General features: G+C 42.6%; 2 protein-coding genes across 4 annotated transcripts in view; both read right to left on the bottom strand.

Moving 5' to 3' along the window:
• Positions 1 to 614: 614 nt before the first annotated feature.
• LOC121283577 (ras-like protein family member 10B) lies at positions 615 to 173,000 on the bottom strand. Its single transcript, XM_041198328.1, has 3 exons — positions 172,785 to 173,000; positions 107,009 to 107,133; positions 615 to 885 (listed from the first exon to the last, which is right to left on the bottom strand). The coding sequence occupies exons 1-3, from the start codon at positions 172,998 to 173,000 to the stop codon at positions 615 to 617; spliced, it is 612 nt and encodes a 203-aa protein (XP_041054262.1).
• A 53,576-nt stretch (positions 173,001 to 226,576) lies between these two features.
• Positions 226,577 to 241,355, bottom strand: part of ap2b1 (adaptor related protein complex 2 subunit beta 1) — a 325,740-nt gene continuing 310,961 nt past the window's right edge. For all 3 annotated transcript variants that reach the window (XM_041196885.1, XM_041196884.1, XM_041196886.1), the window contains one exon: positions 226,577 to 231,693. In XM_041196885.1, coding sequence (XP_041052819.1) covers positions 231,619 to 231,693 — 75 coding nt within the window. In that variant the 3' untranslated portion in view covers positions 226,577 to 231,618. The remainder of the gene's footprint in view (positions 231,694 to 241,355) is intronic.

Genomic DNA, 241,355 nt, shown 5'->3' with positions numbered 1-241,355 from the left:
ATGTTGGCCAGTAGAGGGAGAACTCCATTGTTCTATTTCAAATTAGTGAAAGCTTTTACATCTGCCAAGAGGGCTGACAGAACTCAATTTCATATCTCATTCAAAAGACAGCACCGCTGACAGTGTGGCATTTCCTCAGTACAGCACCGGGTCGCCAGCTGAGATTTTGCACGCAGGCCTCTGCAGCTGGAGTCAAACCCACCACCTTCTGAATCAGAGATGAGAGTGCTACCCACTGAGCCATGGCTGACCCTAGGTTGAACACAACTCAGCTGGTTTCTTCAGGACACCAACCAATATGATTTTTTTTGAAGACCTTTGAATCAATTATTGCTGAAGAAACTCAGAGGAAACGATGACAAACAAATTAAAGATGATCTGACAAGGGAGATAAGGGGGTAAACTTAGGAACTCAGCACAAACAGTGCAGAGCTTTGCACGGCTGAAGCACATATCAGGTGGCATTAGAAGAAAGTGATTGTAAACCAAAATTCCAGGTCTACGTGTGACCAGCCCGAAGTTTTGTGCCATGCGCGGTAAAATCCGCCCAATAAATATTTAAACACGTCCAGGCCCTTCTTAGACGCCCTGTGAAGTCCCAACAGAAGAGTAAGTCACATCACACTACACCGGTTTCGTCGCAGGGCTCCCTGAAAACGGATGGCGGCATGCACGTGCCTGCAGCGCACGCACCCAATGGTCTTTAAAAGTTCATTGAACAACATGAGGATGTGCCAGTTGTACTTGGCCGAGCATTCAATGTAGCCGCACTTCCATGTCTTCTTCACAAGGTTAGAAACGTTCCGCCTGGGAATAACACGGCCCCTCTGCAAGTCCCGTTTGTTACCGACGATGATGATAGGGATTTCGTTGGTTCCAATCATTCTGGGCAGAGAGAGTAGAGAGAGGTCAAAGAAATAAGTGGTGAGCACATAATACACAGAATTTACAGCACAAAAACAGGCCATTCAGCCCAACTACTCTATGCCAGTGTTTATTCTCCACATGAGCCTCGTCTCACCCTACTCCTACAACTTTATCACTTAGCTTTCTAATCCTTTCTCCCTCATCCACATTTCTAGCTTCCTCTTAAATGTATCTATCCTATTCAACTGAACTATTCCTTGTAGTAATGAATTCCAGATTCTCACCATTCTCTGAATAGAGCTATTTTTAAATAGTCGTTTGGTAGTACAGAATTTGAGTATTGCCTGGTTTGAATTTGAATAGCTTGGTAGTTAACTGTTCCCCGCTGCATTTGCCATGGCAACACCTCTACCAATCAGAGTCCACTTGCCAATCAATCAGCACTCTCTTCTCATACGGTATAAATTGTTCCCTTTACTATTGGTAATCTTATGATCAGTCCTGATAAGCACAAGGCGAAAAGCTTGGCAGCATGTCTCCTTTTTCAGCAATACTAAAGATATTTTTCTTGAATTTCTTATGGGATTTATTAGTAACTACCTTATATTTATGGCCTCTAGTTTTAAATTCCCCCACAAGTGGAAACATCTTGTTTAAAATGAAAACAGAAAATGTTGAAAATACTCAGCAAGTATGGCAGCATCCATGGAGGGAGAAACAGAATTAATGGGCGGAATCATTCCAGATCTGTACTAATTGTCATAGCGGGCAGGTAAAACGATGTTTTACCCACTGGCCAAACCCACCGCGTTATTTATGCATACCTGAGAAACACGCTGTTTCCATATCAAGTGGGCTTCAATTCGCCTGCCAAACCATCGCCTCACCGCTTCATCACACCAGGCACCACATTTAATGTACAGCGGCGCTCAGTGCTTCCAGCCCAGGACTGCAGCAAAGATGACATGGCCCTGGAAGGCAAGAAGACTCCAGCCCTTGAGCGCCTTTTGGATGCCGTGGATGCCTGCTGTGATGTCCTCTACCCCTGCTCTGTCCTCAGGAGGGCCAGCTACATTACCACTCTGGCTTGGTAGGCGATGGCAGTGGTGATCAGTGCCAATGCTGCACAGAAGAGGTTGGCTATCCAATGCAGATAGAGAATGAATGATCTCATCCATAGAACCAGGGTAATGCAACCAGCTCATCACTCTAAACTCACACACTCAAGCCCATCACACATTCACTAGCATCTCACTAACTGCCAGCTCATGGGGTATCACCACCCACATTCACGCACATGTCCATCTGGCCTCATCTCCTCTGGAGACTGTCTCCTCAGCCCTCACCATCTTGAGGCCACTTGCACAGATCAACATGTGCCCTTACACACACCCTGTGTACAGCTCTCGTCCTGCAGCCTCAACCCTTTCCTGAGGCCACTTCTCCCCATTCCCCACGCAAGACCTTGCCCTTCAGCCATTAAAAAGTCACCCACATATGGCTGATCTGGTAAGTAGAGACCTGCCCGTGGGCCCCCCTAAAAGTGATGTGGTGCTGCCTATGAAGCCTGGCGCTGATGACTGCGAGTGCTGCCCGAAGCAAAGTAGGCAAACAAACCTTGAATCCCAAGCGAAGTGCAGCCCACCTGGTGCACGCCTTATATATGCTGTTGTGAAACACGTTGTCAGCATGTTTTCCCACCGACATGGGCGGACGATCCAGCGGGGGGGGAAGATGAGTCCGGCATATATAATGATGTGCTTATGTATTACAATGAGGTTCCCGATGTCTGATGGCTGGGAACACGGCCCGCCATTGGTGGGAGGAGCGGATGATTGCGAACTGGTTTCACAACATCGTGAAACTGATTTTTGGCCTTCTTGCTATATTGTCCACTCACATCACCAAACGCATCTGACATCAGTGGGCACGGAAAATCCCAGTCAATGTTTCAGGTTGATGATCTTTCATCAAAACTTTCTTGCAAAAGATCATCAACCTGAAACATTAACTCTGTTTCTCTGTCCAAGGATGCTGCCAGACCTGCTGAGTATTTCCAGCATTTTCTGTTTTTATTTCAGATTTCCAGCATCCATAGTATATTGCTTTTATTGTAACGTCTTCTTTTTGTCTACCTTATCAAATTGTTTAATCATTTTAAAGAGTAGCTTTAAAGAGTCCACTTGCCAACCAATCAGCACTCTCTTCTCATGCAGTATAAATTGTTGTTCCCTTTACTGTTGGTAATCTTGCAATCTGTTCTGATGAGCGCAAGACTTCAGGTCACTCTTAGATTTTGCTGAAAGTTATAACCTCTCAGTTCTGATATCATACTGATAAATCTTCTTTTGCACATTCTCCAGTGCTTCTACACCCTTTTTATAATGAGATCAGAACTGTGCACAGTATTTAAGGTCTAACCAAGATTCTGTACAAGTTTAACATAACCTCTCAGCTTTTGAAATTCTATTCATCTAGAAATGAACGTTAATGTTTTGTTTGTATTTTAATGGTTCTGTTAATCTGCATTGCTACTTGTAATGATTTGAGAATCTATAATTTTTTGTTCTTCTACCTCATTATATGATCATTGAATTTACATTTTAGGATGATGATAGAAAATCCAGGGTTAAAATAATTAACTGGACAAGAGCTGACTACAATGATGCAAGAATGGAGCTGGGCCAGATAGACTGGAATGAAAGGTTGGCAGGAAAAACTGTAGCTGAACAATGGGTTATCTTCAAAAAAGAATTAATTTGGGCACAGTCAAGGTACATTCCATCGAAAGGGAAAGATAGGACAAACAAATCCAGAGCTTCCTGGATGAAAAAGGAGATAGAAATTAAGATAAAAAAGAAAAAGTGTATTTATGACAGGTATCAGGTAGAAAATACAACTGAGAACCAAGGGGAATACAAAAGATTCAGCAGGGAGGTGAAAAAGCATATTAGAGATGCAAAGAGGGCTGATGAGAAAAGACTGGCAGCCAACATAAAAGGGAATCCCAAAGTCTTCTATAGGCATATAAATAGTAAAAGGAGGAGTATGGCTGATTAGGTGCCTAAAAGGGAATTTACACATGGACAAAGGGGCTATGGCTGAGATATTAAATGGATACTTTGTATCCATCTTTGCCAAGGAAGTAGATGCTAGTCAGGCCATGGTGACAGACAAGGAAACTCTGTCACTAGAAGGGTTCAAAATTAATAAGGAGGAAGTGTTGAATAGACTGTCGGTAAAGTTGACAAGGCACCGGGAATGGATGAGATGCCTCCAAGGATATTGAAGGAAGTGAGAGTAGAAATTGCAGGGGCACTGGCCTTAGTATTTCAGTCTTCCCTAGACTCGGGGGTAGTGCCAGAGGACTGAAGAATTGCAAACATTATGCCCTTGTTCAAAAAAGGTTATAAGGATAAGCCCAGCAATTACAGACCAGTCAGTTTAGCTTCAGTTGTGGGCAAGATTCTAGGAACAATTATTCGGGATAGAATTAGTAGTCACATGGAAAATATGGGTTGATAAGGAAGAGCCGGCATGGATTTCTAAAGAGGAAATCATGTTTAACTAACTTGCTAGAGTTTTTTGAAGAGGTAACAGAAAGGGTTGATGAGGGTAATGTTGATGTAGTGTACATGGACTTTCAAAAGACATTTGATACAGTGTCACACAACAGACTTGTGAGAAAAGTTACTGCTCATGGAATAAAAGGGACAGTAGCAACATGGATACAAAATTGGCTGAAAAATAGGAAGCAGAGAATATTGGTCAATGGATGTTTTTCGGGCTGGACGAAGGTTTGTAGTGGAGTTCCCAAGGGGTTGAGATTGGGACTGATGCTTTTCCTGTTATATATTAATGATCTGGATCTTTGTGTGCAAGGGACAATTTCAAAGTTTGCGTACGATATGAAGCTTGGGAATGTTGTGAACTGTGAGGAGGACAATGTGGAACTTCAAGAGGATGTAGACAAGTTGGTGGAATGGGCAGATAGGTGTCAGATGAAGTTCAATGCCGAGAAGTGTGAGGTCATGCATTTTGGTAGGAAGAACATGGACAGACGGTATAAAATAAGAGATGAAATTTTGAAAGGAGTGCAGGAACAGAAAGACTTGGGTGTATATGTGCATAGATCATTGAAGGTGGCAGGACAGGTGGAGAGAGCAGTTAATAAAGCATATGGTATCCTGGGCTTTATTAATAGTGGCATGGAGAACAAGACCAGGGAGGTTATGCTGAATTTATACAAGACATTCGTTAGACCTCAGCTGGAATATTGTGTACAGTTCTGGGCACCATATTATAGGAAGGATGTGAACACATTGGAGAGAGTGCAGAAGAGCTTTACAAGAATGGTTCCAGAGATGAGAAACTTCAGCTATGAGGATAATTGGAGAGGTTGAGACTGTTTTCCTTGGAAAGAAAAAGGCTGAGATGAAATTTGATAGAGATGTTCAAAATCATGAGGGGCTGAACGGAAGAAGCTGGTCCCACTCGTAAAAGGATCAAGAATGAGAAGGTACAGATTTAAAGTGATTTGCAAAAAAAACAAGTGTGATGTGAGAAAAAACTTTTCCACAGAATGAGTGGTTCGGGTCTGGAATGCACTGCCTGATAGTGTGGTGGAGGAAGGTTCAATCGAGGCATTCGAGTAGGCATTAGATGATTATTTGAACTGAAACAATGTGCAGGGGTACAAGGAAAAGGCAGGGCAATGGCACTAGGTCATAATGCTCATTTGGAAAGTCAATGCAGACATGATGGGCTGAATGGCCTCCTTCTGTGCCGTTAAGATTCTGTGATATGACTGTTGGTAAATGCAATGCCCAGGGCTGCTAAACATATCCATATGGATGTAATTTAATTTATCTGCCTTAGCTCTACAACCCTTGTACCCTTACCTAATAAAGATACATTGATTTCAGTCTTGAGAACGCCAGTTGTCCCAGTATCCATAGTGTTTTGGGGGAGGGAGTTCTAGATTTCTGTGAAAATGTTCTCCATGAATGGCCTGCCTGGAAGTTTAGGATTCTGTCTCCTCATTAATGAATCTCCAACCAGAGGACATAATTTCTCTGAATCTATCCAATCAGATCCATTAAATGTTGTAAATACCTCAATGTGATCACCACTTAATCTCCTGCACTCAAGAGAATGCAATCTTAGTTTATACAACCTGTCCTTATAATTTAACCTCAGTCTCAATCTGGTGAATCTGCATTGCACCAATACCAGGACCATGTCTGCTCATCAGGATGTTCTGGCATGAAATCAGGAGCAGGAATCCTAAGTAATATTGCCTCCAAGCTAATATGCCCAACCTGAGGTGTGCTGCCCAGAAGTGAGCGTGGCACCCCAGAATGGGGTCTGAGCAAAAGCCTTGTACAGCTGAAGCATTAACTTCCTCCCCTTTATAATCCAGTCCCTGTGATAAAGGCCAACATTACATTTGCCCTATTAATTGCTTTTTAAACCCAACAACGAGCTTTAAAAAAGGTCAGGTGGCATATATACAAATATGTAATAATATACGACTGGGAGTGAGTTACGAATCAAGAGGTATACAGAATAATAAATATCTACGAGAGTTACACACTACTGTTACATAGCTACACCTGTAGATGGTGCTGCAAGGGGGGTTTCATGGCTAGCATGCCACATCTTCTGTTAAGTATCAATGGCCCAGATCTTCTGGTCACCTGAAGGATGCGCTATGGGACGCCTCAGAAGTCCCAATCTAAGGACTCTGTGGGAATTACCAGGAAGTTTCAACTTCCGATAGGCAATTCCCTGTGTCCGGAACCCCCTGAATAGGTCTCCAACTCTGTGTTAGAGTCGGAGACTTCGAAGTGTTCCGACTCACTCACCTGGATAGTTACCCAGAAAATATTAGACAGTAAGAAGCCATGTCTAATTCCTAGGTAATTATACAACTGATCTTCTGACTCCCCGTTGACACCCCTGTGATCCCATGATCTTCTGACTTCCTCGGACCCTCCAGCTTGTTCCTCTGACCCTCCAACTCACATCCCCCCGACCCACCTTCAACTTGCCCCCAACCCCCTGACTCACTCCAAGCTTCCAACTCGCCCCTGCCCCTCCGACTCACCCCTCCAACTCCACCCCCTACCCAACCTCACTACCGTACCCACCCTTCCATCTACCACCTACTGCCCTACAACCCTGCCACGTTACCCACTTACACTCATTTACTAACACACTGAAAAGCTACTTAAATATCCCAGCTTTTCACTGTGTTAGTGAATTAAGGCTTACCCTTAATACAGCAGCTAATGCCGTAAAAAGTGGGCCTGGCATGGCCTTCCCCAGTGAGCCTGCACTACAAGGAAGGACTCCCAGAACAGATAACCTCCACATTCCTGAAGAGGCCTGGCTCGGAAATCCAGGCCAGAAATGCGGAGCTCCATCTTAGTGTAAAAAAGATAGGAGTGGAGTGGCAATCTGATGGTGACTGCCACTCCTCAGAAGAGTCATTCCATTATCCAGTCACAAAATACTCAATCCACCTTTTCCCTTCAAGTTGCTCAAAATGCTTCCAGGAAATGTCCCTGCTGCCGTGTTCTTGCTCAGTAACTGAAAGTTCAAATATCTAAAACAAAGATAAGTGTTAAAAAATAGTTTTGTTTACACATAGCACATTAACGTGATTACACTTGTTCACTGATGTCTTTTGTGACCACAAATTGTGAGTCCCACATTGATGGAAGTGCATTGAAGTGGGACTTTAGCCCACGGAAAGCCTCCAGTACTGACCCCACCAGTAATCTCAGGGGGCAGAATTTTACGGACCTGTTCCGTCTGGGATGGGACTGTAAAATGCGGCAAGACATTCTAAACCTCATTGGCTTTGGCGAGAACGTAAAATCCCACTGCTATAAAATTTCGCCCAGGGTGTCTATAGTTGTCAATGGCTGTAAGTAACAAGTATTCGGTACACATGAAGAAAAGGAATTGTATATTATTTGGAAGAGATGAGAGACCCTGTACCTACAATCAGTTTGTGCAGGTGGCTGAGGCAGAGGTGCAGAATGCCAGAACATTAGGGAAGGACTGTGTCAGGGCACCACCACCCCCCCCCACCCCCACCCCCTCCCCAGACATATTTACGCTGCCAGGGACCTTTCCCAGGGCAGTGTGGAGGAGGATGGGTTGCATGTGGGCAGAGCTAATTGAGATAACTAAAGCCCCAGTTAGGGGCGGCTGAGGTCACCAACTCAATGCAGCAGCCTCCCTGCCGCAGGCCAGCAGTTTTAATCAGAGCCAGTGACTCCATGCCTCAAAGAGGGGGCTGGGGTCAGGAAAGGCTTTACTCAAGGCCCAAACGATGTACTCAGAGGTGTTTCCCCTTGGATCCAAGGGAACTAACATGCCTCTCATAATTTTTAATATAAATACATGCCTACAAGTTGTCTCCATGTTGAGGTATCCTGATCACCAGCCTGCCTCAGCAGTGACCACCTATTCCAGTTCCAGAGCTGCTGGATTGGGTCAGCAGCATCAAGAGCCCGCCCGCTCTCCTTAATTGGATGGCAGACACAGAGGCAGCCAATAATGGAAAGATCTCGGAGAAGATTGTGCCGGAGGGTGGACTGCTGGGAAGTGCAGGCTCAGATCCCAATATCTGAGTCCCAAGGCCTGTGTTAAAATCCAGTCCTCAAACTCTGAGGAAACCCTAACATAAGGAGAACAGGAAGAAGGATTAGCAGGGAATGCAGTGCATTGCTGTCTTTTTCTTTCCACAGGAGCTGGAAGCAGGAAAGAGGAAGTGAAGGATGAAACTCAGCAACATGAGCAAACAACAAAGAGGAGCTATTCTCTGATTCACTGGGTATGATACCATTGGAGACTGACAAATGCAAGAACAGTTACCTGAGAGTGAATATAGACTGGAATCCAATCAAAAGATTCAGATGGTATAAATATAGAATGAACGATCCCCTAAAAAGAGATAAAAACTGGAATCTAATTGAACTGCTCACCTTAATTATAGGAAAGCAAATGAAGGTTTTTCTCAAAGTGCCACACTGCAAGAAATCATTACTGGCAGAAATAATCACTCATCTGTTAAGTTTTAATCAAATTACCCAATTAATTGAATGGGAATCAAGAAGTAGCAACATACAGACTCCTACAAGGAAAATGGCAACAGGTTTAAACCAATAACCAAATCCCTCAAACTTTTCATAGCTCGCAATCACTAACAAACAAGTACCACAAAACCGGCCAATCAATAATTTATTAAGTGTTTTCATCCACCATTTATCTTGGGTAATTGTACACAGCAGGAAATAACAATTATAATAAACCAAATATATTTTAAAAAGGAAACAACAGCAAAATACCATGAATGCTGGAAATCTACAATAAAAACAGAAAAACCTTTGTTTCATCAAGGGGAGGTCATGCCTGATAAATCTGTTAGAATTCTTTGAGGAGGTAATGAGTAGGTTAGACAAAGGAGAGCCAATGGATGTTATCTACCTGGACTTCCAGAAGGCCTTTGACAAGGTGCCGCACAGAAGGCTGCTCAGTAAGATAAGAGCCCATGGTGTTAGAGGCAAGGTACTAGCATGGATAGAAGATTGGCTGTCTGACAGGCGACAGAGAGTGGGGATAAGGGGGTCCTTCTCAGGATGGCGGCTGGTGACCAGTGGAGTTCCGCAGGGGTCAGTGTTGGGACCACAACTTTTCACTTTATACATTAATGATTTAGATGAAGGAACTGAGGACATCCTGGCTAAGTTTGCAGATGATACAAAGATAGGTGGAGGGACAGGTACTATTGAGGAGGCGGGGAGGCTGTAGAAGGATTTGGACAGGTTAGGAGAATGGGCAAAGAAGTGGCAGATGGAATATAACGTGAGGAAGTGTGAGGTCATGCACTTTGGTTGGAAGAATAGAGGCATAGACTATTTTCTAAATGGGGAGAGAATTCAGAAATCTGGAGTGCAAAGGGTCTTGGGAGTCCTAGTCCGGGATTCTCTGAAAGTTAACTTGCAGGTTGAGTCGGTAGTTAGGAAGGCAAATGCAATGTTGGCATTTATTTCGAGAGGACTAGAATATAAAAGCAGGGATGTGCTGCTGAGGCTTTATAAGGCTCTGGTCAGACCACATTTAGAATATTGTGAGCAATTTTGGGCCCCGTATCTCAGGAAGGATGTGCTGGCCCTGGAGAGGGTCCAGAGGACGTTCACGAGAACGATCCCAGGAATGAAAGGCTTAATATATGAGGAACATTTGAGGACTCTGGTCTATACTCGATGGAGTTTAGAAGGATGAGGGGGGATCTGATTGAAACTTACAGAATACTGAAAGGTCTGGATAGAGTAGACGTGGGGAAGATGTTTCCATTAGTAGGAGAGACTAGGACCCGAGGGCACAACCTCAGAGTAAAGGGAAGACCTTTTAGAACAGAGATAAGGAGAAACTTCTTTAGCCAGGGAGTGGTAAATCCATGGAATTCATTGCCACAGAAGGCTGTGGATGCCAGGTCATTGAGTGTATTTAAGACCAAGATAGATAGGTTCTTGATTGGTAAGGGGATCAAAGATTACGGGGAGAAGGCAGGAGAATGGGGTTGAAAAACTTATCAGCCATGATTGAATGTCGGAGCAGACTCGATGGGCTGAATGGCTTAATTTCTGCTCCTATGTCTTATGGTCTTATGGTCTTAAAATGCTGGAAAAACTCAGCAGATCATATTGGACTCACAACATGAACTCTGTTTCTCTCTCCACAGATGCTGCCAGACCTGCTGAGCTTTTCCAGCATTTTCTGTTTTTATTTTATATTTAAAAACGTCCTAAAAACATTAAATGTACCTATAAAATTAGTTTATTAAATTTTAAAAGTTGCCCCAACTGGATATTGCCCCAACTAAAATGTTTCTTCAGTCAGAAAACTTGGGTTTGACTTGGGATTTACATCTGGGCCTGAGTTCTGTTTTCTCTAGCTCCTGGAGAACCTGTGTATGAGTGTATGGAATGGAACATGGAATTTCAAATTGTTATCCTGTGAGACCACAATTTCTAGTCTTATTACTATTTCTTATTTTTAAACTGAACTTTTCCACTGAACACAGACATGTGTTCACAATCATGAAGATGATTGACCATTGAAAAACAATACAAAACGACTCCATCATTGGTGTTTTATTCAGTTTAAGGCACCAAATAAAAATTCTGAATTAACAATGTTGTTTGGAATGAAGTATTCAGTGGCATTGAGAGAGCTTGACATTTACTGACAGGATTGGATAGAAATGCGTGAGGCACTCGCTGCTGAGTTCGTCACTGCAGCCAGCCAAGCCTGGACTATGATGAGAAACTATTTATGTACTAGCCATTGAAAATGGAATAGTGGAAAATCTGTTACACCAAGGTCCCACAGTGGGAAATAAAGAAGGTAAAAAGAAATCTTTGATAACCATGGACATGTATATCCCGCAGAAGGAGGCAAGAGCAAATAAATAAATAAAAAGACTTGCATCTTAGGCAAATATTGCAAGTATGCCATCATAGGGAGACAGTGGTGTGGTGGTAATGTCACTAACCTAGTAATCCAAAGGCCCATCTAATTCTCTAGGGATGTGGGTTCAAATCCAATGATGGCAGCTCCTGGAATTTTATTTTAATTTTATTCATTCACAGGATGTGGGCATTGCTGGCTGGGCCAGCATTTATTACCCATCCCTAGTTGCCTTTGTTCAGGGACCATTAAAAGTCAACCACATTGCTGAGGGTCTGGAGTCACATGTAGGCCAGACCAGTAAGGACAGCAGATTTCCTTCTGTAAAGGACATTAGTGAATCAGATGGGTTTTATGACAATCAATGATGGTTTCATAGTTATCATTAGACTTTCAATTCCAGATTTTTATTGAATTCAAATTCCACCATCTGCTGTGGCAGGATTTGAACCAGGGTCACCCAGAGCATTACCCTGGCTCCCTAGAACTATGACAATGCCACTACGCCCTCCCCTCCCCTCCCCTGAACTGAAAGCTAGTCTCTGTAATAGTGACCATGAAATTATCATTGATTATTGTAAAAAGCCATCTAATGTCCTTTAGGGAAGGAAAGCTGCCATTCTTACCTGGTCTGGCCTACATGTGACTCCGATCCACAGCAATGTGGTTGACTCATAACTGCCCTTTGAAATGGACTAGCAAGCCACTCATTTCAAGGGCGATCAGGGATGGGCAACAAATGCTGGTCTTGCCTTGCCAGTGATGTCCACATTCCATGAAATTAAAAAAAAATTATAATACAAATAACTGAGGATAATAAGTTATGGGGCAGCAAAAGCAAAGTTACATGGATCATTCTGAAACTCTGTAGGGTATACTTGTTGTTAGATCTTTCAGACCTGCACATTTCAGTAGGGTGTGTAATACTTGAATTGAGCATATAATATATTACTTTGGATTACTTGCTGTCTCCTAGCAACAGATGAACTGCTGTCACGTTTAGCTGTGGTAAGCATTAGAAACAAGATTGCAATACTATTTTGTTGCTCTGTTGGGTTCCTCTGATACAGAACAGAAACTCAACCTGTATATATTTAAAAACTTTATCCTTATTACTATTTCTTATTTTTAAACTGAACTTTTCCACTGAACACAGACATGTGTTCACAATCATGAAGATGATTGACCATCTGTCTGGAAATTATCCCCAGCAGTTTCCAGAATAAAAGAATTCTCTTCTCAGTTCTGGGAATGTCTCACCTCATTATGCCTAAGGAGCTTCTAACAGACAACTTGGGACTGTACAGACCAAGGGATGCCATTTGCATTTTACAAGCCAACCTCGCTAGTGGAGTCCATGGGTCCGCTGAGACAATGACTTCCCAAACATGAGACCCTCAACATGAATGGCTGAGATATTCTCAGTCCTGAAAGCAAAGCGAAATTCAAAATGGTGGATAAAGATCCTTTAATGAAGTCATTGTGGAGGAGCAAGGTCACATGACCCAACACTGGCCTTTTGAGCTGTTTACTATTACCTTTCTGAGCCAGAATGATCAGAAACTGCAACAGCCACATGCTACATGGCAATAGAACAGGTCAGAGGCTGGGGATTTTGCAATGATTGGTTGACCTCCTGACTTCCCAAAGCGTCTCCAGCATAAATGAAGCACATGAGAAAGATAATGGGCCGTATTTTACATGCCCCCTAAGGGAGTTTCATGGCAGGCGGGAGCGGAGAATCCAGCGGCAGCCAAAAAGTCAGAATTGCTCCGGCATAAAAGCAGATTGCAATTTTCCTGATGGTGGGTTAATGGTGGGTTGGTTATCCTGCCGCTTGGTGGTATGAACACCCTTTGCATTCATTAACATCTCATGAATGCTCATTAAAACAGCTGCTCGCCAGAATCTTGTCAGGCCTTCCAATCTTGTGTCATACCCATGGGAAATTACATCAGCCTCAAATCCGTTTGAAAAGAGGGGAGCGTGCACATGTCGGACCTCAGTTCACTGGTAACTTTGAGGTGAGTGGAACACACTACCTGCCATAGCGCTGCACCAGTCTTGTTGCGATGACGCCGGTCTTGTTGCTGGGGCTGTAGGGTTGGTCTGCTCCTGCTCTTTGCCTACATTGTCCCGAGGAACACCACTGTGCTGTGGTACTCATGCAGGCCTCCACTTTCAGAAACTAGCACTTCAACCGGGGGTCGGATGTGAGGCGAGGGTGGGGTTGATGAACAAGGTGGGTAATAGGGAAGGAAGGCTGTGGAATGGCAGTGAGGGGTAAAGGCAAACACCAAGGGGCCATTCTGGGGTTGCCAGCTAACATATTGATGCTGCAGGAGTGAACGGGAGTCTGCTTAGAATGAGAGGAGGAAGACTTCCTTGCAATGAAAGCCACTTAAAGCCAATGGCTTCATGAGCACTGTTAAAGGGCTACTCAGAACTCAGTGGCTTCACATTACAGTTGCTGCATCTCAAGAGTAACACATAGGAATGTAGAATTTGGGAATGCAGGCAATAGTGAAGGAGGCACAGCTGTATCATATGGTATTCCATCAATGAAGGCCTGTCACGTGTTTACCAGATTTGACACCCCTAACAAGCCAAAGGGCATCAAGTCATTGACCATGTTGTGGTTGGAGGTCAATCATCTCAATCCAGCATTGATTTGGCGGCCACTTCCAGGGGCTCATCATCTGACTCAGACTGAGCAAGTGGCTGGCCTCCAGCAGCCCTCCGAGTGCTGGAGACCTGGGCTGTCCCTGTCCCCAACTGCTGCGGGGATGTATCAGTGAGATGTTCCCCAGAAAGTGAGCCCGAGCCTAATCTACACCTGTGCCCGACCGACTTGAGTGTCTCTGAGCTGGTGGCGGGTGTGCGTGAGTGCCGTGATAGCTCTTCCATAGCTTCCTCCTTGGATGTAATCTGGAGGCTTGCACAAGTGCTAGACTGGCTTGGGGGCCTTGATCTGCTAGTCTAGAAAATAGAGTTTCGGTTAATGAACATGAGCTGGATAAGACTGCATTTGACTCACTGTGAATTTCAGGATTTGATGAAGTGATGGAGCTGTGATCTGTACTAGGTTGGTTGGAGAGGCTGATCTCCCCTTCCCCACAGGAGCGATCCCTGCCCTCCCCAGCCAGCTTGGCTGCAGCCTCCTCAAACTCAGTGAAGGCACTGACTTTGGCCGTCCCTCCTGCCAGTTGCACTCTCTCACGCCTGTTATGCACCAGCTCGGCCTGTATGAAGGAGAAAAAAGGGCAGGTGATGAGGAGGGTGGAGTAGAGGTTGGGTGAGATGCATGCCCCCTGGGTGTGGTGAGCCCTCCCAAAGAGGACCAGAAGACGGAGTGTGAGTAACCTGATAGATGGGATGGTGGTGATGTGAAAGTCTCTGTCTGAGAACGAGTGTTGATTTGTGTCCCCAGCTAATGGTCGGGTGAGATCCCTGAAGAGAGTAGCCATTTGAGTGCATGATGCCATGATGAGAGTTTGATATTGGAGGGTGTTTAAGCATGACTTACCCTGATGGAGCGGATGAGATCATTCATCTTCTTCCTGCACTGGGTGTCATTTCAGGCACGGGTGCCAGCCATGCTGACCTGCTCTGCGACGGCCTCCCAGGCTGGAGAGGTGAGGCTGCTGTGCTTTCTGCAGCCATCCCTGAGATACAGGACTTGCCTTTGCACCTGTACCTCTCTGACCAAGGCCTGGAGGTCCTCATGGGTGAAGCAGGGTGCTGCCTTCTTCTTGAGGCTCTCAGCTGCCTTCTTCTGGCTGCCAGACATCTCTGCACCTGTCTGGAAGATGGGTGGGCTGGAGAGAGTGAGATTGTGTTGGACTGACCTTTAAATATGGCGTCTTGACGTTCGACCCCACCAGCTAATGCTGGGCAGATGAATCAGCTGAGCCCGCCAGGTGATTTGGCCCAATACTCGCCTGTGCGTAATTAATGACCCTCCAAACATGGAGTCGGGAGCGAGTTCCTGCTATTTCAGCCAACGAGGTGGGTGCCACCAAAACCGCCACTGAACATAGTCTCATAAATGGAAAATTTCACGCAATGAGTAAGAAAGGCAGTCAGACAATGAAGTGACACAAATGCAGCAAGAGAGAAAGGAAAAGCAGATAGAATACAAGGAAAAGCAAATACGCATGGAAAAAGGATAGGGAGAAAGAAGGGAAACATATGCTGATAGCATTAGATACAGAGGAATGGGAGGAGATTCATGTGGAGCATAAACATCGCATGGGTCAGTTCTTCTTTTATTTGTTCATGGGATGTGAGTCGCTGATGCCCATCACTAATTGCCCTGGTGCAGGTCCACCCCCAGTGGTGTTAGGGAAGGAGTTCCAGGACTTTGAGCCAGCGACAGTGAAGGAATGGTGATATATTTCCAAGTCAGGATGGTGTGTGGCTTGGAGGGGAACTCCCAGGTGGTAGTGTTCCCATGTGTCTGCTGCCCTTGTCCTTCTAGATGGTAGTTGTCGTGGGTTTGGAAGGTGCTGTCAATGTTGTTGGGGGAATTCAGTAGTGGTAATGACATTGACGGGGATATGGTTAGTGATGGTCATTGGCCTATTTCTGTGCAGTATTTTCTAAGTAATTCAATGCATGTAATAAATTACTGAAGTGTACATCCACTCCGGAAGATTTGGGTTCCAGGACCTTGGGAGTGAATGATTGCAGGGCTCCATAATCTATTTTAATCAGATGTCCCTGATTAATTATAGCATGCAAAATAAATTTGCATTTATCTATCTCTTATATATCCTGTGGATGTCACAAAGTGCTTCACAACCAATGATCATAAGATCATTAGAAATAGGAGCAGGAGCAGATCATTCAGCACATCAAGTCTGCTCCATCATTGAATAAGATCCACGGCTGATCTGATTGTGGCCTTAACTCCATTTTCCTGTCTACCTTTCATAACCCTTGACTCGCTTGTCAATCAAAAATCTGTCCAACTTGGCCTTGAATATAATCAATGACTCATCCTCCACTTCTCTCTGTGTCTGAGATAAGAAATTCCTCTTCATCTCTGTCTTAAATGGAAGACGCCTTATTTTTAAACTGTGCCCCCTAGTTTTAGATTCTCCCACAAGGGGAAACATCCTTTCAGCATCTACACTGTCAAGCTCCCTCAGAATCTTATGTTCTTATTCTTAACTCCAATGAGTATAGGCACAACCTGCTCAACCCCTTCATCCCAGGAGTCAGCCCAGTGTACCTTCTGTGAACTGTTTCCAGTGCAATTATATCCTTTAAATAGGTGTAGTCTCACCAGTGCCCTGTACAGTTGTAGCAAGATTTCCTACTTCTATATTCCATCACCGCTTGCAATTTGCTTTCCTAATTACTTACTGGACCTGCATTCTGACTTTTTGTGATTCATGTACAAGAACATCAAGATCCCTTTGTACTCCAGCACTCTGCAGTCTCTCTCCATTTACATAATATTCTGTTTTTATATTTTTCCTGCCAAAGTGGACATCCTCTCACTTTTCCCACATTATACTCCATCTGCCAATTTTTGCCCACTCACTTATATTATGTCTATCTCTTTGTATCCTTGTCACAACTTGTTTTTTTTTACCTATCCTTGTATCATCAGCAAATTTGGCTACAATACAGTCTATCCCTTCATCCAAGCCATTAACTTAGGTTGTAAATAGTTGAGGCCCCAGCACTGATCCCTGCAGGCCTCCACTAGTTACAGTTTGCCAATCTGTAAATGACAATTTATCCAGATTCTCTGTTTGCTGTTAGTTAGCCAATCTGCTTTCCATGCTAATAGATCGTGCAAGGCCCACTCGCACTCCTCCCCCTACCCACACAGGCAGCGCTCAGCGTTCCCGTTCATGTTCCACGCTGGATGGGCCAGCGTGAAATCGAGGTGTGGTGCTGATCATGGGTGGTAGTCAGCTTCCCGACTGCCCCTGCCTGCTCCTGCCAAGCACCCCTGCCAAGGGCAAAATTCTTCCCCTAGTACTTTTGCTCTAGTGATTGTGGTAGTTTTAAGTCCCTTCCTCCATTTTGCCTATTGATTTTCCACTATTCTTCAGATGCTTTTTGTGTTTTCTAGTCAGAAGACAGATACAAAATATTTGGTTAAAGTCTCTGCTTGTTTCCCATTATTAATTCCCCAGTCTCACCCTCTAAGGGACCAATGATTACTTTTTCTAATTCATCTGTGGGATGTGGGTGTCACTGGCTAGACCAGCATTTATTGCCATCCCTAACTGCCCTTGAAGGTGGTGATGAGCTGCCTTCTTGAACCGCTGCAGTCCATGTGGTGTAGGTACACTCACTGTGCTGTTAGGAAGGGAGTTCCAGGATTTTGACCCAGCGATAGTGAAGGAATGGTGATATATTTCCAAGTCAGAATGGTGAGTGATTTGGAGGGGAACTTCCAGGTGGTGGTGTTCCCATGCATCTGCTGCCCTTGTTCTTCTAGACGGTAGCTGTCATGGGTTTTGAAGGTGCTGTCTAAGGAGCCTTGGTGAGTTCCTGCAGTGCTTCTTGTAGATGGTACACATTGCTGCCACTGTGAGTCAGTGGTGGAGGGAGTAAGTGTTGCAGATGTGGTGCCAATCAAGACGGCTGCTTTGTCCTAGATGGTGTCAAACTTCTTGAGTCCTGTTGGAGCTGCATTCATCCAGGCAACTGGGGAGTATTCCATCACACTCCTGTCTTGTGCCTTGTAGATGGTGGACAGGCTTCGGGGAGACAGGAGGTGATTAACTCACCACAGGATTCCTAGCTTCTGACCTGCCCTTGTAGCCACAGTATTTATATGGCTAGTCCAGTTCAATTTCTGTTTAATGGTAACCCCCCCAGGATGTTGACAGTGGGAGATTCAGTGGCGGTATTGCTATCGAATATCAAAGGGCGACGGTTAGATTCTCTCTTTCTGGAGATGGTCATTGCCTGCCACCTGTGTGGTGCAAATGTTACTTGCCAGTTATTAGCCCAAGCTGCACTTTCCTGCCAAGCCACTCTCTTTCCTTTCTCTATACTTGTAGAAGATTAAACTGTATGGGGAAGATTTTTCCCTAATCGAGCGGGCTTGCTGGGGGCAGTCGGGAAGCCAACCACCAACAGCGATCGGGGCTGGCGAGCCAATTAAGGCCTACCCAGCGTGAAACGTGAATGGCAGCGCTCAGTGCTCAGGACGAGCACGGACTTCACACACGCGTGCAGGTGCATGCTGGAAAAGCTCCGTGAGGCACAGAGCTGCCTCAGGGAGATGAACATTTTTCAAAGTAAAAAATATTTTAAAAATGTTATAAAACATGTCCCCTCATGTGACTCTGTCACATGAGCAGGGACAGGTTATTAATTAAATTTTAAGATTATTATTTTATTTTTAATTGCTGTTGGAAACCTCATCCCGCCCGTCGATGAGGTTTCTGAAAATATGCAAAGGCTGCTTGGCCTTTCTGCCTGCCCGCCAACCGTAAGGATGGACAGTCAGCGAAAAATTTCTTTCCATTAACTTTTTAAAGGTCTTACTAGGCCTTTTAATTGTCAGCAGGTGTGCTGCTGACTCCAGTGTGCACCTGCCGACTAAAATATTACACGTGTGTGCGATAATGTCGGGACGCTCACCCGACATCATCACACATCATGTTATGCTCTTATCGTTCCCTCCAGGACACCCTGGTCCACTCCTCCATCACCCCCTACTCCTCAACCCGCACCTATGGCACCACCCCATGCCCACGCAAAAGATGCAACACCTGCCCCTTCACTTCCTCTCTCCTCACCGTCCAAGGGCCCAAACACTCCTTTCAAGTGAAGCAGCATTTCACTTGCATTTCCCCCAACTTAGTCTACTGCATTCGTTGCTCCCAATGCGGTCTCCTCTACATTGGAGAGACCAAACGTAAACTGGGCGACCGCTTTGCAGAACACCTGCGGTCTGTCCGCAAAAATGACCCAAACCTCCCTGTCGCTTGCCATTTCAACACTCCACCCTGCTGTCTTGCCCACATGTCTGTCCTTGGCTTGCTGCATTGTTCCAGTGAAGCCCAACGCAAACTGGAGGAACAACACCTCATCTTCCGACTAGGCACTTTACAGCCTTCTGGACTGAATATTGAATTCAACAACTTTAGGTCTTGACCCCTCCTCCATCCCCACCCCATATCTGTTTCTTCCCCCTTCCTTTTGTTTTTTTCCAATAAATTATATAGATTTTTCTTTTTCCCACCTATTTCCATTATTTTTAAATATTTTTAAATCTTTTATGCTCCCCCCCCCACTAGAGCTATACCTTGAGTGCCCTACCATCCATTCTTAATTAGCACATTCGTTTAGATATATATCACCAACTTCAACACCTATGTGTTCTTTTGTTCTGTTGTCTGTGACATCTTTTGATGATCTGCTTCTATCACTGCTTGCTTGTCCCTACAACCACACCACCCCCTCCACTTCTCTCCCCCCACCCAACCCACCCCACCACCACCCCCCCACACACACACACACACCTTAAACCAGCTTATATTTCACCCCTTCCTTGGATTCACCTAGTTCTGTCGAAGGGTCATGAGGACTCGAAACGTCAACTCTTTTCTTCTCCGCCGATGCTGCCAGACCTGCTGAGTTTTTCCAGGTAATTCTGTTTTTGTTTCATTTTATGCTCAGTTGGGTTGGGTCAGGTGTGCACCCGCTGAGCTAAAAATTCTTCCTATATGTTTATATTTCTTGCTAGTTTCTGTAGTATAAGGATCTGGTATATACAGGATTAATGTGGGACTGAGTACAGTATCGCCCACATAGTGACATTAGAAAGCACATGACCCAGACTTAGGGTCATTGTCGTGTTGGCTAGAGACATGTTAAGATTTGGACATGGAGATAGCTCTTTGCCTGTATCCTTTACTGTATATAAGTGTTTCGTTACAAATAGTTAACAAAGACTTGCTGTTAATATATAGATGACCTTAACAAACACATTCTGTAACCAACACCATTACAACAGTTTCCTCTCATTCTCCAATTCTTCCTTTTTATTATGTTTTTATTCATCCTTTGCTGGTTTCCAAAATGCTCCCTATCATCTGGGCTATCACTGATCTTTGCAGCATTGTACATCTTTTCTTTCAATTTGATACCATCCCTAACTCCCTTAGTTAGCCATGGATGGTGCATCATTCTTGTTGCATCTTTCTTTTCTCAATGGTATATATCTTTGAGAATAATCTCCTTAAATATCTGTTACTGCATCTTTACTGCCTTACCTTTTAACCTATTTTCCCATTCCCCTTTAGCCAACTCTGCCTTCATGCCCTTATTAATTGTCTTTAATTAAATATAAGATCCTAGTTTCAGGCCCAAATTTCTCAACCTCAATCTAAATGTGAAATTCCATCTTGTTATGATCACTCTTACCTAGAGGATTCTTTACTATGAGGTCATTAATCAATCCTGTCTCAGTACATTGAATTATGCTCAGTGTGTGTCATTATTATGTTGTAAACAGAAACTAAGGACTTCGGGAAACAAGGAGACTCAAATGACTGTTCCAGAGAACCGAGCAATAGAAGAAATGCAAAGGCTAACTGAGAAAATAATTCAAAGATATTTTCACTGATAATTTCCTCCACTAAATAGGATAAAATTCATCTTTCAAAATTAAATATATTTATACATAGAGTAATAGATGCCAGCTAGAATGTAATTGAGGGGTTCAGATAGTGCCATAATGCATTAATAATGTAAAGGAAAAGACCTGCCAGCTGTTGCTGTTTTTATTTGGGCTGTGATTTAAATCAACTGACCGCTCGGGCTGTTAAAAAAAATTGCTTTTGAAAGTTGACAAAAATTCTGCACCCGCCCTCATTGACAGACTTTGAAATAGAAATGGGACAGCATTCTGTTCTGTCAGTTTCAGGCAATGTAGCAGGTCGGGAGTGCATAACAGAAGGCTTCCGTGATCTGTAAAGCTGGCAGTGTAATAACTCTGCAGAAGTCAAAATGATTCCATTGAAAGGAACCAGGCTCTAGTAAGGATATTTGGTATTTTATTTTATGAGGTATCAGGGAGCATCGAAGGGCACCTAGACCTTAGCAATACAATCCCTGTTAAAATAAATATCTTCACGAATCATGAATGTTATTCTCCAGGTAATAATTGGTCACCACATGTCAATCATTGGCCTTGACCTTTTGACTTGTCACTTCCCAGAGGAATAAGCCAAGGTGGTTATAATGCTCAACCAATCAGTGTGTATGTGTTCAAAAGCTAAGAACAAGTACAATATATCTGGAGTGTGGTTTAAGTTTGAGTCTTTCTGGGCCGATGAATAATGAAATTGGATTCTCAAACCTATAGAAATCTCAATGAAGCAACAATGTTTGAGAGATGTGGTAACTCTTACAATGATCATTTGCATCATATCAACCCATCTGTTCCTGGTTGATAGGTCATCGGATAAAGGAATGATGATCAATCCCACACCAACAAAGGAAATGGGAAGAAAAGTTGGCAATCACATTTAACATCAAGTAATATATAGATTGGGAACATCTCCACTTCTACATGCTCCTGCATCATATCATGTCTAAAGATCTGAAAAGAAATATCTCTATAAATCAAACATGAAGCTGTTATTTTCCAGTTATAACTTTAAAACCCACAGTAATTATGGGTTCACCTGGACATACACCAACCCATGCCAGACACATAAGCTGTATGACCAGGCATCAACTATCTGGAACATCCCACAATTTTGCCTGCAAAAGGTAGGGCATATGCAGAGAGTAAGGGTGGCCTCACAATTCTTGTTAAAAAGATAATGAACATGTTAAGTGACCTCAAGGCATTTAAGGAATTAAATGACTTTTACAAATCTGTTAACCTTGTACTCCTACAGTTTATTATATGATTTGAACACTTCGGCAAGATTATATTCTTGGAATTTTCCCCAGGTAACTATTATACTTGCTCCATGGAAAAGATTATAATAGATCTTGTTATTCAACTACCTTGTCAGCGTGCACTTCTTCACACAAGGGGTAGTGGAAATCTGGAACTCTGTCCCCATAAAGGTGCTGAAGCTAGAGTGATTGAACATTTCAAAAACTGAGATCGACACATTTTGTTATGTACAAATATCAAGGCCAGAATTTTTCCCTCATTGGGTGGGTTTGGCAGGGGCAGGTGGGAAGCTGACCATCGCCCATGATCGGCTCTGCATTGCGATTTTATGCAGGCGGACCAATTAAGGCCCACCCAGCGTAAGACGCGGCTGTGGACTGAGCGAGAAAGGGCGGGCAGGGGTCCAATAGCAACCCAGTGGCCGATTCAAATGCGGCCGCGGCAACCATCGGAAGGCTGCCAGTGAAGAACATTGACCTTGTGATGGACAGCGCAGCAGGTGGACATGGCAGGCGGGAGGGCAGGTCATCGAAGCAGTCAGCCCCACGTTTCTCTGATGAGTGCCTCGCTGCCCTCCTCGAGGAGGTGGCAGCATGGAGAGAAATCCTTGTCCCCAGGGATGGAGGAGGAGGCCTCCCCACCTCGCCAATAAGGCCTGGGAGGAGATGGCATCCAGGGTCAGCAGCCATGATGTAGTGAGGCACACATGGATGCAGTGCTGGAAGCACTTCAATGACCTCCTGCGATCGGGAAGGGTGAGTACCGCGTTGGCATGGGTCACTTAGCACCGCAGTTAAGAGCTGCCCATCCCCCCCTTGGACCTCAGAGGTCTTAGAGTGTGACTGGCAAATGTCAATGAGGTAGCATCTGGGCTAGGGGTTGAGCCCCGGCTGTTTGGACTGAGCATCTTGCAGCTCCAGGGTCATGAACCAGCTGAGCCCTGCGAGGTGTTCCTCAGGTGGCGTTGGCCAGGCTGCGATGGTGCTGCAGGTACAGGGTGGACTAATCAATGCTCCTCTGTCCTTTCAGGAGAAAACATCTCATAACAATCACAGAATCACATAGTGCAGAAGAGGCCCTTCGGTCCATCGAGTCTGCACTTACAATGCCAAGAGGTTGTGGACTGGCGGGGGACCGTCCCACCTACTCATCCTCACTCGATATGAGCAGGAGGCCCTGGAGCTGGAGAGGTGCCATGTGCCTAGGTCAACCGGCTGCGGTGAGGTTGGGGTGCCACAGGGAGGTAAGGGTACAGTGTACTGAGGCCAGAATATCTGTCATTGCAACCATTCCACTGTTGTCTCTATATTGATGTGAACCTCAAACATGGAATCCCCAATGATAATAGGAAAATGAGGGCACCCTGATTTGGGTGCCAGGCATGCACAGTAGCAGTGGAATGACTTCAACTAATGACATGTCCTTGCTCTTCAGGCTCACCAGCAGCCCATCAGGGTGAGGAGCCTGTAGGCCCACCACTGACCCCAGAGCAGCATGCCATGGAAACGCATCTGTGTCATGCCCTCTCAGCAAAGCAGGCACTAGCGCAGATACCAGCACCTTGGTGGGCATTAGATTGGCGGATAGTATCTTGGTGTAGGTTGGTGACGGCAATTCACATTTGCTTGAGATGCAGACAGAGGCAGAGAGTGCCCGGGGCACCAGCAGTCGGAGGACTGCTGGGAACCAGGAACATCCTCAGTCGGTGGCTGATGATGTGCATCTGGGGTCATCCCTGAGGCAGCAGATGCTGGAAGTCCACAGGGTGTGAGGTAGGATCTGGCAGAGATACATGAGGGAACGCATGCCATGGTGTCTGTTGTGGAGGGGTCCTTGCAGAGCATGAGCAATGCAATGGCCCCTTGGCCGAGCACAATGCCTCCTCCATGGAGAAAGTGGCGACGCTCATGGAGAGGCTCCTCCAGGAGCTGAATCAGGGGTTTCTGGGGATGTGCTCGGACTTGCAAGCCCTCATACAGGCAATGACCTCAGGTGGTCAGTGTTAGTGTAGGAGATGGATTGGGTACCCAGTGACCCAGCCAGGTGTCTGTCCATCAATGGTGAGCAGGGAGGTGCAAAGTGACATCACATTGGCGCACGAGCTGCTTGTCATTTCTGCGGGCTCCTCTCAGGGTGCTCCAGGAAGCTCCTCTGCCAGTGACCGTGGCATCCAATGAGGCTGAGGTGACTGGGGAGATGCCAGCCGTTGTACTGGCCGCTCCCTCCCAGGCGAGAACAGCACAGGCTCCACAGGCCAGAGGACACCCGCCAAGGTCATCAAGGCCAACAGGACAGAGAGTGAGCAGAACAAAAACAGAATTACCTGGAAAACCTCAGCAGGTCTGGCAGCATCGGCGGAGAAGAAAAGAGTTGACGTTTCGAGTCCTTATGACCCTTCGACAGAACTTGAGTTCGAGTCCAAGAACGAGTAGAAATATAAGCTGGTTTAAGGTGTGTGTGGGGGGAGCGGAGAGAGAGAGAGAGAGAGAGAAGTGGAGGGGGTTGGTGTGGTTGTAGGGACAAACAAGCAGTGATAGAAGCAGATCATCAAAAGATGTCACCAACAGTAGAACAAAAGAACACATAGGTGTTAAAGTTGGTGATATTATCTAAATGAATGTGCTAATTAAGAATGGATGGTAGGGCACTCAAGGTATAGCTCTAGTGGGGGTGGGGAGAACATAAAAGATTTTAAAATATTTAAAAATAATGTTAATAGGTGGGAAAAGAAAAATCTATATAATTTATTGGAAAAAAACAAAAGGAAGGGGGAAACAGAAAGGGGGTGGGGATGGGGGAGGGAGCTCAAGACCTAAAGTTGTTGAATTCAATATTCAGTCCGGAAGCCTATAAAGTGCCTAGTCGGAAGATGAGGTGTTGTTCCTCCAGTTTGCGTTGGGCTTCACTGGAACAATGCAGCAAGCCAAGGACAGACATGTGGGCAAGAGAGCAGGGTGGAATGTTAAAATGGCAAGCGACAGGGAGGTTTAGGTCATTCTTGCAGACAGACCGCAGGTGTTCTGCAAAGTGGTCGCCCAGTTTACGTTTGGTCTCTCCAATGTAGAGGAGACCACATTGGGAGCAACGAATGCAGTAGACTAAGTTGGGGGAAATGCAAGTGAAATGCTGCTTCAATTGAAAGGAGTGTTTGGGCCAAACAGAACTGCCCCGGTAGACCGATCGTCTCAGCTTGCTCCTGCCCCACAGAACTCATTTCTCGTTATCTTGACTCCCTTCTCTCTCCCCTTGTCCAGTCCCTTCCCACCTACATCCGTGATTCCTCTGACACCTTACGTCACATCAACAATTTCCAGTTCCCTGGTCCCAACCGCTTCCTCTTCACCATGGACGTCCAATCCCTCTACACCTCTATCCCCCACCAGGATGGTCTGAGGGCCCTTAGCTTCTTCCTCGAACAGAGGCCCAAACAATCCCCATCCACCACTACTCTCCTCCGTTTGGCTGAACTTGTTCTCACACTGAACAATTTCTCCTTCAACTCCTCTCACTTCCTCCAAATAAAAGGTGTGGCTATGGGTACCCGCATGGGCCCCAGCTATGCCTGTCTCTTTATGGGGTATGTGGAACATTCCTTGTTCCAGTCCTGCTCCGGCCCCCTTCCACAACTCTTTCTCCGGTACATCGATGATTACTTCAGTGCTGCTTCATGCTCTCGTCGGGACTTGGAAAAATTTATTAATTTTGCTTCCAATCTCCACCCCTCCATCATTTTCATGTGGTCCATCTCTGACACTTCCCTTCCCTTCCTTGACCTCACTGTCTCAATCTCTGGTGATAGACTGTCCACCAATATCCATTACAAACCCACCAACTCCCACAGCTACCTCAACTACAGCTCCTCACACCCTGCTTCCTGTAAGGACTCCATCCCATTCTCTCAGTTCCTTCGCCTCCGTCGCATCTGTTCCGATGATGCTACCTTCAAAAACAGTTCCTCTGACATGTCCTCCTTCTTCCTTAACCGAGGTTTTCCACCCACGGTCGTTGACAGGGCCCTCAACCGTGTCCGGCCCATCTCCCGCGCATCCACCCTCACGCCTTCTCCTCCCTCCCAGAAACAGGATAGGGTCCCCCTTGTCCTCACTTATCACCCCACCAGCCTCCGCATTCAAAGGATCATCCTCCGCTATTTCCGCCAACTCCAGCATGATGCCACCACCAAACACATCTTCCCTTCACCCCCCCTTATCGGCATTCCGTAGGGATCGCTCCCTCCGGGACACCTTGGTCCACTCCTCCATCACCTCCTACTTCTCAACCCCCTCCTATGGCACCACCCCATGCCCACGCAAAAGATGCAACACCTGCCCCTTCACTTCCTCTCTCCTCACCATCCAAGGGCCCAAACACTCCTTTCAAGTGAAGCAGCATTTCACTTGCATTTCCCCCAACTTAGTCTACTGCATTCGTTGCTCCCAATGTGGTCTCCTCTACATTGGAGAGACCAAACGTAAACTGGGCGACCGTTTTGCAGAACACCTGCGGTCTGTCCGCAAAAATGACCCAAACCTCCCTGTCGCTTGCCATTTTAACACTCCACCCTGCTCTCTTGCCCACATGTCTGTCCTTGGCTTGCTGCATTGTTCCAATGAAGCCCAATGCAAACTGGAGGACCAACACCTCATCTTCTGACTAGGCACTTTACAGCCTTCCGGACTGAATATTGAATTCAACAACTTTAGGTCTTGAGCTCCCTCCCCCATCCCCACCCCCTTTCTGTTTCCCCCTTCCTTTTTTTTTCCAATAAATTATATAGATTTTTCTTTTCCCACCTATTTCCATTATTTTTAAATATTTTAAAATCTTTTATGCTCTCCCCACCCCCACTAGAGCTATACCTTGAGTGCCCTACCATCCATTCTTAATTAGCACATTCGTTTAGATAATATCACCAACTTTAACACCTATGTGTTCTTTTGTTCTATTGTTGGTGACATCTTTTGATGATCTGCTTCTATCACTGCTTGTTTGTCCCTACAACCACACCAACCCCCTCCACTTGTCTCTCTCTCTCTCTCTCTCTCCGCCCCCCCAACACACCTTAAACCAGCTTATATTTCTACTCTTTCTTGGACTCGAACTCAAGTTCTGTCAAAGGGTCATGAGGACTTGAAACGTCAACTCTTTTCTTCTCCGCTGATGCTGCCAGACCTGCTGAGTTTTTCCAGGTAATTCTGTTTTTGTTTTGGATTTCCAGCATCCGCATTTTTTTGTTTTTATCTCTGGAGAGTGAGCAGGCTGTCTCCAATACCTGTGCCAGAGATGGGGGAGCATCTAGACTTAGCACCCGCAAGCGCAATCTTAAGGGACCTTAATCACGGGTGACATTTGTTTCCCCCACTTTTACATTAATTGTTCATTCATGTGATGGATGACATCTCTCAATTTCATTTGTATAATGTATGCCAGGCACCATAGCATTAAATGTGTTTTGTGTTCAACAAGCCTCTAGGTGCCTCATTTGTTCTGCAGGTGCAGGGTGATCCATAATGTTATGAGTGACTTGTTCTCATTAAACTTTATTGAAATGGCACAAAGTGCATATTGTTCACCAAGCAAATGTTCCTGTCAGATTTCGGGTATGGAGCATGCAGCCCTGGCATGTGCTGTTGGTTCTTATTTGGTAGGCTAGCTGAAGGATCGTTGGATCAAAGCGTCCCTGGCGTCCCTGTCTCCCTGGAGGTTGCCCAGGTCAGCGTCTATCCCCTCAACCTTCTCCTGACCGTGCTCGTCCTCAGACTCACTACTGGACTCATTGCCTGTTGCCTGAGCAGCTGCATCAAGATCTTCTTCCTTTACTGCGTCCCCCCTTTCCAGTGCCAGATTGTGGAGAGCGCAACATGCAACCACTATCAGTGACACACAGTCTGAGGGTATTGGAGTGCGCCCCCTGAACGGTCCAGGCATTGGAAGCACATCTTGAGAAGACCTATGGTTCTCTCTATCATCACCCTTGTGAAGGTGTGGCTCCTGTTGTACCGCTGCTCGGCCTCTGTTCTTGGATGGTGGAGAGGCATCATGAGCCACCTTTTGAGGGGATAGCCCTTGTCACCCAGCAGCCATCCATCCAGCCGGGCTGGAGCACTGAAGAGCCCTGGCACCTGGGCATGTCTCAGGATGTAAGCATCATGGGAGCTGCGTGGGTACCTTGCACTGACCTGCAGAATCTGCATCCTGTGGTCATACACTATCTGCACGGTCATGGAGTGGAAGCCCTTCCTGTTGACGAAGGCACCCGGCTGATCCGCTGGTGCCTTGATGGCCACTTGTGTGCAGTCTATTGCACCCTGGACACGGGGGAACCCAGAAATTGTTGCAAAGCCTCTGGCTCACTCTGCCTGGCTGGCCTCGTCTGTGCGGTAGTGAATTAAAGTCAATACAAGCCTGAACAGAGTGTCTGTCACCAGCTTGACACAGCTGTGGACAGCTGATTGAGAGACTCCACAAAGATTCCCCACCGACCCCTGGAAAGAGCCAGAGGCATAGAACTTGAGGGCCACTGCGACCTTCAGCGCCACTGGCATGGGGTGTCCACTCACACAGTCAGAGCTGATCTCAGGGCCGATCATCTGACAGATGGAGGTCACTGTCTGCCTTGAGAGGTGGAGCCTCCTTCGGCATTGCACCTCAGACATATTGAGGTAGCTGCATCACCACCTGTAAACGCTGGCAGCAGGATAGTGGCATCTTCTGCAGCTTTTTCCGCCTTGGACTACCTGCTGGCCCTGTGCCCCCTGTGCCTGTGCCTCCCCTTCCACAGGTCCCTCCCCTGGAGGCTGAATAGAGACATCTGGCCTCCTCCCCCTTCTGGCCCTCTCTTCTTCCTCAGAGGAGGTGCCTCCAGCGGAGACCACAACCCCAATCCCCAGGGCAAAGGAAGGCTGTCTGATACCTGGAAGGCACAAAGTGGTATGAAGCCTCCGAACTCCTGAACTGAAGTCACTTATTTCTGTCAAAGCAGCTCTGAAGTGAAATGAAGATGTCCTCTTCACACAAGCAAGCAGCAGCAAGTTATAAACTAAAGTAGAAACTACTCGCATTAGCGAACCCACTCACCCCTCTTATCCCGCCCGTGGATGAGGTTTTTGAAAATGTGTCCTACCCGCCTGCCCATTGCGCCCATGCGATGGCCTGAAAATCGCACGGGCCACGAAAAATCCGGGGCAGTTGGTGTCTCAAGGGCCTTAACTGGCCACTTAATTAATGGTGGCGTGCCTCTGTCTTCATCGTGCACCCACCTAGTGAAATATCGCGAGGGTGCGCGTTAACGCTGGCACACTTGGCCGACATCAACGCACTTGGAGGTGTCGGGCACGCACCCGCATGCCAACCTAAAAATTCTGCCCTAAGGGTTACAGAACCAAGGCGGGTAAACAGAGTTAAGATACAGGTCAACCATGGCCTAACTGAATGGTCGATCAAACTCGCAGGGTTGAAGTGGCCTAATTCTGTTCATATGTTACTAATTTGTTCTTAGTATAGATAATACTTTTAAACAGGATGGCGACCAGAACATGCATGGAATCTGATATTCAGTTCAACATTTGTTTAGTAATCAGTGTACCTACTGAGTAGGAGCCTATTTAAAACTGAATGTTTTGCCAGCAAGATAATTGCCAGGATTATCCTCAGGCCTCTGGTGAAGTTGCATCTGCTCCAAGAAAATTTCCAGCCAGTATATGCAGGATGTAAGATCACAGATGAAAAATTCTTGTGAGAGATTAAGATGCTACTCTTTTTCAAGATCTGGAGTAGCAAATTGTAGGGATTATTTTTTACAAAAGCCACAGACCATCCAAAACCAGCTGCATTTCCTATCAGAGAATGCTGGACTTAGAATAAAACAAAAAGGTTTAATATCTAAGTACATAGAAAATGTAGTAGGCCATTCAGCCCCTCTATTTCATGGCTTAATCAGATCTTGGCTGATCTCTACCTCAAGCATTACAATTACAAAGTAATGCAACATATTTACTTCAGAAACAGGCTGTTCAGCTCAATGTCAATGTTTATGCTCCACACAAGCCACCTCCAACTCCTCTTCATTCAACCCCATTGAAATATCCTTCTAATCCTTTGTCCCTCATAATTATTCAGCTTCTCCTTGAATGCGTCAATGCTAGCTGCCTCAATTACTCTCTCTGGTAACAAGTTCCATATTCTAATCGCTGAGTAATGACATTCTCCTAAATTCCCCATTGAATTTATTAGTAACTATGTTATACTTATTGCCACTGATCTGGTCTTGCTCGCAAGTGGTAAGATTAGCTCCACGTTTGCCCTATCAAACCCTTTCATAATCTTGAAGTCATCTATCAGATCATCAACCAGTGTTCTCTTTTCTAGAGAAAATAACTCCATTCTGTTCAATATTGTCTGATAGGTATAACCTATCAGTTCTGGAATCATACAAACATCTTTGCAGCATCTTCAGCACCTCTATTTCTTTTTATATGAGCACCAGAACTGTTCACAATGCTCCAAGTGTGGTCTAACCAAGTGTTCTATTCCAGATAGCCAGGCAGTGAAGGGTAGAACTAGAGTCGAGTTCTTACACACTTAAGTTGTTATTTACTGAACCACACATTACAATCACAAATTACACACCTCCGAACTAACAGCCACTGTTTAAGTCTGTTCTTGTATATTGGAGCCCAGCTGAATTCCTAGTTAATGCTCACCACCTAAACAATTAAATACTTAATTACTACACAATTCACAGAGGTTCTGTACAAGGTTGATATAGCTTGGCCTAAATAGCCAAGTGGTTATGGTACTGGATTTGTAACCCCAAGATCAAGAGTTCAAATCTCACAATGGCAAACTATGAAACAATGTAACTTCATCTGAAACAGATGGAAACAGGTTTACTCAAAAGAGTATCAAGAGTTCAAATCTCACAATGGCAAACTATGAAGCAATGCAACTTCATCTGAAACAGATGGAAATGAGTTTGTACTCAAAAGAGTTACAAAGGGAATCAAGAGTTCAAATCTCACAATGGCAAATTATCTTACCGAGGTCGAGTTCTGGTCATAAACCAACTGATCGCCGCCATGTTGTGGTATCGGCTGGTCACTTTGACCCCTCCCCCGGACTTTGTCACAAGAATCCAGAGATTGTCAGTCGACTTCTTCTGGGACAAAAGATTGCACTGGGTCGCTGCCGAGGTTCTGAGTCTCCCGCTTAGGGAGGGTGGTCAGGCGCTAGTGTGCCTACGCACACAGGTGGCGACTTTCCGCCTTCAGACCCTGCAGCGATACCTCTACGTCGAGCCTCCTCCTAGATGGTGTGCTCTGATGACGTATTTCTTCCGTCAGGTGCACGGCCTGAATTATGACGTGCAGCTCCTGTTTATAGAACAGCTGGGCCTCGGTGGCTCCTTGCAGGCGTTGCCCGTCTTTTACCAGGACCTGATCAAAGTCTGGAAAGTGGTCGCCTCGCGACGCAGCTCTCCCCCGTCAGGAGTAGCGGCTATCGTCAGAGAGCCGCTGCTCAGGAATCCGCCCCTCCGTCCTTTTCAGTGGTTGGCGGAGAGGAGGGCTGTGGCCGCAGGGGTGACCAGGATCGGGGACGTGCTCGGGTGGCGGAGGACTGGGCTGGATGCTCCCGCAGGAGTTGGCGCGACGCGCGTCTGTGAGTGTCCAGGTCGCAGCCGATGCCATCCAAGACCTGAGAACGGTCGTGCTCGGACCCGACGTTATTTTGGGTCTTGAGGTGGCCCAGGTGCGCGGTGGTCTTCCGTCTGAGCGTTGCCCTATTCGGACGGAATTCCACATTGGCCCCAAGCCCCGAACCCTCCCTCGGGTGCTGGTGCCCCGCAATATGAGCCGCCTCGGGGACATGCCCTCTGTGCCTTTTGGCACGGCAAAGAGGGGCTTTTTGTACGGACTGCTGCTGCACACCTTCCATTTTCTCGCCCTTGTCCGTCGACCGGACACGCCCTGGCGTGCCTTGTTGCCGTCCGGCGGCGGAGGCCCCCGATGGGAGGCCCTCTACGGAGGTGTCCTCCCCCTTTCTATCGGGGACCTGGGTTGGAGGGTGTTGCATGCAGCAGTCCCTTATAATAAGAGGATGCATAGGTTCACGGACTCTCAGGACACATGCCCTTTTTGCGGTCTTGTGGAGTCCGTGGACCATGTATACATAGGGTGTTGTAGGCTGCACTCCCTTTTTAGTTATTTGAAAAACCTTTTATTGATGTTTTGTTTGCACTTCAGCCCCACGCTCCTGATCTATGGGCACCCGGTGCGGAAGGGGGTCGGGAAGGAGGAGGACCTCCTCGTGAACCTGCTCCTGGGCCTGGCCAAGTTGGCAATTAACAGGTCCAGGCAGCGGGCGATCGACGGGGGAGTCCCGCGCGATTGTTTGTCCCTCTTCCGCGGCTACGTTCGCTGCCGGATGTCCCTGGAGAAGGAGCACGCGGTGTCTGCTGGCACTCTCGAGGCCTTCCGTGCTCGGTGGGCACCGCGGGGACTGGGGTGTTTTGTTGACCCCTTTAATCACATTTTGATTTAAAGTTTGTAAGTTTCCTTTAAACTTTGTTCTTGGTTTTACAGCTGACCTGAATTAGGGGCTGTGCCTGATTTATCCCAATTTTGTTGATTTGGTTTTCATTTAAAAGATTATCAAGAGTTCAAATCTCACAATGGCAAACTATGAAGCAATGCAACTTCATCTGAAACAGATGGAAATGAGTTTGTACTCAAAAGAGTTACAAAGGGAATCAAGAGTTCAAGTCTCACAATGGCAAATTATCTTACCGAGGTCGAGTTCTGGTCATAAACCAGCTGATCGCCGCCATGTTGTGGTATCGGCTGGTCACTTTGACCCCTCCCCCGGACTTTGTCACAAGAATCCAGAGATTGTTAGTCGACTTCTTCTGGGACAAAAGATTGCACTGGGTCGCTGCCGAGGTTCTGAGTCTCCCGCTTAGGGAGGGTGGTCAGGCGCTAGTGTGCCTACGCACACAGGTGGCGACTTTCCGCCTTCAGACCCTGCAGCGATACCTCTACGTCGAGCCTCCTCCATGATGGTGTGCCCTGATGACGTATTTCTTCCGTCAGGTGCACGGCCTGAATTATGACGTGCAGCTCCTGTTTATAGAACAGCTGGGCCTCGGTGGCTCCTTGCAGGCGTTGCCCGTCTTTTACCAGGACCTGATCAAAGTCTGGAAAGTGGTCGCCTCGCGACGCAGCTCTCCCCCGTCAGGAGTAGCGGCTATCGTCAGAGAGCCGCTGCTCAGGAATCTGCCCCTCCGTCCTTTTCAGTGGTTGGCGGAGAGGAGGGCTGTGGCCGCGGGGGTGACCAGGATCGGGGACGTGCTGGGTGGCGGAGGACTGGGCTGGATGCTCCCGCAGGAGTTGGCGCGACGCGCGTCTGTGAGTGTCCAGGTCGCAGCCGATGTCATCCAAGACCTGAGAACGGTCGTGCTCAGACCCGACGTTATTTTGGGTCTTGAGGTGGCCCAGGTGCGTGGTGGTCTTCCGTCTGAGCGTTCCCCTGTTCGGACGGAATTCCACATTGGCCCCAAGCCCCGAACCCTCCCTCGGGTGCTGGTGCCCCGCAATATGAGCCGCCTCGGGGACATGCCCTCTGTGCCTTTTGGCACGGCAAAGAGGGGCTTTTTGTACGGACTGCTGCTGCACACCTTCCATTTTCTCGCCCTTGTCCGTCGACCGGACACGCCCTGGCGTGCCTTGTTGCCGTCCGGCGGCGGAGGCCCCCGATGGGAGGCCCTCTACGGAGGTGTCCTCCCCCTTTCTATCGGGGACCTGGGTTGGAGGGTGTTGCATGCAGCAGTCCCTTATAATAAGAGGATGCATAGGTTCACGGACTCTCAGGACACATGCCCTTTTTGCGGTCTTGTGGAGTCCGTGGACCATGTATACATAGGGTGTTGTAGGCTGCACTCCCTTTTTAGTTATTTGAAAAACCTTTTATTGATGTTTTGTTTGCACTTCAGCACCACGCTCCTGATCTATGGGCACCCGGTGCGGAAGGGGGTCGGGAAGGAGGAGGACCTCCTCGTGAACCTGCTCCTGGGCCTGGCCAAGTTGGCCATTAACAGGTCCAGGCAGCGGGCGATCGACGGGGGAGTTCCGCCCGATTGTTTGTCCCTCTTCCGTGGCTACGTTCGCTGCCGGATGTCCCTGGAAAAGGAGCACGCGGTGTCTGCTGGCACTCTCGAGGCCTTCTGTGCTCGGTGGGCACCGCGGGGACTGGGGTGTTTTGTTGACCCCTTTAATCACATTTTGATTTAAAGTTTGTAAGTTTCCTTTAAACTTTGTTCTTGGTTTTACAGCTGACCTGAATTAGGGGCTGTGCCTGATTTATCCCAATTTTGTTGATTTGGTTTTCATTTAAAAGATTATCAAGAGTTCAAATCTCATAATGGCAAACTATGAAACAATGTAACTTCATCTGAAACAGATGGAAACGGGTTTGTACTCGAAAGAGTTACAAGGTTGATATAACTCCTTTGTTTTTCAATTCTATCCTTATAGAAATAAATCCAAGTGCTTGGCTTGCTAATTTTATAGCCTTATTAAACTGTATTGCAATCTGTTTGTTTGTCTCTCCAAATCCCTCTGCTTTTCTACCCTAATTAGACATTTATTTTCCACCTTATTCTTCCTACAAAACTGTATCACTTCGCATTCAACAATTTGAAGCTCATTTGCCAATTACACACCCATTCTGCAAGTTTATTAACATCTTGTATTTTGTCACATTCCTCCTCTGTATTAACTATACCCTCGCAATCTGCTGTCATCCAAAATTTAGAAATTTTGTTTTGATTCTGATCTACCCTGCTGAATCTTTTTGTTATTTTAACCTCCTTGTTTAAATCACCCCTTAACCTTCTACTATTAAGGGAATGCATGCCTACTCTATGCAACCTGTGTTCATGATTTAATCCGCTAAGGCATTATTCTAGTGAATCTGTATTTTACCCACTCCAATATATTCTTCCTCTGTCGTGGTGCCCAGAACTGCACATGGTGCTCCAGAGGGAGTCTGACCAAAGTGCTATACAAAGGAAATATAACATCCTTCCACTGATAAGAAAGCCCACAATATTCCACAAGCCTTTTAAATGCTTTTTGTAGCTGTCCACAAACTTTTAATAATTTGTGTACATAGACACCCAAATCTCCTCCATAGTTCTGCATTTCTCACCATTTAAAAAATATTCTAATTTGTTTCTCTTGTTTACAAATTGTTATGCTCACAAGATATGGACTCACAGGTTTATTTGAAATGAACATTTTACTGTTATGAAGATGTGTTATATAGAATACATTACTTTATAATGTCATCAACTGCACATATATATGGAACTTTTTAAAAAGAACGCTTTTGCTACATTTTGAACACTTTTAAAGGAAGTGACTGCAGAGGTAGTGGGAGGCATTGGTTGAAATATTCCAGAATTCATTAGATTTGGGAAGGTCCAAGTGGATTGGAAAACCACTAATGTGATGCCCCTGTTCAAGACAGGAGGGAGACAAAAAGCAGAAAACGAGAGGCCAATCAGCCTAACATCTGTTGTTGGGAAAATGCTAGAGTCCATTATTAAGGAAGAAATAGCAGGACATTTAGAAAAGCTTAACGCAATCAATCAGAGTCAACATGGTTTTGTGAAAGGGAAATCATGGCCAGAATTTTCCTGCCAGCGATTTGGGGGCGGGGCCGGCTCACCCCTGACATCATCCCGGTCCACTTAAATTTTTAGGAAGGCGGGCAGACAGCGAAATCAGCTGTCCGCCCGTCGACCTGTCAGTGGCCAATTGAGGCCACTGACAGTATAATTAAGATAATTAAAGACCTGCCCGTCCAACCTTAAGGCTGACGGGCAGGCCAGGATCCCCAGTGGGCTTCTGATAAAACATCCACTGGCGGGCTGAGGTTTCATGTTCCTGTTTAAAAACTTTAATAAAGTTTGTGTTTCTTATTAACATGCCCCATCTCGTGTGAAATTGTCCATTGAGGGGGACATGTTAATAATGTATTTATTTTTCTATTTTTAGAGTTTTTTAACTCGTCACTAATCTCCCTGAGACAGCACTTAGTCTCAGGGAACAGTGTGCTCTTTCACGCGCATGAGTGAAAGAGTGCACTTTGACAGTTGGGGATTCCTTCCCCCCCACCACAGGAAGCGCATAGCACTTCCCGTCAGGCAGGTTGCTGGCAGGCCTTAATTGGCCCTCAAAATGCGGCGGGCCCCATTTCGGCAGCGGGGGTCGGCTGCCTGCCTGCCACCAAGCCGGTGGGGCCCGTCTGCCCACTAAGGGCAAAATCCTGCCCCATGTTTCACAAGGTTGCTAGAATTCTTTGAGGATATAACAAGTAGAGTTGATAAAGGGGAACCAGTAGGTGTAGCGTATTTGGATTTCTAGAAGGCATTCGATAAGGTGCCACATAAAAGGTTATTGAACGAGAGAGGAGCTCATGGTATTGGGGATAATATATTAGCATGGATTGAGGATTGGTTAACACACAGAAGACAGAGAGTTGGGATTAATGGGTCTTTTTCAGGTAGGGAAGATATAAGTAGTGGAGTGCCACAAGGATCAGTCCTAGGGCCTCAATTATTTATTATCTATACTAATGATTTGGAGGAAGGGGCAGAATGTAATATATCCAAATTTGCTGATGATACAAAAATAGGTGGGAGGGCATGTTGAGGACATAAGCAATCTGAAAGGGGCTATAGACAGGTTAAGTGAGTGGGCAAAAACTTGAGAGATGGAGTTTAACATAGGGAAGTGTGAGGTCATACATGTACGGTGAGGCCACACCTGGAGCACTGTGTACAGTTTTGGTCCCTGTGTTTAAGAAAGGATGTACTGGCATTGGAGGCAGTTCAAAAGAGATTCCCTAAGCCGATTCCTGGGCTGAAGGGGTTGGCTTATCAAGAATGGCTAAATAGATTAGGCCTTTATTCATTAGAGTTTAGAAGAAAGAGGGGTGATCATATTGGAACATGATGTTGTTCCACCAGCGGGGGAATCTTGAACTAGGGAACATAGTTCCAGAATAAGGGGGCAGTCATTTAAAACTGAGATGCGAAGGAATTTCTTCTCTCAGAGGGTAGTGAATGGCTGGAATTCTCTACCTCAGAGAGTTGTGGAGGCTAGATCACTGAAAGTACTTAAAGAGGAGGTAGATAAATTTTTGAAATAACGGGGAGTTGAGGGATATGAGGAGCTGATATGAAAGAGGAGTTGAGGCTTGGGGCAGATCATCCATGATCTTATTGAATGGCAGGGCAGGTTTGAGGGGCCGAATGTCAATGTATAAATAATCACAATGCATGGCAATCACCTTGCTAAAGACAATTGCTAGTTAAACAGGTGATGGGCATTGATTATCCCATCTAAATAGAATAAAAAGATACAGCTGGAATGCTTTGTGTGGAAGTTACTTGGAAGTCAGTAGTGCTGAGGAGTTGTCTGGGAAATAAATCAGCTTGAACCAAAAGATCAGCCTGGATTAATTCTTCTATCACCACCTCTTATTGTGAGTACCATCAAACTGCCTACTCCTGCTCCTATTTCTCATGATTGCTAAGCTAAGGACACTGGCCTATAGCAGCTACTATGTTGCATTTGTGAAGGACACAAGCTGTTTTATGGAGACACAGCCTGGGGAGCTCTCAGGAACAGTGGCTAAAATAAGCCCAGATTGAAACCAGAGAGAAGTCATATGACCTAGCTAAACTAGATTTGACCTAACAGTCAGGGAGATTGCCATGGGCAACAGCCTTACCCCATCTCCTTTTTTCTCTAAAACCTTTCTCAAAGCTGAGCTGTTTGTGATTTTAAAAACCTACCAGAAAAACTTATTGCTGTAAACCATGAGTTCTTAAAGGAGGATTCCAAATTAACACCTTTCTCCAAGTGAAAAGATCAACAATGAGCGCAGACCAACTGCTCCAGTGAGAAACCCAAGGACCAGCAGGTACTGTGGAAAGTGATCCTTCAGCTGTAAACAAACATCTGGACAACCCATGAAATAATTTTTTTCTGACTTTTTACTTGGCCAAGTTTTAACATCTGACACTCTGCAGAGTTTTATGGTTTTTTGCATGCTTGTGGATGTGCATATGTTATTTTTGTATTAATAGGTAGTTGGGCATTTTGTACATTTTAAACCTTTTGTTAATGTTTGCATCTTTACCTAAGTGTGTTTAGCAATAAAACTAATTGTTTACTTGTTAACTTGAACCTGGCTGGCTTATTCCTTGCACTGAGCTTATTCCTTGCACTGAGCTATACACAGTTAAGTAAATATTGAATTGGCAATATCAATTTTTTAAAAAATTCAAACTCTGTTATAACCAACCCATTCAGACAAAGAGATGGGTCAGTTCACACCTCTTAACCTGGTTGTAACATTAACTTAAAACAATTGAGAATGGGGGCTCTGCTTTTGAAACAATGGAGTTGAGGTCAAATTATCTTTTTTCTTTCCTATCAATATACACAAACTACAGGAAGCCCTGGATGTCTGGGCACAACACTTGAAATGTAAACAGCCTTTCAGAACATTTCATTGATTAAGGCGTTAAATTGCAGCAAACCCTTGTGTGTTTAAAAACAAAAAAACTGCGGATGCTGGAAATCCAAAACAGAATTACCTGGAAAAACTCAGCAGGTCTGGCAGCATCGGCAGAGAAGAAAAGAGTTGACGTTTCGAGTCCTCATGACCCTTCGACAGAACTGTCAGTTCTGTCGAAGGGTCATGAGGACTCGAAACGTCAACTCTTTTCTTCTCTGCCGATGCTGCCAGACCTGCTGAGTTTTTCCAGGTAATTCCCTTCTTGTGTGTTAATGGCTGACATTTTCCAGATAGTTACCAGGTTTCTGATAAAAGGGCGTTTAATAAGATACATTTTTGGGAGCAGCTGGCAGAGAAAGAAGAAGAATTCTAGGCCAGCAAAGGAACAGAACCTCCCCAAAATCCATCAGGAGGCAGAGAATTTGGGCTGGCCTTTAGTTATCTTTTTGAGGAAATAAACTATTTTTGCTGAAGGGGTTTGACTGTATCACGACTGGAGCAAAGGCAGAGAAACCTGCTCCTGCAAACAGTGAGCCACTGTGAATCCAACATAAACCTCTAACTTCTAATTCTTCAGTGGGCCAAAAAGGGGATCATGGACCTGCAATGTTTCAAGATTTCATCTCGAAGGAAGCAAGTGTGACAGTGAAGTTTTGTGTTTTTAAGACCTAAGTGCATGCTACTACTTTTATAATCACCTTTTTGTGTGTGTTTGTCTGTGACTGTGTGAATGGTGACTTGTTTCAAATATATTTTGGGTGTTGAGTAATAAGCATTTATCCCACTTTTTTAAAAAACCCTGTGAGGAAGCATGTCATTTGCCTGTTTGAGACTTACAGCAGTTGGGGTTAAAATGTTTTTAAAACACATCTGTCTTCAGTCAGGCAAGAGGTGGAAAAAGGGAGGAGCATCCTACCATCTCCTCTGTCCAAAACAAAACTGAATGACCTCACACATTCCCACATTGATTGCCATCTGTAAGTGTTTGCCCACACGTTTAATCTGTCTTTTCCTTTTGTAACTTTATGCTTTCATCTGTCATTTATTATCCTTCCCAATTTGCTGTCATCTGCAGAATCAAAAGCTCTTAGCTCCCAGATGATTTGGCTGACTGCAAAATCATCCTTTTAATCTCATGATCAGTTGGTCAGATGGCACTCAATCTCTAGGTTTGTACAGGAATAGTTATAAGGATGGATTAATAATGTCACCACCTAAGAACCTATAACCCAGTACAAGACAGAGGAGCAATTTTCTCCAATACATTGGCCTGGATTTTCCAAACATCGGGCAGGCTCAATGGGGGTGGCTGTGGAACCAACCGCCACCCACGATCAGATTTGCACCACGATTTCACACGGGCGGGCCTGGATTGTGAGTGGTAGTGCTGAGCACTACCTGTGGGGGTAGGAGGGAGAGTTGGGTCCCGAGCTCTTTCGCACATGCATGGGAAAGAATGCTTCAATCTCCCTGAGACATAGAGCTGCCTCAGGGGTTGAAACGATTTTTTAAAAAATAAATGCATTAAAAATTTAATGAAACGTCCACTCATGTGACATCTTTTTATTTTTCAAAAAGTTTTCATTTGTTTTGTAAAAGCTTTTGGAAACCACATCCTGCTCGTGGATGAGGTTTCCTAAAAAACGTAAAGGCCGCTTGGCCTTTTCACCTGCCCGCCAACCTTAAGGTTAGACGGGCAGTATAAAATTCAAGTTAATGGCCTTAATAGGCCTATCAATTATCGGCGGGTGCACAGCCGACTCTGGTGTGCACCTGCTGAACAAAACATCGCACAACTTTGCAATGACGTTGGGACACACGTCCAATGACATGCATCACTTAATGTTCTGGCGTGTTGGGCCAAATGGAAAATTCCACCCATTAGGTGTTAAAGAGCCATCAAGGTGACCAAGGTGAGGTGTTGAACTGAAATGCTGGTCTCGCCTATGTTAGCATCGGACGCCATCTTGATAAAGGAATTGAAGCCTGCACTAGGAACAGCCGCTCAGGGGATTGGAAGTAGCTGATGCCACTTCAATTACCAGTTAGTGCTCACATTTGGTATTTTGGTGGTTAGTATTTGACCTAACCCCCTCTCCTAATAGCTAATTAGGAATAAACTAGCTGTTGCAGAGGATTTTAAAGGTTTAGCAACTTTTACTGTTCACTTTCTGGTGAAGGTTTGAAAAGGACTGTTGAAACACATCAGAAGACTTTCTTTGACACTATCAAAACTTCACCAACACTCTAACAACATTTATTCTAGAAATTCTTTGGTTACCTCACCTGTGACGTGTAAATGTTGTGCTACTCAATTTTATAGAAGCCATAAGGCCTGGTCATCAGCATCTTGCTAGGGGATGTGCTCCTTTGTCTGCAGGAGGACTGGGTGGAGGACATGAGGCTGAGCAGAGGGAGACCAGCTTCTGAGGAAGGTGAAGTAGACTCCTTGACAACCCCCCACCACAACTCCCTTCGGGTTCAGGACATCTCTCCTCCTCCAAAGGACCTCCAGCACTGTGTTGAAGAACTTGTATGCCCTCTTCCCCCAGTCCCTGAGCCATTCTGAAACCTGCTGCTGTGTGTCAGCCAGAGCACTCCACACCTTTAGTGGAAGTGGCTATGTGAAGCCCAAAAATACTACTCCACAAAAACTCTGCCTGATCAGCTTGACTGCTAAACCTGCACATCTGTTTTAGCATCTCCAGGCAAATTCAAATTATGATAATCAGCCATTAGGCCCAAAACCAAATGCCAAATCAAGACTTTCAACCAAGTACCCAATTGGCTGTTGTTTTTGCCCTTTCACCAAAATAACCTTCACAGCTTTCAAGAGGAGTACAAGTATCAATTAAAAGTTACAAAGGAATATACATTCATACAAAATCTTATACCCGCTCATGTGAATGATGAGGAAAAGGCCTGGATTTTCAAGGAGTAAGAACAATGAGGAACAATGAGTCCATTTCCTCTTAAGATACACCCTGCCCAGTCTCTGTCTTTTCCTAATTATGCTCAGCAAATTTCTTTGTTCCTTCGCTCTCCTCAGCACTTCCTTCATTTGTGTTTTTTTTGGTCCAACGGATCCTTTTCATTAAAACCGAATGGCCTTATTATGCATGCTTAGCTGAGAGCCCAGACTTGTAAAAGGATTATCTCAGCAGGGGGTTCTGTTTTGACAACTGGAGAGAACTGTTGACTTTGCTTGATTGAAATCTTGAAGTGGTTATAATAAATCATTCTGTTTTGTCAATGTCTCAATGTTTATGTGCACAAGATTAAGAGGTATGAAGTGTTTCAAGCCTCTGTTATTGCTCCTTTAATGGTCTGTTGATTGACACTTTTATAGGGTTTCAAAAGAAGGTTTGTGAATGGACTTTTTTATGAGCAGTTCCACACATGCCATTCTTACTACAGGGTTTAGTAGTTCTATACATAGTGTATACTAACAGGGCCATAAGTTTGCATGAGGGACCATTGGGGGTGGATGGGGCATGTAAGTTGGCATTGAGCTGGCATGGAAGGTATAAGGGGCCAGAGGGAGTGGGTGCAGGTGTGTGAGGGGTGAGGACTGGAGGGCCTACCACTTTTCATACAACTGGGAGGAAGTTCCAGTGAACCAAGGAGGGCCTTTTTAACCAGCCCATTTTGACACTTGGTCAGCCCAATGGCCATCTCTAACCTGCAGGCCTGACTCTATCCTACTTCCATGTCACCAGAGTGAAATTTGTGCCGTTTAGAGGCCTTTTTACCAAGGCAGTCCTGTGAGTGGAGTAATTTCCTGACCTGAGCTACAATACTCAGTAGGGAAAATCCAGGCCAACGTAATATCTGAATGCATCATCATGCTCTGCCCAAAGGCCAGTCTTTGGTTAATAGTCTTCCCCATGTGTCTCTGTCCTGTGCCAGCCTTTCCATTTTCCAATTACATCCTCCTTTTTGCTTAATCTTCCCTCCTATAATGTTTCTTACTAAACCGCTTCCTTTTAAGATACACCTGCCCAGTCTCTCTGCCTTTTCCCAATTATCTTCAGCAAATTTCATTGTTCATTCACTCTCCTCGGCACTTCATCATGTGTTACTTTTCTTGTCTAGCTGATCCTTTCCATTCTCCTCCAATTACTTCCTGCATAATTTCAACACCACTTAAAATACTCCTGATGATTCAAGTTTACTCATATCCAGACATCAATTTTTCATGCCCATGACGACAATCTTTCACAGCAAATCCCTCAGACTCCATGAATCAAAATGTAACTTTATTCTCATATCATCTAGGACAGAGGGCCACAGATTGAACAATGAACCACTGACAAATGAGGTGCGTGCTATAAATAGTACAAGATACCACCAAACACTCCTGAATCCTCACTGGGGGAAATATTATACTAAAATACCTTAAGACAGAACAGAATCTACATACTAAGTTTCAAGAAATAGAAGGCTAACAGAAGCAAGATTAACTGGATTACAATACTTCACATACCAATGTCTCTCCCAAAATACTGTGCTGAGCAACAATTTTAATTTCTTGCAGCAACATTCAAACCTGATGTCACCATTTAGAAAGTACTCTGATATATCCTCCTTTGGTTTAAAGTGGATGACTTCATATTTGCCTACATTGAAATCTCTTTTCCTCTATTCATTTTGTTTAATCTATTAATCTTGGTAATATTATGCCTCCAAATACATTGCTTACAAAGCCACCTATCTTTGTGTCATTGTCAAACTTTGGCGCTTTATCCCAAATCTAAGTTATTAATGAGTTTAGTAAATAGTTGAGGCCCAAACACAGATCCTTACTCCTTACAATTCGTCACATCCAATTAAAACACCTATCCATTATCCCTACTTTCTGTCTCCTCCTGCTGAGCCAATTTCCTAACAAAGTCAATAATTTACCTACAACTCCATAAGCTTCAACTGTAGCTAATGGTCTTATAGAAGAAACATTATCAAATGGCTTCTGGAAGATCAAATAAATAACATAGCATTCCCCAGTCCACTACTTTAGTCATCTCTTCAAAACATCAATCAGGTTCATCAGACATTACCCATTCTTTACAAATCCATGCTGGCTCTCTAATCAGCTGAAAATGTTCAAGGTGTTCTGACACTCTGTCCTTAATTATTGAATCTAGTAATTTTGCAACAACAGATGTTAAGCTAACTGACCTATATTTCCTTGATGTCTCCCTCACCTTTTGCAGGGACATGTGCAATTGTCCAAACTAAAGGGATGGTTCCTGAATTGAAAAAGCTGTGGAAGATTAATTAACTTGCTGGAGTTTTTTTGAAGAGGTAACAGAGAAGGTCGATGAGGGTAAAAGCAAAATACTGCGGATGCTGGAAATCTGAAACAAAAACAGAAAATGCTGGAAAAACTCAGCAGGCCTAACAGCATCTGTGGAGAGAAAGACGGAGTTAACATTTCGAGTCCATATGACTCTTTTTCAGAGCTAAAAGAGGGTTGATGAGGGTAATGCTGTCAATGTGGTGTACATGGATTTCCAAAAGGCGCTTGCTACAACACCGCACAACAGGCTTGTAAGCAAAGTTAGAGCTCATGGAGTAAAAGTGATAGTAGCAACATGGATATGGAATTGGCTGAGCGACAGAAAATAGCATGGTTAATGGATGTTTTTCAGGCTGGAGTAATGTTTGTAGCGGAGTTCCCCAGGGGTCAGGGTTGGGACCCTTGCTGTTAATGACCTAGACATTAGTGTACAGGGCACAATTTCAAAATTTGTGGATGATATAAAACTTGGAAGCATTCTGAACTGTGAAGAGGATAGTGCAAAACCTCAGACAGATACAAGTTGATAGAAAAGGCAGACAGGTGACAGATGAAGTTCAATGTAGAGCAATGTGAAGTGATTCATTTTGGTAGGAAGAACATGGAGAAACAATATAAAATAAAGGGTACAATTCTAAAGGGGGTGCAGGAGCAGAGGGCCCTGGGTGTATATGTCCATAAATCATTGAAGGTGGCAGGGCAGGTTGAGAGTGTGGTTAACAAAGCATGTAGTATCCTGGGCTTTATTAATAGGGGCATAGAGTACAAAAGCAATTCGGTTATGTTGATGTTGTATAAGTTACTGGTTCAGTCTCAGCTGGGTATTGCATACGGTTCTGGGCACCACACTTCAGCAAAGATGTGAAGCCATTGGAAAGATTCACAAGAATGGTTCCAGAAATGAGGAACTTCAGTTATGAAGTTAGAAATGGAGAAGTTAGGACTGTTTTCTTTAGAGAAAAGGAGGCTAAGAGGAGATTTGATAGAGGTATTCAAAATCATGAAGGGTCTGGACAGTAGATAAGGGGAACTGTTCCCACTTGTGAAAGGATCGAGAACGAGACGGCACAGATTTAAAGTAATCAGTCAAAGTAGCAAAAGTGGTAATGAGGAGAAACTCTTTTATGCAGCGAGTGGTTAGGGTTTGGAAGGCACTGCCCAAGAGTGCGGTGGAGGCAGGTTCAACTGAAGCATTCAAAAGGCATTCAGACTGTTACCTGAAAAGGAAAAGGAAGAATGTGCAGGGTGACAGAGAAGGTGGAGGAATGGTACTAGATGATTTTCTTGTTTGGAGAGCTGGTGCAGACATGATGGGCCAAATGGCCTCCTTCTGTGTCATAACAATTCCGTGAGGTCACCTGGAATTTTCCACTCAGCCAGTGGCACACCCCTTGGCATCAGGGACTAGGAAATGCCTGGTGGTGGCCTCCCAGCAACAGACTGGGGGAAACAGCATTTCAGGCAGGCTTTAAGGGCCTCCCTGCTTACCTGGCCACAGCTGCAGCCACAGTCAACCCTGTGGAGGGGTTCTGTCCTCCACAATAGTGGTCCAGCAGCTTTGACCATTTTATAATTCTAAACTTTTAAGGTTGCTAACATGGGACCTCTAGATGGACGCTGCTGCTTCTTATTGCCTCCCTTTGGCCTTCCATCTTTGAGACCACCCACTGTCCTTGAATGGTGAGAACACCCTCTCTGGCCACCAATTTGCCAATTCAGGGAAATTCACTGCCCCCAAGGCTGTGTGAGCTTGGGGGGCCCTCATTTGACTCTGACACTGGGGTCCTGATGCAAAACCCAAAATCCTACTCTTACTAGCTGTTTCACATTTCTCCCTTTCAAACACTGTCTTGACCTTGATCACATTATGATTGCTATTAGATAAATATTCACACACCATTAGGCTGTTAGCTAAATCTGCCTTATTACTCATTACTAAATCTGATATAGCCTGCCCTCTTGTTGGTTCTAGGCATATTGTTGCAGGAAACTACCTTTACGATATGGAGCAAGACTTTTTTTTTAATTTATTGAGATAATACGGTAACCAGTAGATGATGGACAGTATTAACAATAATTTAATTCAGTGCGTCAGTAAGTGACTCAATAATTCCTCATAATTGCTTATGTTACTGTCTGACTCATTTAATTAAATTATTATCCTTGTTTTCAAATCCTTCCTTCAAATTTCTGCACTCCTTCAATTCTGGCCTCTTACTCTCCAATTTTATTCACTCTGTCATTGGCAGCTGTGCCTTCAGCTGCCAAGGCCCCAAGTTATGGAATTCCCTTCCTTCCTAAACTTTTCCATCTGTCTCTTTTCTGCTTTAAGACATGCTGTAAATTCCAGCTCTGGCCAATCAAGTATTTGGTCAACTATCCTAATATCTCCTAATGTGGCTCAGTGTCAAATTTTCTCTGATAACTCTCCTGTGAAGCACCTCAGAATGTTTTATCACATTATAGGTGTCATATAAATACAAGTTGTTGTTTAATACTCATTCTTAGTTATCCCTGATTCTGTATTTCACAAACTATTTAGTTTCCCTGAAGGTTTCAATAGTAAATATTCTTAAAGTGCAAACCCCAGCAATAAATGTTAAGACTGCTTAACTAAGGCAGGCCTTACAGCTGTGCCCAATGCTATCCTCGCTAAATTAGGCAGGTACAAATTATTTGTAGAGTGCTCTTTATGATCAGTTGAATAAATCTGCTGAAATGCTGATATGTGCTGTGCATGGAATGTGCTTAGCCTGAAATAACCAGTTCCCCAGGATTTCCCACTGCTGCACACTATCCACCACAGTACCATAATGGTAATGTCACTAGGCTGGTAATCCAGAGGACCAGACCAAATGCTATGGAGAGGTTAGTTCAAATCCCAAAAATGGCACCTGGAGGAATTTGAATTCAATTAATTTACTAAATCTGGAATAAAATGCTAGTTTCACTAACAATGATCATGAACCAACTGGATTATCAGAAAAACCCATCTGGGTTACTATGTTCTTCAGGGGAGGAAATCTGCCATCTTTACCTGGTCTGGCCTACATGTGGCTCCAGACCCACAGCAATGTTGGTGACTTTTAACTGCCCTCCAAAATGGCCTAGGAAACTGAGTTGTGGGTGGCTCACCAGCTCAAGAGTAATTGGGGGTTTGCAATAACTTCTACACCTTGCCAGCAAGCTTACGTCCCAAGAACAAATAAAACAAACCTCCTCTGACAGATAGCGCTCATGTGTAGATGTCAACTGAGGACTGAATTGGGCACAGCTGTGATGATGTCTGTATTGAGTAATCTGCCAGCATTAACACTCAGCTGAAATAGGTGCGATTTGCTCCATGGGACTCCTTTCATGTTAAAGTTATTTCTTTGTGCTAAAGAAATAAACAGTGATGTCCCCTTAGGAACTGAGCTGTTCATATCTGGAAATTGCAACTTCCTATTTACAATCCTCCAGGAGGAATTTTCACATGTGAAAAGGCACTTTATGGCTCAGCACTGAGACGATGCTGAGGGATGCAGGCGAGTACAGGACTGGCAAAGCATCCGTTACCCACTGTGCCACAAAACCTGCATAAAGGTACTATATAAATGCAAGCTATTGCTGAATTTCAAAAGTTCTGTGGGCCATACCGCTTGCATCTATCATCAAGTATGTTCAGCAGGTTTGGGACTCCTCTGGGGAGCAGGGATTCTTGTAATTTAATAGTTGTCTGGGCACTCAGAGGGCATGAGGGACCATTGGGGGTGGTGAAATAGTACAGATTGGCATAGAGGGCATGAGGGGATTTAGGGGGTGGGTGGATGGACAGAGCTTGGCGTAGGGGGCATGAAGGGGCATATGGGGTGGGTGAAAGGGCAGAGCTTGGTATAGGGGGCATGAGGGGGGCCTTATGAACTTACCTTTTAAAGGTCCCCCCCATGCAGACTAGGGCTGACGATTCCACTAAGGTGCTACGAGCCATGACTCTTTAAAACCTGGCCCAACTCCATGAAATTTGCAGAGGAGTAGGACATGCATCTCCGCAATGGAGCGGTTAGGTTGGGAGTGCTGGATGCGAGCTTCTGACAGGAAGCAACTCGCATCCTTTAAAGGCACTCCTGGCAATTACACAGCCCAGAAATGGGGTCCCACCCACCATTTTTAAAGGGCTCGACTTGGTGAAAATCCAGGCCTTTGTGATTAAGACTCTGAAATGAGACTTGAACCCACCACCCTCTGATTCAGAGGTGACACATCACATTTGGCTGCTGTAATGCTATCCCAGGGGGCTAAATATTGTGTATGCATCATACATTAAATAATACATTAATAATTGAAGAAAGTCAAGTCCACACATGCATAGCAACTGAATTTTATTTTAAAGTCAGTTCGTTCTGGGCTGCTTTGACCCAAGAAAACCCCCTCTGCATCATTGTTACAGGTCTCAAGCAAGTCCATCTGGGTCATACGGACTTGAAACGTTAACTCTGTTTCTCTCTCAGGTGCTGCCAGACCTGAGTTTTTTTCAGCATTTTCTGTTTTTATTTCCGATTTTCAGCGTCCGCAATATTTTGCTTTTATCTTAAGTGCCTAGTTGCTAAAGAAGCATCAATTTGTTTATACTGTTATGTACTTTTGCCAGGTAAGAAGCTGATCTCTGCTCACATGAATGATGTTAAGCAAAATGTGCATCTAGACACATCTACATCGATTCATTCCATTTGGGAGATTGGACAGGATAAGTCTCTATGATGCTGCTTGTGAGCCCATGCTAAAATGGAGTATCTCCTCAAAGGAATCAGGTGTTTAAACAATTCTTATATTCTATCTTTCAATGAGGTGTCAAACACAGGCCCTGTCTGCCCTCTCAGGTGATGCAAAATATTCCAGGGCACTATTTCGAGGATGAGCAGGAGAGTTCTCCAAGGTGTCCTGGCCAATATTTACCCCCTCCTCAACCAACATCATTAAAATGAGATGACCTTGCTGTTGCCATACTGCTGTTTGTGGAACATTACTGTGCAGGGGTTACTGCTGCATTTTCTGTATTACAACAGTGACGACACCTCAAAAGTGCTTCACTGGCTGTAGAGCAATTTCAGATGTCCTGAGAGCATAAAAAGTTGCAAGGAGGTCTTGCAGCACAGTGGCAGTGTACATAACTCTGGGCCAGGTGTTCCAAGCTCAAATCTCTGCCAGGACATATTGGCTACAGGTGGAGTGTTCATATGTGGTTCAATGGGCTGATAATCAGCCCTCAAATCCTTCCACTACCTCCCCACTATTCCCTAAAGGGAAAGAAGGCATGTGTGAAAATACTCTTAGATGGTGTACAAATGACGGGGCTGCTGTTGGTTCCTGAGATACTTTCAATACAAATCCTTGCTTTCGTCCCCAGGGCTGTTATACCTTGTGGAATCATGCAGCACCTGTCGTGGTTGGCTTATACTTTTAATGTCAGGAATGAACAGTGCTCTCCCCTCTCTTCCTTTGCAAATTTTCTATTCCCAAGATTTCCAAGAAATAGGGACAGATTGCATCCTTATATCAGGACTTATTGTGCACTAATCAAGTGAATTCAAACCATAAACTGGAGTTTTAAGGTCCACAAATGGAGAGGGCTCAGATTTTATTTGGCTCCCAGGGGAAATATACTCAACAGTGATCTTCTTCCCCATTCAACTGAAAGACACAAATATTTGAAGGGAATTTGGAGACACTTCTCAAAGAACAAGCTGGCTGTAGCAGATGCTACACAATTTCATGAGGATCTGTTCTCTGTGCTAACATCCCTGCAGGAATTTGGAATGGAAGAACCTTAGGAATCGATTCATAGTCACAGAGTCATAAAGTCATAGAGGTCTGCAGCACAGATAAAGGCCCTTCAGCCAAACGAGTCTGCACCGGACAAACAAGTACCTAACTATTCTAATCCCATTTTCCAGCACTAGGTCTATAGCCTTTATACGCCATGGCATTGCAAGTGCACATCCAAATACTTCTTAAACGTTATGAGGGTTTCTGACTCTACCACACTTTCATGCAGTGAGTTCCAGATACCCACCACCCTCTCGGTGAAAAAATTCTCCCTCACATCCCCTCTAAAACTCCTGCCCCTTACCTTAAATCTATGCCCCCTGGTTATTGATCCCTCCACCAAGGGGAAAAGTTCCTTCCTGTCTACCCTATCTATGCCCCTCAAATTTTATACACCTTAATCATGTCCCCCTCAATCTCCTCTTCTCCAGGGAAAATTACCCCAACCTATCCAATCTCTCATCATAACTAAAACTCTCCAGCCCAGGCAACATCCTGGTAAATGTCCTCTGCACTCTTTATTGCAATCACATCCTTCCTATAATGCGGATTCCAGAATTGCACGCAATACTCTTGCTGTGGCCTAACCAGCATTTTATACAGTTCCAGCATAACCTCCCTGCTCTCATCTATGCTTGGCTAATAAAGGCAGTATCTCATATGCCCTCTTAACTATCTATCTGTCCCACTACCTTAAAGGGCTGGTGGACATGCACACCAAGGTCCCTCTGATCCTCGGTACTTCCCAGGGTCCTACCATTCATCGTGTATTCCCGTGCCTTGTTTGTCCTGCCCAAGTGCATCACCTCACACTTAGCCAGATTAAATTCCATTTGCTGCTGATCAGCTCATCTGACCAGGCCATCTATATCCTCTTGTAATCTAAGACTATCCTTCTCACTATTTACCACCCCACCAATTTTCGTGTCATCCGCGAACTTACTGATCAAACCTCCTACGTTCAAGTCTAAATCATTTTATATATACCACAAACAGCAAGGGACCCAACACTGATCCTTGTGGACCCCTAGTGAACACAGGCATCCAGTCACAAAAACAACCCTCGACCATCGCCCTCTGCTTCCTGCCACTCGGTCAATTCTGGATCCAATTTGCCAAATTTTGCCTTGGATCCCATGGGTTCTTACCTTTTGTTATCATTCTCCCATGTGGGACCATATCCAAAGCCTTGCTGATGTCCAAGTAGACCACGTCAAATGCATTGCCCTCATCTACACAACTGGTCGCCTCTTCAAAAAATTCAAACACATTGGTCAGACTTGACCACTCCTTAACAAAACCATGCTGCCTGCCCTTGATTAACACCTGCCTCTCCAAGTGTAGATTAATTCTGTCCCTCAGAATTACTTCCAATAGTTTCCCCACCACTGAGGTTAGACTGACTGGCCTGTATATCCCTGGTTTATCCCCTCCTTCCTTCTTGAATAATGGTACCACAATGGCTGTCCTCCAGTCCTCTGGCATCTCTCCTGTGGCCAGAGAGGTATTGAAAATTATTGCCAGTGCCCCTGCTATCTCCTCCCTTGCCTTACTCAACAGCCTGAAATACATTTCATCCGAGCCTGGAGGTTTATCTTTTAAGCCTGCCAGACCACTTAGAACCTCCTCCCTTCTTTAATTATATCACAGTCCTTCTGCCTGATTTCCATACCCACATTGTCCCTCTCACTTGTGAACACCGACACAAAGTACTCATTTAGAACCCTACCTACGGCTTCCGGCTCCTCACACAAATTACCACTATGGTCCTTAATGGGCCCTACTCTTTCCCTAGTCATCCTCTTACTCTTAATGTACTTGTAAAATAACCTTCGATTTTCCTTTATTTTACCTGCCAATGTTTTTTCATGCCCCCTTTTTGCTCTCCTAATTTCCTTTTTAAGCTCCCCCCTACACATTCTATACTCCTCTAGGGCTTCCGCTGTTTTGAGCCCTCAGTATCTGCCATAAGCCTCCCTTTACCTCTTTATCCAATCCTGTATATCTTCCAACATCCAGAGTTCCCTGGATTTGTTGCCCTTTATCTTAACTGGAATATGTTGGCCCTGTACTCTCCCTATTTCCTTCTTGAATGAGTCCCACTGCTCTGATGCAGATTTACCTAAAAGTAGCTGCTCCCAGTCCACTTTGGCCAAATCATATCTGATCTTATTAAAATCGGCCTCCCCTCAATTTAGAACTCTAGTTTCTGGCCCATCCTTGTCCCTTTCCATAACAACCTTGAATCTAACGGAATTATGATCACTATCTGCAAAATGCTCTCCCACCAATACCTCTACCACTTGCTGGGTTTCATTCCCTAAAATTAAGTCCAGGACCGCCCCTCTCTTGTAGGACCTTCTATGTACTGGCTTAAAAAGCTTTCCTGGATGCATTTTAAGAATTCCGCTCCCTCTAAACCTATCACATTATGACTAACCCAGTTAATGTTGGGGAAGTTGAAATCCCCCACTATTACTACCCTATTATTTTTACACTTCTCTGAAATTTGCCTACATATCTGCTCTTCTATTTCTCTCTGACTGTTTGGGGGCCTATAGTACACTCCCAGCAATGTGATTGCTTCTTTTTTGTTTTTAAGTTCTACCCATATGGCTTAATTTGAGGAGCCTTCTAAAATGCCATCCTTCCTTACTGCTGTAATTGATTCCTTGATCAATATTGTGATACCCCCTCTTTTACCTCCTTTCCTGTCTCGCCTGAAGACCCTATATCCTGGAATATTGAGCTGCCAATCCTGCCTCTCTCTCTCAACCTTGTCTCTGTGACAGCAATGACATCATACTTCCATGTGTTAATTTGTGTCCTCAACTCATCTGCCTTATTCGTCAGACTCCTTGCATTAAAATGAATACCATCCAACCTTGCCAAACTCCCTTGTGCCTTAACTGGCCTATAATTTCTATGCCTTCCAGGCTCACTTGCTCTCTCTTCTAATTTTGCCTGTGCATCCTCCCCTGCAGAACCTCCTCTCAGGACCCCATTCCCCTGCCAAGTTAGTTTAAACCCTCCCCAACAACACTAGCACTCTGAACAACTTACCAACAAGGATTCAAATAAAAAAGGAATTTTGCCACAAGGGAATAGATTTAGCTGCTAACAGTCATTCTGTTCCATGGTGTGTCCATCGCAGGTCTAGTGCTGTCATATTGGAATTTTGATAGATGCAGCAAAAAGTACAGTACTTGACAAAATGTATCTGAGTTCTATATTCACTGATTTGCTCTTTTTATTATGTTCACATTTGGTTCCTCCCTGCTTTGTTATTTATCTGTTTTATTTATCCCTAGGCTGAGAGCAAGGAAGGCTGACCACTTCCCATGTTGCTGTTCTCAAACTGGCCACTAGGGGCCGCAGGCAAACACGCTGCATCAACTTGTCCTCTAATTTCCTCATTCTCTCCATAGGGAAATACTTTAGCTCCTGAAAAGTGCCCCTCCCCGTAACATAGCTACACTTAAAATTAAATGCTTCTGTAAATGAGATTCTTTGCAGCTAATGCACCAATATATCAACAAGGAGTTATCTGTGTACTGTACGTGTAGCTATTGAAGAACTAATTTATTTTAGGAAAAGACATTTCTGTACAAACTGTTCTGGCTTCAGGCCTACCAAGTTGGGTCTCCAGCTGGTACTCAGCCTTTATCTTCTGTTCAGTGTCAGCTCTGTTAAGAAGCAGGAAGGATGCTAGACTTTGCTCAGATGAGTGGCTCGAGCACATGACAGACCCAGCTGAGTTCTTTCCAACTGGGACAGTTAGCATTGAATCTCCACCAGATCTTGTACAGTCCCAAAATGCAATGTCTTTTCAGAAGGGACTTTATTTTAAAATGCTCCTTCATTGCACAATTGTACTTCCTCAACGAGCAGCAATTCCCTGTATGGAATCATCATTGATTACAGCTTACTGACAACTCACAGCCAAACAACAGCTTGTAGTAAGATATCTTCAAACACTTCACAGGAGCATCATTGGAGAAAACTTGAGATATTAGGACAAGTGGCCAAAGGTTATTAAAGGAATGCCTTAAAGGAGGAGCGGGAGGTAGAGTACAAATATTCTATAAGAGCATACAAAATAGAAGCAGAAGTAGGCCATTCTGCCCCTCAAGTCTGCTCCACCATTCATTAAGATCATGGCTGATCTGCTTGTTTTTCGAATTCCATATTCCCATCTACCCCTGATAACCTTCGATTCTTGTTAGGCAAGAGAATCAATCTACCTCTGCCTTAAAAATATTCAATGACCCCTGCCTCTACCACCTTCTGAGGCAGAGAGTTCCAAAGTTGCATAACACTCTGTGGGGGGAAAAAATTTCTCCTCACCTCTGTCCTAAAAGGGCAACCCCTAATTTTAAAACAGTGCCTCTTAGCTCTGGACTCACCCACAAGAGGAAACATTTTTCCTACATCCACCTTGTCAATACCATTCAGGATCTTATACTTCAGTCAAGTCACCCCTCACTCTTCTAAGCTCCAGTGGAAACAAACTCAGTCTGTCTAACCTATCCTCACAAGACAACACATTCATTCCAAGTATCAATCTAGTAAACCTCCTCTGAACTCCCTTCAATGCATTCACATCCTTCCTTAAATAAGGAGACCAAACTGCATACAGTAGTAGAGATGTGGTCTCACCAATGCACAGTATAACTGAAGCACAACATCCTTACTTTTATGTTCAATTCCTCTAATAATAAAGGATAGCATTCCATTAGCCTTCTTAATTACTTGCTGTACCTGCATACTAACTTTTTGTGACTCATGCACTAGAACACCTAGATCCCTCTGCAGCTTGGAGTTCTGCTGTCGTTCTCTGTTTAAGTCATCCTCTGCTTTTGTATTTTTCCTGCCAAAATGAACAACTTCACATTTTCCCATATTATATTCCATCTGCCATATTTTTGCCCACTCGCTCAACCTATCTATATTCATCTGCAACCTCCTTATGTCCCTTCACAACACACATTCCGACCTATCTTTATGTCATCTGCAAATTTAGCTACTATGCCTTCACTCCCCTCATCTAAGTCATTGATGTAAATTGTAAAAAGTTGAAGTCCCAGCACAAACCCCTGCGGGACTCCACTCGTCACATCCTGCCAATCAGAAAAAGACCCATTTATGCATACTGTTTCCTGCCAGCCAGCCAATCTTCTATCCATGCTAATATGTTACCCCCTACACCATGAACGTTTATTTTCCGCAATAACCTTTGATGTGGCACCTTATCAAATGTCTTCTGGAAATCCAAGTAGACGATATCCCCTTTATCCACAACACATGTCACTCCTTCAAAGAACTTAAGTAAATTGATTAAACATGATTTCCCCTTCACAAAACCATACCAGACTTTACAACCTATGGCAGACTTTACAATCCTCCAAGCAAAATGGAAGATCCCCCAACAATGTGAACTGTTTTATACAGTCCTTACTTTTTATAATCCACAAGAGCCTTAAATTATAACCTCGGGCATTTAACCATGGAGTTTCCACAATGACCACAGGAGAAATGGACGCATGGCAGTATTACACTCATCTTACTGAGTCCCAACTTCTGAACCAGGGATTAATACATATGGAGAGTGACCTCCCAGTATGACTTAATCCCAACAGTGGGAGCTCACACAGGGCAAGGCTTCAACATACAGCAATTCTGAAATTAGACCCAAGTCTAAGTCTAAGAGAGATGTCTGTCTGTCTGTCCCACAGGGCAGCCCACTATAAACCTTTCTCCAGCCTGAAAAACAATCGTTCAACATTGCTCTCTGCTTCCTGTCACTGAGCCAATTTTATATCCATGCTGCCACTGTCCCTTTTATTCCATGGGCTTCAGCTCTGCTGAAAAGCCTGTTATGTAACATTCGCAGTTCCTCAGTCCCCCCAGCGCCAAATTTGGGGAGGCGATGGAGTAGTGGCATTGCTGCTGGACTAGAAATCTAGAAACCTAAGGTAATGCTCTGGGTATCTGGTTTTGAATCCTGCCACAGCAGATGGTGGTATTTTAATTCCAGATTTTTATTGAATTCAAAGTCTAATGATGACCATGTAACCATTGTTGATTGTTATAAACACCCATCTCGTTCACTATGTCCTTTAGGGAAGGAAATCTGCCGTCCTTACCTGGTCTGGCCTAAATATGACTCCAGACCTTCAGCAATGCAGTTGACTCTTAAATGTCCTCTGAACAAGGGCAATTAGGGATGGGCAATAAAGGCTGGCATAGCCAGTGACACCCAGATCCAATGAATATTAAAAAAAAAACCATACCTAAGCAGGATTGGAAGATTATGGCATTTACATTACACCACTCTACAATCTCCACCCTTACTTCCCGCAGCATCCTCGAATGCATCTCATCTAATCCTGGTGACTTATAAACTAAGTATAGCCAACATTTCTACTCCCTCATCTTTATCAGCTTTTAGCCCATCCAGTATCTCAACCAATTTCTTTTTCATTATGACATTGACAGCATCTTCCTAAGTAAAAACAGATGCAAAATATTAATTTATTATCTTAACCATGCTCTGCTACATAGGTCTCCTTTTTGCTTCTTAATCAGCCCAACCATTCCTTTTACTACCCTTTTACTATTTATATTCCTATAGGAGACTTTTGGACTTCCTTTATATTAGCTGCCAGTCTCTTGTCATACTCTCTTTGCCTCTCCTATTTCCTTTCTCACTTTCCCTCTGAATTTTCTATATTCAGCCTGGTTCTCACTTGAATTATCAACTTGTAAATCTGTCACACACACTCCTTTTCTGCTTCAACTTATTCTTTATCTATTTCATCAACCAGGAAGCTCTGGTTTTGTTGGCTTCACCTTCCCCTATCATGGGAATGTACTCTGCCTGTATCCAAACCATCTCTTCTTTAAAGGCAGCCCATTGTTTTGTAACAGCTTTGCCGGCCAATCATTGAATTCAATTTAGCTGGGACAAGTTCATTTTCACCTTATCAAAATTTACCATCCTCCAAATTAATTACCTTTACTTTGGATTGCTATTGTTTTTTCCATAGCTAACCTAAACCTTATGATGCTATGGTTGCTGTCCCCTAAATGTTCCCCTACTAACACTTGATCCACTTGACTGGGGTCATTCTTCAGTACCAGATCCAGCAATTCCTTTTCCTTGTTTGGCCAGAAGCATACTGGTGTAGAAGATTCTCCTAAACACACTTCAGGAACTCGTCCCTCTCTCTGCCCTTTAATCTGTTACTATCCCAGTCTATTTTAGGATAACTAAAGGTTCTCCATTACCACTACTCCATAGTTTTTGTGGTAGTGTTGTGTTACAGTTCACTCAGTGAGTCCGAGTTACTGTGGCAACATGAACTTTTACATGCATGTTGTAGCCTGGAGTTATGAACAGTAATGGCAGAGGCTCCAACATTCTGTCCATCATATGGCTGAACAGGAACCTCTTCCACTCTTACCAACATGTGTTGGAAGGATTTACAGGTTGATACTCAATCTGTTTGGCTGCATTATGAATACACCTTTCTTGGCATGGTTTTTGAACCTCTCTGTAATTACCCTACAAAGTTGGTCCTCCTTATACTTCCCATTAGTTGGAGGCCTATAGAATATACCCTGTAGTGTAATGGTACCTCTATTGTTTCTTAACTTGAGGTTCTATCCATGACCCCTCAAGAACATCTTCTCTCTCCAGCACTGTAATAAATATTCTCTAATTAATACAGCCATACCTCATACTTCCTTTCCTTCCCTATCTTTCTTGAACACCTTGCATCCAAGAATATTTAGTACCCAGTTCTGTCTTTTATTGAGCCAGGTCTCCGTTATCATGGCATCATATTCCCATGTGACTCTTTGTGCCAAAAGCTCACCAACCTCTTGTCCAACTTCAACATGCAGGGGACTGGATTGAGAGTGTCATTACTTAAGTAAGTAGCTGGCCAGAGCTCTGTTGCCATGTGGTTCAGTGGACATGCTAAGGGAATATCCTGCAGTGGGGTATGACTGGAGCAGAAACAGGCATGATCACCATCTCTAACAGTGCTGTCATCTCCAGCCCATCCACATTCTCCACAAAGTATAGAAGACATGGCCAGAAAGCAGGAATTACCAGCCACCGCTGCTGCAGCAGACATGGTCAAGCCAGTTGCAAGGACATCTCGTGGCCCAGCATAGGGAGATAGAGGGCCATCTCATTGCTAAGTCCCCCCAGCTGATACGCAGCAGGCAGTTACTTCACTGAATCCTCTGACGGGCTAGTACCTAGAAGGAGCACTAGAATAGGTTGTGGAATTCAGATCAGGTACTGTGATCAAAGAGGAACAATGGAGCAAAAACGTACAACTTATAGGAAAATGAATGAGTTCAACCGTATTAAAAACAAAAAAACTGCGGATGCTGGAAATCCAAAACAAAAACAGAATTACCTGGAAAAACTCAGCAGGTCTGGCAGCATCGGCGGAGAAGAAAAGAGTTGACGTTTCGAGTCCTCATAGTTCTGTCGAAGGGTCATGAGGACTCGAAACGTCAACTCTTTTCTTCTCCGCCGATGCTGCCAGACCTGCTGAGTTTTTCCAGGTAATTCTGTTTTTGTTTTCAACCGTATTAATGTTGGATCTAGAGAATCTATTCCTGGTAGAGATCAAGGGAGGGGGGATCCATGGTAACTGAGGTAGTGCAGGAGGTGCATTAGAACTCTGTATTGCTCTTGCAAGTATTAACCATATGGGTAAACCAGTTGGACAACTGTCTCCTCTGAAAGTCTGTTGAACTGTGTTAATTGATCAGTGTTCAAGAAGGTACCAACTCATCACAGAAAAAATATAAACAGCATGGGAAGAAATTGTTCTGTGGAAAAAATGGCTCCATGAGAGATTTACGTTCAATACAGGGAAGCAAGGCTGAATTTCAGTGTTTCCACTTGTTCTTCTTGGAAACAGTAAAGGTATTTTTCTGCAGTGGCATCTCTGGGATAATTGGCCTTGCCTTGACTAGGCCTCTTCCTGGAGCTCCTCTATGCTTCGAGTAGCAAGCACCAAGGGGGTAATTTTAAACTAACCAGCCCATTGGGAAAGTAATAGGTTGGGGTAGAATGCTAGTTTTACACTGCCCAGTAATAATTTTCATTAACTTTAATGGACAGTAAAATCAGACAAGGCATTGCAACTGGTCCTATCAGATTCCCAACTGGCAGCTTAGTTTAACATTGCCTCCTGATATTCTTGGGGGTGGCAGGAGGTCTGTGTTGCAATACCACTAACGCATCACCCTCACCCTCCCCACCTCAATCTGTCCAGGTTGAACATGAAGTGTCATTCAAAGATGTTTTTCATAATCAGCCTTCACTGACCACAATTCCTATCCCATTATGAGGAAGATAATTGCATGCAGTGAGCTGTGAATCTGTTTGAAGTGTGAGATTCAGGCAAATGCCCTCACTTACAAGGAGTTAACAGCTAAGATAATTGAGTTGTCAGGAGGGATGGTGTGTGGAAAGATAATGGCCTCGGACTTTCAATTTCGGGCTACCTCAGACAAAGATATTAATTCATCTTCAATTACCTCCTTCAGAGTCGCAAAGGATCATGTCAGAAGAACCTTGACAAGATTTAATTCAAAAATGCAGAAAGGTTACAGGGATTGCTTCTTGTGTTGGTGGAAGTGTTTAACTAACACTGATATATTGTCGATTGCGAGTCCAACAGAATCGTAAAGTAAAACACAAGTGTCAGCTCAGTTCAGTTAGGAGTATCAGAACAGGATGAGGCCATTCAGTCCCCTTTACCCACTCACCCATTCAATTCGATCATGGCTGACTATATCCTGTGATTTAAAAAACAAAAACAGAATTACCTGGAAAAAGTCAGCAGGTCTGGCAGAATCAGCGGAGAAGAAAAGAGTTGACGTTTCGAGTCCTCATGACGTTCAACAGAACTGAGTGAATATAAGGAGAAGGGTGAAATATAAGCTGGTTTAAGGTGGTGGGGGGGGGAGTGAAATTGGGGGGAGGTGGTGTGGTTGTAGGGACAAGCAAGCAGTGATAGGAGCAGATAATCAAAAGATGTCACAGACAAAAGAACACAGAGGTGTTGAAGGTAGTGATATTATCTAATTATCTATGTGCTAATTAAGAATGGATGGTAGGGCACTCAAGGTACAGCTCTAGTGGGGGTGGGGTGGAAAGACTAGCGGGGCATAAAAGATTTAAAAATAATGGAAATAGGTGGGAAAAGAGAAATCTATATAAATTATTGGAAAAAACAAAAGGAAGGGGGAAGAAACAGAGAGGGGGTGGGGATGGAGGAGGGAGCTCAAGATCTAAAGTTGTTGAATTCGATATTCAGTCCGGAAGGCTGTAAAGTGCCTAGTCGGAAGATGAGGTGCTGTTCCTCCAGTTTGCGTTGGGCTTCACTGGAACAATGCCCTGCAGTTTTTTGTTTTTACATCCTGTGATACCCTTGCCCAACAAAGATCTATCCTTTTCAGCCTCATAAGCCCCATTTGCCTCAGCATCCACAGCCTTTTACAGATTTACACTACCCTTTGTGTGAAAAAGTGCTTCTGGGTTCACCTCCTGTTAGCCTGGCTTTAATCTTAAAATCATATCCCTTTGTTCTTGATAGCCCAACCCAAGGAAATTATGCCTCTATCTATCACATCCAATCCTTCTAACATATTAAATACTTCAATCAGATCATTTCTCAATCTCTATTCTCAAGGGAATGCAAGCTAAGTTAATGCAACCTTCTCATAATTTAACCCTCCAAGTTGATAGTGGAATAGCCTTTGATTTAGAAGGTCAGAAAGACTACTGCTAACTTAAGCATGTCATCTAGGCAGACATCTCAGTGCAATACCAAGAAAGTGCTGTCTTTTTTAAATGATATGATGAACTGAGATCTGGTTGTCCACTCAAGTGATGTGAAAGATCCCACAGCACTAATTCCAAGCAAAGAAGGGAGTTCGCCTAGTTTCCCAGTTGACATTGCTTTCTATCTCCATAATGAGAGTGAGGTATTGTTAAGCATCTTCAGGATGGCTGGAAGTACTATGGTATCAATTAAATGAGAGTTCCTTTAGAGAGGAAGATGGCAAATGCTGAATCAACTTGGACTGTAACAAAGTTGATTGACTGCAAATAGCGAGGTTAGATTTCTGCTGATTCACAATTTACTGGTGAGAGGAAGAAAAGGATTCTGAGGTGCAGTATATTTACAGCTTGTACTGCCTCAGGCAATGTCTGCTGTTCCAGCTCTGGGAAAGCCTGCTGCGTTGATCTCAAGTGCATGCTTTGTAAGCAGTAATGAAGTACAGATGTAAGAATTTTGCCTGAGGAAACCAAGGGCAAGAGTCAAACTTCACTCCTAGAGGATTTGTAAACTTTCAGTATGAATGAGAAGTGTTTCCTGTACTTTCAAGTGTCAGTTGTGATTCAGAGCAGCCCAGACAGCTGAGTTCAAAATCTAAGCTGATACTCCAGTGCAGCACTGAGGGAGCGCTGTACTGTTGGAGGTGTCAGCTTTCGGATGATGTGTTAAACCAAGGCCGCCTCCCTTCTCACATGGATGTAAGAGATCCAATTTGAAGAATAGGGGAATTCTTCGCAGTGACCTGGTTAATATTTATCCCTCAACTAACATCACTAGAACAGACTATCTGGGCAATATCTCAATATTATTTGTGGGATCTTGCAATGCACAAATTGGTTGTTGCAAATCCTACATAATGACAGTGATTGCACTTCACACCAAACATATAGGCTGTAAACCGCTTTACAACATCCTGAGGATGAGAAAGGTGCTGTATAAATGCAAATCTTTATTTCTTTAGCAGCTAAAAATAAACTTCTCCAGGAAAGTGAGGAGGCACATGGAAGACAGAGGGAACGCACTGAAGACAAATAGTGGCCCAATCACACCAAAGGCGATGTATTGCTTTCACATGCGTCATCTCCGATGCCACTAACACGTAAGAATTTCCATTGATTGCAGCATATATTTACGGGGAGATAGCCAATTCTTTCTGGGTGGAGCTAGTATGAGTCAAGGGAGGAGAAAATGAAATGAGCAGGAATAAATGCTTAGATTAAATGTAAACACTTTTAGATTTTGTCATTTCCTTCAGCTAACCACTGGGAGACCACAGCCACAAATTCCGCACCCTCACTATTGATTCTACCTCCCACACCACCCCCCCCAAACTCCACACCCCGCCAACTCCTGTCTCAGACTGAACCAGATTCTTCACAGTTCAGCATCTTATTTGACCCTGAGCTGAGCTTCTGACCCCATGTCCTCTCCATCACAAACACTGGCCAATTCCATTTCCATAATATCAGTTGCCTCCATTCCTACGTCAGTTTACCAGCTGTCGAAATTCTCACACTTGCATTTTTCTCCTTCAGACTTGACTATTTCAAGCTCCCCTGACCGGCCTCCCAAATACCTGCCTTCCATAAGTTTCAGCTCATCTAAGGTCTGTTGCCCAAATCCTACCACACACAAAGTCTCCTCAGCCATCAATCACCCTGTGCTCACTGACCTACATTTGGCACTCAGTATCCCGACACGCCAAATTTAAAATTCTCATCCTTGTGTTTAAATCTCCCCCATTATCCCAGCCTGTCCCTGACACTTCCTCTGCCCCTACAACATCCCTCCCCCTGCCGCACCAAGGCCTGGATTTTTGCCCCTGAGGTGGGTGCGCAGAGTAAGGAAATTTCCTGACTCGCTGCACTCATCTCAGGAGAAAGTGCCCCAACGGCAGGATCTTCGTTCCGGGGGTGGGTATGGAGAGGTACAGAGGTGCAAGATGGAGTCAGGCCTGCTGCCCCTGGATGCAGATCAGAGGCAGCCACAGAGGCTGCTGAGTCCTGAGGTGGCTGGTTAAAAGGCCCACCTCAGTTCTCTGGGACTTTGTCCCAGTTTTTTGCTAAAACATTAGGCCCTCACTCTCTTCATCCCCACACATTCCCCATGCCCATACATGCCAACTCATGCCAACCCATGCCCCCATTTACCCCATGACCCTTATAGCCCTGATGATAACTTAGTTCCATCTCATGCCAACCCATGCCCCCACTCAACCCCCATAGCCCCTATGTCAATAAATGTCCCCACCCTGCCCCCATAGCCCACAGCCCCTTTGTCAGCTTAGTATCAACTCATGACCCTCCACCCATACCCATGGCCACTTATAGCCCCTATGTCAACTTAGTGCCAACTCATGCCAATAAATGTCCCAACCCTTCCCCCAGAGCCCACAGCCCCTTTGTCAGCTTAGTATCAACTCATGACCCTCCACGCATATCCATGGCCACTTATAGGTCCTATGCCACCTTAATGCCAATTCATGCCCTGCACCCACCACTGTTTGTCCTTACACCCTCCATGCCAACTCACCTAGTATCCACCGTGGGCACACCTCAGGAGCCATGCTGAGATGGAACAAAATAAAGTTCTAAATATCTATTACAGAATTCATTATATAAAAAGCACTCTCATTCATGAAAGCCCATTCAATACATTTAAATCCCCTCAAGAAATTAATTCCTTATAAAAACAAATAGTTGTATTCATAACCTCACATCAAAGACAGCTAACCCATGAATAACCTCTGAGCTGTCAATCAAACTGTGAACCTACAGTCCCTGCTGTAATGATAATAGGTTGTGGGAATCAGTCAAGCAGTAATAATGCTATAATGGTAGCACTTAGGGTTATGTCAACAAACAGCTATTGAAATTGCTGGAACAAACTTTTTTTGACACACAGACATGGACAGGCAGATTTTTTATTTCAATTTTTAAAGGACAGGCTATTTTGATAATTCGACAGCTAAACAGTTTTACAGGCAGTTTCTACCTTTCAGAAGCATTTACATCTATTCTAAAAATATTTAGGAAAGCGGGCAATAAGAGGACCCCGAGGCTGTAACCACCACTTAGAAGAGCGGTCAAAAGGAGGAGCTGGAGGCAGTAACCACTAGAAGAGCTATCCAATCCATTCCATTCTGTGGCTCCATACTGGAGCGGCTACATTCTGAGAGCAATCAAAGTGTGACATTTAAGCAAAACAGGTAAGTGATTGGCTGATTAAAATTTTGCTCATTTATCTTCAAAACTCATGTACTTTATTATTAATTGTAAGATTTTATTAGTTGTAGTAAGGTTTACTAACAGTAGTAAAGACTATTGGGACTAGCAGTGTGGGATAGTAGTATTGTCACTGGACTAGTAATCCGGAGACTCAGGGTAATGCTTGGGGAACCTAGGTTCGGATCCCACCATAGCAGATAGTGGAATTTCAATTCAATAAAAAGTCTGGAATTAAAAGGTCTAATGATGACCATGAAATTATTGTTGATTGTTGTAAAAATCCATCTAGTTCACAAATGTCCCTCAGGGAAGGAAATCTGCCATCCTTGCCTGGTCTGGCATGCATGTGATTCCAGGTCCACAGCAACATGGTTGACTTTTAAGTGCCCTCTGAAATAGCCTAGCAAGCCATTAAGGCAATTAAGGATGGGCTGTAAATGCTGGCATAGCCAGCGATGCCTACATCCCATGAATGAAATTTTTAAAAATAATTAATTAAGAATAAAATAATTAACACATAATAAAAATTGCAGGGCAATTGATGTGTTGCAACTTCAGATTGTGGGCGCTCCTGGACACTGGGGTAATTCAGTGCAAAAACATCTGCAGTAAGTGTCTGTGGCTTGAGGAGCTTTGGCTCAGAGTCATTGAGCTGGAGGCCGAGCTACGGATACTGTGATGCATCAGGGAGGGGGAAAGTTGCCTGGATACTTTGTATCAGGATGTAATCACAAGCCTTATGATAGGGTTTTCTGATCTGGTCAGTGGTCAGGGACAGGGAGGTGTGACTGCGAGTGAGGCAGGTATGGGGTCTGAGAAGGTAGAAATGGAGGAGCCTCAGCCTTTGCAGTTATCCACCAGGTTTGAGGTTCTTGCAGCCTGTACGGATGAAAGTGGTGGCTGCAGGATGGATGAGAAAACTGACCATAGTACAGTAAACGTAGGGAAGTTAATAGGAATGTAGTTTTGGTTGGGGACAGTATAGTCAGGAGGATAGATACATTTCTCTGCAGACAAGAGCGGGAGTCCAAGTAGTTGTGCTGCCTGCCTGGTGCCAGAGTTTAGAATATCTGCTCTGGGCTGGAGAGGAATTTGCAGTGAGGAGAGAGGGTGGATCCAGTACTGGGGAAAGTCAGAGCTGTACTGTTGGGATGGTCTACACCTGAACCATGCTGAGACAAGCATTCCAGCAAGTCATATAATTAGAGCGGTAGAGAGAGCTTTAAACTAAATAGTGGGGAAAAGGGATCAAGTTTGTAAAGATGTGATACATTAAAGAGAGAAGAGAAGGCAAAAGTGGGTGGTAGGAATAAGGGAAATGATGATCGGAACGTGAGAGGAAGAGACAGAGTTTACAAAGCTGAGAGTGCACCAGCAGTTAAGGCTAGAGGTTACAAAAACAATAAAAAGACAGAAATAAAGGCTCTCTATCTGAATGCATGTAATATTCATAACAAAATAGATGAATTGACAGTGCAAATAGAAATAATTATATATATATTCTGATAGCCATTACAGAGACATGGCTGCAGGATGACAAAGACTGGAACCTGAATATACAAGGATACATGACATTTAGGAAGAACAGGAATCTGGGAAAAAGTGAAGGGGTAGCTCTGTTAATTAAGGATGATGTTTGTACAATAGGGAGAGATGATCTTAGATCTGGAGATCAAGATGTAGAATCAGTTTGGGTAGAGGTGAGAAATAGTAAAGGTAAGAGGTCGCTTCTGGGAGTACTTTATAGGCCCCCTAACAGTAACCATACTGTAGGACAAGGTATACAGAAAAAATAATGGGGCTTGTTAGAAACGTATGGCGATAATCATTGGTGATTTTAATCGACATATAGATTGGACAAATCAGATTGGCAAAGGTAGCCTGGATGATGAGTTCATAGAGTATTTTCTGGACTGTTTCTTAGAACAGTACGTTTTAGCAGCAGCCAGAGAGCAGGCTATTCTATATCTGGTAATTTAACGTGCAGTTAGACAGGATTAATTAATGACCTCATAGTGAAGGTGCCCCTAGGTAGCAGTGATCATAACATGATTGAATTTCGCATTCAGTTTGGAGGAGAGAAGGATGTGTCTAAGACAAATGTTCTAAACTTAAATAAAGGCAATTGAGAGGGCATTAAGACAGAGATGGCTAAAGTGAACTGGAAAATTAGGTTATAGAATAGGTCAGTAGAGATGCAGTGTCAGACATTTAAGGAGATAGTCCAGAATACTCAGAAATGATCTGAGTATCAGAATCTAACGAGAAAGAAAGGCTCTAAGGGAAGAACACTAGAAATGTTAAAGATAATATTAAATTGAAAGAAAAAGCATATCATTCTGCAAAGATGAGTGGCAGGTCAGATGATTGGACAGAATATAAAGAATAGCAAAGAATAACTAGAAGATTCATGCTCAAGTGTCATAACCTGTAGGGCTGTGGACCAAATGCTGGAAAGTAGGATTAGGCTGGGTGGCTTGTTTTTCAGCCGATGCAGACATGATGCGCCAAGTGGCCTCTTTCTATGCTGTAAAGTTTCCATGATTCTATGAGGGAGAAATTAGGGTATGAGAGAAAGAAAGCTAGAACTATAAAAACAGATAGTAAGGGTATCTTACTTAAAAAGGAAAAGAATAAGTAAAGTGAGCATTGGTCCTCTAGAGAGTGAGAATGTGGAATTAATAATGGAAAATAAGGAAATGGTGGATGAATTAAACCGATATTTTGCACCTGTCTTCAGTGTAGAGGATACAAGTAACATCCCCCAAAAAATTGTAAATTAGGAGGTGAAAAGGAGGGAAGAACTTAAATAATTACAACCAAGGGAAAGAGCACTGAGAAAATTCTAAGAACTAAAAGCTGACAAGTCCCCAGGTTCTGATGGACTTCATTCTAGGGTCCTGACCATCCAGTGGCTGCTGAGATAGTAGATGCATTGGTTTTAATTTTCCAAAATTCCCTAAATTCTGGAAAGATCCCAACAGGTTGGAAAATACTGAATGTGACTCTTCTATTCGAGAAAGGAAGGAAGCAGAAAGTAGGATACTACAGGCCAGTTAGCTTCACATCCTGTCATTGGGAAAATGCTGGAATCTATTATTAAGGAGGTTAGGGTGGGGCATTTAGAAAATCTCAAATGCAGTCAAGCAGAGTCAACAGGGTTTTGTGAAAGGGAAATCATGTTTGTCTAATTTAATGGAGTTCTTTGAGGAGGTAACAAGCAATGTGGTTAAGAGGACTTGTGGATGTGCTGTAATTGGATTACCCGAAGGCATTTGACAAGGTGCCACATCAAAGGTTACTTTGCAAAATAAGAACTCATTGTGTAGGGGGTAACATATTAGCATGGATAGAGGATTGTATAGCTAACAGGAAACAGAGAGTCAGGATAAATGGGTCTTTTGTGGGTTGGCAAGATGTGATGAGTGGAGTGCCACAGGGGTCAGTGCTGGTGACTCAACTATTGACAATTTATATCAATGACTTGGATGAAGGGACCAAATGTATGGTTGCTAAATTTGCTGATAATTCAAAGTTAAGTAGGAAAATAAGTTGTGCTGAAAAGATATGTTAAGTGAGTGGGCAAAGATTTGGCAGATGGAGTATAATGTGGGAAAATGTGAGCTTGTCCACTTTGGCAGGAAGAACAGAAAAGCAGCAAACTATTTAAATGGAGGGAGACTGCAGAACTCTGAAGTACAGAAGGATCTGGGTGTCCTGGTACATGAATCAGGAAAAGTTAGTATGCAGGTGCAGGGACCGATTAGGAAGGCAAATGGAATGTTGTTGAATATTGCAAGGGGAATGGAATATACTAGTAGGGATGTTTTGCTACATTTGCTGTACTGTGTATAGTTTTGGTCTCATTTAAGAAAAGATATAAATGCGTCGGAAGCAGTTCAGAGCTGATTCACTCAACTGATACCTGAGATGGGTGGGGGTGGGGTTGGGGGGGGTGGGGGGGTGGATGTGGTGGGTGTGGATGCACAAGGTTATCTTATGAGGAAAGGTTGGTCAGGCTAGATCTGTATCCATTGGGGTTTAGAAGACTGAGAGGTGATCTTCTTGGAACATATAAGATCCTGAGGGGACTTGACAGGATGGATGCTGAAAGGAAGTTGCTCCTCGTGGGAGAGACTAGGTCTAGGAGATACAGTTTAAAAATTAGTCTTCTCTCATTTAAGATGGAAATGAAGGGAATTTTTTTCCCTGAAGTTTGTGAATCTTTGGAACTCTCTTCCCTAAAGACCGGTGGAGGCAGGGTCACTGAATAGTTTCAAGGAAGAGGTAGATAGAATATTGACTAACAAAGGAGTCAAAGGTTACCAGGGTAGGCAGATTGTGGAGTTGAGGCCACAGTTGGATCAATCATGATCTCATTGAATGGCTCAAGGGGCTACTCCTGCTTCTAATTCCTAGATTTATATGTATGTAATCTGTATCTCACACACTGTGGGCTAAGGCTCTTGCTCCAGCAAAAATGGGGTCTGTTTGAACTCAGCAATGAATTCAAATGGCCCTGCTGAGTTGGGTTTCCCTTATATGGGAATCATCTCCTGTCCCCAACGCCTACCAGCGAAAACAGGATCTGTTGGAAGTAGGGGTTGGAGTTCTGGATCCTAAAGCAGGCACAAGGCTGCTGAAACGTATCAATCAAGGTCACAGCAGGACCCAGATTTCCATCCCCTGGCTGGGTTTGCTGTGTTGGGAGATCTCCCAGCTCGGTGAACCCAAGCTTCAAAAATATTTGCCCGCAGGTTGGATTTTCGATTGGGGGCATGGGGCTGAAACATGCATCACCCTGGAGCGAATGCGCAGATTGCCAAGTGCAGAGGTGGGCTGTGTGCAAGACCTGCCCTGTGCCCCAGTACTGGGCTTAAATAAAAACCATTTGTAAAGCAAAAAGCATTCCTCCAGCCCTCACCTCCGCCCCCGCAGCCTCCACACATCCCATATGCCACATCCATGTCAGCCTATGCTCCTAACCCACCCCCATGGTCCCTATACCAATCCATGTCCTCCCACTTTCCCCATTCCCCCATGTCAACTAAACGCACTTCTACCTAATCCCATTGCCCCCATACCCCCAATGCTAATTTAGTGCCAGCTCATGACAACCCATGTTGCCTACACACCACCCTTTTTCCTTACCCCCTCCATGCCAGCTCACCTAGTATCCTTGCACAGTTCCTTGACAGCTTTGGCACTTCTGGATAGCTTTAACAGGCTGACAGCTGGACAGCTCCTTAACATTTCCTTGACAGCTAGATAGCTGGACAACTCCTTGACAGTTCCCTGACAGCTGGACAGTCCAATGACAGCTTTACAGTTTGTTGACAGTTGGACAGTTCCTTGACAGCTGGATAGCTCTTTGATGGTTCCTTGACAGCTAGATAGTTCTTTGACAGCTCCAATGATTTTGTGTGCATAAAGTGCATAATCATGTTTATTTTTAACAATACCAAAGGGTGCCTTACTTCACTAAAAGTGTCCTAGGACCTTATCCAAAGGGGTAGCTTCCTTCTCCAAAGGGGTGCTCTAGTTTTTCAAACACATCCATCAAGTATAGACCTCCTCTTGTCTGCTTTAATCAGCAAACTCCTGATTCCGCACTCCTGTTCTTCCAATGTCCCACTTCAGTGGGAGCCTCTCTCATGTGGCAAAAATCTGGGCCCAGTTGTAGGCCCCAGATTGCAAAGCTCAGGTACAAATGAGGGTAGTGGGCGCTTTAACAGCTCCATGTAGTTGTTATTAGGGGTTGTATAACCATCCTTAAAGGAATTGCTGGAGACTAATTAAAAACAGGCTCAACAAACATTTTTCTGTATATTTTTGTGGCCCCTAGAGGGGCGGGAGTGCTCCTGCTAAGCGCATAAAGTAAACTCTGGCCCACAGCCAGGTTGTTTGAGGCCTCCAGCTAGATCGCTTCCCTTCCCCCGGCCCCCACCCTCTTAAGCCCAACAAGTTTAGCGAGAAACTTTCTGTCCTCTCTAGCTAGCAAAGTGCTTCCTTGATGCCCACAGGCAACCAGTTCTATTTAAATGAGACTCAAAGAAAAACCTGGCTCTCGGAGACATTACGCCACCAACTCAGCACCTGTTTTCAGTGCAGATCAAGTTTCCCGACCTCCATGCCCAAACCCCATTCCTCCTCCCCCCATTCCTTCTTTAAGGGCACCCTGAAAACACACTTCTTTGACCAAGCTCCTGATCACTCCATCTGATCTCTTCCATTGGCTTGGCAGCAATTTTTCACTTTCACCTTTACGTTTTCTACATTAGAGACTTGATATAAATGCACATTGTTGTTATTGTAAAGAAGGATTATTGCAAAGTCATTAGTCTCTAATGGTCACAAGTGACCAGCTTCACATAGTGTCACACAATTCTTAGATGGGCATCAAAGGTTCACCAGACTGATTCCTGGGATGAGGGAATTGTCTTGTGAGAAGACATTGAATAGACTAGGCCTTTATTCCCTGGAGTTTAGAAGAACGAGGGGTGATTTCATTGAAACATATAAAATTCTTAAGGGCCTTGATACAGTCAATGTTTCTCTTAACCAAAACAGGAAGTGCTGGAAAAACTCAGCAGGTTTAACAGCATCTGTGCAGAGAAAAAAACAGTTAACGTTTTGAGTCTGTATGACTCTTCTTCAGAGCAGTATTTTGCTTTTATCAATGTTTCTCTTGGCTGGAGAGTTTAGAACTAAGGGTCACAGTCTGAGAATAAGGAGTCAGCAATTAAGGGCTGAGATGAGGAGTAATTCCTTCACTTAAAGAGTTGTGTGGATCTTTGCAATTCTCTACTCCAGAGGGTCATGGCTGTTCAGTTGCTGAATCTATTCAAGACTGAGGTCGATAGATTTTGGGATAGTCAGGGAATTAAGGGATATGGAGAAGGTGGAATTGAGGCAGAGATCAGATATTAGTGGCGAGCAGGCTCGAGGGTTAAAAGAAACATGGGAACACCAAGTTCCTCTTATACACCACTCTGACTTGGACATACATCACTATCATTGGATCAAAATCTTGGAACTCCCTTCCTAACAGCACTGTGGGTGTACCTACACCACACAGACTGCAGTGGTTCAAGAAGGCAGCTCACCACCATCTTCTCAAGGGCAATTAGGAGTGGGCAATAAATTCTGGCCTAGCCAGTGACATCCATATCCCAAGAATGAATATTTAAACAAGTTTACAATGCCAGCAGCCAGGCAAGGACGACCTTGGCTCAAGGTAAAAATCATCTTCCCTGCAGCTCTATCTGCCTGTATTATAATACAGTCATTCCCTGACATAGAGCAGTGGTTTAGAGCACAAATTCAATCACAAAGTTTGGCTTTGTATTGGTTGATCTAGTCCCAAGCCCTGAGGCACACATTGCAATAAGACACGTGCTTAGCAAATGGTTGATTTATAAGCCCACAGTGCTCTGTTGATCAAACAGAAATCTATGTGGTTGAGTTGCAAGAGCTGACTCTGCACAGAGGGCTAATTTACTAAATCTCCTGTGCATTACCTTGAATTTCATTAGTTCTAGATGATCAATAACAGTTACACAGTAATTTTGCAGCATGTCCAATAAAAGAAAAAGCAGCAATAAAATAGGCAGTAATGCCATGACTGTACAGATACAATCTGCCACCAATGAGATTGTCTACTGGGCTCAGTTAAGGAAATATTTCTACCTCAGAAGCAATTAGAGATGGGTGGACTCAGGGGTGGGGGGGTTTGGAGGGGGGGTGGTGTGGAGATGTTGAAAGGCATTAAATGCCTGATTGAGGGACTGGACAGTGGGAAGGGGGGTGCCTCTGAGAGCCTCCTCCCATGCTCTTGCTCTCAACAACTCCCCTGCACCCCTCTCTTTGCGACCCCACCCCCCATCCCACAAAACACCCCCCTTCCCACATTACTTACCTGTGGCCTGGGTCATTTTGCAATCCTGCCCTTCCAGCAGCAGCCTTTGCCCCCCCCAGTGGCACTGCTGAGCACAAGAGCTGCCCCCCTCCGACCTTCCTGGGGCCTTGATTCCGGGGGTAGGCCCACTTCTGGCCTTGCCTCTGCCTGATCGGTGTGTGGTTCAGGGTAGACCTCCCTGAAAAGAGGCAGCGTGGGTCTCTCGCTAGCTCTCCAGCCAGCCGGCTAAACTCCCGACACCTCAACAAGATTCCGCTCAGAACTTTGTGGATAATGTAGACTGACAACATTCAAATATGGATGAACTGAGGCCTGGATGGTGAAGAGCAGTTGAAACCCAAAGTTGAGACCAGACACATGGCCAGGAGATGAAAATCCAGAGTCAGGGCCTGAAGAGCTGGGACTTTGTACAGACCAGTTGGGTAGGCCCTACAACTGAAAATAACACAAGTGTCTTGTAATTGAAAGCATAGGTTGCCCTTAATTAAATTTGCCACCCAGAGGAGTGCGGAGCCACATTGACAAACAAGATCCTAGCTTCAAACCTCACAATGTGATGAATGAGCTAATCTCAGCCCTGACAGTGGAAACAGGTTTCAGTCTCTAAACCAAGGTGGTGAAGAACACGCTGAAGTTCTGGTGGCTGTACAGGGAGCCCTCCCTCCTGCTGCACTGTTTGTCTACAAATTGCTGGAGGTTTGTGTGTGTATGCTTGTATACATGCATACAAAGAGTATATGTATGGACATGTGTATGTACGTGCAGTATTTGTGTATGTGTGGGTATGCCTATTTACGTGCGAGTATGTGAATTGTACCTCAGCCAGAGGGTTCTTTGAGAAAGAAGAGAAAGATGGGAGAGCTGAAAAGAGAGAGGGAGAAAAGGATTTGCATTGTTCAGCAATGAAGAGTTGGTGGTGGAAGCCGTTGAACATGATTCATTGAAATATCTTGACTGAAGTCTATATTTTCCAATTAAAGGTATTTGAATGGTAACTATTACCATTAAAATAACGACAATCAGAAAATCTAGGCTGAAGCTCCATTAGAGAATTACACAAGATCAAGAATACGGGTTGCCTTGAAAACGCCACCATTTTAAACCCATTACTTCAGTGCCAGAAACAGATCTGAAGGAAATTTACGGGTTGGCTTTACAAAAGATTTCAGGATTCTTCTATATAAAAAAAGGTAATCAACCAGCAAAAATGAAGAGGCATTGGGCTATAATTGAGGGCAGGCAATTTGATTAAAACACAAGTCCATTTTTCTCATTCTTCAATCAACTAAGCTGCCCTCTCCTGCACATCCATTATTCAATTTTAACACTGGCAATGAAACAAACACAATGATTTAAGTATTAATTAGTAGACTTGTCTGTTCTGAGTGTCAGGCTCTCCTACAAAGTACCATCCATATAAATTGAAACTTTATTTATATAATTATGAATATTCAAGGATGAATTTTATCCAACATTTTCTTTCAATGTGATTCATACAGTGATTAGGACATTGCATCAGCATTTTCTCATGAAACTATAAAGTGAGCTAAAGGACTGTTCAGTCCCCACCATCTAAAATGCCCATGTTTAGATTGGGTGGTTACTTGAATTGGGCAAAAAAGCATGAACTATTAGCTGTTTGCATTGAAGTCAGTTTGGAAGTCTCCAGTTATATGGCCTTATGTGCTCCATTTATTTTGGGCAGAAACAGCTGTGCTCACTCACTAGTTTACACACATTAAGATGCACTGAATGCAAGAACAACCATAGGTAAACAACAATAAAAACCAGAAAATGATGGAAATACTCAGAAGATTCCAATGAAGCTCAGCATAAGTTTGAGGAACAGCACCTCAACTTTTGATTAGGCACTTTACAGGTTTATGGAGTCAACATTGAGTTCAACACTTTCAGACCCTAAACTTTGTCCCTATTTTGTTTCTGTTTTGTTTGTAGGTTTGTTTTACTCACATTTTCTCTTGTTTTTTGCCTTTGGCTGGCAACTGTTCATCATTCTGCCATTCACACCCACTCCAGACACATTGTTTATTTCTTTACTTGTCCCATTCCCACTTCTGTTGGTCTTGCACCCCCAACTCCTTTGTCATTTCATCACTTCTATCTTCCACCCTATCAATGCCTTTGTTCTTTTTCCCACCATCCCTTTTTCACTTGCTTCAAATTCATTACGTTTATTTTAATTTTTCTCTCTCCACAGATGCTGCATGACTAGCACTTTCTGTTTTTATTTCAGATTTTCAGTACCTGCAGTATTTTGCTTTCATATATGCAAACAGGGAATTAGTGGTGCATGTAACAACAGTAACACCAAAATCATGGGGATTTCAATCTTTGTATAGATGGAGTAAACCAAATTTGCAATAATTGTGTGGAGGATGAGTTCATGGAATGCGTTCGAGAGCCCATAGGTGTCAATTTATAAGTTGACGTTTGAAGCCTCAAAAAATCCCTCCAAAAATGGAGGTTGACTTATATGCTGAGTATAAAAGTGAATGGCTAGCATGGGTGTGGGTGGTCACCATTTTGAAATGTCACCAACATCTGACACAAAGAGTGGGTGTGTTTTAAACTCTGATGCATCTTTGCCACATTGCCTGTATCACCTGCTTGACCCCTTACACCCAGTTGTAAGCTACCAGTAAGTAAAAAATTGAGGCTGACTACTAACAGGAGTATAGCAGGAACTGGCTGAAAAGGGAGATCAAGTTATACACCAAGTATATGCAGAAACATGATTTTGGGGGCCGGAAAAGTGGGGTTGCCTTATACAGTTGGTTGACTTATATACTGGGTTGACATATATGCGATTTACCTTAGTTACTTAGATCAGTATGTCAAGGAATGAACAAGGGAACAGGCTCTTTTGGATCTAGTATTGTGCAATGAGACAGAGTTAATTAATAATCCTATAGTAAAGGAGCATCTGGAGAAGAGTGATCATAATTTGATAGAAGTTTATTTTGAATTTGAGAATGATTCAGTTACTTCCAAAATTAGAGCATTAGGCTCAGATTTTCACCATGATGGACAGCCTCTCTGTCATGGTGAAAATCCAGCAAATGGCCAAAACTCTAAGTCCCTGAACACAGCATGTTCCATTTTCACAGTCAGTGGGGGGAGGTGGGGTGGGGTGGGGGGATTGGATTCGAGTCAGGCTGGGGTTCATGCATGTGTGGTATACAGAGGCAGCTGGCCATTTAAATCACCATCTACCTCCACTTAAGTGGGATCTTGGTAGGCCAGGAGTGTGAAATCTGGAGTGTACAGATTACACCAGGTACTTGGTGGATTAATTTGGATAACCAGGGATACTCCTTTAGATATGATCCCAATACACCTTTGGGTGAGGTAAAGCACCCTTTGGGATTGTTAAAAGTAAACATGATTGTGAGTGAGAAGTGCATAAACCCACTGAAACTGTCAAGCTGTCAAAGAACTGTCAAGAAAGTATCAAAGCTGTCAGACAACTATCAAAGGATACTGGGTGAGTTGGCATTGAGGGGCTAAAGGCAAAGTTTGGTGGTGGGGACATGGGTTGGCACCAAGCTGGCATAGGGGCTATGAAGGACCATAGGGATTTGGGGGAGCATAGTGGGTATGAGGGGGCATGGTTTGGCATGGGGGTATAAGGGGCATGGAGTGGGTGGGGGCATGAAGGGGATTTTTGTAGTTATTATAGTAGTAATTTTGTAGATGTATGTATGTGTTTATAACCTTTCTTGTATTAATAAATGTTTAATTTAGTTTTATAAAAAATCTCTTGAGGCTCAGTGGTCTTATTACTACTGAATTCAAAGCCTGCATCTTGAAACATACAAATTGCAAAAATGGTTAATACAATTGTTTCAATTTTCCCTCTGGGATTTGAACAACTCAGCCCTTATCATCAACTGCATCATAATAACTGGGGGCTCTTTTGTGGGATACATTTGTAATCCCTTGCTTTTTTGGAATTGGTGAATTTTAAGGTTATGAGTACAAGAAGCACATTGAATTGAGGTGTTGGTGAGGGTTTTTTTATAAGTGGCGTGACTGCAAGGTGGCTTTGGTAATTGCTAAGATTTGTCTGGGAGTAGAAGATATAACTTTCTGATTGGGTTACAAAAAGTATGCAAGAATAAGTTAACAGAGTTGGTGGATAAGTTGCAATTGGGGTTACCTGCGGAGGCTAGGAAAGAAAATATAATTGAAGGTATAGCACTGCATTTGAGGTTAGAAGTGAAACCTGACACTAGTAGGTCACAGCCGGAGGTAGTGAGACCTCAGTTAGAAATGAAGAAGCTTGAATTTGAACAAGCAAAGGAAAGGAAAAAAACTGGAACTAGAGGCAGCAGAATAAGAAAGGGAAAAAGAAAGATTATTTCAAAAAGAAATGGAAATGCAGAAACTTGATCTCCAGAGGGAAAAGTTAGCAATGAAAGAGAGAACTAAGGAAAGTGATGGAGAATATCAGCATAAAAGGCTGGAAGTTAAAAAAGAGACCTCAGATTCTGAGGAAAGTTCTAATGAGGAAAAAACCCTCTAAACTAAAACGCAGTGAGGAGATGTTGAAATTTGTACAAACTCTTCCAAAGTTTGAAGAAATAGATATTGAAGCATTCTTTATTTCATTTAAGATAGCTAAACAGATGAAATGGTCACAGGAGAACTGGACATCATTGTTACAATCCATGTTGGTGGGTAGAATGCATGAGGTATATGCTTTGCGATCTGAAGAAGTATCAGTGAATTATGATATGGTGAAAAAAGCTATTTTGAGTGCATATGAGTTGGTTCCTGAAGCATACAGGCAGAAATTTAGGAATATGAGAAAACAGCCTGGGCAAACTTATACTGAGTTTGAAAGAGTAAAACAAAGTAATTGTGACTGCTGGATATGGGCATTAAAAATAGAGACAACATATGCAGCTCTTAGAGAAGTAATTCCTTTGGAAGAATTTAAACATTCAATCCCTTCGATAGTGAGAACTCATGGGGAGGAACAGAAAGTTCAAATGGTAAGACAAGAAGCAGAAATAGCTGATGATTATGAGCTAGTGCATAGTGCTAAACCTTTTTATCGTCATGCTTTTAAATCCAAAAAGGATAGAAAGTGGGAAGGTGAAAGGAAGGTGGGTAGTCAGGGAACAGAATGAGTAGCTGGAAATTCCCAGAAAGTTTTTTCTCAGGATAAAAAAGAAGTTGCTGAGGGTAGAAGTGACATGGGTCATGAAGGAGGTTCATACAGATTTGAAATGTTAACTCTGTTTCTCTCTCCACAGATGCTGCTAGATCTGCTGAGTTTTTCCATCATTTTCTGTTTTTGTTTCAGGTTTCCAGCATCCACAGTGTTTTGCTTTTGTGTAAGAAGGACAGGCAGTTCAAAGGCAGGGAGAAAGAATTGAAATCCAATTAGATGGGGCTGTGTTTGATTACATTGTTCAGAAAGACACAGGAGAGCACCATGCAGCTGAAGTGTTTAACTCAAGGCAGTTAATTGAGTTGCAGTAAAATGATTTGCAATTTAAACAGTTATATCAGACAGCTTTCTCAGAAAAAGAGACAAAGTGTTATAACCAGAATGTTATAACCTTAAGGATAATATTTCAATGAGAAAATGGAGGCTGGATCATGTTTCAGCAAATGAAAGCTGGAGGGAGATACATCAGATTGTTATCCCATTAGGTTATTAAAATGAGATTCTGAGGATTCCTCATGAAATTCCAATGGGGGGAATCATTTAGGAGTTAGAAAGACACAGGCAAAAGTACAGAAACATTTTTATTGGCCACAATTGCATAGGGATGTAGTCAAATTCTGTAGAACATGTTACACATGTCAGCTGATAGGGAAACCACAAGCAGTGATTAAGCTGGCACCGTTAATCCCAATACCAGCAATTGAAGAACCTTTTACTAGGGTCATGACTAAAAGTGGAAATCAATACTTACTAACAATAATGGATATGTCTACCAGATTCCCTGAAGCAGTACCTCTGAGAAATATTACAACCCAGAATATTATGGAAGAGTTAACTAATTTTTTTTACAAGATATGGTATACTTAAGGAAAGACAATCAAATCAGTGTTCAAATTTCATGTCACCGCTGTTTAAAGAAGTAATGAACAGTTTGGGGATAAAACAGTTTAAGTCAACAGCTTATTATCCGGAGTCACAAGGGACTTTGGGAAGATGACATTAAACTTTAAAAACTATGATGACAGCATACTGTCAGGATTATCCACAGGGTTGGGATACAGGAATATAATTTTTGATATTTGCTATTAGAGATGCTCCTAATGCATCGACTCATTTTAGGCCTTTTGAACTAGTTTATGGTCATCAGGTAAGGGAGCAATGAAATTGATTTATGAAAAATTTGTGGATCAAAATTCAGAAACTACTCTAATATAAAAGCAAAATACTGCAGATGCTGGAAATCTGAAACACAAACAAAAATAGCTGGAAAAACTCAGCATGTCTGATAGCATCCGTGGAGTGGAATACAGTTAATGTTTCAAGTCCGTATGATTCTTCATCAGAACTGTTCTTCCAGCTATTTTTGTTTTTGTTCCAGAAACTACTCTCCTGGACTACGTATCAAACTTCAGAGAGAGATTAGACAGAGCATGTGAGTTGGCTGGAGAACATTTAAAGATATCATGGCAACTGATGAAAGCTAAAGTAGGCAGGAATGCTACAGCTCAGAATTTTGTTGCTGGAGAGAAAGTGCTAGTTCTGTTACAGTACTTGGTGACTCCTTAAAGGTAAGGTTTAGTGGGCCTTACAGGATTGAAAAGAAATTGAGTGAAGTAAATTATTTAATAAATACTCCAGATAGAAGAAAGCAGCAGAGGGTATGTTATGTAAATATGCTTAAAAGTACTTTACAGGGAAAAAGAACAAAAAGAGGTGTGGTGGTAGCAGATGATGAGAAAGAGGTAGAAGTGCAGGCGTCTGAAATTGATTTTCCTCTAATCAAATTGGATAATGAGGGGTTACTTGAAAATTTAAACGTAATATTGAGTTACCTTCCAGACAAGTGTCAAAGTGGTTTGGAAAAGCTATAGTAGTCACACAAACCCATTTGTGGGAATAAGTTGGGGAGGACAGATTTAGCTGTACGTGATGTCTCTGGAGAAGTTTCACCTTTGATAAGGCAACATTCTTATAGATTGGATTCGGAAAACTTATCACAAGTACAGAAATAAATTAATTTCATGCTTCAAAATTATATCATTGAGTCCAATTGCAGTAACTGGAGTTCACCTATTGTGCTGGTACATAAACCAGATTGAACACAAAGACTGTGTGTGTGTACTATTGAAAGGTGAATGCGGTGACAAAGCAGATTCATATCCCATACCATGGGTGGAGGATTGTATTGAGAAAGTGGGACAATCAAAATTTATCACAAAGATTGACTTGCTAATAGGATATTGGCAGGTACCATTGTCGGAGAGGGCAAAGGAGATATCGGCTTTTGTGATGCCAAATGGGCTATATCAGTTTAAAGTCTTGCCATTTGGTATGACAAATGCGCCTGCATTTCAAAGACTGACAAAGTAATTGCAGGTCTAAGCAATTATGCTGTTTATATTGATAATCTAATAGTTTTCAGTCCTACATGGGAGGAGCATTTACAGCATCTGAAAGGATTATTTTCTCAATTACAAGAAGTTAATTTGGTGATGAACTTGGCTAAAAGTGAATTTGCAAAGGCGCAAGTTACATATCTAGGCCATACCATTGGACATGGTAAGGTGGCCGTGAGAGATTCGAAAATCAGCGTTATCATAGATTTTCCAGTGTCGACAATGAAACAAGAAATTTTGAGATTTCTGGGCATGAGTGGGTTTTACCAGAAATTGGTACCAAATTTTAGCAGTGTGGTTGCCCCACTGACTGAACTATTAAAAAGGAACAAGAAGGTTCAATGGGCATGGGAGTGTCAGAAGGCATTTGATAGTTTGAAAACTGTATCAACTACAACACCAGTTTTGTCAGTACCCAATTATGACAAGCAATTTAGTTTGGCCGTTGACACAAGCGATATAGGGGTCGCACTGTTACTAGAAGATGACGATAGAATTGAAAAATCGATAGGGTATTTTTCACCTAAGTTGAATGCACAACAGAGAAGATATTGAATTATTGAAAAGGAGACATTGCATTTGGTGTTAGCTTTGCAACACTTTGAGATCTATGCACCAAACAATGCATCAGATACAATTATTTATACAGACCACAATGCTTTAAAATTTCTGGACAAATTTCGAGACAAAAGTGCAAGGTTATTCAGGTGGAGTTTATTAATGCAACCATTTAATCTGGAGATAGTACATGTCACTGGATGAGAGAATCTGATTGCAGATGTGTTATCAAGAGTTTGAAGCTTAAAGGGAAAATTGCACATTTTAAAACCTGGACACCGAACTAGAATGGTTTCTGCTGGTACCAAGGATTTGTGTACATACATAAACACACACACACACATATATACACACACACACACATATATACACACGCACACACACACACACACATATACACACGCACACACATATACACACATACATACACATATACACACACACACACACACACATATACACACACAAATATACACATACACACATATACACACACACATATATATGTATATATATATATATATATATATATATATAGTTATGTTAATGCATGCATCTGGTAATGTAATAGTGTAACTACATAGCTAAGTATAGGAGTTGGTGTAAAGTGGGTTAAAAAAACCATCTTTTAGATTTATGATGGTTCATTTTACAATAAGGAGGGGAATCTCATGAAGAGATATTCATGTCTATAATGCTATTGGAAATTATTTTTTAAAGCAGAGTTCTAGTGGGATCTGTGCCTATGTGCATGTCTGTGTGTGTCTTAATTGGATTAAAACCAGCTAGCCTGGGTGCTTTTATGTATAGTAGTTTTGTTATGTTAACTAGGTAAATGTAAGGAAGGAGAAGGTAAAGTGTAAATTTATATTTGTTAAAAGAAACCATTCAAAACTGGGTGAAATATTACATCTAGCTAGAAGACACCAAGCAATTTACTTATTCTTTTCAGCTTACTAATAAAATTGGTGGGATGAAAGGATGTTATTGTTAGAAGAGGTAAAGTTAAAAGCCTAGTGATACAATGGAACGTTTACATTCAAAGAGAAAGTTATGTATAAAGGAGATTGTGTGTAAGGTAGAGGCATTTTAAGATCCAACAAGTGTGAGAAGCCATCAGCCCATAAGCCTCAAACTGCTGCCTGCAAGGATCTAGAGCTGAAAGAAACTAATTTTGAATGCAACTGTCCAGGGTGTGCTTTGCCTAGTGTCTAAATCTGAGATTCACTGTTGCCTTAACAGGGGTGTAACTGAGAGTCAGAGAATTAGGGGATTCTTGTAGTCATTATAGTAGTAATTTTGTAGATGTATGTATGTATTTACAATCTTTCTTCTATTAATAAATGTTTGATTTAGTTTTATAAAAGGGCTCTTGAGACTCAGTGGTCTTATTACTACTGAATTCAAAGCCTGCATCTCAAAACATACAAATTACAAAAATGGATTAATACAGTTGTTTCAAATTTCTCTCTGGATTTGAACAACTCAGCTTTTGCCATCAGCTGGTCATAATAAGGAACTTGACTGGCTAGCTGCTGGGAGTATGTTTCCTGGCTAGGGAGTCTAGAACTGGGACTCACAGGGTGGGATTTTCCAGCCCTGTCTGTGCCGGGATTGTTAGATCCCAATGAAAGTCAGTGGACCTTTGGCTGGGCCACCAAATCTCCCACGAAAACGGGTCCAGAAATTCTCAGCCACTGTCTTTTCTTGACTTTGTGGCTTAATTGAAGCTAGCTGCATTGCATGTAGTCTTGTATGGTTTATTCAATAATGATTTACACCATTCTTGCTCTATAATAGAGCACTGTAATAGCCCTACCCTGTAATTTGAGCAAAGCACATTGACATGCTTGCCAAATGCAGACTTGACCCTCATTCAGAACAGACAATCTCTACTGGAGCTTTTGGCCAAGTGAGCTTTCCACACCCCCACCGACATCACCCCCACCGATCTCAGTCCGATGCGGTTATCAGTAGATAAGACACCTATACAAAGGAACATTTCACTGTGGATCTTTGCGACATTGATGACAGTCAGACCCCTAAGGGCAAAACCTTTGTCATTCTCTTAGACTAGGGTCAGAAACTTACCTATGCTGAGCAGGAGTGGGTGCGGAGCCAATCACCGCCCACGATCAGCTGTGCGCCACCATTTTACATGGGCAGGTCAATTAAGGCCCGCCCAGTGTGACGCATGGCTGGCAGTGCTCAGCACTACCTGTGTGGAGCGGGGGGGGAAGACTGAGAGCCAGGGCCTGCGCTCTTATGCATGTGCACCTGAAAGAGCACTTCAATCTTGCTGAGGTATGGAGCTGCCTCAGGGAGATTAAGTTAATATTAAAAATAATGAAATAAAGCATTAAAAAGTTATCTAAGCATGTCCCTTTATGTGACACTGTCACATGAGATAGGACATGTTTTCAAATTTTCGGTAAAAAATCTTTCGTACTTAATAAAACTTTCAGGAAACCTCATCCCGCCCATGGCTAAGGTTTCCTGAAAATCATGAAGGTCCTTAAGGTTGGACATGCAGCGCTGTTAATTGGCTTAATTAGTTTCCTAATTGCCTTAATAGGTCTTTGACAGTTCGCGTGCGCGCAGCTGCTGAATGGGAGATCTAAATGACGCACGATGACATTGGGACGCATGCCCAACGTTATCCCGTGCCATTTTGTGTGTTGGCATGTCGGGCCTGCCCCCAATGGCGATATTTCAGTCGAGGGTTCAGTTGAATTCTTTTGCATGGCATAGGGTTGAATCCTTTCCTAGGACTGATAATGGCAACACATTTGTCACAATTAGTACTGTCCTTTCCTAATTACTCCTTGTTTCTATTCACTGGGGGATCTCTCACTGTCCACTATTCTCAGACTTTATCTTTTGCATTAATCTGATTGTTGGTTTCTTTCCTGCTGTCTTATTAGCCTCAATTGCTTCCCTCTTCCCAGTTGTTGTATGATTTTACGACTTCCCTCAGTAATTCTAGGTCTTCTTAAGTACAATATTGAGAAATTTCTTGCTTGATCCTTTCATAGATGTGTTCTTGTCATTGTTTCTGCTGCCCCACAATGTAATCTCTGCAGTCTTTAGGAACATAAGAACAGAGGAGTAGGCCATTCGGCCCCTCAAGCCTGCTCTGCCATTCAACTAGATCATGGCCAATCTTCTACCTCAATGCCATTTTCCAGCACTGTTTCTAAATCCCTTGATGCATTTAATATCAAAAGATTTATTGATCTCTGTCTTGAACATACTCAATGACTGAGCCTCCACAGCCCTCTGGGTTAGAGAATTCCAAAGATTCAGTACCTTCTTAAGTGAAGAAATTTCTCCTCTCCTAAATGGCCTGCCCCTTATTCTGAGACTATGTCCTGGTTCTAGATAGCTCCCCCTCCCACACCACACCATCCCCAATCCTCCGCACCACCCCCCCCTCCCCCTTCAGCTAAGGGAAACATCCTTCTTGTCTACCCTGTCGAGCCCACTAAGAATTTTGTTTGCTTCAATGAGATTAACTCTCATTCTACTAAACACTAGAGGATACAGACCCAGTCTCCTCAGTATATCCTCATAGGAAATCCCACATCCAGGAATCCGTCCAGTGAACCTTTGCGGCACTCCATCTATGGCAAGTATATCCTTCCTTAGGTAAGGGAACTAAAACTGGTCTCAGTACTCCAGGTGCAGTCTCACCAAGGCTCTATACAATTGCACCAAAATCTCTACTCCTGTACGCAAATTCCCTTGTGATGAAGGCCAACATACCATTTGCCTTCCTAATTGTTTGCTGCACCTGCACATTAGCTTTCAGTGACTCATGAACAAGGACACCCAGGTTCCTTTGGACATCAACACTTTCTAATCTCTCACCAATTAAGAAATATTCTGCATTTCCATTTTTCCTATCAAGTGGATAACTTCACATTTTTCCAAGTTATAATCCATCTGCCATGTGTTGCCCACTCACTAAGCCTGTCTAAACTCCCTTGGAGCCTCTTTTTACCCTCCTCACATCTCACATTCCCACCAAGTTTTGTGTCATCTGCAAACTTGGAAATATTACATTTGGTCCCCACATCCAAATCATTGATATGGATTGTGAACAGCTGTGGCCCAAGCACTGATCCTTGCGGTTCCCCATTAGTCACAGCCTGCCAAACCAAAAATGACCCATTCATTCCTACTCTCTGGTTTCTGTCCACTAACCAATTCTCAATCCATGCCAGTATATTACCCCCTATTCCATGTGCTCTAAGTTTGCATACTAACCTCTAGTGTAGGACCTTATCAAAAGCCTTCTGAAAATCCAAATACACCACATCCACTGGTTCTCCCTTACTTATTCTGCTAGTTGCATCCTTAAAACAACTCAAACAGGTTTTTTGAACATGATTTCCCTTTCATAAATACAGGTTAACTCTGCCCAATTCTACCATTAATTTTTAAATGTTCAGTTATCACATCCTTTATAATAGATTCGAGCATTTTTCCTACTATTGATGTCAGGCTAACAGATCTGTAGTTCCCTGTTTTCTCTCTCCCCCCTTCTTAAATAATGGGATTACATTGCCATCTTCCAATCTGCAGGAACCATTCCAGAATTCATAGCATTTTGGAAATGATCATCAAGGCATCCACCATCTCTATAAACAAGCTGTATTATTTAAGTTGTATGATCGCTGAGCTTTTGGAAGAAAGGCTTGCATTTATATAGTGTCTTTCACAACCTTTAGACATCCTAAAGCACTATACAGGTAACAAAGTATTTGTGAAGTGTAGCCACTGTTGTGGAAATTCATTTGCACACAGCAAGGTCTCAAATGTAGGAATGAGATAAATGACCAGATAATCTCAATCACAGAATCATAGAATCACAGTGCAGAAGAGGCCCTTTGGCCCATCAAGTCTGCACCGACATGTGAGAAACACCTGACCTGCCTACCTAATCCCATTTACCAGCACTTGACCCATAGCCTTGAATGTTATGATGTGCCAAGTGCTCATCCAAGTACTTTTTAAAGGATGTGAGGCAACCCGCCTCCACCATCCTCCCAGACAGCACGTTCCAGACTGTCACCACACTCTGAGTAAAAAAGTTTTTCCTCACATCCCCCCTAAACCTCCTGCCCCTCACCTTGAACTTATGCCCCCTTGTGACTGACCCTTCAACTAAGCTGCTCCCTATCCACCCTGTCCATGCCCTTCATAATCTTGTACAACTCGATCAGGTCGTCCCTCAGTCTTCTCTGCTCCAACGAAAACAACCCAAGTCTATCCAACCTCTCTTCATAACTTAAATATTTCATCCCAGGCAACATCCTGGTGAATCTCCTCTGCATCTCCTCCAGTGCAATCACATCCTTCCTATAATGTGGCGACCAGAACTGCACACATTATTACAGCTGTGGCCTCACTAAGGTTCTATACAACTCCAACATGACCTCCCTACTTTTGTAACCTATGCCTCAATTGATAAAGGCAAGTGTCCCATATGCCTTTTTCACCACCCCACTGCCTTCAGAGATGTATGGACACACACCAAGGTCCCTTTGTTCCTCAGAACATCCTAGTGCCATGCCATTCATTGAATACTTCCTTGTCAAATTACTCCTTCCAAAGTATCAACTCTCACTTTTCAGGGTTAAATTCCATCTGCCACTTATCTGTCTATTTGACCATCCCGTCTATATCTTCCTGTAGCCCAAGACACTCAACCTCACTGTTAACCACCCGGCCAATCTTTGTGTCATCCATAACTTTACTAATCCTACCCCCCACATAGTCATCTATGTCGTTTATATAAATGACAAATAATAGGGGACCGAGCACAGATCCCTGTGGTATGCCACTGGACACTGGCTCTCAGTCACTAAAGCATCTTTCTGCCATCACCCTCTGCCTCCTACAACTGAGCCAATTTTGAATCCACCTTATCAAATTACCCTGTATCGCATATGCATTTGCCTTCTTTATAAGTCTCCCATGTGGGACCTTGTCAAAGGCTTTGCTGAAATCCATATTAGCTACATCAACTGCACTACCCTCACCTGCTTTGATTCTGCCCGCTGTGGGAAAACTCCCCCACTTACCTACAAATTTTGCCATGGGATCTTTTATACCAACCTGATAGAGCAGACGGGACCTCATTTCAACATCTTATCCAAAAGACAGCACCTCCAACTGTGCAGCACTCCTTTAGCATTGCACTGAAGCGTGAGCCCAGATTTGAGCTCAAAGGCAGAATTTTCCATGCCCGCTGGTACAGGCGTGTTTCACAGTGTGAGTAGGCAATATGGTGAGAGGGCTAAAAATTAGTTTCACCATGTTGTGAAACTGGTTTGCGATTGTCCACTCAGCCCATCAATGGCAGGCCGCATTTCCCACCATCGGACGTCAGGAACCTCATTGTAATACATCTGCATATTGTTACAACGTGGCAGGTGATATATGCAGATGGGCCAAATCCACCAGGGAAACTTGGCCATGCAATCACAATGATTTTGCAATCCATATTTATTACGAGAAGATGTGTGCACTGAATTCAGAGCTAATGAGTCCACCAAGACCTTTTGAGACTTTAAAAATTAAATTAAAATATTTATTAACAAAATAAAAGATTCCAAGCACATACACAAGGCTGCAATGGCTTAATACTATAACAAATCCTAAAATTCCCAATTAACCTGACTCCCCAACTACATAACACCTTTAAGGCAACAGTCCAAAATAGATTTTAGATTTAAAAGAACAAGCCAGCTGGTTACTACAGTACCTTCTTGACAGTAGAATTCTAAAAGCTTGTCACCAACTTTACTTACTGGACACAGCAGACTTTTGCAAAAATGGCTGGAGGTTTCCCGAAGGCTATTTCACACACTCCTGTTAGATCTTACATGGCCCTCTCCCCAAAATAGCCTTTCCTTCTCCTTTATATATGTTTCTCTCTTTTTAATATGTAAATTCCTTTGTTCTAAATGTCTATGGAACTTTACCTTTCCCATAATATAAAGATTTTTCATGCTGGCAATACTGTCAGTAACCTTTGGAAAAAATAAACACACTGCTTAGTCTTGTTTATCTGGCTAGCTGTAAACATTCTAAAATCCCTTTGAAATCCAAACAACCCTTTAGTTATCTAAAAATGCAAATTTCCTTCACACCTTACATGCTAAGACAGCATCCATGTTTACTTGTAATCATTTCAAGTACATTTCTACACTTAATTTCTTTTGATAATTTCAAACTTGCAGTCTACCTGACTCCAAATGCAACTAAATCACACAGATAGAACCACCTACACTGACACCCATAAACCTACTTTACAATAAGCCGGAATAATATTATGAAAATGATTATAATTTCGTAACAATATCATTATAAGCCCAGCACGCCTGAATCAATCCCCCCCCCCCCCATTCCTGCTGGATCATCCAAGCAGGTCGGTGTGATTGCACGCTGACATTTTTCACAACAGCATTTAAAGGCATGCACATGGCTGGCTGCACTTTGAGGGGAATTCAGAGGTGAGTGCACAGTAACATTGTGAGGGTCGCCTGTTGGACTTCAAGGTTGAGGCACATTGCATGGGGTAGGGCCTGCAAGGGTTCCCCTGCAGTGAGGTGACTTGGGAGGGCCAAGGGCTGCCCTGCGGATGAGGTGACTTGGGAGGGCCAAGGGCTGCCCTGCGGTTGAAGGTAGTGCACAAGTAGGTGCGGGGTGCAGGGGAGGGAAGTGGCCACACACACTAGGGAAACCTTGTATAAAGTGACAATTCCTCTACAGCTGAGACAGTTCAGACACAGCCACATTGACATGCATGAAGTCGCACCTCTGACTTATCTGCCCATTCAAGCAACGCAGAGGTATGAAAGTGCCACCAAGTGCTCGAGTTTTTCACCCCTCAGACACAGACTGCAAACTAATGACTGTTTTAGTGGACTGCAGAACAGTTGGACAACAGGGTACTTTGTACAATCAACTTGCTAAAGCTGACCATGGAGCAGTCACTGGCGAAGGCGCTTACAGCAAAGTTATCATCCTTGTTTGGACCAGTCCCTCCCATGGTTCAAGCTAACAGTGCTGCTTGCAGTGTGGGTTAGGAGAATGACTGAGCTGAGAGCATAGCATGCAGTCCAGTGGGCAAAGCTGCTGCCAATCGGTCAGGTGGAGTGGGGCAGAGGAGGGTGGGATTTTGAGCAACCATGCAGCGCACTAAACTCTGGCCATCCAAGTGGTGGCCAGCACTCTCTGGGATGCATTAAGGGGCCTTCAGACTTAACCAAGAGACGTTCTTAGATCCCAAGCTAACACACGAGTGTCTCTCTTTCATCCTGCAGGAGGAATACATCAGCAACATGGAACCTGGTGAACTAGCTGTATGCCTCATGGCTTACACAGAGCGCAGATGATGGAGAAGATAGCCAAGGAGACGCCTGGCTGTGCAGAGGGAGGAGCAGCACCCTCAGAGTATCACAAGCCCCCACCCACAAATGCATCCATGAGGTCCTTGATGCCATCTTCGCGAGGGCACACAACTTTATGCATTTTGCCCAGGACCAGGACAGCCAGGATGCAAGAGCAATTGGATTTGCCCAGATCTCGGTTTCCCACAGGTGCAGGGTACCATCGGCTGTACTCACGTGATGCTCCGATCTCCGTCACAACACGTGGTCAACTATGTCAATCGCAAAGGCTTCCACTCGCTGAATGTGCAGCTCGTGTGCGACCACCACAAACACATCCTGCAGGTCTGCACCCAGTTACAGGGAGTGTTGATGACTCCTAGATTCTCAATCGGTCACAGATCCCTGACCTCTTCCAGTGTCCACAGAAGCTGCAGAGATGGCTCCTCGGGGACAAGAGCTACCTGCAGAGGACGTGGCTGATGACACCTGTGCGGCGGCCTCAGATGCAGCAGAGCAAGGGTATAACAAGGCTCATGCTGCAACTCGCAGCTTGGTGGAGCAAACCATCAGGATGCTGAAGATGAGGTTCCAGTACCTGGACTGGTCTGGTGGAGCCCTCCAGTATAGCCCACAGAGGGTGTCACACATCATCGTCATCTGCTGCGCCCTTTACAAACTGGCGCTACAACGGAGAGAGGAGCTTTTTTTTTTACTCATTCATGGGATGTGGGCTTCACTGACTGGGCCAGCATTTATTGCCCATCCCTAATTGCCTTTGAGAAGGTGGTGGTGAGCTGCCTTCTTGAACCACTGCAGTCCATGTGGTGTAGGTACACCAACAGTACTGTTGGGGAAGGAGTTCCAGGATTTTGACCCAGCAACAGTGAAGGAACAGCAATATATTTCCAAGTCAGGATGGTAAGTGGCTTGGAGAGGAACTTCCAGGCAGTGGTGTTCCCATGTGCCTGCTGTCCTTCTCCTTCTAGATGGTAGTGGTCGTGGGTTTAGAAGGTGCTGTCTAAGGAGCCATGGTGAATTGCTGCAATGCATCTTGTAGATGGTACACACTGCTGCCACTGTGCATTGGTGGTGGTGGGAGTGAATGCTTGTGGATGTGGTGCCAATCAAGTGGGCTGCTTTGTCCTGGACGATGTCAAGCTTCTCGAGTGTTGTGGTAGCAGCACTCATCCAAGCAAGTGGGGAGTATCCCATCATACTCCTGACCTGTGCCTTGTAGATGGCGGACAAGTTTTGGTGAGTCAAGAGGTGAGTTACTCATCGCACAATTCCTAGCCTCTGACCTGCTCTTGTAGCCACAGTATTTATATGGCTAGTCCAGTTCAGTTTCTGGTCAATGGTTACCCCCAGGATGTTGATAGTGGGGGATTCAGTGATGGTAATGCCATTGAACATCACGAAGTGATGTTGGATTCTCTCTTATTGGAGATGGTCATTGCTTGGCACTTGTGTGGCACGAATGTTACTTGCCACTTTTCAGCCCAAGCCTGAGTATTGTCCAAGTCTTGCTGCTGGCTGAGGAGGAGCTGGAGGTCTCCTCCAATGAGGAGGATGTTGATGGGAATGATGGCGAGGAGGCCCTCGAAGGTAACAATGATGGCAATGAGGCCCTTGCACTGGCCAGATGAGGCAGGTATGCTTGGGAGGCCCTCATCATTGCTAGATTTGTGGAGGATGATGATGACATGCAGTGAGGAGACACCATAGATCCTCGCATTGCATCTGTGAATATTTGCCTCCAGTCTGACTTATGGCAGCGCACATACCCTCTGTGAGAATGCTCCTGTCATGGAGACACAGCGGAGGCCCTAATAGTCACTCGATTGCAGGAGAGTGATGACAACATGCAGTGAGAACATTTCATAGATCTTCACATAGCCTCTGAAAGTGTCTGACTCCTGTCTGGCTGAGGGCAGCTTGCTCGTGCTTTGTGATCAGGGTCATATCAAGGAGATGCAGCCGTGAAACTTTAAAAGCACTTGATCCTTTGTCCGCTTTCAGCACCTGACCCCTTCAGAAGCACAGCCTCATTAGTCACAGATGCTGAAGAGATGGGGGCCAGCCCCATCTTAAAGGTGCTGAGAGCACACAGAGAGAATGACGGAAATCTGTGACGTCTGCCCACAACATTCTGGCAGCAATGACCAGCACTGCCAAGGTGCAGGCATCAGTAGTGTGTCCAAAGAGTGTCAGGCCGGACATCACTTTGTTCTGAAGGCTGCAGAAAGCACAGGGAAGAGGCCCTGGACTGAGGCACCTGCCTTTATCTTGTGTAGAACGGTTTCACATCTGAGTTACAAGGACACTGCTCATCAGAACGAGGAGCCATAGGCATGGAGACATTCTTGGGAGTTTATTGACAATAGTGAACATTATGTACAAGTGATTAACACCTGTGTCCAGGCTGTGCAACCACATCTTCTTAACTTTCTTAACTCTGCCTCTACGTCTTGGTTCTCCCCGGACATCCACAGCGGAGGTGGAGGCAGCCTGTTGACTGTGACGCTCTGTCTGTGATGACCTTGCTGGACTTCCTCTGGAGGGCTGAGACATGGAAAGCCCTGACCTGTTTTTGGGGTCCTGCTGCGTGGCAGTGGCACCCTCCTCGGCCTGTGGAGCCGGAGCTGCTGGGGTCACAGGAAGAGGGCATGCGGATGGGCTGGACTCTCCCAGACTCACCGGAGCTATCAACTTAACCTGACTGCAGACAGACTCCTCCATCATGCATTGCAATCTGAGGAGTGCAGTGGACATCCCTTCCTGATGTTCCTGAGCTTGTCTTTGCAGCTGCAGCAACTGAGGTATGATTGAGTCCAGAGGCTCATCATCTGACTTGGAGTCAGCAGATCTCTGGCCACCAGCAGTCCTCCGAGTGCCAGAGACCTGGGAAATCCCTGCCACTGCCTAGTGTGGATCAGACAGTGTGATGTGCTCACCAGATTGTGATCCTGAGGCTACTCTAAAGCTGGGTCCCACCGAGGTGTGTATCTCTGCGCTGGTGGAGGATGTGGGTGAGTGTTGTGATGGATCTTCAGGGAGAGTACCTCCAGATTCCTCTTTTAGAGGTTTCTTCAGGGCTTGATTGGAGGCCTTGGGTCATGGACTCTGTCGGCTGTTTCCCAGATGAGCCTGCAGAAGCAAGGAGAGATAATTAGTGCATGGTAGTGGCCTGTGAAACAGGACACGTCACTCACAGCATGGTTGTCTGCTGGATGTTGAGTGCTGGTTCCTCACTTGATAATGCAGCGCCGACCTCACCACCAGCACAGGACCCAGTCCAGATCCTCGCGGCCAGCTGGATAACTGTTTTCAAAGTCTGTGAGGATCTTCATTTCGGGCATTCCTCCAGCAGCCTGCAACCTCTCCCTCTTGTTGTGTGCCAGCTTGTCCTGCATGAATAGAGATGGAGAGAGTGTAAGCAGGATGCCACCGGGCCAGATGATAAGTATGCCTGGCCTGTGTGGGTGGTGAGTGTTCCCATGGATGGGCTGGGGACAATGAAGGTGTGCGTGAGAGAGTGAATGGTGATGTCCCTTGAATTGGCAGTGAGTGAGGGCCCTGTGGATATGTGATGGGTTTGTGAGTGTGTGAGTTGAGAGCGTTAAGAGTGACTTACCCTGGAAGATTGGAGGAGATTGTTCATCCTTTTTTGGCACTGGGTGGTTATCCTCTTTTGCAGGGCGTTGGCACTGACCACCACTGCCACCGTCTCCCAAGCTGGATTGGTGATGTTGCTGCCCATCCTGCGGCCAGACCGAGGGTAGAGGATATCACGGTGAGCCTCCATTGTGTCCAAAAGGCACTCAAGGGATGCATCATTAAACCTTAGGGCTGCAGTCTTCTTGACAAGCCTTGATAAGGAGGATGTCAAAAGGATTTTTCCTCTTGTGGATGAGTCCAGAACTGGGAAGAACTGTTTGAAAATTAGGGGTCGCTTTTTTAGGACAGAGGTGATGAGAAATTTTTTCTCTGAGGGTTGTGCGACTTTGGAACTCTCTGCCTCAGAAGTTGGTGGAAGTAGGGTCATTGAACATTTTTAAGGCAGAGGTAGGTAGTTTCTTGTTAGGCAAGGGAATCAAATATTATTGGGGGATGGGATAGGAATGTGGAAATCAAAACACAAGCAGATCAGCCATGATCTTATTGAATGGCGGAGCAGGCTCAAGGGGCCGAATGGTCCACTCCTATTCCTATTCCTTATGTTCTTACTTATGCCTTTCAGGGCGGTGTCTTCTATGCATTAGTCTTAGGCTGGAAGCACTTAAAGATGTGCATGTGGCTACACTTTAAATATGACGCTTGGCATGAGGAAGTGACGAGGTGATGGCATGGTTGGTGAATGAGAGACCACCATTGAAACAGCATGTTTCCTGGGAATATATAATTAATGTGGCAGGATTGAGCTATACAGCATGAGAAACCGTCATTGCGGCCGGCGGGTAAAACATCACTTTTCCCACCTGTTACCATACTTAGTGCAAATCTGGGATGATTCTGCCCAAGTCTCTGAGTTGGTCTTAAACCCACAACCTTCTGATTAACCACTGGGCCAAGGTGACAGCAGACAACTCTGGAGGACCAGTCAGTAAGATGAGCCTCTGGCCCATACCAACAGCTACTCCCCACTGCAACCACAGCTAACTTAACCTTAACAATGATTAGTGAACCACCCTGTGATTGCTCGTGAGCTATCCCTCTCATAGTATTGCATGTCTGTGTAAGGGCCTGCTTCAAACAGAAATGGTGACATTTGGGGCTCTGGTGAGTGCTGCTCTCTCAAGGAGGCTGAGTTTTTGTTATTGTGCAGTTAATTAGCAAGCAATTAGGAAGGCGAATGGCATGTTGGCCTTTATTGCAAGAAGATTGGAGTACAAGAATGAAGAAATCTTGCTACAGTTGTATGGGGTTTTGGTGAAACCACATCTGGAGTGCTCTGTGCTGTTTTGGTCTCCACATTTAAGAAAGGATATACTTGCATTGGAGGTGGTACGTGAAGGTTCAGTAAATTGGTCCCTGAGATGAGGGGGTTGTCCCATAATGACATGTTAAGTAAATTAGGCTTATGTTCTCTGGAGTTTAGAAGAATGAGAGGTGAAACCTACAAAACCGTGGACACTGAGAGTGGTTTCCGCTGGTCAAGGAACCTAAATCATGGGGCCACAGTTTCAGGATAAGGGGCTGGTCATTTAGGACTGAGACGGGGAGAAATTATTTCGCTCCAAGGGTTGGGAATCTTTGGAATTCTCGATCCCAGGGTATTGTGCTTGCTCTATCATTGAATACATTTAAGGCTGGGATAGACAGATTTTTCGTCCCTTAGGGAATTAAGAGATATGGGGGCAGGACAGGAAAATGGAGTTGGTGCCGAAGATCAGCCATAATTGTATTGAATGGTGGAGCAGGCTTGATGGACCGTGTGGTCTAATCCTGCTCCTGTTTCTTGTGTTCTTGTACAAAAAAGAGAACATAGAGTTACTGGGGAATTAAATCATTGTTACCGTCCAGGACAAAGCAGCCCACTTGATTGGCACCACATCCACAAATGTTCACTCCCTCCACCACCAACGTACAGTAGAAGCAGTGTGTACCATCTACAAGATGCACTGCAGGAATTCACCAAGGCCCCTTGGACAGCACCTTCCAAACCCATGACCATTACCTTCTAGAAAGACAAGGGTAGCAGATAGATGGGAACACCATCACCTGGTATTCCCTGTCCAAGTCACTCACCATCCTGACGTGGAAATATATCACCGTTCCTTCACTGTCACTGGGTCTCTGGACCTCCCTTCCTAACAGCACTGTGGGTGTACCTACACCACATGGACTGCAGTGGTTCAAGAAGGCATCACTTCTCAAGGGCAGTTAGGATGGGCAATAAATGCTGGCCCAGTCAGCGAAGCCCACATCCCATGAATGAATTGAAAAAAACTATTTCACACTTATGCACAACCATTGAGTATGAACATATTGACATAATAAATTGTGCAAATTACTTAATACCTAACTAAAATGATACATTTTGTGAGATAGAAATTCTCCTTGGGCAGTAGAGCTAACCAAATGGATGTGAATCAGCCACACCTTGTCTTATGTTCAGTTCTTCTGGAGTTATGGAGCTGCCTGTTGGGCATGCAGCCGAAAAGGCTGCCCATTCAACACCACTCAATTTGCCATACCACCCACCCTGCACCCCCCAACCCAACCAGGGTAATTTCTAACCCCTGTAAGTTCAGCACTCCTCCCACAATTGCCACGGGTCCAATCCCCATCAAGTTCTCCAAGCCTGATTTCTCCCTTCTACAACATCAGAGCTTGACAGTTATTCCAATTTCCAATTACAAGGACAATCAGCCTTTAAACATAGGAACAGACACATTTTGATGTGACAATCAAAATTCATTCAAGCAGAACTTCTACTATCTCATCATGATGTGAACTGTATAATTTGAGTCACCCAGTTATCTCCTCTTCTATGACCTTAACTACTGGCCAATATACTTTTGATCTGCCTATCTGTGAAAACTATAGCACTAAAAATTCACAGGCTGTGATGCCAACAGTTATGCCAGGATTGTGTGATCTGACACTGATGACCTCACTGGAGTTTAAGATGTCAGTAGAATGGCATTTGTATGTAGTTGATAGCCGCTCCACGCTGTTACAGATGGACCTCAAGCACTCTCTCCTGCCCACCGACCGAGCGTGGGGAACTGCAGAAGTCTACATCCCTTCTCTGAGACTGTGGAATGGAGCCAATTAGGGTATAACAATTAAAGGAAAGTTTGGGAATTTGTCTGTGTTGAGGCTGGGACACCTCATCTCATACGGTGTCCAGTAAGACACCACATGCCAACTGAACTGGGGAGCAGGAAACAGCCAGCATTAGGAATCCCTCTGACCCTAGAGCTATCTTGATGTTATTTGCCTTGTAATCCTGTAATTGGTGAGATGTTGGGCACAATTCTATTTTTGGAAAGTTCCACCCAACAACCACTGGAGTTCTACAAGAAAGGATTTGCAATTATGTAGCGTGTTTCACGATCTCAGGACATTCCAAAGCACTTATAGCCAATAAAGTACTTTGTAACATTACTTCATTTCTTATATTAAAATATTAGTTGTCAATTTGTGCACAGCTAAGTCCCAGAAACAGCGGTGGCCAGGTTATTCTGTTCCTTAATGATGATCTCATTGCAGCCTTTATTCAAACATGGTCAAAAAGGATGAACTCCCGAGGCTAGGTGACAGAGACTGCCCTTGACATCAAGGCAGCATTTGACCGAGTGCGGCATCAAGGAGCCCCAGCAAAACTGGAGTCAACCAAAATCCGGGGGAAGGTCTCCACTGGCTGGAGTCATACCTAGCACAAAGGAAGATGGTTGTGGTTGTTGGAGGTCAATCTTCTCAGCTCCAGGACATCACTGCAGGAGTTCCTCAGGGTAGTAGCCTCAGCCCAACCACCTTTAGCCAATTCATCACTGAGCTTCCTTCCATCATAAAGTCAAAAGTGGGGATGTTCGCTGATGATTGCACAATGTTCAGCACCATTTGTAACTCAGATACTGAAGCAGTCCATGGCAAATGCAGCAAGACCTGGACAATATCCAGGCTTGGGCTGGCAATTGGCAAGTAACATTCGCACATCACAAGTACAGGTAATGATCACCTCCAACAAGAAAGGATCTAACCATCTACCTTTGACATTCAATGGTATTACCATCACTGAATCCCCCACTATCAATATCCTGGGGGTTACCATTGACCAGAAACTGAATTGGGCTAGCCATATTAATACTGTGGCTACAAGAGCAGGTCAGAGGCTAGGAATCCTGCGATGAGTAACTCACCTCCTGACTCCCCAAAGCTTGTCCACCATCTATAAGGCACAGGCCAGGCGTGTGATGGAAAAATCTCCACTTGCCTGGATGAGTGCAGTTCCAACAACACTCAAGAAGCTTGACACCATTCAGGACATAACAGCCCACTTGATTGGCACCCCAACCATGAACATTCATTCCCTCCACCATTGACACATAGCAGCAGCAGTGTGGACCATCTACAAGATGCACTGCAGGAACTCACCAAGGCTCCTTAGACAGCACCTTCCAAACCCACGGCTGCTACTGTCTCGAATGACAAGCGCAGCAGACACATGGGAACACCACCACCTGGAAGTTCCCTCCAAGCCACTCACCATTCTGACTTGGAAATATATTGCCGTTCCTTCGCTGTTGCTGGGTGAACGTCCTGGAACTCCCTTCCCAACAGCACTGTGGGTATACCTACACCACATGGACTGCAGCAGTTCAAGAAGGTAGCTCACCACCACCTTCTCAAGAGTATTTAGGGATGGTCAATAAATGCTGGCCTAGCCAATGATGCCGACATTCCATGAGTGAATAAAAAAAAGGTGGAAATATTAGCCAAGCTACCAGGAAAACTCCCCTGCTTTTCTTCAAATGGCCAGAATCTGTCTGAACTCCCAAGAAAATTAATGCCATGTCCATATATATCCCATGCTACTAATTAAAGGTATAAACATGACTGGCTTTTATTAGTTTGGTTCCACAGGTAGCACTCCAGTTTTATTTCAGAATTGTTGTTTTTGCGCATGGGCTTTCAAAAGGTATTTGATAAAGTAACACAGGATAGGCTTGTTAGTAACATTAAAGCCCATGGGATATAAGGGCAGTAGCAGCATGGACACAACATTGACCAAGGAACAGAAAACAGAGTTATTGTGAATGGTTGTTTTTCGGACTAGGAGCGTGTGTATACTGTTTACTATGCAAATACTGTGTCCCCTAGGTTCTGTGTTCGGACTACTGTTGTTTTAGGTATAGATTAATGACTTGGACTTGGGGGTACAGGGCACAACTTTGAAATCTGCAGATGACACAAAATTTGGAAGTGTAATAAACAATGAGAAAGATGGTAATGTAGAACATTGGAGGAATGGCCGGACATGTAGCAGATGAAATTCAATGTAGCAAAATTTGAGGTAGTACATTATGGTAGGAAGGATGAGGAGAGACAATTGAAACTAAATGTAACAATTTTAAAATAAAATGCAATTAGAGAAAGAACTAGGAGTATTTGTGCATAAATCTTTGAAGGTGGCAGCAGGTTAACAAAGCAATTAATCATAAAATGGATATGGCACAGAAAGAGGTCATTCAGCCAGTTAATGAAGCATATGGGTCCGTCGGCATTATAAATAGTGGCACAGAGTACAAAAATCAGCAAGATGTGCTAAAACTACATAAAGCACTAGTTCAGCCTCAACTGGAATATTTAGTTCAGTTCTGGGCACCACATTTTAAGAAGGATGTGAGTATAGAATAGGCTTACTAGAATGACTCCCGGGATAATCAATGTGGTTAGACTGAAGAAGCTGAGGCTGTCGTCTTTAAAACAGAGGCCAAGTAGAGATTTTAGAGAGGTGTTTAAAATCATGGCAAGTTTAGGTACTGTAAGTAAAGAGAAACTGTTTCCAATGACTGGTTGATAACTGGAGGCCACAGGTTTAAGGTGACAAAAGAATCTGAAGAGACATGAGGCAAAACATTTTTATGCAACAAGTGGTTAGGATTTGGAACGCATTGCTTTGATAGAGTGGTGGATACAGATTCAATAGTAGCCTGCAAAAGGAAATTGGATAAATATTTGAAGAAAAAATTGCCTGGAATATGAGGAAGGAGCTAGGGAGAAGTAACTAAATTGCTCTTTGAAAGAGCTAACGCAGAGCTGATGGCTGCAAAGCCTCCTCCTCTACTGTACTATTTTATGACTTTAATTTTTTTATATCAATTCTTTCTTATCACTTGGAATCATTTCTTCTCATGACTTGGTGAACTGAGAACACTCTACTTATACTGTGACTGATGTAGAGACAGAAAGGCCATTTCTGGAAACCACTTGAAGAGATGGCTGTTGATTTGTCAGTCTATGGCTCTCTTTATGAATTGCAATAACAATGCCAGTGCCTGTTAAAGGGTACGATGAGGTCTTGTCTGGATATACAGTTTTAATTTGGGAACTTCAAGCTTTCTCTTCATGTAGTCCTGGGTCATCCTTCATTTGACCGTCAGAACCTGAGGTTGCTGAATGCTACTTGGATGAAAACCTTCCCTGTGCCATCTCTAAAAACCTATGTCCTGAGCTAAGTCCCATTACTGCAGATTCCAGCGATGATGTGGCATCATCTACATAGGCAGCAACAACAGCCCTTCACAGACAAACAGGCAGCTAAACTTGGAACAAGCATTTCAGGGAGGTTCTTGCAGTTGTGTTGAAGTTGTTTTGAACAAAGGTGTTGGAATTCATGGTAAAACATAAAATCCAGCAAATAATTACAAATACAAAATTCAAGTCATGTCGTGTGTGCTCCACCTGAAGGCAGGTCCTTAGCTCATTGCCTGCTGATGCTTCACCCTGGGCTATTTTCTTGACAGTTTAGTCAGTGGTGGTTTGCCATTGCCTTCCGCTCTCAGGGGTAGGGTGAGGTGGCAGGTTTCAAGTCTACCACAGCCGGAACAGGAATCAAGCCTGTGCTGTTGCCATTATTCTGAACCACATACTGGCCATCGAGCCAAATGAGGTAACCGGCAGCCAAAACTGAAGCAATAAACATTAATTCATAAATTGTCTTCAAAGAGAACATGCCGAGGGAACAGATTTGTCAGTCCCAGATTATAGTTCAGTTGTTGTGATGTTATTTGAATGATGGTTGTGCCTGTTAATTCTCCTTAAATTCATATTTACTTTGGTTGTTTTATACATTCTATTTACCTAATGATACAGGTTACAAAAGTTTATTTGGGTGCTGCTAGGAACTGGATTTCCCAATGACTTAAAAGTGGCCTTTGAGCTCTGGGACCTGGTTTTAAATCCAATCCAAACTGATGGAATAAAATCCATGTCTGTTAATTGTAAGGGTTGTAAGGGTTCTGTATGAAATGGATTTGGATAGGCCCAATTGAGCTCAAGTAGAATTGCACTAATTCTTGCTCAGGGAGATCATAGGAGCATTTGTGTGGGACATGGAAACAATGAGCCATAGCAACTGAGCTCCGGGGCGTCGTATCTGGGGTGGTAACCAAAGGTGCACTGGGGAATTCCATCCCCGGAAGTTCCCAGGTAAGGATTGCACAGCAATTGTCTGGGAAGTGCAAACTTCCAACGAGCAATCACTCTGCACTGCGAACCATCGAAAATTGCAATTTAAATCGCAAACTTCAGATGGTTCCGACTGTCTTACATCAATAGTTACCCAGAAACAGTTTGAAGAATTAAAACCACTTCTAGCTTCTGGGTAACTATTTACAGACCAACACCAACCCCTCCCACAGGATTCCCCTCACATCCCCAAACCCCCAGGAGCCTACCCCCAACCCCCCCACCCCCTCAACCTGACTATTTACCCACCAGGCGGGACCCCCTTACCCCATACTCCACAGAACTGCCCCCCCACCACTCTCCCCACAAATAGGACTCCCCCATGACCTGATCCAACACCCCCCCCATGCCCAACCCACTCCCTCTCCAAATCTTACCCAGTTACCTTACATGCTCACGTTGTCAAAGACCTTTAAACCTGGCTGGACCTTTAAACTTCCATGGTTTATGGCAGCCAGTGTCATAAAAAAGGGGCATAGCTTACTTACTTTTAACTCTACAGCCCTCAATGGTAGACCCCAGGGATGTGTTGCACTGCCCAGATCTCACCCAGCCTGAGTTGAAAGGTCAAGCGAGATAGGATCGGTCAGATTTATAGATAAGAACTTTCGAGGAGTGGCAGTCTGACTCAAATACTTCATCGACATTTACAGCCCAGTGTCAAACAATGTCATCCGGATACAATAGGAGGTGCTCTTCTGAGGTTGGGGTATTATTGGGGTGGTGTAAGGATAATGTAGTAAATGTAATATACTTGGATTTTCAAAAGGCGTTCATAAGCTATCACATAGAAGACACATGACTACGGTCAGAGATTCTAGAGTTGGGGGCAAGTAGCAGAATGGATAGCAAGCTGACTACAAAGCAAAAACACAGAGAGTAGATGTGAAAGGTCTGGCGGAGGATAAGAAATGGATCAACGTGGATCACAAGAACATAAGTGCACAGGATATAGATGCAGGAGTAGACCATACCACCCATTGAGCCTGCTCTGCCATCCAATATGATCATAGCTGATCTTGGGTTTCAAATCCACTTTCCCACCCACTCACCATGTCCCTAGATTCCGAGAGACCAAAAATTGGTCCATCTCGGCCTTAAATATAGTCAATGATGGCACATTCACAACCCTCTAGGGTGGAGAATTCCAAAGATTCACAATCCTTTGAATGAAATCATTTCTTTTCATCTCAGTCCTAAATGACTGGCCCCTTATCCTGAGACTGTGCCCGAATTCTAGATTCCCCAACCAGAGGAAGAAATCTTTCAGCATCTATGCTGTTGGGCTCTTTCCAAATTTTGTTTGTTTCAATGAGATTGCTTCTCATTCTGCTAAACTCCAGAAAGTATAAACCCAATTTACTCAGCCTCACATCCCAGGGACCAATTTACTGAACCTTCACTGTTCCGCCTCCAATGCAAGTATTATCCTTCCTTAAATACGGAGACCAAAACTGCACACAGTGTTCCAGGTGTGGTCTCACCAAAACCCTGTACAATTAAAGCAAGACTGTAATCCCCTTCAATAAAGGTCAACATGCATTTGTCTTCTTAAGTGCTTGCTGTACCTGCATGCTAACTTTGTGTTCCTTGTATACGAGTACACCCAAATTTCTCTTTGTATGTCAAGATTTACAAGTTTCACACCTTTCAAGAAATATATTCTGCTTTTTTGTTCTTATGACCAAAGTGAATGACCTCATGCTTAACCTACATTATACTGCATCTGCCACCTTGTTGCTCACTCATTTAACCGGCCTATATCTCTTTGCAGCTTCTTTGTGTCCTCCTCACAGCTTACAGTTCCACCTAGCTGTGTATCATCAGCAAACTTAGATACATTACTCTCTGTCTCTTTGTCTAAGTCATTAATATAGACTGTAAATAGCTGGGGTCCCAGCACTAATCCTTGCAAAACTACACTAGTCACAAGCTGCCAACTTGAAAATGCTGGTACCACTGTTGTTCACTATTTACATAAGCAATTTGGACACAGGAATCAGAAGTATAATTTCAAAATTAGCGGTTGACAAGTTGGGCGCACAGTCAACGCAGAGGAAAAATGTGACAAAGTGCAAGAACATGTTAATAAACTTGCAGAATGGAAGTGCAAGTAACAAATGAATATTAATATATATAAATTTGTGTGTAAAGTGACCGCATATTCTCTGGATAATAAGAGTCTAAAGAGGATATAGGAGCAAAGGAAACAAGGACTAGATTCAGAAATCTTTAAAGGTATTAACAAAGGCTAACAAGGTTATAAAAATACAAACAAAACACTGGAATTCATTTTTACAAAATAGAATTGAAAAGCAGATGAATTATGCTAAACCAATATGAAAACTTGGTTAGGCCACACTTATGTGCACAGTTCTGGTTTCTATATTACAAAAAGGATATAGAAGCATATAGGAACATAGGAGAAGGAAAAGGCCATTCAGCCTGCTCCACCATTCAATACGATCATGGCTGATTGAACACTTCAATGCCTTTTACCCACACTATCCCCATAACCCTTTACAATATTGTTAATCAGAAACCTATCAATCTCTACCTTAAACACACTGAGCTTCCCGGCCCTCTGGGGCAGAGAATTCCAAAGATTCACAATCCTCTGAGTAAAGACATTTCTCCTCATCTCGGTCCTAAGTGGCTTCCTCCTTATTTTGAAATTGTGTCCCCTGGTTCTAGACTCCCCAACCAGGGGAAACATCTTACCTGAATCTGCCCTGACTATCCCTTTAAGTATTTTGTAGGTTTCAATGAAATCACCTCTCATCCTTCGAAACTCTAGAGAATGCAGGTCCAGTTTTCCCGATCTCTCTTCATAAGGCAGTCCCACCATTCCCAGAACAAGTCTGGTGAACCTTTGTTGTACTCCCTCTATGGCAATAATATCCTTTCTGAGGTAAAGGGACCAAAACTGCACACAGTACTCCAGGTGCGGTCTAACCAAGCTTCTATACAACTGAAGCAAGGCTTCACTACTCCTGTACTCAAATCCTCTTGCGATAAAGGCTAACATTCCATTATTAACATTCCTTTTATCCACACTATCCCCTTAACCTTTAATGTTATAGTTAATCAGAAATCTATCAATCTCTACCTTAAAAATACTCAATGACTGAGCTTCCATGGCCCTTTAGGGTAGAGAATTCTAAAGATTCACAATGCCCTGAGTAAAGAAATTCCTATTCATCCTCATCTTTCACATGGAGAAAGTGCAAAAACATCTTTGAAGGCCAATACCAGAACTGAGGGGTTCTAGTAGGAAAGACTGAACAGGCTGAGGCTCTTTTCTCTAGAAAGAAGAAAGCTGAGGGGTGACCTAATAGAGACCTTTCCTCATTACTGGAAGATAGTAACTCAAAATGATATCCAACATCTCAATTCACTGCTCCCACAGAAATAGTGCAATCTGATATTGCGCTATGCACTTGTCCTATCGTCCCTTCCCCATTCCCTCTAAGAGTCACACAATCTAAAGGTTCATTTATATTCGAAGCAAATAGTGAAAGTCAATCAACATTGACTGCTCCTCTATCCTTAGTTGGGCTGAGCACACTGTACAGCTGTTTTGTGACTGATAAAAAACTTTTGACCAGGTAAACTGGGAAAGTTGTTGAAAGTGCTGGAGGCAATCAGAGTTGATTGGATGTAAAATAACGATTGTAGCTTTGTACATGGGACAGACTGCTACAATCAGCACAGTATTTGATGAAAATGAACCCGGTGTAATCAGGCACCGGGTGAGACAAGGCTGTATACTATCACCATTGCTCTTTAATATTTATGTGGAAGCCATAATAAAAGAAGCACCAGGTGAAGTATAGAAAGGTGTCAAAATAGGAAATTATTTGGCGAAGATAGTGTGATTTATAAATGACCAGAGCCTAGTGTCTAGCACAGAAGATCTACAGATACTAATGAATGGAATAAATGAAGTGATGAAAACTTATGGATTGAAAATTAATGCAAAAAAGAGGAAACTTATGAAGATTGGAAGAAGTAATGGTGGGAAAGCAGAATGGTGGAACAGGTATCACAATTTCAGTACCTGGGAAGCACTCCCAAAGATAGTTAGTGTTAAAACAAAATCGGAGATGAAATAGCAATGTCAAAGAATGCATCCTTGAAACAAAAAATTGCTCAGCATAGGAATGAGTGGAGACTTTAAAATGGAATTAACAAGACTGTGATTTGGAGTTTATTGTATCTATTTGTTGTATGGGGTTGAAACATTGGCCTTGAGAAAAGTGTGAAATGTGGTTCTGGAGAAGGATGGAGTGGGTCAGTTGGAGAGAACACAAGGGCAACGAAGAAGTTCTCAGGAGGGTAGAGGAGGAAAGAATTGTTTGTGAATGTCATCGAGAAAAGGCAACAAGGTTGCATAGGACACATTCTAAAGCATGTGAAGTTGTTCAAAGTCCTGATCGAGGGAAGATTAGGGAGATGTAGATATAGAGGGAGAAAGGGAATGATGACATTAGACAACTTGAAATTGAAAATGGGAGGGGTGGAGAAATGAGCAGGGGACTGTTAAGTTCCAATGGCTGCTTGATAATAAAGACAGAGACCAAGACTGACTCCTTCAAACAGAGTTTTATTCTGGTAGATAAAACTCTAGCCCCAGAACTTGTCTCACCTGTTTTCCCTTTTTATACATACCATATGGGTACTTATGGTTAACTAATAATTATCATTTAAACTCCTTGGGAGTTAACTGTTTCCTTCCCCAACAGGAACCTGCCTGTAGGCAGATCACTTTATATTATACTGGTATAACTATGTGTTTTGTGGCATGCAATTTTCTCGAAGAAGAATTTACTGAATCTAGTTCTAGTACTTACAATGAGAGCATATTGCCTTTGTAGGAGACCACAGCAACTAGTGCTTCCCCAAGATCAACCCAACAATCAGATAATGTTATCCTTGTCTGATGGGCATGTATGGTTCTCTCCGTATGGATAGCAATTGACTGCAATGGCAGACAGTTGGCAGCTGGGCAGACCAGCATCTCCTTCTCTATTGGCCCCAACAGAAAGGGAGGCCTGGGGAGTGCAGCAGTGGTGGTTTTCACCCATGTGCACGGCACAATTGTCTGCACTCATTTACCCTCAGGGCACCCCCCACCCATCACTAACTAGTGCCATCTGCATTGGACAGCTGGAAAATTGAATTAATTATGGGTGACTTGCCAATAAATCAGAGTCCGAAGGTCATGACTTCAAGCTGCACTCTAGAGACTAGGCTGACACTCCAATGCAGTACTGAGGTAATGACACAGTGTCTGAGGTGATCTCTTTCAGATGAGAGGTTAAACCAAGGCTCTACCTGCCCTCTCAGGTGGATGTGAAAGATCCCATGACAATATTCAAAGTACTGGGCAATTCTCTCAGTGTCCTGGTCAACATGTGTATCTCAACCAACCACTAAAACAATGATCTTCCCATTTATTTCATTGCTCTTTGTAAAACCTTAAAGCATGCAAATTGGCTGCTACACTTTGTATATCACAACAGTGATTACAGTGCAAATGTACCTCTTTAGTATTAGAGCATGAGGGATATCCTGTGGTAGTGGAAGATGCTATATAAATGCAAGTTCTTTCTATATTCTTTTTCTTCTAACTGCTGGTAAAACCAAGTCATTTTGTGTCTCTACAAAAGGTAGAATCACACTGAATGATTTCCAAAAGAAAAACCACAGCACCATAACTACTTACAACTGATACACAATTTCCGTGAGTGCATCCCTGAGATCAGACATTACAGACTGTCCCTTTCCTCACTGTCTGGCACCTCTAGTGGTGCATCACATGAACAATTGGTATACACTTTGGGCTTGGTATATCAGCTGCAGAAAAGTACTGGTATAGATCCAGTGAATGCCCTCTTGTACTTAAATCACAAAAGTCAGGGACTGCAGACCACCTTCTCTGCACTATTACATGCAGCTCTTCTCATCCAACAGTTATAAGTGGACTCTTGGAGCGAGGAGGAGGATGCCTGTTGCCCCTCAAACCTGTTACTGAAGGCCATGGCTTGATCTTTGCCTTTGATCATTCAAGTTGGATTTTCTCAGTCCTTGTCATTACATTTTAAAGCTGACTGTTGGCACTATTGAATGTTCTGAAAGAAAGTTGAGGTCGTCACTCCAAATGAGCCAGAGTTGACTAGACCTGTGGGAGCAGATTGATGCTGACAGAGGCTGAGGAGCAGGCTGTTCAGTCTTTCATCTGGGCCAGGATTCATATGGTGGGGAAGACATGAAGAAGAGGTCAAGGTTGGGCAATTATTTTAAAAGTACACCCTGCTCCTTCCAGGTCTGTACAGAAACAGTACATTATATAGGAAAGAAAAGAAAAAAGAAAGACTTGCACAATCTGATGGGGAAATGGTGGCATATGGTGGTAATGCCACTCGACTACCAATCCAGAGGCCCAGGTTAATGCTACGGGACATGGGTTCAAATTCCACAATGGCAGCAGGTGGAATTTAAATTCAATTAATAAAATCTGGAATTGAAGCTAGTGTAAATAATGGTGACCATCAAACTATCATTGATCATTGTAAAAACCCATCTGGATCAATAAGGCCCTTTAGGAAAGGACATCTGCCATCCTAACCTGGTCTGACCTATATGTGACTCCAAATCCACAGCAATGGATAACTGTCTTCTGAAATGGCCTAGAAAGCCACTCAGTTCAAGGGCAATTATGGATGGGCAACAAATGGTGGCCTTGCCAGTGATGGCCACATCCTATGAAAGAATAAAATTAAAAAGACTCAGGACATCCCAAAGTTCTTCGCCAGTGAAGTACTTTTGAAGTGTGGTCACTGTAGTAACATTGGAAACACAACTGCCAATCAGCACACAGCAAGCTCCCGCATGTGGATGCAGTATAATGATCAGATAATCAGTTCTAGTGATATTGGTTGAGATAGAAATATTGACCAGGATACCAGGGAGAATTAACTTGCTCTTTGAAATAGGGCATGAGATCTTTTACATCCACCTAAACAGGCAGCTGTGGCCTAGGTTTGATGTCGCATCCGAAAGGCAGCAACGCCAACAGTGTTGCACTCCTGTGATGCAGTACAGGAGTGTCAGTCTGAATTAATTGCTCAAGTCTGAGAAGTGGGATTCAGACCAACAACCTTCTGGCTCAGAGGTGAATGTGCTACCAACAGGTGTCAGAGAACTACACACAAGTGTCCTAGGAAGGGGAGTAGAGTGGGTTAGAATTCCAAAGAATATTTTATTCACTTTAAACTCCTCTTACCTTGTGTCTAATATTTGTTGTCGAATTGTTTTGATGTATTCAAAGCTGTCAAAGCAGCAGATGTCATAAACCAGTATGTAGGCATGAGCGCTCCGCAGTCCTCGACAACACGTGTCCGCCCATTCCTGGAAATGACATGCAAACTGGGATTAATTCATTAGACCCTCAGCTATCCTTCCAGATTAAACATTAAACATTAAAATGAAGCCTTTCTGAGGTTAGTGCCCAATTGAACGATTTGCATGAAAGAAATTACAGGTCAAATAAAGAGTGATTGTTCCCAAAGCACTCTTGAAGGGATATGCCAAATCTGATTTCTCCTCCCATCACAGCTGTAACTATGGGATCCTAGGTGATTATTTAGACAGGGAATATAAATTAAATATTTCAGGAAAGACTCACAACTTCCACTTTGGAATCCTGCTTTGCAGTTTGGTTAATGTCAAGCATTACAAATTTAGGAATCCTAACTGGGAAAAATCCTCACAAAGGGCGTTGCAAAAAGTGAAACTTACCTTTATGCAAATTATTTGATATTCACAGCTATTGTTTAGTTGCGTTTATATATGCAACACAACAGGGTTGTATGTTATATGAACAAGGCAAAAATGATGTACAATACGTGTAATCAGGGCTAAATTGGATAGCCTCCTCAATGCGCAATTAACCCCTGCCCATCTGTTGAAATGCAGGTAGCACACTAATTTCGTGCTACCTGCTCGTTATAACGATTGTTGCAAGCAGTCAGTGTTAACCATGGTGTTCATCGACTACATGCATTAGCAGGGGGGACCAAAATCGTGACTTCCTAGCACCTGCCCTGCTTCAAATGAGACTGCACTTCTTAAAGGGAAGATGCTTTGTGGCTGGAGCAGGTTTTGGGAGTTATGCAGGAAGTGGAGGAATGACACACCAGGGAGGAAAGTCTTCCAGACACAGGGTCACAAGGCAGTGGGAGCAGCTAACTACGGAGGTCAATGTTCAGCATCGAGCCCGAAAGACCTGCATGCAGTGTTGTAAGAAGTTAATTGACTTTACACAAATTGTCAAAGTCAGTGAATGCCTCTTCAAATATCATATCCTGCCAAATGCACCAGTAGCCTCAGCCACTGCTCAAATCACCCTTATTACTCACCCACCAACAATCTCAATCAATCAGGACTTACACCTAACATTCATAGCTTCACTTCACCTTCATATTCTATCCTGCTGCAAACCTCACATCCAGATCTTACTGCTAACTAACCATGACAGCCACATTACACAAATAGATAGCACAACACTCACTGACACACTTATCTCTCTCTGACAGGGCATAGGGTGGCATGCAATTGGAGGCAGTGGGAGATGGCCGAAGGGGACAGGCACACACACTGAGTCTTCCTAATCCCCTTGGAGGACACAGTTATTGGAAACTATTCCATTATTGCTGAGGCTGTGGCCAGTGGAGTGGCTGAAACAATTGAAGGTGACTGCATCTCCAACATCCCGCTTCCCCCTCAACCCACACTCTCTTCCAATTCCCAATTTGTGGATGGTATAAGCATGCAACTCTTATTTCACAACCCCTTCCTCACCACAACCTTACCTATTGTGCTTATTTTTTCCTTGCAAATACCCAAGAAGTCAAACCTGGTTTGGGAGTAGAACATCAACACGAGAGCGCTGATGAAGTTATAGCATCGCATTTGATTTCACGCTTGCGGCCACCAGCTCAGATACTGACCTCTTAGAGGGTTAGATCAGAGGTGGGATCTGCACATGATTGGGAGATTTGATACTCTTTCGAGTACAAACCTGTTTCCATCTGTTTCAGATGAAGTCACATTGTTCCATAGTTTGCCATTGTGAGATTTGAACACTTGATCTGGGGGTTACAAACCCAATACCATAACCACTTGGCTATTTAGGCCAAGCTTTGGGAGATTTGATGGAGCTGGCAAGAGTGGGAAACGTGAATTAGGCGTAATGCAAAGTTTCAATTTCCCGACTGCAGTTTGAAACGCAGAGATAAAGTAATTGGCTTGTTTGTGATGTGTTAGGCCTCATGCTGGCCTGTGGCGGGTTCCAATTTGTAATATATTTGCATGTCATGAATACTCATTAGTGTGAGACTTCGTATGATTACAACCTATCTTCATGGTAAAGTCAGCAGCGCTCAAGAATCTTGCGGCATCCAGTTCACCTTCAGTTAATGGAGGCGTGCACCAGTCGGCTTTGTGCATTTGTGTCTAAGGTCAAAAGGCTTTTTTTTGCTGAACTCTGTGATATCAAAGAGGGGAGCAGGAGAAGGGCAGTTTGAATGAAGGCTCAGGGCCGGCAAGGGTGAGTCTGGAGTGAAGAGAGGCCATGTGGACTGGGGTCGGGGGCATGGAGGAAGAGAGAAGGGCCTAGCATCCTGGGTGTGGTGCATGGAGTTTTGGCTGTGGACAATGAAAGGAGTTGAAAATCTCACTGTCCATCAGTTCTCTGAGTGAAATCCAGGGACACACAAGTTCTCATCTCACTGTCTGCCCTCTTCACGCAGTTCAGTTGCTGGAATGCCTATGGGTCTCACACCCAATGTTTCTGCAAGCTCAGGAGCAGGGGGAAGAGGATGTGGCAAAGGAAGGGCCTTGCTGGTTAACAACAGATGCTGCAATGCCAGAAGCAGGCAAGAGCAGAAGGGGGAAGTTGGTCAGGACCAAGCTATCCAGGGAATGAATTGTAGAAGATGGGCACTGGCAGCATAGCGGTGGCCGCGATGTACAGCCTCCCTTTTTGTCGAGGAGGCTCTTCTGTAGCCCACCAGTAGCTGCAGCATTGTCAGCTGACAGTGGGTTTCACCAATGGAAAAGTTTCCCCCTCTGTGGAAATGCTTGTGTTTCCCACGCATGCCGCCGGCACTTCGATTTTTATTTAGAATTGTGTAGAAAAGAGCAAGAGAGCGGGAGTGGTGCACAGTGCCGGTTATGCTGTCGGGAACAGCACGCCACGGTTAAAATTCTGCTCAATGGGAAACGAGCGATGTGTGAACTGCAGACAAAACAGGAGGCTGGGACAGCACAGGTACCAGCACTCCCGAAAGTGAGATCACTCTGATTCCATTGCAGAGGTCTCAGACAGGGACCGCCAAACGCTGCAGTCCTCCTCCAGGCAGTTCAGGAAAGTGGAATCATTGGCTGGATTTTACAACTACAAACTGTGTGCCACACTCTCCCCCTCCACCCCCAGACTCCACTCCCCACCCCAGTGCTTATGTAAAGTACAGCACAATGATGTAGAATTGGCAATCCAAAGTTATCATGCCAGTCTCTGATGTTACAGAAGGTGACTGGGTACAGAAATTGGGGGAGATGGTGCCATATTGGCATTGTCACTGACTAGTATTCCAGAGGCTCAGGGTAATGCTCTGGGTACCCAGGTTCAAATCCCACCATGGCAGATGGTAAAATTTCAATTCAACAAAAAATCTGGAATTAAAAGTCTGATGATGACCTTGAAACCATTGCCAATTGTTCTATAAACTCATTTGGTTCAATAATGCCCTCTAGGGAAGGAAATCCTACCTGGTCTGGCCTACATGTGACTCCAGATCCACCACAATGTGGTTGACTCTTAAATCCCCTTTGAATAAGGGCAATGCTGGCCTAGCCAGTGATGCCCACATCCCACTAATGAATAAAAACTGTGCCATTTTGAAATAACCAATTAACATGCTATTGAGCCAATTAATGACCCAATTGTATGCAATTTTTCGTTGCCCACTACGTTTTTTGGGTGTCAGACAGGAAAAAGTTTGGGAGTGATTTACACCAGGTACGAGGTGGCACAAGGCCAGAAGAAAAGGCCTACCACCAGAACCATGGCAGAATGGAGCAGCAGAATTTTCTGGTGAAGGTGGCAGAGTTTATATGTTTTTTGACTTCATTTATTCAGTATTTTGAGCCTTATAAGAAATAAGGAGGGATTGAGATGGTCTTTAAATTGGTGGCTGTGACCAACTTCCTTTTCAAAGCATAACCCTTCTGCTGCCTGGCATTCTGGCTTAGACGTCTGATTGGGTGAGAGTCCCCCTTCGCACGGTTAATTGACCATGCAACACTTGATTCATCATACTAAGATGGCGGTGGCAGGAGTACAGACCACTCATTTCCTGTTCTGCCTCCCTCACCCTGCCCGCCAAAAATTGTGAAGTCCAGCCGACTGTTTCAGTGCAGCAAGGCTCTCACATTTCATGTGGCAGCATGACTTTATTCATGGGCCATGTGGTCAGTGGAATGCCCTTAATGCTCAGTAGCCACCCTATAGTTTGTCTTTGTGGCTAAAATGTAGATGGCATGGTGGACCGTCTCAGAGTGAAGGCATCGTGACTGCTACTGGTGTATGGGGCTTGACCTGCATGAATCCCACACCAGCTGCACGTTGAGGGAGTGGAGTCCCTTTCAGTTGCAATACATTTCATGTGGCACCTGCAAACGATTTGCATGCAGTCAATGTCATCCAGGCGCACCACGGGGAAGCCAGCAATCCTCACAAAGCTGCAGGCTTGCTCTGCTGGCTGGTCTCCGGCAAGAGAGAATGAAATATAGTCAGCTCTCTTTAAATAGAGAGCCTCAGTAACATCCCTTTTGCAAAAGTGGATGGCAAACTGTGTATTGTATGGATAAATATCTGCATCTCCAGCCTGGAAGGAGTCTGACACATAAAAGTTCATCGCCTGGTTACCTGAGAGTCAGGTGTCTTTACAGACGGAACACACGGTGACCGATGGTACACTTGAGGCCTTGCACAACCTGTGGGCACTGGACGGACTGGGGGGCATCATCATCCCCCACACCCCCCCCCACCCCCCCACCCCAGGATTGTACCTTTAATTTGATTTAAGTTTCATTTAAATTTTTATTTTTTGTTACAGTTCATTAGTGTGTGCCCCTTTAAGAAAAGGTCACTCATTACCTTCATTTAAATGATCGTTTTGAAAGTTGTCATCATTGGTTAATAATAAAAGATTTAGAAGTTCAATGCCACAGTCAACATTTTTTTATTCATTCACAGGATGTGGGCTTCGCTGGCCAGGTCAGCATTTATTGCCCATCTCTAATTGCCCTTGAGAAGGTGATGGTGAGCTGCCCTTTTGAACCGCTACAGTCCATGTGGTGTAGGTACACCCACAGTGCTGTTAGGGGGGGAGTTCTAGGATTTTGGCCCAGCGACAAGTGAAGGAACGGCGACATCTTTCCAAGTCACTTTAACAATGCCATCCTTCCTCTTCTCTGAGGTGGCAGTTGGTGGCTGTAGCAGGTGGCAGATTTTGGTGAGACACCCTTACTGAAAAGTAGAGGCTTCGCACATTGTTTCTCATTAAGACTCAGGTAGAAGAATTGCTCCCTGAACACCTTGGGCAGATGTGGTCTCCTGCTCAGAACCCTTATACCTGTCCCCCAACTTCTATCAGCTTGTCCTGCTCTGTGTGGCCTCTGTTCATTCTGCCAGTTGTGCTCTATTCCAAGGGGAATTTGTGTTACTACTCCAATGTCCAGGAGCAACTGATTTGTGCAGTAGACTTCAGTACCTCCAACGCCACTTCCTGTAAACTTTTATAATTTGAAAGAGCTATGCGAAGCACCAAATGCTTGTACAGTTGTAACAACAACCAGAAGAAATCAAGAAATAAGAAGCTGCTAATCCATTCAATTAGTGCTGGGCTGGGGGCTGAGGGGGATGTGAGAAAGCCATTCCTGCTACTTAGTATTGAGTTCAGCGGTGTGAGGTTAAGAGAGGGCATTGATTGGATTGTCGAGCTTCAAAATGGCAGTGCTTGTATCAAATCAGGGTGGTATGCTGATTGGCATCATTGTCTGCTTGCTCTTCATACAGCTGGCAATCATTAATTATATGTTGGCTATCGCCCTCATAGTGTGGCACATGGAGAAAGTGGGTGCAAGTGCACCAGGTGACCTTTTGATCAGGTGTTTTCATGTGTTTACAGGTGTTTACAAGTACTCCTTCATTCAAGCTTTTAATCCTAGCCCCACCCCCCCCAAATCCCGGCTGTGCTCATTAGCACCTCCTCCTCCTGCCCACCCACCCCCTTCCACCAGTTCTGTTCAACACCCAACTCAGGATTGAGTAGAACCCAGGGGTGCCAGGAGGTGCAGGTATATTTTGGCACTCCCCATGATTTAGTGGGCTGCGCCAACAGTCTGAAATAAATCAGTGTAAATAATTGAGTAAGTACTGCACAAACAGCCCAAGTTTACAAACGGACAGGTCCCAGTGGGACCATCGGTTTGGCCTGTCATAGAGCCATTTGTTGCAAACCCCAACTTCCAGGTTCTAGCAGATGTTGGCTCCCTGGAAATTGTGGTGCAATTGCAGCCCTCAGTAGTGGTGCATGTTGCAGCATTTGTCACTATTGAAACCGAACAATGTGGGCCATTACATACACAATGCAACAGCAGTATATGTGGACTGTGCTAAATTCACTCTGTGTACACTGCAGACCAGGTTCAGAGACCAGCAACATCAATGTGCATAAACCTTAAGGAGCAGCCAGTATCACTGTTTCTGAAAGCATCATTCTGGCCACTTTCCTCTCTCTGTATCAGAGGAAATTCTGTGCAGGTCAGATATGATTGAGCATCGTAGACACATGGCCCTGGTTGGAACAAAATGATGGAGCTTTATCCTTCTAGTGCGGATTCATCATCTGTGTCATCTTCTGAGGATAAAAAGGGAAGTACCTTTCAGAGGTGTTGTACTGTGCCACGAGAGACATGGATTCCAAATCAATTCCATTAACAGAGCTAAAATACTGTGGGTGCTGTGAATCCACCATAAAACAGTAACATTGGAAAAAAAAGTCAAGACAGCAGCTGTAGAGAGTAATAGTTTTCCTCCCTTCTCCCCTTTTCCCTAACTCTGCATTTGCTTAAAAGCTGTTCATCTCCCAACTCTTCCAGCTGTGGTGAAAGGTCATCAAGCAGAAACATCACCTCCATTCCTCCCTCCCCTGACCTGCTAAGTGCTTCCAGCATTTTCTTATTTTTATTGCTCTTACGTTAGAGTGCAGCCGCCAAAGACAGCTTTGTTAACTAAACTGGGTGCAAGAGTTTGATGATAATTCATGGCAGCTTGCTCTGGTGAGTGACAAATCTACTTGATTATTCAATCTCAGTGTTCCCTATTCATCTCCCTGCTATTTGATTTGCAACTCTCAAAACAAAATTCCATTTTAGTGGGTAGGCAAAAACTCCAAACTCTCTCCACTTATACCTAGTAACAGAGAATTACATAGAACCTACATATAGCAGGCACAGACCATTCAGCCCCGATGGTCTCTCTTGGCATTTATGCTCCACACACACCTCCTCCTACCCCTATTCATCCAACCTTATCAGCATAACCTCCCATTTCTTCACGTTGTCTCTACGTATACAGCTGATAATGTGTGCGAGGAAGCCTTGTGAGCAATTCCTAGGCCCCTGTTTTGTTACAGGATTGAAGGTTGACTGGCATTGCACGAAACCAGCATTGCAGACATGAAATCCCCTCCAAGTGACACAGCTTCATGAATTGGATATATATCACTGTTCCTTCACTGCCACTTGGTCAAAATCCTAGAACTCTCTACCTAACAACACTCTGGGACTACCTTCACTACACAGACAGCTGCAGTTTAAGAAGGCCCATCAACACCTTTCCAAGGACAGCTTAGGACAGGGAGTGAATGCCGGACTGGGCAGTGATGCCAAAATTATGAGAATGAATTTATAAAATGATGATTTACATCGGAAACATCCATTTACAGTTACTTTGACGTGCAGTGTTTGGTGTGGTGCAGTAGACTAGTAGCGTGCAGTGTGCAAGCAGCACAATGGAACTCCATGCTTTAATCAAATGAATTAACATTTCTTTTACCAAGTTCTTTTAAAATTCTGAAACTTAGGTGAATTGCCATGTTTAAGACACCAACGAGAAAAGAAGTCCAGGAATTATGATGATGGTAAACAAGCAGTTGTGGTGAACTGGCACTGATCTTAGTCCAGGGACAAGTGAAAGATTGATGATGGTAAGGCATTGAACAATTTGAGACCTTGAGGTGGAATGAGTTGATGTTGGACACTGTACAATGAGTCTCCAGGTCAATACATTGAGGATATAGGATGGATGGAGGATGTGTTGGGTGATGGAATTGAAGCTGAGACAAATTTAAGTGGGAAGGTTTAAAGGACCACTGTACATGTTATTATTGATAAGGGAGGTCCATTAGCCCATGTTCTTAAATTTCTTATGTTCTTAACTCAACCTTCTATAGAAATCCACTGACGCCTATTATAGTATCTAAATAGCTCTTGAATGACTCTTGGTTTTGCCTCCAATACCCTTCCCAAAAGATTATTTGAAGCATTAATTACTGTAAATTAAGTCCAGTATTTTCCGGTCATCGGGTGGGCTCGGCGGGGGCAAGCAGGAGTGGCCACAAATCGGACCACCGCCCATGATCAGGCACGACTGCCATTTTCACACTGGCTGGCCAATTAATGGCCAGCCAGCGTGAATCAAGCACTGCAGTGCTCAGCACTGTCAGGGTTGGGGGGAGGAGCACATGAGCGGAAGTTCGCACATGCACGCAGGTGTGCGTAGTAAAAGCTCCATGAGGCACAGAGCTGCCTCAGGGAGCTGAGGCTTTATGAACAAAGAAAATAAAGAAATTTAATAACACATCCCCCTCATGTGACTCTGTCGCATGAGCAGGGACATGTTACAAATTAGTTTGAAAATTTTTAATGTTTTTCTAAATCACTGATCAAAACCTCATCCCGTCCGTGGATGAGGTTTTGCAAAAAGTCCAAAGGGCTTTTTGCCTGCCCGCCAATCACAAGGTTGGACGAGCAGCGAAAAATGTCATTTAATTAGAACTTTAATGGCCTTAATAGGCGCGATAATTGTCAGTGGGCGTGCTGCCAATTCCCACACACACCCGCCAACCGAAATATAGCACAAGTGCGCAATAATGTCGGGACGTTCGCCCAACATCATCCTGCATCATTTTACATTCATTCAGGTCGAGCACACGCCTGCCCAACAAGCGCAATATTCTGCCCTAAGCAAAGTAGTACTTCTTGACATCAGAACCTGCCTTTTACCAGTGTGTACTTATGTCCCCTTGTCTTGAAGTTTCAGTTTAACTTGGAATTAACTTTGGTTTAACTTATAATTCTACTTCACATCTTGAACATCTCCATTAGGTCTCCTTCATTCACTTCCTTTCAAGGCTGACAAGTTCAAATTTTCCTAACCTTTCCTCATCTTCCTCTGTGTTGCTCCCAGTCTTCCTTGTACCTTCAGTGACTAGGATCAAATGAAGTATTCACAGCACAGTCTGAGCAGAGCACGGACCAGTTTTAGGTTGAGAGCTTTAGATTTTAACTCTACTGATTTGGCAATCTAGCTCATCATTGTGTTTTTTCATTACTGTTCTGCAATGACTGAAATGATTAGTGGAAATCTCATGTAGCTTGTGCGCTAGCTACTTCAATGCCACTTATTGAGCACCGTTATCATTTTTCCTCCAAAGGTGTAAAATCACATACTTGTTCATATTAAATTTCAATTGCTGTAGTTCTGCCCAATTACACATTCTATCTAGTTCCTTCTCTAATTCATTCTTTACTGACTCCAGTAAAGAATGCACCATTTGCAAATCAACTTCTGTATCCATGTCATTTTTGTAGGTCAAGAACAGCACTGAACTGGGACACCCCACATAGTACTTCTTCCAAACCTGACTTAACTTCCCAAACTATTTATTGATGCCACTTCACTTTCAACTGATTTCTTAACCAGTTCCAAATTTTACATAGGATAATTACAGCTTTGTGTAGCAGCCTTTCCTGTGGAACTTCATCGAATGCTTTCTGGAACTCTGCATGCACAGTGCCACATGGATTTTGAGCAGCCACTTCAAAGAAGGTGAAATGGACACGTTTTTTAGATTTTTAATGGCCCCAATGATCTTTCTCCAGGATTGTTCACAGCTGTGTCGTGGAGATTAATCTTTAATTTCAGGAGACTCCAGAGAAATCTTGCAGCGTTGGTAACCTTACTCCTTAACCTAGAGTCTTAGAGCCAGGTGTACCACCTCTACTTAACCATGCTGACTCAGTACAAATATGGAGTGTAAACTCAAATTTCCATGGACTTTAAGTCAAGCAGAGTCATTGGAGAGGTCCTTGTATTACATGTTGACAGATGGAGGAAAAATAAGCTATCAAAAGCTTTACAAGGATAGAAACATCACCATGTGCCTCACTTACAGCTTATGATCGAGTGTCCATGGGTTGAAAGGTAGATGAGGAATGTGAAGGGTGAGGAAAAACTCCAAGTGCTCTGAGTTGTAAATTATTCCATTGGAGGCAATGTCAGAACAGCTGGGTTTAGTGGGGTTGGGTGGTGCTAGGGAGATGGGGAGGGGGCGTAGGCGGTTGCTGAATTTGAGATTTGATCAACTTGACCAGAAAGGGACACAGAGCTGGGGAATGGTGACTTACCCCCAGTTGTGAAGTGCTCAGCACCTGACAAACTCTCAGACCAAAGCTGGAGGCCCAAGATGGGTGGACAGACGACTCTGGGTGCGAGATGGTCCTCCAAAGCTGAGTTAGGCAACATCAAAATAAATGGGGTGGCGTCATGACTATTGTAATATGGGTTCTTTAGATGTCTAAATGGTGAGATCTTGAGACTTGTACATTTAAACATAAACCCTTTATTGTTAACCTTTAACTAAATACAGATTCCAGGTTACTGTCATGCATGGTGCTGTTACCTCCATGCAGGTTGGTTCCAGAGTGTTCTCTCTAGATTATTACCATGTGACTCTAGACATCATACACTGAGTAGTTCTATTCTCCAGTCCCACATTAACCCTTGCTCTGCCGAGCACCTTTACTTTACAGTGACATACAGGCACATACAACACCAAACAACAACGACCTCTCCCTGAATCCCACTGTTCACCCCTGCCCCCACTGATTAGAGGGGTATAAATCCATCAATATACATATTTTTAATTGCTGAAATGTGAATTGAAATAAATAGAACCAAATAAGTGGCAGCCAAGCAGCTAATCTGAAGTGGTAAGGGGATTTATACACTAATATCTTGGAGCATTTTGATCCTTTGTGAACATTTTAGCTGCAAGCCTTATTCTTAATGATCGTGAAAGAGAAAGAATTACAAGACTAATTATTCTACTTTCAGCGAAGCTACTGCTTGTATCCTTGGTGCATAAAATTGAAATGTTACCGTCTATCTGTAATGAATAACTAATTTTTGGACCAGGCATTAAACTGCTGCCCCCGTCTGTATGTTCAGGTGGATGGCATATCTCACGGTACTTTTTTGAAGAACAGCATCTGACTTTCATAACAATGTTTCATAAAATTACAATATCAAAAAGAGACTACCTGGTCATTCATCCCATTTGTTTTTTATAAGGACCTTGCTGTGCACAAATTGGCAGCAGTGTTTGTCTACATTGCAACAGTGACTTTCAAAAGTAATTCACATGATATGAACACTTTTGAGAGTTCTTTCTGTTTTTAACAGGTCAGGCAGCATTTGAAAACAGAGAAACATTAATCCTCTTTCTCTTCAAAGATGGGAAGACTGTATTGCAGCAGTAATGACTAGTAATCCAGAGGCCCAGGCTGATGCTGTGGGGACATGGGTTCAAATCCCACCATGGCAGCTGGTGGAATGTAAATTTAATTAATAATATCTGGCATTCTAAAGTTAGTCTCAGCTATGTAATTATCATTGATTGTTGTAAAAACCTATCTGGTTCACTAAAGCCCTTTAAGGAAGGAAATCTGTCATCCTTAACTGGTCTGGATTACATGTGACTCCAGACCCACAGCAATATGACTGATGCTTGGCTGCCCTCTGAAATGGCCTCGCAAGCCATTCAGTTCAAAGGCAATTAGGGTTGGGCAACAATTGCTGGCCTTGCCAGTGATGCCCACATCCCATGAAAGAATAAAAAAAAATGCTGCCTGACCTGCTGATTATTGCCAGCATTTTCTGTTTTCATTTCAGATTTCTAGCATTTGCAGTATTTTGCTTTTGCTTCTTTCTTTTCCTATTTGATGGGTCCTGTCATTCCCTAATGTCGATCTTCATGGGAACAGGGAGGCAAATAAACAAGGAAAGTCAGTAACTTCTAATACCTGATTCAAACACTAAGAAAAGTGTAGTTTTAGCTGTAATTGTTGAAATACAAGGGACCAAGTTTGTCCCTCTCTCTGTAGAAGGCATTGAAAACTCTGGTTGGAAATATTCCTGGAGGCTTCATCACATGATCTGCTACCTCCAATCACCCTGCCCCTACACTCCTGCTAATGGTTGCTCACCATGTCCATCCTCATGGTGCACTGCCTGCCCACACCAATCGGAAAATGAATAGACTATTCACTACCTGATTGGATGATTTTTCACCATCAATAAACAGCCTTTTTTACCTTTGTTCAGCATTTTTTATAATTAATGAAACAAAATGTTGTAAAAAATGATTTTTTTATTACCCCTATGATTTTTCCTCTGGATGACTCCCATCAGTGTTGTGCAGATAAATCTTTAATTCCTGGAGACTCCAGGACAATCCTGGAGGATTGGCAATCCTGAAAGGAGCCCAGTGCATGTTCAACACATTTAGAAGCAGCGATGCGAGCTGGCATCTGTGTATTTAGTTGGAGGCCTTTTCAGAGTTGCAGCTACGATAGGTCGACTTCAGAATGTAATTTACTCTCAGAAAATAAACTCCAAAATAAATGGCTTCGTGCCTAATTTCTATCCCCAAATTACAAATCTTATTTTAAATGATAGACAGGCTTAACCAAGATTAGACTAAATGTTTGATTTAGGAAAGCTGCACAGGGCTTACTCGACATGCTGGATTCCTGGACCTCCATAGTGTGAAGCTGCATGTGGTGTTTATAATTTTCACAAATAAAAGCTATAAGGTCCTCGAGGGTTATAGTATTGAATTCAGAAATCACTTTTTAAATTGCAGCTATTTGTAGAATCAGCGTGTCTTCTTTTCTCACTGAGCCTGTTGATAGGTTCTAATAAATACTTGGAGTATACAAATAAATCTAATGCACTTACGCCAAATATTTTTATTTCACACTTGTTTATCTCCTTTATGTGTTTTTTTTGGGAGGGGGATGTGGATATGGTGGTGTGGGTGATGGTTCCTCTTTAGCAAGATCAGGATTGGGAATTCTACACTTTCCCCATTTATAAATGTGTGAAAAGTAATACACAGGAAAAGACCTACAGGTCCACTCAGCCTGCCCCACATAATTGTGGTGCCTTGTGCATCACAATATATACGCTCCCCTCTTCACCCAGAGCCATCTACTCTCCTGGGAGAGTGCCTTCAGCCACCTAGGCCCCAAGCTCTGGAGTTCCCTTCATAAACTGCAACACCTCCCCAGCTCTCTCTCTCTCCTCCTTTATGAAGCACTGTAAAATCCCCAAATGCTTGTACACTGTCCTTAACAATCAATGTGAATAATCAGTGCTACACTGAAATCAACACCTGTACAATAGCTCCCAGTCCTGGCTGATGGTCCACCTCCCGGGCGCAGGAAGGCAAAAATACTGAAAGAGTTTGACTGTCTTGAAGCCAACCCTAAAACTGCCAGTCCATAAACACCTTCAGAATCTACTGAATATGTGACTCAAATCATGCAAATCTTTCTCAAGCTGTACAAATGCTTTGAGTGATGTAGGTTTTGTCAAAAAGAACTAATGGTGCATCGTCTGAGCTGACATCAGCATCACCAACAAAGATCTGGTGAGTGAGTGATCCGACAACAGGGCTCCTAGGTTCAACCTCTCTCGCAAACAGTGGTCTACACTCAACAGGATCAGTACTCTCCTTGTGAGGATATCACACCTCCTCCACATATGGAATTTCAAGGGCAGCACAGCCTGTTACTGTGGTCACCCAGACCAGACCATTCAGCATATTGTGAATGGATATGGGCTATAATATTTGCTGCAGGTTGCAAGTTTATCCACCTAGCAATACAAAGTGTTGTGACTTGGCTGTCTAACTTGAACTTAGACTTGTAAAGCTGCAAGATGTCATCCACAACTTTGGCAAATCATAGAATCATGGAAAGGTTACAGCACAGAATGAGGCCATTTAACCCAGTGTTAGTTCTCTGTAAAAGCTACTCAGTTAATCCTAATTCCCTCTGTCTGATAAATTCTCAGCAAATTCTCCCTCTTTGAGCACTTATCCAATTCTTTTTGAAACCCATGATTGAATTTATCTCCAGCACACTATGGGACAGTGCATTCCAGGTCATAACTACTTACTGCCTGAAAACAGTTTTCCTCAGATTGCCTCTGTTTTTTTTTTTGCTGATCACATTAAATCGGCACCCTCTGGTTCTAGACCACTCCACCAATGGGAACACTTTCTTCTATCTACATAGTCCAGGCCCCTCATGATTTTGAATGCCTTTATCAAATACCCTCTTCTCTAAGGGGACCAGCCAAAGCTTCTTCAATCTGTCTACAAAAGTGAAGTATCTCATCTCTGGAACCATCCTCGTGGAAACCTTTCTGCACCCTCTGCCATGTCTTCACATCTTCCCTAAAGTGTGGTGTCCAGAACTGAACACAACACAGACCAGTAGCTGAGGCTGAACCAATGTTTTATAAAGGTTCTTCATAGCTTTCTAGCTTTTGTATTCTATACCTCTATAAAGTCCAGGATCCTGAATGCCTTGCTAACAGCTTTCTCAACCTCCCTTGCCATTTTCACCAATTTGAGCGTATATTCCCAGGTCCGCCTGCACCTGTGCCAGTTTAGAACTATACCCTTTGTTTTATACTGCCTCTCCTCATTCTTCCAATCAAAATGTATCACTTGACAATTCTCTGCATTAAATTTCATCCGTCCTAATATTTCCTTCCTCAGTTCACTGGCAGGTTTTCCCCGACAATGCTTCTGTGATGTGTTTTAGAGTGTCCTACAACATGTAACACCATGCAGGCAATCAAAGGTTGTTAACATAAACACAACTCTTCCCCTTAAATTATCCCTTGTTAACGTCCTATTAGTTCCACATTAGATATACCTAGAGAAAAAAACAGCACTGACAATTGTTATTGTCACCGACAATTAACACTGACTTTGTTATTACAAACCCACAGGAGTTCTCCACAATAACTGTCTCTGCATCAAAAAAGGAAGAGATGATTTTCAGCACAGCACTGGGCAATGTTTTCTTAACCGACACACCTCACTCCTTTTTTGAGTATGAAACTGATTTTCAGGAATATATAATGTTATTGGGATTTATTGGAAAATAGTGGCATCTGTGTCTATGGGGAGGATTTTTCCCTCATCGGGTGGGCTCAGTGGGGCAGGGGCGGGCGGGGGCAGTGGGGAAGCTGCCCACGATTGGGGCCGCACCACGATTTCACATCGGCAGGCTAATTAAAGCGCTCAGTGCTGCCCGTGTCGGGTGGGGGGCAGGAGGGCGAACGTGAACTTTGTGCATGCGTGCAGGTGCGTGCTGGAAAAGCTCCGAGGCACAGAGCTGCCTCAGGGAGATGAGTGGTTTAAAACATCAAAAATAAAGATTTTGATAATGTTATAAAACATGTCCTCTCATGTAACTGTCACATGAGCAGGGACATGTTATAAATTAAACTTAAAAAACTTTATTTTTATTTACTGTTGGAAACCTCGTCCTGCCCTTGGATGAGGTTTCATATAAGTGCAAAGGCCGCTTTGGCTTTTTGCCTGCCTACCAACTGTAAGGTTGGACAGACAGTGAAAAATATGTTTCAATTTCCTTTTTAATGGCCTTCATAGGCCTCTTAATTGTCGGCAGGCATGCTGCCGACTCCAGCCTGTGCCCGCTGACCAAAATATCGCGCAGCATTTTACACTTGGACCTGCCCGACAGGCAAAAAATTCTCCCCCATGTTCATGTGTGTGTGTGTGTGTGTGTGTGTGTGTGCATATGTGCGTGTGTGTATGTGTGTGCGCCTTAATTCGATTAAAGGCAGCTGGTCTGGAGGCTTTGATGTAACAAGTGGCAAGCTAGGTTTGAAGTGTTAAGTAGGTAAACATTTAGAATTTAAGGTGTAAGAAGACATTTGTATTTTTAACTAAACCAGACTAGATTGTTTTCAAAGGAGGGGTGAACTGTGTCACTCAGCCAGATGAAGTTCAGGAACAGTGGGCAGAAATTTTCGCTCGGTGGGTGGGCGCGTGCCCAACCCGCTTGAGCGTGAAATAATACGCATTGACGTTGACCAAGCGTGCTGACGTCAACGCGCAGTCGCGCAATAGTTCGGTCGGCGGGCGCGCACCAGAGTTGTCAGCGCGCCCAACGATAATTGAAAGGCCTGTTAAGGCCATTAAATAATCAATTAACTTAAATCTTTTGCTGCCCACTAACCAGGCATAAAGGCCAAGTGGCCTTTGCAATTTTTTGGAAACCTCATCACGGGCGAGATGAGGTTTCCAAAAGCAAATAAAAACTAAATAAAAGTTTTAAAATTGAATTAATAACATGACTCTGCTCATATGACAGAGACATATCAGGGGACATGTTTATTACATTTTTATTTTCTTTTTTTCACAACACTTCATGAGTTGTGATGATGAGTTATAATCATGAGTTGATTACGAAGCGCTCACTCGTGTGCATGTGTGAAGTTCACACTCGGCCCACTCGTCCTCCTTCCCTCCTCCCCCCAACACAGGCAGTGCTGAGCGCTTCCACTTCCATTTCACGCTGGGCGGGTCTCAATTGACACACCAGTGTGAAATCGCAGTCTGGTCCCGATCGCGGGCAGTGGCCAGCTTCCTGCCCACCCCTACTGAGCTCACCCGCGAAGGGCAAATTTCTGCCCAGTGTGTTTATTTTTCCCAAAGTTTACTGGTAAAATTGGTACTATGATTTTTTTTATGATCAGGGAGGTAAAGTCCAAAGACATAATGAAACAATGCAAATTTGCATTCAAAGGGGAAAACATGTATAAAGGAGAGAAGGCTGCATGAAAAGGCAAGCATTTTAAGGTCTAACAAGTGTGAAGAGCCTTCAGCATCTACGCCTCAAGCTGCTGTCTACAATGAACTGAAGTTAAGAAAACTCACTTTCAATTGGATTGTTTAGGGTATCATGTTTCTTTGCCTGGGTCTTCTAAAATCTGTGTGTTTTAGTGTTGCCTTAACGGAGGTGTAACTGGGAGTCAGATTAATATGGGGATTTTTGTAGTTATTAAAATAATAATTTTGTAGAAGTATGTTTGTGCTTATAATTTTGCTTATATTAATAAATGTTTAATTTAGTTTTATTTTAAAATGTCTCTTGTGACTCGGTGGTCATATTACTACTGAATTCAATGCCTGCATCTCAAAACATACAAATTGAAAAAATAGCTGTGGCAGTTGTCTCAAGTTTCCCTCTGGGATTTGAACAACTCAACATTTACTATCGGCTGTGCCATAACATGATTGTTTTGCAAAGATACACTTAATAGAATTGAATAATAGTCTGAGAATGGTGGAGGGTTTGGAGGGACGTGCTTTTGACTCAACAATCAGTGGCAACTGAGGCACAACTGTTGTTTCAATGATAAAATACAGAAAGTCAGCTGCCCTGTATTTAACATGAGCCTCCAAATCACCTAACTGAGTGTCCACTACCTTTGTTATTTTATGACAAAGCATCTGATTATACATTACTTTATATCAGCCAGCCTACTGTTAGCAGAATTGCTATGATCGCCTCACTGACCCAAAAGGGAGTTATTTGGCTAGTTTCCATACACTGTATATTAACCCTAAGGAAAGCCAGAAAGACTTGAATTTAAACAATGCCCTCCACAACCTCAGAACATCCCAAAGGTGTTTCATGGTAAATAAAAAACTTTTGAAGTGTAGTTACTGTTGTCATGTAGGAAAGGTAATAACTAACTTGTACACAGCAAGCTCCCACAAGCAGTAATGCAATAATGACCAGATAAACTGTTGTAGTGATATTGGTTAATATTGGTCAGGACACCAGGTTAGCTGTCCTGCTCTTTGTCAAATGAAGTGCTGTAGGATCTTTTCTGTACACCTGACAGGGCAGTTGGGGCCTCAGTTTAACATTGTATTTGAAAAGTGACACTTGCAACAGTGCAGCATCCCCTCAGCCTAGATTTTGTGTTCCAGTCCAACTATGAACTGACAAACTTCTGAATCAAAGAGGAAAGTGCTACCGCGAAGACATGGCTGACACCATAACAGTCCAATGATTAAAGCATTCTCTTACCCTAGCATTCCCCATCATCACGTTTTCGAGTGTGAGTGGGGGAGAGAGGGATTAAGGATCAATCCCATTCAGTGACAACATTTTCCTGGAACTCCAAGCAGTCCATTAGCCATACTTGGAAAGCTGTAGAGTAATTGCTGTCCAGGAAGTAATCACAAACTCCATTAACACTGCTATGAGGAGCAACTCTATTTCTTTAGCCCACATAAAACTCAAGAGAATGTGTTCTGAAAATAGATACACATTCCATTCAGCCCCCAGCTGCAAATCTATTTGAAAAATAAAGGGTCTAAATCTCAGTCTGAACCATTCATACACTCTCAGGCACACAGGGACCTGTGTAAGAGAGGGCTGGGGTATTAATTAGGGACACAAGAGCAGTTGATGCTTTAGATTCCTAGTCCATACCTCTCCTCCTCGCCTGACAGTCAGGAGAATAGAAGCTAGAAAATAAATCAAATTGGACAGGCCATAATGTGAGGTAAAGTGACTGTTTGGCTACATTCCAAGTTGGTGAAATGATGACGATCAAGAGAAGTGGCTTTATATAGAATATTACATTAAATCTACAATACAGAAACAGGTGCCTATGGATACTCTTGCCACTAATGTGCCACTCCACTGCCCATCTGCCTTATGCTGCTGGGCGTTTTGGTGCCCATTTCTCTTGGAGAAAGATGGTTACCAAACCCTGTCCCCAGAAGACCTCAGCCACCTCCCCTTTGACCCCTTGTGCAGCAGGCTGATCTGATAAATTAACATAAAAAGCTACCCTATTATCAGGGGCCATGCCATTCCAGGGCTTTAGGACCTCCTAGTGAGACCCTTTAACATGCATCTGGAGGCTTCTGATATGGCTCATTTCACTTAGTATAATGGCCTCCATCCAATATCGTGTCCCAATAAAGCTAAGCAATTGAGTACACACTACCCCCGCGCCCTCCCCCCACTGCCCAGGTTTCATTTGCCTTGTAAATGGACGGGCCAAAATTCCAGTTGGAGTGCCAGTGACTGTCTTAGTGCGGCCCCATCAGGAGTCTCAGTGGATGACCCTATAAGGGTCCCAGCATAGATCCTAGTAGTGTGTCTCAGTAGGAGACCAACAGACCCCTTGTGGCTTCTGAGGCTCCAATGTGACTCTTTTATCCTGTTGGTACTTTGAAGTTTGAAGGCTGGAGTGTGCTGGAGCTGTTAAATCTGATAGACAGGTGGAGGAATAGGGTGAGAAAAAAGAAATTGAAAGAGATTTTTTTTATTCATTCACGGGATGTGGGTTTCACAGGCTGGGCCAGCATTTATTGCCCATCCCTAGTTGCCTTTGAAAAGGTGGTGGCAAGCTGCCTTCTTGAACCACTGCAGTCCATGTGGTGTAGGAACACCCACAGTGCTGTTAGGAAGGGAGTTCCAGGAATTTGACGCGTGACAGTGAAGGAACAGTGATATATTTCCAAGTCAGGAAGGTGAGTGACTTGCAGGGGAACTTCCAGGTGGTGGTGTTCCCATCTATCTGCTGCCCTTGTCCTTCTAGATGGTAGTGGTTGTAGGTTTGGAAGGTGCTGCCTAAAGAGCCTTGGTGAATTCCAGCAGTGCATCTTGTAGGTGGTACACACAGATGCTAATGTGCATCGGTGATGGAGGGAGTGAATGTTTGTGGATATGGTGCCAATCAAGCGGGCAGCCATGTCATGGACGGTATCAAGCTCCTTGAGTGTTGTAGGAGCTGCACTCATCCTGTCAAGTGGGGAGTATTCCATCACACTCCTGACTTGTGCTTTGAAGATGGTGGACAGGCTTTGGGGAGTCAGGAGGTGAGTTACTCGTCACACCAAAACCTCCAAAAACCACAACCATCTTCCTTTGTGCTAGGTATGACCCCAACCAGCTGAGAGTTTCCCCCCCACCCCCCGATTCCCATTGACTCCAGCTTTGCTAGGGCTCCTTGATGCCACACTCTGTCAAATGTTGCCTTAATGTCAAGGGGAGTCACTTTCATCTCACATTGGGAGGCCAGCTTTTTTGTCCATGTTTGAACCAAGGCTGTAATGAGATCAAGAGTTGAGTGGCCCTGGCAGAACCCAAACTGGACGTCAGTGAGCAGGTTATTGCTAAGTATGTGCTGCTTCATAGCACTGCTGATGACCCCTTCCACTACTTTACTGATGATAGGGAGTAGACTGATGGGGCAGCAATTGGCCAGGTTGGATTTGTCCTGCATTTTGCAAACAGGACATACCTGGGCAATTTTCCACATAGCCGGGTAGATGCCAGTGTTGCAGATGGACTGGAACACCTTGGCTTGGGGTGCGGTAAGTCCTGGAGCACAACTCTTCAGTACTATTGCCAGAATATTGTCAGGGCTCATAGCCTTTGCACTATCCATTGCCTTCAGCCATTTCTTGATACCATGTTGAGTGAATCGAATTGGCTGAAGACTGGCATCAATAATGCTGGGGACCTCCGGAGGAGGCCGAGATGGATTATCCACTCGGCGCTTCTGGCTGAAGATTGTAGCAAATGCTTCAGCCTTATCTTTTGCATTGATGTGCTGGGCTCCCCCATCATTGAAGATGGAGATATTTGTGGAGTCTCCTCCGTCAGTGAGTTGTTTAATTGTCCACTACCATTCACAACTGCATGTGGCAGGACTGCAGAGCTTAGATCTGATCCATTAGTTGTGGAATCATTTAGCTTTGTCTATCACTGCTTATGCTGTTTGATATGCAAGTAGTCCTGTGTTATAGCTTCACCAGCTGACACCTCATTTTTAGGTATGGTTGGTGCTGCTTCTGGCGTGCCCTCCTGCACTCTTCATTGAACCAGGGTTGATCCCTTGGCTTGATGCGGATGGTAGAGTGGGTGATATGCTGGGCCATGAGGTTACAGATTGTGTTCGAATACAATTCTGCTGCTGCTGTTGGCCCATAGCGCCTCATGGATGCCCAGTCTTGAATTCCTATATCTGTTCGAAATCTCTCCATGTAGCACAATGGTAGTGCCACACAACACGATGGAGGGTATCCCCAATGGGAAGGCAGGACTTCAACTCCACAATGACTGTGCGGTGGTCACTCCTACCGAAACTGTCATGGATGGATGTATCTGCGACAGGCAGGTTAGTGAGGATGAGGCCAAGTATGTTTTTCCCTCTTGTTGGTTCCCTCACCATCTGCCGAAGACCCAGTCTGGCAGCTGTGTCCTTCAGTTGTTTACTGACACAGCCAGCTCTGTCAGTAGTGGTGCTACAAAAACACTCTTGTGATGGACATTGAAGTCCCTCATCCAGAATACATTCTGTGCCCTTGCCAGCCTCAGTGCTTCCTCCAAGTGATGTTCAACATGGACGAGCACTGATTCATCAGCTGAGGGAGGGCAGTATGTGGTAATCAGCAGGAGATTTCCCTGCCCATGTTTGACCTGATGCCATGAGACTTCATGGGGTCTGGAGTCGATGTTGAGGACTCCCAGGGCAACTCCTTCCCGACTGTATACCATTGTGCTGCCGCCTCAGCTGGGTCTGTCCTGTTGGTGGAATAGGACACAACCAGGGGTGGTGATGGTGGTGTCTGGGACATTATCTGTAAGGTATGATTCCATGATGATGATTATGTCAGGCTGTGGCTTGACTTGTCTGTGAGACAGCTCTCCCAATTTTGGCACTAGCCCCCAGATGTTATTAAGGAGGACTTTACAGGGTCAACAGAGCTGAGTTTGTCATTGTTGTTTCCAGTGCTTAAGTTGGTGCTGGGTGATCCATCAGGTTTCATTCCTTTTTTGAGACTTTGTAGTGGTTTGATACAACTGAGTGGCTTGCTAGGCCATTTAAGAGGGCATTTAAGAGTCAACCACATTGCTGTGGGCCTGGAGTCACATGTAGGCCAGACCAGGTAAGGACATCAGATTTCCTTCCCTAAAGGGAATTAGTGAACCAGATGGGTTTTTACAACAAATGACAATAACTTCATGGTCATCATTAGGCTTTTTAATTCCAGGTCTTTATTGAAAAAATAATTGGCTGTAGCAGGATTCAAACCCAGGTCCCCCGAGCATTTTTCTGGGTAACTAGTCCAGCAACTATACCACTACACTATTGCCGATAATAAGGAAAGTGCTATGGAGAGGTGCAAGAAGGGAGAGAAAATGGAGAGAGATAATGAAAGAAAGAACTTGAATTTTCACAGCCAATGAATGTAGTTTGGAATACGGTCACTGTTGTAATGTAGGAAACACAGCAGCCAATTTGCACACACTAAGATCCCACAAGGAGCAATGTGATAATGACCAGATAATCTGTTTTTTTGATGTTAGTTGACCAAGGCACAGCCCAACATATCCAGGCACTTAGTGTTCTCTCTGTATGGACCGGGCTAATGTACATTACCAGCATTTTCTGGTTTTGATCCAGACCTGGTTTTGCAGCATGATGGAGCAGCCTTCCACTGTAGCTTGTTATGTCAGTGTGTTGAGTAGAGTGTGAAGAGAGGGGCTGAATACTTCAATCAGCTTCAGACCCCCTATTTCACAACACATGTCTACTTCGCTTGATTCAAATTTGCTCCGCTTGAATTCCACTCTATTTCAATTTTCCCGTTCTCCCAGCAAAAACACTTTTTATTTAAGTGACTGAATTTAGAATACTGAATGATTTAATTTTCTTTGCGCCCACATAACAATGGAGTAACAAGAGCAGGCTGTATCTTGGTGCTGTCTGCAGGGTAAATGTCTTCTCACAGCACTGCTTTCACATTCAAATACCAAGCTGAATATAATAGTTTTAAGAAGCAAGAAACTCATGGGAATTGGTTCTTCTGAGGGCACTGATTAGAATGCAGAAAATGCATATTATAAAAGTGTAATATAAAATTAGAATTGCTTTAATTCTACAGGGAAGCTTGAAACTGCCCTTGAACTCCCTCTTTGATATAATAGTACAGATGCACCATTATAGCTATCGAATAATAATTTTGAAACTAATCTACATGCACTAAAACATTTGCACGAGTACATTGCCTTACAAGTAGGTCAATTATTTATATCCAGACACTCTTTAATCTCCTGTAATTGCTTTTACAAAGGCAACTGTGATGGTGCCGTGCTGCCAAAGCAGGGAATAAGGAGCAGTTTAGAATGTTCTGTGCTGTGATTCTGTGTAAGTATCTATCGCCAGTGTATCGGAGCCTCTTTACAGTGTGGCCTGTTTCCTCCCGGAAGCTTTAGATAGGATTTGTTTGCAATTGAATCAGCAATATCTGCATGTCTGCTACCAACGATTTGCCCGATGAAAGTTGCCACTGAGCATTCTTTGTGATTCATGAGAGCCGCCATTTTCTACAACAAAGTGCAATTCAAGCACGAATCCACAGTGTTACAGAGCACAAGGGTTGACTCGTCCCCTCTCTCCCTCTACTTGCTGTGTCCACAGCAATACTATGGGGAAACCCATGTCTGGGAAACAGGTCCTAGTGGTGAAAGGAGAATGTTGAGGTTTGGCACTAGCTCAATGTAACGTGGTTCACAGCATCTTTTAGTAATGTAAATAGCAACTTGCCTGATAACCCATTGGCCAGATACTGAGTAATGTAGGAATGAATCGTACAAAACTGGGAGATCTATGGTTCGATCCCTGAACTCAGCTGAGAACAACAGTTGGAGTACGAGGATTGGCTTCAGTATCCCTGAGCTATGATGGGGAAAGTTTGAGTGAGTGGGACAGGTTGGGCTGCTTTCAGCTCCATGTTTGAATTATCTGGCCAGAGGGCAGAATGTCCCAATGGAATTGAGTCCAACCATGAGTAAATGGGCAGAATTTTTCAGTCGGCGTTTGGGGGCAGGCCTGATACACCAGCGCGTAAAATGATGTGCGATGACGTTGGACATGTGTCCCGACATCACCCGGTACCATTGCGATATTTCATTTGGCGGGCACATGCCGAAGTCGGTTGCGCACCCACCGAAATATAAACGGCCTATTAAGGCCATTAACAAAGTAATTGAAGTACTTGTGAACACAGATGAAAGCCCAAGCAGCCTTCGCATTTTTTAGGAAACCTCATCCACAGGCGGGATGAGGTTTCCTAAAGCTTTTATTAAATAAATAAATAAAAATTCTTTAATATAAAAACATGTCCCAACTCATGTGACACAGTCACATCGGGGGACATGTTTAAATAAATTTTTACACCTTTTATTTTATCATCTTAACATCGATTCAATCTCAGCATTGTGCCTCAGGGAGATTGAAGCGCTCATTTACGTGCATGTGCGAAAGAGCGCTGGCCCCGACTCTCCCTCCTCCGCCCACCTGTATTGGTAGCACTGAGCATTACCGGTCATGCCTTACATTGGGCGGGTCTTAATTCACGGCCGTCCCCTCCCACTCCCGGCGAGCCCACCCACCTTATAAAAAATTCTGCCCAATGTCTCTAAGCGAGGAATAGAGGAAAAAGACAAGAATGTTTAAGATTCTAACCGTGGAGAGAAAACAAGAAAGACTTGCATTTATATAGCATCTTTCATGACCTCAGGCTGTCCCCAAGGAAATACTTTTGAAGTAAAGTCACTGTTGTAATGTAGGATATAAGCAGCGGCCAATTTGTGCACAGCAAGCTCCCACAAACATCAATGTGATAATGACCAGGTAATCCATTTTTATGATGTTGGTTGATGGATAAATATTGGTCAGAACATTGGGAGAAACTTCCCTTCCATCTTCAAGTGGTGTCATCTGTTTTTTTATGTCCACCTGAGAGACCAGATGGGTCCTAAGTTTAATGTCTCATCTAAAAGACAACACTTCCAATAATGAAGCCATCACAGAAAGCTACACTGGAGTGGCACCATAGGTTCTGTGCTCAAGTCCCTAGTGTGGAACCCACAACCTTCTGACTCAGAAGTAAGTGTGCTACCACTAAACCACAGAAACTATCAAAACTGACTTAACTTCACTTTGTTCAATTCTAACTTCTCTATAACCCTCAACATGAAAATTATGACATTTTGATGAAAAGAAATAAACAAAAAGAGAAAATGCTGGAAACACGTAGCAGATCAGGCAGCATTTGTGGAGGGGGAAAAGATGGTTTCAGATTGAAGACCCAATGAAGGATGCACTGACCTGAAACACCTGACCTTGTTTGCTCCTCCACAGGTATTGCCTGGCTATTTTCAGTTCTTATTTCAGGTTTCCAGTGATTGCAGCATTTCATATTTTGTTTCAAGGAAATAAAAGAAGCTTTATCTTGAGTCAAACAGGTCATTGTCTGAAATCAGTGTGTGCAGGAAGAGGAAAGTGAACTGAATCGTGTCCAAGTATATTTAAAGGGGATAATTCTCCAAACTTGCATTTTCATCGAGGTTCTCAGCTGTGAATCCCAGATTTTCAGGTTTATTTTGTCTTTGGAGATCTCCACATATATGACATCAGTATGCAAGGCTTATCACTAGAAAGAGATATCCAAAATTTCCATGTTTGAACTTAAATGAATAAGGTTAGCCTGTTCATGTCCTAATAATAGAATATGCCTGGAAAGCTATTTGATATAAATTGTATGAGACAGATGAGTATTATTTAATAACTCACTGCATTTCAAGCATTGTCTCTATGGGCTGCATCTTACTTATGTCGGGCAGGCAGGGGTGCACGCGGAGCCGATCGCCATTCGCACCGCCATTTTATGTGGGCGGGCCAATTAAGGCCTGCCCAGCATAACGCGCGGCCGGTAGTGCTCAGCACTACCTATGCAGGCGGGAGGAGGAGTGAGAGTCAGGGCCTGCGCTCTTTCGCACATGCACGAAAGAGCACAGCAATCTCCCTGAGGGACAGAGCTACCTCAGGGAGATTAAGCTGATAATGAACGTTTTGAATAAATGAACGGAAAAATTATTTAAACATGTCCCCTCATGTGACGCTGTTAGTACATTTAGCAAAAATTTATTTAATTATTTTATTAAACCTTCAGGAAACCTCATCCCGCCCTGAAAAACACGAAGGCCACTTGGGCTCTTTGCCCGCCCGCCAACCTTAAGGTTAAAAGAGTTAATTACTTTTTAAATGACCTTAATAGGCCATTGACAGTTAGCCGAATGAAAGATCGAAATGACACGTGATGACGTCGGGACGCATGCTGCCATTTTAGGCGTCGGCGTGTCGGGCCCGCCCCCACACACTGACGGCAATATTCTGGCCTATATGTCACTCAGACCCACTGATTGTAATGTAAACCAAATCATATATTTGAAGTAGTGATATGTAACATAGAAAAAGCAGCAGTTAGTTTGTCCACACCAACGTCCCATGAAAAGCAATGTGATAATAAATAACCAATCTATTTTGCATAGTGTAATTGGTTGAGGAATGAATATTGGCCAGGACATCAAGGATAACACCCATATTCTTCTTCAAATTAGTGCCATGGGATTTTTTACCTCCACCTGACAGGACAACCAGGTGCTCGGTTCAATTTCCAATCTGAAAGATGGCACCTCAGACAGTGTAGAACTCTTTCAATATTGCACTGGAGTGTCAGGCTAGATTATGTGCTTCTTCGCTGGACTGGGACTTGAACCCACAATTATTTGAACCCACAAAAGACGATTGTAATATGCCTTTAAAGGATAGCGGCATGACATCACTAGAAGGGAAGTGTGAACACGACCTGATCAAATGGCTGGACAGCAAGATTAAGTGCAGTTATGGGGCATGGTGAACAGGCTTAGATAGCACTACATGGCATGAGACAACCCTCAACGTTCTGGTCAAATCGCAATGGAGTCGCAGCATCGGAGAATGTTGAAATTATAGTGTGGTGACTGTACAGAAAAGCTTTGACAACAAAGTGCCAGGATAGTGCTCAAATAAAGAGCTAATAAGCAGACAAATTCCTTGTGGTGAGTTTGCAGTGCATGGCCTGTCAATTCAATGAGTGGGACAGTCCATAAAGAGGACCAGCACTGGGTTAGCTCAGTCGGGAAAAGGGAGTGACCAGGGTGTGGGCCGGATTGATAGCGAGCAAGGGAGAGTCAAACAAAGAAAATCAGGTCAGAGAAGGCTGCAATTATAATGAGTGGAGCTTCAGGGAAGCAGGTGAAAGCAGCTACAGCGACACGCATCCCAGGTATTATAGGAGAAGGAAGATCAAAGGGATATTGTCAAAATATCCACAAAACTCCCCAGTTTAAATTGGGATGTAGCTAACAAACTATCTATCTATTCAAAATATTTAAACGGCTTACAGAGCTATAGTTTCTTGGTTCAGGTGTGTCTGAACCAGACATATAAACCATAAAAATTCACCTAGTAATTGGGAATGAAGGTCTACATTGGCTGAACACATCAGGATTAACAGCAGAAGAGCTAAAGGATCCCCAAAAGATATGGATTACATTGGAAGACCAGTTCAGAATCAGGTTAAACTTTCATATTTATCAACTAAAGTTCATGTCATTTCGACAACAGCCTACAGAATCCATAAATCACTTCAGTCAGCAGATGCAGAGAAAAGCGTATGCACTGTGATTTTTCAAAGGCAGAGCTGGCAGACAGAATTGTTCAGTCGGTTATCACCTACACTCCCATGGAAACGTTCCAGAAAGATCTGCTAGTCAAGCCCAAAACGTATAACATTGAAGACCTACTTAGAGATGGACGTAAGTATGAAGCGATCATCGAGGGTCAACAACGCTTACAGGTCCTAAGCACAACCTCAGTTGTTGATGTACTCACTAGAACACCAAACCTAGCAAGCCATGTGGAAGGTGTGGCCTTCTGCAAGCACCAAGGAAATGCCCAGCTTTCCTCCAATTCTGCAGGCATGGGGCAGAAAGGGCCATTGGCAGTGGCAGTGCACCAGAGTAAAGGCTGATGCAGCTACAAAGAACCATGCACTGATCCAAACAGACCGTACACAACAGGTACCTTCAAATAATGAATATCCATCAGAAACATGCACATGAGGTGAATAACAAACCAGAAAATGGTGATGATGCGCATAGTGAGATGAAGATTGGTGAACATTTTCACACCCTCAATCTCGTAGAAATCTCGTAACACCATCCAAGCTGTTTGCCAAGACTAAAATTATCTGTCCAAAAAAAGTTGGTAACTACTTGTTATTGGCCAAGATTGACACAGGTGCAAGTGCCAATATTCTACCTCTGAATTCTAAAAGACACGTATGCATAGACATGGAAGACCATGGTAAAACCTACTGCTATGAAACTTTCAGCATACAACAGTTCACTAATTCCATATGCAGGATCCGTAGTCCTGGGCTGCAAGTACAACTAATGCTCCTGGGTGTCATGTGTCACAGATGTTCTACATCATGGAGATGTTCTACAGCATGTCATGACATCACATTGGTGACAATCCATGGAATTAATCAGAGTTCACAAGGCATATTAACCTTGGAAACTACTCCTACCACCCCAGTTCATGACCTAACATCAAAATATACAGAATGTTTTGAAAAAATTGGCAGTTTCAAGTGAGCTGCAACATTACACTTGCAGGAGAATGCAAGTCCATCCATTGATCTGGTACATTTTGTGCAACACAAATGCCAACAGCTACAAGAAGAAATGGCAAAAGACCCCACACTATAGGAAATGTGGAAAACTATCATCGAAAGGTTGGTCTGATTCAATTCAGCACGTCCATGAACATGAGACCATTTTGGCCATATTAAGATGAACTAGGCATCTCCTGAGGAGTCATTTTTAAAGGCAGGCAGACCATCATACCGGAATCTTTGCAACTTGGTAATCTTCAACAACTTCATCATTCACACATGGGCATAGATCAGACAAGAAGACTCGCAAGAGAAACAGTCTATTGGCCAGTATGAAAAATAACATAGAAGTTCTCATCAAGAAGTGCGAGGCATGTTAAGAGCATATGCCAAGTTGGCTCAAGACACCATTGATTTCACATGAAAATCCTACCCATTCTTAGTCCAAAATCGCATCAGACCTCTTTCATGTCCATGGCACTGACTTCATTGTCATCATCGACTACTTTACCAAGTACCCCTTTATTCGACAATTGCGCAATACTCCAAATACAACTGTCACGCACACTCTAAGTGCTATTTTCAGTCTATTTGGTGTGTCTAGAGAGATCATTATGGATAGCGATCCGCAATTTATTGATAAGCCATTTCAAAAGGTGTGTGAGAAGTGAATATCGATCACAGTACTTCTTCTCCTCATTACCCTAGATCTAATAGCCTAGCTGAACAATTGATTCAAATGTACACAGACTGAGCAAGATCTACACATTGCAATGTTACATCTGAGAGCAACACCTTTAAGTGTAAAAAATCCATCACTGGCAGATTCATGTTTGGCACAGCACTGTGTACCAATTTACTTACTATTACCCATTCTACTCTATCAGAAACTAAGAGCAACTGTTAAAATTGCAAGAGAAGGATGACCAACGTGCATGATGAAAATGCGCATACAGAATTGCCAAGTTTACAGTTAGGACAACAGTTAGGATCGAGGATTCCACAGAAGGAACGTGACAACCAGCCAAGGTGACAAGGATATTTTCGGAACCAAGGTCCTTTGAAGCCATTACACACAAAGGTGCATGGTGAGGCGTAACTGAGGACAGATCAGATCCATTCCAACTCCTCAACAACCATACAGTCCTATTACATCTAGGACAAGATCCCAAATGCAACCAAGAATACCATCCAAGAATGACAATCTCACAGATCACTGTGAGCAACTAAAGAACCCTCCAGACCAGGTTACCATTACCAGATCTGGGCTTACCAGCAGGTTACCTTTATACTTTAGATACTCACAGATTCATCAGCCCTGTGCACTTATATAATGGTAACTAAACATGATCATTTATTGTAAATAGTTATACTTCTTTGGAAGAGGGGAAAGTATCTTTACAAAGAATGGGAGATGTTGTAATATGCTTTTAAGGGATAGCAGCATGACATCACTAGAAGAGTATTGTGTTATGCGATCCAGTCTTAGTTTCACTTTTGCCTTTGAGCAGAACACAACACAGCTGCTGATATCTTCAAGCTTTCCACTTATGTATTAATGTTCTCATGTGCCAGTCTCAATGAATAACTCACAATGTGTTACCCAATCCCTTATAAGTGATTGGTGCTTTATATCATTATAACAGCACAAACAAATGCTACCACTGAGTCACAGCCAATAGATTTTGAAGGAGAAATGAATAAACATTAAAAGGCTATTGGGAGAAAGGCATGAAAATGAGGTCAAGTCAATAGCCTTTCAGAGAGCTGACCAGTCATGATTGGCTTTGTTCTGTCTGTGATGTAAAATTCTATGTATTTAGGCAGTCTCAAAACAGCGGACCATTAAACCACAAGCCCAGAGCATAAACCTGCTCATCATTCGGTACAAAGTTGGAACTCTTATTTTAAGAGCATTGTTACTTACTTTTGGGTTTACCCTAGATATTTTCTCAGGGTCAGCCCCACTCATCTTTCCAATAAGCCAATCCCATGTTACAATCAGAAGGTTAGCTTCATTGCACAATATCTACCACAAGACAGCGTGACTTGGGCTGTGATCAAATTAACTAGATACTGTCAAGTTGCACATCACCATTGAAAGCCACTCCAGTCTTCTGAATGCAGCCTAATTAGCAGTTTAATGAGGCCAATTAAATGTCAAGAAGGTGGTTTATCTTATAGGTTGTACATGACTCCTGCTTCCTACAACATATAAAATAACAAATGAGCCCACTCATGGGTGAGAACACAATCTTAGTTTGTGACTTGTTTCTATTCTTCTGTTATTCTTCCTTTAGCAGTTCCAGTAGATTGGCCCTCCACAACATGTTTGGTTGCATGGCAGACCATCAACCTTATGTATGATACTAGCCCTCTCCATGGATTGTCTAGTAGACAACCATTTATATCAGCTACCACTTCCAGCATCTCCTCAACCCCACAATCTCCCTCAGCATCAGGCAGACCCCTTAAAATCTAACCATTGTCTCTCCTAAATTAATAGGATTATCCCCACAGATTATCCCCATGGTATGGAAAATCTTTGGAGTGTTAAACAAAGTTCGATTACCTCAGGTAAGTGGATAGGTACTTTGAAAAACAGACTTCCATTTGTATAATGCTCTTCATGACAAAAGAACATCCCAAAATACCTTACAACTAATGGAGTGCTTTTGAAGTGAAGTTGTATGACAGGTAATTTGTGCACAGCAAGGTCCCACAAACAGCAATGTGATAGAAGACAAGGGGAAACCTCTCCCGTTCTTATTCAAATAATGCCATGGAAACTTTTACATTCACCCAAGAGGGAAGATGGGACCTTGATTTAACGCCTTATCTGATAGATGGCATCTCTGACAGTCCAGCACATCCTCAGTAATGGACTGGAATCTCAGCACAGGTTCACTGTTGAAGTCTCTGAAGTGGGTTTTGAACCTATGACCTTCTGACTGAACCATGGTTGGCACCTTTATCTGGATTTTATATCCATAATTCCCAGAAGGAAGAAAACAGTAAAAACTGGGGAATAAGAATACTTGTCCAAACTGGTCTTGTATGCCTTAAAATGGAACACCAGTCAAACTGGAAAATAAGAGCACTGGTCCAAATTGTTTTTGTTCCTTCTGGGTTACTGGACATTTGTAGCAAAGATGAAATCTTGTAACTGGTAGAAGAAGTTGGTGTGAGGGAGAGCCGTCTTAGAAAGCTGAAGTCCAACCATTCTACACAAGCATGCATTCCAACATAGCACACTGTGGATGCAGTGTGTGTTATCCACAAGATGTACTGCTGCAAGATTGCTAGCATGGCCATTTTATGAATTTGACTGACCTTCAGAAAGCTAAAGTTACTGTACCAAGATCCTTACATTAAAAAGAGTCAGAACTCCTAAAATATGGCCAGAATACAGAGTGGAAGTGAGGCAGTACAGAGTACTAAAATATGAATTTCCTGTTATGGTGCGGAAGGATCTGCACCATCACTTTGCAGTGACATCAGTCCTCTTTTTTATTTCATTCTGACTTTGCCCCTTGACCCCTGAAGTTCATTCTTGGGATATGGATATCACTGACAAGACCACATTTATTGGTGATTCTTAGTTCCCTGGCAAAGGTGATAGTGGGTCTTCAACTTGAATGCTTCCAGTCCACTGGGTGAAGAAATTCCCACAGTGCTGTTAGTTTCAGGATTTTGACCCAGCGACAATGAAGGAACATTCAAATATGATCAAATGGAATGGTTTGTAACTTGAAAGGAAACTTGGAGGTGATGATGTTCCCAAACACTTGCAGCCTTGTTCTTCCAGACAGTGGAGGTCACAGGTTTGGGAAGTGCTGAGAAGGAAAACTTGTGGTAGTACATCCCATGGATGGCACACACTGCAGCCACGGTGTGCTATGTTGGAAACTACGCTTGTATCGGCTTCAGCTTTCTAAGACTGTTCTCCCTCACACCAACCTGTTCCACCAGTTACAGGTTTTCAAAGGGGAGGTGGTGGCGTAGTGATATTGTCACTGGACTAATAATCCAGAGACCCAGGTAATGCTTTGGTGACCGGGATTTGAATTCCACCATGGCAGATGGTGCAATTTGAATTTATGATCCCGGCTGATGTTACTATGGCACAAGCCAAATCCCAGGGTGGAACCCAGCTTGACAGATCCTAACTTTTATTTTTTGTTTAGGTATGTGGAGAGTGGTTACTGAACAGAGTCACAGGAGTCAGCTGATAAACTTTTAACAAAAGAATAAAACAATTATAAAACAAGAAAAGATGAACTATATTACATTACCCCTTCACCCACAACTATATTTTTACAGATATATACAAATTCGTAAGGTTAACACAAGTTACAAAAATTATCTTATACTCTAATGTTCACAGTAAGTACACAGTACATGTAAACCAATAGATGACCTGTGGTCAGGCACACCGCACTCTGAAGCCAAGTGACAGATGCCACCCCAAACAGATGCAATGGATCTCTCGTCAACTCCCCCCAAATGTTTGTCACACTGTGACCCAACCAGTCTCACTGAACTCCATCTTTCACACGAGGGTTTCCAATATCCACTCTCAAAGAACTTGCTTTGGAATCTTCTCCCAAATGATGCGTTTTCTCAGACGCCTTTCACAAGGGTCCACCTCCAGGGTTTCAAACTCTCCTTCTGATGTTTCTCTCTCCTGGATCGCCAGGTGCATTCAAGCTTTCTTTCACGCACTCTCTCTCAATAACTCAGCCATGCCAACAGAGCATCACATGCCCATAGTGAAGAGTTACAGATCTTTGGCTGTCCCCTTGGACCTTCTGGCTTCCCGCAAGCTTATATTACTTTAAACCTGCATCCTGCAGCTTTCTCCTTTTAAGCTTGGAGCCTTTCTCTGCTTCTCACTCTTAACTCCACTTAACATGACCTTTTCCAGATTCCTGTCCTTGTCCTTTGACTAGGCTGTCCTCTTGGGACATCTCCTATTCCGAAGTCCCCTGGATTTTGGGACTTTCTTCTTTAGTTTCTGGGATCTGCTCCTGCAGTTCCTTCCTGTGTCCAGCTTCTCCTGGCAGCTGGCTTCAACTTTAGTTTGGGACCAGCTGTCTGTCCCTCTGCTATGCTGCTTCTGCTGGCAAGACCTTTCAACCTTGGAGCACACTGACCACTTGCAACCAAACTGAACTGAAACTACTTTTCTGCCTCTGTGGGGTGTCCTGTTGCTAGGCAACAGCATAGTTCTATCTTGTTTGTTTTTCCTTCCCATTACAATACGGGCATCTTTTAAAATGAAACTGAAGCTCAACTTCCCTTTTTCTTAACACACAAATACAGAATACAAATCAGACTTCATTCCTAACACACATAAATACAAATATAATTTACTTAAACTATCTCTATTTCCTAATACCTTTCCCTTGAAAGAAAGAAAGATTCACAACAGTGAAGGTTTCTTTACAATGGCTTTACATCCACTTCACATAAACTTAACATCATGAACCTTTAACATTAGCTTATTACATATCATATAAATAAATTTTCTAGCTCATTTCACAACGACACATCAAAATGTACATTTACAAAAATGTACCTAAACAAAGTCAATAAATGTAACAAAGATTATCAGAATTTGTACATCATAGCATCATCATAACTCAACTCTTATGTTTCTTTTCCCTTTTATTCCCAGTCTTTAACTCAGCAAAGGTTGTTTCATTGAAGTCCAAGCCCATTCATCCTTTTCGTTCACTGCAGGTGTAATTCCAGCCCCAAGCTCTTTTTCTGAACCCAAATGTGGTAATTTTGTGCATTAACACCTGATTACTTCTTGGATCAAAATCTCTTTTCACCATTTCAAGAATGTTACTGAGATACATTTTAAGTTCACACAAAATGGTTTCATACTCCTGCTTGGTTTGATCTTTAAACTTTTTAATGATCTTGTTGTTTCTCCAAATCTCATTTTGAACAGATCTTTTCCACTTGTCTTTGTGCAAAGTCAATTATTTTCTCCCGTTGAGTTCATAGTTGTTCCAGCCCTTCAGCTTTTACATAATCCACAAACTGTATCATGCCTCTTCTCTACAGGTTTTGAATGGGTTTCTTGCAAACTGTCGACTTGCCTGATTCCGTCTGCTGTATTTTATGATTTGGCACCTGCAAGCACTTGTAAATTAGTGTCTCTGGTCGTTGACCTGGAAAGGTCATTTTGCACTTTCAGTTCTTTCTGTTGTGTGGCACAGTGGTGCCATAGTTAGCACTGCTATCTCACAACTCCAAGGACCCGAGTTCAATCCCGACCTTGGGCGTCTGTCTGTGTGGAGTTTGCATGTTCTCCCCATGCCTGTGTGGGTTTCTACTGGATGCTCTTGTTTCCTCCCACTGTCCCAAGATGTGCTGGTTAGGTGGATTGGCTACAGTAAATTGTCCCTGTTTTGGAATGGTGTATCCTGCCTAGCATCCATTGACTGTTGGGATAGGTTCTGACTCCCTGTGACCCTGAAATGGTTCTGGATAGGTGAGTGAGTCCTTTATGTTAACAGTTCTCAATTTTCAACTCTGCAGTTGTTTTCGTTGTATCCATTACTGAAGTTGATACATAATGTAACCTGGATCAGACCTTTGCTCAACTGGACCACAATTCGACAAGATTTTTTTATTCACAGAAACAACTTCAGAACTGGGACAATCCATACTACCCATCTCCTCTTTCGTTTTTTTCCAGCTTGCATCGAAGTTCAAGAATCTCATTACTCTTTCTCCAACGAAGTTCTAACAGTTCGTTCATCTTGGTTTTCAATTCTGCATTCAACCATTTATTCTGATTTACCAACAGGTAAGGCATTTATACAAGGCATTTTCCCTGATATTTCATAGAGACTATTGATGTTTGAAGTTCATCACATCATTAACTGAAGATTGACCTTTGTTAAATTTGCTTCTACAAGTTCATCATTTAGACATTTCAAGTCCTCAGGCGAGTGCTCTACTTTCTGTGACTGATTCTCAATTGTTCTATCAATTCTTGTTTTCCATTTGCAAACTCCTCTTTCATATGTGAAAGTTGGTTTTCTATTGTAATCAGGTTTTCCTTCAATTGCTTGTTATAGCAATAAGTGTTTCATATTTTGTCCACAGTAGTTTTCTGAAGTTGGTTCAGATCAGTATGATCAATGGCCTGCTGCATTTTGCCACATTACTGTCTTTGCCACATTACTGTCTCCACTAGCCAAATCATTATCCAGAATAAAATCCACCCTTCGATATGTGATCTAGGAATAATTCCCACCATAATAATTCTGTTTACAAAGTGACTTTGGAAGTTGACTTCACACAAAGAAACAGATTCATAAATTCCATTAATACCTCTTATTAATACTTTTTCCTTCATAAAACTTTAGGAATAAAATTGTATCATTAGTCACTATCAATGATTGGCCTACTCAATTTCTCTCAAAATTTGAATTTGTTTATTTCCTTTGTTGGAGGAGTGAGGTAACACTTCTCCCTTCGAAACAAAATATCCAGAGCCTCTCTTCCTGACTTCCTTCACCAGTAATCAAAGAAGAATTTTCTGGACTATACTGAACCATATCCACCCTTTCCTGTATGTTCTGAGGCAACACATTTCACCTGTACTACTCCTACAGTTTTAACAACCATTTCCTCTTCTGATGCAACCTTTTCTGAAGATTCCTTAGTCATTCCTACTACTGCAAAAGGTCTACCTTTTAATCTCCAACAATCTGTCCGAATGTGTGCCACCTTGTTACAATGGAAACATTTAGGCCTTCAAATGTCATTGCCACCTTCAGCACCTTCCTTTCTGGCCTGAGGAGGAACTTCCTGGGAATTCCCAACAGACCCTTCTCTTCCCCGGCTACTCACCTTCCTTTCACCTTCCCATTCTCTATCCTTCTCGGGTTTGTGGGGATGAGAGAAAAATGGTTTGAATCTATGAAATAGTTCATAATCATCTGCCATCTCTGCTGCCTGTCTAACCATCTTAACCCTTTGGTCTCCAGCATGGGTTCTAACTACAGGAGGAAGTGAAGCTTTAATTCTTCCAAGAGAATTATTTCCCCAAGAGCTTCATATGTTGTCTCTACCTTTAATGCCCCTATCCAATGGTCAAAATGATTTTGCTTTACCCCCTCAAACTCAGTATAGGTCTGCCCAAGCTGTTTCCACATATTCCAAAATTTCTGCCTGTATGCCTCAGGGACTAACTCATATGCACTAAGGATTGCCTTTTTTACTGCACCATAACCCAAAGATATCTCTTCTGATGGAGATGCATAAGCCTCATGAGCTCTACCTACCAACCTACTCTGTAAAAGCAATGTCCAGATTTCTTTTGGCCATCTCATTTGTCCCAGACACCACCATCACCATCCCTGGGTATGTCATATCCCACCAGCAGCACAGACCCAACAGAGGTGGCGGCGCAGTGTTATACAGTCGGGAGGGAGTTCCCCTGGGAGTCCTCAACACCAACTTAGGACCCCATGAAGTTTCATAGCATCAGGTCAAACATAGGCAAGGAAACCTCCTACTGTTTACCACATACCGTCCCCCCTCAGCTGATGAATCAATACCACTTGGAAGAAGCACTGAGAGTGGCAAGGGCACAGGATGTCCTCTGAGTGGGGGACTTCAATGTCCATACATGGCCTCATCCACACCAATCTGCCTGCTGCAGATGCATCTGTCCATAACAGCATCAGTAGGAGTGACCACTGCACAGTCTTTGCGGAGACGAAGTCCTACCTTCCCATTGAAGATATCCTTCATCGTATTGCAAGGCACTACCACCATGCTAAATGGGATAGATTTTGAACAGATCTAGCAACTGAAGATTGGGTATCCATGAGGCACTGTAGGCCATCAACAGGAGCAGAATTGTACTCAACCACAATCTGTAACTTCATTGCATGGCATATCCCCCACTCTACCATTACCACCAAGCCAGGGGATCAACCCTGGTTCAATGAAGAGCACAGAAGGGCATGCCAGGAACAGCAGCAGCAGGCATACCTAAAACTGAGGTGTCAACCTGGTGAAGCTACAACTCAGGACTACTTGTGTGCCAAACAGCATAAGCAGCAAGTGATAGACAGAGCTAAGCAATCCCGCAACCAACGGATCAGATCTAAACTCTGCAGTCCTGCCACATCCAGTCGTGAATGGTGGTGGGCAATTAATCAACTCTATGGTGGAGGAGGCTCCACAAATATCCCCAACCTCAGTGATGGGGGAGGCAGCACATCAGTGCAAAAGATAAGGCTGCAGTATTTGCTACAATCTTCAGCCAGAAGTGCTGAGTGGATGATCCATCTCGGCCTCCTCCAAAGGTCCCTATCATCACAGGTGCCAGTCTTCAGCCAATTTGATTCACTCCATGTGATATCAAGTAACGGCTGAAAGCACTGCTTACTGCAAAAGCTGTGGGCCCTGACAATATTCCAGCAATAGAACTAAAGACTTGTGCTCCAGAACTTGCCGCACCCCTAGCCAAGCTGTTCCAATGCAGCTACAACACTGGCATCTACTCAGCAATGTGGTACGTCCTGTACACTAAAAGCAGGCCAAATCCAACCCTGCCAATTACCATCCCATCAGCCTATTGTTGTAAGGTGATGGCCGGGGTCATCAACAGTGCTTAGCACTTGCTTACCTGCTCACTAATGCTCAGTTTCCATTTCCCAAGGATCACTCAGCTCCCAACCTCTTTACAGGCTTGGTTCAAACATCAACTGAAGAGTTGAACTCCCGAGGTGAGGTGAGAGTTACTGCCCTTGACATCAAGGTAGCATTTGGCCGAGTATGGCATCAAGGAGCCCTAGCAAAACTGGAGTCAATGGGAATCAGGGGGAAAACTCTCCGCTGGTTAGAGGCATACCTAGCACAAAGGAAGATGGTTGTGGTTGTTGGAGGTCAGTCATCTCAGTTCCAGGACATCACTGCAGGAGTTCCTCAGGGTAGTATTCTCAGCCCAACTATCCTCAGCTGCTTCATCAATTACCTTCCTTCTCTCATAAGGTCAGAAGTGGGGATGTTCGCTGATGATTGCACAATGTTCAGCACCATTTGCAATTCCTCAGATACAGAAGCAATTCATGTCCAAATGCAACAAGACCTGGACAACATCCAGGATTGGGCTGATAAGTGGCAAGTAACTCGTGCCACACAAGTGTCAGACAATGACCGTTTCCAACAAGAGAGAATCTAACCATCACCACTTGACATTCAGTGGCTTCTTGTCACTGAGTGCCCCACTATTAACATCTTGTGGGTTACCCTTGACCAGAAACTGAACTGGACTAGCCATATAAATGCTGTGGCTACAAGAGCAGGTCAGAGGCTAGGAATCCTGTAGCAAGTAAATCACCTCCTGACGCGCCAAAGCCTCTCCACCATCTACAAGGCACAAGTCAGCTTGACACTATCCAGGACAAAGCAGCCCACTTAATTGGCACCCATTTCACAAACATTCACTCCCTCCACCATCGACGCACAGTAGCAGCAGTGTATACCATCTACAAGATGCACTGCAGGAACTCACCAAGGCTCCTTAGGCAGCACCTTCCAAACCCACGAACACTACCATCTAGAAGGACAAGGGCAGCAGATAGATGGGAACACCACCACCTGGAAGTTCCCCTCCAAGTCATTCACCATCCTGACTTGGAAATATATCACCATTCCTTCACTGTCACTGGGTCAAAATCCTGGAACTCCCTCCCTAACAGCACTGTGGGTGTTCCTACACCACATGGACTGCAGCGGTTCAAGAAGGCAGCTTAACACCACCTTCTCAAGGGCACTTAGGGATGAGCAATAAATGCTGACCTAACCAGCGACGCTCACATCCCATGAACAAATAAAATAAAAATCATCGTTGCTACAATGTCCATTCATTGAAGCTTAGAAGGTTAGAATGGAGAAAGAAACCACTTTTTAAAATGTTGGTCTATGACCTTTGCACTAAGCAGCCCAGCTCCTCTGAACAAAACATGGTTAACATTTGTAGAGATGTAGGAAATGCTCCCAATGTGTTTCATGGAGATACAAAGAAGTCAGACACACAGGCAAAAGAAGAGACACCATGGGGAACAACAAAACGTTGGTCTCAGGTGGTTGTGCAAAATGGGTATTATTATATTGGTTGCCCAATATACACAGCATCTGATATTCAGTTCCATTGAAATCAACGGCGTTAACTGTCAGGCACTGTGTATAATGGGTGACTTATTCAATAACACCTTTTGTGTATCACCCAATTCCTACCCCTGTGTGTTTGTTTCCTGGTGGGAGGGAGGTGGGGAGAGGCTGCAGTTTAGGGAGAGGGTTCCAGGGCATTGAGTGTGAAGGCACAACCACCGACAGTAGGGAAGAAGTAGCAAGGATTACACAAGAGGAAGAACCAGAGTCCAAGGAGGAGGGTTTTAAGGACTGGAAGAGCTTATGGGGGTTACGGAGAGGCAAAGTCATGCTGCAACTTACAAAGAAAGTTCAAATTTGGGAAGTCAGAGGACTGAGAGCCAAAGTTGGTCAGTGAGAAAGGAGGGTAGGACAGATGGGGACTTGCTGCAGGATCAGATGAAGGCAGCAGAGATTTGGATAAGCTGATTATTATGGATAGTGGAGAATAAAAGGGGCAATGAGCCCCTTGGAGTACTCGTCTGGAGTTTATACACTATGGTTTCAACAGCAAGGGCACTGACATAAACAATGATAAGGAAGAGGAAGTAGGAACCTTTGAGTCTATATCACAATATATTTAAACTGTCTCATTTAAACTAATCTGTTTTATGGGATAACTAATCTGTTATATTGTTTAATTAATCTGTTTTACAGTGTAACTAATCTGTTTTACCGTATGGACAATCTGTTCACCCTTATAACTAATATGTTTTACAATATAATTATTCCATTATACAGTGCAATTAATCTATTTTACCATATAATTAATCTGATTTACCATATAACTAATTTGTTTTACCGTATAACTAACCTGTTTTACTGTATAACTAATCTGTTTTACAGTATAACTAGCCTGTTTTACTGTATAACTAATCTGTTTTACCGTATAACTAATCTGTTTTACTGTATAACTAACCTCTCTCACACAGAGATTTTCATGGAGGTCCACACTGGAAACATTAACTTCACTTTGTCTTTCAGAGACCAATCGACCTGCTGTGCATTTTCAACAACTTCTGATTTGATTTATGATTTGCTGCATTCACAGTTTATACCTTTATCTCCACTACACTAAGTCCCCACAGAATAAAGCAATTTTGCTGTTGCAATCTATAAACAAGTTTCAAGACGTGACTTGAAACATTGTGGAGAAGTAAAAAGCTCAACGAGTTGACCAATAATAACCCACTTGTCCTTTTTAGTTGGGATCAGATCCAGTGAATGCTTTACTGGACAGCAAACAAAATTGTGTTTTATCACTTTATCCCCAAGACCTGGACCATCTACTGTCCTAATGGAGCTGTGGGGATAGGAAACTCTTAGGTATCTCACCTCAAGAAGTCATTCTTCATAAATGAGCCTTAACCATGAGCATTGGCAGCTACTCAACATCAAAGGGCATCACACATAGGGTTTTGAGTTAGGATTGACTGATACCCAAGAGCTGCCACCCAATCAGCAATGGCGCCTAATGCTGAAGACCTAGAAGGATAGCAGACTGAGGAGGAAGACACTTCATCTGGAATTCACATCCATCAGCTCAGGTACTGACACAGCACACACTTTAGAGGGTGGTACAGGGATGGCATTGGTACATGGTCAATCACTGGGCATGAGTTTGTTTTTACTTTCATGGGATCTGGACATCACTAGCAAGGCCGCCATTTGTTGCCCATCCCTAATTGCCCTTGAACTGAGTGGCTTGCTTGGCCATTCCAGAGGGCAGTTATGAGTCAATCACATTGATGTGGGGCTGGAGTCACATGTACCACAACAGGTAAGGACAGCAGGTTTCCTTCCCTAAAGGACAGATGGGTTTTTGTGAATTTGAGTTCCAGATTTTTATTAATCAATTGAATTTATTAATTAATTGAATTTAAATTCCACCAGCTGCCATGGTGGGATTTGAACACATGGTGGGATTTGAGCACTAGTCCACGGGCATCACCACTATGCCACCATCTTCCATAAGGTGGACTGTAGGGTGGACTGCAGCCAGGCCTGGGAAAAGGGTAGTGTTGGAGCCAGTTGCCTGGTGGGCAAGATGGCATAGCAGACTCAGTTGAGGAGCTAAACATGGTGGCATATAAAAAGGCCTGATGGGTATGCACATAGAAATGCTTAGTGCATTGACAACCCTGCCACAGGGCCTGCTGTCACTTTTCAGGGGCATGGAGGAGCCGAGCTGCAACTTGGCATAAGGCTTTGCACAGAGCTTGGATCCTATCCTTTCCAGTGTGGAAGTGGTGGCCAATCCCATGAGAACACTTGCTGACCAATCACAATGCAGGGTCTGATGACTGATGTCTCAGCTTCTACAGAGCACAAACAGAAGCCACTCAATGTGGAAGCTCAGATTGAGCTCATGAAATATTTGCATGTTGCCATATAAGCCCAGCTTGGTGCCACGCAGGCTCAGACTGCTGCCATCATGGCTGCAAGTACCAGTGCTCAAAGGGGCTTGCAGGGTCTCACAGCAGTACAAAAATCTGTGCTCCTGCAGCTTAACAGGATCTCTGAGGCACTGCCTAGGGGACTGGCAGTGGCTCCAGGGAGCACAAACCAGCTGTCCTCTCTCAGGATGACACTGCTCTGCCAGTGCCCTTTGCTGTTGGCTGTAAGCCAGCAAGACTGCTGGTGCCCATGTTGAGCAGGCATAGTTTGAAGCTGGGCGCTCAAGAGCCACAGCTGCTCAAGAGTGGCCTGCAAATCCATCTTACTGAAAGTCAGCAACCTTCCAGCAGCTACACTGCAAAGAGCACCAGAACAGGTAAAGGCACCCCACAAGACAGGCAGTAAGGCAATCCATGAGGTGATTAATTGAGAATTGTGGAATATTGGATGTGTTGTTGGATAAAGTTGCTATGGAATGGTTGTTTTCTGATGTCTTTTATTTTGGGATTGCAGCCAAGAGGGTACAAGTGATGGTCAGTGACAGAGCGAAGGCAATGTGGAGAATCATTTAGCAACGGGGATCTGGAATTTCATTCGGGGAACCAGAGTCTGATGATGCTCCCCAAAGTGTGTATGCATCAGCTGTCTCCTCTCTTCCTCCTCCTCCTCCTGAGGAGTGAAAGCAGTTGCCTTGCAGGTCTAACAGGCACTACTCTTCAAAAGTACTTCATTGGCTGTAAAGTACATTGAAACATCTGGAAGTCTTTTTTTCAGGTGGTCACTAAATCAATGGTGAACCTCATGATGGCCAGGTTGTGGATGATGCAACAGCCCACCATGAATCGGGACATGTCCCTCTGCTGAGTACATGAGAGCTCCTCCCGAGCTATCCAGGCAACATTACCGTTGCTTCAGCACCCCGGTGATCTGCTCAATGGTGTTCCTCATTGTAACATGACTCTCTTTGTATGAGTGCTAGCCACATGTGGTGGGGTAATGTAGGGAAGTTATCAACCAGGCGTAGAGTGAAAAACTCTCATCTCCAAGCAGCCACTTTCTGATTTGACATGGTTCCTGGACGATGGCTGGTACAGAGGACTGGCACAGGATGAAAGCTTTGTGACTGCTGCCAGAATAATGGACATTCACCAACATGATGTTCTGGGCATGGTCTTTAACCAACTGCACATTGAGCAAGTGAAACCCTTCATAACTTTGATACACCTCCCCACTAAGATGTGGCACATGCAAAGGCACATGCTTGCAACCACTGGCTCACTGAAACGTGAGGAACCCACATTTCCTGTAAAGTCACATGCCAGTTCCCCCTACTTTTCGCTGTTTAGAGAGAAGACAATGAAGTCCCCCATCCTGGTGTACAGAACCTCTGTGACCTCCAAGATTCAGCAATGGAGAGTGAACTGCAAGATGCGCTCAGCCTGTTTCAGCCTTAAAGGAACATCTGGCATAAAATTTCAAGGCCACAATCATCTTGATGGTTACTGGCAGTGCCATCCTCACCCTGCTTTGAGGCTGCAGGTCTGATTCTAAAACATGACAAAGTTCCATGACTGCCTCCTTGGTGAAGCATAGCCACCAAAGACAGTGCTTCTAGCTTAGGTACAGGCAGGGGAAATGCTCCCTGAGGACTCTCGGTGGAGAATTTCTCATCCTGAGAACCCTCCCTTTGCTCACTCCATGCGAAGATTGTCTTCTCTGTACCACCTCGATTGGATACTAAAGTTATGAAGAGAAGTTGGATAGACTTGGGTTGTTTTTGTTGGAGCAGAGAAGACTGAAGGGTGACCTGATAGAGGTGTACAAGATTATGAGGGGCATGGACAGGGTGGATAGGGAGCAGGGTTGAAGGGTCAGTCACGAGGGGACATAAGTTCAAGGTGAGGGGCAGGAGGTTTAGGGGGGATGTGTGGAAAAACTTTTTTACCCAGAGGGTGGTGACGGTCTGGAATGCGCTGCCTAGGAGGGTGGTGGAGGTGGGTTGCTTCACATCCTTTAAAAAGTGCCTGGATGAGCACTTGGTATGTCATATCATTCAAGGCTATGGGCCAACTGCTAGTAAATGGGATTAGGTAGGTAGGTCAGGTGTTTCTCATGTGTCAATGCAGAATCAATGGACTGAAGGGCCTTTTCTGCACTGTGTGTGTGACTCTGTGTGAATTGCAACTAAAGCCTCCATGACTGGAAGCAAGGGGCCTACTCAGAGACTTTTCTGAAGTACACAATGCCTTCCCAACATCCAGCAGCATTCCCTGCTGCCATTATCAACTTTTCAGAATTCTGCAACCAACCCAGGACATACAATAAAAAGCAACTAACCTACAAGTTAAATGATGATGCCTTTAAAAAATGCAATGGCTTGGTGTGTGGCAGGGGAGAGACATTCCTTTGTGCTGCAGATGCATGTTCAGCTACATGTGCTTAACAGATGGTGTTGACCATAGTGGTAAGGTCAAAAATGACAGGTCAAGGGTTAAATCAGCATTAGACGCTCACATCTTAACCTGACCACTCTGCATATTTCAGCACATGTACATGACACCCAAACTACCACACTCAATGATATTACCCTCAGGGCAGATTGAGCTAGAAATGCCCGGGAGCGGTGCTGATGCATATCATATCAGTTTCCACCTGCAGCACCAAAACTATTTGCATCCAGGGCTGGTGTTACAGCTGGAAACTTTCCAATCTGCTAATACACTGGGGCTTGCATTCTCCTTTTGACTCATCAGCAGAGTTCTTATAGTGAATATCTTTCTATCTAACCTCATGGTATATAAAAGGAAGAAAAGCTCGTATTTATTTAGAATCTTTCACGAGCTCAGGACATTCCAAAGTGCTTTAGAGCTAATGAAGTGCTTTTGAAGTGTACCCATTGTTGTAATGTAGGAAACACAGCAGTCAATTTTCATGCAGCAAGCTCTCACACATATCAATGACACAACGTCCAGAGTATCTGATGATACTGATTGAGGGATAAGTGCTGGCCAAAACACCCAGAAAACTTCTCCTGCTCTTTTCAAAACAATGCCAAGGGACTGTTTACATCCACTTGACAGGGCAGATGGTGCAATGGTTTAACATCTCATCCAAAAGGTGGCACCACCAACAGCGTAGCCCTCCCTCAGTATTGCACTGAAGTGTCAAGCTAGATGACAATGCACTGGAGTGACTTGAATGCACAACTCTCTGAATCACAGGGTGTAACCACTATGCCAAAGATGCCATTTATTTCATGTTGGACATTAAATAGCATTAAGGCAGAACATGACACAAAATATACCCTTATGACAAACATGAGTGTGTGATACCAATGCCTGATGTTAAAATAATGGATATGTTCCTCACCTCAGTAGATGCAACCTCTACCAAGTTTCATTTCTAATTCTTCTAATTAAAAAATATATCTGATACAAAGATACTTTCACACACTAAAAGAGGGATTTCGTTTGTACTATAGAAATTTGGTTGCCTGTTTTGTCTTTAAGGTGTGTGGGTGTCATTTTAAAAGCAGTGGAGTAATTTTTTGTATGGCTTGATATGAGGTGGCAGCTCAGAGTTCTGTATATGGTAATAATTATGTCACAGCACCAGAACGTAATGAGCGTCAGAGTGAGTAATGTGTTTAGATTAGATAACAGAGGTATAAAACTCAGTCAGATCATCCTTATAAATAAATCACCGTAAATTAATAACCTTGAAATGCACTGCAGTTCTTGTGTGTGGTGCAGACGTCCCAGCCTCTTTGTAGCAATATTTCCCCACATGTACACGACTCAAATGTCCTCTCTCCACTTTACAAGGTTAAAAAAACTATAATGACAGGAATTTGAGCTCTGTGACAGTATTTGAAGGAAGGAAAGGGAGTGAGTCAGAACAAAAACAAAAATACCTGGAAAAACTCAGCAGGTCTGACAGCATCTGCGGAGAGAGATACAGTTGACGTTTCGAGTCTGTATGACCTTTCATCAGAACTAAGACATATAAGAGGAGGCAGTTGGGGCCAGGGAACTGGAAATTGTTGATATGATGTAGGGCGTGAGAGGAATCATGGATGTAGGTGAGAAGAGACTGGACAAGGGGAGAGAGAATGGAGTCAAGATAGCAAGGAATGAGTTCTATGGGGCAGGAGCAGGCTGATACAATCGGTCTGCCGGGCAGTCCTGTTTGTGGATATTGGGTAGGAGGTAGAAGCGGGCCGTCCGAGGTTGGGAGACTATGAGGTTGGAAGCTGTGGAGGGAAGATCTCCAGAGGAGATGAGGTCAGTGACAGTCCTGGAAACAATGGCTTGATGTTCAGTGGTGGGGTCATGGTCCAGGGGGTGGTAGGAGGAAGTGTCTGCGAGTTGACGCTCAGCCTCTGCGAGGTAGAGGTCAGTGCACCAGACAACAACAGCACCACCCTTGTCAGCTGATTTGATGACAAAGTCAGGGTTGAACCCGAGAGAACAGAGTGTGGCAAGTTCAGAAGGAGACAGGTTAGATTGGGTCCTTCCACCCGCTTTCACAGGTCAGATGCCCTGCTCATGTGCAATGGGCGAACAAGTTGATCAAGAAAGAAAATGCGACATTTGTCCCAACTAATCCACGTTGTCATTTATCCTCTACTTGAGTCTCCTTCCTTCCTTTCTCATCCAGCTCTGTCAACAGAACAATCTATCATCTCCTCTCTCAGATGTTTAAATGCATCTTTACAATTTCAACAACTCCCTGTAATAGCAAATTGCACATCCTTACCAATCTCTGATTGAAGATATTTCATCTGAATTCCCTTCCTGAATTGGATTTCTTGGTAACTATCTTATATTGATGGCCTCTGGTTATTCTCTTCCCCATAAGTGGAAATATTCTCTATATATCTACTCTATAAAAACATTCCATAATTTTAAAGATTTCTATTAGGTCACTCCTGAGCTTTTTTCTTTTCTGGACAAATGAGAGCCATCCTGTTCATTATTTCCTGAAAGGTATAACTTCACAGCCTTGGTATAATTGTTGTGAATCTTGTTTATACTCTCTCCAGTTCTTCTATATTCTTTTTATAAACATGCAATAGACAGAGCTAAGCGAATCCACAACCAATGAATCAAATCAAAGGTCTACAGTCCTGCCATATCCAGTCAAGAATTGTGTTACAAATACCAGGTTTTATACGACTTTCTTTGAACTTTTTATTCAAGGTTAAATGGAACATGTGACCTCCTATTCATGCTGGCTGGTGATAAGCCCATATGACCTGGTTACCATGGGAAATGGGGACTGAGATCAAGCCCTATTGAGACAAGTGGCAGATTTACACCTGAACACAAAGATGCAAAGGCAGGAGCAGATGGCCTTGTTATTACAGACCAACTGATTCAAAAACCCTGGGAAGAGAGAGAGAGATGTTGTGGACAGCAGGAGAAAAGATTATTAGCTACCAGGCAGAATTCAGATGAAAACATGTTCCCTGGTCAAAGAGATGAAATATGTGGAAATTTAAGGAAACTGGAAATATGTCCTGGTGGGGCCAGGAGAAGGAATTACTAGACTGGGCCTTGCTGCTGGAAGTCAGTTTGGGATTGCTCAGAAGACAGAGGGAAACACTAGACATTGCAACTCAGCGAAACAGGGAAAAGTGAGCCCATTGGTAGCTGAGAGTAACTTTGGACTGATTCTTATAAAGACTACATTTGCAGCATAATGTAGGAATGTGGCAAGGGTTATCAATCATGTTAAGAAACTAATGAGGAATATTTGAACTGTAGTTTAGAGTATTAGTTGCTTACTAAGTAGTATTTAGTCAATGTTGACTTTGGTTTGTCTGTTACATTACAAATCTTACTACTTGAAATCTTGTGTAATTCCTTTAACTCGGTCATTGGGAATTCAAATCTCTTTTTAAAAGTTATCAGTCTCTATGGGGGTCATAACAATGGTGATGGACCTGTGAAGGGGAAGCTCATTGAGCATCCCCATCCTCAGTGACAGTGAAACACAGCACATTAGTGCAAAAGAAAAGGCTGAAGTATTTGCAACAATCTTCAGCCAGAAGTACCAATTTTGCCTTCTGATGAGATCTTCAGTATCATAGATGCCAATCCTTAATTCGATACACTCCATGTGATAACAAGAAAAGGCTGAGCTCACAGGATACAGCAAAGACTGGACTCTGAAAACATCCCAGCCACAGCTGAAGACAAGTGCTCCGGAACTAGTCAAGCTACAACATTGGCATTTACCCGACAATGTGCAAAATTACCCAGGTATGTCCTGCCCACAAAAAGCGACACTTACTCAGCAATAACCTGTTCACTGCTGCTATTCGGGTTCTGCCTGGACCACTTTGCTCCAGATCTTATCCTAGCCTTGTTCCAAAAATGGACAAAAGAGCTAAATTCCAGAGGTAAGAAGAAAATGTCTGCCCTCTGACTTCGAGACAGCATATAATCGAGTGTGGCATCAAGAATCCCCAGGAAAACTGAAGTCAATGGGAATCGGGGAAAGCTCTCCACTGGTTTCACTCATACCTAGCACAAAAGAAGATAGCTGTGGTTAGTGGAGGCCAATAATTTCAGCCCTAGTACATTGTTGTTAAAGTTTGTCATACTACAGTATTCTGAGGTGACTAATTTATTTCCAGACTCCTCAGAGCCTGTCCACCATCTCCAAGGCACAAGTCAGGATTGTGATGGAATATTGTCCATTTGCCTGGATGAGTGCGACTCCAACAGCACTCAAGAAGATTGACATCATCCAGGACAAAGTAGCCCGCTTGCTTGCTTGCACCCCACCAACCATCTTAAATATTCACTTCCTCCAGCACTGGCACCATGGCAGCAGTGTGTACCATTCATATTTTGCACTGCAGCAACTTGTGAAGGCTCTGTTGACAGCCCCTTCTAAACCCATGACCTCTGCCGCCTAGAAGAGGCACATGGGAACACCACCACCACCACCTGCAAGTTCCCCTCCAAGCCACACACCATCCTCACTTGAAACTATATCACCGTTCCTTCAATGTCACTGGATCCCTAACAGCACTGTAGGTGTACCTACACTCCATGGACTGTAGCGGTTGAAGAAGGCAGCTCACCACCACCTTCTCAAGGGCAATTATGGATGGGCAATAAATGTTGGCTTAGTCAGTAATGCTCACATCCCGTGGACACAAAGAATTACAGTGACCAAAACTATACACACTACTCCAAGTGTGTCCTAACAAAGGTTTGAAATAAGGTTAGCATAGTTACTCTGATTTTCAATTCTATCTCTCTAAGAATAAAGTGTAGTGCACAATTTGCTTTGTATGGCCTTATTAACCAGCAGTGTTTCTTTTAGTGGTTTGTGTATCTGTATCCCCAGATCCTTTTACCCTTTACCCCATTTAGATTCTTATTTTTCAAGTTGCATGCACGATCCTTATTTTTCTTACCAAACTCATTTATGTTAAAATTCATTTGCTAATTATATGACCATTCTACAAATTTCCAATTTATTCATTTATTTACAATCAATTCATATCAATCCATGACTTGGATGAAGGGGTGGAATATATAATAACTACATTTGCTGATGACATCAAAATAGGTAGGAGAGCAAGTTGTCAAGAGGAGGTAAAGAGTCTACAAAGGGATATAGATAGGTTAAGTGAGTGGGCACAAATTTGATACATGGAGTGTAATATAGAAAAATGTGAACTTGTCCACTTTGGCAGGAAGAATAGAAAAGCAGTATACTACTTAAATGGAGAGAGATTGCAGAACCCAGTGGTACAGAGGGATCTTGGTATCCTGGTACATAAATTTTAAAAAGTTAATATGCAGGCGCAGCAAGTGATGAGGAAGGTAAATTGAATGTTAGTGTTTGTTGCAAAGGGAATGGAATATAAAAATAGGGACTTTTTACTGCAGCTGTATAGGGCCTTGGGGAGATCACATCTGGAATACTTTGTACAGTTTTGTTCTTATTTGAAAAAGGATATAATTGAGTTAGAAGCAGTTCAGAGAAAGTTCACTCAACTCATTCCTGGGATGAAGGGCTTATCTTATGAAGAAAGATTGAACAGGTTGGGCCTGTGCCCATTGGAGTTTAGAAGAATGAGAGGTGATCTTATTGAAACATATTGTTGTCAATCACTACCACCTCAACAGAATGTGATGTATTAGTCCCGTGACTTGCATTCGGCCTACAAGCAGCAGCAGTAGAACTCAGGTGTACTATACCTAGTCTCCTAGTTAATTCTATTTGTATATAGTCTGATCTTCAAACAAAGAACTCACATTATTGTTCCACCAATCGTGGTCTTATGATTGTACCTTTACATTGAAAAGAAGACCCCACCATGTATAAGATCCTGAGGGGACTTGATAGGATGGACACCAGGAGGATGTTTCCTCTTGTATGGGAGAGTAAAACTAGTGGACACCCTTGAAAATAAGAAGTCTCCTATTTAAGATGGAGAGGAGGAGAATTTTTTTCTCTCAGGGGGCCGTTCGTCTGTGGAATTCCCTTTCCCAGAAAGCAGTGGAGGCTGGGTCATTAAATTTATTCAAGGCTGAGTTAGATAGAATCTTGATGGACAATGGCATCAAAGGTTACGGGGGCAGACAGCAAAGTGGGGCAGACAGGAAAGTGGAATTGAGGCCTTAGTCAGATCAGCTGAATAACAGAGCAGGCTTGAAGGACCAAAAGGACTACTCCTGCTCCTAAGTCCTATGTTCCTATTTCCTATGTTTATTAATGCTTTCATATAATTTGTTGCAGTTCTCTTCAGTATTGACTATCCCCTGAAAGTTGTTTTATTTGGAAAATTAGAAGTTGTGTTTTTGGTTCTAATGTTTAATTTGTTCATATACATTGTGAACAATAGATCTGCACTGATCTGTGTGGGACTCCTTTTACCATGTTCTGTCATTCTAAATAGCTACCCTTTACCTTACTCTTTGCTATCCATTCTGCTACTTGCCCCTAATTCTGCATGCTCTGACCTTATTCGTAGGTCTATTATGTGATTCAGTATTGACAGCCTATTGGAAAGCCAGTTAAATTACATTCACTGCATTACTCACTCCGTTGCTACTTTATACAACTTAATGAAGATTTACCTTTTGAAATCCATGCTGACTATTCATTGTTTTACATATGATTCCAAGATATTTCTCTATTTCCTCCTTTAGTAGTGATTCCATCATTTGTCCTGCTCCCGATAGTTCCCTGGACATAATGGCTCAGATCTTCCTGTCTCCCGACTGGACATACCCTGGAAGATGCTATATGGGGCCCTTTGGAAGTCCAAACACAAGGACACTGTGGGAATTGCCCTGGAAGTTTGAACTTATTACAGGCAATTCCGCTGTTCCCCGAGACCCTCTGAAAAAGTCTTCAGCTCTGAGTTAGAGTCAGAGACTTTGAATGGTTCCAACTTACTTACCTGGATAGTTACCCAGGAAATGTTAGACAGAAAAATCTGAGTCTAACTCCTGGGTAACTATACAACTGACCCCCCAATCACTAACACTGACCATCCCCACCCCTCTGACCCGACCTGACTAGCCCCCCACAACCCTACACCACTACTTACCCACTTACCTTACACACTTACCTTCTCTCTGTAGCTGTTTTCAAAGCAGCTTTGGTACATTTAAACTCTTTACTTACTGGAATCCAGCAACTACTGTCCTAAAAAGAGGCATGGCTTCTGCGTGAATTCTCTTTGCTTCTCAATACAAGGTTTGCTGCACTGGGTTGGACTCCATCGGAAGATGGCTCAGAAAAATCAGAGCATGTATGTTTTTGGCTGATTAAGGTCGGAAATAGGGTTTCTGATCCTGATCAAAAGATCTGGGTCATTCTATCTCTGTTCTTCAATTTAGCTATAACATCAGCTACCTGCCAGTACTCTGGCACTTCATCTTTTTCAAATAAATTATTAAATATGTGTGTAATAGTGCTTCGGTTATCTCTTCCCTAGATTCTTTTATAATGCATGGCTTCAATCCACCCAGACCAGGGGTTTAATCCTCTTTGATTAGTTTGTTTAATATCCCTCTTTTTGTTTTAATCTGGTTATATCGTTTCCAATTATATCTGTTAATGTGATATCCACCAGTCTCCCTGGTAAACGCTAAAACAAATTAATGATTTAATATTTCTGCTATTTCACTACTACTGCCTTAATGGCCCTGTAACTGACCCAAATTTCCTTTTTTTATTTATGAGTCTGTAGAATACTTCACTATTTTGTTTTATGTTTCTTGAATTTTAATTTCAGAGTTCCACACTGCCTTTCAAATTGTTTTACTGGCTTCTCTCCTCATCTGTTTACATTCCCCATTCTCATGCTCTCCCCTGCTGCCATGCTCTTAGTGTATGCCTCTTTCCTAATCCTGAGTTTTTCACTTATGTTTTTACTCATCCATTAGTTTGTTCTTGCTTTTCAGAGGAATTTATTTTTCATGGACTCTACTGAACAGTTTTTTTTTCAAATGGGTTCCCAGTGAACTTCTAGAACATTGTTTATGAATACATTATCCATTTTATTTTTTCTAGTTATTTTCTCGGCTTCCTCAAATTAGCTTTTCTCTGATCTATTATCCTGGTCTTTGTCATGCTCATGTCCTTTTCAATCATTATCTTAAAGTGTATTATGTTGTGGTCACTAATGCCTAGATGCTCCCCTCCTTTTACTTCTCTTATTTGCTCTAGTAACCCCTGTCACTAGATAGAGTGTTGAATCCTCCCTTGTCGGGTTTCTTACATATTGAATTAGATAGAATTCTGTACAAATTGTTAGAACTCTGTCCCTTTTTCCCCTTTACATTCCTCTTCCAGCCAATTAATTTCAGATTAGTTGATAGCACCTGCTGGTTCTTATTCTATGTCTTCATTCATTTTACTTATTGTTTCCATTTTTCTTCATCCACATCCTTCCACTATCAAGACTATAGACTGTTGATATTATGTTAATTAAATTGTTAAGATCCACAGATGAAGACATTGTTTACTTAACTACTTTGAGCATATATAAATAGGGGACAGCTGGGACACTGGGTGCATGAGAGGAGAGCTATGAACAAAGCCAATAAATTATTTCAATAAAGAAAAACTCTGTATCTTGGTTTTGACTTCACCAGCTGGCTTAGATTCCACTAATATATACTATCTCATTATCTTTTATCTCTATCTAAAAGGATTCGATTTATGTCTCGCTGATGGTTCTCACTTTTTTTACTGCTATTTTGTTATCTTTAGTAGGTACAGTTCTGCACGTCCCCTTTAACCCCCTTGATTTATCTAAATGTGTTATATACACAACATTTAATTCCCAGTGCTGATTTTTCTGTAGCCATGTCTCAGTAACCACAACTATATCTGGTTCCTCACATCATACTATTGCCTACAGCTCCCTGTTTTATTACAGACACAGTGTGCATTGCAGTACAAACAGTTTTACTCATTTTTGATAGCAATTCTTCTCACTTTCTTTTTAAGCATTTTATACATTCCTGTTCTATAACTATTTAGTCCCTGTTCATTTACATTCTCCCTTCTTAGTTGACCCTATTCTCTCCTTTCCTGTTTCATTTATATTTAGGCTTGTTTCATTTCTCGTAAATCTCTCCCCAGCTTACTAATTTAAAGTCTTTGCCACCTGCCTATTTACCCTTTTCGCCAGGACACTGATCTCCATTCTAATTAAGGTGGAGTCTTTCCCATCGGTACAGCTTCTTCTTGTCCCAGAACTGTGCCTGTGTCCAATGTAAAGGAACCCCTCTTTCCCACACCAGTCCCTTTAGCCACATATTAATTCTATTGATCTGTTGGCTCCAAGCCAATTTGCACGTAGTCTGACAATAATCCTGTGATTATTACCCTCAAAGCCCTTCTTAATTAAAGTCCTGGCTCCTGATACTCCTTCAGCAGGACCTCCTTCCTTTTTCTACCAATGTCATTTGTTCCAACATGGACCACAACTGCAGGATTAGACCCTTCCCTTCTCATCTTCCTCTCCAACAATGGTTTCCCTCACCCTTGTATCAGGTAGATAACACGCTCTTTGAGAATCTGCTTCATATCTATACAGGATGCTATCCAGCTAGAATCCCTAATGGTTTCCTCATTTAGGTGGAGTTGGTGGCCTAGTGGTAACATCACTGGACTTGTAATGCAGAGGTTCAGGCTAATGTTCTGGGCGCATGGGCTCAAATCCCACCATGGTAGTGGGTGAAATTTAAATTCTACCTATAAATCTGGAATATAAAGCTAGCCAGGGAACTATTATTGATTGTTGTAAAAGCCCATCTGATTCACTAATGTCCTTTAGGGAAGAAAATCTGCCATCTTTACCTGGTCTGGCCTACATGTGATTCCAGACCCACAGCAAAGTGGTTGATTGTTAAATGCCCTCTGAAATGGCCTAGCAAGCCATTCAGTTCAAGGGTAATTAGGGATGAGCAACAAATGCTGGCCTTGTCAGTGATGCTCAGATTCCATGAAAAAAATGAGGAAAATAAAATTTCTATTTTGCTCTTTCCCCTTCCTTGGGCAGCTTTCTGATCCACATCCACATTCTATCAATCCTTCCCACAATCTTTGTCTTTATCCTCGCAGGTCATGAGCACATTGTGCCTGTTGGACAGGGCCAGAGTCTCCCCTGATTACAGACAGTCACACCTTCCTGAACCTGAGCTTTTCCCTGGGGAATGATTATGCTTTGGATAAAACTATCCAGAAATTCCTCCTCCTCCCATACTTAGTCTCTTTTGTTACAAAGCTTTGTGATAGGGAATAGTAATTTGGTATCTCATCAGCTGGTTTTTACATATTGTACCATTTTACTTTAAGAAAAGGACATTTCCCTGAAACAAAGTATAAACTTTAAATGGCTGCTATCTGCACCTGTCAAGTCTCATTCCACTTCATGGAAGTTCTTAGACAGACAATGGCATCTGTGCAGATGTGACCAGTTCCTTCCTATCTCATCAAGATGGAGGATGGATCATTCAGGAGTTAATGGCTGGAACATTAAAAAAATAATTACCTCAGCTCCAAGGACAATGGCTAAAAGATAAGCCCCACACATAGGCTAACAAGCGGCGGTTTTTGGAATTCACAATTGGTTTCTGTAAACTGCTGTGACCAAACCAGAGAGAGAGAGAGAGAGAAAAAGAGAGGGAGTGTCATGTGACCCAGCTCATGGAAAATACTGGATTTGAACTGACAGAGAACACACAGGCTGCCCTAGGGAGCAGGGTCTCTCTCTCTCAACGATATTATATCTCAATCTGCACCCTGCTTTGCTGAGAAAAAGTGTCTACCCCCCTGCAACAGGCGGAGACTGTACTAACAAGCTGTTGGAGTTTCTACAGCAGTGATCCAAGCAGAACAGCAACATATACCAGACCCAACTGTAAAAAGCAACCTGTTCATCTGAGAACCAAAGCAGCCAGATACAATCCCTGGGTCTTTATTAACTATACTTTTTTAATCTGCACAGCAACTTGGCTAAGTTTATTCATCTGACACTCTGTAATGTTTTATTTTGTTTTACATGTTTGGGAGGTTCCATGTGTTTTTTTACATTAGTGGGAAGTAGGACTTATTTAACATTTTAATATTTTAATACTTTTATTTGAGTGAGTTTTAGCAATAAACCTATCTCAGGGGTTCCCAAACTGTGGGTCGTGATCCCCAGTGGGGTCATAAGTTGCGATTTTGGGCTCACAAACTCCAAGGCAGCAAAAACTGCCATGAAGCTCAGATTGATTTCTGATAGCTATGAGGCCTCTTTAAATGCTTGCATTTTTTTTTGCCAGTGGGCGTGGCTTAATCGACAGTTCTCTGAAGCCCAATTGCTGCTGCAAAAAAAGGCCTGTGGATGGGTAGATGTTTGTTTTGGAGCCTTTTTCTCAACTCCCCTATGCTCAAATCCTTCACTCCTCCCCACTCAGCAACTGAAGCCTTGCCACGCGTTCCCACCCCACATCCCCCCACCTCTCAACAACTCTGATACCCCCAACTTCTCATCCTGGGACACAAATGGGGTCACCCTAGGAAAAAGTTTGGGAGGCACTGAACAAACTCCTGAAGTGTTTTACTCAAGAATACCAGTCTGGTTTATTTCTTACAAACTGTACCCAGTTAGTTGCATATTGAATTGGCACCTTCATGCTTTTAAATAAATTTTGTAAAACCTATTACGTTCAATCGAGTTGGGAAAGAGGCAGTTCTTGCACTCATCCTCACCTGGTCATAACACTTTAATTCACACTCCAGCTCAGTGACTCTGAGTCAGCACGAATGGAAGAAGAGGATTTTCCTGTAGGTGTAGGAAACGGGAATATGGGTGTCCAATAACTCCTACATATAGCAGTCTGACGCATCCCCAGTGTTTACTTATTTGTATTTATTGAGAGCCTGTATTAAATTTCGGTAGACAGCTCTTGTTAAAAAATACAAATTACCTACTGCCTACTCACCCAAGAGCAAAAAATGAGTATTACTCACCAACTGATCACTAAACTGCTGTACCTTGATGTCACCAAACGCAGGTGAATGGACTCTCCTGGAAAACCTCACACTGTTTAAAAGCTGCTTTAGGCATTTTGGTTCTTTAACTTATCTTATTCTATATTTATTAATGGGTAATTACCATTTAGTCTGCTTTAAGGTTTTTTTTATTTTGCTTTTTTTAAAAAAAGGCTAACTTACATTAAAAGCTAAAGCATAGAACAAAATGTTAAATACTTGCTGCCTCAAGCTTACACAAACCACTGTAGTGTCTAAAATTTAAAAAACAAACACCTCCTTTCTTCTCTGCACTGAATTCCTATTCTAACCAAATTCTAACGTTCCCATCCTGTTCACGATGCACTCAGTTAGCATTGCTATCTGCTCTTTGCTTTCAGACTGCATTCTAAATTGTATCAATTGTGTAAGACAAATTCTCATTTGCCCTTGGCTTTTTAAGCAACTTCTTACATCCTCCTGACAGTGTAAACAATTTCTCCCTTCCTTGTTTTTAATTCACTCTTGGGATGTCCATCAGATGGTGATGAGCCACCTTCTCAAATTACTGCAGTCCACCCACAGTACTTTCTCTGTAGCAAACTGCTACAAGAGACTGGTTTGCTGGGCAGTTAAGGGTCAGCCATGTTGCTGTGGTCTGGAGTCATACATAGACCAGCATGAGTAAGTAAGGCAGATTTTCTTCACTGAAGGACACTAATTTTTACAGCATTCATAATCATTATTAATGAGATCTAGCATTTTATTACAGATTTTATTAATGAATTGAATTGAAATTCCTCTAGCTGCCATGGAGGGATTTGAAATCATGCCTGTGGAGGACCAGTCTGAGCCTCTGGATCACTAATGCTACTTTATGCCACCATTCCCTGATTCTCACAAGACCCCTCATAATTTTGAACACCTCAATCAAATCTTCCCTTAATCTTACCTGTGCTGAAAAGAAACTTTGTCAATCTCTCCATATAATAGAATGGTATATAACTTGATTAAAAACAAATTGTACAAAGGACATTTGGCCCAGGTCTTTAGCAGGATGAAATGGTGGAGTCGGGTTGATTAACTGTTCTTTCATCTCTGTCATCTGAGTTTGAATCCAGCTCCAACTGAAGAGGTGAAAGTCCCTTCTCTCTAACTGTCTCTATGTAAACTAAATATGGTAAATGAATGTCCGACACAGTGAGGGATGCATTTCTGAAGTTGGAATCAAGCCACACTATGTCTGACCTGCAATTAATTAATCAAGATTTCCACAAAGGCTAATGCCTTGGACCTTGAAAAGAGCAGAAAGCCCAACAATTATAAATAAAACCAAAAATAATTGGATCTGGGTACCTATCTCTTATCAGTCAAACCTTACAGAGCATTGTATATGTTCAATTCTTCATTAATTTCAAGATACTTTTAAAACTATCAACTCTCTCCCTATATTATGGCTATGGGAGGCAAGCTGCTGCCAGTCCTATGCCAATGTATCTTGAGCCAGGCCTCTGTCAAAGCAGGACTTTGCCAACCTTCTGCCAAACTCAGGACTCTGCCAATGCATCTTCAGCCAGGCACACGCTAATATCTTTCTCCAATTGCACTTTAAGAGCTTTAGTTGATTCACCCTTCAATTTGCCTCCTACTATTGGGGGAACTGCCTTCAGCTGAAACTTCCCACTGGCTGCAATCAGGAGCTGACCACTTCAGGAATTGGAACTATGAGCTTTCATTCTACCATCCTTGGCACAATCTATTAAAAGTCAAATGCTCCAGTTGCACAATCCTATAATCAACTGCAAGCCTCCTTTGTCCCTCAACAAGGATGACTTTGTAGCTTATGTGTTTGTTTCTTCTCTATTTCAATAGCAGAAATAATAAGGACCTCACATTCAAACATCAGTCTTGAAAATGACAGGTTGAGGAGCTTTGCGATTTGACAGTTCTACTTGCAGTCCCGAACAATGTACAGCAGCTTTAATTTGAAATGACAGAAGCCCTCTGGAGAAATGTATTTGTGTTCTGGAAATAGTTTTGGAAGAAAATAATATGACTTAGAAATTCAGCCGTGCAGCACCCAAGTTTTCAGGCTGAAATGAGGGGAGTGGCTGGTCAAGAAGTGCATGATTCAGAAAGCAAAACTGCAGCAACCTTTGCACTAAACTCACTATCACCCATGGGACTACAATGGGGCACGCCAACTATGTGACAGGTGTCCAGTCATTTCTTCAGACAAGTCCATTTGCCAAGCAGACAAGATACCCAACTGGAAAATAAACTAGGCCGAAGTAACAAACTCACCATCTAGGTTACAGGTTATTCATTTCCTCAATGTTAATACAAGTGTCAACTAGCCAACATTGCAAGGTTTGTCCTTCAGTAAATTGCTTTTGACAAGATGTTTTGTAAAACTAGAGAATGGGCTCTGCATTGCCTCATGGGAAAATTGCAACAATCCTGCAACAAAATTGTGTCAATGTCTACCAGGATTAGTGCTGCGTATTCATTTTTATTATCAATGGCAAAATTATTCTATTACAGGTTTTAGCCCCCTCCATGTGGGGAAGAGTCCAGTCCGCACACTGACAAGGCTGGAATGTTGACTAGCTCTTCTTGGTTCAGAGCATTGAAGCACCTAGACGACTTGCATTCTTTAAAATGTGTGTGCCTGGTACACCAGAGGCAGCATAATATTAGTGAAAGCGCAATGGCTATCTAGAGTAGAAACTGTATCACAGGATGCATGAGACTATTAGCTGTATGTAACTCCATCATTTTGCAAATTCTCTTGAACATCAGCACAATCTATTAGCTAATAAATATAAGAAGGTGGGTTCAAATGTAGCACTCTCAGCTCTGAGGTTGTGCATTTGTTTCCCATGTCAAGGTCTTAAGCACATAATCCAAGTCCATACTTTGTTTATTTGTTCATTCATGGCATGTGGCCTTCGCTGGCTGGGCCAGCATTTATTGCCCATCCCTAGTTGCCTTTGAGAAGGTGGTGGTGAGCTGCCTTCTTGAACTGCTGCAGTTCATGTGGTGTAGGTACACCCACACTGCTGTTATTGAGGGAGTTCCAGGATTTTGACCCAGCGACAGTGAAGGAATGGTGATATATTTCCAAGCCATAATGGCGAGTGGCTTGGAGGGGAACTTCCAGGTGGTGGCGTTCCCATGTGTCTGCCTAGATAGTAGCAGTCGTGGGTTTGGAAGGTGCTGTCGAAATATTCCAGTGCAATACTCTGGAAATCCTGCTTCATCTTTGAATTAGATTGGTCAAGGTCCATCTGCCATCTGAGGTGGACTTAAAAAAATCCCATGACATTATTTTGAAAAGGAGCAAAGCAATTCTTTCTGGGTGCCTGGCCAATATTTTACCTTTCAACAAACATCACCTAAATTGTCATATTGCACTTGCTGTTTGTGGGAGCTTGCAAAATGGCTGCCACTTTTCCTATATTACAACAGTGAATACACATCAAGATTTACTTTAATGGCTGTAAAGTACTTTGGGACTGCCTGATGGTGTGAAAGGTGCTACATTAAGGCAAGTTCTTTCTTAGAAGACAACTTTCAGTGTATTCAGAGGTGCAAAAATCACAGTGCAAATCCACAGGGTATTGAAACCATCAGAAAAACTCTGCTTTTATGACAGAATTCAACATTCATAGTCACCTCACATCTAGGCAACACTGACAGCCTCTGACAGTTTATTACCCCATTGCTGCTAGTGTGCATTGTTTAGGATAGACTTGGCTCTTTGTGCTGAGCTGCTATGTAACTTTGCTGCAGTCTATCAGAGGCAGAGACTGAGACTTGCACCATGAACTGAAAGGCTCACATTCACACACTGAGATCACAATTGCCATGAGGCAAAGAAATAAGCAAAAAAAAACCCACTGCTTTAAGTCAACTGGCCCGATGTAACTGTAGGTGAACCAAGCATGAAAAACACAAAAATGAGTTCCATAACACCTGTAGTTTCCATGTTATGGATGCCATCTTGGTTCCAAAATGGTGTACGCACACTTCTAGCATTGTTCCAATGCACCAAACATTTCTGTGTGCATGCCCATCAACCTTTCCCTGCACTCTGCTCCATCAAAGGCTGCATCTGAATCGTCGACAGCATAAGCTGTGTGCCACCTTGCCTTCTGAGGAGCTGGCACAGTCACTATATTTACCCCCAGACCTGGCTGCAGCCCGGTCATGCCCAGTGACTCACCACATACAAGTCCCACCTCTAAACCCCCTCTGAAGTACACTCAGTGCCTGTGTTTGAGTTGGTGACTGTGAGTGTGAAATCAAGTGATGGCATTTCTTCTTCACCAGTCTCTGATCCTCTTGGGCTTCCAGCTCTTGGGCCTTGAGCAAGTGGCAGTTCTTGTTTACCTGAAAGGGTAGAGTTGGATGGGAGAAGCAAGAGGCGTATGCACACACCATCTGCAGCTTGTAAATCAGAAGAGATTGTAGGATGAGTGGGAAGTGGGATGTGAGAAGGGGGATTAGGTAGAACATACTGTCATCCTCAGCAGTTTCAACCCCATCACTGGCCACAGCTTCAACCATGACTGAAACAATAATTGTCAGCACTCTATCCTCCATGACCCAGGCCTTTCCCCCACCAGTTAAGTGCTGCTGTCTCAAGTTACGGACTTCTTTGTTCTGGAAGAGAAAGGGAGAGGTGTCAGTGAGCTTGGTGCCTGCCACAGCTGAATAGCTGCAGTGTGCGCAAGCTGTGAGATCTTGAATGTGTTGATTGCTGTAGTGTTAAGTGTGTGAGGGTGAGGTGAGGCAATGAATGTTGGGTATGAGTCAAGATTTGTGGTAGGTGAGTAAAGAGGGTGTGGTGAATGGAACAGAGTGTGTGAGACCAGTAGTTCATACCTAACGATATGGCGTTTGAAGATAAATTCATTGACGTTGGCCACTTGTGTGAGGTCATTAAACTTTTTGCAGCACTCCATTCAGGTCCTCAAAGCTAGACTGCTGGCATTGATCTCGATGGCTACCTGTTCTCACTGCCTTCATAATGTCTAAATGGAGGGCCCATTGAACCCCTGAGGGAAGAGGATCTCTCTCCTCCTGTCCACCTCCTGCCCCAAGGCTTCCATTGCTACATCAGAGAACCTGGGGGCACATTCTCTTGATGGTTGTACCATTTCCACTCCGCTTTCTGTTCACAAACCCTTCTTGAACCAGGTCAAACACCTGCTGCAGCCAAAATGCACCTCACCTTTAAAAGGTGCCATCTGTCTCAAAGTACTACAGGCTAGCTTTGAGTGATGCTAGCCTTGCATGAACTTGGGCCCCCTGCTTGAAGCATGCAGCCATTCAGCAGTGCGCTTAGCACTGTGCCAGTTGTCGCTATCATTTAAATTAGTAGGCTACACAAAATTTGCATGCTGCCTCTTCACCATGAGCTGACCTGGGTTAATTGCACATTGTGATCTCTAAGCCTTATTATCAGCCTAATTCAATCTTTCCACCAGATGGAATCATGTTACAGTGACACTGGGGGAAATGCAAGGATTAATTTTACGTGGTGGTTTGATCTTGTCCCATTTTCCCAATAGTTATTGTGTGTTTATATGCAGTTCCTCAATTTGTGATAATTATTCTGTGTTTTTACACAGTCCCTCAGTTTGTGATAATTATTCTGGGCCTAAACACTGTACCACAGTTTGTGATAATTATTCTGGGTCTATACACAGTTCCTCAGTTAGTGATAATTATTCTGTGTTTATGCACAGTCCCACAGTTTGTGATAATTATTCCCACAGTTTGTGATAATTATTCTGTGTTTATACACAGTCCTGCAGTTTGTACCCACTTTCCAGTTACTGGTCATTATTCTGGGTCATTATCAATATGCTAGCTTCCAATGAAAAAAACAAAAAAACTGCGGATGCTGGAAATCCAAAACAAAAACAGAATTACCTGGAAAAACTCAGCAGGTCTGGCAGCATCGGCGGAGAAGAAAAGAGTTGACGTTTCGAGTCCTCATGACCCTTCGACAGAACTAGTTCTGTCGAAGGGTCATGAGGACTCGAAACGTCAACTCTTTTCTTCTCCGCCGATGCTGCCAGACCTGCTGAGTTTTTCCAGGTAATTCTGTTTTTGCTAGCTTCCAATGTTGAGTGGAGAGATAATAACTTCATGCTCCTCTGGACAGCTACCCTGAATTGGGAAATAAACCACATCAATCGGCACCTCCTGTAGCTTTTCCAATCAGGTGGACTCTCAATATTCATGAAGATTCCAAGCTGTCCAAAATACCACTCCAGAAATCTCAATCATCATTCCTAATATAAATACCCACTCGATACCCATATTTAGTCTGCTGGAGTCTTGACTTCTGTAGGCCTGGATGGTGCACCATGGACATTGGTAAATAACAGCAACTAAAAAGCTTTTGGGACTAACAATAATTCCACTTGTTATGAGGGATTGAAAGCCAGCCCCAACTATTTTTTTAATTCATTCACAGGATTGAGCTTCGCTGGCTATAAAAGGCCAGACAACTGCAGTTAAAGCCTACAAGCATTTCCCTTGGAAAAATCATTGGGGTACAGAGAGGAAAGTGTAACTGAAATCGCTACTAGATCAGCCGTGACCTTATTTAATGGCAGAGCAGGCTCGACAGGCCGAATGGCCTACTCCCGCTTCTAAATCCTACATTCCCATATGATTCGACAGCTCATTTTACATTGGTCCCCGTTCTCACTTCAACTGTCCTCAGTTGGGAGAACTGTGGATCCGATATCAACTGTTTTACACAATTGTGCACTGACCGGTCTAGTACACAACTTCAAAGCTACAGATCGAAATCACGAAATATTCCTGCCACAGCTCAGTCTCGCAAACTGGTGGAGGTCCAGTGATTGGTCAGTCATGGAACTCTGCCCTTATTGCTCTCTCTCCCACTGGACTTGCTGCAGGCCTTGTAAAGACAATGTCTCAGGCCTACAAGGACCATGCCCATTATTTGTAAGTCTCCTAGTTGTTCCCTGAAAGGCAAATAGCTGGCATTGCCCTCGAATTGCCCTCACACAACAGGCTGTCACTGATGTATACCCAACATGCCAACATACCAATATATTTCCCTGCTATACCAAGTAACAACCTATACAGTCACTTCATAAACATATTTTAAGAAAAATCAACTAGAGACAAAATCATATTGCTCTGTTATGTAGGGGTAAGTGAGATAATAATGTGAAACCCCATGTCCAAGCCATGCTCTTAGGTAACAATAACAAGGATTCACAGCCGCACCAAGACCCTTGCTGTTTCTGCTCTTTGACGTAGACACATAGCACTGGAAGGCAAAGACATGATTAGTAGACAAAAGACCCAATTTATGGACCTAGAGCCTAGAGAAGTGGGTCTGAGTGAAGCTGTAAAGATTTTGGCTGAAGACATGGGGAAAGTGAATAGATTCAAGTCCCTGGGGTCAGTGGTGGCAGAAGGTAGAACTTTGGAAATGAAAATGAAGCAACAGATTAGCTCTGGTTGCTGTAATTGGAAGAAGTGCAGTGGAGTGTAGGAAAGTATTGCTGAAACTGAAGGAAGAATCTACAAGACAGTTGTGAGATTGGCCTTGCTAACTTGTGCAGAAACCTGGACAACATCAAGAAGGGAGGAACAATGACTGAATACTAACAAGATGTGGATGCTGAGATAGATGTGTGGAGCAATGAGAAAGGACAACAGTCAGGAACCAGCACAGCAGGAGGTCAGTGAAGATTGTGGGAGCATTGGAGAATGTAGCTGAGAAGGCTACTTAAAATGGTCTGGTCAACTGTTATGGAGAGAGAGAGGAAATGTGGCGAGGCAAGTGATGGAGATGGGACTGCCAGGAAGAAGGTGAAGAGAAAGGCCCAAGACTAGATGGAAAGATGCGGTGCTGAGATACTTAAATGCAGTAGGATTGGAAGACAAATGGGCGACCTCAAGTAAAATGCGAGCAGCAAAAGAAGAAGATATTAATTGCAAAGGAACACCATGGGCTGAATGGCGGAAATTAGCTGTAATTTGCACTGTAGCTAAATCAAAGACAGAATATTACTTTGAAGTGTATCAGTCCACTAAGACATGAGGAAGGCAATATAAATTGCTGAAAAATCAATTTAAAACAAGATTTGAATTCACATTCATTGAATTGTTACTCCAACTAGGGTACAAGTGCAGTAGTGTAGTAGTTATGTTGCTGAGCTAGCAATCCAGAGGCCTGATGCTATAAGTTCAAATCCTACTGTGGCACCAATTTGAATTCAATTTAAAGCATTTGGAAAAATAAAGCTAATAAATATGATCATAAAGCTCTTGTTAAAAACCCAACTGTTTTCACTAACATCCTTAGGGAAGGCAACCAACCATCCTATATATATATGGCTCTTAACTGCATTCTGAAGTAGCCTAACAGGCCATTAAGTCATATCAGCAATTGTCAGGCTGGGAGAGTGAGGTACTTTTGATTGACTGACTGACATTTAATAAAAGAATTATAGAACTGGGTGACCAGACAAGGAAGAATGAAAGAAAATGGGTGATTCAGACAGAAAAAACAGAACTGGAAAAAGCAATGGAAGATAAAAGAAATGATTGAAAAACAAAGAGGGAGCAAAAACATAAGAAAAAGTACAAAAACTTCACTATCAAGATGAGCTGTTCTGGGTTATTAGTCAGGCTATTGATTTTACCACTTGTTGTAAAAAATTGACTGCTAATTGAAACTAGCTGCCACTGGCCTTGCAGAAACAGTCTCCCACCCACCAAAGAAAGAATCACATCAGCCCCTGTGACAGCCATACAGATCAGAACAATTACCTGCAGAGTGTTGACTGGGAAGGATGGAATGGGCGGAAAGTCCATTATCTGTAGGTCGTGCACATGCTCGTTCATGACCACAGCAGGCAGGTAGACACGACGTGCTTTTGTGGGCAGATAGTGATCACTATAATCGTTGTAGAGGAACTGGTGCACAATTGCTGATTTCCCAACCCCTTGTGCTCCAAGGATTGCTATTTTAAAAGTTGTCACCATGCCGTTGCAGGACACTCGGTGTAGACGGCCGGTGGGCGTGCATATTCCAGGAACTGCCGGTCAGATAATCTCAAGAACCATGGTCACATAGTTCCAGTCAGCCTGCTCCTGAACAAGAGAAAGAGGTCATTAGGGACCCATTATTCAATACACACACAGAATAAATACTCATCAGCTGAAAAAGTATTTGGAAAAGTACTCATGCTAGTTGCCTGACTGTCACTAAGCAATGGGATGGAGTTCATAATTGAAAGGTAGGGCTCTGGTTGTCACTGAGATGGGTTGTTAAATAGCAACAGAAATTTACAGGATGTAAGGAGGCCATTGAGCCCATTGTATCTGTGCCAGCTGACAAGGAACCATCCAGGCTAATCCCACTTTCCAGCTCTTGCTTCATATCTTCAATTGTACATACACAAACGTTTTAAATGTCATGAGAACTTGTGCTGATTACCATCCTTTCAGGCAGTGAGTTCCAGACCCCCACCGCCATCTGGATGAAAGAATTTCCCCTTGAACCCTAAATCTATGCCCCTTGGTTATGGACCCCTCAACCAAAGGGAATCGGGCCTTCCTACCCATTCTACCTAGATCCCTCATAATTTTATATTCTTTAATTAGGTTTCCCTCAGTCCCCCCTGTTTCAAAGAAAACAACCCTAGCCTATTCAATCTGTCATCATAACTAAAATTCTCCAGTTCAGGCAATATCCTCATAAACCTCTTCTGTAGCCTTCCTATAGTGCAATCACATCTTTCCTATGGTGCAGTGACCTTGCCAGTGTTTTAAACAATTCTACTTATTACATTCTGCTATAAAGTGCTATGCCTAGCTAATACTGTAAAGGCAGGTATCCTGCATGCCTACTTGACCACCTTATCTACCTGCCCTTCTTCCTTCAGGGATCTGTGGATAGGCATTCCAAAGTCCCTCTGTTCCTCTATACCTCTCAGTATCCTGTCATTTATTTTTATTTTGTATTCCTTTGCCTCATTTGTCCTCCTCATGCTTTACCTCACATTACACCAGTTTGAATTCTTTTTGTCACTCGTCTGCCCACCTGACCAGTCAATTGATATTTTCCTGCAGTCTACAGCTTTCTTCCTCACTGTCAACCACATGACCAATTTCTGTATCATTTGCAATTTTTTAATCATACCCCCTACATTCAAGTCCAAATCATTTTATATATATATATATATATATATCACAGAAAGCAAGCGGCCTGGTACTAAGCCGTGCAGAACCCCAGTGGAAACAGCCTTCCTGTTATAAAAATACCTATCAACCATTACCTTTGCTTCCTGCCTCTGAACCAATTTTGGATCCAACTTGCCACCTTGCCCTGCATCCCATGGGCTTTCACTATCAAAGGCCTTGCTAAAATCTATATAGACTCCATTAAATGTACTATCCTCATTGACCTTCCTTGTTACCTCCTCAAAAAATTCAATCATGTTAGTCAGACACAGCCTTTCCTTAACAAATCCATGCTGACTGTCTTTGGTTAATTTGTGTCTTTCTAAATGTGGATTTATCCCATCCCGCAGAACTTTTCTGAATAAATTTCCCACCACCAAGGCTAAGCTGACTCATATTAATTACTCAGTCTATCACCATGTAGGTGATCATTGGGATTAGGTTGATAATGAAGGGACACTGGTCATCAATGAGTTAGTATGTTAGTTCATGATGAGCTGTGCACATAGGTTTGGAACATAGGAACATAGAAGGAGGAGTAGACCATTCGGCCCCTCACGCTGCTCCACCATTGAACTGGATCATGGCTGATCTTTTACCTAAACGTCATCTTCCTTTTGTGTCCACTGTTTCCCCGATTCTCATTCATTTTTTTTCATACTTTATTTTTCTCTCTGCAAACATTTTACTTTGCAATCCCATCCAAAGTTTTTAAAAACATGTTATTACATTTATTTATCCATAGGATATGCAAGGGAATGAATATTTAAGGTGGAAAATGGGTGCCAAACACTAGACTACTTTGTCCTGAATGCTACTGCACTTTTTGAGTGTTGCTGGAGCTGCACCCATCCAGGCAAGTGGAGAATATTCCATCACACTCCTGAGTTGTGCCTTGTAGATGGTGGACAGGCTTCAGGGAGTCAGGAGGTGAGTTGTTCACAGCAGAATTCCTAGCCTCTGACCTGTTCTTACAACCACAGGATTAGCATGTCTAGTCCCATTCAGTTCCTGGTCAATGGTGACCCCCAAGGATATTTATGCTGGGAGAGTTAATGATAGCATAGCCATTGAATATCACAAGAAGATGGTTAGATTCTCTCTTGTTGGTGATGGTCATTGCTTGGCACTTGTGTTATGAATGTTAACTCTCAATTATCAGCCCAAGCCATGTTGCCTGTGGTGGCAGGTTACTTCATTGTCTAAGGAGTTGTGAATGAAGCTGAACACTGCGCAATCATCAATGAACATCCCCACTTCCAACCACTTGATGTAAGGAGATGAAGCAGCTGATGATAGTTGAGCTTTGGGCAATGCCCTGAGGAACACCTGCAGTGATATTCTGGGGCTGAGAGGATTGACTCCAACAACCACAACCTTTTCACTAGATATGACAGCAACCAGTGAAGAGTTTTTCCCTGATTCCCATTAGCTGAAGTTTTACTAGGGCCCTTTGATGCCACACACAGTCAAATGATGCCTTGATTTACCTCAACTCTGGAATTTAGCTCTTCTGTTCATGTTTGGACGAAGGCGATCTGGAACTGAATGGCCCTGGCAGAACTCAAATTGAGCAATAGTGAACAGATTATTATTGAATAAGTGCCACTTGATGGCACTTTCCATTGTTTTGCTGATGATCACAAGTAGACCGATGGGGTAATAATTTACCAGATTGGATTTGTCCTGCTTTTTCTGGACAGAACATATCTGGTCAATTTTCCACATTGTCAGGTAGATGCCAGTGTTGTAGCTGTACTGGAACAGCTTGGCTAGAAGTATGGCTAGTTCTGGAGCACAAATCTTCAGTATTACAGTCGGAACATTGTCAGGGCCAATAGTCCTTGATGTATCCAGTGCCTTCAGCCATTTCTTGATATCATGTGAAATGAATCAAATTGACTGAAGACTGATTTCTATGATGGTGGTGCCTCAGGAGGAGACTGAGATTGATCATCCACTCTGCATTTCTGGCTGAAGGTGGTTGCGAAAACTTCAGCCTCATCTGATCTTCCCCATAATTGAGGAGGGGGTTGTTTGTGAAGTTGCATTCTCTAATTAGTTGTTTAATTGTCCACCACCATTCACAACTGGATGTGGCAGGGCGCTATCTATATCAGGCTACTTCCATTCTTTAGTATGCATGTCATCCTATGTTGTAGCTTCACTGGGTTGGCACCTCATTTCCAGATACGCCATCTGCTGCTTCCAGCATCCTCTCCTGCACATCTCACTGAACCAGGGTCAGTTCCCTGGCTTCATGGTAATGGTCAGGGATATGCTGTAGCCATGGATCCACAGCATGTATGGCCCATGTTGAGCTGCAGTATCTGTTTTCAATCTCTCTCCCTTTGCATGCTGATAATGTTCCAGAGCACTGTGAAGAAAATCTTCAGCATGAAGACAAGACTTTGCCTCCACAAGGACTGTGCAGTGGTCACTCCTACCAATACTGTCATGGACAGATGTATCTACAACAAGGAGATTGCTAAAATGAGACCAACTAAGTTTTCCTTCTTGTGAGTACCAGAGATTAATGGTTAATGGATGTTTTTCAGGCTGGAGGAATGTTTCCAGCGGTGTTCCCCAGGAGTTGATATTGGGACCCTTGCTTTTCCTAATATATATTAATGATCTTGGATGTACTGGAAACAATTTCAAAATTTATGGATGATACAAAATTTAGGAGTATTGTAAACTGCGAGGAGGACAGTGTAGAACTTCAAAAGGACATAGACAAGTTGGTGGAGTGGGCAGATAGGTGGCAGATGAAGTTCAATGTGGAGAAATGTGAGGTGATACACATTGGTAGGAAGAACATGGAGAGTCAATATAAAATAAAGGGTACAACTTTAAAGGAGGTGCAGGAGCAAAGGAACCTGGGTATATATGTGCATAAGTCATTAAAGGTGGCAGGACAGGTTGAGAGAGTGGTGACTAAAGCATACAGTATTCTGGGCTTTATTAATATGAGCACAGAGCACAAAAACAAGGAGGTTACATTGAGCTTGTATAAGACAGTAGTTAGACCTCAGCTGGAGTATTGTGTTCAGTTCTGGGCACCACATTTTAGGAAGGATATGAAGGCATTGGAGAGAGTGCAGAAGAGGTTTACAAGAATGGTTCCAGGGAAGAGAAACTTCAACTATAAGGAAAGATTGGAGAAGCTGGGACTGTTCTCCTCTGAGAAAAGAAGGCTGAGAGGAAATTTGATAGAAGTTTTCAAAATCATGAGGGGCCTGGACAGGGTAGATAGAGAGAAACTTTTCCCATTGGTGGAAGGACTGAGAACCAGAGGTCACAGATTTAAGATAATTGGTAAAAGAAGCAAAACGATATGAGAAAATACTTTTTCACACAGCTAGTGGTTAGGGTCTAGAATGCACTGCCCTGAGATTGTGGTGGAGGAAGATTCAATCAGGGTATTCAAGAGGGAATTAGATGTTTATTTGAAAAGAAACAATGTGCAAGATTACAGGGAGAAGGCAGGAAAATGATACAAGGTGAAAGGCTCATTCGGAGATCTGGTGCAGACATGATGGGCTGAATGGCCTCCTTCTGCGTTGCAACAATTCTGTGATTCTTGTTGGTTCTCTCCCCACCTTCCACAGGCTCAGTCTGGCAGTGATGTCCTTCAGAATTTGGCCAGCTGAGTCAGGACAGCCAGTAGTGCTGCTATCAAGCCACATCTGGTGATCAACATTGAAGTCCCCTGCCCAGAGTACATTCTATGTATTTGTCATCCTCAGTGCCTCTTCCAATTGGTTGTTGACATACAGGAGTTTTGAATCATCAGCTATGGGGCTGAGGGGATGGGGTGTTTGGGATAGGTGGAAATCAGCAGGAGGTTTTCTTGCCCATATTTGAGCCCACGGGCTCCAGAGTCAATGATGAGAACTCCCAGGGACACTCCCTCCCAACTCTATATTACTGTGTCACCAAACTCTTATCTGTCCTGCCACTGGGACAGGGCATACCCACGTATGGTAATGGAGAAGTCTGGGATGTTAGCTGATAGATACAGGTGTATGAGTATAACTACGTTACTTGATTAGTCTGTTGGACAGTTTTCCCAAATTTGGTAGAAATATCGAGATGTTAGCAAGGAGGGCTTTGTAGAATTGTCTGGGCTGGGTGTGTCTTTGATGTATTTGATTCTAATGCCTTGGCATATCCAGTGTTATTCTTATCATGCTTTTTAGTAGTGATTTGGTACAACTGATTGGCCATTTCACCGAGCCCTTAAGAGTCAATTTAGAACTCGCTACCATATCGAGTAGTTCAGTCAAATCCTGTTCCATGTGTGAATGCCAGGACACTCTCATCCTGATCTAAGTGGGAACTCCAGGACAATTCTTGTGTCCTGGACAACCTCATGTACAGGAAGTGTCAGCAGCTAGAGTGGCTTGAGCTCTGGATTTTGGATGTGCAGCAGCTGGCATCATTGCAATGCACCTGAATGTTTGCATGAAGTTGAACGTCTTGTAGGATAGCACATTTCTGGATGTCACCACCCTGCAGCTTAAAGTGATTTTTATTGAGTCAGGGGATGTGGGCTTTGCTGGCTAGGCCAGCATTCATTGCCCAACTCTAATTGCCCTTGAGAAGTTGGTGGTGAGCTGCCTTCTTGAACTGCTGCAGTCCATGTGGTGTAGGTACACCCACAGTGCTGTTAGGGAAGGAGTTCCAGGATTTTGACCCGGCAATGGCGATATATTTCCAAGTCAGGATGATGGAGGGGAACCTTCAGGTGGTGGTGTTTCCATATGTCTGCTACCCTAGTCCTTCTACATAGTAGCAGTCATGCGTTTGGAAGGTGCTGTCTAAGGAACCTTCATGAATTCCTGCAGTGCATCTTGCAGATGGTACACACTGCTGCTACTGTGCATCGGTGGTGGATGGAATAAATATTTGTGAATGTGGTGCCAATCAAGCAGGCTGCTTTGTCCTGAATGGTGTCAAGCTTCTTGAGTGTTGTGGGAGCTACACTCATCCAGGCAAGTGGAGAGTATCCCATCACATTCCTGACTTGTGCCTTGTAGATGGTGGACAGGCTTCAGGGAGACAGGATGTGAGTTACTCGCCACATTCATGTGACATGAATGTTACTTGCTACTTGTCAGTCCAAGCTTGGATATTGTCCACATCTTGCTGCGTTTGGACATGGACTGCTTCAGTATCTGAGGAGTCATGAATGGTGCTGAACGTTGTATGATCAGCAGCAAACATTCCCACTTCTGACCTTATGATGGAAGGAAGGTCATTGATGAAGCAGCTGAAGATGGTTGGGCCAAGGACACTACCCTGAAGAACTCCTACAGTGATGTCCTGGAACTAAGATGGTTGACCTTCAACAACCACAACCATCTTCCTTTGTGCTAGATATGACTCCAACCAATGGAGAGTTTTCCCCCTGATTCCCATTGACTCCAGTTTTACTAGGGCTCCTTGATGCCACACTCGGTCAAATGCTGCCTTGATGTCAGGAGCAGTCACTCTCATCTCACCTCTGGAGTTCAGCTCTTTTGTTTTACTCGTTCATGGGATGTGAGCATCTCTGGCTAGGTCAGCATTTATTGCCTATCCCTAATTGGCCTTGTTCAGGTGGCATTTTAGTGTCAACCAAATTGCTTGCTGTGGATCTGGAGCCACATGTAGGCCAGTCCAGGTAAGGACAACAGAACATTAGTGAATCAGATGGGTTTTTATGACAATCGACAATGGCTTCATGGTCATCTTCAGACTTTTAATTCCAGATTTTTTATTGAATTCAAATTCTACCGTCTGCCTTGGTGGGATTTGAACCAGGGTCCCCAGAGCATTACCCTGGGTCTCAGGATTATTTGTTGATTGACAATACCACTATGCCACTGCCTCCCCCATTTTTGAAGAGGGAGGATGTCTAGAAGGGTCAAGGACAGAATCTATTTGTTTCAAGATAAGAAACAGCAGAGGTACCATTACATTATATATATAATATAGGCAAGCTGTGAATGACATGTTAATTGTGTTGTTAAGATACACAGATGAAGGGCATTGTTTATTTAAGCACTTAGAGCACTTATAAAAAGAGCCTTTACAGTGCTCCTTTAAGGGGCTGTCAATTTGGTTAATTTAGTTAATTGGATTAATTGTTCTTAGTTCATAGGTACTCAAAAGAGTACAAGGAACACCTGCAGGGACTGGAGTGCACTACTGAGCCAAAAATGAAATTTTAATTTGATTTGATAAGTTTCCTTTAAGATTTTTGTCTTTTGTTACAGTGCAGCTTTAAGGAGCTATCACTTTAATTTGACTTGTTAATTTTCCCACCTGTTTATTGTTTAACCTCAAAAGAGTATAAAAGGAGCCTACTGGCACAGTGGCTGATGATGTAGGAAGCAGACATATGCTATGCTGTATTCTGTAAATAGGCCTATTATCAAGAAAATACTAGTTTCTAGTTTTATACTTCACTAACTGGCTTGGAATCAGTATAACAGCTGCAATTAGTGGGAAAGATATAGAAGTTCAAATTCACAGGGGAATTACAAAGAGGTGCAAAAACTACAGTAGTTCTAATAGGGGCTTTATTTATCCTAATATAGACTGAGATCATAATACTGTAAAAGGGCAGAGAGAATGAAGAGTTTCTAAAGTGGAAGCATTGCTGGTTCTGGTTCTAGGGAATAAGGTGTGAAAAGTGGATCAAGTGTCAGTAGAGGACCATTTATGGAACAGTGATTATCATTTCAATGTTTAGGGAAGCTATGGAAAAGGGCAAAGAACAATCCAGAGTTAAAATAGTTAGTTGGCTGAGTGTCATTTCACTGGGAGGAGAACAGACCTGGCCCGGGTAAATTGGAATCAAATGTTATCAGCTAAATTATAATTAACAATGGCTGCCTTTAAAGAGGAGATAGTTTGGTTACAGTCGAAGTTTATTCCCATGACTGGGAAAGGTAGGACAGACAAAGCCAGGAATCTCTGGATGATGAAAGAGATAGACAGTGAGATAGAGCAGAAAAAATGTGTGCATGACAAATGTCAGGTTGATAATACAGGTAACCAAGCTGAATATAGAAAATTCAGAGGTGAAGTGAAAAAAGAAACGAGGAACATAGAAAGTATGAGAAGATTCAGGCAGCTAACGTAAAGGGAATCAAAAAGGATTTTTTTTTACAGATATTTAAATAGTAAAATAATGGTAAAATTAGGTCTAGGACTGATTAGCCATGGAAGCAGAAGGCATGGCTGAGATACTAAGTAATTATTTTGCACCAGTGTTCACCAAGGAAGGAAATGTTGCCAAAGTCATAGTGAAAGAGGAGGTAGTTGAGAGATTGTTTGGGTAAAATATTGTTAAAGGGGAGGCATTAGAAAGGCTGATTGTACTTAAGGTTGATAAGTCACCAGGACCAGATGTGACGCATCCAAGGATATTGAGGGACGCAAGGATGGAAATTGCAGACGTACTGGCCATAATTTTACAATCCTCCTTAGATACAGAGGACTGTAGAATTACAAACATTACACCATTGTTCAATAAAGGGTGTAAGGATAAGCAACTATTGGTCAGTCTGCTGAACCTTGGCATTGGCAAAACTTTTAGAAATGATCAGCCAGGATAACCTTAATAGTCACTTGGGCAAATGTGGATTTATTAAGGAAAGCCAGCATAGATTTGTTATGGGCAAATCATGATTAACCAATTTGATTGAGTTTTTCAATGAACTAACAGAAGGTTGATGAGGGTAAAGTGATTAGTATACATGGACTTCCAAAAGACATTTGATAAAGTGCCACATAACAGGCTTATCAGAAAAGTTGAACCCCAAGGAATAAAAGGGACAGTGACAGCATGGATACAAAGTTGGCTGATTGACAAGAAATTGAGATTAGTGGTGAGTGATTGTTTTTCAGGCTGGAGGATTATATATAATGGGATTCTCCAGGGATCAGTATTACGACCACTGCTTCGCTTGATCTATATTAAGCTAGACTTGAGTGTGTAAGACACAATTTCAAAATTTGCAAATGACACAAAACATGGAACTATTGTGAACTGTGAGGAGGTTAGCTTTAGACCTCCAGAGGACATGGGCAGGCTGGTGCAATGGGCTGACATGTGGCAGATGAAAAATTTGATGCAGAGAAATGTGAAGTGATACATTTTGGCAATAAAAAACAAAGGATGCAGTTCTAAAGTGGTGCAAGAGGGAGCTGGAAGTAAGAGTGCACTAATTGATTAAGGTGGAAGGCCAGTTTGAGAAAGCAGTTAACAAGATATACCGGATCCTGGGCCTTATAAAAACAGACATAGAAGACAAAAGCAAAGAAGTTATGATGAACCTTAACAAAACACTCTTTCGACCTCAACTGGAGTATTGTGTCCAATTCTCAGCACCACCACACCTCAGGAAGTATGTAAAGGCTTTGGAGAGAGTGCACAAAAGATTTGCAAGAATGGTTATGTGATGAAATTGGCGAAGCTCAAGCTGTTCTCTTTAGAGAAAAGAAGTTTGAGAGAAGGGTTGATGGAGGTATTGAAAATTATGAGGGGTCTAGACAGAGATAAACTGTTCCTGTTGCCGGAAGAGTCAATAACAGCAGGGTAGCGATTTAAGGTGATTGGCAAAAGAACCAGAAGTGACATGAGGAAAACTTCTTCATGCAGTGAGTGGTTAGGATCTGCAATGCACTGCCTGAGAATGTGGTGGAGGCAGATTCAATCATGGCTTTTAAAAGAGAATTGGATAATTATATAAAGAGAAAAATATTGCAGGGAGATGGTGGAAAGGCATGTGAGTACGAGTAGCTGTGCAGTTCTTACAGAAAGCTGGCACAGCCATGGTGGGCTGAATGGTCTCTTTGACTGTATAACTTTAAATAGCATTCTAAACAGCATAGATACATTTAAGGGGGCAGCTGGGTATGGACATGAATGAGAAAAGATTTGATATGCCGACAGGATGAGATGAAATAAATAGTGAGAAGAGGCTTAAGTGCAGTGTAGCCAACCTGTTGGGTCAAAGGCTTGTTTTTATGATGTGTAATCTATGCTGTAAAATATGGCTTTCAATATCAACACCTATACTCTGTAGGTATTGAATATCAGGATTCCACACCTTCAATGAATTACATTTATTATGCATTAATGTTATGTCATCTAGAAATAAGACAATGTTCATTAGTAGCCACTTGATTTAGAGCACCAATGATCTCAACAATCCAATCTTATTACAAACATCTTTACTGCTGACATTAAACATAATTCCAGCTCAGCCAAGATGCATGGGCTACCATTGAAGAAGTTATTTCACCCAGCACAATACAGCTCCAATTACCATTAGCAGCCCTGGACAAGCCCTTAATTGGCATTTATTAACAGTAGGCAATTAACTAACAGCAGGTTGTTAGAGCTAATAAGGTCAATGCTAACAGGGCAGAAAATGTTTTACAAAGCTCAGCGGATGCTGCAGTTGCTATTTTCTGCTCTGTCCCATTTAATTCTCACCACCAACAACAGAAAAACACCCACAGAGCTGAAACAGCATAATTTAATGCAATTTACCTCTCAGCACTAATTCCCAAAATCTATGTGCCTTCTACAATCCAAACAACAAATTATTTTCATTCAGAATGTAATCCAGAATTACCAAAAGATAACAGATGATTGCATTATTCTCTTAAACAACCCCTCATATCCTGTTCAATTGTTATTTGTGTGTTACTATTGCCCCCAAAAGGTTAACCAATGAGTCTGTTAGTAGACCAAGACTAAAAATAGCCATGCAATGGATATGTGAAGGCAAAGATACTGTTTCAGTCTCAGATTTTAACCCTTGTCTCTATTTGCCCTGCCCATCTGTCCCTTACCAATGGGATCACATGAGTGATACTGACATGTAACACTTGAAGTGTTCAGCAGGCCAATGACTGATAAACATATATGGACATAAACAGTATATAGGCATGCATTTAAACACTCGCACACATCTAAATAAAGCTTAACCTATAATAACAACTAGTGCACCAAAACAAATATCGAGACAACAGCCGTGGGAACTATAAATAGGCTGGACGGTGTGAGAACTGTGTAGTGGCTGCTGCTTGCAACTGGAAGTATTTTTATATCACCCGTGTGCTAATTATAACAACGTGTAAAATTATGTGGAACACATCTATGCTATATGCAGAACAGGAAAACCCAGTTTCATTTCCAGAAACAATATACCAAGAAATATTGTCGGAAACTACTCCAATAAATACTCAGTGTTGTGCAGTACCTTCTCTTAGTTCCCAATATAAAATGACCTGAAATTGCCTCAGTTTTTAATTCCCTACAGGATTCGGATCAATTTGAAAATAATCTGCGATGTTTAACTTTACAGATTCAAGTTTTCTACCCTCTTCAAAGTCTGCATCAATAATAAACAGATACTGTATTCATAAAATAATTATTAATAATAATGTGTGGTTATTTCTGTCTATGTTTTTGCAAAGACACAGCTCCAGCAATGAAAAAAGGCAGGTCTGGGATTTCCGAGCGGAGGGGTTGTGAATTCAGTCCCTCGTACAACACCATAGATGATTCGTAGTTGGTCAGCACTATGGCCAGCTCTATGGTTAGCGGCCGCTCTGCTCTATGGTCAGCACCATGGTCAGCTCTATGGTGAGCGACCGCTCTGCTCTATGATCAGCACCACGGTCAGCGGCCGTTCTGCTCTATGGTCAGCACCATGGTCGGCTCCATGGTTAGCGTATTGGCAGTAGAAATTTCAACACAAGATCAGTTTTATGGTCAGCGACTGATGTTTGTAATTTAAACCGGCAGCGGCCTTCCGATGAGACACTCGGTTTTAAAATTGAAAGCCACAGGGGACACGGCGCCCTTTCCCAATCAGTCCATTCCAAAGCTATGTTCAAAAACACCCATGCACAAACATACTCAGATGTATCTGGAAGCACAGACGGACAAACATGTACAAATATGAACAAATACAAATATAAACATGCATACACAAAGGCAGACAATCGTAAACGCAAACAAGGACAGGTACACCGACATAAAACCACGCATCTAGAAGAACATAGATACAGACCTAATCCCACAGAGTGAATAAAGATATACACTCATGCAGACTAAACACCACAGATCCACACAGATCGATCCACAGATTATACAAAAATGAACACACACTCTCTCACACACAGACTCAGTTACATGTCGTGGAATACTTCATTCATTCTGATGGTTTAATTTTTTTTTGCTGTCACTAGAAAATATTTTTCTACGTTAAGATTACGTACAGTTAACAGAAAACTTTATTTTATTTTGGCGGACAATATTCTGGGTTAGATGCTGGTAAACGATTTGATCTAGAGACGGAATGTGCAGCCTATTTAACAGAAATGCATTAAATCTGCATTCAGCTCTCTAATCGCCAGCCTCGCAAATATCCCCAAGGAATAGAGGTATCCTCAGGAATCTGCTAAAGTTCTTACCGTCTGTACTCAGTTACCGCTGGAGTTTGCGATCAGGAGGCGAGAGGCACCTGCTGGACAAAGCCAATACTCCCAGAATGAGGATTCTTTCCATGAGAATGTAAATGACAGATCCTTGGAAAATGGATGAACAAATGGGATTTAAGCCCCGTAAGCGCTGTGCCTGAATCCTTTGGCTAAACTGAGTAGAGGAATAGTGTGATTTTTCCTTTGCTGATCTGCCTTGAGTGAGAATGGCGCTCTAACGTTGTATTGGTGCCTTCCCGTCTCCTGTTCGCTAAAGCACGCTGCTTCAATCGGGAACCAAAGATCCTCCATGGTCCTAAAGCCCATCAAATAAACCTTCCAGCAAATGCTTGATTCAAACAATACTACGCACAACATGCATTTCCATTTGCTAGCTTTTTTGGCGGAGGTAGAAAGAACGCATATTTATCACATCCCTAGGACGTTACTTTTGAAATGATTATTGTTGCGTAGACAAACAAAGCCGTTAATTTGCATCCAAATAGCAGATGGTCTATTTTTAGTGGTGATGGCTGAAGGAGAAATATCGACCAGAGGATGAGCAAACTCCCTACTCTCCTTCAAATAGACCATAGGACCTGAACCTCTGACTGAAGTAGGAAGACAAAGCCTCATCGTAATATCCCTTCTAAAATTCGGCAATGCCAACAGCGCAGCACTCCCTCAGTACTGAGCCGGATTATCAATTTAAATCCCTGTACAGGAATTTAAACCTATAGCTTTCTTCCTGAGAAGCAGTAGCTATAACAATTGAGCCAAGCTCTGTGTGATAGGGTGGTAGAAGCAGATTCCAAACGAAGATTGGAAAAGGAAACGGCCCCAGGAGTAGGGGACTGGGAATAATGGAATGGTTTTTTTCAAAGAGTTAGAAGAATTATGAGGGGCCGATTGCCCTCCTTCAGTGCTTTATGCTTCTAAGATGTTAGTCCTAAATTTTTCATCAGCAGTGAAGTTCACATAATGCACTCAGAAATTCATCTCTCAGATTGCTGCACTGGCTCAGTCCATAATTGCACCATAGTGTAGGATCTCTAATCTATCCGAAGCTAAGTAATCACATGGGGACATGAGGAAGAATTTTTTTACGTAGAGGGTAGTGGGTGTCTGGAATTCGCTACCCAAGTTGGTGGTAGAGGCAGAAACTCTAAACTCTTTTAAAAAGTACCTGGATCTGCACCTAAAATGCTGTAAACTGCAGGGATATGAGCCGAGTGCAGGAAGGTGGGATTAGAAAGGGCTGGGTGTCCTCGGGCTGGCATGGACCAGATGGACCGAATGGCCTCCTTCTGTGCTGTAACTTTTCTATGATTCTATGAGTAGCAGTAATACCTTAATAAATGGCCTCATTGTGCCTGGCCGAAGGCCATCAACGCCCTAGGACAGTCCTGGAGCCACGGAGAATTAAAGATGAATCTCCTGCTTTTTGTGCACTTACTTTGAACATGTTCATGTACCAGTTATCCAAGTGGTGCAGCTAGGTGTGATTGCCTTGGAAGCAAGAAGTCATGTGATATAATCTCCAAGAAAATGTCTAATTAGACTGGCCAACCTTAAATCTGATCCAGGAAAGAAAGAAAAGAATCAGGACTGCTGCTCCTAATCACTGTTCACCACTGCTGCAGCATCCATCAGTGGACAGCAGGTGAGGCTCAACTGTGTTACCCTTCCAGTCGATTAACCCGGGGGAGACGGGAGGGGAACTGTTTTTTTGTGGAACTACATCCAAAAAGGGCTCTTTCGCCTTCAGCAGAGGAAAGGAAAAGAGAGGGGAGAGGAGGGAACATAACTGGGCAGTAAAATCCTAGTCAAAGAAAAACCCTGACAAAACTTTACTACGACTTTTGTCCCAATGGCAACATTCCTGCAGAGTTCAGCCCCTTACCCCAGAAAGCCCCGCTGATTACAGACTGGAGCCAACAGCTCTGAAATCTGAGCTGACTGACAACAGGATACCCAGGTCCAGTAGTTTGCCAAACCTCTCGCCTGGATGGATGAGTGACTGGCTGACTGAACGGGTGCCCAATGAGTGACTGACGTTTCAAGTGTTTTCTGTTAATTTCCTGGACTCTCTTGTGAGCTAATCCGGGGAAAATTATCGGAGCATTAAAAAATCTAACTTTTTCGCTCCTTTGAACATTTACGCTTAATTAGTTACACACAGACTGACAATGGTGGGGGGGGGGGGGGTGGTGTGGTGGAAGGAGGCTCTTTGACAGAGAGGGGCGGTTAATGGCACCAGGTTTTAGTGATGAAAGCTCCAGGAATTTGTGAGAGAAGTTTTGCAAGCCTAATTCATATTCATTTCACAAACGGAAGCTCCCATCTCAGCCGCACTGATCGTCAGACCAGCTGCGCGAAATCTGATTCCCTGGCCGTCCTCCGGGCCTTAGCGAACAGCAGTGAAGTTTACTTTAAGGATTGCTTGAAGCTGAGTAAACTTTGCGCATTGCGGGAACCCGGTGGGGGTGAAATAGAAACTGAGAGCGAAGGCGAATCGCCGGTCGCCCGCTACAGAGTTAACTCTACTGGCTGTTGTCATACAACAGGCGGCAAATGCAAATCCAACTCTTCTGCGTCCTCGTCCAAGTCCAATTTCACTGCCCTCGAACACATATATATATAAATCACTGATTCCCTATGGAGTATTTCTGATTGGAGGCAAGAGCTGGAGACTGCAGACATGCCGTTTGTGTTCCATTAGCTCCACTCTTTTATAAAAACCAAATACCGCACAGTTAACTGATAGCACGGCGGATCCAGACAACTGAGGGTCTATGAACGCTTCAATGAGTTATGGCCGCTAGTTCAGTGCAAGTAAATGCAAGCAGTTAATTCAACTGTTTGGACTCCTAAATCTCAGTGTTAACAAAGGAATGTAATAAGGATTAACTTCCAGTACAGTGTTAGGAGATTATCACTCGTAGATGCCGATCTGTTGAAACAACGTCGAACCCAAGGAAATAAATAGAAGTAACTTTGGCACAAATGCTTCTCACTAAAGCTCACTGGCCCACAATCCCGTTTAGGCAAATTATTGTGTGCGTGTGGGGCCGGGATGTATTGATTAATCCTATCCATCAGCAAAATGGGCGCAGATGAAGAATGCCTATTGAATGAAGCAGTCTGACCAGCTGACAGGCTTTGAGATGTACCCAGAATGTGTCAGTCCTGTCAGGGGAAGAGTGAAGAAAGAAAAGTGAAAATAACTGCCGTCAATTCTCCTGCCAAACGCCTACAAATAGTAATGTTCCAAGTTTACATTCCATTGGGATCACTGTGCATCGGAAAATAGACCCAAACATTCTAATCTAGAAATATTCTGGGAGTAACATCAGGCAAACTGATAAACTGAGGCCCCATCTCAGATGGGTTCTAAGGGTTCCACAACACTATTGCTAAAAGAGCAGACAATTCTTTCTAATGTCAATCTTCCTTCAACCAACTCCTACAATTCAACAGAATAACCGGTTAGACATCTCATTACTGGCATTGGTGTGTTGCCTTAACCAAAATAATATGTCAACCATGGCTCATTTAATGGTGCTGTCACCTCTCAGTCAGAAGGTTGTGGGCTTAAACTTCACTCCAGGACTTGAGCACAAAAGCCTGGGCTATCAAACCAATGCAGTACTGAGGGTGTGTTGCATCCTCAGAGATGCTGATCACTGCATGAGACTTTGAAACATGGGCCTGCTTGCTCTCTCTGTTGGATGTGAAAAAAATTTCCTGTGACACTATTTTGAAGAGTAGCAGCAGAGTTATCCCTGGTGTCTTCATCAATGTCTATCCCTCCGTCAAAATGCCAAAGAAAGAGATTATCTGGTCATTCTCAGATTGCTGTTTTTGGGAGCTTGCTGTGCACAAGTTGGCTGGCACATTTCTGACATTACAGCAGTGATGACACCTCAAAAGTGATGCACTTTGAGATGCCTAGTGCTTGTGAAAGGCATCATATATAAATGTATCTTTCATTTTCCTTCTTCAACTAAAAGTTAGAGAGTGAAATTTAATTTTCATTTTTCATTCCAGCTCTCCTTGGTGGTAAGAAAAAATATAATGTTTTATAAATGTTGTCTTGTTTTTGAAATGTATTAATCTAAATAGAAAATGACCTTTGAATGGTGCACACACACATATTTTACACTATTATCAGTCAACATCCGATTGAAATGTACTGGCTCACATCTCCCTGGCAGTGGTGTGTTGCCTTAACCAAAATAATATGTCAACCATGGCTCATTTCTGTCTTTCACACAGAAAACCAAGTAAAACTGGCTGGAGGTCTGATCTTTCATTCATGTCAGTTATACTCCTCATTCTTTGTAACATAGCAACATCTCCCCTTGCTAATGGGTAGCATAGCAACCGAGGGTTTATAATAAATTCTCATTGATGAAATTAAATGAAGATTGTTGCCAGAATATTTTGGAAACCATGTGCTCATTATTTTTCTGGGTCAAAAAAGGAAATGCTGATTTTTAACTGTAAATTTCCCCCTATTGATTTCCCTTCCAATTCAATACAAATATAAATTTTCATATTCAGCTGCTTTCAGAGCCGTCCATCTTCTTTAATAGAAGATAGAGACCCAGGTATAGATTCATGCAGCAGGACCCAGCTGATAAAACTGGTGCCCAACCCAGAGAAAGCACTAAGTGGAGACAACGCTGTTCAGAAGGACAGGCAGCTGCTTCCCCTCAGTGAAGAGAGCAGGACAGCTTGTGAAAAGGAAGACTTGTATTTACATAGCAACTTTCACAACATCAGCATAGATCAAAGATTTTTTTTACAGCCAATTAAGTACCTTTGAATTGCAATCACTGTTGTAATATTGCGGCAGTCAACTTATCCACAGCAAGGTCCCACAAACAGCAATTGGATATTGAATGGATAACCTGTTTTAGTGATGTTAACTAAGGGATAAATATTGACCAGGACATTGGGTAGAACACCTCTGCTTTTCTTAATTGTGCCATGCGATCTTTTACAGCTAACTGAGAGAGCAAACAGGGGCACAATTTAACATCTCACCTGAAAGACAACAACTCTAAAAGATGTAAGACAGCACTCCCTCATTAAAACACTGAAGTGTCGGTCTATACTTCTGTGCTTAAATATTTGGAATGAGGTTTGAAATTAGAACCTTTGACCCAGAGGGGGAATGCTACCACTGGTGTAGAGAATTAAACCCAAACAGTAACAAAAATAAAAATACTAAACACAATTGAATGAGCTGAATACTGAAGTATCCCGTGATTTGATTCCTGCAAACACTAAGTAGGTGCTTTGATCAGAAATTACTCATCTTGGAAGTTCATACATCTTTAAGCCTGAGAAAGAGAGTAGTTACTGGGATTTGGTTGCTAGAAATGATCATCTTTAGTTCATGTGAGTAAATGATTCAGTGGGAGCTCCTGGCTCACCCTGCATTAAGATTAAACAGAACAGTCCTGACTCTTGCTAGAAAAAGGGGTCCTACTCCAGTCAAACTGAAAGCCCGTGTGCCAACAATATTCTGTGTTTGTTAACTCATTTCCTGGGTACAGAAAAAGTTTTACCCATCAAGCAATCAAGAGTGAAGACTGGTTAGTAAGTAATGAGTAAGTTTGCCTGAACTCAGCCCCATGTGTGTTAGCCCTCTACTATGCCAGAGTGATAGTTCAGTTTCCCACATCAGCCCTCATTGTAACCTCTGAGTGCGATTGTCAATTTGTGCTGTATCATTGGCACTGGTAGACCATACCCAGAAGAAACTGGCTTTAAATTGCAACAAGATAAGACAAGGGACAGAGAAGATTTTAGAAACTTCTATCCTTTCAGTCTGGGTGGGATGAAAGCCCTGGACCAAGGTGCAAGAGGTGAATGTAATTTATTACAGCCCATTAATTCTGGATTAAATGTATAAAATTCCAACCTAACAACCTAAACATATCAGTCTTAACCGGAAACACAAAAGATGCTTTTAAAAAGAAATACACTTGGCCTAGAGCCAACATAATAGAGATCAGATTGTGCAGTATATAGAGAAGGGAAATAGGAATATTTAATGTTTCTGTCTGTTACTTAATTAGCCTCAATGTCTGACTAAGAGTGAGGTTAATTACTTCTCAGCTGCTAATTACAAATCTTTGGCTGCCTGGTTTGGTTTCTATTGGATAATACTTATAGTAACTAGAATCAATGAAACTATTTTTTCATTTTTTGGGTAACGTAGTTGTGCCTCTCATACTTCAGGTGATCCTGAACAGATGAGGAATGACTCTACCAGGGTCATTTCTTGACTCATTAAATGCCACTACTGATATGATCAGTGGGAGACTCAGAGGCATGGAGTGATTGTACCTCTCAGAAGATAATCTGTCCTACAAGGCATATCAGGGATTCAGGAATGAAACCCTTGCATTATCAATCATCTCAGCTCCAGGACATCACTGCAGGAGTTCCTCAGGGTAGTGTCCTAGGCCCAACCATCTTCAGCTGCTTCATCAATGACCTTCCTTCCATCATAAGGTCATAAGTGGGGATGTTCACTGATGATTGCACAACGTTCATCCCCATTTATGACTCCTCAAATAATGAAGCAGTTCATGTCCAAATGCAGCAAGACCTGAACAATATCCAGGCTTGGGCTGGCAAGTGGCAAGTAACATTCACACCACACAAGTACCAGGCAATGACCATCTCCAACAAGAGAGAATCTAATCATCACCCTTTGGCATCTACTGGCATTACCATTGCTGAATCCCCCACTATCAACATCCTGGGGGTTACCATTGACCAGAAACTGAACTGGACTAGCCATATAAATACTGTGGCTACAAGAGCAGATCAGAGGCTAGGGATCCTGTGCCAAGTAATTCATCTCCTGACTCACCAATGCCTGTCCACCATCTACAAGGTACAAGTCAGGAGTGTGATGGAATACTCCCCACTTGCCTTGATGAGTGCAGTCCCAACAACACTCAAGAAGATCAAAACCAACCAGGACAAAGCAGCCTGCTTGATTGGCACCCCATCCACAAACATTCGCTCCCTCCACTGCTGATACACAGTGACAGCAGTGTGTACCATCTACAAGATGCACTGCAGGAACTCACCAAGGCTCCTTAGAAAGCACCTTTCAAACCCATGACCTCTGCCATTTAGAAGGACAAGGGCAACAGATAGATGGGAACACCACCACCTAGAAGTTCCCTTCCAAGCCACTCACCCTCCTGACTTGGAAATATATCGCTGTTCCTCCACCATTGTGGGTCAAAATCCTGGAATTCCCTCCCTAACAGCACCATGGGTGTACCAATACCATATGAACTGCAGCAGTTCAAGAAGGCAGCTCACCTGCACGTTCTTAAGGGCAACTAGGGATGGGCAATAAATGCCCTAGCCAGCGACACCCACATCCCATGAATGAATTTTAAAAATCCCTCACACCGGAAGAACAGGCTGCTGCTGAGTATTGGTTCTTTAGGTGCTGAATACTCTGTAATCCCTTTGGCCAAAGAGGCCACTCTTGCCATGAAAGCCTAGCTAGGCAACTCACCCAGGGACACATCACAGTTGCATCCCTTCCTGATTTCATTTGACATCCTCCAACATACAAATTAACAACAGGGACCATGCGCTGAAATTCTAGTTGAATTTTCTCCTCCCATCCATCCCAGGGATGTCCTGTTCAATCGTAGCAGCTTCATCCTCAAGTGCGCGAACAACACATTTGGAGTCTTGTTCTTTCATTTTTAAGGGCAACAGAAGAAATGCCAATAAAAGAAGTAATTTATTTAACATCTTATCATCTCCTTCAGATATCCCAAAGGCTTCATAGCAAATGAATTATTTTAGAAGTATAAATTCCAGTTTGCAAACTGCAGGATCCCCAAACAACAAACGGGATGAATGACCAGTTATCTGGTTTTGATTGTTAATGGCTAGTTATATGGTTTTGATTGTGTTGATTGAAGGATGAAAGTTAGTCAGGACAACAGTTCAGTACCTTTTCTTCTTCAAGTACTTTTATGAACAGGTAGATAAGGCATATGTTTAAAACCTCAGAAAGATGACACCTCCGACAATGCAACCCTCAGTACTGCAGCGAACTGTCAGTGTAATTTATGCACTTAACCCCTCTCCTGGGTCTTCACTCAGTGCTTTCCATTGTTTCAGTTACCATATTGTTATCCTACTGTCAGAAGCCATCAGTCAGGACTTCCTGCAATATTGCAGATTTTTTCCTTTCAATTTATTTCATCAGAACTAAAGTATTTACATTGATGCGTAGTATATGCGGTCTAGTTTGTATTGAAGCTATATTTAAATTGATTTATTGGTTAGTTCTGGCATTCTCCAAATGATTTCCCAAATATTTGAGGTTTTTGAATTCACATAATGGAGAACGAAGCATGCAGCTGACAAGAATATGGAGGTTTTCAGTATTTAACCACATTTGTTCAAAATGGCCATCAGCCCAACACTGATAGAGTGTCTTTGAACAGGGAAATTGAACGTTTAAAAGTTTATAGGGTGGGTGCTTAATGTTTGGTGGAGCTTGGCTCTTTCTAGCATCCTGATTATTTTTGTTAATTATTATTTAATTATAAAAATTGCAGCAAAAACCGTGCTAAATAAATGCTCTGCTAAAGTTCAACTGCTCCATCATTGAATTAACTCCCAGCAACTGATGAGCTAATCGGGTTAATTTAAATTTATCATTGTAGAAAATACAAGCCACTGCACACACGTATTTCTGAAGTTGTAGATGGAAAAATAAATATGTTCAGCTTAACTTCTGGTGTCCATTGGTTTTGATTGAACAATGTGGGGGTGGAATCTCTTTTATCACTTGGGAACCCAATGAGAAAAAGCCAAAAATATTTTAAAGGGATCAACTCACCCTTGCGTAAATGTAATCAATTATAACTACAACTTAGTTGCGACCGATTTTAATGATAACTTAAACTCCTAATTGGATTTTTTAATATTTTATAAATATCAGAAAGTACCTCCCAAAAGAAGCTACCTCTACAATCATAGCACTAAACTGGTCACTGCACATTTACTAAACAAAACCAACTCATTCATTCATCTTGGATTTAGCAATTGAGCAAAACAGACAGACTGTGTCCCCTCATCGTACTGTTCCTTTGGTAGTTACAAATGGGCTGCTAAAGTTTAAGTGAGTCACTTGACTGGGGTCTGTTCATTTTGAATGCTACAGTAATCAGGTTATTGAACTGGTTGACAACCAACACCTTGACAGCATTCAAAGGGGAATTTGTAACATTTCCTGATCTAGTAGGAAGATATGGGATGTAGGAAGAAGGTGAACAATTGAGTCACAAGATCGAGATGATAGAGTGAGCTGGGCAGGTTCAGAAGGATTTACTGCCCCTGCTTGTGTGTTGTAAACAGGAAGCAGGTATTAAGGTCCAAACTAGCCTATCAAAACATTTACAACTAGACAGACAATCAGGAACTGTTGTGATTTCATCAGAAATGTAATTTCACAAACCTGAGAGAAGGCCAGCCACTGTGAGGAATTGATAATCTAGGTAGCCTTCGACAGCTGGATGAAATTAAGCCATTTCTTTCCGTTTTATGGTTTATCTTTGTTCAAAATATTGGAGAAAATTAATTCCTCAAATTCTCATGAAAGGGATGGCTGAATTGAATGGCAAATCGTCAGCCTAATCTATTCTGCCTCTATGGGGAATCATTTCAATTGATCTCATTCCAGGAATGTCTGTTCTCAACTGTTGAGAATTTTTAAAAATGTATTCTTTCATGGGATGTGGGTGTTGCTGGTGAGTCCAGCATTTGTTGCCCATCCCTAATAGCCCTTGAAGTGAATGGCTTGCTAGGCCATTTCAGGGGGCAGTTAAGAGTCAACCACATTACTGTGGGTCAGGAGTCACGTGTAGGCCAGACCCGGTGAGGATGGCAGATTTCCTTCCCAAAAAGACATAAGTGAACCAGATGGGTTTCTATGACAATCAATAATAGTTTCATGGTTACCATTACTGACACTAGCTCTCAGTTCCAGTTCCTATTAATTGAATTTAAATAGGATTGGAACATCTGTCACAGAGCATTAGCCTGAGCCTCTGGATTATTAGTCTGATGACATTACCACTACACCTCAGTCTCTACCAGATGCAGATCAGGGAATTTAACCTACATCTCTCTTTGCCTGAATGGCTCAGTGACAGTTAGCGAATGAGCATCCTGTCAACTACTACACAAAAAATGGAAGTATACCATAATACAAAAAAATGACAGGGTTATGGCGAAAGGACAGGTAAGTGGGACAAATTGATTAGCTCTTTCAAAGACCTTGCATAGGCATGATAGGATGAATGGCCTCCGTTATTGTCATTAGATTGCATGATTCTAAGATTATTTTCAAAAAGGGATATGTCTAAGCTTTCGCCTTGCACTCACCAGGACACTCGCAGTCTTGTACTACCAAACGAGGATTCTAGGATTCCAGGATTAGGTGCTTAACTCCCATAGACAGGCCAGTCTGGCCAGGAACATGGTGTAGGGAACCACTGTTGACAATTGTGAAGATCGATTCATCAGTGGACATGATGCCCGAAGAAAGCTGGACTAGGCTGTTGTTGGAATCCTAGGAAAAGTTATATGAGTTAGTGGAAACCATATAAGAAGAAGCTTAAAAAGCCACTGTGATTAATTTTGATTTTGATAGTTGTATAAAACAGGTAGTATTGATTCAGTCACTCATTATGCTTCTTTCCTGATGTATGTTCTTATCAAAGTCAATGGGTATGATCTATAATGAGTTGCTCATCTGGTATTGCCCCTTTTACGCCACATGCCAAAGTTCAAATTGTCCTCTTGTGTATTCTACTCAGTTTCAGTCTACTTCTGCAGGTGATTTCTGAATGTTATTTTGCTGATTTTAGTGGTGAAGAATGGAATACATTTTCCATATTTACTCCCAAATGAGGTATATAACAGTTGGTTGAAGAGCAATGTTCCCTTCATTCTATTCCAGCAATTCAGCATAGCCCCAGATTCAGAGCAGCAGCTCCCTATGTACCAGGAATTGTTTCGCTCCCCACACAAGCCATCCTTACTGCAACAGATTGAAAGTACTAATTAACATCAAACTATAGAATGTGCTTTGAGAGAGGAAGTGAGTCGAAACTGGCCAAACCAATTTCATACAGGCTTCTTATATCCAGCAGAGGGGGACAACTTTCATTCCATCAGTCTGGATTGGACATGAGCCCAGATCCTTGAGTTAAAGTAACTGTGCATCCAGTTTCTCAAATAACATGTTTTATCTGTACCCTAATTGCCAGTTCCCAATCATCTTTAGAAAATGCCTAGTTTGAGACAACCTGAGATTAACATTCAGGAGATAACCTTCCAATTTTGTACCCCCAGCAGGGAGCCTCACCCAACCAGAACGCATGTCAGAAATTCGGGGATGTTTCTGGTCAAATATGGCAGAATTGTGGGTGAGGTGTGTCTGAATTTCCAACAATCTCCCTGCTAGAAGGACCAGGTTGGTGAACAATCTCTTCAATGTTAAATTTCCTCTACTGTGACATACCTGTCTAAGCTCAAACCTGGCCCTATTGCTTAGCATCGCTATTTGCATCTAAGCTAAATGTCAATGCGGAATAAAGTTCAAATAGATATCTTGGTGCCATTGATTCATAAATACTGTACAATTTTTTTTATTCATTCATGGGATGTGGGTGTCGCTGGCTAGGCCAGCATTTATTGCCCATCCCTAATTGCCCTTGAGCAGGTGCTGGTGAGCTGCCTGTGCTGGAAAGTAGATCGAGGGATCCATAGTCTTCAACTTGACAGATTATTGCAGGAGACTCTTGAATGTGCAAATTGACTCAGGGCACCTAAGCTGAGAAGATAGCTACCATAGTGCTCCTGAATATTTTATATCTGGCATTAAGGCATTTGTAGTGATAAATTTAAAGCTTATTAATATTAAATTAAATTGTACTAAACTAAAAGAGTTGACAGCAAAGATAGATATAAAACATATGAATAATAATAGCAATTGATTGTATTAATGTCAGGATTTATTTGAGAAATCTAAGTGAAACACTAAGCTCACAGTACAAAATGCCACCAATGGAAAAAGATAAGAGAAAAGACAGGACTAATGAAGAGATAGGAATGAGGTGATACCAAGTCTGGGTTTTAAAAGCTTGAAGATTTTAGGAGAAGCATTCTGCAATTTTCTAGAGCTGAAAAAGAATGTGTTAATGTAAGAAGATTGATGCCAACAGGGCATAAAGGGAAGAGACAGAGTTCAGATGATGACAAGATGAGAAAGACCATTGAGCCCATCTTAGTTCATGCAAAAAGTCTCTAAAGTTCCTCTCCAACTGGGGGTGTTATGACGTGGCAGATGATGTGTGCCAGGTGGATCAAATCCACTAGGGAAACTTGATCACGCTATCACAACAGTTTCACAATTTGTATTTATTTCAAGATGGGTGCATTGAATTCAGGAGTAAAAAGTCCGCCAAGACTTTTAGAGATTTAAAAATAATTTTTTGATTTAATTTTTTAACAAAAGAAAAGATTTCAAGCACTTACATAGAACTTCAAATTACTACGATAATAACTCCTAAAATCCCTAATTGACCTGATTCCCAATTACACCCCCTTTAAGGCAATGGTCCAAAAATTGATTTTTAGATTTTAACCAGATCCAGCAAATTAACACGATGCCCTGGACAGTGGAATTCCAAAAGACTTTGCTCCAACTCCAGTTTCTGTAGACAGCAGGCTTATGCACAAATGCTAGTGGCTTCATTAAGGCTAGTTCACACACTTCTATTAGATCTCACAATGCCTTCTCCTGACACATAGACACATTCTCTTTTATAAACATTTCTCTCTTCTTAATATATAAATTCTATTGTTTCATATGTCTTTGAAACTGTATCTCACTCATAACATAAACTGTCTCCATCTCCGACTTACCCCACGTGGATTTCAACTGAAATTCCACCCCTCATGTTTCGAACCCACCCAGGATTACAGGTATCTCTGGGACATAAAACGTTTCTCGGACTGCTGTTCCCATCACATTCTGAAATCCACACTCAGTGCCATACGCCGCCATTTAAACACACTCAACCTCTCCCTCCAGCAGCACCGCCGTACCCTTTTTCAAAGCTGCGCGTGCCCCCAGTTTCATTTTATCCTTCGGCTCATCCGACGCCTCAACAAGAAACTTTTTCTCTTTCTCTCAAGTGCTAAGGAACGCAAGCTCCAACAACTCATCGACACCAACACCCATCTAGGACCCTCCACCCCTGCCTGTCCCTCCGGCCCCACCCTTTCTTCCAATCCCAACCCCAGCCGTGTATTCACTATACCCCCTGACCTTCCCCTCTCCGATGCTGAACGTTCAGTGCTCAGCAAAGAATTTAGTTTCATACCCTTACGCCCTCACCTCAATGAATTTCGGGCTCGGCATGATGCTGAACTCTTCTTCCGCCGTCTTCGTCGCTGGGCTCACTTCTTTGGGCAGGAGTCCTCTCCCAGTTCAACGGATCCTTTTACTCATCTCCAATATTCTCCCTCCACCTGGACCCCTCCCTCTGGATTCTTACCTTCTCTTGATCTTTTCATTGAGAACTGTCAGCGGGACATTAGTCGTCTCAATTTCTCTGCTCCTCTCACCCATTCTAACCTGTCTCTCTCTGAACTTACTGCACTCCATTCTCTCAGGTCCAACCCTGACATTGTCATCAAACCCGCTGACAAGGGTGGTGCTGTTGTTGTCTGGCGCACTGACCTCTACCTCGCGGAGGCTGAGCGTCAACTCGCAGACACTTCCTCCTACCTCTCCCTGGACCATGACCCCACCACTGAACATCAAGCCATTGTTTCCAGGACTGTCACTGACCTCATCTCCTCTGGGGATCTCCCTCCCACAGCTTCCAACCTGATAGTCGCCCAACCTCGGATGGCCCGCTTCTATCTCCTACCCAAAATCCACAAACAGAACTGCCCCGGTAGACCGATCGTCTCAGCTTGCTCCTGCCCCACAGAACTCATTTCTCATTATCTTGACTCCCTTCTCTCTCCCCTTGTCCAGTCCCTTCCCACCTACATCCGTGATTCCTCTGACACCTTACGTCACATCAACAATTTCCAGTTCCCTGGCCCCAACCGCTTCCTCTTCACTATGGACGTCCAATCTCTCTACACCTCCATCCCCCACCAGGATGGTCTGAGGGCCCTTAGCTTCTTCCTCAAACAGAGGCCCGAACAATCCCCATCCACCACTACTCTCCTCCGTCTGGCTGAACTTGTTCTCACGCTGAACAATTTCTCCTTCAACTCCTCTCACTTCCTCCAAATAAAAGGTGTGGCTATGGGTACCCGCATGGGCCCCAGCTATGCCTGTCTCTTTATGGGGTATGTGGAACATTCCTTGTTCCAGTCCTACTCCGGCCCCCTTCCACAACTCTTTCTCCGTTACATCGATGATTACTTCGGTGCCACTTCATGCTCTCATCGGAAAATTTATTAATTTTGCTTCCAATCTCCACCCCTCCATCATTTTCACATGGTCCATCTCTGACACTTCCCTTCCCTTCCTTGACCTCTCTGTCTCAATCTCTGGTGATAGACTATCCACCAATATCCATTACAAACCCAGCGACTCCCACAGCTATCGCGACTACAGCTCCTCACACCCCGCTTCCTGTAAGGACTCCATCCCATTATCTCAGTTCCTTCGCCTCCGTCGCATCTGTTCCGATGATGCTACATTCAAAAACAGTTCCTCTGACATGTCCTCCTTCTTCCTTAACCGAGGTTTTCCACCCACGGTCGTTGACAGGGCCCTCAACCGTGTCCGGCCCATCTCCCGCGTATCCGCCCTCACGCCTTCTCCTCCCTCCCAGAAACATGATAGGGTCCCCCTTGTCCTCACTTATCACCCCACCAGCCTCCGCATTCAAAGGATCATCCGCCATTTCCGCCAACTCCAGCATGATTCCACCACCAAACACATCTTCCCTTCACCCCCCCATCGGCATTCCGTAGGGATCGCTTCCTCCGGGACACCCTGGTCCACTCCTCCATCACCCCCTACTCCTCAACCCCCTCCTATGGCACCACCCCATGCCCACGCAAAAGATGCAACACCTGCCCCTTCACTTCCTCTCTCCTCACCGTCCAAGGACCCAAACACTCCTTTCAAGTGAAGCAGCATTTCACTTGCATTTCCCCCAACTTAGTCTACTGCATTCGTTGCTCCCAATGTGGTCTCCTCTACATTGGAGAGACCAAACGTAAACTGGGCGACCGCTTTGCAGAACACCTGCGGTCTGTCCGCAAGAATGACCCAAACCTCCCTGTCGCTTGCCTTTTTAACACTCCACCCTGCTCTCTTGCCCACATGTCTGTCCTTGGCTTGCTGCATTGTTCCAGTGAAGCCCAACACAAACTGGAGGAACAACACCTCATCTTCCGACTAGGCACTTTACAGCCTTCCGGACTGAATATTGAATTCAACAACTTTAGGTCGTGGGCTCCCTCCCCCATCCCCACCCCCTTTCTGTTTCCCCCTTCCTTTTTTTCCAATAAATTATAAAGATTTTCCTTTTCCCACCTATTTCCATTAATTTTTTTAAAAAAAACACCCCCACTAGAGCTATACCTTGAGTGCCCTAGCATCCATTCTTAATTAGCACATTCGTTTAGATAATATCACCAACTTTAACTTTAACACCTATGTGTTCTTTTGTACTATTGTTGTTGACATCTTTTGATTATCTGCTTCTATCACTGCTTGTTTGTCCCTACAACCACACCACCCCCCCCTCCACACCTCTCTCTCTCTCTCTCTCCGCCCCCCACACACACACCTTAAACCAGCTTATATTTCAACTCTTTCTTGGACTCGAACTCAAGTTCTGTCGAAGGGTCATGAGGACTCGAAAAGTCAACTCTTTTCTTCTCCGCCGATGCTGCCAGGCCTGCTGAGTTTTTCCAGGTAATTCTGTTTTTGTTTTGGTATAAAATCTCTCATGTTGGTCACTATATATTGTCAGTATCCCGTGAGAAAAATAAACACATTTCTTAGCTTGCTTGCCTGGTTATTTGTAAACAGACTGAGATCCCTTTGAAATCCAAATCCCCCTTCATCTATCTAAAAATGCAAATTCCATTCAAAGCTTACATGCTAAGACCCCAACCATGTTTACCTATTTAGTGTTTCAAAGACACTTCTACATCTTAATTCTTTTGATAACTTCAACTTACAGTCTGCTTGGCTACAAAATGGAATTAAATCACACACACAGGCAAACCCAACTACTTACCCCCATAAACCTACTTTACAACAAGCCAGAAAAATATTATGAAAAATGTTATACTCTCATGACAGGGTGTCCAATGATTTCTAAAATAATTCCAAGGATTTTGTCGCCACTACCATACCTGGAAGTTTATTTCATGTACTGATGAATTTTGGGGGGCTGTTTTGATTTTAAACAATAATGTAAAACTTATGATATCAGCTCAGCCACCCATTAAACATCTCTTCTCTTTTCATGGACTTCACAGAAATGAAAATTAGGCGACGTGTTGAATGGGTGACCAAGTCAGGATTGAGCAACTTAGATTAATGCCAAAGACAAAATTACTTCCCATCAGTTCTAAATTTTCACATTAATACTCTTGTCCTACATTCTCAATATAGTTTGAAGCAATTTTCCAAATGTCAGAGTATCATAGAATAGTAAGGCACAGAAAGAGGCCATTCAATTCATCGAGTCTGCGCTGGCTCTTTTGGAGAACAACTTAGTTAGTCCCACTTTCCTGTTCTTTCCCCATATCCCTGAAATATTTTCTCCTTCAAGTCTCTATCCAATTCCCTTTTGAAAACTACTGATGAACCTGTTCCCATTACCCTATCAAACAGTGCATTCCAAATTCTAAACACTTATTCCCTGAAGTTTTTCCTCATGTGACCTCTGGACCTTTTGCTAGCCACCTTAAATCTCTGCTGTCTGGTTATTGATCCTTCAGCCATTGAATACCCCTATCAAATCTCTCTTATTCTCTGGTCTAAGGAGAACAATCCCAGCTTCTCTCATCTACCTACATAACTGTAGTCCCTCATCACTGGAACCATTTCAGTAAATGTCTTCGATACCCTCTCCAAAGTCTTCACATCCTTCCTAAAGTGTGGCACTCAGAATTGGATACTATATTCCAAATGGGGGCAAATTAATGTTTATATAGGTTCAGTACAACTTCCAGGCTTTTGTATGCTATGCTGCTACTTATAAAGCCCAAGATCCCACATGCTTTATACATTTTTTTAATCTGTCCAGCCACTTTCAAAGATTTGTAGATGAACACTCTCAGACTATGCTCACACCCCTTTTCAAATTGTACCATTTGGACTGTATTCTCTCATCATTCTTTCTACCAAAATATATTGAGTTTCACCTGCCTTTCCAACCATTCCATTGACCTGCGAATGTCTTTTTGTTCATGGGATGTGGGGATCGCTGGCTAGGCCAGCATTTATTGCCCATCTTTAATTGCCCTTGAGAAGGTGATGGTGAGCTGTATTCTTGAGCCGCTGCAGTCCATGTGGTGTCGGTGCACCCACTGTGCTGTTAGAAAGGGAGTTCCAGGATTTTGACCCAGCAGCAGTGAAAGAACGGAGATGTTATTCCAAGTCAGGATGATGTGTAGCTTGGAGGGGAACTTCCAGGTGGCAGTGCTCCCATGTGTCTGTTGCCCTTGTCCTTCTAGATGGTAGTGGTCGTTGGTTTGGAAGGTGCTGTTGAGGGGGGCTTAGTGAAAATTCTATTTACATTATTGGTTTCTTAGAAATTTTGGGAATTGACTCAACTAAAATAGTTAGCTTTAGGTGACACTACAAGGTATCTATTTCAATGCTATTCATGGATTTTTTTCACCTATTTTTCCTTCCAAAGTGCTGTACTCCATGCACTGTCCCACAATAAATTTTATGCCCCTGTTCTGCCCACTTGGTCCAGCTTATTTTGTGTTTCCAAAGCTGCCTTCTTAGGATTAATTACCCTTCGTAGTTTGGTGTCACTTCCAATTCAATCAATTTGCGTTGATTTTCTGGATATAAGTGACTGTTCTCAATCCGCAAGCCTTACATTTGGCACTTCTCCAAATCTGGCCTCTTGTGCACTCTTGACTTCCTTTGGTGGCTTTGACTTTAACTGTCTATGCTCCAAGCTCTGTAAACCTCCCTGCCTTTCTACTTCTCCCTCCTCCTTTCAGTCACTACTAAAAGTGACATTCCTTCGTATAAGCAGCCACATCTTCTGACCTGATTCAGTCTCAGGGCCTGAGTATGTTTCCGTGAAGTAGTTTGGAATATTTTTACTATGTTAAAGGTGCTGTAAAAATGCAGATAGTCACCATCAGTCAGGACAAATTAGATGTGGTAGGGATCATAAAATTGATCTGTTGGGTAGCCCATTCAACACTTACACCTAAGATTGATGTAGATTTTCAAACTAAAAAGAACATGCCTTTTTCAACCCTGAACTTAACCAGGAGTCTTTTGTGTGGCTTTTCCAATGCTTTTTGAAATCGAGTCTAGCCCATTTTCAATCTACCAGTGCCTCCACATTGCCCACTGGCTCATTCATAATGATCACCAATGCCTTACAAATTTCATTCTTTGTTTTCATGCTGTGGGATTCATTTGTTTTCAATCACATTAAGATTTCCATCTCATTTATATTCAAAACATTATTTTTACTTCAGTTATTACTTCTTGGTTTTGTGAGATGGTTTGAAGGATGAGCAAACAGTTTGAATTTGCCCTGTATCCTTTGCTTAATTCAGTTTTGATGATGCCACTTGACAAACATTTCCTGGACAGACTGCTGTAGTTGTGAGCATGACTCAAAGTTACAATAAATGTCTCCTGTCAATGATAAATGCTCCTTGCATTAATAAAAAGCTATATTTTATATGAACTAACAGGAAACACAATCTCTGCCACATGTTAGATTCATTGGCTCTGATTTTGCATGGAGAATAATAGTGAGGCTGTCAGTGCTCACAGCCGTCATGGAACATATTGGACAGCAACTTCCTGTGTCCACACATGCACATTTAAATTTGGAAATTGCTGACAAAAATAACCCGCTCCTTTACAGGTCGCAATGTGAAAGTCTTCAATGATAAGACTCAGTATTGAAAGACATGCAACTGTGCGAGCCTGGGGCGCTTACCTACTGGTTCTCCAGTAAAATGTTAGCGTTAATACACTCAGGATGAAGGAAATGTTGACAACATGATAATTATTGCCAAAGAACCTCTCCGGCCACAATTTTTTTTTTTTACAAGTCTGGCATCTCTTCCTTCAGAAGTTATTTAGCCTTGGAGATATTTTAAACCAGCACACATTTTAATTTTTTTTTCTGTTTCTCTCATCTCTCTCTCCCAATACTAGTTTTCTTTCTGAATCCTTATTCCGTTTCCTGTACATAATTCAAATCCAATTCATACATCCCACTTTATAATTCCTGGTTTAGACTCTGTGTCGCTATGAAGATTCTTTAATTTGATTGATTGAAAGAGCTTCTCTGATTCTTGCCTTATTCAGATGCCACAAATTCACTGTAGAGGGTGTATGCTGGATCAGATGCAGGATTTGAGCAAGTCTGTGTTCAAAAGCCCACAAATACATTGTGGGCAGTTGTCAGTGAAGTGACTGTTAAGAGCCATTCTTTTGTCACTAACCACAAAATCCAGCCACTATTTGATACTACTTTTGGATCATAGGCAATGTTCTTAAGGTCAATAGATTGCAGGTTTTGTCTGTGCTGAGTAAAGCGAGGTCTGTTGGTCCACTCATCAGGGGGGCTAGAATTTTCCTCCTTGCCCTCAGACTAGGGGGAAACATTAGCCAGTTTTCCACCCATGATCACTATCCAGCAGTTTCTGCTGTGAAGTGTATCGTTGCAGACATGGTTTTGGTTATGATTCCTTGCCCAACACCAAAGCTCAATTCTCCATGCCTCTCACTAGGTACTGGAAGACTACAAACTTCTATGGAATTAAAACTATTGTAGAGCTTTCGGTGAAAGGGTGTCAATAAAAAGATTTTAAAAAGGCTCTTAAAAATGGCTATTCCGTATGCCATTCACTCCTGAAGAGTCAATCCTGCCTTGGAACTTCTTCAGCTTTTCTTCATGGATTTACTTTGAATTCTTTCTGGCATCAATAATATATCACTTACTACAAGGCCAACTGAATTACCATCCGTGATTACTACGTAATTCTACCTTTAATAAAGTAACCTTTCCCCCTGGGATTAAGGTCACTTTCTCCCACTGTGATTAGAGCACTTCCAAATGGTTTTACAATGTGCATTGCAGTCCCAGAAAAAAGGAATAATTGATTTGACCTCATTATTGAAAGCCATTGTTTCCTCAATACCTTTGATAGAACTGCTTGTGAAGAAATTGCATTGATTTCTTAAATAACTGATTCAGCATTTTGGCAGAAGGATAATTTAGAAATTAGAAGACATTGGCATGATTGAGATATTCAATTAATATTTGGGTCCTAAACAGTGATTTTGGAACTCAGATTGTTTTGCCAACTGAAACCCTGAGTAAATTTCTGTTTTTAATCCCAGATGTGAAGCTTCATCACATGACCTCTCAATTCCAATCATCCTGCCCTACCTCTACACATTCATAATTCATTAACAAAAGTATCCAAGGAAGATAAAGAAACGACCTACGTTTTCCTTACTGTCCCTAGAATTTTACACCTGACTTGCTTGCAATGGGGGTTGCATCTTTCATTCCAGGAGAGCTGGCAACTCTATACATTGAATCCAAACTCTCCATTCATCTTGTCAACTTTCAACGAGAGTTGGACATTCTGCACTAAAAGTATTGTCAGTACTTGGCTCATGTTGTTGCTGAGGAATTGCTGCATAACCAATCAATCTGAGAAGAATGCGTCCTGATTGCGATTGAACGTTGAATATTAGCAGAAGTAATTGTTTTACATGGCTGACGAGTTTCCATCAGTGAATGCTGACAGGGAGCATTTTGCTACAGCGTGTCAAAGTTCCTTTAATGGAGTAATGTCTGCTCTTTGAAATGCAGATGCAGCTTGTTTAAATAGCAATGTGCTGGAATGAGATAACTGTGATCCTTTAAATATATTGACTCGGAGTTTTACATTCAGGATTGGCACTGATAATAAAGATGGCAGTATTTATCCAGGCTTTCAAATATTAATGACATATCATTACTCTCTCTGTAATGAGGTGTCAATAAAATAAGAGAGAGAATTAGTGGACTAACTCCTCTCAGTCCTGATTCTCTGCATCATACCAATCCTCCACCCTATTACTCTGCTGTTCCTTCACTTTGCTGGATCAAAATCCTGAAATTCCTTCCTTAACAGCAGTGTGAATATACCTACACCACAAGGACTGCAGTGGTTCAAGAAGGTGGCTCACTACCACCTTCTCAAGGGCAATTAGGGATAGGCAGCAAATGTCAATCAAACCAGTGATGGCCAAATCGCACATAAGTAAATTCTAAAAAGGTACGATTTGTCAAAATATGTCAGCCACGGTTCAGTTGTTAGCAGTCACTGCTGAGTCACAAGACTGGAGCACAAAAATCAAGGCTGAACTCCAGTGCGTTACTGAAGGAATGATGCACTGTTGGAAGTATCGTCTTTCAAATGAGACATTAAATCGAGGCCCTATCTGTCCTCTTGGATACATGTAGATGATCCCATAGCATTATTTTGAAGAGTAGGCAAGTTAGCCCCTAAGTCCTGACCAATGTTTATCCCTCAATCAACATCACAAAAGGCAAATTATCTGCTATAATCATATTGCTGTTTGTGGGAGTTTGCTGTACACAATTTGGCTGCCACATTCCTTAAATTACAACAGTGACTGCACTTCAAAAATACTTCATTAGCTCTAAAGTGCTTTGAAACATCTGGTGGTTGTGAAAGCTGCTATACAAATGCAAATATTTCTATGTAGAGGCTATAGTGGTTCTAGAGAATGGTTACCACTAAGATCATAGAGTTGCCATCTTTCCTTGGATCACCACACCAGTTAGTGCTTTAGCAGGTCACAAAGGTGTAGAATCTTCAAAGTGTTTGTTACATCATGTTAGTGAGATATTGGAGATGACTGGTTGAGATTAAGGATGATAAGGATAAGTGCTTGGTGGATAGTTCCTGAAGTGCTGGTGTGACAAGAAACAATTTGTCTTTAGACCCGTATATTGTGCAAGCCTTTTCAAGTGGTGACAGCACAGTTTATCGTTGACTTAAAGCATTTTCTTGGAAAGCGAAATACATAGTTTCAAACATAGAAATTCTCTTTAATCTAATAGGTCTGTTAATTGCATTCCTTAGAGCTTTTGGACAAAAACAGATTTGAAACATCGTGAGGTGTAGATTAAGCAAACTGTCAAGTGAGAAAAGATAATTACTTGGAGCCATTCTGTTATTGTTGACTTACATTATCTGTTGACATTTTGATAGATTAATTTAAAATAAATTATTTTATCTTCTAGTGCATGAAATATCCTTATAACATAAGAATTACCTACTACCCTCCAGTTTCTGTTCATTGATTATTAGAGTCTGTGACGGATCTATAGGGGAATTTGCTAAGAGGAATTGGAAGAACAACAAACTCTTTTAGATAGTCAACACAATTAAATAAATGTACAAAAGGTAAATTGCTAATTGTGTTGTACATTGTTATGATCCCTGTAAAGACTATTGAAAAAATAATTGAATTTCCAGTGGTTGCCTGGAAGGATCACATGACAAAATCTTAAGTTTTAAGACTTTTACTGTGACAAACAAATCAGAAGCAATATTGACCAACCCCTATTTAGGAGGCAACTGATATATTAAATTATAGAAAAGCTTCCCCAGTTAACTTTAAAATGACCGAAACCCCCCATCAGAGTTTTGTTTTACATTGCCCCTTATTCTCCCAGAGTCAGCCCAAAGCTATTCTCTGCTCCCAATAGCCTATTTCCTTTTTTCCTTTCCCAGCTTGGTAACTCCTAATCCCAGAACTGAGTTTCACTATGAGGGTAACACTGGAGATTCCTTCTCTCTAGCCTAGGCTAGGTAAATATTCCAGTTTCCTTTAAATACTCACACTTGATCTTTTCAGTCTTCCTCCTGTGTTCTGCATGTTGAACAATTATGTCAACACTTTCTCTGATTCAGGTATGGGACTCGCTCCCTCTTTTGCCTGATCTCTCCCTCTCTTGCCTGATCTCTCCATCTGTCTCTAAGATTCATGCAGACTCCCATAGGTCTTTCTTAGGAAACCCTGTAACTGATACTACAGTGGCTTGATGTGGATTCTACCCCTCTGAAAGCCCATCTCAGTGGCAATGTGAATCGCATGGGCCTTGTATGCAGATAGAAATGTCAATTAGCTATCCTCTAGACACCCAGTTCCATTCTATCTTGGAATTAAATACAAAGTTTAAAGTATAACTGGTTACAAAGCAAGACATTCCTAACAACTGCCTTTAGACCTGGAGACCAACAATCTATCCACAAATACACTTGCTATTGTCCATAGGTGTGAAAACCTTGCACTTGCTCACTGAGTTTCTTGACTTGAATCAGTCTTGTCCCTAAAGCAAGCTAGTCTCCAGGCTTATTGTCAGGCACAATTCAGAACAGGTCACATGACCCACTTTACTACTCCATTTTACTTTAAATTAAAGACACAGTAGCAAAACATAATAGTCTTATAAACTTTGTATTTGTAACAATATGGTCTTACCTTTTCTTCCTTAGCTAATTAATTGCACAGTTAGAGGTCTTATAAATGAGGTGTTACCCGAAGGGCCGTCTGTCCTCACAGGTAATCATTAAAAGATCCCATGGCACTATTTTAAAAATGAGCAAGCATGTTCTCCTTGGTGTTTTGGCCAAAATTTACCCTTCAACCAATATGGATTATCTGGACATTTATCTTGTTGTTTATGGGACTTAGCTGCACACAGAATTGGCTTTCACATTTCCTACATTACGCCAGTGATTACACTTCAGAAAAATGAAATATAGCTATGAAGCACTGTGGCAGTGAAAGGTGCTATATAAATACAATTTTGTCCTTTTACTTTATTTGTAAATAAATCTGTGCAAAGTGTTCTAAGAGTGCAATATTTTTCAACATCAAAATTGATGAGCAATGGAGACCCTGTGTGATTTTCAGGCAGCAGTTCACAGTAATCACTCTGGGTTATGTTGACCAAAACACAGCAGTGATGAAAGGATAAGGTTTCAGTCTGGAAGCAAAGTTGTCTGCTCAGCGAAATTATGAGGAAAAGGAATGAATAAAGCTAAAATGGAAAGAACTAATGGAAAAACTATCACACCAAAGGCAAATGGCCCAGGATTGAATCTAGCATGGAAGGCTAAATAGTACTCTGGAGGTTTGCTTGCTTCACTTTGGGAATGGAGAGAATTTCTTAAAACCTTTCTCCAAAGGTTAATTGCATCTGATAGAATCCATGATAAAACAGGTTCACATTTGCAGTGCAGGATCATGCTTGATAGGTAAAGACCATTCAGCCCAAGTTAGGAAACATACCCCAAGATATGTATTTTTCTAAACATGATGCCTAAATCTATTGACTGAAACATGTCTGGTCATCTGACCCTTTGTTTTAAAGAGTGTTAAATTTTCCTTACATTAGTAGCTACACTTCAAAATTAATTAATTGGAGGTAATATGCTTTGGTACATTCTGAGAACATGTAATATATAATGTTATATATGTAACAGTAATAAGTGGGTTACCACAGAAATAATTTCAAAAGTTCTAGGAAGTCTTCATTATAATTTACAATTCTTTCCATTGGAAGGTTTTGTGCCAAATCCAAGATTGCTGTCCTAGACTGATGTAAAGTTAAGATTTTAACTACAAATAGGTCTTGAAAGCAAAATAATATGCCAGAATATTCTGCTTATTTTGGAATTTGTATGGACTCCCAAGTAAAATAAGGTTACTTGCAAATGCATGTATCACAGTTTGTTCCACTGTGCAGTCCATTATAAAAAGAGAATATCAAACTCTATAAATAAATTAATAGACAGAAGAATATGCAACGCATCACACATCCATGCACTAATTTCACTATTTTAATGTTGTTCAGGAAAGTAATTAGATATAAGAAGCCTGCTGAGCATTCAAAAGTGGATAATAGAAAAACATTTTTTGCTTGGAGGTTATAATATTTTCCAAAGTGTTTACATTTGTGGGGGCCTGGGGCAGTATTGAAGGTGACTCAGTGGGTCATGCCTTGTACTTACAGCTCCTCTGTCCAGGTTTGAATCCAAAGTAGACTAATGGGATGTAAGCCTCTTCTTTCAAATGACTTGAAATGTGCTTGCTGCAGTCTTAACCCAGTTCCTAATGGGCATTTGGTCCATAGGAACAGCTAGATGAGACAGGACCAAGGCCCACCTAGTTCACCTTCTACTATCTTGGTAGTAACATGTTACAATGATGTTCGGTTTCATTCTTTGCAATTACAAATGCCTGCACTGGAAGATTCTGTCAACCAAGCATCCAAAAAGCTCAGTCCCCTCTACCGGGGATCTGTGACCTGTGTATTTCCTGAGCCAAGCAGACTTAAGAATAGTTAATGAGAAGCGTAGAGTTTGAACCATGAAGTGTCAGTTAGAATGCTGAATGCAATATCAAAGCAGGTACAGAAGTGAAATAAGAGGAAAAAATTGGATTGAGAGTTAAATGAAACAAAAAGCAAAAATAAAAAAAAATAATTAAAATTTCTAACAATAATTAGAAGTTGAAAGAATGAAACTCCACAATTGTAAAAATCAATTTTCAGTGCCAGTTTGGTCGTAGTTAAGATAAATCTCCCTGTTCAAAGTTACTGCAATGAACAAGCCCCAACTTTCCTTGGTGAGTTTAGTTGCTATCTATGAGATAAGTACAGCAACATCACCCTGTTCAATTCATTTGAATGGTGAGTGACACAGCAAAAGTCAATTTTTATGCAGCATTTGAAAGGGCAGCACATCCCAGGTCAACTTCCCGATTTCCACATTTAATTCCCACGTGCAGTCACTGGAAGTTGCTGTCTGTCATAATGGTGAGTTTCACTGTTATTTCTACCATAAAATCTGTCTCAGTGTAGTTGTTGACTATCATAACAATCATTTTTTATCAATTAATCTAAAACAGACCCAGAAATGAGGCCAGGAAAACCCCAGAGGTGGGGAGCTTTGAGAACAATGTGTCCAAAGTCACCATTTGCCTCCAAAACATAATATGCTTAGACATCATGTTCAATTGCTCATATATACTGTATCCCAAAATATTATTTTCTTCAAGAAATTATATAATTTCCATTTGAATGAATCAATACTCTCTGATTCTGATCATGACAGAACACAATGATCAATGTATTAGCCATTTTTTTGCTTCAACTGAACCCATGGTATTCGGGGAAGAGTTATCGCAGATCTGGAACCTAGAAATCTAGGTTTTCATGTCTTAATCTAGGACCAGTGATGCCCACAGCTTGAACCAGAGGCCATTGGTGCCCATGTTATGCACCTTGAACTAGTTATGCCCTTGTCTCAAACCTAGAAACAGTGATGCCAGTATTTTGAACCTCGTGAATAAAGCATAAATGGTATTGCATTTTGACACAATAGGTTGGCTAATGAATGCTGCCATCACTTTAACATCTCCTGGTAATGCAATGGAAACGACCGACTGAGATTTAAGTTCCTCCACATTAATGATTATAGGCCATTCCAGATTGGTTTGCAAATACTATCATATGAGTTGCAGTTTAGTTACAGCCAAGTAATTTTTATGGGCCCTGCTCTGTCCCCCCAGCACATTTGTATTGTATCATTATCCTCCCCTTGTTCTGAGATTGCTGCTATCCATGGCTCAAACAGAAATAGTTCTAACAATCAGTAAACACTCTGCCTTTGTATGGTAATGAATACTTGGAAAATATTTATCTTGTTAAGTATTACATTTCAGCTAAAAATATAAAGAGAACAAATTTATTGTTAAAAAAATCATTTGGACTCTGTTTATCAGGGTTATCAATTATTAGCACAGTGAAAGTTATCCACTACTGAAGGCAGGTAGCAGCTTAATTGATACTTTCGTAATCATGGGTTACAATGTTCTTGGACTTTCTATCCACGGTACTATGCACCTTCAAGGCCTTGTGGCTTACTATAATTACTACTATGTACCACCGTAATTACCAAGGATATGGGCATAAAGCATTGTAAACATAAATAGCACTTCCCTTACTTGTAAAACGGTTGTTCTGTTTTTGTTACTAAACCCACCTTAACTTGCATTTGTTAACAGTTTGAAATTACAATTTGGTTGCCTCTAAAGGTTATTTTGGATTTGAGTGGAACTTACTGAATCACCTAATATTTTTATTGTTACTTCCAAAGGCAGAAGGTCCTAATCCAGGGGAACTATAGGCCAGTTAGCTTAGCATCAATGATGAAGATACCAGAATTAGAGCTAACAGATCAGCTAACAAAACGTCAAGAGATGGCGGAATATGATTTAAAAAATCAACATAGATTTCTACAAGGAACATCATGTTTAGCCAATCTTACTGAATTCCTGGAACAATTAGCAGAATGCAGTTTACATGGACTTTCATAAGGTGTTCACTATGTCATGAAGGGATATTAATGTCTATAATGTTATTAGAAATTATTTTTAAAAATATAATTCTAGTGGGATCTGTGTCTATGTTTGTGACTATATGTGTCTTAATTGGATTAAAGCCAGCTAGTCTGAGTGCTTTGCTATTTAACATACGGACTCGAAATATTAACTCTGTTTCTCTCTCCACAGATGCTGCTAGACCTGAGTTTTTCCAACATTTTCTGTTTTTGTTTCAGATTTCCGGCATCTGCAGTGTTTTGCTTTTATCTTAGTGTTTTAATGTATTGTACTTTTGAGATGTTAGTTAGGTAAATGTAAGGATGGTAGAAGGTAAAGTGTAAATTTACGTGTTAAAAGAAACCATTCAAGAGTGGTGAAATCTTACACCTAGCTAGAAAACGCCAAACAATATGTTTTTTTCAGCTTACTAATAAAATTGGTGGGATGAAAGAATGTTATTGTTAGAAGAGGTAAAGTTAAAAGTCTAGTGATACAATGGAAAATTTACATTCAAAGAGAAAGACATGTATAAGGGAGAAAGGAGATTGTGGGTAAGGTAGAGGCATTTTAAGATTCAACAAGTGTGAGAAGCCTCCAGCCTGTAAGCCTCAAGCTGCTGTCTGCAAGGACCCAAAGCTGAAAGAACTCATTTTGAATGCGACTGTCCAGGGTGTGTTTTGCCAGGTATCTGTTTAAAGCTATGTGTTTTATTGTTTCTTTAACGGGGGTGTAACTGAGAGTCAGATTAATTAGGGGATTTTTGTAGTTATTGTAGTAGTAATTTTGTAAATGTATGTATGTGTTTATAATATTTCTTGTATTAGTAAATGTTTAATTTAATTTTATATAAAGTCTCTTGAGACTCAGTTGTCCTATTACTACTGAATTCAAAGCCTGCATCTCGACACCTACAAATTACAAAAATAGGTTATGACAGTTGTTTCAAATTTCCCTCTGAGATTTGAAAAACTCAGCCTTTACCATCACCTGCGTCATAATAATTGGGGGGTCATCTGGGATATGTTTGTAATTCCTTGATTTTTTTGGATCTGTGAGTCTTAAGGCTATGAGTACAAGAAGCACTTTGAATTCAGGAGTGGGTGTGAGGTATTTTTGAATTGGTGAGACTGAAAGATGGCTTTAGTAATTGCTAAGACTTGTCTGGGAGTAGGAGAGATAACTCTGATTGGGTTACAAAAAGTATGTAAGAGTAAGTTAACAGAGTTGGCGGATAAATTACAATTGGGATTAACTGTGGGTGCTAGGAAATCAGACATAATTGAAGTGATAGCACAGCATTTGAAATTGGACAGAATACCTGAGAGACAGAGTTCTCCAAGCAGTGGTTCATTGGAATGGGCTGAAATTCAGTTGCAAATGAAAACAGTTGAATTGGAAGGAAAGGAAAGGGAAAGGGCATTCCAAAGGCAACAAGTTGAAAGGCAGAATTGGGAAAGAAAATAGGAAAGGGAGTTAGAAATTGTGAATATAGAGGAGGAGGAAAGAAGAGAGAGAGAGAGAGAGAATTCCAACTGAAAATGTTGGAAATTACAAAAAAGAGATGCTAGGAGATGAAGAAGGAATTATCTCCAGAGTAGAACCCAAAGTGGAGATGTTTAAATTTGATCTTCTAAAGTCTAAGGAAAGAAATGTTGAAGCATTCGTTATTTCATTTGAGAAGATAGCTAAACAGATGAAATGGCCACAGAAGGACTGGATATTATTGTTACAATCCTGGTTGGTGGGTACAGAGTATGAGGTATATGCTTCGCTGTCTGAAGAAGTATCGGTGAATTATGATATGGTAAAAGAGGCTGAGTGCATATGAGTTGGCTCCTGAACCATACAGGCAGAAATTTAGGAATATGAGAAAATAGCCTGGACAAATTTATATTGAGTGTGAGAGAGTAAAACAATGTAATTTTGACTTTTGCATAAGGGTGTTAAAAATAGAGACAACTTTCGCAGCTCTTAGAGAAGTAATTCTTTCGGAAGAATTTAAAGATTCAATTCCTTCGGTAGTGAGAACTCATGTGAAGAAACAGAGGGCTGATTCTGTAAGGCAAGCAACAGAGAAAGCTGATGATTATGAGTTAGTGCATAGAGCTAAACCATTTCTTGTCACCCTTTTAAATCCGAAAAGGATAGGAAGTGGGAAGGTGAAAGGAAGGTGGGTAGTCAGGGAAGAGGAGTAGCTGAAAATTCCCAGGAAGTTTTTTTCTCAGAATAAAAAGGAAGGTGCTGAGGGTAGGAGTGACATTCTAAAGTTGATGTGTTTTCATTATAATAAATTGGGGCACACAAAGTCAGTGTGCTGGAACTTGCAAGGAAAATCTGTTGGAATTATTGGGGTGCAGAAAAGTTCTGGAAGTAAAAGTACTGTGGGTTCTGAGGATCAGTCATGGGGAAAACCAATGGTTTGTGTACAAGGAAAGCAGAGAGAATCGGTGATAGGTAAAGAAGCGGGAATGTGTTCACAGTTTACCCAAGAGAATTGAGGAACAGGTTGCAGAAGTGTTTAAATATTTTGTGTATGAAGGGAAAGTCTTTCCATGTGTATAGGGTGGGGTAGGTAAAAATGTTAAAAGGATGGTGGAAAAAATGCCCATTGCAGGGGCTCAATTTATTCTGGGTAATGATATAGCTGGATCACAAATGTGGGTGATGTCTATGGTAGTTGAGCAGCCTGTAGAAGTGTTTTCAATAGAGGTGTTACAGAGAGAGCATCCTGGATTGTTTCCAGATTGTGATAATGAGATCATAGGCCCACAGGTTGAAACAAGAAAAACAAGGAGGACAGGCAGTTCAAAGGCAGGAAGAAGGTATTGGAATCCAATTAGCAGGCACTGTGTTTGATAATGTTGGTCCTCTCCTGTGTCTTTCTGAACATTCAGGTGAAGTGTTCAACTCAAGACAGTTAATTGAGTTGCAGCAAAAGGATTTGCAATTAAAACAGTTATATCAGACAGCTTACTCAGAAACAGAGGCAAAATGTATTCCAGAATGTTATTATGTTAAAGGCGATATTTTAATGACAACATTGGGGCTGGATCGTGTTTCAGCAAATGAAAGCTGGAGGGCCGTACATCAGATTGTTATCCCATTGGAGTATAGAAATGTGATTCTGTTGATTCCTCATGAAATTCCAATGGGGATTGGGTTGGGGGTGAGGGGGGGGGTGGGGTTGCATTTAGGAATTAGAAAGACACAGGCAAAAGTACAGAAACATTTTTATTGGCCAGGATTGCATAGGGGTGTAATCAAATTCTGTAGCACATTACACATGTCACATGATAGGGAAACCACAAGCCATGATTAACCCGACACCTTTAATTCCAATACTAGCATTTGAAGAACCTTTTACTAGGGTCATGATTGATTGTGTAGGGTCCCTCCCTAAGACTAAAAGTGGAAATCAGTATTTACTGACAATAATGGAAATCAGCACTTACTGACAATAATGGATATGTCTAACAGGTTTCCTGATGTGATACCATTAAGAAATGTTAAAAAATGAGATGACTGTGGAAAAGTTAACTTTTTTTTTACAAGATATTGTTTACCTAAGAAAATACAATCAGATCAGGGTTCAAATTTTATGTCACAGCTGTTTAAGGAAGTAATGAACAGTTTGGGGATAAAAAAGTTTAAGTCAACAGCTTATGAACCGGAGTCACAAGGAGCTTTGGAAAGATGGCATCAAATGTTAGAAACAATGATGAGTGCGTACTGTCGGGATTATCCACAGGATTGGGATAGGAGAACTTGTTATTTGCTTTTAGAGATGCTCCTAATACATTGACTGGTTTTAGTCCTTTTGAACTAGTTTATGGTCATTAGGTAAGGGGACCACTGAAATTGATTTATGAAAAATTGGTGGGTCAAAATCCAGAAACTATTCCCCTGGATTATGTATCAAACTTCAGAGAGAGAGATTAGACAGAACATATGAGTTGGCTAGGGAACATTTAAAGATATCATGGCAAGCGGTGAAAGTGAAGGCAGATCAGAAAGCTAAAACTCGCTGTTTTATTGTTGGAGAGAAAGTGCTAATTCTGTTACCAGTACTGAGTGATGCATTAAAGGTAAGGTTTAGTGGGCCTTACAGGATTGAAAAGAAATTGAGTAAAGTAAATTATTTAATAAATACTCCAGACAGAAGAAAGAAGCAAAGGGTATGTCTTGTCAATATGCTTAAAAGTACTTTTGACAGGGAAGAGGAACAAAAAGAGATATTAGTGGTCGTAGATAATGAGAATGAGGTAGAAATGCAGGACTTTGAAATTGATTTTCCTCTAATCAAATTAGATGATGAAGGGATACTTGAAAATTTAAATGTAATATTGATTTACCTTCCAGAAAAGTATCCAAGTGATTTAGAAAAGCTATTGCAGTCACACAAAGCTATTTGTGAAAATAAGTTGGGGAGGACAGATTTAGCTATACATGATGTCTCTGTAGAAGTTTCATCTTTGATAAGGCAACATCCTTATAGATTAAATCTGACAAAGTTATCACAAGTACAGAAAGAAATTGATTTCATGATTCAAAATGATATCATTCAGTCTAGCTGTATAAACAGAGTTCGCCTGTTGTACTGGTACAGAAACCAGATGGAACACAAAGACTGTGTGTGGACCATTGAAAGGTGAATGCGGTGACAAAAACAGATTCATATCCTATTCCACTGTTGGAGGATTGTATTGAGAAAGTGGGATAATTAAAATTTATCAAAAAGATTGACTTGCTAAAATGATATTGGTATGTATCGTTATTGGAGAGGACAAAGGAGATATCAGCTTTTGTGATGCCAAATGGACTATATTAATTTAAAGTCATGCCATTTGGTATGAAGAATGCACCTGTGACATATCAAAGACTGACAAAGTAATTGCAGGTTTAAGCAATTTGTGCTGTTTATATTGATGATCTGATAGTTTTCAGTCAGACGTGGGAAGAGCATCTACAACATTTTGAAGAATTATTTAATCGATTACAAGAAGCTAATTTGGTGATGAATTTGGCTAAAAGTGAATTTGCAAAAGCGCAAGTTCCATATTGAGGCCATAGCATTGGACATGGTAAGGTGGCTCCAAGAGATGTGAAAGTCAAAGCTGTTGTGGATTTCCCAGTGCCCACAAGAAAACAAGAAGTTTTGAGATATCTGGGCATGAGTGCACTCTACTAGAAACTTGGATCAAATTTTAACAGTGTGATTGCTTCACCGACTGAACTATTAAAAAAGAACAAGAAGTTTCAATGTACACAAGTGTCAGAAGAGATTTGGTAGTTTGAAGACTGTATTAACCAGTTTTAGTAGTAGCCAATTGCGTCACACAATTTAAGTTGGCCATTGACGCAAGCAATATAGGCATTGGGGCCATACTGTTACAAGATGACGACACTGGAATTGAAAAACCAATATGGTGTTTTTCACAGAAGTTGAATGCGCATCAGAGAAGATATTCAATGATTGAAAAGGAGACATTGGGTTTGGTGTTAGCATTGCATTTTGAAATCTATGTGGCAAACAATTTGTCAGAAACAATTGTTTATACAGATCACAATCCATAAAGTTTCTGTACAATATGAGACAAAAGTGCAAGGCTATTCAGGTGAAGTTTATTACTTCAACCATTTGATCTACAGGTTATGCATGTTGCTGGTAGAGAAAATCTGTTTGCAGAATCGTTAACAAGAGTTTGAAGCTTAAAGGGAAAATTGGGCATTTTAAAATTTGAACACTGAATTGGAATGATTTCTGCTGATACCATTTGTATATATATATATATATATATATACGTGTGTTAATGCATCTGGTAATGTTACAGTCTAATAAGTATAAGATAGTGTAACATAGGTTATTAAAAATGAAGCCATTTTTTAAAATTATGATGGTTCATTTTTCGATAAGGAGGGGGATGTCATGAAGAGATATTGCCTATAATGTTATTTGAAATTATTTTTTTAAAATAGAGATCTAGTGGGGTCTGTGTCTGTGTGTGTCTTAATTGGATTAAAGCCAGCTAGTCTGGGTGCTTTGATGTATAATAGTTTTGAGATGCTAATTAGGTAAACATAAGGAGGGTAGAAGGTAAAGTATAGATTTGTATTTGTTAAAAGAATCCATTCAAGATTGTGAGTGAAATCTTACACCTAGCTAGAAGATGCCAAACAACGTGTTTACTTTTTTCAGCTTACTAATAAAATTGGTGGGATGAAAATATGTTATTGTTAGAAGAGGTGAAGTCAAAAGCCTAGTGATACAATGGAACATTTACATTCAAAGAGAAAGATATGTATAAGGGAGAAAGGAGATTGTGGGTAAGGTAGAGGCATTTTAAGATCCAAAAAGTGTGAGAAACCCCCAGCCTGTAAGCCTCAAGCTGCTGTCTGCAAGGATCTAGAGCTGAAAGAAACTCATTTTGAATGCACTGTCCAGGGTGTGCTTTGCCAGGTGTCTGTTTAAATCTATGAGGTTACCTTAACAGGGGCATAACTAGAGTCAGATTAATTATGGGATTTTTGTAGTTATTATAGTCATAATTTTGTAGACATATGTATATGTTTACAATTTTCCTTCAATTAATGAATGTTTAATTTAATGTTATAAAAATCTGCTGAGAATTGGTGTTCTTATTACTAATGAATTCAAAGCCTGCGTCTCGAAACATACAAATTGCAAAAATGGGTTATGTCAGTTGTTTCAAGTTTCCCTCTGGGACTTGAACAACTCAGGCTTTATCATTGGCTGCGTCATAATAACTAAAAGGCTCACGAAACAATGGTCAGGACATATTGAGTCAGGGGCCTGGTAGCAGAATGGATTGAATGATGGCTCAAGAATCAGAAATTTATGTAGAACTTTGGTTTGGCTGAATTTTGACCACTTTTGAAAGCACTAGAGAAAGTGCAGAAAAGATTTACAGGGTTACCAGAATGAAGAGGATACAACTATCAGAAAAGGTGTGCGGACTGGACACTTCTTTGGAAAGAAATGTGATCGAAGTCTTTAAAAATTATCAAATAATTTGTCAGGTAGGATTTGAAGGAACTGTTTCGAGTAGTGGATGGGTCCAGAAAAGGGGGCCATAAGTAAAATCCTGCTCTTACTTTTACAACACTCGCCCAGGTTGCTTGACAAATTACTTCATTCCTGACCACTTGGTGTAACATTTACTGTTCAGACTCAAAGTCACTGTGAAAGCAGACAGCGAGTTTGTAACCTAGCAATGCCACATGTTCTCCTAGCATTGTTATAGAGAGGTGCTCAGTCTTCTGTTTAATTGAGAATGTGATTGAGTTGACAGATAAAATTAGAAAACAGAAAAATTAAGATTTATATATTGAGAGTTGATGTGTGGTTCCTCATCTCTTCTCATGTCACACAAAGCCATTGTCAGAATGTCAGCCATTTTAAGTGTCTAACAATTTCAGAATAATGGATTGTAATCTAATCAAGGAGTTCAGCTTTTTACAAACTTATGAAAGTGAAGCTCAATTGGTTTAGATATCATCCAAATCCCAGAGAAATTCTCTTTCTATCTGTTCTGACAATGTTAAAGTTTGTTTACATATACTATTTCATGTTTACTCCCACTTCCAGCTGTTGACAAGTTAAGAACTGGTGGAAACTGGTTAATGCTCCATTTCACTGTTGCTGTTACTCACATATTGATGGATGAACAATACATCTTAACTGGTAACAGATGGTCATGGTTCTGTTTTTAATGTTACCTTGTTTGAGATTGGAATTGCTCATATGTCACCACCATACTGTTACCGGAACAGAACTAAGCACTGCAAATCTGAAGATGTAGGGAGTTAGGACTCAGCACAGAGTGCTGGAATTTCAGAGAGAAATAGACCAGAGTTGGTAAAGGGAGTGGAGAACCTGAGAAGCAGAATATCACCATGCCAGTTCTCACAGAAGGTCAGGAAAAGGCAGGAGACATATGTTCTTGATCCTGGGGATCAAGGTGGCTGGAAACAGGAGAAAGGCTCCCCAAGCACAGGGGCTGAATGCGGATGTTTAGGAAGCTCCTGGTCAATTTAGATAAGGTAGCAAAATTAGCAGAATAGCTGGAATTCATTAGGGCCAGTGCTAAGGAGGTTGCTGTCAAAGAAGACAGCAAAAATCTAGCATGGGATAATACTTGACTGAGAGATAGTTGAGAAGGGGAAAAAGGTTCAGGAGGTTTAAAAAAAACCATTTGTATCATGCCTTTCACACCCTGGGGACATCTCAAAGTGCTTTACAATCAATAAAGTATATTTAAAGTGTACTCTCTGTTGTAACTTTAAATGAGGCAGCTAATTTGCACACAAGATCCCAAAAATAGCATTGTGACAATGATCAGATAATCTGTTTTAGGTATTGAGGGATAAATATTAGCCAGGACACGAGGGAGAAGTTCCCCTGCTCTTTGAAACAGGGTTTTCTACAGCAATATGACCAAGCAGACAGAGCCTCAGATTAAAAATCTCTTGGTAAGTAGTGTAGATGGATAGACAGTCACAGAGAGACATTGATAAAGTGAGTGACACTTCTAGGAAGTGCACTTTAGACGTAAGAAAGATAGATCATAGTATTTTCTAAATGATGAGCAGATGTGAACTGTGGAGGAGAAGACAGAATTAGAGGTCCATGTACAGAAATCATTAAAAGCTACAAAATAAAAAGTTAAAAAAAAAATTAAAAAGGCTAATGGGATGCTAGCCTTCATCGCAAACGGGGCTTGAATACAAAGAGGTTAAAGTTATACTACAGTTGTGTAAAGTTCTGGTTAAACTGTATCTGGAGTACTTCATTCAACTTTTGTCAACTAAGGAAGGATATACTAACCACGGAGGGGTGCAGTCCACAATCAACAGAATGATACAGGGCTTAAAGTGTGAATTATGAGGGGAAAGGCTACATACAATAGGTGCGTGGTCCACAAAGTATTGGTGTGGGAGTCCAAAGCAAGGGGAAATAATCTTAAAATTAGAGACAGGCCATTTAGGAGCAATGTCAGGTACCTCTTCATCCAAAGGATAGTAGAAATCTATAACATCCCCGCTTCCACTCTCCCCTCCCCCCAGCCCCAAAGCTGAGGCCAAGGGTCAACTGAAAAATTGAGATGGCTAGAGTTTTATTAGGCAAAGTTAACAAAGGCTGTGGAATCAAGCAGGTAAATAGAGTTAAATTATGAATCAGCCATGATTGAACAGAATTGTAAAACAGGCTCAAGAGGCTGAATGGCCCACTCCTGTTCCTTTGTCTCATGAGAGCACCTCTGACAGTACCGTACATGAGTCAGCCTAGGTTATATTCTCAAGTCCCTGGGTACAATCATTTGAAAGGATTGATTGTCATGCTCATACCTACACATCAATCTTTTACGATATTTTACAATGTTCCTTCCCGCCCCATGTCATATGACAGAGCATCCTGAAAAGGCATCCTTTGCCAATATTTCCAACTTACTTTAGTTTAAAGACTGATGGCCACCTTCAATTTCATTGAGGACTTGGAAGTACAGCAACAGCATGGTACAAACATTTATAAAGAGCAATAAGGGATGATGGCTCTCTCCAAGTGGATCAATCATACTGACAGCAGTATAAAGTGGACATGACCTATGGTGAATGACCTCAACTCAAAACATTTATTGCTGTCTAGATACTGAATAAGAGATCTTGTATGGAGCACCTTAGATTAGTTCAAACAACTGATTCTAAAATAATGTAAGGGGTTGGAACAAGAGCAGTGGATCAGTAAACTATCCTTTAATTATGTACCAAACCATTCCTCCATACACAGCTGTTAGAGCTCTTTGTGCACACTGGAACCAGGGCCATTTCACCAAGTACAGCATAAAACTGGTGACATTGTGGAAGTAAATTGGTAGTGTCATTCAGAGGCCACAATATCAGCTACTGTGAGAAATGGACAGAGTGGAAGGTTCTTATTGTTCAGCTATAGTGAGAAGTTTATTTGTCAGTTTTGTTCACTTGGAAGCACTTACTTCAGAGGCAGAAGGCAGTTAGTTCAAGCTCCACTCCGAGACTTCGGCTTAAGACGTAGAATGATACTTCACAGTAGTATTTTAGGAGTACTGGGTGCTTGGAGGTGCCATTCTTCAGCTGAGAAGTTAAACCAAGGCATATTTGGATCTATTAATCCAGAAGTATACCAAGAATCACGTAGCACTTTCTTAAAAGCAGAGTTTCTTTTAGTGCCTGGCTATCATCTATCCCTAAAGAAACGTAATCAAAACAAATGAACTGGTTGCTCAACTTCCTTGGTTTTAGCATCGTAGACATTTACACCACAGGAAGTGGCCATGTAGTCCACTCTTTGCTAGAGAAATTCAAAACTAATCCTAATGTCCCTCACACATCCCATAACCTACATCATCTTCCACTGCAAATATTTAGCTAATTTTCCCTTAAGGGTGCAACGCTCTCTGCCTCGTTTACTGGTGTGGCAAAGGACTTCATTCTCCAACCCTCTGCATGAGAAAATTTCTTATTTCTTCCCTCACACTCAATGACAAGCTTAAATTGATAACCAGTCATCACCAACTCTTCAATCAAAGAAAATAGTCTTTATTTATTCACCCTATTAAAATCATGCATTATTTCCAAAACCTCCATTCTTTCCAGCTTTCTCTGCTGCAATGTAAGTAATTCCTGTATCTCAAGTTTCTAATTTTAGTTTTCCATGGCTAATATCATTCTACTGAATCTACTCTATAGTCCACATCTTTAATATCCTTCCTATAATGAGGTTCCAGATACTGAATACACTATACTGTGGCCTAAACAGTGCCTTGGGCAGATTTCTTACTGGTATATTTTTGCACTCTAATGTTTCTATTTATAAAATACTTCTGCCATTTTTATGGTTTCATCTACCTGTAGTTACTTTTAGAGAATGTATTTGAACCCTGAGGTCTCTTTACTTATCCACACCCTTTAGTATCTTTCTGTTGATTGCATTCCCCAATTTCTTGTTCCTCTTCCCATAATTTAACATTTTTTTCCCCACCCCCTTCATTCCAACATTGGTGGCTGCGTCCTTGGCCATCTAAGCTTTAAGCTTTAGAACTCCCTCCCCAAACTACTTTATTTTTTTTATCTCTGTTCTGTTCCTTTAAGATTCGACTTAAAAACTCTCCACTTGCCTGGATGAGTGCAACTCCAACAACACACAAGAAGCTTGATGCTATCCAGGACAAAGCAGCCTGCTTGTGTGGCACCCCATCCACAAACATTCACCTCCTCCACCATTGATGCGCAGTGGCAGCAATGAGTACCATCTACAAGGTGCACTGCAGGTATTCACCAAAGCTCCTTCAACAGCACTTTCGTAACCCACGGCTGCTACCATCTAGAAGGACAAGGGCAGTAGATAAATAGGAACACAACACCTGGAAGTTCCCCTCCAAGTCACACACCATCCTGACTTGGAGCTATATCACTGTTCCTTCACTGTCACTGGGTCAAAATCCTGGAAATCCCTTCATAACAGCTCTGTGGGTGTACCTACACCACATAGGCTGCAACGGTTTAAGAAAACAGCTCACCATCACCTTCTCAAAGGGCAATTAGGGATTGGCAATAAATACTAGCCTAGCCAGCAACACCCACAGCCCATGAATGAATTTTAAAAATCTCTGCATTTGACAGAGTGATCATTTGCCCTAATGTCTCCTTCTTTGTCTCAGTGTCAATTTCTGTCAGATAATGATCTTGTGAAGCATCTTGGGATGTTTTACTATGTTAAAGGTGATATACAAATGTAAATTGTTGTTAATAAATTGCATTTACTTCTGATGAAAGGTCACAGGCGCAAAACATCAACCCAGTTTCCCTCTCCACAGATGCTGCCAGAACTGAGTATTGAGTTACTTTGCTTTAATTGCATTTACCATTTGTCTGCCCATTATCTGTCTATGACCTTAAGTCTTTCATATTTTTCGCTGTTCACAATTTTCAGTTACATGCCCCCTGTACCCAATAACAAATCACCTGTATATATTGAAGTATAAAAACAGGCTAGCATTGATACTTAACACATTGTACATTTAAAATGCTGGGAGAGCGAATTTAAAATGAAAATGCAGCCGGCATAGAAATCACTGCACAGGCCCAAAATTGAAATGAGCAAACTTAAAATAAGCAATATCACTGGGTTTAACATCTAGTGAAGTTGATCAACACACAAAGAGCCAACCACTCATCAGTAATGCCTAGCAACAGTGGGTGATTAGACATTAACTTTTACTCATGCCCCAACTAGAAAGAACCATCTAAGAATGGGACATTGTGATAGATCGAGCACTGCAGTTGCTGAAAGCTTGACAAGTTCCACATTGAGGAGTTCGTCCCACCAGCAGAAGAGTTAAATGCCCCTTGAGAGCTGATTATTCTGCTGTCTAGATATTGATTCCTTGGTTTAGAGGCCTTATGTATTGCTTGATGCTGTCTTTATAATTATGCAAACTGTTTTAATGCTGGTGCATTATTAAATCATTAAAGGTAACTTTGATTAATTAACAGAGTACTCTAGGCTACTGTCCAGGTCCACAAATCTCTGGAATATCTGTATGCCTACAATACTGAGATCAAAGATGGTTCCAACATTGACCCCTGGGAGTACACCATTTCCAACTGTTCTCCGATATAAACAATGATCATTAACCCTACGCTCTATCAATTTGGTTTCTATCTATGCTACTACATTTTCTCTTAGGCCATCTTTGTGGGTTCTTGCTGTGCACAAAATACCAGTCATGTTAATACTTGTTAGAGTCCATTTTAAAGTGTTTGGGATATCCGAGAGATGGGGCCAGGCATTGTATAAAGAGGAGTTCCTTCTTTGCATTTAATTCACTTAATCCAGACATGTTCAATTCTGACACTGCATGCCAGAAGCTGATAAAATGTTCCACCCATAGCAAACCATTCAATAAATTCAGTCACCCCTGCCCTCCCCAACCCTAAAATAAATTCAGCAATGAAGAACCGTTGATTTTCCCCTTAAAGCACTGGGGTGTAATGGTTAAGCCCTGGCTGCACATTGTGTTTGAACGTGACTCATAATAGCTGACAAACACAGCAAAAACACTTTTCGGGAAGCCAGATTTTAATGGGCATATAAGTGTATCAACTTTACCAAATCTGGTAACATTCAGAAGAGCATATGATCTACCAATTTATCGGAAATCAGAATTCTAATATCTGAGCCACAAGGGCATGTTAATATTAACATATTATGGATAAATTTGGAAAATAATAATTATTTTTTTATACACACACCAGTACAGCAGACAAGCAATACAATATATTTGGAACGTATTGAGAGAGGATAGAACTTCATTAAGTAGTCTCACAGAAATGGGGGAAGGTACATATCACCAACCAAACTAAACTGGAAGCGCTTTTTATTCTTTCAAAACAACAACCCACTCATTGAAGGGTAGGCCATTCAGCCTGTTGAGCATGCTCCGCCATTCAATTTGATCATGGCTGATCATCTACTTCAAAACCACCTTCCTGCATTACCCCATATCTCTTGATGTCATTGGTCTCCAGAAATCTATTTCTGTCTTGTGAAAATGTTCAACAATTGAGCTTCCACACTCAGTGACTGTGCACAAATTGACTTTAGCACAGTGCTTTTATCTTTCACCCAAGTTCCACTTTTGTGGCTGGACAGTGAATCTAAAATGCATTACTCTTAAGCCATTCATCAATCCTGTTCAGGGGCAATGCAGAAACCTTCCCCCACCCCCATATCAATGGCATCCTTTAGGAGGTGCACCCGATTGATTTGAGCCTTGCAGAAACTTGTTGTGTTCCCTTCCCACCATAATGCAAAACTGAGAACACATAAGCATTTTACCCCTCCCTACATGGCAACCAAAACAATTCTCACCAGAAGTCATCTGAAGGAAATAACTTTTAATACAGTTGTTATAGACCATAGTATGTGCACACAGATATACTGATAGCAAGCAGCAGTATGCTGGCATCAGATTAAGCATTAACGAGTAGTGAGCTGGAATGGTTTGAACACACTAGATATTTCATTAGAGTAAAATGCTGTTGTTTAAAAATATATGTATGGAATTTGTTCCCACATTCTGAAAGGCAAGGATATTTTTTACATCACTTGTAAAAATGGCTTGCTGTGCCACTTCAAAAGCTAGTTATAAATCACAAATAGGCCAGACTGGATAAGGACTCCAGTTTTCTTTCTCTAAACAAAATTAACCTCTCAAGCTTTTATGATTAAGCCAACTTTTATTTCCAGATTTTTAAGAGTTCTTAAAAGCTGAATTCTAAATCTCAAACTGCCATGGCAAATTTGAACTCACCTTTTGATTATTAGTCAAAATCTCTAAATTGTTAGTCTAGTAACTTAACTATTATACTATAATACCTGTATCTGTAAATTTATGTGGCCTGTTGCAAAATAAGTGTAACTTAAGAGACTGTGAAAATACCATCAGTTCCCTCAATAAATGTTTGGGCATCTATTTGCTCATCCTTTGATTGGAATGTAAAAAATCTCAGCATACAAATAAGTTTCTAAAGCCCATCCAATTCCCTTCTCTCCAGGATGTACTGAGTCCTGCTGTAATAAAGTTCCAGCCCCATTGATTTCTTCTCCAAGTCACTTCTCCAGCGGAGCTTAAACAGAGTGCCGGCAGGGTATTTATGGTTCATCCCCATCTCAGCTGACAGCCTCACATACATATTTCCCAACAAAAGTCACTGCATGTGTTTGAGATCGGGGACTCTGATATATCTTCATCCTAGTCAGGAAAGCTGGTGCCAATTACGGAACCTCTACTGGGTGTTGTGGTTGAGATTAGCTAGCCCAGCACAATAGATGAGAATCGAATACAAGAATAAAGGCATTTTACTACAATTGCACAGGGTTTTGGGAGACAATATCTGGTGCAGTGTGTGCAGTTTTGGTCTCCTCATTTAAGAAAGGATATACTTGCATTGGAGGTGGTACACTGAAGGTTTACTGAATTGGTCACTGAGATGTGGGGTTGTCCTGTGATGAGAGGTTAAGTAACTTGGGCTCATATTCTCTGGGGTTTAGAAAAATGAGAGGTGATCCCATTGAAACCTACAAAGTTCTGAAGGGGCTTGATAGGGTAGACACAGGGATTGTTTCCACTGGTCGGGGAGACTAAAACATGGATGCACAGCCTCTGGATAAGGGGCTGATCATTAGGACTGAGATGAGATGAAATTACTTCAAATAGTTTTGAATCTTTGGAATTCCCTACCCCAAGAGGGTTGTGGATGCTCCATTGTTGAATATATTTAAGGCTGGGATTGACAGGTTTTTGGTCTCTCAGGGAATTAAGATATATGGGGAGCAGGTGGAAAAATCGAGTTGAAGCTCAAGATCACCTATGATTGCATTGAATGGTGGAGCAGGCTCCATGGGCCGCATGGTCTAGTCCTGTTTCTTGTATTTTATGTCTCTAGTCCCTAGGACGACTTGTCACACTCACTGAGCCACTTGAAGCGTTTGCTGAGGATTGTTCTGTTTATAGTGGCTGAGATTTTTTTTCTTCCTGTGAATTGTCTAGCTTCTGTTTGTTATCTGTGTCTGTGTCTGAGAGAAGGAACTGTGCGTCGTGTGTTGTGGACTAAGAGGACACTGCTCTTACTCTCAACTTTTGATCTTTCCAGGATAATTTGGTTGGTTTAATCCAAATTATCTATGGAATTTCCATCAAATAATAAACTTGGTTTAAAACTGCAGACAGATTAGCAACTGAGAATCATCATCTACTGCAGATCAGCAATTTTTTGTCACAGGGAAACCTATACAGTACACGTGCTAAATTGCTGTTATTTGTACTAATGCTGATTTACTCAGAACACATATTTTTGACTATAAATCAGCATCGCACTCCTGAGCAAATCAACATTTAACCCAAGATAACAAAACAAGGTGAAAGATATGTATCATGTGTCTACTCAAAGCTAGGATTGTAGCTCATTTGGGATATGGTGGGGTGGGATAGATCGGGAGAAGTAAATAGAATTATTTAGAATTAAATCCTGTTGGTATTATACAGGAAGGTACTTATCTTTGTGCTGACAGTACCTTCTGACATCCCACAACAGGAGATTATCTTACTGGAGATCAGGAAAAGATTTGAAAGCACTCTACATGTTGAAGTACACCACCATAAAACAGCATTGTAAGCTCTGAGAACTAAGTGATAACGTGGCCTGTATTTGTTCAGTCCCCACTTTGCTTGAGTGCTCCATCTAATGCCACGAGGAACTCTTGATGATTGTACAGCGAACTAAGGCTCTGTAGTTACAAAGACACAGCAAAAATAAAGCAGGAAATTGTTCAAACCACTGTGAAATACTTTTACACAGACATAAGTAAAATGCTGTAGGAGATGAACCTGCTATGACGTTTTCCATTATGTGGTTTTCAGGTTATTGAATGCAATGCACGGTACATGCTTGCACTGCTGAAGGTAAGGTTCCAATACAACACACGCTGTTGGTGATCAGCAGAGATTACAATCACCCTGATTGTTTCAAACTTGATTATGTGTAATAGTCATATAATACTTAATGACAATTCTTAAAATTGCCAACCTTATGGACAGCCAATAGCCTGCTAGCATCCAGTTACTAGGGATCAACGGGCTATGGAACTATTATAGCCTGAAAACAGAATAAGATGTTCACTGAGTTTGAATCAAGAGAAATCCATAAAATATGATCCTTATTCCTGATTCACTAGGCAACCACTGGAAAGAGGGACACTTGGCCAGCCACCTGTCATTTACAGGCTTAGCCAAAAATATCTTATTGATATTGGTACAACAATCAGCTACAGCGATATGCCGAAAGACTAATTCCATTCACTAGCCCCCAACCCGGATTGTCAGCAAGACATTATGTAAGGTTTATTCCCCTTTATTCAGTATTTTATATGCTTATACATTGCATGTGAACATGCAATGTGTTGTATCTGAAAAAAAAAATTACAATTACAAAGAAAAGGCTGGCGATAACAAAGGTCAGTCACTCAATGCATCACCGAGGTATAGGTAGTGAATAGCATTTCAGCAAGACACTGCCGTCTGTTTTACCACACCACTGTCATCATTTTGACAAACAGTTTATTGAGAACAGTGACGGATTTTAAAAAAAATCTGAAAAATTGCAACAAATACAAATAATCTACAAAAATTGGGAGCCTTTTACGAGGACAGTGCAGGCATGGTGTCCGATGCGGTTTACAACTGCAAATAAAACACTTAAAATTGGCGACACTTTTGAAGATGCAGCCTCTCAACCCTAAGTGGAAAATTCCTCACGTTTCAGCAGTGATACAGTATTCCAATCTAAAAAGTTTCAGGAAAAGTCAGATGTCAGCAGTTTCAATGAGAAATAACAACCTCTTAAAGACAACAGGGATCCCAATCACAGATTAGCATGGATGGCTGACATAAGCAACTGTAGCTTCTTCGTAGGAATACCAATACAAAACTGTTGGAGAATCTGTAAGAGTTTGGCAGCAGAAACGTACGGACATCTGAAAGGATATTTTACATAGATGTGATTAAGTGCAACTTTAACAATAGAACAAATTATTTAGTGAGGAAAGCAACTCCAGGGGTTAAATACTTCAGGTCTCCATACTTTCCCCTTAACATACCTCCTCCTCCTTTTAAGACACACACAACATTTTGGTCACCACCCCACACTTGATGTATCCTATGGGGATTTATACGGTTCCTGAATTTCCTAGCCCAATTATACACAGAGTTAAAAGCAATTGTTAAAACAGAACAAACTTGGCACACAACAAATGTATCAGATAGAATAACATCACCTTGAAATAGTGGTCTGAACAGTGTTTTTTTCAAAAAGAAAGCAAACAATGAAACACAAATTTCTGGCACCAAAAAAGACTGTGATTGACACCTTCTGTTAAACATATACAATTGTAGGCTTCACCGTTTAATCAGTGCATTTCCATTAAAAAAACAAATGTAGATTTTGTTTATAATCCATTTCATATATGCACTGATAGCGATATTTGCTCTATGGAGCGCAGTAAGACAGGTACTTCCATTACGATTGGGGAACGGTTTCTGATCTTCAGTTTTTCAGAAGAGTGTCATAGACTTGGTAGACATAATGTGATACCTCTGGTGCTCTGCATTTTAGAGACAGCTGGGAGGGAACAGAAACAAAACATTAATTGAGAGCCAAACAGAAACAGCAGGCACTGCTCAGGGAAATATCAAAACTCCTCAGCAGGCATATTGATATACTTCACTGAGACAGACCCTGCAATACCAGAGAAAGTAAAAATCAAGAAACTAGAAATAAAGACAAATGGAGAATATGCCAGTCAGCATCTGAGAAAGAAAGAGCGGTTAACATTTGTGTGGAGTTTTTCATTTGCACCCCAACCTAGCTAGTCAGATGCTGACTGGCCAACAGTAAATTTTCAGCACAGTACAACTACAGCTTAAATGTATATAGTACCTTTAATGCAGTAAAACATTCCAAAGCGCTTTGTGACATCATCAAGACAATCTCACACCAAACCAGTTAAGGAGACAGGTGGCCAAAAGCTTGGTCAAAGAGGGGAAAGAAGAAAAAAAGATTCCAGAGCTTAGGGCTTTGGTAGCTGAAGTTACTGTTACCAGTGACGGAGTGATGAAAATCAGGGGTGCACAAGAGGTCAGAATTGGAGAAACACAAGAGAGCGAAGATTTGTGCCGCGAGCTTACAGGGATAGGGAGGGTCAAGGCCATAGAAGGATTTGGAAACAAAGATGAGAATTTATTTATTTAGAAGTTTAAAAAAAAATCGAGGCATTGCTGAATTTGGAGCCACATAGGTCAGCAAGGAAAGGAACGATGGACAAATACTGCTTGCCGGGACTCAGATAAAGGCGGCAGTGTTTTGGCTGAGGTCAAGTTTATGGAGGACGTAAGGTGGAAGACAGGAGAGTATTGTTACTCTAAACTTGCTTATTCTAAAGGGATGTATGAGGGCGTCAGCAGCAGATGAGCTGAGTCAGCAGCTGTGACAGGCGATGTTAAAGATGTGGCAGTAGGCAGTCATGGTGCTGGAGAGGATATGGGCTTGGAAGCTCAACTTGGTCAAACAGAATGTTAAACATTGGTTATAACACACATTTACTAGCAATTCCATAGTCGAGCAGATATTTGTACTAAACTCATCAGCACATGTGAATTTAATCAATTCTTAAATACAAGCTGAATGAAAATCTCCTCTCAGACTGAAATATGAAAGCATGACTAGATGCTCAGTGTAGCAGCAACAATGCAATCATTGGTTAATGTACCACGTAAATACTAGTTATAAACAAACATTCAAAGTGCTGAAATTTTCCCATTGTTTTCCTTTTCGCTTTCCCCTGCCAAATGTATCCCTTTTACTCTGGAGATCCTGTTCAACAGATACCAGAAATCCTTCAGCTCAGAAACTCCAACTGTACTGCCTCACCATTTCTTTACTGCTCTAGGCTCCGCTCCTGCTGGGTGGATGCATTACCATCTCTTTTCTTTTAGGTGTTTAGGTGACTGACAGCTTTAGAAAGAAATGATCATACAACAGTCCCACAACTGCTGAGAAATCCACAGAAATACTGTTTGCCTAATATGGATGCTCTTAAAATGTAACTTGCTAAACTGCACAGCCAGAACACAAGCTAAATACTGTGGGTGCTGGAAATCTGAAATAAAAACAGAAAATATTAGAAATGCTCAGCAGCTCCTGTGCAGAGGTTTGGTTAGTGTTTCAGGTTACTGACCTTTTACCAGAGCTGGAAAGAGTTAGAGGTGGAACAAGCTTCAAGCAAGTACAGAGCCAGGGAAAGATGGAGGGGATCGTGGTGGGTGGAGATTGCACAGATTTTTCTCGGCGCAGAGCTTCCTGTTGCTTAGCTGGCCACTACTTTTGATAATATCAGAGACAAGCTTGGAGATGGTGCTTCTGTGTCCATAATGAGTTTCTGAGATGCTGGAGTTTATACTTAAATGGAATTGATACTCCACAGATTACACACAATAATACGAAGGCTGAGAGAGACCTCACACTGCAGTTAATGAGCTCAGTGGTGAGATGATCTGCCATGACCTTTCTAACTTCTCAGTACAACAAAAACTTGCATTTGTTCTTTTGTCTGTGACATCTTTTGATTATCTGCTCCTATCACTGCTTGCTTGTCCCTACAACCAGACCACCCCCTCCATTTCTTTCCCCCCACCCAACCGCAACTGCCCCCACCCCCACCGTCCTTAAACCAGCTTATATTTCACCCCTCTCCTTGGATTCACCTAGTTCTGTTGAAAGGTCATGAGGACGCGAAATATCAACTCTTTTCTTCTCCACCGATGCTGCCAGACCTGCTGAGTTTTTCCAGGTAATTCTGTTTTTGTGTTAAAAACTTGCATTTATTCAGTGCCTTTAATGTGGCAAAATGTTCCCTAGGCACTTCATGGAACTTAACTGGGCAGAGGTCGACACTAAGTATCTCTCTCAGATACTGTTATTCCCCTACAGACATTTTCCAGCACACTGAGGTTGTTGCCAAGTTCTTTTTTTCACTCCTTACCTTCACCAATTACCTCTCTCTGATTTCACCTCCCTTTGTTCTCACCCATTTAGTTATTTAAAACCCAAGCAGGGTTATCATCTAATCAGTTCCATATTTACTTAGTGTTTCTGGCCTTGACAAGTAGCTACACAACCCACAGTGGCCTTTCACCTAGCCTTTCATAATTAAAAAACTCCTGAATATGTGAGCATATTATTAAACCTACATTACATATATGGTACCTCTCATAACTGTGTAATATTTATTGTATTAGTGTTGTGGCCCCAGCTTCCTTTTCAAATGAGCTGATAAACCAAGGACCTGTCTGCCTGTGAAGGCAGATATAAAAGTTCGCATGGCGCTAATAAAAGAAGAGCAGGGAGCAATTCCCCTGTCATGGCCAACATTCCTTCTCCAATCACTCATGTTAATGGATTGTCTGGTGTTACGAATGCAAAGTTTTATAAGATGGTTATGTTTTGGACTGTCTCTTTTAATTTAAAGTAAATCAGGGTGTCCTGGAAGAGGGGATGGCGTGAAGTTGTATAGGACTCTGCCCGGCAACAGGTCAGGTGATGGTTACCATGAGGACAGGGGGCCCAGGTCAAGAAATACTGAAACAAATGTGCCATATTTCACACCTGAATACAAAGAGGAGGGACAGCTGTTCCTGCATTGTGCAGACTTACAGATCCTGAGGCAGTCTGATTTTTAAAAAAAACCCTGAAAGAGAGGCAGAGAGAGAATGTGTCTTGGAGAGAGAAAGAGATCAGCAGTTGCTGCTGTGATAAGCAGAGGGAAAAGGCTGTTTTTCTCTGTCAGCTTCCAGACAGAATGCATGTGAGCAGATGTCCTCTGGTCGAGGAGACAGAATACATAGAAATTTAAGTACTCTGAAAGATTTGTTCTGGCATGGCCGGAGGAAGGAATCTTGGAGAGAGCCATGCTGCTGGAGGTCGATTCAGGATTTCTAGGAAGATTGAGGGAAAGGTACTTCAACGGTCACTGGACACTATGACTCGGTGAAATGGGGGAAGCGAGCCCATTGGAAGCTGGGAGTAAATTTGGACTGGGTTCTGTAAAGACTAAGCCTGCAGGCAGTGTGCTGTAATGTATAAATTCAGTGTGGAGTTATCAGTCATGTTAAGACATTAATAAGGGTTATCCTTTCTATAGTTGCCTATCAAGTAATGTTGATTTTAGTTAGTTTGTTACAGTAAAAGTCTTAAAACTTGAAGTCCTGTGATGCGATTCCTTTAAGTTGGTCACTAGAAATTCAGATACTTTTTTCTCCCCCACAAGTTATCTGTCTCTACAAGGATTGTCACACTAGTCATTTATTAATTTGTGGATTACGGAATCTGGTTCTGTTCACACTGACACTGCATTCGGTAACACATTAACAGTGTCTATCCCTCAAAAAAATCCTTTAATTGTAACTTACTTTGTAGTACCCTGAGGACGTGATAAGATGCTACATTAGTCCAAATGTTTTCTCTGTGCTTATCAAGGCACCCTATGATAGTTCTAGGGATTCAGCCACTTTCCATTTTTGGCACTGCGACTTTGAACCACTCCCGAGAAAGATATTGTGTTGTTAGATGCAGACCATAACACCTTACTCATTGTCCCTGAAAGTGTGGTATTTCTCCATTTAACATAAATGCAGCCTCTCTGTTGAAAAGCCAATTAGTAGCAATTAGGTGCTATGGATCCACACCCACTAGTTCTAGAGGTGAAAAGCCAGGATCCATTCCAGTATTGTCAAACATAAATATTTATGTTACTCATGACAAATGCTTCTCTACAACGTGCCTAGTTTCCTTCACATTTGCATATGCCATCATAAATTTTCTCCTAAATCAAGTCAGCCTAATCAGCAAATTCAAGAGAGTGGTAATGAAACACAATCTAATGAGATTTTATTACTTCAATACACTGTGTACTGATTTTTTTTTACACTGTAACACCAATGCAGTATGAAAATCTAATTCCACACTTATTTCATTGGTAACTGCATCACGTTGAATCTGCTTATTTGCATTAATATATCTTTGGTTCTGACCTTAAACTCCACGTACTGTACATGCAGACTAAATAGCTTTCGGTATTAGCCCTTCCTGTAAACTGAAAAGGCTTGCTATGATAAGAAAGGTCAATTTTTCTTGTAAGTTTCACGCTTCCCTTCCTGGTTTTCCAATAATTTCACCTGACCCAATGTAAACAACGACTGAAATTTACAGCACAGAGGGAGATCTTTCAGCCCATCATTTTGTGCAAGCTCTTGGCTAGAAAAAAGCCAAAACCAGCACTGCTTCACTCTCTCTGCGTAGCTCTGCACCAAATATTTATCTATTTTCACACAAATGATACAATGGCCTGCCTCAACCATTCCCTCTGCAAAGTATTCCTTGCTCCAATATCCCTCTCTGATGATTCCAAATCAATAGTCCCTTTGTCACTGACTCCCAAAGTAATCTTTCTTCAGTCGCTCTTCCAAAATTCTTATTTTAAAAACTCTATGAGATCTCCTCTCCACTTTTTCTGCTTCAGTTGAAACAGTCCCAAGTTTCTCCTTATAACTATAGTTTCCTGGTGTCAGCCTCTTGAATCTATACCATAAGCTCTCTATGGCTTTAATGTTATTTCTATGAAATGCCCTGTGATGTAGCATTTGTCTTGTATTACTTTGTCATAGCTCTTGAACTCCATCGGCAGAAAGTTTCATCCACGAGCAGGCCCAACCTGAACAGGAGTGAAATAGTGCGCAATAATGTCGGGCGAGGGTCCCAATGTCATCGCGCACTCTCCCGATATTTCGCTCGGCAGGCGCACGCAAGAAGTGGCAGTGGGCCTGCTGACAATTTAGAGGCCTAGTAAGGCCCTTAACCAATTAATTAAATTGAGTTTTTTGCTGCCCGTCCAACAGTTCGGTTGGCGGGTGAGTGAATAGGTCTGTCAGCTTTTGCATTTTTAACAAAACCTCATACAAGAGCGGGATGAGGCTTCGGACAGTAAATAAAACATTTTTAAAACTAATTTTTTAAGATGTCCCTGCCCTGCGCAATGCGGCCGCTGCACCCACCCATTAATAAAAATCAAAATTCTTCTGACCATTTTTCTATGGCTTTTTGCACTGGCATTCGCATTTTCCAGAAATTATACAATATTAAAGAATGTTCAAGGCAGTGGGTAAGTTAAAGGGACTTAAGGCTTACAAATCCTTTAGTGGCATATTGTTTACGATGCTAAGAGAAACTTGAGAAAAAAAAAATGTGACATTGGCTTCCATCAAAAGAGAATTATTGAGCACAGCTGATGTTCTGAAAGACTGTAAGCATGTAATTTAAACAGTGCAACACATGTGCTCAGGCAAATGCAGACTCATCAGCCTCATGTACTGTAAAATAATAAAAATTAGTTCAAAAGGTACAGTAGAGAGGCACTTCAGTGGCAATAACCTAAATAGGGAACAGCCAAAATGGACTTGAAAGGGGAGTGTCCTGCCTGACAAAGATCCTCAATGACTTTGAGGTGCGATAATAAAGTAGGAATTGGAAATTTCCATGCTACATCTCATTTAGACTCCCAGTATGTCTTTTGGCATTTAGCATTTTGTTGTTCTCTTTTGAAAGCAATTCTCTAACTGGAGGAACCAATTTTTAAGTTTTTCTAACAATTCTCAAGGAACTTGAATTACTAAGTTTCTTGTTCCCCCAATCTTATTGCTTTAGAACTTGACTGACGCCACAGTTATTTCCAGTCACCAGCAGCTCTCCCAATTGATCCAAGACAAAGGTGTGTTAACAAGCCAATGAACCAATGTGCATTTTTCACCAGGAGCCACTGGATAATGATCAGATGTGGAAACCATGATTGATTTTCACTGTCCTTGATAGCCCAGGGGCCCCAAATCCAATTACAGTTGCTCTGCTGCTACTGACTGGAAAAAGCAAATTCAGTACAAACCAGGAATTAAATCAGAAATTTCCCAGTTCTTCGTGGGTCACAGGCTGCTACAATTTACCTCCAGTTCAGCAAGTTAAAGTGATCTTTAGTCACGATGAGGTACTCCTGTAGAATGATAATGAGCCGGATTTTGCCGTTAAAATATGGTGACGTTAACTGCACTCAACTTTATGTGCAAATTGGATAACATATACTGACTTCACACGCACCATTAAATGTGGAAATCTGGAAGTTGCTTTTTGAGGTGTAATGTTCTGTTGTAAACTTCCTGAAAACAGCATCACGCCATCTGATCCACCATTTAAATATTCTGAATGGCGTGAAGTTGCTGGACTTAACCCATAGAAATGGATTAAGCTCGCCAGAGTTAGGGTTATTCATTCCAGTTTAAATACCCTTTTAATGGTGTTGTAGGTCTTAATTACAACTAAACAAAATGTCTGACACTGAAAATTAACTTTTAACAAGTGTGGAATCTCATTCCTACAGTTTTTAATAGTTGACAAGAGATTTAAAAAATACAAAGTAAAACTTTTTTTGTCCTTTTTTCTCCACTCCCTCAATCCAATCTTTCTTTCCTTCTCTGCTCATTTCCCGTTCTACACTTGATTTGACATTGAATTCAATATTCCAACTTAACATTTTCTGGTTCAAACTCTGTGCTGCTCATTACCAAACTTTCAATCTGACTGGTTGAAGAGATACTGTTGTTTTCCCTGTTCTTACATCTTCCAGATATAGTGACTTTGGATATTAGGTTGATAGCAATTTGCCAAAACGTGAAAAGTCAATGGGCAAGTGGTATTGAAGGCGTAATTCTGGCATGTGGGAATGAGCTTGGACAAGTTGTATGTGCATGAACACTGGGATCTTTATGCATAGTTATAAATTGGTCTTAGACAGCTTTTTACTATGAATAGTTTTTTCTCTATAATACTTCCCTATTTTAAAAACTGATTTTTAAATCACAAGTGCTAGAATTCAGTACCGAATCCTTTCAAGTGAGAATTGCTACGGAAACCAGCATCCTCTGGTTGAGCATGTACATTCCAGGCAACACTTCTGCTCTGTTCTTTGAAAATGCCACTCCCGATCAGGCACAAATGTTTTAATGATTTATAAACAGCCAAGCCAGGACCAGAAAATAAGCAAAATAAATTTAGTTAAGATTTTTCTGTTTAGAAAGCCAGTTAATTTTATGTCTGATCACAGCTAAAGTTGTGTACGAGAATATATTCGTAATGCTAAGGCCAATGAATAAACTGGTAATTTACTGACTCACATTAAGTATTTCCATCAATTTAATGCTAGCTCACCCTGTGACCTAATGGGTGAAGGCTGCTCTGTCAATGAATCACACAGAAACAGGTTCTATAGTTGAGGGGGTCCTGTTCTTAATCCTTAACCAATAGCCTGCGTGGACAAGACTTGTGTGTGAATGTCAGTGAGGACAGGTTCAGGCTTGGATCTACTGTCCTTCAGGGTAGAATGATCAGCCAACAGTCACTGACTGAACTCTCATAAGGAATGGTTAGTATCCTGAAAATAGTGGAGGGCATACAGTACTGATGGAATCATCTTATCCCAGCAATAATGTGCATAGTGAGAGAGGAGCAAAGATCATACTGCTGGTAATCAAAGCAATTACATCATTTTAATACCTTCACACAGAGAGATAAGTTTTATAATGTACATCGAGATGTTGGCTTGAATACAAGTGAAAGGGAGCGAGATGGAAGCTTTCATGAATTGTCAAGATAGTGTACGTAAAAGAAGCCTTCCATAATTGACAATAGGGGAGGAACTGCTGGATTTAAATAGTTTTTTTTAAACCAAGATGGAAGCACAGCGAATTAAGGGGAAAGATAGTGATATGAATGCAAAATTGGCTCAGTGTGACAGGAAGCCAAACGTGGTGGTGGATGGATGTTTTTCAGACTGATAGGTGGTTTGCAATGTTGTTTGCCAAAAGTTACTTTTCCAATTCGTATAGACCACCTACACTCGGATGTAGGAACAGCTGTATAAATTTAGCAGATGATATGAAATTGGCAAAGTAGTAGACTATGATGAGAATAGTTATCGGCTTCAAGATGGCACGAGAAGAGTAATGAAATGGGTAGAGGCGTGGCAGCTGCAGTTCAACATGCAGAAATGTGAAGTGCACTTTGGGAGGACTAATGTGGAAAGACAGTATACTATAAATGGAGTGATTCTGCAAAGTGTAGGTGAGCAAATGCCAACATTACTCTCCTCTTCTAGCTCAATTATTTCAGGTTTTTAATTTTTTAAAACATTTTTCATATGCTTAAAATGAAAAACCTGAAATGATTGGGCTAGAAGGAGACTGCAATGTTATCATCGACTTCACTGGATCAGAAATGCTAGAGAGCAGCAACAAATGAGATTAAAAATCAAAAACCAGCTGAAGTAGATAAGAGTTGATTAAAAATATAACATTAATATTTACTAAGCTGTGCAAATATATTTACTAATCAGGAGAATGGCGAGAGGACTTCACACAGACAATAATGATCACCCTAAGTAAGAAGCCAAAGGCACACCGATGTTCCAACTTTCCTACAATTATTCTGACTGTCCATGCACTGAAGGTTGTGTTGAGAATTGTAACAAAGAGTGGATGGAAAGGCACAAGACTACATCAAAGATGACCAGTTTGGATTCCAAAGAAGGATGAGAGAAGCAATCGGCATTATAAGATTAATGAGTGAACACAGTGAGTGACTAATGAGTTTGTTCGTGAATTTTGAAAAGCATCAGATTGTGCTGACTCTTGACAGTGCTGGAAGACATTGGAGTAGACTAGAGGAACAGATGACTCAGAAGAAATCTGTACATGGGTCAAACAGCAACAGTAAGAGTAGCCAATGGTGAGTGCGAACCATGTGTAATTGGAAGAGGAGTTTGACAAGGATGTTGTTTATCAACAGTCCTCAATGATTAAAGAAATGGTTGAAGACACAGAATCTGGCGTTAAGATTGTACGGTGGGGTGGGGGGGGCATGATATCATTATAGTTGCAGATGACAAAACACTTGCAGCAAGCACAGAAGTAGTATTACAAGAACTAGTAAATAAACTTGTAACAGCAGGCATGAACTTAGAAATGAAAGTGAACATTGGCAAAACCAAAGTGATGCATTTCTCAAAATCACCAAGACATCCATACGTTCATTGAAGGAAGAGAACAAGACAAGTGCAGGAATTCAAGTATTTAGGAAGCATAATATATGCAGATGGAGGGTGCAACAAAGAAATAAGAACAAAGGTA

The sequence above is a fragment of the Carcharodon carcharias genome, chromosome 10 (assembly GCF_017639515.1).
Source record: "Carcharodon carcharias isolate sCarCar2 chromosome 10, sCarCar2.pri, whole genome shotgun sequence".
Lineage (NCBI taxonomy): Eukaryota > Metazoa > Chordata > Chondrichthyes > Lamniformes > Lamnidae > Carcharodon > Carcharodon carcharias.
Note: the sequence above shows the minus strand (reverse complement) of the source record. Positions and strands in the feature narration are given on the sequence as shown.

Bases quoted from the DNA above. Each gene is read 5' to 3' on its own strand.
- LOC121283577 (XM_041198328.1), bottom strand. From the start codon at position 173,000: ATGGTGACAACTTTTAAAATAGCAATCCTTGGAGCACAAGGGGTTGGG. The intron at 107,134-172,784 runs GTAATTGTTCTG...TGTCATTTCCAG, and splicing joins TCCCAGTCAACACTCTGCAG to GAATGGGCGGACACGTGTTG. The intron at 886-107,008 runs GTAAGAGGAGTT...CTCTCTGCCCAG, and splicing joins CAACAAATATTAGACACAAG to AATGATTGGAACCAACGAAA.